The following is a 251,152-nucleotide window of genomic DNA, read 5'->3' as shown; positions in this document are numbered from 1 at the left end:
AGAGGACCTATCAGCCCAGCCAGAGAAGCTCTTAAACCCAGGGAGGATACAAGAGGAACAAAGACGCCACATGCTGAGAGGAAGTTAATGCGAATTAAGCAGTGAACCTCTTGACAGAGGCCCAGGGTTGAGATGGCAACTTCAAAGCAGAATGTTGAAAGGTAGCTATCATCTTGCCCTTCATCCAAAGTGACCTGAACCTTTGAGAAGTCCCCCAGCCTGACCCAGGTAGCTAGGGCAGAAACCCCGGGAGCCCGCCTGATGAAAGTGATGGTGTTAGGAAATTCTTTGCCATGGAGTCTGCTCTCCTGGAACAGGGTCTTCCAGGATGGCCCTGAAGCCCTTCCTGTCCCTTTGCCCTCCCTGGATGGCTGGGTATGTGGGTTTCGAGCTGCCCTGCTGGCTGTGATTGTCCAGCTCTGGCCAAGAGCCCCTCTGTCTATGCCATGTGGGTCAGCAGAGCTGGACTGAGCATTTTGCTCAAAAGTAGCCCAGCACCAATTATCGGGGAGTGTAGGAAGCCCCCATATAACCTGACCCTGATACCCATTTCCCATTGACACACACGCTGTCATTATCCCCCACACCTCTCCCTGCGCAGCTGTACAGCCCCTCATTGTCACGTGTTCCTTTCCCTATAATGAGACGTCCGGTACTTCTCATCAATGCAAGTGAGATCACAGAGTGACTGTGAGAGCTCTGGGAAGGTGGTGTGGGTCACCAGGGGTGTCTTTCCTCACGTGTGCGAAATCCTATTCATGAGCACGTTTAGCACCAGTGGGCATCTCTCTTTTGGGGCCTGCAGATTGCTCTCATCCCACATACAAAACACACACAGCCTCCAAGACCTAGGAAGTCTCATCATAGCGGCCTAAGAAAATGCACGGTCCTTCCATATTTTTATCATTTTGCAATCCAGATTAATTCTTCTAAGAGATGTTGTTACCGGGCATGTGGGTTTGATGTAATTATGTGTATGGTAAAAATAATAGCAGCCCACGCTCCCAATTAATGCCATTAATTGTCCTGCGTGACAGGTTGGTTTTATACACTGGCCTTCCACTCACTTTCCAGCTTTAATAAAAAGAGAAGAAAATGGTGTGTGAGATGGCCTAAAACCGGAAATAGCAAACCGCTTTGGAAAATCATGCAAGGCTTCCTTTACTGAGTGTGGTGTTTGTAGCGGGTTATTAATACGTTACACAATAGCACATGATTATGGCGTTAGTTTTACAGGACAAGAAAAGAACCACTCGCTGCGGACGAAGAGTTAGTCAGATGGCGGATTTGTCACTGTCGAATAAATGTCTAGTTATCTGACTGAATGTAAACGTTTCCAGTGACTGATTGGGTGTTCTGTGGACAGTGCTCTAATGAATGAATCATTGTTAAATCTGCTCAGCTCCCTCGCAGAGGAAGGAGAAAGCTGTCCTAAGTAAACAAAATGGAAACCAGAGAACATGCTCTAGAGTTCTCTGCGTTCTATTCTTCGCTTTAACCCAGGGGCAAATAAGAAAAGCTGCTACAGTCAACCGGGTCCTGCCCGCTGCTATGTGGGTAAGGACGTGTTCGCCTTGGGCCCTGGGTCAGTGGCAGAGCTGCCTGGCGTTGGGAGGAGATGGGCCACGTGACTGTACAAGAGGCAAGGCTTTCTTTGTCCATGGCCCTTGAATCTCTGTCCCTGTGTGTGTTTCTGTGTGCAGACTCGGAGAAAACAGCCAGGGGAGGCGTTAAAGATGAGGTGAATGTATGACTGATGGATGGGGGGTGCTTGGACGTATGCACGTACCACAGGTGCATGCCCGTGTGTATGCATGTATGTGCACATGGATGCTTTGATGGACACATGGATTTATGGTTGCATAGGTGGATGATGGATGGATGCATGGACGTGTGTATCAGGTGGGTGCAAAGGGCATTGCGCTTTTTGCAATTATTTTTAACCTTTTAAACTGCACTGCCTTTTGCACCCACCTAATATGCATCATGGATGCTGAGATGTGTGTATGTATGTGTGTTTATGTGTGCATGGAGGTGCGCATGGACGTGCGCATGGACGTGCGCATGGAGGTGCGCATGGACGTGCGCATGGAGGTGCGCATGGACGTGCGCATGGAGGTGCGCATGGAGGTGCGCATGGAGGTGCGCATGGAGGTGCGCATGGAGGTGCGCATGGACGTGCGCATGGAGGTGCGCATGGAGGTGCGCATGGAGGTGCGCATGGAGGTGCGCATGGACGTGCGCATGGAGGTGCGCATGGACGTGCGCATGGACGTGCGCATGGAGGTGCGCATGGACGTGCGCATGGACGTGCGCATGGACGTGCGCATGGACGTGCGCATGGACGTGCGCATGGACTGCGCATGGACGTGCGCATGGACGTGCGCATGGACGTGCGCATGGACGTGCGCATGGAGGTGCGCATGGAGGTGCGCATGGACGTGCGCATGGACGTGCGCATGGACGTGCGCATGGACTGCGCATGGACGTGCGCATGGACGTGCGCATGGACGTGCGCATGGACGTGCGCATGGATGCTTTGTCGGATGTGAAGGAGAATGAAAAATAAATAGATGTTTGGTTTGGGGGAGAGAAATGCCAGCACGTTCAGTCACAGAGTAAGTGGACACGTTCACTGGGTACTCAGTTTGCTTCAGGTGTTAGGAGCACAGGCTTTCTGCTGGCATGAGGGTTACCTTGTAGGGCATGGGGACCTCTGTGCCTGGCAGAGCATTAGGAAGGCCTTGAGGAGCTGGCATCTGACTTGCAGCTGACTGTGAGAAGGCATTAGGCTTGAGCAGGTGGGGAACAACAGTGGTAGAAACGGCCTGGTGATCGTGTGCGGTTTCCCAAAGGCCTGAGGGCCATAATGTGACAGGGCAGCTCCTGCAGGTCCCTCTGATTCCCATGCAGGGCTGGGTGGGTCGCACATCAAACTACCCCGGCCGTGGCCCCGAGGGTGCCACAAACAGACTAGAGGCCAGGCTTCCTGGGGTAGTGGTGGTGTCCTGTCCTCAGAATGTGACATACACAAGGAAACCTGAGACATTGGGGTCACTGCACAGTCCTTGGTGGGGAAGGTAATTTTACATAAAAACACGCTGAGGTGACACAGGCAATTTTACATAAAAACACGCTGAGGTGACACAGGCAATTTTACGTAAAAACACGCTGAGGTGACACAGGCAATTTTACGTAAAAACACGCTGAGGTGACACAGGCAATTTTATATAAAAACACGCTGAGGTGACACAGGCAATTTTACGTAAAAACACGCTGAGGTGACACAGGCAATTTTACGTAAAAACACGCTGAGGTGACACAGGCAATTTTACGTAAAAACATGCTGAGGTGACACAGGCAATTTTACGGAATAACACGCTGAGGTCACCTGAGTTGAATAGCTTTCAACGCTGAGCTGCTTCTCTGCTGGATTTGTAAGGTCTAGGTCAATGCCTGCCTTTTGGTTTTATAAATTGGTTCCCAGATGTCAGCACAAAAAGATCCTGGAAAGTGAATATTGTAGGTGGGGCTGGGTATACTGTCATGGTGACTCCGTTGTGGTGACCTGCTTAGAGGCTCCCAAGTTCGTGTAGACTTAGGTCCCCAGAGAGTTCATTTAGGTCCCCAGGGGGTTCACTTAGGTCCCCAGGGGGTTCACTTAGGTCCCCAGGGGGCTCACTTAGGTCCCCATAAGGCACTTAGGTCCCCAGAGGGCATGTAGGTCCCCAGAGGGTTCACTTAGGTCCCCAGGGGGCTCACTTAGGGGCCTCACTGTGAGCTGGGGCTCCAATGACATGTGTAGTGTCTGTGGGCTGAATGGCAGTCCCTTCAAAAGGCGTGTCTCCCCTGGGCCGTGAATGCGACCTTATTGGGAAAACGTGTCTTTGCAGATGGAATCAAGCTGAAGATCTGCGCTGAGATCATCCTGCATTAGGGCGGGTCTCACATCCATTGGCAGGTGTCCTTATGGGGAGGGGGATACGGAGACACGGGCGGGGGGCATGTGAAGATGAGGCAGAGACTGGAGTGACGCATCTACAAGCCAAGGGACACCCAGGACGGCGGGTGACCCGCAGAGCCTGGGACAGGCACTCCTCCGAGCTCCAGAGGAACCAGCCCTGCGTGTTTCCTTCATTTTGGAGTTCTGGCCTCGAGAACTGTGAGAGGATGAATTTCTACTGTTTTAAGCCACCAAGTCTGTGGTGTTGTGGCAGCCTTGGGAAGCCTAATTCAGTGTGTAAAGAGTTGTAAAAATCCAACTCTTGTTTATGACTTCAGTATCACCTTCACAGAGAAAAATGCATCCTAGGGGCATGATGGGAACCTAAAGCGTTTCTTTTTTCTGCTTCACCTGCCACCTGCTCTGTGGACTCAGGCAAGGCTGTCTTCTTTCCAAACCAGGCTGCTTCCTGGGGTGAGAGGGGGAGGTGAGGATGGCCCTTTCGCTTTCAGACCCCAGCCTGGTATGAAGAGAGGAGAGACGCCTGAGCCGAGGGTGGGGCACCCAGTGGACCTGGGACAGAGGGGACAGAGTGTAGGAGGAAAGCAAGAACACATCAGTGCGGGAAGACTGTCCAAATGCTTCCCCCTCCCGCCAACGCTGCCCCAGAGAAGTCAAGACAAGACAGGAAGGAGAGTTTCCGAGCTGGAAGGAGCCAGACTCTGGCATCCGGGGACCAGTGCCAGTGCCAGCTGGGGTCCCTGGCGCGAAGGGCCCCGGCAAGGACTCCTCGCTGACCCACCAGCCTGTGGCCACCACAGTGGACGTCCTCCTCTAACCCAATTTGCAGTCATGGAGGTCAAACTGAGATGTGTTTTTCTGCGTCTCCTTCTCCGGCTCTTCCCCCTGGGTTTCAGACTCTCAGTAGCATTTGCCTCTGTGCTGTGACTTTAAAAGCTCGCATTTCATTGCAGGGACCTTTAAACACAATGGGAAGACTTGACCTGTCAGCCTTTCAGGAACAGGCCTGCTTGTAAGACGAGGGGCTGCCCCCTGCACTGAGATAAAACCGACACCTGGGCTTGCTTTGGAGAACATCCTGTGGGACTCAAAAGACCTCTTTCTGAAGACTCCACTGCGTGCCTGCATTTCTTCCGTAACTGCACTGACCACCAGACTGTAGGTTCTGAGGACAGGGAGGGACGTGGTCAGTCCCGATTGCTGCTGGGCCCGGCCTTCTAAATGGTGTCCTCTCAATAGACATGGGTTGAATGACTAATAAATAAAACAAACAAAAAAGTGGACAAATAATTCGGGGACCCTAGACAGCAAAGTAGAGCTCGAATGGAAACCTTGAGTCTACAGAGAGAAGAATGACTGGGAAGTTGGTGGCACACAGGAAACTCCTTGTCAGCCTCCTCCTTTTAAACACCCTCCTCACCTACTGTTCTTGGTTTACAATCAGGGAAACTGAGGTCAGGGAGGTGACGGAACCATCCACGGGAACACAGCTTGTGCGTGGGAAGTGAGATTCGAGCCCAGGGTCCTCCCACCAGAGCTTGGCTCCATCAGCTGGCCCAAGAGAGCGTGACTGGAAGGGAGTGCCTGGGCGCAGAGGTACAGCTGGAGATGCTTTGGGAACTCGGGACACGAGGGACAGAAACTAGGATGGGGTTGGGTTACTTTAAGGGCACACCTGTGGGCTCTATGGGGGGCCAAGTCTCCCCCAAGAGAGCCGGAGAGAAGGGGGAAGCTGAATCATCAGCAGGTGCTGAGTGAGAACCATCTGGCTGCCGGAGGACACTGGTGGTCTGAACACGACTCCTGGGGATGGTCCTTGAGCCGGGGTGGGGGTGGTGGGGGTGGGGGGGTGGTGCAAAGGTCCTGGTAAGGGCTGTGAGAGTGGCAGAGCTGGACGTTTGGGGGTGGTGTCACAGCACTGGAGAGGAGGGGACCTTTGGCAGGAGGGGAGGGATATAATGGTGGCATCTACGTGCTCCTGTGTCTTAGAGGAACAAGGACGTGCGTAGCACCCACAGAAATGGGGCCGCACGCGGGGAACTGGCCCTCACCCACACCACCTTGTTTAAGGGAGAATGGCACACACTTCCAAGTTGTCTGATGGGTTAAGCTTGGGAGGGAGGAAGGGGGGCCTGCCCTACTGGCCAAGGTGTGAAAGACGGTGGTCCCCAAGGGGGTGAGGCATTGGCACCATGTGCTCTGAGCCCGAAGGAGCTTTCTCCCGACCACAACACAAACACGGGCTTTACAGCAAACAGACAGGTCCAATAACCAAACACAAAACAGTCCACTGCCTGAAAATCTGTGTAATAAGATGGGACCCATCGCCTGAAGACCCATGTAATAAGATGGACGCGCTGCTCCTGAGCGGGGTGATGAGGCCGCTTCGTGGCCCAGGGGAGGTCGCCTGCCCAGTTGCTCTCTGGCTTCATTGCCCAGGGGAGGTCGCCTGCCCAGTTGCTCTCTGGCTTCATTGCCCAGGGGAGGTCGCCTGCCCAGTTGCTCTCTGGCTTCGTGGCCCAGGGGAGGTCGCCTGCCCAGTTGCTCTCTGGCTTCGTGGCCCAGGGGAGGTCGCCTGCCCAGTTGCTCTCTGGCTTCGTGGCCCAGGGGAGGTCGCCTGCCCAGTTGCTCTCTGGCTTCGTGGCCCAGGGGAGGTCGCCTGCCCAGTTGCTCTCTGGCTTCGTGGCCCAGGGGAGGTCGCCTGCCCAGTTGCTCTCTGGCTTCATTGCCCAGGGGAGGTCGCCTGCCCAGTTGCTCTCTGGCTTCGTGGCCCAGGGGAGGTCGCCTGCCCAGTTGCTCTCTGGCTTCGTGGCCCAGGGGAGGTCGCCTGCCCAGTTGCTCTCTGGCTTCGTGGCCCAGGGGAGGTCGCCTGCCCAGTTGCTCTCTGGCTTCGTGGCCCAGGGGAGGTCGCCTGCCCAGTTGCTCTCTGGCTTCGTGGCCCAGGGGAGGTCGCCTGCCCAGTTGCTCTCTGGCTTCGTGGCCCAGGGGAGGTCGCCTGCCCAGTTGCTCTCTGGCTTCGTGGCCCAGGGGAGGTCGGCTGCCCAGTTACTCTCTGGCTTCGTGGCCCAGGGGAGGTCGCCTGCCCAGTTGCTCTCTGGCTTCGTGGCCCAGGGGAGGTCGCCTGCCCAGTTGCTCTCTGGCTTCGTGGCCCAGGGGAGGTCGCCTGCCCAGTTGCTCTCTGGCTTCGTGGCCCAGGGGAGGTCGCCTGCCCAGTTGCTCTCTGGCTTCGTGGCCCAGGGGAGGTCGCCTGCCCAGTTGCTCTCTGGCTTCGTGGCCCAGGGGAGGTCGCCTGCCCAGTTACTCTCTGGCTTCGTGGCCCAGGGGAGGTCGCCTGCCCAGTTGCTCTCTGGCTTCATTGCCCAGGGGAGGTCGCCTGCCCAGTTGCTCTCTGGCTTCGTGGCCCAGGGGAGGTCGCCTGCCCAGTTGCTCTCTGGCTTCGTGGCCCAGGGGAGGTCGCCTGCCCAGTTGCTCTCTGGCTTCGTGGCCCAGGGGAGGTCGCCTGCCCAGTTGCTCTCTGGCTTCGTGGCCCAGGGGAGGTCGCCTGCCCAGTTGCTCTCCGGCGGAGCTGACCTGCCTTCCCCATGATTTCCCAACTTCAGAGGGCGAAGTGCACTGACCGGGACACAGATGTAAATTCTGGATTCAGGGTGAGGCTCTGCAGACGGCCCCTCCAGTTCGGCCACCCTGTGCCTTCCCCATAAGCATACAGCCTCCTCGCCTGGGCCTGGGGAATGGCGTCTGGCCCTGTGCTGTGCACCTACCCCCTCAGCAGGCTGCTGCAATGCACCCATCCCTCTAGTTGACACCTCATGTCCCAATGTCCCATTTATTCCCTCCCTGCGCTCTCCTCATTTCAGACCACACAGCAGGAGCCCTCCCCCCCAAGGCACAGAAGGGTGCTTGGGCCCCACCCTAGACCAAAAGAATCAGCATCTCTGAGGATCTGTGTTCTTAAAGAGCCCCCAGATGGGTGCTGAGACACAGTGCATTGCAGAGAGCCTCCTGAGTGCTGCAAAGTCAGAAACCAGCGGCGTGCAGTTTTGGGGCTGGGGCTGGTGAGGAGTGGGCCCCCTTGAAGTGTGGGTCCCAGCCTCCACAGCAAGGCTTAGTGGGAAACCCCCATTCCCTCTGCCCTTGATCCGGATTATCTGGCTGCTGACGACCACATGAAAGAATGGGCGGGGGGGGGGGGGAGCTGTAAAGACTTCGACCCTGACAGGAATCCCAAAGCAGACATGCTCTCATGAGCTACTGTTCAGGAGCTAATCTGAGTCATTAGCCAGCTGCCCCTAATTAGTCTGTGCATATCCGTATGCACAAGGAAGCAGTGACTGACAGCTTTCCCCAAACGGAAATGCAGATGACAGGAGCGTCATCAAAATAGAAAAGGCAGTATTTTTAAGACCTCACACGTGGAGACACAGCTTGCCCTGAAATGAAGTCAGCGTGGCCTTGAATCAGTGAGGTGAGCTGTGAAAACATGACTCAGCAGTACCGAAGGCTGGCTGGTAGCAGGGCACTCCTGTCTGTGGGGTCCCCCACTCTGAGGGGGCTACCCCTGGTGGGCGGGGACGGTGTCTTACTCATCTCTGTGATCTCCACAGCATCCAGCATGATGTCAGACACAACGGCAATGATTTTGGGGGAGTGAGTGGGTGGGGGCAATGAGTGAATAACGCCAGTGACATCTGGGAAACCAGCCTCCACGAGGCCAACGGAGCCAAATCTCACTGGATACTGAAAGATGCCCACTGCCCCTGAAAACCAGGGAGAGACATACAGGCATTTCCAAGCTGGCAGAAATCCACCCCATGCTAAGTTCAGTCCTTGGAAAGTAAGAACAGGAGAGTGGAGGAAAGTCACATCTTGCACAGGAGCGGGCGCCTCACAGTGGCTAAATCCTGAATCCAAGACCTCTAAGCCATGCCCTTGTGCAGGATGACAGCAGACAGGCAAGGTGCCGTTTGTTCACTCATTCATTTATTCAGCAACATTATTTTGAATGTCAGTAGGTGCTGGGCACTGAGCTGGGCCCCCGCGACCCAGGGTGAGAGACCACAGCTTGCCCTCCTAGAGGTCACAGTGTAGCATGGACACAGACAATTCCAATTTCATGGGAAGAACTGAGGTGGTGCATGGGGGGCACGGAGACTCTGAGGGGAAGCACAGAGCCTGCCCACATCCACAGGGCAAGGATGGGAGAGGTCCTCCCACTCTTGAGCGTTCTGACCTCTTAACATTCTGACTAAATGGTGCTGAATCTAGAAGGGCGGTGGGAAGGAGGCCTGGGGCTGGGGGTGTATGTCTTCAGAGCACCCATGCAGAACTGAATACCACAGAATCGTCAGGGTATCGGACTCCTAGTTTATGGTGAAGTAGAATAAAACATCTGCCTTCCCCGAAACAACTCAGAGTGCCTCTGAGTCTTGGGCAACAACCACAGGTGGGGTTTTCTTGGTTCCAGCCACTCACCGACAGTGTAAGTTGCCTGAGGGTGGTGAGCGGATCTTTCACGACCGGCTCAGTCATCTTTACTACCTCACCCATGTCTTGCTTACAACTAGGTGCCCGATCGATTGTGGGTACTCGTCGGGGGAGCGTAATACCCCTGCTACGTGTCTTAGGCTGGGACACGTGCAGTTGCCTTTTAAAATGTCTTTGTGCTTCAACGGCAGACATTTTCTTATTTTTAGCTTTGAATTGCATTTCATTGGAAAACGAATACAAAAGAGGGTGGTCTGAAATGTGGAGGTGCTTCAACTCATCCGTCTGGAGGCTGGTGCCTTGGAAAAGATGTTTCCACATTTGTCCCTGAGATTTGGTTTTTCCAGCTGCTTTCTGCTGCCAGAATGAGTGCTTTGTCACCTTTCTGAAGTCAGGAGGCAGATCCATCTGTCAGTCATGACACAGAACACAAAAGTATGGAAATAGAAAAGACGATTTGACTCAAGGGCACAGCCGTGTCCTACAGCACGATTTTCAGGGAGGTTTTGCGCTAACAGTTCTCAACTCAAGTTGCCAATTACTCTGGTGGGCACAGCCTCATCCATCTTCGCCTTTAGACTCCTCTGGATAAAGATGAGGGCTTTCTAGAATATCTGATTTGAATGAATCATGTTCACGTTGGGCATTCCCACTGCAGGCCACCCACTGTGACAACAGGCTGCGTCTCAGCGCTGTTCCTACGAGAACAATAGACGGTGTGGTCCGCTGGCAGTGGGGACAAGGTACGGGGCCATTCCTTGGAGGCTCAGGAGCAGATTTCCCTGACTTCAGAAGTCTGAGTGAGTAAATGGGCCCCCTTGAGGGTTTTGCTTACAGATACTCTGAATTCCGTATTGGGTAGGAGACCCTGCTATTTTGAAGATAAGCACTTAAAATGACTCTAAATGGTGTTTTTCCTGGACCCACATGACAAGAAGTGAGCTGAGCAGAGCGAGAGCTGGTACCGCCCCACCGCAGACAGGTCTTGCAGCCCCTGCCGGCTCTCCAAATAGGCCCCCGGTGGGCAAACCCACTTTAGTTTGCCACGTAAGTCCTTCAGTGTCCTTTGTGACAGTTCTTCAAGGGGCAGTGTCTTGTGGAAAACGCAGGCCTTCATGCTCTGAAAGCAATGAGCTGCTGGAGAGTTGTGAGAGGGGGCATCATGTGTAAAACAGGCCATGATTTGCGTGTGGATAGCAGTTTGGGACACAGTCCATTTCTTGTCTTTTAACAGACGTGGCAGCTTCCCTCGTTCTGAGGACAAAAACAGTCAATCTCAAGAAGGCTCCTCGGTGACAGAAATCTCTATAATAAATTCAGATACTCGCCCTCGTGGCACAGCCACCTCTGGACACACTGTCCTCACTGCAGCCCCTATCCTTACACGGCTCCTGCAACCCTCTGGGTAAGGGCCACACGCCTGCATGCCACCTCCAGGGAGCCCCCCAGCCTCACCCTCGCGGGTGACTGTCCTCATGAGGCTGTGTTTGCTGTACTTGTCTATTTACAGTGACACTGGTCGTGGGAGAAACGTGATGCCCCAGGGTGCCAAACACCCCTCCGCCTCACGTTAATCACCAGCCCTGTGCCTCCAGACGAGCAGGGGCAGCTATTCCTGCCGGCTCGGTGCCTCTCTGCCTGCTGGTCTGCTGGCATGAGGGGTTGCTGCCACCTGGCCTGTTTCTCTGGGATCCTGTCGGCAGGATCACCTCTTTCCTATTATTGCTGCGGAGCCGATGGCTGAAAGGGCGCCACCCAACGTCAGCCCCTCCGAGCCGAGGACGGCCACCACCCACCATGGTGTCCCCTCATGGGTGCGTTTCTGGGATTCCTAGAAAAAGTCACCAAAGACTTTTAAATATTTGCAATGTAAAGAGGTCTTTCCGATCAGTAGACGAACTCTGCAGAGCTGGGGCGGAGGCTGGGAATACGCAGTGTCCATGGGCAGTGACCGCGTGGAAACACCCCCGCTGGCCTCATCAGTGAGCCCACACAGCCCGAGGAAAGCACGACGTGACGTCATCCTTTATCTATCAACCAGAAAAGGTTAATGAGAAGTTTGGAAATTCTACGCTTGCAGGCAGCCTACGAGGCCTCCACGCCTCTCAGTGTCGGTCTGATTCATGGAGCCTTCTCTTCCCGCGTCGGCTCTGTCATTCTGCTCCTTTCACGGCCGCCCTGTGAGGAGCTTTGCTGCTTCTCATTCACAAAACAGTTTTCATTTCTTCTGCGCCCATGACGTGTGGAAGCGCACGCATGCTGCCTGTCACACCGCAGAACCACCGGGAATGCGTAGAGAATGTTCCCTCAGCAGGGTGCTGCTCACCCCTGGAACTAGAAAACTTATTAGTGACCAGTGCAAAGTTGAACTTGGCCGTGGACCGTGTGTGCCCATGCGTGTACGTGCATGCGTGTGTGTCCGAGGGATCAAGCCCGGCCCTGGGACAGGGGGCCAGTGAGAGGGACGGAAAGAGGTGCAGGGAGGGCCCCAGTAGGTCTCGTCTGGGCTCTGCTCCCTACTTCCTTTGACTTCTGGGCAAATCGCTGCGTCAGTTTTTGCAGCTGAGGTGCCTAAATTCCCTTTCAGCTCAGGTCTCAGTTTCTGTGACCCGCAGGGGTGGGACAAGCGTTTGCTGTGGAAGGGCTGGTCCGGGGATAGGTGCGGAGCCTGCCCTGTGAGTGAGGACAGACAAGGTCAGTGCCTGAACCTGCCTTCTGTCCACGTGACACCATCCTTCTGGACGCCTGTGCAGTCTGCCAACCTGTGTTCAGAAGCCAAACTGTCGGGGAGAAACTGTCCAGATCTGCAGAGGGTCATAAATGTCAAATGTACCCTCATCCCTGTAAAACCCAGAGAGGTCCCTTTTGGGAAAAGAAAAACTCCAGAGTCTGGTTGTCCAAGACCAGACCCTTGGTGAATATCGCTTTCTACACCCAGGGACGGGGTTTCCCACCGAAGAGCAGGCAGTGACCAGGGGCGGGCTAGACTTGGACCCTTGGCCCTGGGCTGGCAGCCTGGGACCGTGCAAGGACTCCCGCTTCTGTGAGCCTCCTTTCTTCACCTGGGAATTGGGGAAAGGCACTCTGACCGCGCAGGGGTGTGGGAGCCCAGCTCAGCTCCCTGTGAGGAGCGGAATTGCTCTGAGGTGCTTGGGTGACCCTGACCCCTTTCATTATGTGGCTCCTCTTGTGGCTACAACAAACTCGGAAGCTTTTCTGTTTTGTAGAAAAACAGCACAACAGAATTGTCCGTGAAAGGAATGCGTGGGCAACCAAATCCTGCCAGGAATGCAAACTTGACTTTGTTTTTCAATTGATAATAAAAAAAGAGAGAAAAGCAGCAGTTCTGTAGAACCTGCACATACGTGATTCAGGCAAAGATTTTAAAATATATGAGGCCAGAGAGCCCGTGCCTCACAGACGCCCAGTTTATAAATACTCGTAAATACAAGTAGTCTAGAAGCCGAGGGCAGCCCCTGTCCTCGCCTGTCCCCCGTCTCCCGTCACTGATCCCTCCTAACACAACACTGACGCCACTCCACCCCAGAACCGGTGGAAAACTATCCAGACTTGGAACTTGAGAGATTCCTCGGATGCAGAATTGGGGGTGGGCAGGCAGGACGGATCCAAGTACAGACTCCGCAGTGACCTTCGCTTACTCTCTCTCCCCCAGGTCGTGTCACCAGCTTTCTCTGCAGGCTTTCTCTCCACTGCTATCTCTGCTGCCTGAGCTAATGGACTCATCAGTCACAACGGGTGCCTCTGCGAAAACGTGAAGCACAAATGGGAGGGTGGTGGTGTGTACTGGTCATAGCAGCTTCCTCCTGCCCTCACCTCTGAGCTGAGGTGACCTGCAAAGAAGGAATTTGAGATTTTATCATCATGGAGGATGACGAGATGAACTGGGGACAGGCTGGGTGAGACTGTCCCACGGGCAGTGGGGACCCCAGGAAGGCACAGGGTGCCTGGAGGCCAGTGCTCAGAACACAGAGAGGGGCAGGCAAGTGCTGAAGGCAGACGGGACAGAGGGGGGCACATCCCATGGCCTCCTCTTGTCCTCCTGCCTGCAGCCCTGATGCCCCGACCCAGACTTCAGAGCCCTCCTGTGGCCCCGGTGGGTGGGCGCGCGCGGGGCTCTTGAGGGCTGTCCTGTCCTGTTTGGGACACACACTCTGAACTCCAGAGAAGTCACTCACAGAGGAACTTTGGGATGCGACCTAGTTGGAGTTTTAGATAAGCCTGTACTTAAGTGTCAGAACGGTTTAGAAAGCTTTGAGCAGACTTGCAAAGACGTAACCCTGTGCTTCCCCCGGGGCCCACACTCAGGGCTGGCTAACTCCGCATTCTTCATCAAACAGAAGCACCGCAGATAAGGGGAGCTGATGGGTTTCTTGCTGCTATGCCGTTTCTTGGTGATGCCATCGTGTTAAAACCACAGTGGCTCCTGACTGCAGTTACGGGCGAGAGAACCACGGGCCGCGCGAGCCTACAACGCCTAGACGGGGGAGCCCTCGCCTCAGCCTCTCTCCCTGTGTCCATCTGAAATGATTCCCTGGGTGCCGCCCTGATCCAGTCAGAGGTTTTGGAAATGGATGAGGGCGCGGCTTGATTTCATTCTTGAAAACGGCTGAGTTTAGTTGGCAACCACTGCTTCGGGCCAGCCTCAGCGTTCTCTTTGCTGTTGGTGTTGGAGAAGCTTCTTTCTAATCCTGCAAGCTCCTGAATTTGTTAGCTCTGTATCCCCTTTCATCCCTGCTTATAAGCCAGAGAATTATTCTCTGAGCTCATCTTTTTCTCATAATATCTTTCCAACAGAATCCAACACACACTCCTAAAACCCAGCTCCCCGCCACTTCCCCCAGAGCTACAGTTTCCTGAGACATAATAAGAGCTGCCTCCCACGGATTCACAGGTCACAGTGCTACTAAATGCGTCACTATTGCCTCCCAAGAGCCACCATCTTCCGGTCTCTGATAAGTTTTCTTACTGCCCTCCCACCAGTCCTTCTGTCTTGGAGGTTACATGGCTGGGACCACTGGGGACCGTAGGGACGGTCAGCGACTCTGCTTCACATCTAAGCCAGACTCACTGAGCAGTCAACTTCTCGAACGTTGCTAGTCGCCATGGCCGAGGAAAAAGAGCTCTGGAGGGTCATGACTGGGGGATTAAATCTTCCATCCCAGAAGGGATACACGTCACCCCACTCATAGTATGTTGGCCAGATGAGGCAGGGGGCTGGCAGTACCACCGCTGCTTGTGCTGCAAAGGGTCATGAGCTGGCAATAATTGGCAGAAAACGCTAATGACCACTGCAGAGGACCAGAGATGGGACGACTTCGGAGAGGCTCAGGGAATGGGTGCATTCTAAGCCGGTTTGCAGCACCCGGGCCAGGATGAGAAGCCCTGCCAAGTAGGCTTACCAAGATGGTCAGGTTGGTCCCTGCTCTGGCTCATGCTGGCTGCACATGATGGGCCTGTGAGACCCTGAACCTTGGCACACACCTGGTCATGCACCCGAAAGCCCTTTGCGCTCCCTCTGCCACCCTCTGCGTGTCCTAATTCCGGGAACAGGTCCTGGGTTTTTGTTCCAGCTTGATTTGGGAGCCCTGGAAATGAATGCTCAATCTTCGTTGCTCCCCACACAGCATTTACAAATGGTTTGGGCACCTTTGGAGGAGAGTTGGGTCTGTCCCGGAGGGTGTCAATAACGTGATCAGTTTGTCACTGAATTGAAAGCCCTCCAGTGGTTCCCGGCCCCCATCAAATCCCACCCCCGCTGCTCCGAGTAATAGGCACTGGGACGGTTTTCTTGCATTTCATATCATCTGGAGGCATCGGATTATTGTTTCCCCTCCTTGGTATTCCAGAGACATCCACTTCTCATGTCATACTGAAGTTTCTATAAATAAAGTTAGCAGCAACTTGAGTTTCTTACTCATTTCTCTTCCCTTTCAACACCAGGCGACTGGATTTGCACAATCCTGAGCTGAGGACATGCGTGAAGGTCGAGGTGACCTGGGTCCTTCCTGTCATTCATGCACACCCTGTTTCGGTCCAGGTGGCACACATGTGAGCACGTGCACAGGTGGGGTGAGCGGCCAAGGTGGGGCTCTGTCCTTCCCTCCGTGGGGTCGGTCCCAGGCAGGCCCCGTGGCCCAGGAGGCGCCCAGCTCTGCATCTGGCGAGACGGCTCTGTGGAGTCGCTGACCTCTTGGGGGCTTTGATGTCTGCCTGGCCGGTGGAGAACAGTGTTTGCTCTTTGCTCCCACAGAATGAGGCAGGTCCAGGCAGGGAAGTAGTGGGGGATGCAGGGACAGGATTTTAGAATTTGCTTAAAAACACACCACATTGTAAGAGGAAAACGAGACTGCAACGGCAGGTAGAGATGAAATGGGGATGGCACAGGCTGCTAACCGTGGAGTCAGGTGACAGGGGTGGTGCTTATCACGTTACCGTGTCTATTTCTGCATACGCATGAAAATTCCCACCATACGTGTAGAAATCCCATAAAACAAAATCACAAGGGAACCTGGCTTGCTCCGGCCTCTCGGGTCAGAGCTGGGCCTCCTGACCCGAGGGAGAAGGACAGATGGACGGTGAGCGGCAGACTCGGGCCGATGCTGACCCTGTTCAGACACAAAGGGTCGAGGGGGCTTGAGCCTGGTGATCTCCCTGGATGGACCTGAGTACCTTCATTTCTTTATTAAAAGGAGGGGGTGACGGGCTTCACAAGAAGCGATGGGGAGAGTAGGTGGTGACTGAGTGTGAACAAGCTTCCCCATGTTGGAGCTGGTCAAATGTGGTGGGGGGTCATCCTCCCTCTGTGCTCGGTCCGTCCCCTTCCCCAGCTGCCTCTGGTTCCCCACGTGTCCCCTTGCCTAGGTGCTGAGCTGACACAAAGAGCCTGCCCTTCAGTTCCTTGTACCACATTAAATTCGATGAGAAGCAATCGGACCCTCTGACAGCCCAACCCTGAGGGGGACCCCAGGAGACCTGCTGGGCCCAGGTGCCCAGGTGCAGGACGGGGCACATCCCAGCGGGCCAGCTCCTCCGGGCAGAGCACGTCCCAGGAGCTGGGTGTGGCCTCTCCCCCATGGGAACCAGCGCTCGGAAGCCCTCTTGTGGCAGCAAAGGAAGAATCTAGGCTGCAAAACAAAGGGAAACAAAAGCAGGGCCTCAGCCTTTCAGACCCCCAGGCAGCTGGCCTCCCCTGAGGCCACCACCCTCAGACTGTGGGGCCCCCGTCTTCCACTGACCATGGTGCAGACCCCGGCTGGGCACTGTGGCACCACGGTGCCCCCCAGGGTCTGCAGCGATGGCACTGGTCACAGAGCGAGGATGGCCGCCTGTGCTGGAGGGCACGAGGCACACGGTGCTGAGAGCAGCACTGCAGAGACCAGGGGCACCTCCAGCGTGCCTGGAGTGGGCGCTTGCACAGGATGGGGCGGGAAGCAGACCGGTGGCCAGCACACCTGCATCTGGGCTCCCCTGTGCCTCTCTCTTTGGGCCTCAGTTTCCTCAACTGTCAAGTGACCTCTGAAGTCGCCGTCAGCTCTGACATTGTGATAATCTGACCAAAACTGAACCTGTTACTGTTTCACCCAGAACTGGCTTTCCTGCTGACCCTTCCATTTCTGAAGCTGCTGTCGCCTGTTCAACACTTCCCCAGCTTCACGCTCCCCGCTTCCGGTATCTGCACCAGAGCCTCTGCGCCGAGGACCCCGCTCAGCACCGCCCCCATCCCTGAGCCCATCACCGACCTCTGCACCCACCTCTACTCCAGCTTGGTGCTCCTGGCCTCCGCCGCCCTCCATCCCTTGGCTCTGCTTGTCAGGAGAACCCCAATCCTGTTAAAATCCCTGGCTCGGCAAGGACTTCCCCTGCGTGGTTTGTGCCACCGTGTCCCTGAGTCCTCTGCTTGGTGTCCCCTCCGGGAGGCCATCTGGTATAAAATGCCTTTCTCCCCATCCTGTCCTTTGCTCATTCTGCTTGTTTCTTCCCAGGACTGGCCTCCCTGAAACGGCCTGCTTGCTTGTAGCTTGTTTCCGTCTGTTGTCGCAGGAGGGCAGGGGCTGCTCAGCCTGTCACTGTCCCCACACTCAGTGCTGGGCCACGGGTGTGATGCTGAGTGACACCAGTCCACCAGTCAGATTTGAAATCGTGACTCCAGGCACCTGACAGGTGTCTTCGTGGCCTTCAAGGGCAGGGCCTTGTAGAGCTGGTGACATCCGATGTCACTGACGGTGTGGCTGCACTCACGGAGCTACTGCGTCATCTCCTGGAAAATGTACTCAGAGCACGACCATCCCAGGACAGCAACGTGCACAGAGTGCTTCTCTGCTTCCTAGCATCACCCCCTGCTTTTGACAATAAGGCATGCCCAGTGTAAGACAGGTACACAATATGGGGGTGTTGATAAGCCAGGGTTCTCAGAGAGAAACATCCAGTAGGGGAATCTCACACACACACACACACACACACACACACTCACGTCCCACAGACTCCACTACGCAGCTGCAGCCGCAGGCAGGACTGACATCCCCGGGGCCGGCGGGCGGCCACCTCTGGGGCAGGGCCTGATCTGGGGTCCGTAGGCAGCTCCTCCTCCTCAGGCAAAACTCGGTTCTTCTCTGAGGGCCTCACTGACTGAGCCAGGCCCACCCAGGGCAGCAAAGATAATCCACTGCCTTCACTTGGTCGGATGATTGAGGGCAGTCACCATGGCGACCAGGTGCCTCGAAGTCACACCTGGAGTCGTGTTCGACTGTACACCTGGGCACGACAGCCTGGCCAAGCTGACAGAAAACTCCCCATCACAGACATGAACAAAGCCTGGAAGGTTCTCTGAAACCCGAGAGAAGACAAGCGGCCCAATAGGAAATGGGTGGAGACTGTAAAGAGGACGGCAGGAAGAGGGGACCCCCGTGGCCGTGGCCGACACTTCCAGGAGTCCCTCGCCCTCACTGGTTGCATTAGATGAACCCATCCAGGTCAGAGTGTGTTTACTTAGAAGCGCAGGGAGGCCTGTGGGTACTGCTGGGGGCCTGGTACAGTCTCTCTTGCTCCGACACCGGTTACACAGTTTCTGAGCTATACACAGAGGCTATAAGGGGCTTCTGGGCCAGGACCTGGCTCAGACGGGTGGAGAGGACGCCACACACGTGGGGTCACACATGGTGATGGAGTCAGTACTGTAGTTCCTGCCCTTTGAGCAGGTTGCTGCTTCTCGGGGTCACCTGAGCACGCAGGTTTCCTGGTGCAGACACAGCCGATGTGTTTATACTATACTTATGGTTGTTTTAGAGTGGACTCTTTCTACTTATTACAAAACAAAGTTACTTCATGGGTACAGGTGTCCCTCGGGGACCAGAGAGAGGTGGCGTTTGCACAGCACCGTGACTGCACTAAATGCCACTGTCGTGTCCACCTGAAAACAGTTAAGTACGTGCTGTGCACATCTTACCTCAGTGAAAACAAAGCACTAGAGAGCAGGAGCAGCTGCATGGCTTCCCGGGGCCATCCAGCTCCTTCTGACGGCCTCGAGGACATTTTGGGGAGTGGGTGTCACCGCTGCAGACCCCGCACGTCCTCAGGCCTCGGGCACAGTGACTTCACAGAAGCACGTTGGATTTTTCTGGGCTCCGCTCCTCCGCATCAAACCCCAAGGGCCTGCTAGGACAGGGTGTGGCTTCTAACAAATTACAGAATATCTAATTTGGGCTCACAGAGAACTTCCAAGAGGGGCAGGGCCTCCTGGGTCATTGACACGTCAGGAGGAAGGTGACAGGATCTCAGGCTCTGCAATTCCCAGTCAGCTCTCACTAACAGTCACTGATCCTTCTGGACGACAGCTGAGACTCCCACAACTCCCCTCGTGCCTTGCTCCGGGTGTGACCATTGTGTCAGTGTGTCCGGGAGGAGGCTGGGACCGTGGCAGAGGTCAGGGGATTCTGGGTGGGCACGAGCTCCGTCCCCTCTTCCCCTGGGATGCTGAGGAGAGCCGAGCTGCCCAGCCCAGCCCTGTCCCAGGACGCCTGCTCCCGCCGTGTCAGCTGCCGACTGCTGTCACCAGTGTGTGCAGTGCCCACTGCGCTGGCTCCCAGCGAGTTCTGAGGGCGGCGCTCCTGCCCTGTGGCGGATCGCTTCAGATGGTCATGGCTGTGCCTGTTTCAGAGTTGGGCTTCCTGTCTGTCACACATGCCAGCTCCTTCATTCTGTTTTGTGTGTGACAGAGTCTGGCTCCCAGCGGAAGGTTCCCACTGCGCTCAGGACGCCTTCCCCGAGGGACCTGGCAAAGGGGCTCTCCCTGGCCTCGGTAGGCATTCCTGTGCAGTGGCTGGGAGGAACGGCCCGGGGGGACAAGGCCAGCTGCCCTTACCCACAGTGCCTTAGAAGCATATCAGACAGTATGAGCCTTCAGGGGACAATGACACCAAGCTGACTGGTGAAAGGATAACTGAAAGGAACTGATGGCTGGAGTCAGACAGCGGGGCTGGCCCTGCTTTCGGAAGGCTTTGCAGGGGGAGCTCGGAAACATGCTTTTGTTCTTTAGTGGGTGGGCCACTCTGGAACACACCACACAAGGACGTCCACCTGGCAGTTCCCCTAAACTGGCTGCGGAGTTTGGAGGGGCCCTACCAGGCAAGGCGACCAGGTGGCCCATCCTCCCCGACGCCAGCCCTCCAGCCCAGCCCTGGCTAGCCAGCAGGACGGCCTCATGGGACACGCCCAGAGCAGTCCTGTGCTGGGGACTGACCGCTCTGCAGTCGCCGAGTTGAATGTGAGCCTTGCACTTGTGCTTTGTCAGTGAAGTGGGGGGGACAGTGGAGCATTGCGGGGGGCAGGGGGGGACAGAGCCCCAGCTCCCTTGTGATCCCGCCTCCTTCTGCCTCCTCCAGCGGAAGAAAGGAACACATTTTAAATTTCAGTACCTTGAACAGCACTTTTCCCCGCGTTTTGAAGGAGGGGCCCACGTTTCCACTTGGCTCTGGGCCCTGGTGCAGAAACAAGCCTGTGGATGGACGGACGGACCGGCCAGGCCCCTGGGCCCGGAAGTCAGGCTACTGAGGCTCCTGTTACCTCATGAGCAGGTGGGCAGACTGGAGCACCTGCAAACTCCTACGGCAAGCTGGCAGGGCCTGTCTTGAATCTCACAGTAAAAAATTAGGACTTGTGTTTGTTGTTCAGTTCCTTTTTCCTAGCAATTTATTTTTATTGGATTTTACAGTTGGCAGTTGGAGGGGTGGTTCCGGGTTTTTTACTTTGAGGGTGCTTCTCATTACGTGAGCTGCTTCCGGGACTGTTTCCTTCCTTTGTGATTGGAGGGCTGTGGTCCCACCCTTAGCTCTTTCACTGTTCCTGTCACCAGCTTGCATTTCAATCATCCTGGGCATTCTGTGCTGATTTCAGTAGGAAAGTCTTAGTGACACACAAATTCATGAGAGGCAAAGTCAAATTTCCATATGAATGCAAGAATCTCAGCTACTGCTCCGGATGAAATGAAGTGTTTTTATATTCAAATCATAGGTCATGATGAAACCTTCCATTCCTGGATCAAGAATGTGCTTCAGCTAAAGGCTGTAAAAAAACAGCTGAGTGTACTCATTTTCAAAGAGGGTCGACTCCCCACTTCTAAGGGCGCCCGTGGTCCTTCAGCGTCTCCTCAGGGTCCCCACAGCAGGCTCCCGGCAGCCTGTCCCTGTGCAACAGCGTGGGACAGGGGTCTTCTTTAGTCCCCATTTGGGGAAAACGACAATCACCAACCACCTCAAACTGCCTGTCGCTAAATCACAGGACATGGTGGCTATTCTTTGGGGAAGGCGCAAAATGAAGTGGGTCTACTAACTCCTGCCCTGGGCATCTGAGCTTTCAGGCCTCAGGGCGCAGCGGACTTCAAACACTTACTAAAGGAGCAATGTGCACTACCCTCCCTTTGTTGACTCAATTTAATTCGCAAGTGAACACCTAGGATGGACGCTGCATGGTGAGCTAGGGGGCTGCAGCCGTGACCCTGGGGCTGGGCGGGGAGGGGTGCTGAAAGCCAGAGGCAGGAAAACGGACAGACGGACAGACGGCTGCCCTGGGAGAACAAAGGCAAGCAAACACGGGTTGCAAAGCAGCAACCTGGGAGCTGGATGAAGTGTGTGAGAAGCTTTAAATGTGTCCGTAACTTCTGTTCCTAAGGAAAAAGCAAGCCTGCTTGTGAGGACACTTGCCACCCAGGAGACCTGCCTCCTGTGGCCCTTCCCTGGAGAGGAGCAAGAGCACGGGTGGGAGTGAGGGGGACCTGCGGCCACAGGCCGGACCACTGCCCTTCCTGCCGCCGTGAAGGGTGACGGCAGGACTCTCTCAGCACGCAGAAAGTGTTCACACACGGCATTTGGCTCCCAGAAAAATGTGCATCATGCAGACTTTGAAGATGCTTGTTTCTAACAAGTTTGAAGGCCCGCTCTCCACTGTGCGATTTCAAGTGCAGCCCTGCTCCTCCCGTGTTTGACATTTGTGGTCAAGGACAAACCTTGGGATAGTCCTTAAATGGCAAGAGTTGCGGAATCAGCAGATGCTGTGTTGCTGGGGCCTGCGCTCAGCCTCTGTGACCTCCATGACCATGCTGCAAACCTGGGCGGCCTGGTTCCGGCAGGGCAGCCCTTCTCTGCTGGAACCGGTCTCAGCTTCCGGCTGCAAAACCACTGACTGTGCCCCAACCCCGAAAACCAAGAACACGCAGTTCTATCCAGAAGTTTTCTTTTTTTAAAATAATGGAAACACGATCAGGAGTAATCACCATTCTGCTTGAGTTTTTTACATTTTATTTCAAAGGGTGGATGTTTGCTAGGCAACAACCGAGGGAAAGGTGGCCAGAGAACAATGGCTGTTTTAATAAATAACCCAACGCCGTTCTGTTACTGCCCTTCTGTACCATGGTACACATCCTGAATAAACAATGCACTCTGCTGCCGTGCAGGTAAGGATGGGTCCGGGTGTCTGGCGTGTCATGGAGTGCAACAGACTCTGCACTGGGGACCTGTCCACTCCCAGCCCCTCAGCAGGCACCAGCAGCGTCACGGCCCTTGGAGCTGGGACCACAGGAACATTGAGGTGTTCTGCGGCTGGCCTTCCGGTGCCCGCGACCCACACAGGCCGAGACGGCTTCACCGCCACGCACTCTCATAGTGGTTTCCCTGGGCCCTGGTAGGGGGAAGGAAGCGCCGGCAGTCTTCAGGTGATGTGACAAGTCCAGGGCCCTCTGCGTTTCTGATCCAGCTGTCAGCTCTCTTGTCCTCTGGGAGCCTGGCTGTTAGCTGGCTGCTATGTCACGCACGCTGCTGTACTCTGTCTTCCACATGGCACGTTCAGACGACATCAGGGTCCCCACCGAGCCGCCCTCACCCGGTGCTAGCACTCGACGCTGAAGTACCTGAGATGCCGAGGGCACCTGCGCGCCTCACAGCGGCCCAGTCGCCCCCACAGGCCGTGGTGCAGCTGCCAGTGCCCTGCCAGGAACCTGCTCGTCAGGCCTGGGCGCACCCACGGCCGAAAGCACGTCCCAGGACTTCCTCACTGCTATCCTGGGCCCCACGGCTCTCTAACCAGTACTAGGAACTCTCAAGGTGTCTTCTGTGTCTTCTAGGTAGGTGTGAAAGGCAAGAGTAAATCGTTCTTTTCAACACAGGATCCTTTATTTGAACTTTCCCTTGAAAGACAGTTTGTGAAGGACGGGCCCAGCCTCCCTCCACGGGACCCCACGGGTCAGTGTTCCTTAAACCTGAAAGAAAAGGACAGAATGGCAACTGTCTACACAGCCAGCAGCCGGCAGAGGACAGATGCTGAATCCCTGCCAAATGCACAAACCCCACAGGGCGCCAGTCCCCCTCCCCTACGCCAGGGTCTCCCTGACCCCACCCCACAGCCTCAAGGGGACTAAGGGGAGAGCAGAGGAGACAGGAGGAGACAGGAGGCCAGGCCAAGCGCTGGGGCTGCGATCTGGGGAAAGCTGAGCTCATGGAGAACAAAGGGGGCCATTCCCTCAGTCTCCCACTCAGACACTGAGGAGAGGTGGCCACGAGCACACCCCCAAGAATTCACTAGGAAAAAAAACAGGAGTGTGAGCAGACAGGCAGTGAGGGGCAGACATGAGCTGAGCCGTCTTTCCTTCCTTCTTTTAGGAACAGCAGGTGCAGAAGGCAGATAAGCCAGAGTGACATTCTCAAGCTGCACTTTAATTACAGGGAGAGGGGTCCCTGGGGGACTTACGGAACTTGGTCCCCCGTCGCCAACCCTGAGCAGCTCAGCTCCTTGTGTATGAGGCGGATCAGGAACTGCACCCAGAACAAAGACAAGACCACCTGTGACTGCGGCAGGGACGCTGAGTTATGGGGACACGCCTGCTATCACCGTGAAGACCCTAGCCCTGTCCCACTGGAACCCACCTGCCTGTGGCTCCCCCACAGCACACACCAGGGGTCTGCCCCACGGAGACACTTCTTCAGAACATAAAAGACTTGCCTAAAGAAGAGCAGCGGGAGCCCCCTACCCGCCCCCCAAACTGACACAGCCAGCCTGAGGCCTGGCCCTGAGTCACTACGGAGGATGGGCTCCCGGAAACAGGCTGTCAGGACAGACTTCAGCCTGAATGACTCCCGATGCAAGTCATGGTTAAAATGAAATGAGTCCAGTCCTAACATGTCCAGACTGGAAACAGACAGAAAATAAAGACAAGGTGACCCACAAGCACAGTGACGTGGGGGGTGGACGGGGGAGCTGCACAGGTGAGAGTCGGATCGGCTCCATCAGCCATCAGCGCTGGGAGCTGACCAGGCTGTCACCGGAACAGCCGTGTTTTGCGAGGAAGCATCTAGAGAGCGCCTGGCCCCGCCGGAACCAGGAGTCACTGAGCCGCTGTCAGGCTCCCCCAGGAACAACTCCAGGTCACCTGGGTGAGCTCTTCTTCACGTTCCTTTTAATGCTAAAAGGGCTCACAACCAGTTTGCAAGTCCAGACTAATGACTGAATGCCACACTAAATTTAACTGCTTTTGTGTGTTTGAGGCTGTGAATCTAGTCTTTCCCTAAGCGTGACACCAGCCCCCCAGAAAAGTCCCCCCCCCCCGTGGAAGGCAATGACCTGGGGCTTTGAAATTGGTTCCTGAGTGAAGTCCTGGTTCTGGTGGCCCACTTTTTAGAAGGCCTGGGGTCCTCAATCCCAGGAGGGACCTGTGGGCCAGGAGGTCCTCAGTGTGTGGGGGGGGTGAAGGGGGTGCTGGAAGTTTTCAGGGCCGACTTAAAACCCGGGCAGCTACGTGAGACCGAGCCTCAGTGAGAACCCTCGAAGCAGACATGCTCATTTTCTTAGATGCTGAAGGTTCAAGTAGGAGCTTCAAAGGCCCTCGAACCCCGCCTATGGGCGCAGGCTAAGGAGAACAGGTGTTTCTCCTGCAGGTAAGACGCGTGCCAGCCACTCTGCCTGACTCGGGGGAGTGTTCTCGCAGTTGCAGTGCTAAAGGCAGCATGTGGGACATGTCCGGTGCCCCACGTAGTGTTGGCAGCAACAGTGGCATTTTGTTAGATAAATTGAGCCCTGTGAATTTGAACCCCATCTTCAACTACCAGCATGGCCTGCTGAGTTTGAGGTGGTATCTCATGAACATGAATTCTACCAGGTCCCAGATGTGAAGTGTTAGTAGGAAGAAACCTATGATTATAAAGAGCACTTCGTTAAGAGAAAAGAGGAGCAATTATCTGCTGTGCAACCTGCGGGATGGAGTAAGTCGTCAACAGCAGCAGAAATTCTGCGTCATGACAAACATCGACTTCTAAAACGAGACAAAAGTTCTGGTCTGTGCACACGGTTCCCAACGGGGGGACCTGCCAGCGATAGGCGTTGGCCGATGGCTGGAGCCCGGTGTGACGTGAATCAGAGAGGCTAAGCCTTGGATGTGCGCAAGACCACCGGGTTTGACCACTGCCACGGCCAGTCCCACAGGCCCCCCAGGGCACAAGGTCAGGGGCTCCTGTCCCTGGTCTCTACCATCCTGCCAGCAACTCTAGCCACGGACGGACCTGCTTCTGCTTTGGACCTCTGTTAAGCCAGAACAAGAAATGGTCTTGGACTGGGACCATTTACACAAGCTGGCATATGTCCCAGGCCCAACTTCCCTGCGGGCAGCAGGAGTCCATGGGAAAAGGTGTCACCAGAGATGCTCATGAAACGCCACTTGGATGAGAAGCCAGACGACTTACCAGTAAGGCACAGGCATCTGCAAACATGAGCATGTAGAACACGTTGTTCCATCCAGACGGGGAGATGAGCCCAGCGAGCAAAGGGCCCAGGGCCGCACCTGAAACGAGGCAAGCGGCACACAGCGTGCTGTGTGAGGAGAAGTCTGGAACGTGGCCCAAAGGCTACGCAGAACGGTGCTCACGCCCTCACTCATAAGGAAAACCACAGGAAAACAGTGACATCTCATTCTCACCCATCAGACTGGGGATCGGATATCAAACTTAATTGTAGGCAGTGCTGAGGGCATGACTGGCACCTTTTTCTAGAAGCAAATCTAACAGTACGTATTGACATTAAAATAATTATAAAGAGCACATGCTTTTGATCCAATAATCTCATTGAAATTTTTTATTATAAAGATCTGAATCTAATGCTATAAAATATTATTTGGGAAAGTGTGGGTAAGGTTTGTATGTACTAATACTGTATCGGCGTTAATTTCCTGATTCTGTTCACTGCCCTGTGGTTATGTCGCAATTCCTTGTTTTTAGGGAACACCTACTCATGCCATCTTTATTGGAAAATGGGCAGCGTGTCTTCAATGTACTCTTAAGAGGCTCAGAAAAAACGTGTAGTGTACAAATGCGTGCTTATATGTGTGTGTTACAAATATGTGTGTGTGAGAGAAAGGCAGATGGTAAAACAAGTACAGTAAATGTGAATACTTTGTACTTGTTTGCAGCTTTTCTTAAGCCTGAAATTGTGTGAAAATAATTTTTGTCAAAGTAACTTTTTATGTCAAAATAATTTTAAAGAACTGTAAAAACAAAAGAAAGCAAATACTCTGCAAGATGCCCAAAGATTCCCGTGAAGCATGCCTGTCGCTCGTCTGGTGGAATCTTTTCCTACATGAGCCTGGAGCAAGTTGTGATCCGTGTGTAGGTGGCTTATTGTTTGGTTTGGGAAGTGGGAAGCATTCACACCAAAGCATGAACTGAGGTTTGATCTCAGACCCGAAGGAGTCCCGGGCTTTCCTACTTTATGTACTGACGTTCTTTCAAGTATTTACAAAGCGCACTTACTACTTTTATAATCTGAGAACCAACTGTATGGTTAAGTCTCAGAAGAATTTCCAGGTAAATGCGGCAGATTGTTCTATACCTCTCAAACACCACAAAATGGACCCTAACTGAACTGGACAATTATAACCAAAAGAGAAGGGCAGATGAGAGAAGGCACCGTCCTGGAGGATGGAATTTGAAGAGCACGACAGCTGACACAGGTACCAGTTTCCTTGTTCTAGAGGGGGACACAGGGTTTCCCTGCTCAGAGCCCAGCCTGCCCAAGCGCAGGAGGCAGGGGAGGTGGGGCGGGAGAACGGGAGTGGGTGGTGAGCCTTGTATAAGGCACTGTTCCGTGTCGTCCCTGCACCCTCCCCTGATGCCAGGTTTCTCCTCAACGTCACTACTCCAGTGGCCCCCTCCCTGCCCTAGGAGAGCAGCAGCTTAACATCTGGAGAATCTGAATCAGAGCTCTGGGCCGGGGACACCAAGGACAGTGTAGGGCCAGGATGAGGCCCCAGCTGAGCCCAGGGAAGCAGGAGGCCACCAGCTCCCGCCCAGCAGCTGCCCACCTGTCCGCCTGCCCACACAATGACAGGATGCAGGCAGCCAGGCCCACACCCCGTGGGCACTGGGGCGTCTCCTCCAGACCCCAGGAGGATCCCACCGTCGTGAAGACCAGCAGTTCACACGCCCTTCCATACGGAAAGGGCTTCTGATACGTGCAGTGTGGCCCATTCTTAACTATGAATATATGAGGGACAACCATGATCCACCTGTGTCTGAGGGCGGCTCAGCAAGCTGCAAGGAGGGGAGCCTGCAGGGAATAAAGAACCTGGGGACGAGGAAATTCCCAGAGAACTAACAGAAGACTGAGGTGGACCATCTGAAGGTCCTGCTTTGTGTCTGAAAACCAATTCCGTATCAGCAGTCACGCTGGACTCAGTCTGACACACACTGCAGCCAGGAAACAGGAGTGGGATGCACTAACGGGCAGGAAATCCCGAATGAAGATTCAGTGCTGAGACACAAAATGAAAAGTTCAATGCAAAGCTTGGAAAGTCAGGAACATCTCTGAGAAAGTAGAAGACCAGATACAGGTAGGAAGGGAAAAAGAAAATGGAAGGATTCATCCAGAAAGTTTAACATCTGAATAATAACTTTTCCAGGAAGAAAATACAGAAATAATAGTAGGGGAAACTTATAAAAAAAAAACAAAACCCAAAAACAGAGCCCAGTTTCTCAGAGATGAGGGCATGTGTGTCCAGACTGACTTGTCCCAGGACACGGGTGTGAGGGGGAAAAGGCCCATAGGTTTCCAAGGGAAAACCAGAGGTCAGAGAGGAAGGCCCGGGCTAAGGCCCCCAGTGGGCTTCTCCACTTGACAAGGGAAGCTAGAAGGCACTACAATCTGGAAGGAAAAGGACTGTCAAGCTCGAATTCTGTATCGACAAACTATCCATCAAGTGAGAGCAGAATCCAGACACAACAGACTTTCCAGTTCTCAAAACCCCCTCCCGTGAGCCACTGCTCAGGAAGCTACTAGAAGACTTCTTCTAGCGAGGAGGGGTAAACATGGGATCTCGAAAGCAGCGCGATTTGGGCAGGAGATGAGAGGGACCCGTCTGTCCGCCCAAAGGAGGTGCTGAAAGCTGTTGGGACCCTGGGAGCACAGCGAGGTGCCTGCTCGGGCTGACCATGGAAAGGTGCTACGACAGAGGGGTCTGGTGGGCGATCGTGCAGGAAGGCGACAACTGTGAAAGCAACTTGAACACCAGGGCAAACGGGGCATTCGTCAGTTTGGGGGAAAACAAAAATTTGCATATTAGAGGTGTATAATTAAAGCCATTTCTTGGCTCAAGCGTGCACAACAGTAACGCAGCCGGGTAATTGATGAGGCTGGGGAGAGGGAGTACGTGGGGGGTAAAAGAGGCCCCTATTCCCCATCTTTCCTGCAGGAGGACAGTAGACTGTGTCCCAAAACAAATGAATGAAGAAACATGAATGTACATGCAGAGAGGGTCAGGAAGGACTGCTGAAAGTGAGGCTGAGGGCACGGCTGTTTGCATAGCAATAAGCTGCTAGGCCTATTCAGCTTCTCAAGTTACAGTATGCTTTCCTTTGATAAAATAAAAAGTAACTTGAACAAATTCAGGGCTCTAACTTCTCAGCATAAAGCAGGCAGAAGGGACAAGCCACGCTCCCACTGCGATGCGATTCTAAGCACAGAACAGATGAACTTGTCATTGGAACCATGCGGCCGCTGTGGGGGCGTACCGACATAGGTACAGTCAGTCCAGCTTTGCGCCACAGAAACCAGTATTTACAGCATTTAATACACATCCAGGACGCTCTCTGGTGAGCGAATGTTTTGCTAGACAGTGTGCATTTCCACTCAGGCCTTTCTGTTTCTGTCTAGTTGGGTAGCATTGACGGAGAGAAATAATGACAGAGACGCAGTGGTGGGCAAGTGTGTGCCGTTTCCATGGCGACTGTTTCCTGGGGCCCCAGCACACGGGAGCGGCAGAGCCTGCAAGTCCGAGTCCCCATCAGGCCTCTGGTGTGGGTGTGACGCCCACTGTGGTCAGCACGTAGTGTGCTCAGTGGAGAGTCCTCCGTGAGGGAAAGGCACTCAGAGCCGTGCTTTGGTTTCTCCTACGCAGCTCAGGGCTCCCCTGCCCCTTTACAGGTGTAGCATTGCCCCCCTCAGCCAGGTACTTCCCTTGTTCTGAGAGAAGATCAAGAAGAGTATGTTTTTCCGCCTAATTCATACCTGCCCTCTTTTCCAGCTCCCACCATCTGCTTGGTGCTGCCAGCAGCGCTCCAGGGCAGCCTAAGAACGGGCTTCACACGGGGAGCTGGCCTGACTCACAAGGGCCTCCAGGGGCAGCAGGCAGAACGGCCGTTCAGTCCCAGTTCATTGGAAGCGCTCTGCCCAGCAGTCCTGACTTCTGACTGAGTGAGCCTTCCAGGCTGGGAAGTTTCCCCGAGTGCTGCATGAGCCGGGAGAGGCAGCCATGCCACCCCGCAGACGCCCGTCATGGGGCACAGCACCCGCCTCCCTTTCCCTAGACATGACCGCAGGCCCCAAGAGGTACCCAAGGGGAATGGTCTCACTTTCACATAAACATCACATGTGACCCCTAATGCCGTCCAGCAAATTCAAAGTCAGCCCTGGATCCAGCAAAATGAAGGAACCAATGAAGACAAAAGTGGGGCAGGCATGGCTTTGCAGAACGCAAGGAGCTTGAGCCCGGCCTTCTGCACAATGGACCAGGCCTGGTGTGTCTCAGAACAAACAGGGAAGCCACAGTAAGCAGCTGCTGGAGCCCCTGGGAGAACCTGCAGGCTGAGGGTAGGTAGCCAGTCTCTCTGAGCCCTCCCCTCACTGCCTGGTCCTGCCTGCGAGTCCGGGTGTCTCAGAGCAGCCAGGCGCTTGGAGGTCATGCAGCCTAGAGAGCTGCAAGATCTTTGGGCAGGGAGCCGTCAGTGTGCGTGCTCCTTGCACAAAGGCTCCAGAAAGGTCAAGAACTTTGCTGGCAGCCTTCTGATGGGCTGGGGAGACCAGGCGTGGCGGGTTACCAGTTCCCGCCTGTGCACCTCTGAGGGATGAGCTGCTATGTTAGCACCTTTCTTTCCTCCAGGATATGCTACTGAATTCTGTCCAAGAACCTTAATGAGGCCGGTAGCACTGAGAGTCCTGTGTGCTTTGGGACCCATTAGTTTTCCTGTCATCTAGATTTAAATAAGATCCTGTCCTTGAGATGACAGTGATAAACAGTCACTGAACCAGTGCCATGGGTCATCGTTTGCCAACTGACATCTTAAATGAAAACCTGCGTTCTTTCAGACAGAAACTAGTTCCAACCAGCCACACGCCCATATCATCTCTGGAATCATCTGACCAAAGAGGACCGAATGCCACACACCCACGTCTCCTGGGTTTGCATGTGCTGCTGACCCACATATTTTAAGAAGGCCAGCTGATCCTAAAACCACCAAAGCAATTGGAACTCGTGGCATCTGTTAATTAGGACGGGACAATGTGGTTCCCCCATGACCGCAATTAACCTGTAGAGCTAAAAATATGCACGTACCTACAGACCCGGTCCCGTCGATGATGGCGGTCACGGTGGAGAGGGCATGGGAGTTTCCTTTCAGACTTTTATGAGTCCCCTGAAGACAGGGAAAAGCAAGTGTGAAGCATGTCCCAGCAGCATCAGTGGAACAAATAAACCTACACCTTCCATATGACAATCAATGCAAATAACTTTGCAAAGAAATTCAAAATGTGGGATACATTCCATTAGAAAATTTAAACTCCACTCCATCCCAAACTTATCTTGGAAAGGCAGGCAAAGTTTCAGGGGTTGTGAATAGTCAAAAATCATCAGAAACACTGTTGAAGCATATTCTAGTTTAAAGAACTCTTAGAATGCTCTCCAAATAAACAAATATTCAGCACAATGAACATCTTCCCCGAGGCACATACCAACCAACACGGAAGATAAAAAGATGAATGGCACTGGTGCCCCATCCCTAAGCTGTGCCAGCGTTAATTAATGTCCACTTCCCTGTTTCTGGATTCTAGGGATTTCTGTGACTCGTGCCAGATGGCTCTGCTGTATCTAAAACTAGCCGATTAATGGCCGGTGCCAGGGAGAATGGGGAAGAGGGCAGGACCCAAGAGACCAACGCAGGGGCTCAAGTCCAAGTGACAGGTCAACAGGAGCACTGGTTTGCAAAAAGCCACCCATATAAGGTGGGGAGAAAATCACAAACTGAGGACAATAAAAGGAAAAAGAGATGAATCAGGAATTAGTGCTTGGATGCCTAAAATGACAAAACAAATCAAAGCTTTTCAAAGTAAATACTGAGTACACGTACCTACGTGTATAATATGAACTAAAGCATACACGCAAAGCGATAATCATCCATAATCCACATTTTCTGGAGTCTAGAAGTGAAAGCTGCTTCTCCGCCCTCTGACCCCACGGGGCAGACCACTGCTACTGGTCTGCTGTGGACCTTTCTGGAACATTCTGTGCTCATGCAGACAGCAGCATGGACATGCTTTGTAACGGCAGTCTGAGGAGCACTCTCTCCACACCAAGGAGGACCTGGTGGGCAGGGGGGCGCCCTGGGGCAGATGAAGGTGAGAAGAGCTCATCCCCAGTGCTCCTTTGCTCTGCTTCTCTCTGCTGAGTTGGGGACAGGGCCACTGGGTCCCCGAGGTGCCTAGGGCTGTCAGGTAGCCACAGGTGTGGCCCTGAGGGCAGGTGCGGGACTGCAGGCTGGCTTGCTGTGCTTTCTAACCAGGAGAATGAGCGGAGGCTGTGGTGCTGGCCCGATTCTAGAAGAGGGCAGGGCCGCTGGAGTCAGCAGGCAAGTTCCTGGGACTCAGGAGCTGACCCGCCATCCTGCCCACTTCCGGAGTGTCAACTTCCCGGGAAGTGCTTTTGGTTTTAAATGTCCTGGGAATGTTAGGCCCAGATTCGCAGGAAAGTTACCCACTTCCCTGTGCTAATCTCACATTGTTACGCTTATTAGTTGTAACCAAATACCCACTAGGGACGCACCATTAACTAAAATCTACACTTTATTCAGACTCCCTTGGTTTTCATCTAATGTCTGTCCCAGGATGCCATCCAGACACCACGTGACATTTAGTCACTGAGTCTCCTTAGGCTCTGCTCGGCTGTGCCAGTTTCCCAGACTTTCCTTGTTTCTGATGACCTTGACAGTTTGAGGAGTAGAATGTTCCTTTACTGGGATTTCTCTGATGTGTTTCTCATGATTAGATGGGAGTGTGGGTTTTGGGCAGGAAAACTAGAGATGAAGTGCCATTTTCGTCACGTCATACCAAGGGCATGTGTATAAACATGACTCATCACTGTTGGTGTTGACCTTGACCACCTGCAGAGGTCGTTTGGCAGGTTTCTCCATGCTACACTTCCTTTCCCCGTCCGCACTGTCCTCTGTGGAAGGAGGTGACACCCACAGCCCCCAGCTGAGGAGATGGGAGACGCATTCCCCTCCTGGAGGGCACAGCATCTGCATAACTTCTTCTGTTCGGGAAACGGGAAACGACTCTTCTCTCCATTATTTATGGAAACTACTTTTTAAAAAGGGATTTTGTATTTTAGTGTCACGTTCCCTTCAGATGCCCATGACTGCCGAGTGACCTGTCTTTCCTGTCAGGTAGATGAGAGGGGGCTGCCTCCTCTGGGGTTGGACTGGGGTCTCTATGCTCGGGAGTCACGTGGCCCCTTGTCAGCAGAGCGGCCCCTTCCTCCAGGAAGAATGGTCAGCCATCCCTGTGGACCCCAACCAAGGCCATGGGTGATTCCTGCCACCATGGTGTGGCATTTACCATCCTGCACATTAACTATTTCTGTACCACATAACTTCCTCTCGGGAACATGGCCTCCCAGGGTCGGGACCCCATCTGGCTCATCTGCAGTCCCCACACCAGCAGGGGGCCAGGTCCAGAGTGGGGGACACAGGGAGGAGCCAACTCACTGTCGTGGCCTGGGGCAGACCCTGAGGTGTATGGCCACCAGCCCATGGGGCCAAGTGAGGGCAGCACAGAAGAGCGAGCCAGAGCGCTGGCCTGAGACCTCAGATGCGTCCTTCCATCTCACCTCAGCCCCTTGCTTATCGAATGTGGCTGCCATCTCCCTCCCTTTATTTGCTTAGAAAACTCAAAGCAGCATAAATACTAGTCATCTTTTAAAAAGGTGCTCATATAAACTCGCGTCTTCCTAATAGAGACCATCATTGTCACGAATGGAAGAGGTGACCCGCACGGCCAGCATTTGGCCCCTGGCTCTGCGCTGAGACGTGCAGTCACTCACCAGGTCGGCGGAGACGGCGGTGGTGATGAGCGCGTACGGCCCACTGACCAGGGCCCCGCTGAGCAGCAGCATGGCTGTGGGAACAGAAACCAGAGGGGTTTAGTGAGCAGAACCTAGGTGGGCACCCTGGTGTCGTGCACAGGTCCTGGCCTGAGCTGGATGTGGGCAGGTGCTGGGAGGGCGGAGCACACATCTCTCAGCTGGCAACTGCATGGGCGAGCGTCGTACATGCCTTTCTTTAGACTCGCCCTGAGATGTGTTTTGTGAGCCCAGCCACACCTCCCTCAACGATTCAGGCTGTGTTCGGACCTGGAATTCTGTTTCCTCTACTCAGTGCACAGCAGCTGCTGACACATGGAGAAGGGGCGAGAAACCTGGCATACGAGTGCAGACGTGACCCGGGTGAGCAAATGCTCCCTGCCGTCTGCGTCGGCCCTCAGCAGCCACAGCCCTCTGCAGTGTTAAGGACCTCCTCTCTACACACCCAGCTGCTGACGGCGGCTCCAGGGAAGCCTGGAGCCCCGGCACAACCGAGTTCCCCCAGGCAGGACAACCACATCTACTTCTGAAACTCACAGTTGATTTCCTAGACTGTCCTCTAGGCTCCCTTTCCTAAATGATCTGGGTTGACATTCCTCTGTGCAGAAGCTTTTGGACTGAGAGGTCACAGAAAACTCAGTGATTCCCCCCGTCAGCAACCTGCATTCGGGGTAACTTTCAGTGGGATCACACACAGCCTCCACCTCTTCTGATCCCCACTGCTGGCTTGTTAGGACAGAGACGATATTTACTGGGAGTCAGAGCCGTAGTTTGAGAGTGCCTGACTGCAGGAAGTTAAAAATAGCCCCGTAGTATTATGTAAGTGCCCCAATGGCGGGCAACAGGAGCCCATGGGGAGGGGACGGGCTGGGAGCCTGACCCGCCCAGCTCTGCCCAGCTCTCACCTGCCAAGGGTGCAGCCTGCTGCCTCGCAGGTGACATCTGGCATCTGCGAGTGGCTCCTTGCCACCGGGCATGCAAGGCTTCTCACTGCCCCAGACCAGCTGGCCTGTACCCTCCCACACCTGCAGATGGTCAGGCCTTATGCCCAGAGCAGGAGTTCCCGTGGGCCCCACCCAAAGAGGGACACGGGACTATTTTAATTTAGCACACCATATGCTCCAGTTACACCAGATAAATGCTCCTTTGTTAATTTTTTATTTCATTTCACCAAGTCATGCGGTCAAAAAGCGTGTGAGAGAAAAGAGGGAAAGGCCTTGTGGACTCACCTATGGTGGCCTCCAGACCCATTTTGCTGACGGTGGAGAATATGTAGAGCTGTGAACAGGTGAAAACAGTGGTTTACTACAAGTAGCTGGAAGGCTGCCCGGGAATCTGTATTTCTGAAAAGCCAGGAGGTGACTCCTAGGCAGCCAACCGGAGAGGGGACAGCTCTAAAACAGAACAAAGGCCACGCTGCCCTAGGTAGGTGGGCTGAAGACAGGTGTGCATGGTGCGGCCAGCCCAGAGGCTGCAGCCTTGTCCCAGACACCTGGGGCCTGGTTCTGCTCACTGGCTGGGGACCCCGTGGGCACCTCCCTCTCTGAGCTCCGGGCAGAAGCACTGGGTGGGGGCAGTGCTCCCTGAGCTCCGAGTCCAATCGCTTCCTGCGCAGGCCATCCGCCCCCACAGCTGTGCCCGAGGACATGGGGGTCACGTGGCATGGGGGCCACACACAGTCAGCTCTGTAGCAAAGGCTCTTTGAGTGTCTATAGTGGGCAACACCCAGGCCTCCACAATGACTGAAAAGCAGGCCTGGTTTTGGGGACAGTCACAGCCCAGTGGAGTGGCAGACGGGCAAATGCAAGTCAATGAGTAATAATATATGTGCTATTGTTGTAAAAACAGCGATGACGTAACAACGCTTCACTTCATGCTCACAGTGCCAATGGGAGGTCACACTGCTGTCATCCTCCTTTTCCGGACAAGGAAACTGAGGCACAGAGGGAAGGCCACATGCCTGAGCCATGCACTACTAAACTACAAAGCGGGGTGAGCCCAGTTATGGTCATGATGGGTGGGGGGCTGGGAAGATGCCCGGATCCCACAGATCAGCAGGAGGCTGCTGGGGGAGGGAAGGGGGTCAGGGGCGAGGCAGCTGGCGACCTCAGGGGGAAGCTGGGGTTCTGCAGGCTCGCGCGGTGTGCTACGGGGTACTTTGAGGCCATGAGCCATGCACAGAGCAGCCTGGGCCGGGCGGACAGGTGGGTGAGCGTTTGCTGGTGGGGGGGGCAGGCTCACCGTGGGTGCTGCGAGCAGCAGCATGAGGCCGCAGGTGGAGGCCCTCTTCTTCAGTCGATCTGAGATGACGCCTGCCAGGATCCCACCTGCAATGCAGAGGGCTGGGTCCTGAGGTGCTCGCCTCCCCGGCAACGCTCCCCGGAGAGGAAGCAGAACAGTTACAGCAGCAAGAAGAAAGGGCTCGGTGCGCAGTCCCTTTCCATATCCCCGTCAGCAGGAAGCTGCCTCAGCAACGCCTGATGACCGAACACGCCTATGAGGTTATGGTCAGACGGGAGTGACCGGGACGGCAGCTCCCAGGGAGGCAGCGGGGAGTCTTGGGTCTGGTTTTGGGCGGGTACCACAGCCAGTCTGTCGCCTACTGTGAGGTGTGCACCTGTCTCTGGCGCGTTCAGAATCAGGGCCCAGGATGCAGGGGAAAAGGGAGGTCCACTCAGGTGCCACGACATCCTGGGGCAGACATCCGCCTCCAGGAGTATGTCGCCTCTAAGAGATCCCGGCCCCAGGTGTTCGGACGCCATCCTTAGTGTTTGTGGTGGGAGGACGGGTCGGGGTGGGCTCACCGAAGATGCCGCCCACGTCAAACAAGGTGGACAGCTCCCCCGCCTTCTTGGCGTCCAGGTGATCTATGAAAATGACCAGAGTGTCACTGTGGGGATGATCTCACATGACATCCTTGTTTCATAAGCATGATTTAAACCGAGCAGCACCTAGAGAACTCAGACGGCCAGAAAACAAGCAGTCCAGCACGGGGGGACATACAGGAAGGATGAAAACGAAACACTCTTAGGCCCAAAGGGATGTGCCCGCCGAGTCTAACTAGTAGCTGACCTTTGACTCAGTGTAGCCAGAGGTACACGCTGCACAGGACAGTGCGCTGACTGGCAGGGAAGGATGCTCAGAGCCCCCACAACTCCTTACTGCCTCCCCTTCCCTCCCCCCTCCACAGGCCCTGTCCCTGCTAACATGGGACTGTCCCCTTGCTGCCTCTCTAACTTCCATCCCTGTGAAATTCAGCACCCCCAACCCCGCTTATCCTGATGTCACTGCTGGGAACACATGGCCTGTACTCTGCAAACCCTGCATTCCACATTTCTCCTCTGTCGCAGTCACCAGAGCCCCAATCTCAGGGGGACACCCAGAGGCTCCTTGACCATCCCCCATCCTGCCCACCCCCTGCCCCCTCTCAGCCGAGGTTGCGGCCCCTGCACTCGAGAACTGCTGGGCCCTCCTCGTTGTTTTGTCATCACACAGTATGTACGGCAGTGCACACCACACTGAGCTGGCACGTCCGGTCACAACCTATGGTTTCAGCCCTGCTGGACTTTGGAAATAGGACAAACTAGCCAGAATTAGAGCTCATCTCCAAGAAGCAATTTCCAGGTCAGATTATGAAGCATTTATTTTCTCAGATCCCCAAGGCCTCCATTTCTGCTCACCAGCTGCTGTGACCCAAAGTCCAGTGTAGCCTAAATTTAAAGGCAGGCTGCCCCAGAATAGCAAGAACCTCATGGAACTGGTAACCACAGCCGGGACGGAACATGTCGGACCTTTAAAGCCATCAGGGCTGTTACCATGGCAACAAAACGTGCATACCTGAATTCCCTTTTTGTCTATACATTTCGACTAATCAGGTCGTTTGATTCAAACGTGTGTCTCTTAAATTGCCTGGCATCACGCGTGCTTTCTCTTTCCAAGCCTATGGAAACCAGCAGGTGAAAGTGCATTCGCCCCAGTCACTGCCCAGAACTGAACGCGTGCACTTCGCGACAGACACTCACCGACATTCGTGATGTAGAGAGGCAGCCAGAAGAGGAAGGTGTAGCTGACGAGCTTGGCGAAGAGCAAGCACAGGGAGAACTCTACCACACCCTGCAAGAGAGGGTCCCCGGGTTTCCGTAAACATGCGAGAATCACCAACGACCTGATTTCAGACACGGCCTGCAGCTCTGGCCTGCCATTAGCACCTCCAGATGTGGCAGAGGGGACGTGTGGCTGCACGGCGTGAGGTCACCGGACAACTGCCCAACAGACTGTCAGAGCACATGGCTACCTTGTAAGATTGAAACCCAGCATCCTTCCTTCAGATTGGTCAGTAAGTACGCACTGCTCAGATTCTCACACCATGGCTGAAAACTTAGCTATTAAAGACCTCTGGCAGTAGGGGACAGGCGTCTGGTTGCTGTATGTAATGGCTGTTTCTTTCTGCCCTGAAACAGAAAACACTGCAAATGACACTGACTGGAAACTCATAGAACTAACAATTCTGCCCATTCTGGGAGACACGCAGGCCAGCGCACCCTGCCTGCGACTAACAATGTGGGTGCTGGGAAAACGGTACAGGTCTGGCTGAGGAGCTCAACACTGAGTGTGCGGCTGCTGTGACGTGCCTGTCAGTGTCCACGTTAGGCTGGGCTTCCGAGGGCAGTGGCACTTGTGAGGCAATTTCAGGTACCACCTGGGAAGTCTGAGTGACAAACTGGTCCCTCTGAGTCCTGGTCCCCCTTCCCCCGCCCCCTCCTCACGCTGTACATGCACAGGGACGCCCGTCACGGGGTGAAGAACATGCCACTCCACTAAGTGCCTCTGAGACACCCGCGTCAGTGTCCCCACGGTGGACCCCCCCAGCATGAGGACGTGTGTGCCTTCTTGGGCCCATGACTAAGTGTCTCATTCAATCCTTAGAACAACAGTAAAGACGACGCCAGCCATTGGCCCGTATTGTGTACCCGGGAAAGGAGGTTCAGAGTGGCTCACACACTTGCCCGGGACACACAGCTCGTCTGTGGCAGGACCTGGACGAGCCAGGCCAGGGCGCTGAGCTTCTTCTCCCCACAACCTCACTTGTACTTTTATAACCAGTGTGCACCCTACTCTCAGCAAAAGTATTTGAGGCAGCTACACACGACCATACAACAGAAAGGTTACTAGTTGTTATTAATAACACAGTTTAAAAATAACTTTCTATTTAAAACCAGCATCTCCTACAGGCCAGCCCACAGATCTCTTCAAGGACTCTGGTTACCAGGCCTGGGCTCAGCAGCTCCAGGGGGCGTAGCAGCCCTGGTCTCATGGGGCGCTGGCAGCACTTCCTGTTCTACAGCAGCTCTCCTAACCTCCTTCATTTGTGACCTGTCCTGCAGGTTCCGGGCGCAGTGTTTACGCCCAGCCCACACCATCCCCAAGGGGCCTCTGGGTCGGGGCCCCGCTGTGCCTCCTCACGGGGACCCATCAGTGAGACGGGGCTGTCTGTGTGAGCACCCAGGGCCCGGAGCCCAGATGTGTGCCAGCGTGCTGCACAGGCCTGGCTGTGCTGCCCACGTGGGCAGGGCTTGCTCTTTCCTCTCCAGCTGCCCAGATTCCGTCTGCGGGAGCCCAGGAATTTAACACAAGGAAACGCTAAAACGGTAAGAGCGCTCATCACTGCACACTCCCCGCCACTCACCGGCCCTGTCTTAAGTAATCTTCTCCCCGATCTCTTTCACATCCTGTCACATACAGGTGGCCCGGCCAGCAGGCACGACACATGCCTGATAGCTCAGAGTCAGGGCCAGCTGCTTCACCACGCACCAGCACCCCTGATTTTAAATAAAGAACAGCCCGGGTTCTGTGGACTGTTGCCTTTCTGTCTCCACGGGTGGCTCCTTGCCCTTTCCCTGGGTCCCTGCACACCCTCCTTCCGTGAGCACCGGAGGCCAATCAGACCAGGTTGATGCTCCTAAAAGCACTTAAAGGGTAAAGAGAATGGAGCAGGCTCCCCCAGGCCACAGAACACAAGGCGATGACAGTGACACAGTGAGGAGGACAGTGCCTCCGGGGGCTCACCCTTGGGCCAGGCAGGGAGCAGCAGTGGGGAGGCCTGAGCCCCAGGGCGTGAGGCCAGAGGAGCCAGCTTTTCTGGTTTTGCAGGTGCAGATGAGAGGCCGGATCTGTCTATGAAATTTCTGAATTTCTAAGTGGAGACAGCCAATTTCAAAACCTTTTAAACATAGGATGAGGCGAACAGAAGCTGCAGCGTTGCTCAGTGCTGCCTGCACGCAGCCTCGGTTCCTGCTGTAGATTCCTGACACCCGCATCACAATCATGACTGCTGTTTTTATTTATTTATTATTATTATTTTTTAATACTTAGACGTTCATCATTTATATCCCTCACACTGTGAACCCCCCTCCCCCCATCCACTATCCCTCCGACCTCGCACCGAGCCATCACATTATATATATAAAATTATAGTTGGCATTCATTAATGTTTAGCTTCTGGTGTACAATGCCATGATCAGGCATCCACAGTATCCCGAGGTGGTCTCCCAAATAGGACACGTGTCCATCGGATACCCAACAAAATCTTTACAACAATGACTGCTGTTTTTAAACATGGTTATTCACACGCCGGCTTCCTTTCACAGAGGACGCACAGAGGACCCTCTGGAAACTCTGCCCAGGCACATGTACTCACGGGAATTTTCAAGGCCCCAGTGAAGCTGATGGCAGCCATGGCACCGCCGCCATCGGCCGGGAGGGTGACAACGTGGTTCTGATGGACGGGCCGCTTTCCATCTGACAGCAGTAAGCACTGCATCTCCGGGTCCTGGGGGCGAGCACCATTGAAAAGAAGCAAGAAGAGAAAGGTCACCAGTTCCTGGGTTGAAGCGAGGCCAGAATTCCTAACGCCAAAGTTGTCCCACCACAAGTCCTGGGGACATGATGCCCTGGACAATATTCTCACCGTGGTCATTGCTTTATCATCATTAGCATCCACATGGTTTTAGGAAATACTAACTAAACATGCAAACCCTTTGACCCAGCAATTCTAGGATATATTTGCAAAAATAATTTGAAAAATGAAAAACTACTTATACAATAAAATGCATGTCACACCACCACTGACGAAAATTGGTAAAGTACATTCATATAAATGACATATCTTGCAGGAGTTAAAAATAATTTGTAGATTTTAATGACATGGAAAAATGCTTCTGACACATTAAATAATAAAACCACTCAAAACTGCATTTTCATCATGATGTCAAGGAATGCTGACATAGGTATCTGTACAACCAGGTAACCACAGGACGTATTTACAGAAATGAGGAAGCTAAATTCTAAACTGGGAATGGTTATTACCAAGCAGTGGAATTACACCTAATAAAACACCCATTTTTATGAAAATGTCAGCACATTCTTTACATGATCTGTATTTTCTGAGGAGTTCCAAAGGAACATATGTTATCAGAAAAAAGACTATTTTAAGATTCATAAACCAATTCTGACATTTTGTGAATTCTGATCCTGGACGTTCCCAAAGGGCGTTTGCATTATTAAAGTAAAAAAAGTGGACCCAACTCTGGGTGGGGTTCCAAGTCAGAGCAAGGATGATCCAGAATGTTCCTCATGCGTGCACTATGAAGTTCAAGGGCTTACAAAGAAATGTTTCTGTGTGTTTCAGACCTTCCCCCAAATCAAACAGCTTTTATTGCATTCATCTCACTGCGGTGTATGTGGTTGGATTCAAAATGTAGTTAAATTAAAAAAAGAAAAAGAAAATGATAACGCATTGTCAAATCTGTCTCTCGAAATTTAGAATGCCCTTCCGGTGAAAACAGAACTTTGGGAAAGTGGGTGGTGGTGACAGCAAGGGCAGCCCTGCACAGGCAGGAGGGTCCCCAGCACTGAGAGGCCACGGGGTGGGGGTGGGTGGGGGGGCTGGCCTGGGGAGGAATGCATTCACAGACAGCCTACCCACTTCCCAATGCTAACTCCACACAAGGGTATGGGAACAGGGAACAACGATTTGAGTTTGGAAAGAAACCTTTCTCTTATGAATCACACTAGCTGTCTAGTTAGGAGACTAAATGAATAATTCTCAACCCTGGAGTCTCCTGGGACTTGGAGCGACCGGGGTGGCCAGGCTGCACTCTGGACCCAGCACAGCAGTCCCTGGGCAGGCCCCCAAGAGGCCAAGGCAGGGTTAAGGCTGAGAACTGCAGGACTTCACCAATTTTTTTATTTTATTATTTTATTTATTTATTTATTTTTACACAATTTTTAACACTAAGTAGGCTGACCTATCTAAGTGGATGAAATGCAGCCAGATAGACAATAAGTAGAGTGAAAAGATTCTGCTTAGCCAGGGGAGTGCCTCTGACTGAGACAAATATTGCAGGTCCAGCATAGGAACCTGTGTGGTCACACCCTGGGGCACCCCCTCGGCCCCTCCCTGTTTTGTGAGGTGCTTCTGGGACCACTGGGCGGGGTTAATGTGCAGACCCACCCTGTGCTCTGTAACCAGTAAGGAGCCACTCCACCAGACGGTGGGAACTCTCTATGTAGAGAACAGGCCTCCTGCCCACCCCCACTCATCTCTTATGCACAGTCCGGGGCTCCCAGCCACCCAGTTCCAGTCGTTTGCAGTGTCTGGAGGAGATGGGCAGAGGTGAGGTCACGGCAGGGTTTCCAAAACAAACCAGGAAACACGGTGCCTCCTCCTTATACAGCTAACAACAGACCACCTGGCGGACAGACACCGACGCTGTGTCTGGTGCCCCCACGGGCTCTGACGCATCGGCCCTCGAGGGGCTGGGGCCGCTTCAGCCAGGCAGCTCACTCTCAGGTTTACACTTTCGAAGAGCAGAAGGGCTCCACACGGTCCTAACACCACCGTGGAATGGACTGCTCCCATTTAACCATGCGTCCACGCCCCGCCCTGGTGCTTCTGCAGCTCCACTGTGGAAAGGCCCTCTGTTCCCACAGGAATTTCAGGGCATCCCACTGGTCCGAAAGGTGGAACAACCTTCAGCATTAAGACGGCAGCTCTTGCCTCAAAGGAAAAAGCAAGTCTTCACTAATAATGGGAGAGGAATTACAGCCACTCGGACACTGATTAACACCTGCTCTGGGCCGAATATTTGAGTTCCTACAAAATTCAGATGTTGAACCCCAGTCTCTACTGTGATGGTATTTGGAGGTGGGGCCTTCGGTCCTGCGAGTGGAGCCCTCTTGGTAGGGTTACTGCCCCACCAAGAGAGACAGCAGGGCGCTGGCCCTCTCTCTGCCCTCCTGCCATCTGCGAGCCAGGGAGGGGCCCTAACCAGACCCAGGTCTGCGGGGTACTTTGACCTTAGACTTCCCAGCCTCCCCAAGGAAGTGTCTGAAACGGGAGAAATAGATGGTTTTTGCTTAAGCCCCCTAGTCTACGGTATTATTGTTATAGCAATCCAAACTAAGACACCTGATCTTTTTCAACATAAACTCAGAAGTGAGCAGCTTTTAACGCATTTCAGTTGAATTAATCCTACCTACACTCTCCCTAAAATCTAAGGAACAAGACGCACGAGACATTATTTTTCCATCTTCCATTATTTCAACCACCACAAATAAATTTCCTTAGGCAATAAGAAGAAAAAAAAAGTCAGAAGCCTGTTTAGTACATTTCTCCTTTAAGCTATTTGATTTTAGAAGAAAACAGCTTATGCTTTCGATGCTTAAAACCAAATCTAAAACACCCATGCCTCGGTGTGGCAGCCAAGCAGAAGTGATGTGAGGAACGTCTAGGGGTGTCTTGGAAAAGGGGGGTGAAGACCCAGGCACCCGCAGTGACCACTAGGCTGCATTGCAGCCTCCCCACTTCCCAGGGGGGCCAGGCAGGTAACTCAGCATCCCGGTGCCTCAATTTCCTCTGTAAACGAGGAAAGGGTGGAAGGAAGGCTGAAAGATGACTTTATGTTATCACTTGGTCCCACCTCATATTCCCAGCCCACCCTGCACTCCCTCTACCTGAAAGCCCCTTGGCTCAGGTACGTGCAGACTCGCTCCTCACCTTCTTCACAGCTCTAATCAGTGCCACCTGCTTTGAGGGGGCTCCCAACACCAGGCCTGAACTAGTGCCCACGCACCCCTCTCTCAGCGGGCTCTGCCTTCCTGGCATTTAGCTGCTGCAGGAGGCTTGTTTTCTGTCTGTCGACCCCCTCCCAGGGGGGTCCCCTGTAGGCATGCTGGGACTGACAGCGCAGCCCAGCCTGGAGCAGTGCCCACCACACTGAATGCTGCAAACAGCTTTGAATAAAGGAGTGAATGAATGAATGACTTAAATTTGATTAAAAGTTTAAAGTAAGCTGAGCCTACTATCCAAATAAATCTAACAAGGGTAAACTCAAGTTTTACTAAAGAAACACCAGACCCCATTTCATAAGGAGAGAGGCCCCTGACTTCCTGCTAGGCGGCGTCTGTGTGACTCACCAGGGGCTTCTTCTCAGAGGGCAAGGCTTGCTTCTGCAGTCTAAACCTGTGCATGCCATTCTCATAGCTTTTCGAGTGCTGGAAGGAGAGAATTTAATTAGAGCAATTACTGAATCAATAGCCAGAAATCACACCAAACTGCACTGCAGCAAGGATACTTAACTGTCTTCCCCAAAAAGGTACCAAGGGAAAAAAGACAAATGATTAAAATAAAACAAAGGGCTAAGGAATTTAATATCAAAGCTCCAGACTATCAGGTAACAGAAGGTGAAAATAAAACTCTTCCTTGAAGAATAATCCAGACCCAGGTGTACGGTCAGCAGTTTTTAGTTCCCAGTCCCATGACCGTCACCAGTTCTAGAACATTCTGGTCATCCTTGGAAAAGAAACCATCCGCATCAGCACGCACTCCTCCTTCCTCCCATGTGCACCCAGCCCTGGCGACCACTAAATGTGGTTTCTGACTCGGTTTTCCTGCTCTGAACATGTCATGATTTTTTTTTTTTTTTTAATTGGGGAATACTGGGGAACAGTGTGTTTCTCCAGGGCCCATCAGCTCCAAGTCGTTGTCCTTCAGTCTAGTTGTGGAGGGCGCAGCTCAGCTCCAAGTCCAGTTGCCGTTTTCAATCTTTAGTTGCAGGGGGTGCAGCCCACCCTCCCAAGTGGGAATTAAACTGGCACCTTTGTTGTTGAGAGCTCGCGCTCTAACCGACTGAACCATCTGGCCCACCCCTAGAAATACAGTTGATTTCTGTATACTGATCCTTTATCCTGCAACCTTGCTGACTCGTTAATTAGCTCTGATAGTATTTTTATGGACTACTTAGGCTTTTTTAAGATCATGTTATCTGCAGAGGTACTTTTATTTCTTCTCATCCAATCTGCCTTTTATTTCATTTTCTCGCCTAACTGCCCTGGCTAGAACCTCCTGTGCAATGTTAAATACACATGGCAAGAGCAAGTACCCTCGTCTCATTCCTGATCTTAGGAAGAAGCATCCAGTCTTTCACCATCAAGTGTGATATTAGCTGTGGGGTGTTACAGACGTCCTTTATCTTGTTGAGGCAGTTCTCCTCTATGCCTAGTTTGTTGAGTGTTTTATCACAAAGGATATTTGATTTTGTCAAATGCTTTTTCTGCTTCTATTGAGATGATCACATTTCTGTCCTTTAATCTATTCACCCGGTGTATTGCATTGATTGATTTTCAGATGTTAAAACAATTATGTGTTCCTTGGATAAATCCCATTCGATCATGGTGTATAATCCATTTTATATGTTTCTGGATGAGGTTTACTAGTATTTTGTTGAGGAATTTTACATCTTATTCATAAGAGATACTGGTCTATAGTTTTGATTTCTTCGGATGTCTTTGTCTTCTTTTGCTATCAGGATAATACATTATGAGTGGAAAGTGTTTTCTTTTATTTTTTGGAAGAGTTTGTGAATAGTTGGTACTAATTCTTCTTTAAATGTCTGGAAGAATTCATCTGATCCTGGGCTTTTGTATTAAATTTTTAAAGGCATAATTCAATTCTTTCCTTGTTATAGGTCTATTCAGATTTTCTCTTTTCTTGAGTCATTTTGGGTAGTTTATGTCTTTCCAGGAATTCTTCCATTTTTCTGAGTTATCTAATTTATTAGCATACAGCTGTCCCTTATCATTGTTTTTATTTCTGTAAAGTTGGCAGTGATGTCTCCTCTCTCATTCCAGACTTTGGTAATTTGAGTCCACTGTCGTTTTCTTGGTCAGTCTAACTAAAAGGGGAGAGAAAAGAGGAAGAGGAGACACTTCTGCAGGGCACTTGGGGACCACAGAGCTCAGTGGGTCGGTCTGCTCTCCGGTACTTCTGAAGATTCGCTCTCTTCCCAAAGCCCCTGCACACAGTGCCTATGTCCATGCCCAGATGTCGTCCCAGGGGGCAGGTGAGCGCTGAAGTTCTCCCCAGTCCCAGAGGGGCTTGGTTCTTGCAGCTCTAAGCTACTCCACAGCACGACAGAAAATTGGATAAGCACGGACATTGAAATCCATGCTTTTAAAACATTTAGAAATATCAACTAGAATTAAAAAGAATCATATGATGTTAATCTTCCTAAAGGCAGTGATTTTCAGAATTGATTTTGTTTCCTTATTTTTGTAAGGTACCAGAATCCTTCAAGTTAATTGTACTCAAAAGTTCAAAGCGTTAACAAATGGATCCAACCAGAACCCTTGGAATCCCTTTCTGGCACGGTGGTGGGTGCTGTTTTGGGAGCAGCTGGGCATTTGGCAGAGAGCACGATGGAGTCCTGCCCTCAGAACTCTCTCACCCGCTAGAAGGGGAGACAGCGGTAAGAGGCAAACTGGATTTTACGCTGAGGAAACTGGGGAGCTGCCGGAAGCTGTAAGCAAGGCAGTGCCATGCTCTGACTTCTGTTTCAGGAAAATGTTTCCAGGTGAAGTGTGAAGAACAGATTTTTAGAGAAACAAAAGAGGATTGTTTTAGGAGACTGACTAGTGGTTCAGGGAGAGATGAGAGCAACCTGGATCAGAGCAGTGGAGGTGACGAGAGGGTTTGTATCCCATCCCCCCCCCACCAACACACACACACACACACACACACACACAGAGGGAGAGAGAGAAATGATGGGTCTGGCAGAACATGGACGGGCTGAAGGAAGAAGGGGCTGGGATGACTGCTCCAGACTGGCTTGTCCATGGGGTGGACAGGGCTCCCTGAGACGGGGATGCCAGGGACCTAGAACGTTTCTGGGGTGAAATGAAGAGAACTACCCTGGTTGTGTTAAGTCAGAGAAGACAACAGATGACTCTGTGGGGATGTCAGGTGGGTGTGGGATCTACGAGCGTGGAGCCCAGGGGCGAGGGCCAGGCTGGCGCATCAGTGGGACACTCAACATGAACCCACATGGGCCTGGGCGAGGTCTCCGACATGAAACAATGGATGAGGAAGAGGGGGCCGGTCCCCAGGCCGGGTGTCCCACATCTGGGGGCCTGGCAGAGGAGGGGGGCCAGCAAAGCCCTGTGCAGGCACAGCCACTGTGGTGTCCGGAAGGTCAAGAAAGAGCATCTCGGGAGGGAGGGGCAGCTGCCCTGTGTCATGCTGGTGACAGGTCAATGGGGTAAGGCCAGAGCTGACGACACATGGCCGGATGGTGCTGCTGTTTCGGTGGAACGGTGGAGGCCTGGGGAGGGGAGAGGAGCCATGCAAGAGAAGTCAGGCAGGGAACGACTCGTGGGATCAGCTCTAAGGTAAGCAGGTAAGCAGGGACACAGGTGTGAAGTTAACAGAGGCTTCCTCCAAGGTGGGTGACGCCATGTGCTGGCAGTGACGCAGGACAGTGGGACTGCAGGAGCACAGTCTCACGGCCCTGATGGGGGAGGGCTGGCCGGGTGGGCAGGGCATCTCACCGAGTGACAGGGGAAAGGCAGAGCCAGCTGTGGATGCCGGCAGGTATGTGCCCTTTGTGGCCGCTGATCTGCTCAATGGCCCAGACCGTAGGGTCGTCTGTCAGCTGAGCACGAGCATAGGTGACAGGAGAGGTGGCAGTGGGCACTGACCAGGGGAAAGGTGGCCGGTGTGCTGAGCGGTGCCGATGGCCCACCGATAGGTGTGGACAGCAGTTTAAAGTGACATCAGCCAGCTCACCTTCGCATTTTTCTGCAGTCACACAGTGTCATCTGTCCAGGGGAAAGCCAGGAAGGCCCGTCCTCGTGAGGCTGGGCCAGCCCTCAGCCTCTGGTCCCCCTCCCACAGGAAGTCCCCAACCAGACTGCAGTCATTAGGCCTTTCCTAAAACTGCCGATGTTTTCAGGGTGGGACCATGTCCACACTTTGTTACCCCTTACTGCACAGACAGGACCAGGCTAGTGACAGTCATTAGCCACCTGGCAGATGACCCACCAGCCAAGAAGACACACGAAGCAGAGAACGAGTCCTTACCGCCACCAGGGTGGACGAGCAGGCGATGTCCTTCGGATCTGAAACACCAAAAGTGCAACAACGTGTGAACCCAGGGCTGGGTGATTCCACCAACACAAGAAGTTAAACCAGAACAAGACCCATCAAGACCCATCTGATAGTTGTACTCCATTACCTTAATTTAAGAAAAAAGACAAGGCCCGAGGAGGCATGTCTCTTGGATTGAGGGGCAGCGCAGTCATCCCACTAAGAACCCACAGTGCCCCTCCCTCCCTCAGTCCCCAGGAATGTTTAGTCCCCATGGACTGTGGGGGGCATGGTGGGGAAGGCAGGAAATTGCCACCAAGAAACCCAAGTCGTCAGGCACGTGAAGATTGCAATATGGGGAAGTCACGTGTGACACACAAATATAAGCCGAGCACGTGCATGCTACAGTGACAAGCCACGTAAAATACATTTAAAGAAGTAGCAGAAGGAAATATTCAAACAGAAAAAGTGTATTAGAGTAAGGAGTTACGAATAACATTTGCGATGAGTTGTTTAATGTTATGGAATTAGAAATAAAAAATCACTACGGATAAAACAGCTACCTTGCTATAGAATAAAATGCCGTTTATCTAAACGCAAGGAAGGAAGGATATGTGAAGAGTAACAAGACCAGATGCTGGGCTCCTTCCGTCTTATTACTTAAAAATTACTCTGGTGTGAATTAGGCACCAACGGCCACACTCACGGCCACGAGGAGCGGGGGGAAGCAACCCCACTCCTGCTTCAGAACGCAGAGCCGCCTTTACACAGCTTTATTCCCTCCCCACCACCCAGATCCTGGTCTTTCTATAACTTTTGATAAAATAGTTTAACTGCCTTGAAACAAACTGAGCTACGGGGCTTTAAACTCCCCACAGCTGAGTTCCTTCCTGTGTGACACAGAAGGTAACACCTGTGGACGGCCTTGCTGAGCACTTCCTGCTGGACTAGAGGCTCCCCCACGCCTGCACTGTGAGGGGCGACAGGGACAGCACTGGTGGCCCCAATGGCTCACTTGAGATGTGCGATCACCCCTTAAAGTGATGGCAGCAGCCCACCACGTGGTCTTCTCCAGCCACGCTGACCCCCCAAGGGTCAGTCAGGAGGCCTCCCTGCTGAGGCGTGGCCAGTCCCCCCACACCATGAGCTTCTCTGGGCTTTCACCGAGTAGGATGTTAGTACCGGAACCCTCGGCTGGGACACATCCAAGTGCGCTTCCCAGGCAGACCCGAGGGACCTGGGGGGCCAGGCCTGGGTGGGAAGGAGGAGCAGGACAGAGCTCGGGCCTCGCTGCTGGTCACAAGCGGGACAGCACCTGAAGCTTTCACTGCCCACCCACGGTCAGTGAACAGGGATGACAAGGAGCAGAAATAAAGCAGCAAGAAGCACGCGGAACGTGTCTCCCCTGTCTGCAAAGGGAGTTCTGCTCTTGGACACAGCATTTGCTTGTCATTACTCACAGCTGGCTTCTGTCATTCATACCTGTCGCCTCCCTGTCACAGGAGAATGAATGTGACAGCGAGTCCCTCGGCAGAGGGTCTGACGGTCTGAATTTTGTTCTGCTGTGGAGGACAGCAAGTCGCCCTTAGATGGACATGCCCTGTGTCCACACTGAGCTTGGGCTGGCAGGCGACAGTGGACCACGGAGAGAGGCCTCACTGACACGAGCGGCCAAAGTGGGTCCAGCGCCTGCGAACCGGGCTCTCTCTGCCCCCAGAGACTCATGGGCACAGGGCCCAGCATGAGGGCAAGTCAGGGCTACAGGACACTTCCGCCTCTTCCGCTGAGACTGGCCAGGGGGGCCACCTCAGAGGCCTCACATACTGGGGAGCACACGGGAGCCCCATTAAAGCCATGTGAGAGAACCCCTCAGACCTCGGCCCAGAGCCCGTGCCCATGAGAACTGGCTCCCTGTCCATTTAATCAGGAGGAAACAGGGCGGGAAAGGCTCCTGTAACCGGTGACAGTGGCCCAGAGGACACAGTGCATGGTGCTTCTCAGATGCTTCTTAAAGAAGAGTTCCCCCAGCCCCTCGGCAGCACCCCTCCCACACGCCTCAGAAGCCACAGGATGGGCTGGGGCGGGGGCTCAGTGGGAAGGAGGCTCTCATTTCATTACAAAAGACCAAACACAGCTTCCTTGTTTTGGGAAACCCTGCCCCAAGCAGGCACAAGGCCCAGGAGCAGGACGGAGCTGGGGGACTGGCACTGAGACCCCGACCAGGCCAGCAAGCCAGCTGCACACAGTCCGCGCCACTGCACTCTCTCCACTTTCTCCTCCCCCACAACCAGCCTTTTAGCACTTGAGGAAGACAATAATAGGCACTGTGGACTCTAGACCTTGGGCAGACCGTACCCAGGGGCCCCTGCACTGGGGAAGAGCACGTGTGTTGTTGTCCAGGTGACTCGTGTGTAAGAACACCCTGGAGAGCCCAGGTGACAAAGCTCCAGGTGCTGGGGAGCCAGCCTGGAGGAAAACACGTGACACAGTGACCTTTCCCAGAACTCTGGTGACACTCAAGCTACAGTTAAATGTCACAGGTTGGCACGTTGGTAAGGGAGTCAAAATACCACCGCATCCCCTTCTGTTTAGCAATTCGCTTGTTTTGGCCACTTTGAGACGTTGCTAAAGCTTAGTGGCCCTGGAGAACAGGGGAGGGAGCAGCAGCTCCGCCCCCGCAGTGGGCATCATCGGAATTCCTCGGAGGCTGACTTCCGTCTCACCACAGACCAGGCTGGCCTGAGAGCCTCCGAGAGGGGGAGCATTTAAAAAGTCAAAAGCTTCACTTTAGCAACAGGAAAACGAAGTGAGGAACTGAATATGCCTTCACTTCTTGGACGATGAAGCTGGCAGCGTGAACGTGCAGTCAGCTGCGCTCCACTGACCAGCACGACGGGCTAGTGGTCTCGTGCGTAGCCTTCCCTGGAGTCCACAGTAGGCAGCCACCTAGCACCGTATGACTTTGTCTCGCTTTCGGCCAAATCAAAGAGGTAAAGGCCAAATAAAGCCCAGAGCCGGCGGGGTTGGGCGGCCCCAACACGGCCGCTCCTCTGTCTTTAGCATAACTGAGAATCCCTGTCCTGCTGGTCTGTTTTAAAAGTTCATTCCAAATTCAACTCAAACAGAAGTTTGCTATTGAGTCTAGACTGGAACCAGTAATTTGATTTTCTCACAGAACACTCGTCAGCTAATCAAGATACATGATCTTAGGTTACGCCATGCTTTTACGACGCCGTCCCAGGTATACCTTATCAGAAAGCAAACAAGCTGACAATCACATTTCAATGGGCGGCAGCAAGACGGGGGCGAGCAGGTGCCAGGCCCGCGGCCCTGGACATGTGCGACGTGGCAGGCCTGAGTCTGACACGCCCAAACCCAGCAACCACACGCCTGGGAGCACAGGGTGGAAGGAATGTCAACAGCAGTTAATCTAGAAATCAGGAAACGGCCGCAAGCGCAGCACGGCCAGGGGAGTCTACACCTGCAGAAGGCAGTCTGCCTGGTGAGGGGCACCCAGCGCCACCGCACCTGCGCAGCACGCAGCGGAGCCCGGCCCCTTCACAACTCGCCCCAAAGCCCTCGGGGCCCTTTTCCCAGGCCCTGGCTACTCACGTTCGATGAGAAAGAGAAAGCACACGATCCCCATGGCGGCCACGATGGCCCCAGGCACGATGAAGGACAGGCCCCAGCACGTGGACACCCAGTAGCCAGCAATCAAGGACCCCAGAATGTTCCCCACGGAGGTGTGGGAATTCCAGACCCCCATAATCAAACCTCGCCTGCAACACAACAAGAAACAAGGCAGCAAATGATGTCGAGAAGCTTAAACGGGCCAGCTGTGTAGCACACACCAGTGAGAGCAACACGTAAGAGCAAGTCCAGGACTTCAGGGGTGAGGCGGCCACTTCCGCACGATGGATGCAGGACTGGAGGAGCTGACAAGGGAGCTGGGCTCCCCTTCACTGGGAGATGTGTGTCGTCACGCACCTCGGAGCGTCTATTTTTGATTAAAATGAGCAAGGAGGCCCTTTCCTGAAATTCTGGGAAGGCCCCAAACTTACATCTGTGCCTCTGGAATCTAAATTCGATCCTTTGATGAAATACCCCATGACCCAAAGCTCGGGCTGGCCGCGGGATGAATGAATGCAGGACAGCAGCTGCCCCGGCTCTGGAGGCTGGTCCTCGCGCCCGTCTCTGCATAGTGGTTAGCGTCTCCCACGCTTCTGAGCCTTGGGCCTGGCCCAGGGCTGTGTGTCACACAGACCTTACAATGGCATCTGGCCTGCAGTCAGGTCACCAGAGGCGGGGTGCACCTCTGCCCCCGACTTCGTGTGCCTCTGAGTCTGGTTTTTAATGTAGCGTCTGAGTCAAAAGGCCTGGGGCGGGCGTCTGACCTCCACACTTCCCCAGTTCCCGGGAGGCCAGGCAAGGCCACTGCCGGTCAGCTGCACAGAAGGTCACAGCCTCGACCCTGCTCGCTGCAGGGAGGGTATCTCCCAGCACAAAGGTATTGGAATTTCAGAATCTCAAGTCCTAGAGGTTTCAATCATCTCATTGCATAGAATAAACTAGTTTTTTGTTCTGCAATAAATCTAAAGAAAAACTAAAGTCTTTAAAAAAAATCTTTTAAAAAAATCAATGCTGCTGGAAACAGGGCCGCCTTTTCTCACCTGCCTTTTCCAAACCAGTTGCCGAGGCAGGTGACGACGCTGGGCCAGCCGGTGGTCTGCACCAGTCCGTTGATGATCTGTGTCAGAGGACAAAAGGGAGGGCTCACTGGAAGGAAAACTCACAGCCAGAGCCTGTCCTCAGGCGGGGCTCCCAGCAGCTCCCTCTGCTCGCTTCTTGGGATGTGTGGGAGCATAGCTGGGACTCTCACAAAAAGAAGGGGGGTGGGCAGGCCCTATTTGATGTGAGCCTCGACAGCCCAAGATGTATTTTAAACTACATAAGAGTATATATACATATACTCGTATATATAATTACAAATATAATACATAGCTATTGTGATAATTTTAGAATAAGCAGAGAAAAGAAAATCACTTGCTAGGAGATGAACTACTGTTAACAGCTTGGGGTCACGCTTTTCAGTCTCTTTCTAATCTAAAACTTCATAAAGAGAAAACGTTTCTTCTTATAGAACTATGATTGTACTGTAAGTATGGCTTATAAATTGCACGCTTTCACTGCTTATGTCGTGAGGAAGGTCCTATTGTTGGTGAATCTCTGAACCAACTTGGCCTTGGCCTAGCGCCTGGATAAAGTGTTTCTCCACTTTTCAAGAGGACCCTGAGCTCACTATTTAGGAAGAGACATAGGAAGTGTATTGGCCTATGGGTTTGTGTCAGGGGCAAGCTTACAAGGCACCACAAAACAAGGTCCAGCCTAACGCCTCCTACCCCCCACCCCCAGGATGGACCAGCTCTCCAGGAGACTGTCGGGGGCGCCGCTGGTCTGGCCTCAGGGCCGGCCAGGCGTGGCCTCCCCTCCAGGAACATGCTGGGATTCTGGGAAATCGATTTTTCCTCTTCCTTCTAATTTTCTATGAAGTATGAATCACTTTGGTAATTAAAACAACCAAACTTTTTCAAGTCCTATGGCAACATTTTTCAAAGTGAATTCTGTCCAACACCCCCCTAGGCTATCTGGAGTGCCTCAGAAATTGGACTCATTATTTCAAGGGATTTTCCATTTCTGGTCAATATTTATCCACAGGGCTGCTGGGAGGCAGAGCAGCTGAATGTTCTAGGAAGAGCGAGGCCCAGCTGAAAGGGCAAAGCCACAGGGCCCATCTCGGCCTTCACCCCCACCTTCCAGCACCCTTAGGCCCCCCTTTCCTCCCACTGACCACCTCCAATCCCATCCCACTGCCAATGACGCCCAAGTCCTCCCTTCTTCCTGCCCTTGTGACACCCCACATCCCTTCTGAGTGGTCTGATCTGTCACAGGACAGAACATCTCAAACTAAGATTCTTTAGGAGGCAACTCCTGAAGCTAAGGGAAACTTCATGGCTGCTGGAATTTCCAAGAAAAGAGGAGAGGGACTTTACATGCCAGCGCTGACCCTGATGTTGGACAGGACACAGGTCTGCCCCCCTTCCTCCCTCTCCCATCACCTGCTATCTTCTCTCTTGGCAGAGTCAGGGGTCTGCGACATAAACACCCATTCCAACTCATCATGGAAACCCCGTATGTGCCGAGCCATGGACCCAGACCTTACCTGAGTTACCACGTAGAATCCAAAACTGTGGATATTGTAGAAATACCCTAACCCAAAGAGGGCAGTGAAGGCGCCACTGGCCAGCATCCCAAAAGTCAGGTAATACCTAATTGGCAGGCGCTCCCCTATTATGCCACTGAGGACACAGAAAAAAGAAAGACAAATATGAAAAAACACACCCACAATGTACATGACCCCGCGGCTTCTTTCCGGATGTTTTCATGCTGTTCTCTGAGCTTTTAGAACTCCAAAGCACCATAGTTTCTAAGAAGATCTAATCATGACTATTTCCCACTAGAGCATTTATTAGCCAGAAAATGGCAACTGGCAACATCTTTTAAGACTTTTTATTTCTAGTAAAAGTCCCTATTAAATAATGAACCTCAAACACTGCGGGTTACACACAAAACTTTTTCCTGCTGGGAGAAGGGACCACCTGTGACCATGAACAAGCCTCTGGGTCCCTGTGCTGTCATTACGTCACCACATTAGCACGTGAGCTGGCTGAGCTCTGCCAGCTACCCCCGGCCACAGAACTGGGATCTGGTTTAAAGATGAGATTTCCTTTAGGGTAAGGTCTGAAGTACGGGGGGTAACACCGCTATGCTCCTTTTGAGCAGCAACATGACTCAATACAGAGCCGGCATCTTTGGAGAATTCCCTCCTAAGCTGCCCGGGGGCTCAACCCGAGATCAGTGTGGGTTACGTGCCAGGTCCACCATGGTAGTGCTGGTGAGGATGAAAAGTCGTGTTTCCTATTAGAGCGCATATTTAACAGGCTTTTACACCCCACGGCCCCCAATGCCATAGGGAGTACATGCTGGACTGCCTTATGGGAAATGCCAGTGTGGAGCAACTTGACATTGCAACTTACTAATGAATAAAGAAATCACAAGTGATCGCGAGCCTTTTGCAATCATTAAAAACTCTACAGGTCTCATTTTCTTGCACATATCCTTCTAGGAGTCAGATAAACACGAAGCATCATGCAGAATGAAACCTGTCTGCCCACGAACAGCCCTCGGGAACCATCTCCAAAATTCTGGTTTTCAAGAGCCAGAGAACTTCTCCTTCTGAATTCACCAAATAAAAAAGATCACCCTGCTGTCACACAAATGACCTTTTAAGCACTAAAACAGAGGAACCCCTTGAAAATTACAAAGAACAGTCAGGTCACATTTTAAACTGAGTAGAAGCTGATCACACACAAACTCAAGCAGAGCACTCCGGAGAGAAACGAGTTATCTACTCCCACGTGCTCACTTCTGACATGAGGACACATGTCCCAGAGGGGCTGGCTGACCTGCCCAAAGTCACAGAACAAGTGGCAGAGTCAGATGGGCCTCTTGAGAGCTAGTGCCGCGGGCCAGGGCTGAGAAGCGCTCTCCTATGCGTTTCTTGCTTGCTGTACAATACTGGGTCCCAATTCGATCTCTACTTACAAGTTTTAAAAGAAAAGTCTGATGCAATGGACACCATTCCACACTGTATCAGACTCAGGCTCTAAAGGCCACACCGCACCTGCTGGGACCTGCCAGGAACGACCTGGGCTAACGAAGGTGCCCACCGGCTCTAGTTTAACCCGTGTGTCATGATGTCACTAGAAGGCCATGGAAGGAGCAGTGCGTGCCCTTGTCATAGTCAGGAGTCGGGCGTGGGTTTCACAGCAGACAGGATTTCAGAACCCCCACTGGCGAGCTGCATGAAAACTTCTAAGTAGGCAACACTAAAACCACTTCATTTAAACCAGGTTTTTAATCTCAGCAATCCTGACATCCGGCAGGGTTCTCTGTGGTGAGGGGCTGTCCTGTGGGCGGCAGCGTGCTTAGCAGCTCCCCAGTCTCTGCCCACTAGATGCCAGGGGCACCCCTTCTCCAGTGATGACAACCAAAAATGTCTCCAGATATCATTCCCTATTTCTTAGGGGGACAAAATCACTCCCAGCTGAGAACAACATTTAATACTGTTTTCTAGTAACGAGAGAAACATACTCCAACACTTGGGTCTTTCAGTGCTATAGGTTATTGGTGTCCAGTGAGAACACAGCGTTTAGAACGTAAGTCTTACTCCTCAGGCTGGCACGCTGCTAGTGGCCAGGTTGCCGGCCACGCCCTAGACGCCTCAGGCGACGCCATGCTTGTCTTCACTCAGGCTCACGCTCGGTCATGTGCCACAGGCTCGGGCTCCTGAGTCCAGTATCATCTGTGTGCGTGCACTCTGACCAGTGCTGCAGCGGCACGCAAATATGCAACTACAACGAAGGGAAGCCATCGTCTCCATCCACAGAACTGCCTGGCTGGGCAACACGCACGCGCACACGCACACACCACACACGCACACACGGCACTGGGCTGGCGCGGGGCGCAGGTCTGGATGATGCCACACTCTCGGGGGCGGGGGGGGGGGGACGGTCTCAGGAAAGAGACTCAGCAGTCACAGCACCCCCTAGCTTGCGGAATCTCTAAAGATCTCCATGTGAACAAAGCCCTCTTAGGCCGAAGGGCTCAGCCCCTCATTTTGCTTTCTGCTTTACCCCCCGCTGGACTGACCCGGTACCAGTACTTGATCTGCCCCCACATCACACTTACCACCTTCCCCCGGCAGTTCAAGAACAGGAGCAGAAAGGGCCGGGAACAAGCACACGTAACCGATGCTGGGTGTGGGCCTCGTGCCGGCGCCGTGCCAAGTGTCCTGTGTGCACTCACGCATCTAATCCCTACCACAAGCCCACACGTGGGGTGGGAACGACTATTGCCCCCATTTGCAAAGGGAAAACTGAGGTCCAAAGCAGTACAGTGAGCTGCCCGGCCACACGAGCAGGTGGTGGGGGCCGGGATTCGGGTCCCAGCCGTGTGTCTGCAGCCACGCCCCAGCCACCAGCCACCAGCCACCAGCCGCACAGCCAGGTGAGGAGCTCTGCGTGGGCCGAGCAGGACGTCCAAGGGGATGCGTCCAGCATGGCACACGCAAACAGACGGCAGCCCTGGGACCAGAGACGAGGCTGCGCTCAGCTGCGCATCACGGGGAGCTGCCAGGACCCTGTCCCTGAGTGACCACAGCTGGCAGGATTCACAGAGCATCCCAAACCCCGGGGCCAGGAGAGCCATCCAGGGCGGCGCCCTGCTTAGCGGCCCACCCGGGTCGTATAAATGCGCTGCTTCGTGGCCGCAGTCCCTGCTGCTCTCATTGTCGCCACCTCTGAGCAGAGACTGCAGGTGGGCCCATCCCGCACGCCCGGGAGCCCTCCACGCTGAGTGGCCAGAGCCAGCGAGGGGCCCGCGCACGAAGCAGCCCTACCTCAGGTACATGCCGATGGCGTACGCACACAGGAAGGAGTAATCCAGGGCCCCGAGAAGCTGTTGGTAGTTGTCCTGATCTGCAGGTGAGAATCAACAGGCGACGCTGAGTGGTGCTGTTTTCACTAGACATCACGGTACGGTCTGGAGCGGGCAGTAAAACACGAAACGTCTGCCCTCTGAGTGTGGCAGTGCGCTCATGAGGAGGTACACAGAAGCATGGCGCACGTCTTCTGTTCACTTCTCAGCAAAAGGACAGGACCTACCTTATTCGATCGATAAAACCAACAGAGGGCGCGGTGAGCACCGGTTTCTTTATGCTGTTGCATGTTAAACTGGCTTTTTACCCCACGCAGGCCAGCCCCCACCAGGCCTCTGTGGTCTCTCTCCTCCCCCCCCCCCGCCCCGTTTCTGCTCTGCGAGCCTTGACTTTGAGCTCTAATATGAAATGCAAATGGTCTTCAGCAGATCTCCCTACCAGGAGAATGTCTGTCCAGGTAGCAAGAGCCCTGCACACAGGCCCTGCAGACACAGCGGCTGAGCTGTGAGCACTGTGGCAGGAGAGCTGACCCTGGGCAGTTACACTCGAGGACGTCATCACTGCCGCAGAAACTGGCAAGGCTGGAAGAGTCCCACGAGGCATGGGAGAAGCCCGCAGGGGCCGCCCACTTCAGTGACTACACGGTCACGGGTGGACAGATGGAGAACTCACCGAACGGGGCCCAGCCACAGTCAGTCTCATTGCCTGGGGGCTGGTGAGGGGGCGTGTCACTGGCTTTTTGGCTCTGGCTGTTGACCCTGAGTTCGCCCTGGTCCGCAGAAGCACAGTACCTGTGCAGCTCACCCTGCAACATCCACGGGGAGGACAGAAGTCAGAGGGAAGCACTCAGGTGACGGTTGCAGAGTAAGAAGGGTCAGCAGGGTAAGCGTCCCCTCCTGGAGCCTCCCCAGGGCCTGTGCACAGGCCCCACCGTGCCCGCCGGGCTCTCCGGCAGCCCCACGCCTGTGCACACATACAGCACATGCAAGCACACACAGAGCTGCCCGAGACGACTGCTCAGAGCAGCTGTGCAGCCGAAAGTGGCCTGCCGTCGTCCTCGCCACCTGCCCAGGGCGGACGAATGGGTATGTCTTGCTGGATTTATACAGCTGAGGACTGCACAGCAATATAAGAGAGCAAGTTTCAGGTCTGTGTGATGGCGATGATGACTCTCAGAAACAAAACAAGCCTCACAAAGGAGCCACCACGGTAGGGTTCCACTTAGGAGGCTCAAGACGAGGGAAGTGAATCCGTGGTGACCTTGGTGAGAACTGCAGTCAGCTGGAGGAGGGTAAGGATGGGGAGACAGGGCACAAGGAGCCTGCTGGGAGCTGCAAAGGGGCCAGACCTCAACCCAGGTGATCATTTCCTGGGTGAGCATCTAAATATTTGTCCTGGCATGGCACCCGGGACTCGGCCTCTCTGTGGTCAAATGGCTGTGTCACCACCACGGAGCTGTTCTGTTGTCATTTAAACATCACCCTAAAAGCCTAGCCATTGGCTCTGCTTTATAAATTCAGAATAGCTCAGAGCTGGTCCTCCCAGCAGGGGCTTTGTGGTGTGGTGAGTGGCCCTGCCTGCCCCTGCCTGTGCTCAGCTGACACTCCACCAGGCTGACCCTGAGCTCAAGGCAGGGATGCTGGGCAGGGCTTGCGGCCCTTCCTACGGGCAAAAAGCTGGCATTTCCAGTATTTCCCCATTCACCTGATTTTATACTTTCTCCTCTTTGCCTTCAGAAGACAGGTATCTCTGCTCACCTTTCCTGCTGCTGCTCATGGAAGCCCAGCTGGCCAGACCTGGGGCACATTGGTACCACCCCGCTCAGCCCTACTAAGAAAGCCACAGGCTGACGGGAGAGGGCCTGCCCAGGCCAAGAGGGGCCCACAAGCCAGGCTGGAGTGAGTCGGGTAGCCCACACACATCATACACAGAAGTGAGGGAAAAGGAGTGTTGGAGACCACTGCATCAAACAGAATTTGACATCCTATCTCATCATCTAATACTCCCAGGGAGAAACCATCCATGGGAAATATAAGAGATTAGAGCTGATCTCTTTTTGTTTCATAAAGAAGCAGAAAAGCCTTTGTTTTGTTTAATCCTATGAAAAGAGGCAGCCAACCTCCTGGTCGGGGACTCGGGCTCTGAGCTGGGAACCTGACGCCCTGTGCTGTTTCCGACCTTGGCCAAGTCATGTGGCCGGTACAGTGCGGCCAGCCCAGCGCTGCCATAGAGACGACCTGTCACAGTCTCACCACACTGCCTCGGTCCCAACACCGGCCCTCCGGCGCCCGGCTGCTGGCTTCACGGTGAATCAAGATCAATCCTGAAGCCCCAGGAGGCTCCCCACGACTCTCGTTGCTTTAATTCCACAGCACTCCCTGAGGCTCTTCAACAGCCTCTTCCATTTTTATATGTCTTCACATAAAGACATATAAAGACATGTCCTTGTCCTCATATAAAGACATGTTCTTGTCTTCAGCTCTATGTGCATTTCCCCAACCAGGAGGACAAGTACTGGGATTTAAATCTATGGTGGCTGCTCACTGGTCCTGATTTTAGAGTCACAGTCATGGGGAGGAGTGTTAAGGCCCACTGTCTCTTTTCTCGTCCTTATCTTCTTTTTAAAAAACGTATTTCAAAAGGTCTGCAAACATTTTAAGTCATTAAAACTTGGTATGGCAAAAAAGTGAGAACTTCGCAAGCACCTTGAAGGGCATGGCAATTTCCTGCTTCCTAAGAGTCAAGGAGGAATTTTAGAGGCTGCTGAGTACACGCATGACGTCCGCCATCCCGGGGAGTTACTGGAGGACAGGGAGCAGAGCCTGTCCACAGAAGTGACAGCCTTGGCGTCGCCTCTCCCACCGGCCTGAGGCTTAGAGGCAGATGTCCAGCGCTCAGCCACTCACAGGAGTCAAGGTCAGCAGTTACAGTCCTGGACCTGTGTCCTTGCCAGTGACTAGAGAGTGAGGGAGGGGCCATACGCTATAAATGAACTGTCTTGGGCCCTGAGCAATTCCTTGCTCTTCCTACAATAGAGTCAAAAACCATTCAAGCCTGTTGACAGTCTGTAGACAAAATGATGTCAGAGTCAGAAAACGTTCCTGCTTTTCCCCACGTTCCACCCAGCCGGTACGCTGGCCTGTCCGCTTTACTCGTCTTTACACAGAGTCCAGGTAAGTGCCTGCTCAGCAGCTTCCTGCCCAGGAAGTCTGTGTTCAAGGAATACGGGAGAATCACCACCACAGACAGACTCAGAATCAAATCAAATGATCATAGAAGCAATTTGGGAACAATTTAAGATTGGATATTTTGGAGGGAACATTCACACAAGACAGAATAAATATTTAATTAAGCTTCAGAATGCCGAAACTATCAACTAATGTGACTGAAAGTACACTACCTCTAAAATTATAGATCCTAAAAACATTTTAAAGATTTTAATTTCAGGAAAGAATAACTAAAAACCAAAGCAGCAAAATTACTTCCTTCTACACAATCCATTTCCTCCTTTTTTCTTAGCCCCCCACTCTTCTTCCCCCAAATTGCCTCTTAACAACTAGTCCTTACAGAGATTACAGGCAGGATAGGAAATAAAGTGTTTTATGATTTCTTACCTTAACTATGCTGATAGGCTTTCGAGATAAGTGGAAACTTGCATACAGCAAAAATGTCAGAATGAAAGTGAAGGCTCTATACCTGAAACACAAAGCAGTGGTAGGAAATCATATCCAATAATGAGATGCATGAAGAATATGACTATATTCTTAAATTTCCTTATGCTGTGTATTATTCATTCAGTCCTACATCAATTAACAATCCTATTTATAATATTGCTACAATATTACATTAAAAAAACTTGCCACTTTTGCTGTCCAAATCGAAACTATTTAAACATTCATTAAAAAAATTATAATCAAAGAGAAATCTGGGACTCAGAAGATGAATGCATGTTTACAAAGCACATGAAAAGGAAGATTTAGTTTGAAACAAAATTAAGGGCAAGTTTCTTGTAAGCCTGCTATCCTGGGCATCTAAGATCGTATTTATTTTTTACTTTTCAGCTTCTATGTAACTTTTCAGAAGGACACAAGCAAGGAAGAAGCATAAATATCTCACTGACCTCCATGAGGAAAACTCAGTAATGCTGACAAGCTATGAATAAGGCCGATGATATAAAAATACTGGCCCAAAGCCCAGCTGCTCTTTCTGGCTTATGAGAAAAGCAGTTCAAGGGGGAAGTGCTGAAATATGTGGGAGTCTAAAGGAAAGAAGATACTTTAATAAGAAGATAAAAGTTCGTTCCAGTCTAGAAATTTGAACCACGCTATAGAGACATTTCTTAGGGGAAGAAAATAGGTCACGAAGAAAAAGTATTTGGCAAGAGATGAAGACAAGGGCTCCCACTAGAAAGTCGGTCCTCTGTGTGGGGAGGCCCAGCCCCTCATCCTGAAAAGACCTTTGGCTTTTAAGCTGAGTGGTGGCTCCAGTGGTAATTCCCCAAGGCAGAGGCAGCTGGTTAGAACAGAGAAAGGCTGGCCCATGTCCCCGGGGCCCTCGGTGACACTGGGACCCTCCTCCAGTCGCACCTCTACATTTTCAATGCTGTGGCTTCCTCTTCAAGAGCAGTCTTCCATGAATAACACAAAGAATCCTGGGGGTGGGGGGCCTATTTCTTTGGACATTAGTGGTCAAACAAATATTTCCAGATTAAAAAAAAAAATCAAGATGCTATTTGAGGTGGGAAAAAAAGGGGTGGTGGGACCATAGGGCTGAAACCTACAGCCAACCACCAGGATAACCGTGCCTTAGGGAAAGGAAAACACCAACCGACTTGCCAGGCACTCAGTACATACGTGGGAAACGACTAAAGAAATGCCCCCATGCTCTCCTCTTCATCAAGGAGACACACATCTTTCTAGGACTCTTTTTTTCCAAGCTGCCAAAGACCAGATAGGAAAAAAGTGAACCCATAGAAAAACGAGTGTGTAATTTATGCCAAAGAACAAAGGTCACGCAGGTACCGTGGGTTTGTTATGAAGTCCAGTCTCTGTCCTGCTGTTTCTGAAAACTGTCAGGTGGAGAACAGAAGCTCTGTTACCCACCCACCGCTTCTATGTGCCGTAAGTTGCCAGCACAGGAAGCTTCTAGGCCACTGGAACGCTGTGAGCCCGCAATACCCAAACTCCCAGCCCACAGGGAGATTCGCTGGTCACTCACATCCTCGCTGGACGTAAATGACTAGGGGGAGTGCAGTCTGTGGGGGGCCCTGACTGCCCCCAGTGGGTACAGAGCCCCCTTTTCCAATCTCCACAAGGGAGTATTTTGAAAAAGTTCTAAGACTGAGTTACACCCACAGCTCCCAAATCAGCTGAAGAGAAGGCGGAGCCCCCAAGAACGCCATATACCACCTCTGACAGGTGTGCGATCAATCCGGAGGATCTGAATGTCCCAATCACCCAGCTAAGGAGGACTTTGAGAACATGGCTCTGCTTAAATGGGCCTTGGTTCTGCTCTCTACTCTGTACCCACACATAAATAGCCCACTCTATAAATATTCTATTTTTATTAAATATATTAGCATTTATAAAAATAGAATAAATAACCCAGAAATACATAACCCTCCGTAGACAATGTCTGCAGAGCCCCGGGGCCCTAACATACCTGCCTTCTTAGATGCTCGAGGCTGTCCAGGTCATCAGAATCTAGTGGCCATCCCAGGGTCTCCGCCCCCTACCCGCATGCCCCCCTCCCCGGGCCTCCGCCCCCTCCCCACCTGGTCCCCTCCTCTATCCAGCAGTTGGGCAGTGGTGCTCCCCAGTGGGCACAGGTGGCCCAGGACTGCCTGGCTGGGGGATGGCCCCTGAGCACCGTGGGCCACAGAGGGTACAACACGTTTCTGGGCTCCACTGAATTGTCAGCGCGGTTTTGTGCAGAAGTGGAATGCCCTGATGCATCCTCCCTTTGGGGAAGGTAACTGCCCACAGGTTGCCAGGATCGTCTAAGAAGCTTTTTACTCCTGTGGGATTATCCTGGGTCCGGGCTCTAACGTCCTAAACGGCCTTCCCGAAGTCCTCTGCCCATTTTGTGATTCTCTTCTCCTTTCCTTCCCTCCTGCATCACTTCTGATGCAAGGATTTCAGACGGTGCTTATGTCCTTTTATCCATCTCCTACGGGTGGAATACTGTCCTCCCAAATTCACAGCTGTCTCAGATCTCAGAATGCGACCTTATTTAGACCAGCACTTGCAGATGTGACCAGGAAAGCTGAGGTCCTACTTAACTCACGCATGACCTCACATCCAATGTGATCCTAGATCCAGGGACTGATGCCCTCAGGAAGGCCACGTGAAGACATAGGGACAGACAGGAGGAAGGCTATGTGACGACAGAGGCACGACCAGACAAGGACTGGCAGGAAGCACGAGAGACTGCAACGGCGAGGAGGCGCCTTCCCCGGAGCCGCCAGTGGGAGCCGGGCCTAGGACACCTCCACCTCAGGCTTCCGGCAGCCCCGACAGTGAGAACCAGCTCCTGCTCACACACGCACAGACCTTGTTACTGCAGCCCTAGCAAACTAATAGAACCCACTACTTGAGGTGTTTTGTGTAACGTTTAGGCTTCTGAATACTAAACAAATACAATTAGAAATGAATTTTCCAATCCTTTCCTTCGTCAGTGTCCCACTTCCTGTTGGCAGTTCTGTCTACCTGTTGCATTGTTTGCGCCTACCAATACGCAGCAGCGTCCGGGCTGACCCCACGTTCCTATCTCGGCAAGGACGGCATGGGGCAGTGTGCACCTTGAAGGCTTCCTGAGAAACGGTCGCGAATGTGGCATGTTACCAGGTGAGCAGCAGCTGCTCCGAGCTGAGACTCGAGCAGAACGTTTCCTCATCTGAGCGCTGTTTATGTCACATGCGACTCAGGAAAACACACAGGCTTTAGGTGGCAGTTTCTGAGCAGCATGAGCTGGCACAGAAGTCAGTCCAAAGACAGCCTTAGCTCAGAGACACGACACCACGTGGCTGCGAAGCGCCCCAGGAGAGGCACCCTGCTGAGGGGCTACCTCCACGTCACCCCAGGAGGGCGGCTCTATCAGTGAGGACTCTCAGGAACGCTGAGACGACGTAGGGCACTGGTTCCTCCCGCTTTCCCCCAAGAGTGTGTGTCCCCTGATGACATGGCACGGCTGATGGGGACAGGATGGCGAGCTGGCACTCTGCTGTGGGAGGAGCTGGGCTGTCTCCTGTCTCCTGCTCGGACACCGACTGAGTTACAGCCGCATGGACTCACTTGGTTCTGATTTATCCAGCATGCTATGATCCGTTAGTGGTATCGCTTCTTTTAAATCTCCCGTCACCTCAGGTTTGGCCCGTGAGAGCCCTCATTTTTAAGCACGTCCTTGTTTTCTGGCACAAGATGTCCCAGGCTCCTCTTACTTTCCCTGCCCTGGTGCTGACATCGACCCAGGCTCTGCAGATGCCAGGTTTGTTCAGCGAGAAATGGAACGAGAAAGCCCTGACCGGCACAGGGGTGCTCAGGGCTGTGGGGTGTTGTTGCCCCCAGGACCTCTTGGTGGGTAGGGATGAGGCATTTTACACATACACACACACGCGCGCACACGCGCACACGCACATACAACATACACACACGTCACATACCACACACGACTATATATGCCTCTTTCCCCCTGCTTGCCCTCCAGTCCTTGGTATCTTTAGTTCCAAGCCAGTACCACATGGTCCATTCAGCCCCACCCCCATATTTATAACTCCTTCACCATCAGTGAGAAGCGGTCTCCCTTCTGTGATATTGCTGACAAAAATGCATAATCAGAATCGAATCACAAGGAAATACTAGACACCCCCAAAACAAAAGACAGTCTATAAAAAAATGGCTCATGCCCTTCAAAAACGTCAAGTTCAGAAAAGACAAAGAAAGGCCAAGAAACATTTCCAGGTGAAAGGAGACTAAACCCACAGGACAACTAAGTGCAACATCTGATCTTGGACTGGGTCCTGGGCCAGGGAAAAGCTGTCACACACTGGACATCTGACACAGTTCTGAACATGGACTATGGATTAGATAATAGCATTGGATCAGTGTTAAATCTCCTGACTTTCACCTTTGTGTGTAGTTATATGAGAACATCTCATTCACAGGAAATGCACACTGAAGAAATTAGAAATAAAAGGGCATGAGATCAGCAACGTACTTTCAAATGGTTCAGGAAAAAAAATGTGCACGCGCACACACACACACACACACGCGCGCGCGCGCACACACACGGAGAAGCCAATGAGGTGCAATGATAAGCAGCTGTCGGCCAGGTGAGCCCAGGCCCCACAGCAAGGCTGGGTGCATTTTCAGTCCCTCTGCCCTAGGCCCACTCTACTCAAGATGCAAAGTCCCAGGAGACACCAGCAAATGGCCTGAGGTCCCATCCTGCCTCCTGCTGGGCCTGCGCTGTTCCAGGAAGCTCATAGGAATGGACCTCGAGCGAGGCCTTCCGTCAGCCGCCATAATGGGACGGGAAGTCCTGAGACTCACCTACTTATCCCAACTGCACCCAAAGGAGGGAAGTCAGTTCCCAAAAGGAAATCAAAGTGCTGCTAGAAACAGGCAAGTGTGCTGGACAGAAAAACAAACTTTGCAGGAATGTTAAAGCCAATCTCTTCTCTCACAGCTAAGAAAGGTTATATAACTCTTAAAGGCCAAAGAGCAAGTTGGAGGCAGAGATGGAACAGAATTAAGAAAAACACTCTACAGCCTGGCCTCCCAAAGTGTGGTCAATGCACTGACAGCACGCATCACCTGGGAAATGCAGACTCTCAGGAGCCAGCCCAAACTATTGAGTCAGAATCTGCATTTTAACAAGTTCTTGGGGTGATTCACACACAATGAAGTTTGAGAAGCAGTGCTCTATCTTTGTAGGTCTCAATCTTAAAAAAAAGAATTTGTGATATACAGTTCTGTGTAGCATTCTTATAATTTTCTTCTGTGTTTTAAAACTGTATCAAAATAAAGAAGCTAAACACCCCCAAAATACCAGGTAAGTGTTTAAACACTTGTGGCTAGATTAGCAGTAGACCTGAAATGAATGAACGAGGGACTGCTCTGGAAAGAAGGAGATGTCTGAGGTCACACCTGAGACCTGGTGTGGGCTCCACCAACCAGCAGGGGCCCGACAGGCTGCAAAGGTGTGGAGGCCACAAGTGGGTTGTCGTGATGGAGATGACAGGGTCCGGAAAGGCCACTATGGCATAAAAATTATTTTGAGTTCAATTTGAGGAACAAATTATTTATTGTTCCTGAAATCTCTTTTCTGCCCAAAAGCAGAGTCTCCCGAAAGAACTCAGTTGTTGTAACTGTCTTCCTGGGAGCGATGAGGGAAGATGGACTCTTATCGGAAATGAGAATTGTCCGCACCGCACCTAAACAGACACTGTCTTAACACTATCATATCTCCCATCTATTCCCCTAAGGGCCCACCTACTTTTCTAAAAAGTCATCTGTTTTCCCACAAGTCCCCCCACTCCATTAAGAGGGTCTCTAAGCCCCAAATTCTAACAGCCCCTTTGAGTCACATTTTTCTGTGAGCTTCCATACATATGTGATCAGTTTAATTTGCATGCCCCAATTACTGAACCTAAGAGGGTAGAAAAAAACGTTTTCCTCTAGGAACAAAGGATAGAAACCACTGAGAGTGTGGGTTAGAGGCCAGAGAGCCGGGCTCCAGACTCTGACCTCGCCACCTGCTTCTGCCCAGAAGTGTGGGATTCATGAGCAACGTGAGAAGGAATCTCAGAGCTGCTCAGGAACAGAGTGCTGCTCTGGTCTGCAAATTTCATTTCCTCTCTGGAAGATCTGCCCCAGTCAGGCCACTCACTGGAGAGTGAATATACTTATTTTACCCACAGCTATTTTGTAATCCTGCCGGTAGTCAGCGGTCATTTCTTGATGGGGACCATGATTATTACAGAAACCACTGAGGACCACAAAGGGTCCAAACGCTATCTGTCACTGCCAGAACCAAAGACAAAGGGCAACTCGGCATGTGTTCCTGGTCATAGCTTCCAACAAGCAATCCAACAGTTCCGGGCAGGCCAGTACCCACGTGTGTTTTACAGCGGAGCCGGGGAGAGAGCTGGCCACACGGTGGTCCCCACCTGCACGTGACCACCCGGAGACCGGAGTCGCTGAGACTTACCATTGATCCCTGGAGAACGAGACCAGGAAGCGGATGCCGGTGGGGAGTGGAGCCATTTACGCACAGACCGTGGGCTCCAGTCACGGAATCCGTGCTTCACAAAGAGGCCGTTAAACCTGGTTCCAAGTGGTCCTCTGTTGCCCTGGACTCACACAGCCTGGAAAGCGAGACGTCCTCTTAGGTCCAGCGGGAGTCCGCTCTTCCTTCCGGCAGAGGCTCGACTCTCTACAAGGAGAAGGAGGAGTTGAGAATTCAGGTGTTCTGATAATGACACCGTGGTGTCCCTGGCAGAAATAACTCCCTGCATGGCTGCTACCCAGCCCAGATCAAGGCCTTCCCTGACAACAGGGTCGCCCACCCAGAGGGGCTCTAGGTGGCAGGAGAGCGTCTGCCCTGAGGGCATCTGTTCAAAGAGCCCTGAAATGATTTTCACAGGATGTTCTGATGAGGTAAAAAAGAGCCACTTAGCTCCTCTCCGTCTGGAAGGCTTCCACTGAGGAAGCCATCGACCTTGCCCACAACACCACTGACCTGACACTGACTTTCACACGAAGCACTGCTACGTGCCCAGTGCTTACAGCATGTGCTCAACCAAAGCGGCCAGGACTCCGGCCGTGTTCGAGTCCACCCACTTGGACAAGGCCACACTGGAGCCACCATAACAGAGTGGAACGTAGGCCCAGACCAGATGGCAGCTCATCAAATCAATCACGTAACTGGCTGTGCAACTGAACTGAAATGCATCGAATGCTGTGGGAATGAACTTCGGCTCCTATCTGCCTCTTCATTTCTCATCTCCTGTGGTCACTTCAGAGGCCACGGGAAATGACCCCATTCTGAAGTCAGGGCTGCAGGCAGAGCAAGACAGGAAAGAAGTGGCAGGGAGGCCTGAGCGCCGCAAGGGGCCTGGCACACAGGCCTGCTTTCCTGCCCCAAGGCTGACCTCACGGCTTGTCTTATTTTTCAGTTGTTTTTCTACACGTGGTAGCAGGAATCTTTTGGACCAATGAGTTAAATAAGACAATTCCCAGTGTATACAGGACCGTGGATTGACCTGTCTCACAGTTATTTAAAATTCACAGGTTATACACTTTTTAAAAAGAAAGCTACTTTTGAGTAAACATTAATCTTGATTTAAGAAGCTGACATTTATTTAATGTCTTCAAACAACTTCCTTGAGATAACAGACGTCGCAGCAAATAGTTCAGATGTAGAGGGCTGAAACTCGATTCACAAGTGCCCGTGTCTTCCCAATTAGAATGGATTCCCTCCTCCACTTCATTCCTGTCCTCCCTCCAGAGTGAGCTGTTTCAATGACTTTTCTTTATACCACTTTCGGGGGGGAAAAAAGTAAAGCCTTTGGTGAGCGCTGATCCTGGAAACCCTCACCCCTCCATCTTGTCCCAGGGAGGCAGTGCAGAAGCCCCCTCTGCGCCAGCCGGAGCTACGTCTCTGCCCCCACCAGCTTGGCCCAGACCCCACCAGGGCCTTCACTATATTACGCAGCCTCAGCTACTCATTCCCCCGGGAGCGTCACCTGGCCCCACAGCTGACCTCGGGCTGCATCACCTTCTGCAGCTAAAAACAGGGAGGATGACACCTACGTTTTAGGGCTGTTACAGGAAGAAATGACAACCGGAGGAAAGCACTCAGCAGCAGCCTGGCACTTAGCAGAGGGTCAGTAAACAGCCGCTGGTGTTGTTCTCATGGTAAATTCAGGAGAGGAAGGCACTGCAGGGGACTGCCGTGTCCCATCCCCTGGTTCAGAAGCCAGCACACAGCAAGCGCTCAAGAGATATGGGGAATGAATTTCCACAGTTTTTCAAAATCGTTCTTGCTCAAATCTCTACATTTAAAAAATGTTAGTAAAGTTCTGCTCAAAATGAGTGGACTTCTGTTTGGGCTTAAGTATACTTCAAGAAACAAGTCTGCGACGATGACTTCAGAGTAAAGGATTTGGTTTAACTTTTACAATGGAAGGCCAGAATGCAACATCTTCCTGAGTAAACACACTGCTTCTCTCAGCTTGTCTGGAAATAGTCTACTGCCATCTAATGAATCCATCAATCAACCTCAATTCAATTCTGGCCAAACCTGAAACAGCAAAAATCCAGAAGGCACTGGAAAATCAGCAGGAAAGAAAACTCGATTTCCTTTTAAAACAGTGTGGGCTCTTCTGCCTGTGAACCAGGTGAGAGCAAGCGCTATAAATTCTCAGAGTACAATTAAGACGTGCACAGATCGCAATTTTACACGTGGGATGTTCGGAGCTCAGTGTAATGAGTTCCTCCCCCTGCAAAGCCAGGGCCATGCTTTGGAAACCATCCTGTGAGAGCTGGTGCAGACCTCTGAGGTCCTCAGGGAGGACTCCGTTCCCGCGCGTGAGCCCACGGCCACCCTGGGAGAGGTAGCATGCTCACTTCTGGGCAGAACAATGAGGTCAGTGGCTGGCCCCTGGCAAGTGGACGCTGTGCGGACAATTCAGGTTCATCCAGTTTCCCTCTGTCCCCTCCTCCCGCCCACCCCCACCACACACGGCAGCAGAACTGGAGCAAATCACGTGGTTTAAACCCTGTTTGGGGCACACAGCCCAAGTACATAAGAAGATATACTTTTTTTTTAAATGTGTGTTAATAGGCACCCCTGGAACCTATAGGGAAAAGTGTCAGAATATCCGGTTTCATTCTACTGTCAGAGAGGCGACTTGGGAACCAGCCCTTCAGAGCATCTCTAAGAAAACCTTCTGCAACAGCCCAACCTAGTCATCCATTACAGAATGACCCGAGGGAAATATGCGCTCTCGAGCCCCACCCTCCCACTCCACACTGGGTGATCTGTGCAGCCTCGAAAGTTCCGCATACTCTTCAGAGACAAAAATAATGAGACTCAAAAGTAAGTAATGGCCAGAGCATTATTGAAAGGGCCTTTCCACAACTAAAGCACTGTTGTAAATAATCAAAGCAGCCCCAGGCGTATTTTAAATCATCTACTCAAAGACCAAGTTTTAAAAGTGGATCTCATTTCAAGGCAAAGGTGGGTGGGAAATGTATGTCTTCTCAGAAAGAGGAAACAACTTCCTTTCTAGGAAACAAACACACCTGCTTCTATGGCTAGTGCTTTGAAGGCTCTATTCAACATTTAAGATGAATGCCAGTGGCCACTCTCTCTTCCCCTTGGCTTCAATACGGAAGGGAGTCCTCCCTCCACACCACCAACAACGGGACCTCAGAGGTGAACCAGCACCTGCCAATGCAGTTCCAACACAGCGCAGGGGAACTTGAGGGCTGGAGGCCAGGACTTCCAGCGTGATCTCAGAGGAGGTTAAAGCGGAGCCGGGGGAGGGAGGGGCGGGCAGGAATCGAAGCTAGTTCCCCACGTTTTCAAACCGCCTCACACAATTTAAGTTCAAGGGCAGGCGGCACTTTCCAGGCAGTGAGCTCTGGGAGACGAAAGGAAAGACTGCCTTAGGGTTCCACCTTTAGAAATTCAAACCTGGGGTGGGGGAAGGGGCTCTCCAGTGCGCTGCGTTCAAATGCCAATCCGGATGGTTCACGGCGTTCGTGGCATAAGCAGCGAGAAGCTGGGAGCGCAGGAGGATGGCGCTGGAGGTAACAGGAGCCCGTGGTGGCCGGCGACTGGCGGACTTTCCTGGCTTTAAGCCCCACAAATACCTGAGGTCACGGGCATGGCTCGCGTTAGCGAGGAGGCTCAGCGGCTCCGGGAACCAGCGAGCTGCTCCGCAGACAGACAACCGAAGGCCCAGGGTGCTGACGTGCCAGCCTCCGGGTGGCTTTCCGCGCGGGCTCCTCCCCAGCGACTGATCCGCGGAGGTGGACCCGGCGGGCATGCCCACACCCACGTCACGCGCGGATAACGCGCCGGTCTCCTCCCGCGGGATCCCTAGACCCCGGGCTGTCACCGCGGGCGGGGTGGGTGGGGAGGGACCCGGCAGCACAGCTCGTCCCGTCCCTGCCTTCACTTCCCGGGAACGCCCGTGCCACCCGGTACCGGACGCCGGCCGGGCGCCCGCTACTCCTCCAGCGCCTTCATTCGGAGACTCCCCAAAGCTGGGGGAGCTGGCGACAGAGACAAAGACGGGCGGAGGGGGCGCAGGGCGCAGGGACCCGGCCGGCCGCACGGGCGCTGCCCCCCTCCGGCGCTGCCCCCGCCTGTCGCCCACGGTGGCAGGTGCCCCGAGGCTGCGCCCCCAGAGTCCGGCTTCCCCGCAGGTGCGGGCGGTGGGGAGGGGTCCTTGCGCCACTTCCCAGCGCCGGTCCCCGTCCCCGCGTCTCACCTGTGCCGCCCAGGCCCACGCCACGCAGCCTGGCCCGGTGGCCGGGCCTCCGTGGGCGCTTCCTGCTCTGACTTCCTGGGGCAGCGCGGAGGCCCCGCGGCCCTTTCACTTTCCCGTGGCCGCGGGGCGCCCGGCCCCTCCCCTTCCAGCCCCCCGCTCGCGGTCCTCCCGCAGCCCCCGGTCCTCCCGCAGCCCCGGAGCGCGCCGGGGTCCCACACGGCCAAGGGGGCGCCCCCGCGCGGAGAGGCGCCGCCCGCCAGCTGTTGGGGCCGCGGTCATTGGTCCGCTCAGGATTCTTCGCGGCCATCCTGTGCCTTGCACCTGCCGCCAGCCCAGCGGGCGCACGGCATTGACTGATACGTTCTCCACAGGCCAAGCCCGAGCTCCCCAAGGGCCCTTTGTCCTCGAGGTAGGTCTTAGCAACAGGAACAAAGCCAGGCGTCCCCCAGGAAGGACCAGTGCTAAAGAGGGCCTGCTGCCTGGCCACCTCACCGCCCTTCCTAGCGCCCCATCTCACGGGTGAGAATCAGGAAACTAGCATTCTGTTAAGTGACAATGCGGACCACGAGGCTATGTTGAACCATCTTTCATCACACCTGTGTGCACGCGTGACACACGCAGCTCACACGGCTGTGCTGGGGAAGCCCAGCCTGGCCCGGTCACTTGGCCCGGTCACCCAGCATCGCTGGTGCCCTCACAGACAGTTCCCATGTCACCAGGAACAATTGCTCTCTGAATCCCATGCTCACTGCTGGCCCAAATTTGACCTTGGGCAGCCTGTGAAAAAGGCCAGATTAGAGACCAGCCTAGGAGGACCGGCAGAACGCTCACTGTAGACACATGGCATCCAACTGAAGCCAGGAGCCCAGCTCCCAGGAGAGCACTTCTCAGGAAAAGCCAAACCAAGCAGAAAATACATTTGACAAATGAAATTCCAGAAGGAAGGCTGCCCCTGCTTTCAACAATTCTTAAGGCTAAAACCAATCCTAGGCCGGGCTGTAAATGCCCAGAAAGGTCTGTGTGGACAGTGCCCTGGGCCTCGGGCGGGCACCATGCCCTACGCTGCCCAGCACTCCCCTCACGCCAGCCTGGGAAGGCTGCCCCTGCCCTGCCAGGCCCTACAGTTTTCCCCGGGGGCTGTTGTGTTTCCAGAACACCTTGGTATCTTTTTCCATTTGCTGAATTGGGCTGCATCGAGTGCACCTCTCAGGCTTTTGAGAAGTGTTCTCCATGCAGAAAGGAAAGCTGGCAGCCTCACTGTGGCCCTAATGTGCAGCCACAGGACACCTGCAGGGTCCCCTCATCCCGCAAGGGAGCTGGTCCAAGCCTCTGGACTTCTCTTTCCCTTTAGGGTGGTCTCTTTCTGTGGACCTCCTGTCTGCGGGTTCCTTCTCCTCCCTTTCCTAACACTCCATTCCTGGTGAGCCCCAAACCAGTCCAATCGGGCCCCCAGCTCCCTTTCCTTTGGGGCACCCTGCAGAACTGCTCAGGGCTCCTCTCTCACTGAACTGGGGCATCAGCCACCCCAGTTCCAAGCTCTCCCTCATGCAACCCACTCTCTGGCTGTCTCACACCGCCCTTCTAAAGGCCTAACCCACCCGGGCGTCTTTCTGCCCATGGCTGCTGGTTGCCAAGATGCGTGCTTTCTCCTACATTGGTATTTCTGCCTCGGTCCTCCTGATCCCAGCCTGGCATAGTGAGCTCAAACTTGGGGGCCCAGGTCAAATATTTCTGTTCTCTCAGGCAGTCTTCACTGCATATTCGGGGTGCTGCAGACACCTCTGGATCCTGACATATCACAATGAGTTAGGACTAGTTATCTCTAAATCCATCTCCTGGCCCCCAGACATGGGTTGGAGGGCTTCTCGGGGTCATGCCCACTCCGAGGGCACTGAGCCACGATTGCAAACTGCATGAATGGATGTGGTGTGACAGTACAGGGTATCCCAACATTTTTCACATTTTCTCATGGAGAAAACGATAATATTTGTATGGCACCCTAGGGAAAACCAGAGGGGACTTATCACATTTGCTTAAAAATATTAATCTTTTATAAAACGTTAATTTTTATATTAATTTTTTATATGATTGTAAGAAACATTTAAAATGTGTTGGAGGAGCTAGTAAATTTGTGTAAAACTCCCTAATAATACAGTTCACATTCTGAAATGAAAACCTGTGATTGCTCTGATGAACACATAGTTTTGTGCTTGAAAATGATAGCACACAAGTTCAGGCCAGAGGGGGCAACTGGGACGCCAAGACTGAGACACTTTGTTCCTGCAACTAATGATAACTTTAAAGCCATTTTTTATAATCACACAAATTTTACAACAGTTGAAATGATATTTAAAGAATCTAACAAGCCTTCCTTATCTTTCATTGACATGCAAGACTGAAATTTCTTGTGAGAGTCGAATGCATTTCCAATCCAGCTACACTTCACATCCAGTACTTTAAATCAGCACCAAGCATGCCAGGCCCAGGGAGGTGTGTCCTTGGGCTGCTGCTGACTCAGATCCAGCCAGGACTCCAGAGAGATGAGGCCAGATGCCCAGACTCGCACTGCCTGGGCGGGACCCTGCTGCAACCCCAAACTTCCATGCTGGCTTTGAATTTGTTTTGATTTTATTTCAGTAGGAGAGGAACAGATGAAATCAGAGGCACGCGCACTCTTATCCAACAAATATTCATTGGGTGCCTACAGAGGCCAGCCCTACGCCAGCCCTGACGCCTCTCGGAGTCAATAAGGGGCCTTGCCTTTGCAGAGTTCACAGAGCAAGAGGCAGGTGGCAGGCATAGGTGGTCCACTCAAAGGGAAACTGATGTGAGGGTCAGGAAGGGGCTATATTCATTTCCTAGGGCTGCACTCTCAAAGGCCTTCAAACCAGGTGGCTTAAAACACTGGCAACTGATGGGTCAGGAGGCCAGAAACCTGAGCTCAAGTTGTCAGGGCCCGCGCCCTCCGATGGCCCTGGGAACAACCTGCTCCAGTCTTCCCTTAGCTACTGGTGTTGCTGGCAATCCTTAGTGCTTGCTGGCTTGTAGGGACATCGCTCCAATCTGCCTGTCATCACGTGGCCTTCTTCCTGTGTCTTCACATCGTCTTCCATTGGTGTGTCTGTGTGTCCATGTCTCCCCCTCATGAAGACACAGTCACAGTGGACTTGGGGTACACGCTACTCCACAAGCCTTCAGCTTCACTAATTACATCTGCAACTAACTACCCTATTTCCAAGGACGGTCACATTCTCAAGTTCCAGGAAGGAAATGGCTTTTTTTGTTTGTTTTCTTTTGGAGGGTGGGGTACTATTTAACTCAATACAGGGCCATTGCATAAGTTTTAGCAGGGTGCAGGGAAATTAACGAAAATGCACCCCCAGGCTGACACCACCAGGAAGTTGTTAAATCATTAGCACCCTAAGCCTCAGGCTGCAGAGGGCACTGCTAGACAGAAGGGGCTTTGGTAGGAATGCAGCTGCCTTCACATTACAGCCCAGCAGGGAAGGGGTGCCGTAAACAACCCCACCTGTCTTCCTGCCCTCCCCTGACCCAACCCAAGACAGGTGAAGGCCCAGCGGCCACATTGCGGCCCCAGGAGGCACTAGGACAGGTGTGGCCCTCCCCGTAAGTGAAGACTGCAGACAGGTAGCCAGCAAGCCCAGCACTGTGTTACGTGTTACAACAGAGGACACACGGGGTGCAAGAGAAGGTCACCTGACCCAGACTAGCTGGTCATGGCAAGTAACATCTCAGGAGCATACGAGGAACTGGCCAAGGGCATAGAAAGGAGGGGACACAGCATGTTGTCACAACAGAAGCCGCAGGCCAGATTGGGAGTTAGAAATGTTGCAGGTAACGTGAGGGTGCAGAGGGGTTGAGGGGACAATACAGCCCGAGATTTCAGTTGTTGGGAGCGCCGACTGGAGAAAGGTCTAGGTGAGAGAAAGGAGGCAAGGGAGAGGGAGGAGCCAGGATGACCCCCAGGCATCCAGCTTGGGCAGCTAAGTGGATGGGGGCATCTTCATGGAAAGAGGGAACATTCAAAGGCCAAACAGACGGGGGTGGGCTGAGGCAAGGACTTTACTTGCTCTTGTTGAGTGTGGGGTTCCTGGGGAACCTCTCAGTGGAGATGTTGACCGGGGCTGGATGTGTGGTCTGGAGTCTGAAACAATCCTAGGCCAGCGAGCGAGGCCTGCTATGGATAGCAATTGACAGCCAGGGAGTAGAGAATTTGCCTGCGCAGGAGACTAGACTGAACCTGAGTGCTAACTCTTCAGGGCCAGGCAGGGCGGAGGGGCTGGAAGCCAGGAATGGATTGGTGGGAAAAGCCAGGAGAGTGTGTTGTCCAAGAAGCCCAAGGAAAGCAGTGTTTCCAGAAGGAGAGAGAGCGGTCCACAGTCAGATGCTGCGAAGATGTCAGGGTTTGCTGGCTTCACCCAGAAGCTCGTGGCTGACACTTCCATAGGGGTGGGGTGGGCGGGCAGATTGCTGTGGGTGAGGATTGAGTAGGCAGCACGGAGCAGACCACCATTTCAGGAAGGGAAGAGACAGGAGGGCCCAAAGCTGGAGAGGGACTTGGGAAGGAGGAGGGTATTTGTGAAACATGGACATTTTCAAGCATATGCAGCAGTTCAGAGAACACTGCAGTGAAACGCATGTACCCATAACCCAGCTGCATCAATTATCAACACACGGCTGATTTTGTTTCCCCTCTATTTTGACTTCACTTCCTGCCCCAGGATCATTTGGCAGCACATGACTGACATAGTATCTCTTCTGTAAAATTTTATCTGTATCTAAAAGATACGGTTTTAAACACAACCACAGAACCATCATCATGGCTGTGCCAAACCAGAACACTTCCATAACAGCACCAAGTGTCCAGTCTGTGTCCTCACTTCCCTGACTGTCCTATAAGTGTTCTGGCTCTTGCTTTTGTTTGTTTTAAACAGGGATCCAGACAGTTCACAGGTGTGCTGTTTGACACGTCTCCTCATCTGGAAACTTCCCGGCCTGTCTCTCTCTGCCCCAGCTGCTGGTTGCCGTTGTTGTCATGGAGGCAGGTCACTTGTCTGTTTCCTACACTCTGCCTTGTGCAGACTCCGCCTTCACGCTGTGGTCTAAACGTTCTTTTGCCCCCAGCACTTCCTGAAATTGGCAGTGAGGTGTAGAGGCCTGATCAGATTTGGTAGGTTCAAAGCAGGCACACGGCATCTGGGCATCTCGTTCTGCGGTCTGAGGGTTCCTTCTCTAAGTTCACCGATTCTTTAGAAGTCAGGACTCACAGAAGGGAAACTGTGATGGCCTAATTCCACTCTTCTGTCTTTACCAGCATACTTCTGTAACGAGAAACTTCCCCTTGTCATGTATCTAGTTAACTCTGGGGTAGTTTGTACAGGAAAAGCAGGACAAATTCGGAATAATGCCTTCCTTTGTCACTTTTCGAAATGAGTTGGTTTTCTAGTATTCTTCAAAAGTCATCAGTGTGTTTTGTTACATGAACTGGGGACTGAGTCACAGCTGGTGTATGCTGACCCACTGAGTACGCTTCTTACTGAATCTCACTTGCCTGCCTTTGGCCAGTGGGAGCCTCTTCTCAGGGTTTGCAGTCCTTCTGACACGACCCTGGCACCTTTGAGTGTCACTGCTTTCTAGTGTGACATGCTATTCTGAGCTCATCTCACCGAGTTCCTGCCCCAGATCTGGAAGCAGCCATCTTTCCTAGCAGGCCAGGTCCTGAAGAAGTAGGAGAAGACAGGAGTCGGTACGTACAGGAGAGGGGCTCTCACTCAAGGACACATGTCCCTTCACAGGCAGAAAGACAAGGGATCCAAAGCGTGTGTGGAGAAATGAGCTGAGGATGGAGAAGGGACAGTGCGTAGGCAGAGGCATTTTGGAGGAGGAAGGCCCCAGCTAAGAGCTCTCATCTGTGTTCTTGTTGTCACAGAAGGTGAAGACCGTCGCTGAAAGTGAAGAGGGAGGAAGTGACCTCTGGTGTTTGCGGAAATCTGGAGGAGTGAGGGTAACCACTGGGAACCCTAACGAGAGGATAGCAGCTGTTGCCAGGCAATGAGCTTGAAGGAAACGAGTGAATTTCTATTGGCGCCGATCTGTGTGACGGTGTGTAAGTGTCTGGGAGCCCAAGTGGGTGCTGGACAGGTGGGCAGAACCCACCAGAAGGGAGGCTTTGCCATCCGTCCAACTTGCAGTGAAGACTCACTCCTTTTCCCTGCTCTTAAGAAAGAGGCAACTGTGACACCTACTGGAAAGCTTGGTCATTCATGTGAGAGAAGCACTAAGAGCTAGAACCTTCTATGTGCAAAAGAAGCCCTGTGCTAGGAGCCAGGGTTGCGATGAGAAATAAGTTTTGAAAAGGACATCTGTCCAGGAGCTCGGCCTCTCCAGGGAAACCGCGAGGTGTGGCGAAGAGGCCATGGGAGGTCCAGGAGAGGACAGAAGCCCCAGCCGGGCCAAGGCGGGCGCAAGGGCAGGCCCTGCCTATCTGGAGCTGGGAGGACCGTGGGCCTCAGAGCCCGAGAAAATGCCTCAAGCTTGGAAAGCATAAATGCATCACCCATTATTTGAGATAAGGAAAGGTGAAATCAGAACCTGTTTACTTAACGTGGATAATTTTATCTCTGGATAGAAAAGCAAGAGTTGTAGCAGTGTGGGCGCTAATCGCTGAGCCGGGAGAGCTCTGTTCAATGCTGCTGATAATAACAGAATGAGGAGCGTCCCGCTGTGAAGCGTGGCCCACCTGAAGCGTGGTTCCAGGCAGACCGGAAGGCCATGTGCCAGGGAGCTGGGGCCCCATCAATTGTGAGGCGTGGGCCTGCCGGGTCCTGCTGAAGCCCAGAGAGGAGCTGTCCAGGCCTTCTGGCTGCTCAGGCTGCACCGGGCCTGACTGGCTCATGTATGAGAGCTCCCTCTCCCCCAAGGGCTCTCCTCCTGGATGGGAAAGGGAAGGGCCCAGGCAGGAGCCTTGAACATGGTTAGAGGGGGTTAGAGCGTCTCCTTGGCTATATCTGTTGGTCCCAGTGGGTCAGGAAGTGGGAGGGGGTGTCAGAGAGCTAGGTCTCATCTCCACAAGAGGTCTGAAGCCACCGAAAAGTCAGAGTGCTCACAGTCTTTAGAAACAAGGAGGGGCACCGGGGTGGGGGTTGGGGGGAAGCCAAGAGTGGAAGGCAGTGGCCTCTGGGCTGTAGGATGAGGAACGAAGGGACAGAGCTGTGTCTTTCAGTACTGTTTGATTTTAAACCACAGGTATGCATTGTCAAATAAAATAAAAATTAATGTTAAAAAAGAGAAGGCTATGCTTGGCTTAGGCAGTGGCTTGTTGGTGGTAGGATTGTAGACCCTGCGATACCTGAGTTTGGGACACATTTCCAAGTGTCCTGAAATCATCTGGAGGAAATGGCTCATTTACACGGGTGGGCTTGGCAAACTGCCTGCAGAAGACAGGGTGAGCCAATGTCCTTGCTCTGGATCCTTGGCCCTGATCCTAGAAGAGATCTTTCTTGCCTTTCCTGTGTACGTCGGTAAGTGGTACGGTCCCTGAGAAACGTCCCCTCCCAGTGCCTTTGGGGGGAACTGGAGCCAATTGGCCGAGGGCTGCTGAGGGGCTGGCACTGAACTGGGACTTACACCCCCGCCAGGCAAGCTCCCCTCCGGGCTCATGTGTCGCCTGAGTCTGTCTGCTGTACGTTCCCCTTCATTTTCAGCCTCCAGGTAGTTATCAGGTCAGGAACGTGGAAATAGAAGCTGACCCATCACCCAAGGAGTCACTCCCTCAGTGGAGCTTGGCAGATAAATGTGGTAAGCATGACAGGAAATTTTACAAGGTTTTCCGCAAGGCTCAACACTCTCCAGCCCAGGCGTGGTTTGGTCAAGTATATGGCTTATGTTGAGGGCTGTACTTAAGGCTCCCTTTGGGCCTGTATTTGATGATTTCGGAAGACAAGGTACTTTTATTCGAAACAATATGCTGACTAATAAGCCTGGTGGGTTGTAACAGCCACTGCTCATGTTCCCTCACCAAACCTAGTTGTCTTGCTTAGTACGGCGCCCATCTTTTCTCAGCCGACATGGAGTCTGGGCAGGTCTGGCCTCGCATGGGGAGGCTCTTTGACCAAGCAGCAGAATCCACCGTACTCACCAGGGGGCGGACAGTGCAGGAAGCCACTGCCCCCTAATGACCTCAGCACTCACTGTGGCCACAGGAAGGCTGGGCGCGGGGCTCTGCCAAGTAGCTATGTTTTCTAGTTCACTAACTGTTTCACTTCTATGGTTGAAACCATTTGTTTTCAGTCCTTTCTAAAAATAGACGTGTGTAACTCAGTAATAGATGTGATTTATTGGCTATGACATTTTTTCTTTACTGTCCCTTAAAGTCATCTTTTTGAACACCAGTCATGAGTCCACAGTGCATAGCGGTCTAGGAGGAAAGGCTGGGATCTGGAATCTGAAGATGTGGGTTCAAATCCTGATTCCACACTTACTGGTGGGGGACCCTGGGATGTCACTTTACTCTCCGAGCACTGGTTTCCCTACGGTGCCTCCCTGGGGCTGACGTGAGGGTGAAAGAGGTAATGTGTTAGGATGTGGCCTCTATGAGGACAGAGAGCTCTACCTGCTTTGTGCACCGGTGAGCCCACATCACCTGGAACCAAGCTGGCACATGCAGATGCTCAATAAGGCTCTGTTTCCGAATGACCAGTCACAAATGTCCTTCAGACTGTGAGTCAGCGCACAGAGGCTTGGGCTACTCTAATTACTGGGAAGCGCAGCAAGTTATTCCGATCACGTAATGATTCTAGGACACGTCGGGAGCTGGGGTAAGAGAGTCCTTTTCGTCAGCTTATTTTGTTGATTTGCCGTTTCCTTCCAAAATGGAGTTTGACTCCCTGCCCCTCATCTCTAATCTAAATCCTGTTAAGGTTTGGTTAGGTGGCAGGAAGTTAATAGAGGTTTTTAAACCAAATATGCCTACAGAATCCAAGCTATCTGCAGCTGACAAACTATCATGTGGCTGTTCTAAGGGGACTAATCAAAGGAATGAACTGGTGAAGTGAGATTATTTTCACCAAACTGACCTTAGTACAAATGCCTATTTTTACATTTCCATTCTCGTTCAATGGGGGAACTTCAAGGCTCCCTGCACCGAGACCCTGGACCCAGTGCGATAAATAACTGGCACTACGCTGCTGAGTTCCGGCATTGCCTGGAGGGGGTTGCCAGGGGCCTGGCGTGGCCCAAAGCAGATCCCAGCCTGGCTCTTTTCCACGCCAGGTCTCAGGGCTCAGATGGTGCGGGTGCCAGTCCCAGGAAACCTAACACTACCAGCCTGGTTTAAAATCTTCCTGGCTGTCAGGAAGGGGGGAGGGAAACGATTCACTCCCTTCACGCCCATAGTTGGTCCACAACCACTAAGGGCTTGTCCTAGCAGCTCCATCCTCCTGGGGAGGACAGAAAGACGCACAAACAAGCAGGCATGCCAGGAGCCGTAAGAGGAGGGGCCAGAGCTGAGGAAGGGCTTTTGCTGGGCATCCCAGAGTACTGCTGAATGAGGTACCCAGAAAAGACACCTGAAACAGTGTTTTCTTAATAACAGACTGGAGTGGAATATCCTTAAGTAACCCCCCCCCTCAAATCTGTATTAAACATTTCCATTCATTCTTTTATCGAACCTTGACTTGAGTCAAGATAATTCTGGTATATCTTTAAGGTAAAACACTATTCAGTCTTAAAACACTTTTGAAGAAGTTTTCACACGTTTACCACATAGTGAAGGGTATGTGGTCATGGCAAGTGACAAATAAAACAAAGTACAAGTATATATGCATTTGAAAAGCCTAGAAGGGTTCACACCAAAATGCCAGCAGCGGCCTTGTCTGGGAGGTGAGGTTACTAGGTCTTCACTTTCTTCTTTCTACTTTATTGTACTTTCCCGACTTGCCAAGGGCATTTAGTAATTTTAGTACTCTGAGCCTCGACTAAGTGTCAGGCTCCGTGCCAGACTTTGGGGGTCAAAGCCCTGGGGGCACTTGGGGAGGTTAACCTGGAAACACAAGTCACAACTGTGCAAGGGGTGTGACAGAAGCACAACCAGAGGGAAGGTAAGAAGGGGCCTGAAGCAGTTAGGACAGGCGTCCCGGGGAAGGTATCAGAGTTGAAGACTTGCTCAGCAGGGAGAAAAACAGGGGAACAACGTACACAGGGAGATGAGGGTGCCCTGAGGAAAAAGGATCTAAATAACTGGTAGATGAAGAATAAACCTTGGGGGGGGGGGGAGGCCCTTATCCTCGCAAATAATCAAGGAAACACAAAGTAAAGGCACCAGGAGACGCTGCTGTACCCATCAAGTTAGCAAGCAGGAAAATGACTTACGGCAGGTGAGGCGGCAGCGGAGTCCCTCACTGGGCTCGAGCGGGGCCGGCAGCCGTCCTAGGGCCACGCGGTACGTAGTTAGCGCTCCGCTCCGGCCCAGCACCTCCTCAATCTGTATGACTGCACTCTCAAGTTGGACCTGAGATGAGGGCAGAGATCTGTGCATGAGATGTTCCCTGTCACTCCATTCACTCATTCATGTCTTTATTCTGGGGAGTGGGCTCACAGGTGTTCCACTGCGTTACTTCGCTATATCACGGCCATATGCATCAAATACTATATAACCATGTTTAAAAACCCGAGTTAAATATATACAGTATATTTCTATAGCATCTGGCATTTCCAGACCATTTTCATCCTCATTATCTTATTTGATCCTCGTGACCTTCCCGCAGTTGGGCAGGGCGAGCCTTATTCTGAGAAAAGAAGGCACAGGTCAGCTTGCAGGCTCCTCCCGTCCCTTCCTTAGAGAACCTGGTCCATTTCTGGAAGGTGCAGCCCCTTGCACCACGGTCTCCCACCACCACCACTGACCACAGCAAGGTCACCTGTAATGTTAAAGCAGAACCCACCTTACACATGCAGAGGAGGGGAGAGTGACATCCGTTTTAGGATGAGGAACTAACATGTAGCCACCAGGCATCATAGTTTGGGTAATTTTTTTCAACAGTATGGATTAATGTTGAATTTACCCCAAACGGGTCTTTAGTTTTTTTCCTCATTTCCTCATAGCCCCCCTAGTATATGACCAAGGAACACAGCACACTCTGTTGTACTTATTTAGCTGATGTACTGAGAGCCCTGGAAAATGGAAAATGATTTAAGAAGAATAAAAAAAACCAAGATCGTAAACCAGAAGAAAAAAGGAATAAAAACTTCATGCACTTTTTTCTTTTTTCCGTGTTGCATAAATAGTTATCTAGCATTCAATTTCATGAGCATACGTTAACCGAGCACTTACTATGTGCTGGGCACTGTGTTACGTGGTCGGGGGGGCACAGGTGAGCCACAGACCGTTTCTACCCTTGGGTTGCTGTCCAACACGAAATTCAAGTCTGCCCAATTTCCTGACAGCTCATCTCCACCCTGGCTGACTCCACGAGCCAGTCCACCCCACTGGGGTGATACATCACTAAAGAATCCCACTTCCTGGGTGGAAAAGAATTTGTTTTTCTCTCTTGAGCACAGCATTCTCAGTCCTTCCAATTAAACCGAATATCTCAGGTTGGTGTGTGTGTGTGTGTGTGTGTGTGTGTGTGTGTGTGTGTGTGTATCTGGTTATTTCCTCCTTGGTGGTTGCCATTTTTATAAGAGACATAACCTTGAACAGTTAAAATACTTACACTTAAGAATCTGCATGTCTGTGTATGTCTAGAAACTTCAGTCTCCTCCCACCCTGATGTATATTAGTATTAATGTTTAATGCATGAGCATTAAACATCATCTGTTCATCACAGACTAACTTCTGATTGTCACAAACAATTACCTGGCTGAACCATCTTTGGCAGCTTGATCCTCTTCAGGAAGAAATAACAATTGGAAATGAGTCAAAACCGTTGTCAAAAGTCCCCCAAAGACCTATTGATAGACAAAAGGTGGTTAGCTTCCCATGTGAGTGACAACAGTACAATTATCAATAATAATAGCTAACAGTTACTAAGCGCCAGGCGCTGGGCTAAGCTCATTATAAATGTCTTATGTAGACCTCACAACAGCCCCCGTTAACTAGGATTTCCATTTTACAGATGGGTAAACTGACTTCAGAAAGAAGTCAACAGAACTAGGATCCCAACCCTGGTTCTGACTCCTACCCACTAGATGCCATAAAAACTCTGTTTCAAAAATTCATGAAATGTATCGGGGTGATATTGGTTAATAAGATTATATGTTTCAAGTGTACAATATTATAATGCATAATCTGTATTCTGCATTGTGCGCTCATCACCCAGTTTAGTCTCTTTCCATCACCATATATTTGACCCCCTTTGCCCTAAAAGCTTTTTAAAAAAGAAGTTGCAATTCCTGTCTTTTTGATACCTAGCTGTATATACACCTATTATATATGCGCATACATAGTAGTTAAATTTGCAAGAATACAAATATTTTAACAACCTCAAATTTCCAGAGGTAAGATGGGCCTGAATTCATTTTGTTGCAAGTCCCTGTTTTTCATCTGAGCCGTTGCTAGAAACTTCAAAAACAAAACAAAACACGCTGCTTGCATTTCTCTGATCTCCCTACGTTCCTAAAGGCCCTTTCTGCGCATTGTCCTGCGAAGCGCACACGAAACAGGCTCAGGCGGTCAGCCGTCGCCATGGCAACTGCTTGGCGGGGAGTCATAAAGGTGTGGCAGACAGGAAGGGGACCCCAGGGGGGCTTCCAGGGCACCTCCAAAGCCGGGGACCCCATCCCAGAAGCGGAAGGCGCCGGCACCCTCTGCGCAGACGCACCGTGGCCAGCCAGGCCCGAGTTTCCTGACTCTTATTGTGCTGGGAGTCAGAGGAGTCGGTAGAGACGTGGGTCTCTCTCATTTGTAGTTAAGAAAGGCCAGAAAATAACTTCTCACTGGGGAAACGGACCTTGGCGGAACCGTGGGCCCGCACCCTCCCCACCCACCTGAGGCCCTGCCGCCTGGACCGGCCCTTGTCCAGGAACAGCGGCATCTGCGCGAGCGCCCTGCCGGGGCATGATGGGAAATCCCTCCTGGGGGCTGATGGGAAATCCCTCCTGGGGGATGATGGGAAGCGCAAGGTTTTTAAGAGGCAGGAGAGGATTTCCTCCTTTTTTCCAGGGAAGAAACCCCTCTGGTGAAATCCTCCCCTTTTTGCCTCTCATTCCCCGGAAGAAAGGAGGAAGATGAGTTAAGCGAGGGCCGCCAGAGTTTGAAAGCTCGGCTTCTGTGATTACCAAGCACTTCCGGGTCACCCGGGGTCAGGAGGTCAGGCAGCCTGGAGCTGCAAGGAGTCAACGTGGCCCGATGAGGTCTTCCTGGGACTGCCCAGGTCTCTCAGAGGGCAAGAGTGGGCGGCTGTCCGTGCCTGAGCTGAGCGGGGCGCTGGGGCGCAGCCTCTTCCTGGAAGGGCAGCCTGCGTGTGGCCCCGTGGCTGCTGCGGGAGGGAGGCCGCGACGCGGTCCTTTGGTGGGGCCCGTCTGGCTTTATTTGGACAATTGCTAAACCTGGAGTGCAGTGAATTTCCTGTAGATTCACCGAAAGGGTGTTGGGGGCCAAACTATGACTGATTTACACGGGACATAACAAAACTGGGGAGTTGTAGGACCCGCCAGTGCCGAGGCGAGCGCGCGGCTGCTGTGACTCAGAGCGGGGCCTGCTTCGTGCTTCCGGTTGTCGCAGCCCGAGCCTCTCGGCCGCAGCTTCTGCGCTGCTGGACGGGTTAAGGCCGCTTGCGGCAAGCCCGGGCCACTCCCTCATGTCCCCGTCTGGGCGCGGGACAGTCGTGAGGAGCAGGAATGGCTCCCGGGTCGGAAGCCTTGGTCGGACCCCGCTGGCTGCATGCCCCTGAGCAAGGCCCGTCTCGGGGCGGCCATGCCCCTTTCCTCGGCTGCACGAGGGGGAGGACTGAGCGTTTAGTGAGCTGATGCGTGTGAAGCTCTGGCCACGTCCCGACGGGCAGCACTTAGCAACGTCACGTCCTGTCACTGTCACGTCCTGTCACTGTCACGTCCTGTCACTGTCACGTCCTGTCACGTCCTGTCACTGTCACGTCCTGTCACTGTCACGTCCTGTCACGTCCTGTCACTGTCACGTCCTGTCACTGTCACGTCCTGTCACGTCCTGTCACTGTCACGTCCTGTCACTGTCACGTCCTGTCACGTCCTGTCACTGTCACGTCCTGTCACTGTCACGTCCTGTCACGTCCTGTCACTGTCACGTCCTGTCACTGTCACGTCCTGTCACGTCCTGTCACTGTCACGTCCTGTCACTGTCACGTCCTGTCACGTCCTGTCACTGTCACGTCCTGTCACGTCCTGTCACTGTCACGTCCTGTCACTGTCACGTCCTGTCACTGTCACGTCCTGTCACGTCCTGTCACTGTCACGTCCTGTCACTGTCACGTCCTGTCACGTCCTGTCACTGTCACGTCCTGTCACGTCCTGTCACTGTCACGTCCTGTCACTGCCACGTCCTGTCACGTCCTGTCACTGTCACGTCCTGTCACGTCCTGTCACTGTCACGTCCTGTCACTGTCAAGTCCTGTCACTCTTCAAGCGCATTGCAGGTTACTCTTCCGACGCCTGTGTGTGCAAGGAGCGAACACTTACGTGCATGTTGTGGATTACCGCTCCAGGGTTCTAACGTTCACAACAGTTTTCATGTGTCGTTACAGAGAGACGTGCTCAGTTACAGGTGAGAAGAAAGGTGGCGAATGCCGAGGTTAACGACGGAACTAATGATCCACTATTCCCAGCTCCTTACTGTCCCCCACAAGAAAACTTGTTAAAGTTTGGTGTGTATCGTCTTTTGATCTTTGCAACCAATAAAAAAGGATGATTATAAGGTCTTGTGTGTTACTCTGCTGGTACATTGTTTCTTTCTTCAGGGACGGACGTGCTGGGGCCTGAGATTTGGTTAAGACGGAGCCTTCCTTGATGAAACTGTTTCCGAGGGAAAGGTCTGCGTGGCTTGTGTGTTCAGGAAGGTCCGTGGATGGTCCGCCTGTGGATTTGGCGCTCGTAACGCTGCCAGCGGGACCGCTGCCCCCCTCCCTCGGCAACAACAAACAGTGAACCTTGGAGTGGGTGTCAGGGCAACGTTCTATTACAGATACGTGATTTCTTTGTAATATCTTCATTGTGGTCATCACAAATAACAATACATTAATAAAATATCGTCCTTGGTCCCTGGGGAAGCTCTTTGAGGTTCGTAAGGCTTACTTTACCCAGTTTACAGAATAGGAAACAGACTCAGAGGGCAGGTGAGTTGTAGGGGGGAGGAAACATAATTTTCTCTCTACCCTTTTAAGTGCTTGCTGGTCTAAAGACCAAATGAACATGAAACAGACTAACAGGAGAAAATAACCAAATTCATTACATATGTACATACGGGGGCGCCTTAAGAATATGGGACCTGAGAGTAGGCAATTGACAGGTAGAGACGGAGGAGCAAACATTTGGTGCACAAATTCTCGCCGGCCACCCAGAAACAATGGGACACAGAAGGGAGTCTTACAAACAGACTTTACAGGTTCCTCCGTCTGCCACGTTTAATTCATATTATGCAAAAGTGATCTCTCTTGCTTTAAACAGGTATGTCTGTTTGAATTCCTTTAGGGAGGTAAGGGGGAGAATCAAAGTTTCTTTCTGTGTCTTCTGTTTCTTAAAAATAACCAACTTACTGTAGTCACTATCCCAAACAGGCATATTTTGGGGTGGCAAAGTCTACTTCTTATCAGTTGCTGAGGTGACCAAAGCTAATAAGCCATGAGGACCCAGAATTCAAACTTGGCCATTCTGGCTCTAGGTGAGTATTATTTTCACCAATCAGTGTTGACTTTAAGACCTGTTTTCCCTCCATTTACATAAATCATTTTGAATACTTAAATATTAGATTTAAAGAAATAAAACGATTGGGTTATGATTATTGTTGAAGGTATTAAATCTCAAAAGCAATTAAGAGCACCAAACGATATTTAGATTTAATTTTATAACTTGCACAAACACACTAGAAATTGGACATACACATGTGCGATGGCCAGACCTATGTAAAACCAGAACTCTGATGCACAGTCTGCAGCAACCTGCCCAGGAAACCAATCTGCTATCTCCAGTAACCATCCTAGAAAGCCAGCCTGCTGTAAATCAGACTTGTAGGAAGTCAGTCTGCTATCTCCACCGACTGATCCGGGAACAAACAATAACCCTGTAACAACCGGCTTCCAGGACCTGATTAATAACTGAGAGTTTTCTAACTTTTGTCTGAAGTTCCAACTTAGGACGGAGCAGAGAAAGCTGAATTTGCACACTAACCCATCACACAGGCCACCCCCCCCCCCTCTCGTTAACCTGCCCACAGCTTCTTCAGGACACAGCCTCCGACCAGGGCTCAGCCAGAGCTGTCCCTTTATCCACTACGAAGCCTTCCCGCCTTTCTGCTTGCGACTCTCTGTCAAATGCAATCAGGGTGGCTGATAGTCATTGCTTGTTCTCATTTGGATGTTTTTTTAATTTATTTCCACACACAAAATAGATTCCTTCAGAAAAGACAGATAAAGAAAGGCCTCGACCATATTTCCATCTCACTAGGGATGCAAAGACCCATATGGACTGGGTTTTGCTGGCTTGGTTGAGCAGCATACTGTGTGCAAACACTTTTCTGGGTTCTGTAGGGGAGACAGAGATGAGGAAGGCATGGCTACTGAGTATACAGACATCAGAAAACCACCCAGATGACCTGAGACAGAACTTGTCTCGTGTGAGATGAAGGTGATGCAAGGAACTGTGGGAGTTAAGAGACAGACAGCCCATCTAACTCGGAGAATCAACAGAAGCTGCAGGAAGGTGTCAAATATGCAAAGTAAAAAATTACAAATACAGAGAAATGTGGTTAATATATACTAATAAGATACACCCCTTAGATTTAAAATTTGCTTGTTGTTATCCTCAGACCTTTAAAATAGAGATAGATGGGTGATGGCTAGATGATACATAGAGTTGAAGTCCTTCCTTCTCCTCCAAGTCCCATTCCCCCCTCCCTCCCTGACAGCGCCCTTAGGACTTTGGAGCTTTTTTGGGAAGTGGCCACTAGCAGTCTTTGAAGAATGGCTGTGACTTTGATAGGCAGAGCTGGGACAAGGAAGGCATTTCAGGGGGAGAGTATGGCATGGGCACAGGCATAGAAGTGGGACAGCGGGGGGCAGTGCCTGTGCTTTGGTTTTGTGTGAAGCATATAACAAGTACAGGAAGGGGATGGTGGCCATGAGGCTGAGAAGGTGCCTGGGGCCTTGAACAGGGACATACTGAATGCCAGCGAATGAGAGGTCTGCATGCGGGTTTCTAAGTAGATGACGAGTGTGAGGTGGCTAAGTGGGCCAGATGCTGGAGGCAGAGGGGCTAAGTTAGGGGCTATTGCCAGCATTTACAGAGGGAGTAAGAAGGCCTGGATGGGGGTGATGACAGAGGAACTGGGAAGATCATGAGTGGCCCTGGTAGGCGGTGTCAGATGTCTAGAACAAACTGTCAGATGACAGGAGGAGGGGCCCATTAGTGGGTGGAAATGAGTGTGAATGTGTGCGTGTATGTGTAGTGTGTGGATGCATTGTCTGTGGACACGTATCTCCTAAGAGGTCAGAGCTGCCTCCTTGAGTAAGGAGGAACTGTTTACAAACACCAATAAAGATCTCGCGGACACATCTCTATGGACAGAAGGGTTGGAAGAGCCCAGAAAGGTGAGGAGGAGCGGGCAGGCCCGCAGGCCCCCCCAGAAGCCGAGGGGCGGGGACAGAGCGGTAGTGCCTAGCGTCCCGCAGGGCTGAAGCCCTCTCTAGGGTGGCCTGACTCTCTTTTTGCGCCCCTCCCCTTTAGGGCCCTGATCCAAACAAAGGCGGCTCCTCGTTGCCGCATCACTCAGCAGCCGACTGAAGGGTTTCTAGGGGCCATCTACATGGCGTCCTGGTTGGAGAGCTGGTGGGGACCAAGTCCGTCCCAGGCCCCACCTCCGCCCTTTCCCGTTGCTATGACAGCAAACGGAGGCTGCCAGTGGCTCCTCCCTAGGCCTCCTGCCTCTCCCCTACACCCAGGCCACGCCTCCTCCTCCCGGGCGGTGATTGGTGGATGCGTCCCGTTGCTATGACAGCACTCGGAGGCTGCCAGTGGCTCCTCCCTAGGCCTCCTGCCTCTCCCCTACACACAGGCCACGCCTCCTCCTCCCGGGCGGTGATTGGTGGATGCGTCCCGTTGCTATGACAGCACTCGGAGGCTGCCAGGGGCTCCTCCCTAGGCCTCCTGCCTCTCCCCTGCACCCAGGCCACGCCTCCTCCTCCCGAGCGGTGATTGGTGGATGCGTCCCGTTGCTATGACAGCACTCGGAGGCTGCCAGTGGCTCCTCCCTAGGCCTCCTGCCTCTCCCCTACACACAGGCCACGCCTCCTCCTCCCGGGCGGTGATTGGTGGATGCGTCCCGTTGCTATGACAGCACTCGGAGGCTGCCAGGGGCTCCTCCCTAGGCCTCCTGCCTCTCCCCTGCACCCAGGCCACGCCTCCTCCTCCCGAGCGGTGATTGGTGGATGCGTCCCGTTGCTATGACAGCACTCGGAGGCTGCCAGGGGCTCCTCCCGGCTCCTTCCCGTCCCTCCGCCCCCTGGGGGAATGAGGCGGGTCTGGCCGCGTTTCCATGGCGACGGCGGACGCGGCGGGGCGGGCCGCGAGTACCTACCCGCTAGAGACCCGTCGCCGGCGGCTGGCATCGAAGCTGGGGCGAGGCCATGTCGGACCTGGGCTCGGAGGAGTTAGAGGAGGAGGGAGAGAATGATCTCGGGGTAAGAGCTCCGGGTGAGGGAGGGTCTTCCCGGGGTGCGCGCTGGCGGGCGGATCCCGTTGCCGAGTTGGGAGAGTCCCAGTTCACCCCGGAGGCCCAGCCGGGACGAGGACCACGCCGGCCACCGCGGGCGCCGCGTCCTGGAAGTCGGTGTGAAAGGTGAAACGTTATGACGTCGGCTTGCCACATCCTTTCTCGCTCTACCCCCTCCCCATCCCGCCTCCCATTAAAGGCAAAGATTTCCAAGTCAAAGGCTTCGGAAGCGTCCTCCTCCCCGCTGTCACGCTCCGTGCGGGCAGTTTTCCGGGGTGGCTGGGTCATCCCAGCTGCCATACTATATTCTGCCATATAATCATTTCGGTAATGGAGCTTGGCTCCTTAGGATTGATGGATGAAGGAAAGCTGCTTCCTGGGAGCCTTCACGAAGTCTCGGGTTCCGTGAAGGCTTCCTGAAGATATTACCCTACAGGTGTGTCATCACCTGTGCTATCTGCACTCTGGTGGGGACCGACCCAGGTCGCTGGAATTAGTCCCTGGTTTGGGCAGCAGAGGGGATGTACAGCCAGTGAGGTGAGCGGGGCTCGGTGTGGGCCTTACCCACCGCCCACAGGAACCTCCCCAAGCCAGAGGTGACCATCTCCTGGCAGATAGGCTGGAACCTCCACCTCTCTGCATGCAGGGTTCAGAGTTGAGATACTTTCAGAATTAACTGAAAAAACCTAGCACCTCGGCACAGACGCCGTTGGCGACTGCTCTGTGAATCAGTCTCCCAGCCTCTTCCTGCTTCGCCGCTCCAGGAGCACCTCTATGCATTGAAGCCACCCGGCCACCCGGGAGAGACAGAAGTGCCTGGGGCTTCCGTGTTCCAGGCAGCCAGCAGCTAGTGCTAACAAGCAGGACGACCTGCAGTGATCTACGCTTCAGAATTCCCTGTGCCACGAGGTCAAGTCCGGGACATCACTGGATGTCACTCACACTTGGCAGCCTCCACTTTCAAGTCCGTCTCCCTGCCTGCCTACACTTACCGGTTTCTCCTTTAAGGGAGCACCTTTTAAAAAAAGTCAATTGCTCAGGGTCTGCTTCTGGGGAAAACCAACCTACCATACCTGCCCAGGAAGCTTTCTAGTTTGTCTCCTCAAATGGCTCCACTGATGTGTAACTTTTTAGTGCCCAAGGATATGTCGCCCAGGTGTGTTTACCTACGTCACCTGTAAGCCTGGGCCGAGGATGGGGAGGATTCGATGGAATGCTATTTGTAAGAAGCTTAGCATATGGTTGGCACTTAAAAATTAGCAGCTGTAATTATCCTGATTTCTTTTGCCAGGAATATGAAGGGGATCGGAATGAGGCAGGTGAAAGGCATGGCCATGGCAAAGCGAGACTGCCCAATGGGGACACGTACGAGGGGGACTATGAACACGGTAAAAGACATGGCCAGGTCAGAATGGGTGACTTGAGCGGGTAGTTTTCTCTATTTAGTAGTCTATTAGTGAGCATTACATTCAGGAATGATATGAATCCTATAACCAATGTGTTTCAGGGGATCTACAAATTTAAAACTGGTGCTCGATACATTGGAGAATACGTTGAAAACAAAAAGCACGGTCGAGGCACTTTTATATACCCAGACGGGTCAAGATATGAAGGTACATTGTCCTCACAGAGTGGGTTTTCGCGTCACATAGGTCTTCTTTCGGGACGGAGCGTACCTGTGGACAGTGAGATAAATGAGAAAGCTTCAAGTTCTCCAGATGAGTCGGTCACTCAACACAACCCTTGCTCCAGCATTTACAGGGTTGATGCGGCCGCCAGAAAGCCTGGAGGTCAAGGGACGTGTGCCGTCCCTGTGACGAGCACATTGTCTTCTGTGACCCGAGTTCCTGAGCAGGAAACGTAAGGGAGGCTGCTGGGCGAGCACAGGCTTCGGGGGGTGGGTAGCGCCCATGACGTTAGATGCTCTGTAGCGTTTGTCTCCTTGACCTTGGTCTTGCTGTTTCTGTTTCTGACGGGCCCCTTTTTAAACGAGCACACTGTTTGTTTAGACCTGGTGGTGCCTCCACGGATGGCCTCCTGGAAGGGAGGCAGTCTGCCTAGTTAGACGGGTGTCCTGATCTCTGCCACAGTTCTTTCCATGCCAATGTCATGTCTCAGGAAGGGTCTTGTTCCCTTATTTCCAAGAAGCCCACTGCTGCCCCAGGCACCTAATCACCTGGCGTGCCTACAGTGTTAGTCTAATCCCAACAAGGGAAGAAGGAAGTTGTGAACCTGGGATGAGAGACAAGTGGGCCGTGGATGTGAGCCTTCGGACACTGTGTGCAACATTCTACGTCCTGGGCTTCTTTTCTGGGAAGACAGTCATCTAGTTTTCATCAGATTTCCAAAAAGGAACACCCAGCGGTTCCCTGCGGGTCCCCGGCGTGCCGAGGCACAGGGTGCGGCATCGTCTCCCAGTCTGACTGAGAAGCCCAGGAGCAAGCGGCGGCTGCAACACTGCAACAGCGGGGGTGGGGAGAATGGGGGCTGGGGGACGGTCCTGGGCTTGTGGGCCACCTGAGCAGAGGCAGGGAAGCAAGGGCGCTTGGGGGGGGATGAGGTTGAAGGGGTGAGTGGGGAGATGGAGGGCCAATGAGGGCTGGGGGCCGGGGGGACGTGGGGAAGCGTCATTCTCCATGCTGGCCCTGTGGCCTGCCAAATGGAACATGTTTAACAATGAAATTGTGCAGAAACGAGATGGTAGGACTTGAAGTTGGCTTTTCTGGAAGCTCTCAGATGGCAGGAGCTGGAGGAAGAAATGAACGCCTGGCTATTGGGGTGCTTGTGGAGAAGAGAGCATGATGAGGAACCAGACAAATTGGGTTTTCTTTCTCAGTCCTACTGTGTGGCCTTGGGCAGTGTGCCCGTTCTCTCTGGTTTTGGGGTGCTGCATCTGTAAAGCCGTGTTTCGGTCATTACACACCCCACCTAAGGTGGCAATGTAAAGACCCCTGCTGGTGGGTCCCCACAAATGCTAGCTCCCTTCTCTTCCACGGTTCTCTGAGCCAGCAGTGGGGGAGGGGCAGCAGAGCAAACCAGTGACTAACCCACGTTTTAGATGAGGGGAGAGCATCTTGTTCCCCTTTATCTTGTTAGGGCTTTTAACTTTTTATTTCAAATGTTCTTTAGTCCCCAGAGCGCCAGCCCGAGGGCCAGGGGGAGGAACACAGGATGGAGTCACATATCAGAGCTTTATAACTGACAGGAGCTCTCCCAGAGGAAAACCCAAACCCAGCCGCCAACCAACTAACGAACCACCAACTGTAGGTTGAAAATAAATGTAGTTGAAAACAACTTCAGTTGACAAAATCGAGAATGATGAGAAAGTACAGGATTAGGGGTAGAAAGACTTGGAAAACAAAAAGTTAGGTGCAAACTTAAAGCAACAGTAATAAAGTTTCTAAATGGCACTCACTTCAAAAGAGAGACTGTGACTCGTGGCCATGGACGGCCAGCTCCAGGAGGTGACCTTTCTCTCTGCTGTTTACCTTCCTCAGTTCTGCACGGCTTCCTGGGTAATAACCTGATGGTAATTATTATAGTAATTGTTATAATTGGATTGTAATCTGCTGGGCAGAGTCTAAAAAGTTGTTAAGTAAACTGGGACTTCTAACAAAGTTTGCTTGCCAGTCCTCACTGGCTTGAAATTTAATGCCTTTTTGCAATTTAATTTTTTTCTTTCACTTTTGAAAAATTTCTACAGACTCCTTAATATATTGCTCTTGCCTCACTACGCTGGCGATCAGCTCCCGCGGGCAAGAGAAGAGGCTGTGGTCGTTTTATCATTGTCTTTTGTGGGGAAGACACCAAATGATGTGTTTCAGTGAAGTCTGCACCAGGGCTGTGCGGGCGTCACCCGCGATGGCTCACAGCCAGTCCTGCAGTGTCTGTCCCCTAACTCCATGCAGAACTGGACACTGGCCATGGTGGGGATATTAATATCACAGAAATTGGCAAGTGCTACAAACCAGGGCTGCTTCTTACTTTTTTTTTTTTTTAAAGGAGGACGCAGCTCAAAGTGGCCCATGTGGGGATCCAACCGGCAGCCTTAGTGTTAGTAGCAATATACTCTAACCAACTGAGCTACTGGCTGCCCCGACTTACTTGTTTTTATAGCTGGTAATTTACCAGGACATCACTGCCCCCTAAAATCCAGACAAGCCCTCCAGGACTCCCGCACACGCTGCGTACCCTCACGGCTCGGCGAGGTTCAGCGGTGGCTGCTCTCTCAGTGTGGGGATTCATGCTCCCGTTGTCCCTGTCACACATCACACCACGGAACCCAGTCCTCTTCCTTAGTGGCTACCAATTGCTGCCTCCTCCTCTCCATGAATTTGTGGTAAATAGGCCTTGTTTCTGGGCTGTTGCCCTCTGTCGGAGACCAGCTTTCTCTGCTGCCTCACTAAGCTCTGTGGATGCCTGTGTGTCTGCCGTCCCCAGGCTGCGTGGGGGCTCCTGGGGGCCCCGCCGTCTGCACAACTGCTTGTCTGTCTCCCAAAGTGCTCAGGCCCTCATAGGACCCACTGATGGAGGAAATACGTAGACGTTCCCTTTTGTGGACACACGTTGGGGCTTAGCCACGTAAACACGTATTTCTTGGAGAATTAACATATTCTTAGCATGCTGTGTGTTCTTTATCTTCATGCAGAAGCAGATCCCGTGTTTGGATACGTCAGAAGTTTACGCAAGTTTGGGGGCTCTCTTTAAGAAAAATAATGCAAAGTTGATATAGAGGTGGATTTTTATTTGTAATGAGAAATCAAAACAAACAAAAATTTGGAAATACCACAAACATCACAAAATCTGGGGAAAGAACATGAATTTTAAAAAATTCATGTGTGACACAGGCCTTTCCCCTACTTTTGTTGGCTAGTAATGGAACGTCTCTCTAGTTGACAACAATTTTGTTGTATTTTCTATAGAGAAAGTAGAGAACTTCATCTTTTCTCCTTCATCAACAAATTGATCAAAATTCCCATTTTTATTTTTCATGGTCTAGAAAAGTCATTCATTGTCATTCAGCGTAACAACTTCTTATTGGCAACACAGTGCTCCAATTTTAGGGTAGTTGTCAACTTTGGGAACTTCTATGAAGGTTCTTTCATATGTGAGCTGTGCGATTTGAGGACATACTAGGTTTTCAGTACATGGCTAGTTTATACCTCTTCACTGACAACATTCATGAACTAGCTCGCTGTTATGTTATGCATTTTATGACAGCTTTGCCAATTTCAGTATTTCATATCAAGTCAACAAGCAGTGAGCAGGACCCCACGTGGTGGTGAGTGGGCGAGGACACTCAGGTGAGGGGTCCACGCAGAGGCCTGGCTGGCAAAGTCACGACGTCCGTTGGCAGGAAGCTGTGTGCGGTGGGGCTGTGCGGGGTGGCTGGGCCGGAAAGGTGCACTGGGGCCAGGTGGAGAGGTGGGGAATGGACTGGAATGCTGGCAAGTGGCTGAGGACAACCCATTAAGCCTGGAAGTGGTGGCTGGGTCACTAAACACACACAAGCAAAAATGTGGCATTGGGACCGCGGGCATAGGGCAGACAAGCGCTGGTCTGAATCCTCGCTGGGCTGCTGACCCACTGTGACACCTGCTGTCGGCACACATGGCAGAGTGTGGCCCCCATACACACACCACTCCCTGCCGACTGGCTAGAGGGAAGTCAGAGGAGAGAGACAGCAGTGAAGGGCACGCTCCCTGCTTCTCACCTGGGCTTGCTGTTGTGTCATCTCTTCCAGGGGAGTGGGCGAGTGACCTAAGGCACGGCCACGGCGTGTACTACTACGTCAACAATGACACCTACACCGGAGAGTGGCTGGCTCACCAAAGGTTCGGTTCTCTCTTTAGTCCTATAGACTGATTCATGCAATAAGATGACAATGTCTCATGGAGGAACAAAATCCTGACAAACGTGCACAAACCTGCTCTGCCAGGCAGTTCAAATCCTCATGGCTTTCCCATGTGTCTGCTGGATGATGCACTACCGGGCGGGTGCCGACCCCCATAGGGAGAGCACGGGGTCCTTTACCCCTGAGCCCCGGGGTGAGGACACAGGAGAACCTTCTGGGGGACTGAGCCTCAGCTCCCGGGAGTGTTGCCTCTTCCCGGGGAGAACCAGCTGATGTGCAGGAAGGTCCTGCCCAAGGCAGACGATGCCCTCCCCAGCCTGGGCACACCGAGTGGAGGCGTGCTCTGGTTGGGCGGATGTAGAAGCCCGTGGCTTGTGGGCCCGCATCGCCCTAGGCCACCCTCAGTGGACATGCCTGTCTTGTACACGCGGTTTCCCCTGATGCGTGGAAATGCACTTGGCTCCCTGTCTCAAGCAGGCACGGCCAAGGCACCTACGCCTACGCGGAGACCGGCAGCAAGTACGTGGGGACCTGGGTGAACGGACAGCAGGAGGGCGCAGCCGAGCTCATCCACCTGAACCATAGGTACCAGGGCAAGTTCGTGAACAAACACGTAAGTCAGCGGGAAGCGGTGTTCGCCAGGGAGACGCGTGATAGCCTCCTCCCTGGGCTGTGTAATCCAGGGAACAGAAAATACTGAAACTCAGGGACATCCTCCGATCCCCTCCGAATGCGGGAGAGGGGGTGGCTCGGCGCCCTCAGCACCCTGACCCCCACAGAGAGCAGAGCGGCCTGTTTCTCTGCGCCTCAGTGAAGTCCCTCGCTCCCAGCGTGGCCTGTCATGTCCTTTAAACACGGGGGCACCTTGACCTCCGTTGTGTCTCCTTCTCATGGCTGAATCAGACATGGTCCCTGTTTGTCAGAAAGGCATGTGGGGGTCTGACTTTCCTTCCCCTGGGGGGCACGAGGTGGGCACCGGGGAGGAAGACCACACCTGGGCCAGGCGTCGGGGTGGGGCGAGGCATCCGGTCTGAGGCCCCCAGTTTGCGATACCCGGGTCGGTCATCTGTGTCGGGAGGACTCGGTGGCTCCCTTGTCCTTCTGGTCCGAGCCCTGGGAGGATTCAGAGAGACCCTGACCAACGCAGAACCTACACCCCAGCATTTGTTGCAGCCCTGGTCAGGGGGTTAGCAGACACTTTCCCTGAAGAAAGAGTTTGCTGAGGGATTTAAAGGTGTTAGAAGGTGGCACAGGGAACCCTTAACTGCTTTGATGAAGTAGGCTTGGCCCCTCTAAGAACTCAGATTTCATTTATGTATATAACTCATATCCTAATTACAGATTCTCCTTTCCGTCTTGGTAACACAGCATGCTCTCCTCAAATGCACACGTTGTATGATAATTCCCAGTTAAATTCTCGTGGGACATTTTTCGGCATGACGAGGTGGGTGGCGGGAAAGTGAATCTGACAAAAGTTAATCTGGAGGAATCAATGAAAGAGAGAGCCCAGATTGATCTGAAGAAGGAAAGCCCAGGGGGAGGCTTCGTTCTGCCAGTTGTACAAACTTTCAAGTTATTCAAATAACACACAAGTCCATTCCAGCTGTAGACTCTCCAATCCCCCCACCCCGAGCTCCAACCTCCCTACTCCCTGCAGTGTGTCCTCCCACGTCTTCCTGTACATTGTGTAGGCACGTGCTTCCACATGCAGCTTATAGAGAATTATAGTGTGGGGGGTTCAATTACAGAAATAAGCTCACACTACACCAGGACACAAAAACACGCACACAGAGACGTCTTCCATCCTTTTGTACACTCGGGAGCATTTATGTAGACTGGATACCGGAATTGCTGAATCTACACATATTGCTATTTTAAATCATGGTTGATACCGCCGATTGTCCTACAAAGCTATGCCAGTTTGTATACCCTGGCTAGTAGAATATCAGAGTCTCTTTTCACGTGTTCTCACCAACACTAGACATTATTGGTCTTTAACACTTTCTGCAAATCTGATGGGTAAAAAAATGTCATTTCATTGTTTTAATAGTCACTTCCCTGGTTCCTAGTGAGGTCCGGTATCTTTACACACTTTTACTGCTGGTTTGATTTTCTTCCTCAGGGAATGACCTGTTTACGTCCTTGCCGACAAGTTATTCAAACATACTAGAAAGCTGCAATAATTAAAACCATGTGCTACCGGAATAGAGATATACAGATCCATGAAAACAGAAAGTCTAGAGACAGGTAGAAGTGTATGTAATAATTTAGCACGCAATAAGGATGTCATTTCAAATTAATGAGGAAATGATGGGAAGAAGCCAAGCAATGGGGCAAGGACGACTTGGTACCTATTTGGGAGAAAAATAAAATCAGAATTTGCCTTCCAGCATATAGATAAAGATACTTTCTAGAAGAATTAAAGATTTAAATGCAAATAAGAAAATAATCACAGATAGAAAAATAGGTGAATGTTTATTAACTTTGAGGAAAGAAACTTTCTAAACAGAAATATGATACAAAGGAAAAACCAGGAGATTTTTGCTGGATAAAAATAATCCCTCGGGGCGGCCGGGTAGCTCAGTTGGTTAGAGCGCGAGCTCTGAACAACAGGGTTGCTGGTTCAATTCCCACGTGGGCCGGTGAGCTGCGCCCTCCACAACTAGATTGGAGGACAACGACTTGGAGCTGATGGGCCCTGGAGAAGCACACTGTTCCCAAATATTACTCAGTAAAATTATTTAAAAAAAAAAATCCCTCACAGATTAGAAAATACTATAAAGAAAATTTAAGAAATACATGACAAATGGAGTTAGGACATATGCCACATTTAATATGTGAAGTACTTAATCAATGTGATTTAAATGGTCAAAATGTTGAAAGAAATTCAACACACCTTTTAATAACTTAAAAGATGTGACTTAAAATGATGAGGTCTCATTTTATATATATATGTATACATATATATATATATAAAATATAAAGATGGAGCAAAATGTTAATGCTCAGAAAAAACAGGGTTTGAGGACAAGAGGACTCTTAAAACGCTATCATGGGAATAAAAATTACTAGAGCTTCTTTTGGTGTCTCTCTCTCTCTCTCTCTCTATATATATATATATATATAAATATACATATATGTATATATATATGTATATATTTATTTATATATACAGAGGGTGCCCCACAAATGTATACACATTTTAAGAAAGGAAAAAACTGTATTAAAGTTACACTGATGGTAACCACTTTGAGCACCTCTTGTAATTGCAGAAGTCGAACATGACTTGTATTCAGCTTTGTTATCGGTATATATGGAGTATTACAATTTTAATAGTGTTTCCTTTCTTAAAATGTGTATACATATTTTTGGCACCCTCTGTATATATATATATAAAAGTTTATATATATATACATATAAAAGTATATATCTATATCTATCTATCTATCTATCTATCTATCTATCTATCTATCTATCTATATATATATATACACTTTTGTCCAGAAATTCTACTTCTGATAATTTACCCTGAGGAAAATATCAAAAGTGTACATACAGTTTTAACCCAGCACATGTTTACTGTAGAAGTCTTTGTCAAAGAAAAATGTCAGCATGCCAAATATCAACAATAGTAAATGAGTAAAATAAATTATAATTCTCAGATGAAAGGAACTGCCAAGCTGACAACAGTATTGTGGAAGAATATTTGTAAATATGGGAAGTCATTCATGCCGTACTTCTAAGTAAAAATAGAGTAGGAGTCAGCATGTGTGATTACGATCAGATTTCTACTAAAAAACTTCTGTCCTAGAAACAAGGTTACAGAGGCCACATCAAAATATTACTAATAGCTCTATCTCTAGTTAGTTTCCTGGAGGGTGTTGACTTAGTGACATTTTTGTAACAAATACATTACTTTCGTAAAGAGGTAAAATGTAGTTAAAGTAAAAAAAAACACAACCCCCCTACCCCCAAAACCCAAAATAGGCCCTACACTTTGCAATTCCATTAGCCATTAGTTCATACAAGCATTCTTTGGTCCATATTGGACGTCCCCCAGTTACATGATGTGGGCAGGTTTTATGGGGATGACGTTTCTAAACCATTTTGTACCTTCTGTTGGGTGCTGCCACTGAAGGGTGACGTGCCTCTTGGTCTTCCTTCTGTTGTAGCCTTTTGGCCCTGGGAAGTACGTGTTTGATATTGGATGTGAGCAGCACGGGGAGTATCGTATTACAGATGTGGTAAGTGGCAGAAGATAGATGGTTTCCTACATATGTAGGCGAAAGAGCCGCTCAGTGACGTGGGTGCCAGGGACTGACAAGGTGAGAAGTTACGCCAGCACTTGGGGACTTCTGCGTTTTCATTGTCCTTCTTCACTTGCCTGTGCTAGTCTGGAACTCAATTGCCAGAATCAAGTGATGTTATTTTATAGTTATTGTTGAAGTTTCAACCTAGTTTTTGTCCAGAGGAGCCAGCTAATCCTGAGCCGGACGGCTCTGAATAGTTATGTCCCAGAAGTGGCACCTGAAATCTGTCACCATGCTGTCACAAAATTCTTTGAATAACGCAGTGTTTCAGGTGTATGGCTGCACCTCTTATAATGTTTTCTTTTTGTTCCTTTACAATACTTAACATTAATATTAATGCTAACTTGATATTCCTGGTTAATATTAAAATCAGCCAGTTATGTTGTCATTAGGCATTTGAATGTGTGTGTGTGTGTGTGTGTGTGTGTGTGGTGTTGGGGAGGGAAGTCTGCGTCTGTATTCCTGTCATTATCGTCTGACCAAGGCCTGTAGATAATTGGCAATTTAGTAAAATACCTTGGCCCCCCTCCCCAGCACCACCCACACCCCCAGGACACCTCCCCAGAGGACGCCACCTCAGAGCTCCCCCATTGCCCCGGCAGGCCCTGGGCCCCCCTCTTTTCCTGTGGTTTTCCACTTCCTTCCTGTCACTTGGCCACAGAATAGCCCATGGTTCCCCACGGTCTTCGAGTAGATGTCCGCCCTCTGTGACCAGACTCTCCTGTGGGCTCACATGACCTGTCCCCTCGACCTTTCCCCCTGCTTTGCTTTGTTCCCCTGATATGAATCATGCTCAGGTCATCCTCCCAGTCAATCACAAAATAGGAAATGGCCAAAACGCTTGATTTTGTTGCCAAAAATGAGGCCCCTCCCACTCCTGGGCATCATTTCTTCCTGAATCCCGGGTTGTCTACACTGAATGTGACGGGGGTTCCCAGAAGTCATGTGGGACATGTCATCCTCCCACGCGGTTCTACACTCAGTGTGTGTGTGTGTGTGTGTGTGTGTAACCACCTGCACACGTAGTCAAGAACTTAACACACGGCGACCAGCTTTGTTGTTAATTGTGACAGTGACGTTGTTGGTGCCTTTGCTGGATTCTCCCTGGGACTCTGAAGGAACCTGTCTGCTAAGTTAATCGCACCACCACTAGTAACAAATCTAGCCTTTGTGGTCTTATTGGTGACGGAGCAGTTATTAATATTTTCACTTGTGCGGTGATGAAAAGTAAGACACATGAAGTATTTTGAAGTTTTAGGCTCTCCTGGAGAAAGTTACTGGAAGTCAGTGTTTCAGGGCGATGAGCAGAAAGTAGGAGGAACATCAATAACACCTAAGGGGGCCAATACTGATTGAAACCCCCAGCCCTGTCCCTATTCAGGAATAAACCTGGGAACTGACACACACGGCCTGAGAGCTTTGGTCCACGGTCACCATTGCGTGATGCTTCGATTATGGTGGGACAGAAAAGCCCGAGTGTTCTCTTTGGCCCAATAAGGGGAACGCATGCCCTGTAGAGAAGGGGTGGTGAACTGTAGCCCGCTGGCCAAACCTGGCCACAGCCTGTTCTGTTTTTGTTCAATTGTGGGAAAATACATGTAACATAAAATTTGCCATTTTAATCGTTTTTAAGTGTCCAATCCAGTGGCATAAAGTACATTCACGATATTCTGCAACTATCACTACCATCTGTCCCTTTTCATCTTCCCAAACTGAAACTCTGTCCCCATTAAACAGTATCTCTCGTCGCCCCCAGCCCCAGCCCCTGGCACCCTCTGACCTACTTTCTATCTCTGAATTTGCCTGTCCTGGATATTTAATATAAGAGGAATCATACAGTATTTGTCCTTTTGCATCGGATTGCTTCACTTAATATAACGTTTTCAAGGTTTGTCTATATTGTGGCAGGTGTCAGAATTTCCTTCTTTTTATGGCTGAATAATGTTCCACTGATGGACTTGGGTTGTTTCTGCCTTTTGGCTACTGTGAACATTGCTGCAGTGGATACTGGTGACGAGAATCTGGCCAAGTCCCTGTTTTCAGTTGTTCTGGGTATATACCTAGAATTGAAATTGCTGGGTCATATGAGACTCTGTGTTTGGTTTTTTGAGGAACCAACAGATGTTTTCACAGCAGCTGTACCATTTTACACGGTTCTCCCTCCTGTTGCTGCAGACAGGTTTTACTGGAGCCCAGCCACGCTCATTCATTTACCTATCACCTGTGGCTGTTTCCAACTACAATGGCAAGGTCACCGGTTGCCGCAGACACTGGATGGCTGGCAAAGCCCAAAATAGTTGATAGAAAAGTGTACTGATATTAGCTAGCTCTAGAACAATGCTTTTCAAAATACAGGTTGCAACCTGTTCACAAGTCACAATGTTCATTTAGTGGATTGTGAGCAACATTTCAAAAAGTGAAATGGGATAAAATAGAAATTTCTAGTGAATTTTGGTAACAGGGCCAAGCACGTGACTTTTGCTTCAGGTCCGTCCTTGGTGAGGGGGTCGTGATGAGTTGGGATTTCCTCCTGTGGGCTGCAGCCTTGGGAAGCAGCTGGTCTGGAGCTTTAGTATTCATGCCCTCTGATATGTTATAGGGTCATCTTAGCACGGGGTTAGGCCTTTTCTTATGGTGATATCAGCTTTCTTATGTGTAAAGAATCTTAGAGCGGGGAAAATGTGGCTGAGCCAGGGAGCCGGGCCTGTCATCTGGTCGTTTCTTAGCCTGTCCAGGCAGCTGGGAAGTGCATGTGCTGGAGTCAGTAGGGACAGTGCAGGTACAGCGTTCCACTGCACTTTCCATTTCTCGTCCCCGTCCCTTTGAGGTCCACTTCCAGCCATTAGATCACCCCCTGGAGAGTTGGCAATTGATGTGATCACGGAGTCGTGTTACAAAAATGCTCATATGCAATTGAAGACTGGCCCTTTCGCCCCTGACTTTAAGTACCCCACACTGAGTTTACAGACGTTGGTAAATTCACATTTTCAAACTTGAAATAGGAAAGAGGAGAAGAGGAAGAGGAGGAGGAGACATTAGTAACCGTCATTCCAAAATGGAGAGCTACCAAAATCACCGAATTGGCCTTGTGGACACCGACCCTCCCTGAGGAGCAGCCGCCCACGGACGAACCAGGCCCCGAAGAGTCCCCGGCCGTGGAGGACACGGCCGTGGAGGGTATGGCGCCTGTGGGGACCCAGCCCTGCACAGCCTGTGCGGACTGGCTGTGGGCCCGGCTCCCTGGGAAGCCAACACTGGTGCAGGGTGCTATAAGGGAGAATCTGTGGGGTCCAAGCCTCCCAGCGTGGAAGGGGTGTTATCAGCATGACCTAGGCCCTTAGCAAACTTGGCTGATTCCATGGGAAGCTCCGGAGCTAACATGTCCCTTGTATCCCCTCACCTTGGTCAGTGATTGGCTGTGGGTGTGACCTGGGGCAAGGCGGCTGACAACAGCTGGGTGACAGACAAGCCCTTCCCTGAAGAAGAGTCTGGACAGCATTCGTCCACGTGTATTGCAGTGGTCGTCCTGAGTAGTCAGACTGCCTGGGACGTCAAAGAAGGTTACACTGCGTACTAGTTCTTCTACTGCACGTGCTGAAAGCCAGCTCCAGTGGGCCTCCATGAAGGCATGCTACTGCCAATTCATTGGCTCACAAAACTGGAGAGTGCAGGGTAGAGACAGCCTCAGGCCACAGGTCTCTGTTCTCTTCCCTTTGGACACAAGTCCTCACTGACTTCCTTGATTGTCGCCCAGTCAGTGCAAGAGCCCTGGGCGACAGAGTGCTTCTCTTTCTCAGTGTGGCTGCCAGAGCCCTTGGGAAGTAGTCACCATCCCTGAACTAGACGCTGAGACTGGGGACAGGACACTCTGTTGGCCAAGCCTGGGATGGAGCTGGGTGACTTCAACTGTGGGGGAGGGTCCCCGAGGAGGGTCCCCAGCGGGAGAAGTGGGGCGCTGCTTTCAGCAGGAGGGAGAGTAGGTACCGCCCAGGTGAGGAAGCGACTTCCCACTGCCTCATAGTCTGGTGGGCCACCCAACACCATTTTCCTTGGTTCCGTCTCAGGTGGGGGAGAGTCTATGGAGGAGGTCCAGCCTCTGATGGATGTGTCAGAGGGGGAGATGGATTTCCTGAGGCCTGGAGAGGAAGACGGAGATGTCTTCGGGCAGGAGAGCCATGAGAATGGTCCAGAGGATTTGCGCTATGACACCATAGACCAGGGTGAGCCTGAGCTCTGGGGGAGCAGGAGGGAAGGGAGGACACACACACGCTGGGATGGTCTCTGCCCTTTCACGTAGCCCTAGCCTCGGGCCAGCCCTGAGGGCCTGAGGAAATCTCAGAGGACCATCTATGAACTCACATCATAGGAATGTTGTCCCTGCAAACCTCCTGTGATGACAAGGACAGTGGGTGCCCTGTGTGCTCTCTCACCCTCTGCCCTTTGCTAATCTCCATTTCTACCAGGAGAGCAGGCCTCAGGCTGCACAATCCCATCAGAAATGGATAGCGTGGTTTTGTTTTATTACATGGCTTACTGTGGCCAATCACAGGCATGTGTTAGGAGCTGGCAGTGTTCGGAACCAGCCCTTTCTAAGTGGGTTTAAATGTACCATTCATCGAGAAGCTTCTGCCTCTGCTGGTCCTGGACAGAGGTGTGACTTCAAGTCTGCTTGGGGCTTCTGGTCCTGGAATCTTTAAAAATCTCTCCCTGAGGCTGAGGGTGTGGCCAGAAAGCTCAGAGAGGGTTCCCTTTTTTCAAAACAATTTCCTGTATCTGTTGTAAAGCGGACGCCTTGGTGGAGAGGTGACCGGTGGTCTGGGAACAGCTTGGCATATGAGGTCCCTGGGCATGGGGCCCTGTGCGGCTGAGATCTTCTCTGCTGTAAATTAAGAGCAAATATTTTTCCCTTTCTTTTGAAAATAGTACCTGAAATGAATCATGTAAAACCATTTTCTATCTAAATGCTCTAAGCACACACAGAGTTGGGCTTTCGTCAGCAGTGTGGTCCTAAGTACGGTAGTAACGCACCAAAGAATCGTGCGTCCAGCGCTGTGGCCTCGGACTGAGGGCCTGCACCCCGAAACCTGGCCTCACTGGTTGGCGGCTGGGGACCTCTCATCCTGCCCTCCCTTCGTCCTTCATTTTCATAATGCAGACGTGGCTGACCCCTCAGAGGCACAGTGCCCCGGATTCTGTGAGGACGGGGTGGGCTCCTGTCCCAGCAACACCTGAACAGCACAGAGGTGCTCTGTGCGAGGAAATTCTGGGCATGTCCTCTCCCCTGTGGGACCAACAGAAAGCTCACGGGACATCAGTGACTTGGCTGCCATGTGGTCACATGTGCCCGCTGTGTGACCACTGGGCACAGGAGAGGTGCAGGACTCACCTGGGCAGCATTAGGAAGTATTTCTGACAGGGGGCACTTCCAGGTGAATTGAGAAGGCTGAGAGGTGGCAGAATGGGTGAAACCAGGGGGGCAGTATCACCCAGACAAGGAGGAGAATCTGAAGGTAGAAACGGTAGGGAGCGGGCAGGGTCCCTTTCTGATGGCCTTCCCTTGCTTCGTCTATTGCTGGTACCAAAAGAAAAACTATAAAAGTCTGTATAAGATAAAAATTAACATTCCATGTTTGCCTGATAAATGTTAATATTTACATGATTTATTATTGCAAAACATTTGTTAGCAAATAAAGAATTTTAAAATAGAAAAACATTAATATCAAATATACTCACGTATCCTTTCTCTTCCCAGAAAATATTAATTTTGAAGAAGAGGAAACTAGACAGTTCGATCCTCTAGAGTGAGTCGGTGCCCAGAGAAGGGGACCGTGTCATCTAGACGCCTTCTCCTCCTATAGTTACACTAAGCAGCCACTAACCTTTTTTATTTCGCTGTTTGTTAAAATGCTTTACAGTTGCAAATAAATGTCTTGCTAGCCTTTGTTTATGAGATGGCATCTGCTGCAATTCTCTAAATGAAGAGTTACCAGGTTATTATAGGCTCTGGGTTTGCAGTGCTGTTTTGCCAGATAAAGAAAACTCAAACAACCGTAACGCTACAGAAGATGGTGCTGGAAGCAGACTTCTGACTGAGCTTGTAGAGTAATTAGGTACTGTACATCATCTGAAATCTCCCTCAAGAGAGCTAGGAAAACACGTCCACAATAGGAATTCCTGGGTGCAATCCTCCCTAAACACAACTTCATAAATACACTCCAGGCTCCGGTAAGAAACCAGCAGCTGCCCTTGGAGGACGGGCCCTTTCCATGGCTTCAGCATGTCTGCGAGGGCTTCAGGGCTTCCTGACGGGGGTCTCTGCCGATGGCCAAGGGGCAGGGCTGCTTTGGCCTGCGTGTTCACTCTTCAGGCCTCCCAGTGGGCTGGAGGCAACACCTTCACCTAACACCCAGAACACCTTCACATTTCCTGGGTACTGGCCCATCCCGGGCCCTCCCTTTTGTCCCCAGCACAAGTTCAGTCCCCAGCGTTGAAAAGTCACAAGCTCCCGGAGCAGCCCTTGGCTCCCATCTCACCACCTCCGCCTCACCCATCTTCCTCTGTCCCCAGAGTCACTCAGAGGGCAAGAAGGTGAATCCAGACATCTGTGGACCACTCCAAAGAAGTGACCACTATTTAAATTCCATTAGCCTGATATGCAAAGTTTTTATTCATCATCATAAATGCTAAGGTTGGTATGGTCCCAGGGTGTCCAGTAGAGCAAATAGAGGGACTGGGGGACAGGCAGCACCTCCAACCTCCCCAGAGCCTTACCTCTGAGCACTGGGATGACTTTCTTTTCCTTCAGCAGGGATGGGGGGAGGACACCCCTGGGGAGACCTGGACCAACTCCTCAGAGTTGTAGGCGCCCCTGTATTCACGCCATCCAGCCACACTTCCCTGTGCTGGGGGTCCCTCCTGGTTTCTCTGTCCCGGGGCAAAGCCTACCTTCCGCCTTCCCTTGATCAAAAAGGGGAAAAGGAGAAGCTAACGAAGACCTGCACCAAGGGGGCGGGTCTCAAATCCTTACAACTGGCCCCGGTGAAAGCAGCCCCAATGTGTGGAGATGTGGTCTGCTCAGGTGTGGCCCCCAAAGGAATCCCCATTGCTGTCCCCAGACCTGTGAAGGTGGGAAAGGCCATTTTGCTGATGGGATTACATTTAGGACCTTGAGATGGGGAGACTGTCTTGAATTATCGGGTGAGCCCAATACCATCACAGGAGACTTTACAAAAGGGAGACAGGAGAGTCAGAAGCAGGAGGGGATGGGAAAGTGGAAGCAGAGGGACCAGAGAGAGATTTGAAGATTTGACACCACTGTTTTTGAAGATGGAGGAAGGTGCTATGAGACGAAGAAAGCGGGAGCCACCAAAAGTGGAAAATGCAAGGAAACAGAGTCTCCCCTGGGAATGCAGCCTGTTGACCTGCATTAGAACTTGTGGCCTCCAGAACCGAAATAGAACAAATAGTGTGTGTGTGTGTGTTAAAATTTATGTTGTCTTTACCACTCTGCTGTGATTTGTTAAAGCAGCAACAGGAAACAAATATCCGGCGTCTGGTAGGCGATTTCTTTTCCACTTTATTGACTGCTCTACCTTTTTCAGCCAGTGTGGACATAGGCAAAGAGTGATTGAAATAGAAAAAGGGAAAACCGGTTGGGAACTTGATGAATAATAATGAACGTAGCCTTTTGGTGTGTGTGTGTGTGTGTGTGTGTGTGTGTGTGTGTGTGTGTGTGTGTGTGTATGTGTTGGGTCTTTAATTCCTGAAAACCAGAGGCACAGTTCCTCATTTCCCACCAGGCCACATAGCAGATACATAGCAGTTACAAGGTGGCACCCTGCAGCCAAACCCATGGGGTCAGATGGCGGTTACAAAGGTGAAAACAATGGCAGACTCTCTGGAATCTAAAAGTGCATTTTGTGTTTCTGCAAATCACATTAGGTGAGACCAAGATAACTTCAGAATCCCAGTATCTCACAGCCTCCACACGAGGCTTCCCTCTTTGTCGTGCAGTTGTCAAACATGCAGGGAGCTCTCAGTTGCCCGGAATCCAGTTCTTCCAGTTAAACGCTGAGTTGGAGCCATGGGTCAGTGTCTTCACGGGAGGGGCCACCAACTCCCACTTTCCTTCCTCCTTATTTTCTTCGCAGAAGCACATTCCCAGAGAGGGGATCTAGAACAGAGTTGAGTCACATCACTATTTATACCAGGTCAACTGATTTGAGACCCGCTCTAAAGCCAACCGACAGGTATTCCCACCCCTTGGAGGCTGCGTTGCTGTCTTTACACCTAACACAGCAGTTGTCAGGGGGAACGGGCCCCCAGGCCAGTGGGAAATGCCTGCCGATGTTACTATTTGCCACTGCTGGGGTACTACTGGCTTCCAGTAGGTGGAGGCCAGGGGGGCTGCCAACACCCCAATGTCCAGGCTGGCCCCACAACACACTTCTCGGTGCTGAGACTCAGAGCCCTGTATATTGATTCAAGAGTGGCTCATATTCTCCAATTTAGCGTCACAAAAAGATACAGGTGTTGAGTTTTCGGACCCCCCAAAAAACTACAAAGTAAAACTTTAGACGATTCCTTCATCTGTAAAATGAATGTGTTGGAGTAGATCTTTGTTCTTAAAGCTTTTTTAATTTACGTGTTTTCCTTTTTATCTCTCTCTCTTTTGAATGTCTAGAAATTCCTTGGCCCCTGAAACTTACGAGAATTCCATGCGGGGGGTGAGGGGGATCCCAGTGGATGCTGCTATTGGCTCAGGGGCGACTCTCCCCTTCGGTTTGGAGAGGCTGGGGTGTGTGTGATGGGTGGCTGAGGGGCAGGCCGCTGGCTGGAAAGCCCTCCGTTGGGCAGAGCCCTTTGATCAATTTCTGGGGCAAGCCCAGGGTATTTGGAGAATGAGGTGGGGTGGACACAAGCTCCTCAGCATAAAAGGTCTCAAGAGTTTGGGAATTCAAGGCTGGCATCTTCAGAGGGAAGGCCGAGGGTCCTGGGAGTGGGTGGGAATTTGGGCACATGCCATCTCAGGCGGCGCCTGGCGTGTGCAGTCCTGCCATCGTGGGGATGACAGGGAAGCCCAGGAGGCCTGGGGGATGACGGAAGGGGTGCAGAAATATAAGCGGGCAGCATACAGGAGCTGGCAGCTTAACCTCTTGTGGGTGGGAGACAGTGACGTTTGCAGGAGCAACGACAGCACTTAGGGAGCAGGTGGTACTGGGGCAGACCAGGTGAACCCCCTAGAAAAATCTATATGACCAACTCCCAGCCGAGCCTGAGATGGTGGCTCAGGAACCTGAGGGTCAGGCATATCTGGGTCATAATTGGGGACCTCACAGAAATACTTTGGAGGGAACATATTTCTGCTCAGGTGCAGAGGAAACTGGAACAGCACAGAGAAGGCCCAGGAGCCCCTTGATGACAGCGTCTCACACACAGAAATTTTTTGTTTCTCTCCCACCCGGGTAAGGGAGGAATGTGCTTCCTCTGGCAGGGCAGGAAGGGGGCTCAGAAAGCCAAGTGCTCTGTGCAGGCACAGAGCTGATGTTGGCTGGCTGGGCCAGGCGTCTGTTCCTCTGCAGACCCCGGAGCCCTCAGGGGCTTGATGACACCATGCTGCCCACACCTGGGACAAGCTAGTGGTGGCCGGCAGTGGTCCTGTGACAATTTTGTGTGAAGGAACCAGGTAAGGGACCCTCTCCTGTGACACGTGTCATCTATACCACTGCACTCCCAGCCTCAAGGTCATGGGTCAATTAATTGGTCGGTTTGATAAAAAGATGAGGGCAGAGAGCAAGTTGGCCTTGGTTGATTTTCGGGGCTGGGGCCGGGGCAAGGGCTGAGTTTCTGGGTCTGCCTGCCTTGATTCATTTTATCGGCCAGATAAAAGCAACCTCTGCTTGCTGATGACACTCCAGTTTGTCCAAAGTACCCGTTATGTTTCTTTATGCATCTATAACCTGTTTGTTTTTTCCATAATTGTTTATACAGCCCCGGCCCAGCACCGGGCACTCTGGCAGCTACAAAAAGATTTTGTGTGTTCCATGGCTGGATGGTTCCAAAGGCAAGAGGGTGGGGGTAGCTTTCTCTCCCCGCCAGGTCTCCAGAGCAAGCCAGCCCAGGCGTCGTCCTTTCACTTCTTATGGCTTTCTCTTTCCTGGACCACTTGCCCAACTATTGGAGTTGCAAGGAGTTATCATGCGAACTGACTTCTGAAAAGGTCTGTGTTATACTTTTTAGATGATCTTGGCAGCAAAGTTGCCACAATGATGATAAAGATGACAAAGCTGTGCTTTGTACAGGGGCAGGTGGGTCCCCACTGCCCTGGGCTGTCAGGATAGTAGTTTTCATTCTGAGAAGGGAGTGTAATGACCGTGTGTCCTCAGGCTGCCCCAGAGAGAAAAGGGTGGGCACCTACCTTTCTCACCAGCTGGGCGAAGTCGCCAGAGTCTCGGGGTGGCAGCCGGAGGAGGGGGCGGATGCAGGAGTCCAGCGCCGAGCCATGGCCCACGATGAGGGTGACGCCCACTGCAGAAAAAAGAACAGCTTACGGTCCAAGCAGGCACAGAGTGGGCCTTTGATTAGACCGAGGGTCCGCAAAGTTGTTGGGGTAAAACTACCTCACGGTGCCCCAAAGCCTCAACAGGCGCCCGGCAGGAAGAAGATGCGATTGGTAATTGCTCGGTAATACTCGGGAAATACTCGGGAAATACTCGGGAAATACTCGCTAATACTAGCAGTCCTGCCTGTCATTGTGTGCGGTTCTCCAGAGCGCTGGCATCTCAGGCAGGAGGACTGGGAGCGGGTGGTGGGGGATGGGGGCAGCACCTGCCCCTGGGCTTCATTCCCAATGGGACCCTGCCCTGCTCTGAGCTGCCAGCAGCCTCTGACTTGCCACCTCTTGTAGGACGTGGTGGTGGCTGCCCCCAGGTCTGATCTGATTAGCTTAACTATCCGCCAGTTGATCACTACGAGCCTGCTGATGTCTCACTTTGGGTAGGGACATTCAGAGTCCTCGGCTGAGGCTGAGCGAGTCTCCCTCAGGTGGCAGCGAGACCCAGACAAAGCGGGCGGGCCGGGCGGGAGGGGACAGGTTTCCTCCCGGGGAGTCGGGGTGGCTTGGCCGGACTCACCGGCTCCACCTAGAGGACGAAATCGGAACGGAGCGCTGCCTTGGGGGGCCACACTGACAGAGCCGTCCCTCGGGCAGTCTCTTAAGGTGACTATATCCTCCAACGTGACACCCACACTGCAGCCCCCACATGCTGTTCCTGTGTCATTTCCCAGTGATTTTCTATTCACGTGTTTGGCCTCCAAGCTCATGGCCAGTTGTCAGGATGTGGTGGGGGAAGGGACAGTGGGCACAGAGGTTTGGCTCCTGGCCTGTGCTCTCCAGCAGGGTGACTCCTGCACTGCAGGCCTCTCAGCGCCTGCGAGCTTCAAAGTCCCGCGGTGTCAGCGGAGGTGGCATTTCAGACCCCACAGGAAGGCGAGGCGTTAACAGGTAATGTCTGCGGAGGGCCCACCTGAGCCCAGGGATCGGCAGGTGTAGCGCTTGCCCTCTAGCCCACAGCCCTTGCCCCCTGCCCTGTTCGTGCTCTGCCTCCCAATCCTCCTTGTTCACAGGTCGTGCTGTGTGTGAGACCCCGCCTACGGGCCACGGCTCGGACAGAGGAGCTGTGTTTCCTGCAGCAGCCTGCACACACAGTGTTCAGTAGACACCAGAGCTGAGAGCAACGCTCCTGCACCCAAGTTCCGGAAGATCCTGGGACTGCAGAGGGCGGGGGTCCTTGGAAAAGCTGGGGGTCGAGGCTTGAAACGAGACAGCCAGAAGGTGTGGGCTGGGTGAGGCCCTGAAAAAGCGTGAAAGGCTCTCATTTCATTTTCTGTCCTCTGACGTCCTGTGGTCATAACTGTGAGTAACTGAGTTTGATAATTAATCAAATGCCAGTAAAGGGTGGTTTCCAAAAGTATGTCCCCTGGGTGCTGAGCAGTCAAAAGAGGCCACGTAATCCAGCCTCAGGGCCAGGTGTGCCAGTCACGGCAAGGTGTGGGCCTCTTGCCACAGGATGTCTCAGAGCGTGTCCCCCTGGTGCACTGGGGACTCTCCAGGAGGGGGCCAGGTGCTCAGCTCCTCCCCGCGTTTCTCGTCAGCAGAATTCTTCATCTCTGAGCATGTCTGGGATGAGGGACCAAAAGAACACAGGTGGGGGAAGCGGGCCAGGTGGTCTCCTACCAACTCCAAGACTCTTGCTCATCTTATCTAACATTCCTACTATTCCAGACGCTTGCGCCCTTTTCACCAACACATTCACACTTCTTGAGGGTAGAGCGTGTGTTTTCCTCACTCAGATTCCCCCTGAGGTTTTGTTTGGTGTCTGACACATTGCTGATGTTCAACACACCCTTGCCGACTTAAGTTTTATGGGATTGGCTTCTAACTTTTTACTAAGGACATTTCAAAGACGCATGCCGGAAGGATCTGATGAGTCCGCACATACCCGTCCCCGCCTTCCGACCATTGTCCACGTTGCCCAGCTCGTATCTGTTCTCTACCCCTCCCCCTGCCCCCTGCATTTTATTTTAGGACATCTCGCAACATCACACCATCCCACAGAATACACTTTGGTTTGCGTCTCCAAATGAGAAGGACTTTTCATTCTTACAAAACCATCCTGCCATTATCACATGTAACAAAATTAACAAAGTTTCTTAAATACGTCCATATTCCAAGTTCTCTATACTGATGTTTTGTTCCCACTGTCCTTCAAGCATGACCTGGCATTTGGTTGTTCCGTTCCTAGTCTCTCTGTTTCCTAGAATCTGGCATGGGTGGTTTGTGTTGACCCTGCTGTCCTGGGTCCCTTCGGCTCAGAATTGGGTCCCAAAGCCTGGATGGCGGGGAGTATGTGTCTCTATGTCCCATTACTGCAGAGGCAGCTGTTGCTGGGGAGTGGGATGGGGGGAGTTAGGCTTCACTAGGTTCACAAATGGTTCCCTTTCCATCCCACAGGTAAGAGCCTAACCTCCAGGCACCGCTCGCCCGGGCACAATGGAGGAACTTACTGTCTTGTGGGCAGCAGCTGACGATGTGTTCTACGCTCACTGCACACCTGTCCACGTACTCGTCATAGCTCTCAGCTGGCATGAGGGAGGCGAGGGGGAACGCAGGCCTGTGGGAAAAGAGGGAGAATGGCTGCCACCCTGGCCTGCAGGGGCTGGGGGGGTAAGGACTGCGCTGCGGGCAGCGGGAGAAGGACACGTTCTCTGAGATGGCTGTGCCTCAGGCAGGGCTCATGGTGGGCAGTTTTGTGCTCCAGCTTTGTGCTCAGAATGGGCAGATGGCTGGTGTCCACACTGCAGCACGCATTCTCACTGAATGACGGGTTTTGTGATGGCGAAGACTCAGCCCGGGGAGAGAATGACAGATTCTCCCTTTGACCAAACTCTTGTCAGGCTCCTGGGCGACCTCTACTCAAGAGGCCCCACAGGGTCTGTCCAGCTAGAGCCTCTTAGAGCAAGAATCCTGCTAAGTTGGTTTGGCCAGAACCCCTGACCCTGGGTATCTGATCCTTCCTGATATCTGAGCAAATCCGCACCCTTCCCAACCCCTCCCCGCCCCCCCCCCCCGGGGATGTGATGTCTGATCACCCTGGACTGCCCGTAGCAAGCATCCTGTTAGGTCAGTTTGGCAAGAATTCTACTCTCTCAGAAAATTGCCATCCACCAACCCCACACCTGCTCACTGGCCTCAAATTCCCACTTCTGCCCTTATTGTAGTATTTGGAGTCAAGTTCAATCTCTCCCGCCTGCTGCAGACCCCCATTGCAGCGACCCTCCTCACGGTTTTAACAAGAACTAGAAAACCCCGGCAGCAGATTACGTGAGGATGGCGTACCTGTAATCAGTGCTGACGTTGAAATTCGCCTCCTTCAGCTCGTCCAGGGTCATGAGCGTTGGCGTGGTTTTGCCGGCCTCCCATTTCGTCCATTCATAGATTCCAGGTTCCACTTTGATCTTCATTTTTTTTTCCAGTTTGAGCTCTGTAGTCAACAGAACACAAGTGTTTCTCTTCAGTGCCCACATTGGCTTTACGTACATAAATCTTTTCCTAGGTCTAAATAATGCCTTTCATAAACTGGGATTATTTTTTCTTGGCAAATATTGTTTGTGATCACCCACAGCGCGTGCTATTTCTGAGACAAAAACCACCAGATAGTTGGAAGGTATCAGAGGAGTAGTGACCTTCTGTCCATGAGGAAGGGACAGAGTCCCAGGAGCGGGGAGGTGCCCCCAGCATCAGGCTCAGCCTGGCTCATCCTGGCCACCTAGTGTGTCTCTACAGCTGGACCAACCCCAGGCCTCATCCCTGGGTCATGAGACTCACCAATAAACACTTGGCCAACCCAATGATCCACTGAAAAGATGCAGCCGGTCTCAGAGCATGTTAGTCACATGGGAGCACCATCCTGATAGACACAGCAGACTGCGCAAAAGCGGAAGGGTGAAAGGAAGCCATCTTCTGGAACATTCTGACTCCTCCCAGCTGACCCTTCCCATCCATGCATTTTAAACCTTGACCATAAGGCCTATTAAAGTAAGGCCATTTCTTTTTGAGTTTTTTGGGAAAAAGACCTTAATGCTTTTATTTGAAATGGAGAAAATGACATTGAACACAAATGCTGGCAAAAGAATCAGTTCCTAGGTCAATGGAATGGGTTCCTTTGCAAGTGTGTTTGGAAAGGAGAGTGCAAGTGGGCTAACTGGATTCCCGAGTGCTCCCCCAGCCTGAAAAAGACTGGTGTCCACTGTGACGTGATCACATGAAGGCACAGTTGGGAGAGTTTCCCAAAGGACGTTGGCCACTCTTTCTCTTGAGGATCTTTTGTAGGCCACTGTTCCATGGGTCACACTTTGGGAAACAGTCTGCCTGGATGTTCAATGGCATGGTATTGAAATAAAGCTTAGCATGTTAGCATCTCAGATGTCATTCTGAGAAACAGGTTGCCATGTTTGAGGACCTATAAAGAAGGCTCAGTACCCTGGCTTTTCCGGAATTAACACAGGATTTGTAAATTTATGCCCCTGAATGGGCACCACCACCACCACCACCACCATCATCACCTACATATAGAGTAAAAGTCAATGTGAGATCATGGAAAAGAGGTTGACATTATCACTGTCAGAAAACGTTTTTAGAACCTTTAATTTTATACGCAAGAAACCTAAACAATGGAAATCAGAAAAATAGTCACAAAATTGGAACAAACGTGTTAATAATGAAGAACCACGAAAGACGACAAAAGTGGGACAAAAGTTACGTAAAATGTTTTTGACGCTCAGTCATTCTCTTGCTAGGAAGGCTGGCCAAAGGACTATTCTTTACCTTCTTATTTATATGTTGTCACCATGGTGAGAGACAGGGAAAGGAAGATTAAGATCATTATTGGAAAGAAACCTTATGACTTAAGAACGACATCAGCAGCGACATTCGAGGGCTGGCCTGGCCGGACACGGGATATCTCTAGCGCGTCACCCCAGCTAGTTAGGGGGCAGCCAGCCAAAGACGTAAATGAGTGGTTTTGAAAGTTAGTGGGAGTGTAGCAGTCTCTTGGGTGAGTTAGAACAAAAAAAGCTCATTAAATGTCAGGAATAAAAGGCAGGGGTGAGGGAGATGGAAAATTCAGGAACTAATCTCTCACCTTTCATCATGTTATTTGTATGTGTTTCTGTCTTTGTTCACTTCTGATTACTATAGTAGTTGGATTAATTAGTAATATGTTCATCCTAAGCAATCCAGGGATAAAATAATTTCATGTGTGTTTTGCTTAATTCCATCCTATGTATTAAGAGTTATTCTCAGATTGAATGCTTAGAACAAATACAGCCCAGCAGGGCTTACCCAGCTCTGAGGGGAGCCCCCGACTTTGTGTTGCCATTGTGTTGCTCCACTGTCCTCAACACTGGAGGAACTGGTTTGCATTTCTTGTGTTTCCTGAATACCTGAGGGGGGTGGGGCACTCTGATCTGACACAGAAATTGGGAGTCTGACAATGTGGGACCATGTTTCCTGGGTGGCGGGGTCACTGGTCTGAAAAAGTCTCCTGCTCTCGGTCTCTGTACCCCCAACACTAGAGTGTATGGCTCTGAAACTGAGTGAAACGCCAAAGGGGGTGATTGCATTAGTGCGTGTGTGAGTGTGTGTGTGTGTGCGAGTGTGTGTGGAGGGGACGAGTTGTGTTAGGACCTTTGATTTGGCCTTAGGCCTAAAACATCTTCCAACGTGCCACACTGGACTGGGGGATTATTGGGCCCTTATGTGGTTTTTCTAGAAAGCTGACATTGTTCTCCAACCTGCTCCTGGCCCAATCAGTTGATAGCCCCGAGGAACAGAGGGTCAGAATGACTTACATGTGAGACCCAATACCAGGTGAGACAGATTGGTGTGCCTAAGTCTTAGCGACCTGAAAGAGGGGCTCCGGGTCTGCTGTCACGCGCAGGTGAGAAATGACAAACGAGGGATGGCTGCAAGGCTGCCGCTGAGTTCTAGATATGTAGAAGGTGGACTGTGAACACTCTGTGCTGACAAAATGGACTTTTATCCCTCACAAAATTGGAGACGGGATCAGGAAACAGCAAGTTTGTGAGAACAGGGGAGAGGAATGGGTCGGCTGAGGGGGTGAGCAGACCCAAGGGAGGACCAGTTGACTACTGGCCGGACTCCTGCCTGTGCACCCAGGCTTGGGAGGGGACTTCGCCAGAGCTTCCCCCATGCGGGTACAGGAGATGGAGAAGACATGGGGCGGTGGTGGTACACGTGCTGGTTGGATCCCTTGTTATTCCAACAGCTCCCGCGGTGAAGACTTTAGCCCCAGCTCACTGTCCGCTCTGACAGGGCTGCAGGTACAATGCTTGGCGACACCATCATCTGCCAGATGCCTCACCCAGCCTCTTTGTTCCCTGCCCCCCTCCTCCTGACATGCCTTCCTCCCTGACCTTGATCTTCTCATTACCAGCTCCTACAACCCCTTTCTAAGCTCAGTGTCAAAGGGCTCTGTCTCCAACCAGCCCTCCTTTCTTGAAAGCTTCCTCTCTCTCTTGCCTAACTCTAGCCCCAGGATTTTACTCCAGAGAACTCACCCCTTTTGTCTACAGTCGCCTCCCCTGGGTCCTACCTCCCAGCTCACCCAGCTTCAGATCCAGGGCCAAGGTTCCTCGTCCCTTTGCTGCACCCTCAGCTTCTCACGCCCTCTCTGGCTTCGCTGCTCTCACTTCTCAAACTCGTCCAGAGTGAGAGCCAGCTGTCCACCTGCTCCCCGTCCGCACCCGGAGGGAAGCCCCAAGCTCAGCTGATGGCTCTCAGTGTAAAGCTGTGCTCCCCGACCTCAAGTGGGCGCTTCGTGGTGCCCAGTGGCCAGCATATATTGTCTCGGCCATGTCCTGGTGCCTTTCCCTGATAAAAATGTCATACCTTCAGTGTGCCTCAAACCTCCAGCAGCCCCCCTCTTTGTCACCTCAGCTAGTGACCCGACCCCCTATGCTACGTCTGCGTCCATGTGCTCTCCCTGAGGCCCGCCACTGTGGAGGGCCAGCCCGAGCTCCTGCACGTGAGCTCCCCCACTTGCTCTTCCCCACACAAGCAGGGGCAGGGAGAGGTCCAGAGGGAGGAGCAGCAGCGAAGCCTCCAGAACGGGCTGCCGTTCTCTGGCAGGAGCGGCTTTCTTCCTGCAGGTGGAACCTGCACAAGCTGTGCTGGTGGCCGCCTAACACACATCAGCCCTCGGTGACGCTGGACAGCTCCCAGCCGCGCCTCTCTTAACTCTGGGAAGCCTCCTGCTTTGGTTTTAGAAGGACCACAGCAGTTCCCAGCTCTCTGGGTTTCTGAATGCCCCTCCCCAGAAGTTTCTCTAAAAATACATGGCAGAAGCTGCCAAAGACAGATGGTGCGGTGACGGGCCCGACACTCAGGTACAATCCTGGCATTCAGAAATGCGAAGGGGCTCGGTGCCGGCTCACAGTTCTCAGATGTCTGGTCCGTGACTGTCTCTGACTTATGTAGTCATTCACGGCCACTCATTAAATTCTCACCTCCACTCACTTCCCTCTCCCCTTGGAGAATAACCCGGTCCAGGCCACCTGAGCCACTCCTGAGTTCTCACTGACCTTCCAGGATGTGTTTGGCTGTCTGCACACAGCGGAGGGCTGGGGAGGCGAAGACGGCGGTGATTTGGATACCGCTGCTCAGTAGTGCTTCTCCTGGAAAAAAGCAGGTGGGAAAATGCCTCTGAACAAATGTAGCCTCCTGTGGTGGGAACCCGACCAGGGGCTTCCCACCTGAGGTAGGCAGGACCTTAAGTGCCCCCAAGATTTCCACCCCGTGCTCTACACTCTGTACAATCCCCTGGAGGGGGGTGGAACCAGCGAATCTGTGAGATGGCGGTCCTGTGATTAAGTCATGTTCAATGGCAGAAGGGAGGTTACCACAGGTGAGCCCATTAAAAGCAGAGATTTTTTTCTGGCCATCACAGAAGTCAGAGAGACTCAAAGGCAGAAGGATTCAACATGCAAGAAACTCTCCTGTTGGAGTCCAAGATCCCGGGGGTGAGTCGCACAGGGTATGGAGGTCTCTCGGAACCGACCATGGCCCTGCACTGACAGCGGCAAGGGAATGAGGACTGCAGTCCAAGACGCTGACTTCTCCCACTGCCTGATGCGTTTGGAACTGCTTCTGAGAGCCTCCAGGTGGGAACCCAGCCAGCGACACCGTGATTTCAGGCTTCGAGGCTCCGGGCAGGAAACCCACCACACTGAGCCTGCAGGACTGTGAGCCGACACATGGACGTTCGTTTAAGTTCGTTCTGCAGCGATGGAAAACCACCTGAGGCTCAAGGAAGCATGAGCCTATGTACCACATACCCTCTGGCAACATGAGAGGACCTGATCTTTGGGAAAGGGGATCTCTTCAGAATAAAAACTACATGGTACCAAAGTCAGGAGGTTTTAGTGGACACTGTCATTGGCTGAATTGTGTGCCCCCAAATCATACGCTGGAGTCCTTACCCCCAGTGCCTCAGAGTATGACCTTATTTGGAGACAGGGTCTTTACAGAGGAGATGCAGTTAAGATTGGGTCATTAGCATGGCTCTAACAATCTGACTGGTATCCTTATGAAAAGGGGAAATCTGGACGTGCATAGAGGGAGACGATGTGAGGACACAGGGAGAAGACACCTTGCGCAGCCCCAGAGAGAGGCCGGGAGCAGGTTCTCCCTTTGACCTCAGAAGAAACAACCCTGTCCGCACCCTCATCTCCTCAGAGCTGTAAATTTCTGGGGAGACAAGACATTTCTGGCGATTGAGCCATTTTATCTGTGGCATTTGTTATGGCAGCCCCAGGAAACAAATAGAGAAGCTGACAATTGCCAACGTATACCGGGGGTGCCAAAAAATGTACACACTCGACTTGTATTCATCTTTTGTTATCAGTACATATTGAGTATTACAATTTTAATACACTTTTTTCCTTTTTAAAAATGTGTATACGTCTTTTTGGCACCCTCTGTATACCCATTCAAAGATACTCCCAGATACACACACAGGATTGTGCAAACATGCAGGCGAGGAGCTAGGCATGAAAACACAGAGCTGTGAAGGTATTTTACAGAAGGGACACTCACACACATGCATGCATGCACAGACCAGTGTGCTGCAGAAGAAGGAGCCGAGGCAGGGCCGTGGTGAGCTGCTCACAATGATCTATGGGGGTCCCAACTGTGTCACCTTTCCCAGCTCCAGTCTAGTAACCTCACATCAGTGACCTTGAAACCAGCCCTGGTGTGAACACAGTATTTCCACCAGTAAAATCAGCAGGTACCACAGATCAGGGCTGCCCCGCCCGCCTGCCAGAGAGCTGGTGACTGAGCGTCACAGCATGGGTAAGGAAGCAGGAGCAAGGCCTCCGGCGAGTTCCTTTAGGACCAGCTGTGTGACTTGGGAAGACCAAGCACCTTCCTGATTCTCGATTCGCGTTTCTTAGTTCATAAAACGAAGACCATATGAACTCAACAGCCAATTCTGTTCCAAAGTCAGTCATGTGGAACCAGCGCCCAGACAGAAAACAAAGGCTCAGAGTGACAGATTTTGAAATCAAATCAAAGAGGGGATGTTGTTTTTCCTTCCTTAAATGACATCGTTAGTGCAGAGCAATCATTATTTCTTCCCTTCCCTCCCCATTCTTTCCATCCTTTCATTCCTCCCGACTTCCCCAGCCATCCATTCCTGGGTCGAATCTCTGCGATTGCACGTACTAGCTGGGTGACCTTGGGCAACTTACTTATCCTCTGTGTGCCCCATCTTCCTCGTGGCAGAGAGGGGGTAATGCTAATTCTGACCTCCAAGCGTACGTGGCAAGGGACCAATGTGCATTAGTGATAATCATTGCTACGATCATCGCTGCTATTCCTACTAGAATGACCTGCAAACGTACCTGCCGTTCTGGACTGGAAAATTCCACAAGACGATAACGGAGGATCATTTTCAAAGTCTTTGATGCCGTTGCCCCGTCTAGGCAGACTGCTCGGGAAGTTCAGGTCTGGCCGGTAGTATTTCCCTGAAGCACAAACGTGAACCAGACATTCAGTTCTCGCATTAACGCCTATTTGTCCCTTAACCCCCACAAGGACAAGACCCACATTATAAGCATGGTTCCCATTTAAATTTTCATCCACTGTGTTTTTTTCTCAAATGTGCTCTGTGCTGTGGATTCAATTTGAGGAGAAAATGCTGCTCTACGGCACATACATTTCCTCAAATGCAGAAAGTATAGGTTTCAGCCCCAGGAATCCTGAGACTCTGTCCTCCTCTAACCCTTCCTCACGATTCACTCACACAATTTTCCTGATTAAGAACCGAGTGTCTCCATGACTGACTGAGCTTCCCTTGATATGGATCTCAAGTTGACATTAATTAATTAGGTGAAATTGGACCCTTCCCAAAGCTTAAGTGTGTCACATTGCCTACAGGGACAGAGTACATATGGCAGAGACGTCCCTGCATTGTGCTGGACTCAATTGCTTGAGAAGGGACTGGAAATCTGGTGGATTCACTGGAACTTCCCCCACCCACCCATCCAGAGGCTGCAAAGCACCACCGTTCACTTTGAGTTTGACCCTGAGCTCTAATCTGACAGTCTGGTACCCATCCTGGCACCACCCATTATTGGTCATGTGACTAGAGGCAAACGACTTTATCTCCTTTATTAGTAAAAGGGGAGATGATAGAGTTGTTGAAAGGAATCGGTGAGATAATGGCCAGAGCCTGGCTCAAGTAAGTCGTCAGTCAGTGGTAGGTCTGAGCTCATTATTGATGTATCGATAACCCTGCAGAGGACAGCACAGCACGTGAAGCCCTTACATCCTCTCAAGTGACCCCCAAACCTCCTGGTGCACCAGGTCCCAGCAGCCCAGCTGCCTTTCCTGAGACCTATGTACATTACATGGCAGGCCGTGAACATGCCATACCAGCCCCCCAATCTTTCACAAACGCAGAGGAAGGCAGTCAGCTATTTTGCATGCCTTGTTTTTTAGTTTCCATGCATGATTTCTCTGAAAGCTCCCTCCCTGGACATTCCATCGGCAGAGACCATGTCTGAACTATCAGCTTTAAAGGCCTTTATTCAATGCTAACATATTAGCCGTGTTCACTGGAAAAGGGGGTATTTGTGTGTTTTCAAAGAGAAGTTCCATCGGTTGTGTCTCATTCTCAAAGGCATTTGTGATCCAAAGGGTGCCAACCTGCTCCATGGAGGAGTCTTGCCTTCAGGGACACGTTAGCTGCGGTCACAGCAATGGGCAGAGAGCAGAACAGAGAAGAAGACAGGGTATGGGGCAGGATTATGTTCTGACGGGAGTGGAGTGTATAGAATAGGGGTGCTCTGGGCCAGCACTGCTGGGAAGTAAGGGGCGATATGAGGGTGTGGGTGTTTGAGGCACAGTGGGCAGAAATCAGGAGGAAAACTGGAATCAGAGGAGAGGCCAGCAGCACCCCAAATACCCCCTTGTACCAATTAAACAGTGCAACCTACTACGTACAGACAAACTAGACTATCGGTATTCACTTGATCAAGGGGTCCACCAAAGCTTCCTTTAAGCTGGTAATTTCCAGTGCCTTCAAATAGTCTCCCTGATCGGTGACTTGAGCTTTTGTCTACATAGCCAAATACTCTTCCTCATATCTACCTGTTGTCCTATTGTTTCTTCTCCCAGACTTTGTGTCTCTGCCTGACCTTGTTTCGTAGACACCATAACAGTACCTCTGAGGGTTCTTGGAAGTACAGTGTTTCCCCAAAAATAAGACCTGGACTAACCATCAGTTCTAATGGGTCTTTAGGAGCAAAAATTAATATAAGACCTGGTATTATATTATATTATACCTGGTCTTATATTATATTAAAATAAGACCAGGTCTTATATTAATGTTTGCTCCAAAAGATGCATTAGAGCTGATGGTCCCGCTCGGTCTATTTTAGGGGAAACATGGTATGTCAGGTCATGATATGATCTGCTCAGAATTTTTCTGGTGTGTGCTGGTCATCTGTCAACAGTTTTCCCTAGTCATTTCCCCCTTTTTTGACTTGCTGGGCCACTGGAGGGATCCCAAAGGACCCGTCTAGCCCAGCTACTATGCATGGATTTGATCACTATGCTTGTCCATTCCTTGGCTTAGAAATTGTGGCTTTCCATTGGTGCTGAGCACTGGCACAGAGGTGGCCCGGCAGTACAGAGACTGGCTTGTGGGGAGGTTGTATTTCCAAGCACTGTCCTTAGTTCTTGGCATCCCAAGGGGTAAGGTTGAGGTAAGCAAGAGATATGTTCAAAAATACACCTGATATGACAGGGAAATGACCATCGCAGTGAAGATTAGCTTGGAGAGACAGAGTGACGAGACTGCGATGTAGGGTAAGCGCCAGCAGCTGAGGGCTCAGAGACCACAGGTCGTCTCGCTGACTTGCTTGAAAGTCCCTGTTGCGCTCGCTAACCACACATCATGTGTAGGCTGCTGAGTAAGCAGGACTGTCCATGTGTCACACAAGCAGACCTGCTTACCACTGAAACCAACACCTTCATCTCCCTCAAAGCACTTGAGGTCAGATACTCACAGATAGCACGGGTGCTCAAACGCGTACAGGTACTGCCTGTGCCGGGACATGCAGCATGTACCCATTCTACATACAGTCTACACGGAGTCACTCTAAAGAGTGGCACCATGGGGAGTCTGGCTCAGAAGCCTGAGAAGTGATCTCACAGGTCAGACTTATCTTGCTTTTGTGTTTAGACTCGGCCAGGACGTTACCTACCATCAGGAGTGGAGCACTGCTGCAGCCATGACTTCCCGAAGATTTGATCCACCCTCTCCCCATGGCGCACCACCAACACGCTTTTCCTCAGGATTGCGCCCTGAGATGGAGGAAAGAAAGTGAAGCTGGGGTAAGCAACAGACATGCCAAAAATACTCCATCAGTGGAGTAGCCCAGCCAAACATCGCTCAAGTGTGCAACGGAACATCCACATTAGACATCTTCTAGACGCATCTCTCCTAGTCATCCAACAGCTGGCCGAGGAATGGAATCCCTTCCTTCCTGTTCAGTAGCTATAGCCCAGCTCACCGACATCATGGCAGTGAAAGAGGATGAGTAATTGCAGGTGGAAGTCTCTTACTTCCTTGACACTCTATTTCCTGGGCATTATTACATTATACAGGAAATGAAAAGAAACAGGAGTGCCTGAACCATGGCACATCAACTTTTCCACTCTCCTGTCTCTCGTCCAAGTCCTTATTCTGTCTTAGTCTATTCTGGCTGCTCTAACGGAATACCACCGATTGGGTGGCTTATAAACAACAGACATTTATCTCTCCTTGTTCTAGAGGCTGGAAGACTCAGGGTGCCAGAGGTCAGGGTGCCAGCACGGTCAGGTGAGGGCCCTCTCCTGGGTTGCCAACTTCTCGCCGTGCCCTCACATGGTGGGATGGGTGAGGGAGCTCTCTGGGGTGTCCTTTATAAAGGCCCTAAGCCCTTCATAAGGACTCCACCGCTGGACTGAAGCACCTCCCAAAGGCTTCACCTCCTAACCATCACCTTGGGCGTATGGACAAGGCAAAGCGAGTATCACGATTCTCTTACTGGAGTCTGCAGCTGTTTGGTTCTGATACAAACACCCATCCCCTGGGCAGAGCTGCAAGGGGAAGGTTGTCTTGTTGCCTTATAATTTTGAAGTGTGGTTGCACAGGAACTGTCCATGCTGACACCAGGAATGAGTGTAAAAGCATCCCCTCCCATTCCCTTGTTCCTACTTGATCGGCAGGTAGGTTGCAAGGCACACACGTGCTCCCGACTGCGACTGCTTACTGACCATCTCAAAGTACCATCAATGCATTGCGCTGAGGCGTTGGATCTCGGGCATTTTCTTTCCTGGAAGAGCCCAGCGCATTTCGACTTTGAAATGCAGAGCTTGGCAGCAGGAATATTAAGATCCAGTGAACAGTCCATGGAAGGGGCTGGACGAGCCCGGGTCCACAGCACAACAGGGCTGCGTTGACTCTGGTCGTTAGGCTTGGTATGTGTTTCCTAGGGCTGCTATGACCGAGTTCCACCAACTGGGCGGCTTACAACAAAAATGCATCCTCTCACAGTTCCGGAGGCCAGAATTCCGAAGTTAGGGTGTCAACAGGGCCGTCCGGGCTCCCTCAGAGGCTCCAGAGGATTGTCCCTCCTACCTCTTCCAGCTCCTGGCGGCCCCACAATCCTTGGCTTGTGGCCACAGTGCCCCAGTCTGTCCCCACGCTCACATGGTCTTGTCCTTGTTTGTCTGTGTCTTCTCCTCTTGTATGGATCAAATCCCTGTGTTTCCCTCTCATGAGGACAGTTGTGATTAGATTCAGGGCCCACAGGATAATGCAGATGTATAGAGCACCAATTACGAACACAAAATGGACTCGAATCAGTCCGCTATCTGTGTCAGTCACAGAGTGACAGTCATGCCAGAACCCCCCTTGAGAGCTCACCCAGTGAGCGCCCTGACCAGGTAACTCCAGACGCAGGGTACAGTGTGGCCACCTGGACACTGTATGGGACTGCAGGTGGGGGCACCACACCCAGTCTCGGGCACATGACCAGAGCTCTCTGAAGGCTCTTCGCTCAGGCCTCCCCCGACGAGCTGACAGTGCACCTGCACTCGTCCCCGACGGAGCCCTTGAAACCTCACCTCCTGCCCGTCTCGCCAGCCTGAGCCGACGCCCGATGAAACGCACACCAGCGCCTAGGGTGCTCGCTGAACGCAGGACTCTCTCTCATCCTTCTTTCCTAAGACTGTTTGCCTCACCCAACCCCTACTGCCTGCACACCTGGGTGACCCTCCTGTGTGAAACTGCTCTCCCTCCACTATTGGAGACTGTACTCTGGCCGGAGCCTTGGTTAATGCCCGTGGGGAACTGAGTAGTAGGACCAGATCCATGGCTTTATTCTCCTGAAGCCTGACATTGTGGAAAGACACACACGTGCGTGAGACTGCTCTTTGACAGCCACGTCCCACTCACGACACCAGAATAATCTCCCATCAAGATCTTGATTCAGCCCCATGTGCAAAGGCCCTTTTTCCTTATAAAGTAACATTCTTAGTTCCAGGGATGAGGGCCTCCTATCTTTTGGGCCATTATTCAGCCCATCGTCCCAAACCTGATGCCACAGTGTTCTTTTCTTGCTATACAGAAGGGGCGAACTCGGACCAGGTGAGGAGGGTTTTCATGCATTTAAAGCACCAGTGGGTTTAGATATAGGCCAAGCGACAAGCTAAACCTTTCATTCCAGATTGTCCCCCTCCATCAACCTAGAAAGAGGGGCACAGCCTCAAGGAGGCCCCCCGTTCCAGCCTGCTCTCCTAGCGGCTGTCCACCTAGCGGGGCAAGTCCAGCCTCTGGAGCCTGGGCAGCTTGGGCGTGGGGAGCCCTGTTTTTGTCTCTCTGTGGCTGGCAGTTCTCTGGCTCGTGGTCAGTGCCTGCTCTTCCCCGGGCCATTATCTTCGACTGAAGACTTTGCTCAAGGGGACGTCCCATTGCTGTCCCAGCACCCAGTGTCTTGTGTTCAGCTCTTGTCTGGCCCGAGCCCACTCCAGCATGGAGGAAGCCTCTGGGGGGAATGGATTCCTGGAGATGGAGGGTGAATTTTGGATTTAGGGTGATTGAGTCATGGGTCTCCATCAGGACCCTCATTAGGTCATCCAGCGAGATTTACTGGCCAGGCCCCGAGCCTTGGGACCCAGGAAGGAGCCGAACACTGTGGTACTGCTGTCTGGGCAGCAACAGTCTCTCAGCCCTGAGGGCCTGGCCTGCGGTGGACATTCAACATCCCATCTCATGTAATTCTTGAAACAGCCCAGTATGGGGGGGTGCTTACCTATATGCTCCCCACAAGTCTCTGTCTTCAGACCTGTAAGATGGGGATGGAGGGGGACTAATGCCTGCTGTGCCGGTTGGGGTGGCTGAGATGAAATCCGCATGTAATGTGTGTGGTACATAGTGGAGACGTGGAGGGACGTTCATACAGGCCTGGAGGCATTGCCACGTAACTGGGAACCAGCCAGGGGCCAGCTGCAGGTGCCACCCTGCCCCCGGGGTTCCTTGTAAGGAAGGGCTGTGGCCTCAGACCAGAGAGGGCCAGCCTGCCTGCCCAGACAACATCAGGGATGCTGTGGTAGCTGTTTGCTTTTGGGGAGGTGCCCTGCCAGCAGCCTTCCCCCCCTGGATGTGCCCCATGCAGGTGGCAAGGCTCAGGGGCCCCTGTGGTGCCCCTGACCTTGGTCCTGAGGCTGCCGGCCCCCCAAGCTACTGAGTACCAGCCTCCTCATCTCTCCCAGCCTTGACTTCAAAGATCAGAAGCTCCATCCAAGGGGGAGGGGACTCCTTAGGGTCACCCAGCTTGCTAAGGAGAGAATCAGGATTCTGGGCAGGGCTGTGTCCCTGTCGGTCCCCTGCCCCCTGAGCTATGCTGTGGGGGTGCTGTGCTGCCTGTTCTTGCAGACTCTTCAGGTGCCTGGGAGCCCCCAGGCCAGTTCACAGCCATGGGAGTGGGGGTGGGAGGGAGGGGCGGAGCCCCCTGCGCCCTGGGGCAGAGGCTGTGTCTACAGAACACCGACCCTGCAAGGCTGTGTCTACACAGACTTATGGTGAAGGGCGGTGTTGCTCAGCTCATGGTACAGGAAAGGGACTCCGTCACCTGTAAAGCCTGAATGCTGCCCGTGCTCCTGGGCCTTTGCGGAGGATGAGCTTCCCCATTACGTCTGCTGCTGGCATCACTGTCCTTTCTGGAGTTCAAGTCCATGGCTACACTGAAGGTGTACATCCTGTGGGAGAAGAAGCGAGATGCTGTCATGGCGACGGTGGGAAGCACCTGGTCCCCCATGTGGTCACGACGGCTCTATCAGGTCACTGTGAGATGAACTGAAACGGCGTAAAAGCGCAGGGCTCAGCACAGAGGAACTCCCCAGTAAATGGGGGTTTGTCACCAGCTGTGATGGCTCACCTGGGTCCCCCCAAATTCATATGTTGAAGTCCTAACCTCTAGCACCTTAGAGTGTGACCTGATTTGGAGACGGGGTCTTTAAAGAGGTGATTAAGGTAAAGTGAGGTCCCTGGGGTGGGTCCTGCTCCAATCTGACTGGTGTCCTTCTGAGAAGAGGACATGGGGACACAGACACACATAGAGAGGGCCCACCATGTGAGGACACAGGGTCTACAAGCCCAGGAGAGAGGCCTCGGAGAAACCAGCCTGCCCTCACCTTGGTCTTAGGCTCCCAGCCTCCAGCACCCAGACTCTGAGAGCTCAGATTTGTGCTGTTTCCCTGCCCCGCCTGGTGCCTTGTGATGGTTGGCGGCCCGAGCAGACTAGTACAGCATCCTCTTAGGGTCACCGTCTATGGTGGCTGGAGGTGGGTGTGATTGGGATGCAGGAATGAACGAGCAGGGAGTTGACATGCTGAGGGCGATGGAAACGCACAGGAAAGGGGCTGAGGCCCTCGTGGGAGGGTGGGTAAAAACAGCACCTCAGGAGTTGCTAGCCATGAGGAAACCGCTACCTGTCCAGCGAGCGGAGAAAGGTGCATGGTGTGGGCAGGCGTTCAGGGGCTACGGGACGACCAAGGACAAAGATCACAGCAAACTGTGGGGATTCCAGGACACCAGGGGAGGGGGTGATGCCTGCCCTAAATGAGTAGTTCTGGAAGGAGGGCAGGGGATGGGCAGAGGAGGAGATTGAAGGAGGAACAGAGAGCCTATTGTCGTACCTTCTTCCAGAACAAGCAAAAGCTTGGTCCCCTGAGAAAATTCATTTTGTAAAAGGAAAGGTCGTCTTTATAAACTCTATTTAAAATAATCAACAATCAGGTTAGAGAAATGGGGCGGTGCCTGGAGAGGAAAATGGGAGAAAGGAAATTGGGCTTGATTTTGTTTCTAAGATAACAGCATGTTTGTTTGCTGGCAGGAAGGATTGGGGAGGTATCGGGAATGGTCAGTGGGGACTGTGAGGGGCCCTCGAAGGGCCCAGGCTGCCCAGGAGGGGTGGGAGGCGGGCGCCATGGTGGCTGCCCTGCATCACGGCCTGTTGATGGAGAAGGGTGCCTGGGACACAAGCTGTGGGTGGGGGGCATGCAGGCCAGAGCTGGTGGACACCCTTCACCTGAAGAAGACAGTACATGGCCTCCTAGTTCAATGAAAAGTCAGACACAAGTCACCTGGTGGGCAGATGTGCCCGAGGGCTGTGTCCAGGCCCCCAGGCCAGCTGGTTGGAGTCACAGAGGAAGAGGAAGGACAGGTGACCCGATCACGTGGGGGAGTAGCAGGGCACATGGTCTGTGCTACTATTTCCTGAAAAGCGTTCTTCTCATCTGGCTCTTTGGATTGTTGTATTCTCTATGCTTTTTTAACACGCAGAAACCTTAAATTTTAAGGATTTAGTAATCACTGTTAACGACAATTCTAAGTCTCTCTTTAAGATTCTTTCTATTGCTTCTGTACTTTCAAAACTCCCCCCAGTCCAGAAGTCAGAAATACACTCATGTAAACTGCCTTCTATTTTTAAATCATTTTCTTTTTTTTTTTGGTAACTTCTTGGCTTTGTCAGGAGCTGATTTCCACGTACAATGCGAGGGCATGTACAGTACCATGTCTTTGATGCCCATTTCTTTCCTTCTGTCTGATGCACCAGGCCAGGCCTCCAGCTCCGTTATCCATCCTGTTCCACTGACCTGTTTTTACCTCTTTCCCTCGAGCCAGCACCGTACTATAGATTTGTAACATGTGTTTAACATCTGGTTAAAGATGTTTAAAAAGATGTTAAAGAGAGGAGACTATCTCCTCTCGTTATTTTTATTTTTTGAAGTGTTCTCAACTCTTCTGTTTATTTTTCCAGGTAAACTTTTCAGTCACTTACTGAAGTTCCGGCAAATGATCCCATAGGGAGTTTTCCTGGAATTTCATTAAACCTGGAAATGACTCCGCGAGGCACTGATATATTCACATGATTCTTTTTTTTTTTTTTTTTTTTTTTTTTATCATGAACGTGCTGTGTTCCTATTTTTTCAGCCAATTTGTAAGTGTTTGCATTGCTCTCAGAGAGGCTTCCTGACCCCAGATTCTCAGGAGCGGCTAGCTCTCAAGCCTCCATCCTGAGAGGCCAAGAAGGCACAGAGACGGGGGCGTCTTAGGGGCGTCCATCCTGCATCTCATGGGCCCACAGCCTCAGGGCACCTGTTCTCACCTCCACCATCCCACGCCTTAGACCATTCGTCACCAGCGTGGTGTTTTGTTTTAATGCAGTTCTTGTCTGCAAGTTGTATCTTTTCTCTTCGTGTTGTTGCCTGTCCTGGTTTGAGCTGCAAACTCCCACGGGTGAGGACCAGGTCAAACAGACTGACTTTGTTCGTATGAAATGCGAGCTTGAGTTGATCGTAAGCAGACCCATAACCCTGATATTACATTCGAACCACTGACGTTTCCCTCTTCAAAGGAGCACACTCTCAGTCGTGGAGGTACTATTCACAGTCTCCAATTGACACAGGAAATGTGGGTTGGTTTCCTCTTCCTGGAGGCGAGGTGGGGACACCCGCACCCTGCTTGTGGCTCAGTGTAGAGAGCAAAGCCTGTTATCTATAAATAACATCTGTGAAGTTTACAGTTAGGCACAAAACTGAATATTCTCTTGCTGGTCTTTCAAATGAAATACAATCAAGATTATGATGGGAAGGTTGGCAATGAGAGGAGACAGGAAAGAACTTAGCATTTCATTATTTCTGTTTTTCTCTTTGACTTAAGAGAAACACTTAATGGTCACCTTACACCATAGAAAGAGATGGGTTTAAATTCTCACTGGCTTTTAAAAGGGGCACAGCTGCAGTCCAGCTGTGGGGTTCTACGGTGACATCCCTGTGTTAGTTTGCTGAGGCCACCATAACAAGGTATCACAGACGGGTGGCATAAACAACAGATTTGTTCTCTCACAGTTCTGGAAGGTAGAAGTCCAACATCAAGGTGTCAGCAGGGCTGGTTTCTCCGGAAAGCTCTTTCCTAGGCTTGTCAATAGCCGTCTTTTCCCTGTGTCCTCACGTGCTTGTCCCTCTGTGTCCAGATCCCCTCTTATAAGGACGCCAGTCAGATGGGACTAGGGCCCACTCTAACAGCATCGTTTAAACCAAGTCTCCTCTATAAAGGCCCATCTCCAACCATAGTCACATTCTCAGGTGCCGGGGTTCAGGGCTCCACCATGTGGATTTGGGGAGGACATAGTTCAGTCCGGAATAATACCTTTATTATTGTTAAGCTACTTGCCACCAGCTCACGCTGTGGTTTTGGAAAGTTACTGGGCTTGTACAGCTTGAGTATTGGAAATTTTCTCCTCTTCTCTAGAAGATGACAAAACATTCCCTAAGCGCCACCATTCAAGCTTCGCTGTCCTCGCTTCCTCAATTATGCCACATACATTCTTCTATATGGAGAGTTGAAAACCGCTGTGACTCAACAATATGCTTCATTGTCACCACCACTTTGGTCGCCTCTCAGCCTGTTCTTCACAGTAATGGACGAATATCGTCACGTGAATGACTGTTGAGGGTGCCCCGAGTCCTGGAACCACCGGCATACAGGCTGCGCCTGTTGGACTGATGACGGGTGACTGACATTTTAGTTGCTCAGCAATGAGCACCATGGCTGCAAACTCACACCCAGAAGTGTGTCCCCTCAGGCAGGTGGGGCACGCGCCCCGTGTACTTGCACACCTGTCCTGGGCGCTGTTCTTGCTGCCTGGTTCCAAAGCCAAGGGCCAGCCCTGGGGCTGAAGCTGTAGGGAGTGTTCATCCGTCTGGCCACAGCTGAGCTGCACTTTGAACTGGGCCATTGGATCACATTTCCCACTACTCATCATGTTAGTGGCATGCCACGGCGTGGAAGGCCCGTTTTCTGATTTCTGAGTGTTTAGCTAAGCGCATTTTGGGCAGTTTTAAAGGACTTAGTCAGGATCCCTGAGTTTGACAGCACCTGAGTCTGAGAGTTATTTGCCATTCTGGCCCATAATTACCCGTCACAGTTTGTCTCACTGCTTCTCCAGTGAAGATGGGGGTACTTGCAAAACACAGCCGAGCAGACACCCCACAGCCTCGCCAGTACTGATTTTTCTCTCCTTGTGTTGCAATTTTTCTTAATACTTCTTAATTTCTAAGGTAAACTTGTCTCCAGGAAGAATCGTCCCGGAAATGTCAGGCTTAAAGGCTGGAATGGTTATGTTGGTGACAGGTGACCCACAGATTAATTGTGAAGCAAAACATGTGAGAGCCACAAGCTCATCTTTACAGTCTTCACTGCGTGGTTCTAGACACGTCCAGGTTTGCCAATCGCCTGGTGACAGTGAAGAACCCCTGTCCTGAGCAGGGAGTGGAAGTCCTGCTGAAGCGGGGGCTGGAGGGGAGCCCCATGCCGCTGGGAACTCAGATGGTCAGCTGGGGTGTCACCAGCATCTCCTCAAACACTGCATTAGGCCAGATGAGGACTTAGTTGGTTCTAAAAGGAAACAGTGCTTCCTTAACTGGGTGACGTCCTCCAGCCCCACCAGCCCTCCCGAGGTGGAGTGTTCTCTGTTCTCCGGGAGGAGGTTGGTATTTGATTATCTCTGTAGTCCCCGGCGGCACCAACATACTGTGAGTTTTGCTGGCTCACAGTTTTGCTGGCTCACAGGACCCATGGCCATTTACGCTTTTCCAGAGCAGCTGGTCTACCTGCATCGCAGACGGCTGTAATCGTGTGGTAGAAGCCATGGCCCTGCTCACACTTGGAGCCAGGACCTCACGCCATGCATGCTGTGTACACACCTCAGCCCGGGCCAGCTGACTTCTCTCTCTTTTACTCGATTTCCTTATATTATTTTCTTTACATTCAAAATGGATTCATTTACATTTTGAATAAGCAATATATTTATATGGTTTAAAAATTTTAAATTATGGAATGGTAGAAAAGGAAAAGTCTCCCTCCCATTCCTGTCCCATTCTCCCAGCTCCAACCCCAACCCCCATGGGTCACCACTGTGAGGCGTCTCTAGAGATTCTCGTTTCCAGGTGACTTTTAGGCAGAGACATGCATATAAATGTGTATCATGCATACATATGTACAGATGGTTATGTTTATCTTCACGTTTTCCCCACAATTATTGCTATACACACTGTACTGCCACTTAGCAAGGATGTTTTCCATATCAGCACATAAATATACTTCCTCACGACCATATTTAACAACAGCAAATATTCTGTTGTATGGATGTACCATGACTTATTGCATGGGCTTAGATTTTAATTTAATTACCCCTTTCAGCAGTTTAGGTCATGACTGAAAGCATAAGCACACTTTTTCCATTTATCCAATCAAATGCCATCTAGTTGCTGCTGTGAAGAGATTTTGCAGATGTGATTAAACTCCTTCCCTACTCATTGATGTTAAGTTAATCGAAAGGGAGGTTATCCTGGGTGGGGCTGATTTTCAGTTGGAAAATCTTTAAAAGAAGGAGAGAGCTCAGAGGTTCCAGATGGCAGCTGTGTCTGCAATTGCTCTTCCAGCTGCCTAGTGGCTGTTTTTGAATGTCACACACTCGCCCATGGTTTGCAGCCCGCTCTAACTCCTTCCCTCCTTCTTGCCTGTACTTCATTAGCTGTTCCCAACAATTGCACAAGGACATTTCATGTAATAAATCCACAAATGTGTGTGTAGCTACATAGTGTGCAATATATGTCTATGTTATAATAATGTACATAATACAAAATCATAGAACAATAGACATTCACTGTTATATTATTAATAATCGTTATATATTAAGTATAAAATAATATAAAGTGCATATTTTATATATGTGTTTATAATATAAATATGTATGCATATCATGTAAAAATTACTGGCTCCGCTGCTCAATGACGCTAAACGTGGTATCGGGAGTGGGGTGCTGCTGTAACAAGTACCTGAAATTTGAGAGCAGCTTTGAGACAGAGTGGTGGGTGGAGGCTGAGGGAATTTTGAGAAGCACAATGATGTCTAAATTACCTTAACAGATTGTTAATAGAAATCTGGATATTAAAGGTATCGCTGGTGAGGACTCAGGGAGTGAGACATGTTAGAGGAAACTGGAGGAAAGAGGTCCTTATTATGTAGCGGGAAAAAGTGAAGATTGTAGGCAGAGAGCAGAACCTGTACATGAGGAAGTTAGTTACGTAGCTAAGGACATTTTCACGCCAAGTGTTAGAAGGGTGGCCTGGTTTCTTCCTGTTGCCTGTAGTGAAGGGTGTGAGGAGAGAGATAAACAGAGGGAAGAAGTGCTAAACAAAAGGAACCAGTACCTGATGATTTTGAAAATTCTCAGCCTCTCCAGATGACGCTAAAGATGCTAAAATTAAGAAATTCCAGCCGAATGTGAAGAAGTCACCAAGAGTACTACAGCTTCAGGAAATGAATTCTACCAACAACCATGCGAACTTGGGGAGGACCCCTGGCCTCTGATTTGCCCCCAGCACCAGCCCAAACCTGACTGCCACCTTGGGAGACCCAGGCCCAGACTCCCAACCTGTGAAAACTATGAGATTGTAAACGTATATGGTTTTAGCTGCTAAGGTCATCTGTTATGCAGCAATAGAAAACTAATAATGAGCCTTTGGACTTGACAGTTTATACGAGGTCGGACAATTAAGTTCACGAACTCATCCTAGAGAAAGTGCTGCACACCTCATTGCTGAATATCACTACGGTCACCTTCAAAGTCCTCCCCTTGGGAAGCTATGCACTGGCGCCAGTGCCCAGTCCACCCTTCAAAGCAACTTTGGAACTCTTTCTGGAATGGCCATCAGAGCTGCGTCGTAGTATTACCCTTTGATGTCCTGAATGTCATCAAAATGTCTTTCTTTCAATATTTCCTTTATCTTCAGGTAAAGACAGAAGTCACTGGGGGCCAGATCAGGTGAGGAGGGAGGGTGTTCCAATACAGTTACTTGTTTACTGGCTAAAAACTCCCTCACAGACAGTGCCGTGTGAGCTGCTGCATTGTCGTGATGCAAGAGCCATGAATTGTTGGGGAAAAGTTCAGGTCGTCTAACTTTTTCACGCAGCCTTTTCAGCACTTCCAAATAGTGAACATGGTTAACTGTGTGTCCAGTTGGTACAAAGTCATAATCAACAATCCCTCTGATATAAAAAAAATTAGCACCATTGTTGCAACAAGTTCGTGAACTTAATTGTCAGATCTCATACACTGGGTAAAAAGATACATAAAACCAAGCTTAGGACCTCGCATTGTAATTTGTTATGTCCATAATAAGGGAGTGGTATTTTGAAATCATTTTGGGATTATGATCGCAGAAGCCATATAAAGTAATTCATGTTTTCTGAATGTTATCAGCATAAAACCAGGAATCAGCCAAGATACTTCCTGTACAGCTGTGGGATACTGTTGCCAGCATGGAGAAGGCAATTTCTACCAATGATGGATGGTCTAGAAGCAAGCAAACCCTGTGACCACTGTTTTCAGACCTTTCAGAGGGAGGCTTGGACTGCTCGAAAGCCGACACTCACCTGTGCTTAACCCAGGTGTCACACTCCCGGACTCGCTCTGTGTAGTTCTCGGGCAGGAAGCCCCGGCAGCCCGTCCGCTGTGAGACCCCAATCACCCAGCCCTCGCTGGCTTCCTCCTGCTGAGTGGGGTCCACAAAGAGGTGGTCTCCAGGAGTTAGTGGCAGCTCATCCACATTCTGGGGTTTATACTGGAATAGGGCCCTCAGGGTCTGGAAAAGAAGCAACTGTTTTGAAGTGTCGAGCAAGGACTTTGGTGGAAGAGATGGCAGTGGGAGTTTTATCGTGTCTGCCTCTGGCTTTCAGGCTTGCCAGTGGGCTGTGTGTCTCCAGCACACTACCCAAACCTTTGTCTGATGATAGTGTAGAATACACCAAAATGTAGCATGGAATTCTTTGGATACATTTAGAAATGAATTTTGGTGTCTTCTGTTATCTACCTATCTATCATTTATCTACTGTCTATCTATCTATCTATCTATCTATCTATCTATCTATCTATCTATCTATCTATCTATCTATGTACTGGCTATCTATTCATCTATTATCAATCTTATCTATCTGTCTACCTGTATATCTAATCTATAATCTGTCTGTTTATCTCCTATCCATCTATATCTATCTATCCATCCATCCATCCATCCATCCCTCCATCCATCCATCTATCTTTATCTATCTGTCGTCTACCATCTATCTCTACGTACTTATTTCTTACATGAAAGACCTTGAAGCATAATCAGACTTGCACATCCCTTCCCTGGTGTGAGGTTTTCTACAGCTTCTCCCATATCATGGACCGTGGTGGACTCATTTATACTTATTCTGTGGGTCCTTAAGGAGGACTACGTACGTGGCTTCTTTTTTGAGCCAATCAATTTAGGGGAAGAAAGTCTTGGAATGAAGTTTCACCCAAATCATTATTTAAACAAATTAAGAAGTAACACAACGTATTCATAAACCTTTGCAATATTCCATTTTTATTAACAGAAATGTTTTCATTTTTTTCCAAATTTCTGTGTTGACAACGTATGTATACATATGAATGCTAGTTTCAAATTGCACAGAAAAGCACATGATTTTAGAGAAAGTTCTTCCTTTTACTAAAGTATGTCCAGCAGAGGGCTTCAGGGGTGAGTGCTGTGTGTGTGTGTGTGTGTGTGTGTGTGTGTGTGTGTGTGTGTGCAGCCATTCATTCATCCAGCCCACCTGCTGGGGTGAGGGCTCTAGGGTGGTGGTGGGGGGCAGTCTGCTTGCCCGGCCTGGGCTCGCTCACCTGATAGTGCACAAACCGCATGTCCCTCGAGTATAGCGTCGCAGTCCACTGGCAGCTGAGGCCTGGGCGCACGGCTCTGGCCAGCTGCTCCAGTGTCCTCTGGTGGTGGGGGTAGAACTTGTGGGCCAGTGTCAGATGCAGCTGCTTGGTGCAAGGCTTCACAGTGCAGTCTGCAGAACCAGGTAAACAGGGGTGCTGAGCCTTTACCCACTGTCGGCATTGCATGTCCAGGCTGGCTGCGCACCCAGGATGGCCACGCACCCAGGATGGCTACACGCCCAGGCTGGCTACGTACCCACGATGGCCACGCACCCAGGATGGCTACACGCCCAGGATGGCTACCCACCCAGGCTGGCTACTCACCCACGATGGCCACGCACCCTGGATGGCTATGCACCCAGTCTGTCTACACTCCCAGGATGGCCACATACCCTGGATGGCTACGTGCCCAGGATGGACATACACCCAGGATGGCTACGGATCCAAGCTGCTTACGCACCCAGACTGGCTATGCGCTCACGATGGCCACGCATCCTGGATGGCTACCCACCCAGTCTGTCTACACACCCAGAATGGCCACATACCCTGGATGGCTACGTGCCCAGGATGGACATACACCCAGGATGGCTACGGGTCCAAGCTGCCTATGCACCCAGGCTGTCTATGCACCGAGGACGGCCACGCACCCCGGATAGCTACCCACCCAGCATGGCTACGTACCCAGGACGGTCACGCACCCCAGATGGCTACCCATGCAGTATGGCTACATACCCAGGGTGGCCACACACCTATGATGGCCACACACCCTGGATGGCCACACATCCCGGATGGCTACATGCCCAGACTGTCTATGCTCCGAGGATGGCCACGCACCCAGGATGGCTACTCACCCAGGATGGCTACTCACCCAGCATGGCCATGCATCTACGATAGCCACGTAACCCGGATGGCTATGTACACAAGATGGCCACGCACCAAGGATGGTCACATACCCTGAATGACTACACACCCAGGATGGCCACTCATCCCGAATGACTATGCATGCACAATGGCTGCATGCCCAGGCTCGGTGGTGAGACTCTTTATACCTGGGCCCCCTGCCTCTGCTCACTCCCTCCCCGCCTGCATCTTGGCTTCCTTGGCCAGAGAAGACTGCACCCAGACTGTGCCCTCTCGCAGAGTTCCCCTGGTAGAGGACGTGGTTGAGTTCCTGGAGATTGTACGAGGACATAGGAAAGAGGAGAGTAAAGAGAGATGGGTTTCGGGGGGGTGTTTGGGGCCCGTCGATTTGCAAGGTATAAAGTAGATAGCTCCCCCCCATTCCCTGGGGTGTGCATACGGCTCAGTAGCATGGACTGGTGGCTTACACTGCAGGCCAGTGGCTTGTGTTAAACTGCAGAGTCTCAGGAAGAAAGGGCCTGAGACAACCTAACTGTCAGACACGGCGGCCTCTCTGACCCTCGGCTCACCTTGGTGAAGCAGGAGCCCTGGGAGTGACCCCCTGTCTTTCTGGGGGCGTCTTGGCCCTCATGGCCCCAGCTCTCCTGGTCGTCATTCCAGGGCTCTCAGGCCAGCCGAGGTCTGATCTCAATTGGGCCACAAACTAGTTTATGATCTGGGCAGGTGGTGACCAACAGGAGTAGCACAGAGTGTGGTATCAGGTAGACCTGGCTTTAGATGCATTCTGCCCCTTTTGGCAGAGCCACCGTGGGCTGACTCAGCTTCCATTTCCATAGCAACAGCGTGAGGACAGTGACAGCTGTCGAAACTGGTCTCTGAACTGACGGTGTCCAGGACACTTCAGTAAATACCAGTTACCTGCCACCTCTCCCATGGGCAACACACACCAACTGACAGGACCTATTCTCCCCTGAAAAAGGTCAAGGGTGCTGCAAGCACTTTTGGAGCCCAGACTCGGCAGCCCCACCTGGGCTTTATCTGCCACATCTTTAGTAGCAAACTTGACACCATGGAGATGAGAAGCTTGAAGCAAGAGAGTGAGTGGGTGTAGGGGAAATTCCTTCTCTCAGGTGTCTCAGCAGTGGGGGCAGGGCGGCCTTGCCACATGAGTCAGTGTGGCCTGAGAAAGACCCTCGGCTGCTGTAGTCAGAGGGATCAGTGAGTCATGCCCGACTCCTGAATGGGCCCTTGTCTTTTCTTCTCTCTGTGGCCCACGCACCGGCCTCGGAAGGGTGGAGCAGAGCCTCCCAGGACCTGGCGAAAGATTAAGGTCAAAGCCACTCTCTCTGTCGGGACCTGTGGTCAGTCAGTGTGACACCCAGGTGGGGTGGCGCGAGCCAGAGCTGGGCTCCAGGTGCAGGGTACCACCCACTGGGTAGGGGACTCTGTTTGTTTCCTGGGGCTGTTGTCACAAATTGTTATAAACTGCATGGCTTAAAAAACAAAACAAAACAGGAATTTGTCTTCTCACAGTTCTAGAGAATAGATTCCAAAATCAAAGTGTCAGCACGGCCACACGCCCTCTGGGGCTGCAGGCGGGGGTCCTTGCTGCCTCTTCCAGCCTCTGGGGGCTGCTGGCGATGCCGGACTTCTGGCTGCATCACCCCGTCTCTGCCTCGGTCTTCACGTGGCCTCCTCTTATGTCTCTGTGTCTTCTCCTCTTACAAGCACCACAGTCCCTGCATTTAGGGCTCACTCGACTCCAGGATGACCTCATGTTAACTAGTTATATCTACAAAGGCTCTGTTTCCAAATAGGGTCCTTTTCTGAGGTTCTGGGTGGACATGAATGTTAGGGGACACTATCACAGTGACCTTCAGGCAGGCCCTTCACCCTTCATGGCCTCGGTCTCTCCATCTTTAAAATGGGCAATGAGACCCACTTGGGGGGGAGCATGAAGAGTAAATGAGGCGCTGAGGTAAGTGGCTGACACATTGTATCAGAACCATGTTTTCCTTCCAGAGGCAGGAGATGAGAGAGCCATCCTTTGACCTGGCATTTACATGAAGGAGACAGTCCACAGAGACATGGGTCCCGTGATAATAATCCAGCAGCTATCATTCCCGGACTCTGTGAGCCAGCCTCCAGTGGAAACCTGGGATTCGGGGATTTACTTATGAGGCTGGGACCTGGGCTCGTACACCTCTGAGGATGGGGGATGTGGGACGCCTGTGGAGGGCAGCGGAAGGGTCTCACCACCGGGGCTGGGGCCCCGAGTTTCAGAGTCAGCACATCACAACCACACTGACAAGTGTCTGTGTGCCAGGAACTACGAGGAAGTTCTGCAAAAGCAGGCTGTGTGGTTTGAAGAAACAGAGCCGCGCCATTTTGCCGAGAAAGAAAACGGGCTCAGGGACTTGAGCTGACTTGGTTAAGGCACAGCACTAACCAGGAATGCAGGAGGAAGTCACATCTGCAGAGGTCAAATCCAGGTTCTTCTGCCTGACCCCAGCAGGAGCTTCAGCCTCCAGACCAGGGCTGGCGTTTGGAGAAAAGGGAATTTTGCTGATTTTCAGAGTCTAGAATAGATAATCTTTCCCCAAGAAGCCAAGGAGAGAAAACTAAGCTCATACCATAAAAATTAAAATTAATCAGCTAGGACCTGTGTTTGACACACGGTGCTGACCTGGTGAGGAGAGGTGGCCACTGTGGGACACTTTCCAGCCTACAATCCCTGCCACCACACTGCCACACAGTGTCCCCCCTGGGACAGTTTCTCAGGCAGCTAGAAAATGGCAAGTGTTTGGAAAATCACTTTGAAATCGATGTAAATGAAGCTATTCCCACTTGGAGAAAAGACGGGTGCTGGTTCCCAGATTTTGTTTGCTTACTTGTTAAGGACATCTGGCTCATTAGCAAGGCTCCAGTAAATCTTTCGGCCTCAGGTTAAGGCCCTGTCAAAGCAGCTGACTGAAAAGGGAGGGGTGGGGACGGAAATGCCCTGGGCAGGGGTGTGTACCCCAAGCCCAGCTCAGACAGACGTCTGACCACCACTGAGCGAGGAATAGACACCTTGGGTGTCCAGGTGTGGCCAGCACAGCCCCAGACACAAAGGGGTCACTTTCTATTAACCGGGCCCTGTGTGTGCCACTGGCTGGGGCTGCCTACCTGCTAGGACAGCAGCTTCCGTGGCGAACATCATGGCGAATTCCCGGATGATGTCTGCAGGGCTGTCAGTGACAAAGAAGCCCAGGTAGCTGATGGAAGAATGGAGAACCAGAGGGACCACTGAGGGGAAGGAGCCCAGCATCCTGTCCCCAGCTCTCTTGAGGGCCTCATAGAGACATTCCACCTTCTGGTCTTCACACTACGGGAAGAGAAACAGTGGGTGTGTCTACTCACTGCTTATTAGAAGGTCCCCTGTCTTCGCCTGAAAATCAAAGGCCTTCCAAAGTGAGAGGCAACAAGCATTACTGAGCTCAATCAGAAGAGCTAGTCAGGGTGCACTGATTCAGGCAGAAACCCAGATACTGTGCCGACGAGGGGACAAAGACGAGGGGTGTCTGCCTGTGAGAGAGGGAAGGGGAGCACCTCCATCCGCAGACGAAGGCGGTTCTATCGTGCAGATGACATCACACAGATGCTCATTCTAAACACTGTTTGTAACTTCCAGTCCCGTGGTCATCAGTCCAGCAGTCATCAGACCTGCTTTCTTGTTATCTTTGCAAACAGTCCCCGGGGACACAGGTGGCTCAGGCCCAGTGCAAAGGTTGTTTTGCCCTGTTTTAACATTCTGGAGGTTTGAGGAGTGAGCCTGGCAAGGCGGTTCCTCTGCGGTGGCTCCATTTATTATTTTTATACCAATTAATGTAATTAATAAACATTATGCAGCCTGGTGATCCTCTGTCTGTTCACAGCTAACATAATTTATCCAGTCTATGTGTTTGGGCTTATGGGTTTGTTCTACACTTGGTCCTCAGTTTCTCAGAGATTGCAGCTAAGACTCTTTTTGGAATGGAATATCCTTTCACTGCTCAGCTTGGAAATCCCTTGTCACTGAACTATAGGCTGTGGGGACAGAGCCAGGAGTGCAGTTTCCAGGCTCTCGGACTCATTTGGAAAGGTACTCGGGGAGTAAATGGCCATCAACTGTGATTGGATGGCCATCAGCTGTGGCTAGTTGGCCGTCAGCTGTAACCAGTGAGCCATTGGCCACGAATATAACTGCTGTGGCTAAGCTAGCAAGTGGCGGAGGGTGGATTGCGGATTGTGTGGCTCCTGCTTCCTGTGTCTCCAACCCAGCCGCCAGCGAGAATACAGTGGTGTGACTCCCCTATCTATGGCTCTGTGGGTGTTCCTCTTTGGCCTCACCATGTCCTGTGCTATGTGGGGAGCAGGACTAGAGACCCCGCATGACACCCTGCATGACACAGGCCCTCCGTGCCTGTCATGTTGACTCAACCCCCACGTCCCATCCTGAGCCAGTCCCCTCTCCATGCCTTGGCCCAGAGCTGTGCTCACCATGGCACCATTTAGCCTCTGGCAGTTTCTGTAGACTCCTAAGCTGCCACGGGCGTGCTACTCAGAGCCCGCAGTGAGGAGGGCAGCAGCCTGCACCCCCCACTGTTGACTGGCCAGCCCGGCCAGGGGCCACGTTCTCGCGGTGACAGAGCCAGTCATGGACGCTGACAGGGTCTTGGCTCTTAAGCTCGCAGGAAAATGCTGCTGGCAAGTCCCCTCCTGTGCCACCCTGTCCTCCTGCCCACCTTCCACAGGTATCAGCCCTACACGCCGTGGCCTGAAGACTTGCCCTGCCCATCCTTTCTTCTCCTTCATCCTTCACAGGTGATTCTCCGAAGGAAATCTACTACACTTCTAATCCCACCTTGGGTCTGCTTCTTGGAGGACCCTGCACCAACACACACTCTGACACTATCTCCCCACTGCCTCGATTTGCTGCACACAGCTCTGTGTGACCCCTCTTCTTAGTGCCACCCCCCACAATGCCACACCCCACCCCACAGCGGCAGCGCCCCATCACCTGGGCAGTTCTGTCAAAACTGCTCAGTCTGATTGCTGAGTGGAACCCTTAGAACTGGCTGGCAGCAGGGCAGGGCCGGGCCAGGGTGGGCCCTCTCCAGGTTTCTCGGGTGGGAGCCACAGAGGAAGTGGTGTCTGTCCCTCCTTCATTCTCACACCCCTTTCTTCTATTTTGAGCACCCCAGGTCCTTCTCACCTTCCCCGGGCCCCTATGGAGCTGCTCATTTGACCATTTTCTAAATCAGGACTGGTCCCTGAGGCAGGGAACAGCACCGCATTTGTGACTGGACAACAACCACCCACTCTTCCGTTGATCCATCACACATTTCTGAAGCATCTACTCTATTTTAGGCGCCATGCTAATCTCTGGGGTACCCAGATGAGTGAAGCATCCACCACCCATGAGGGATTCAGGCTGGTACACCAGACACAGGGAAAGTGCCACTAGAGACATAAACAAAAAGGAACTGGGAGCACAAAGGGCAGCATCCCCATCTGCTTGGGAAGCTGGAGAAGACTTAAAAAAGGGAGGAGGTAAATGAGTTGGGTTCTGAAGGATGAATAGGAGTTGGCCAGATGAGGGTGAAAAGAAAAGTGAAGGATACCTCAGGCAGAAAGGCCAGCAAATACTACAGGTGTGCACTGCCCCATGAACATAAGTCATAGGACTGCTCCATGTGTCCCCTCATTCCCTAGTTATCATAGAAATGACATCAGCTGCCATGTTAATGAGCGTTAAAGGTGTGTTGAGGCCGGCTCACCGTGAAGAAGTCACAGAGCGTTATGTGAGGAAAGACTTCATGCGCTCTGTTCTTTGTGCACTGGCGCTTGCTTTCTCTCCAGAACTCTTGAAGTTTTTCCAGCAGGGGCCCCGTGGGACAGAGGAAAAGGGCATACTCCTGGGGGATGGGGTCGTCAAGAGAAGGGTCATTGCAATGACAGTGCAGCCTGCAACAGAGAACAGGACACGTTCAGCAGGCATCCTGACAAAAAGATACAATGGCGGTAACTCAGAACAACAGGCCGTGCTGAGCGTGACATGTACACGTCACATGACGTAGTCCTTCGGCCACTGCATGGGTGATACGCACCAAGCATGTGGCCTTGTGTGGCCACAGAGCAGGTGGGTGTCCCCTCAGGTCTGAGACCCAGGTTAGTCTGATTCCCAGTGCATAGACCAAGAAAACGAGAAAAAAGTGACAGTGAAACTGCTCTTCCAATGACTTTGTTGGTCTAGCCATCTTCTTAGTGTTGAAAAAACTTTTGTGGGAAAAAAATTTACATTTTAATTTTATCTCAAACTTCAAATTAATCATAAAAATCAAATCCACAAAGAAGGAGACAAAGTTTAGTCAACTCATATTTTCTTTCAATTCAGAAAGTTATTTTAGATATATGGGCAAATGACCTATAAGCCAATGTTCAAGTTCATTCTTACTGATAATAAAAATGAGAATTAAAACAACTGTTTTAATTCTCATCTGCCAAATGAATGATGTGATTTTCAAAGGGTAAAAGTCATGCTCAGTGGGTCAAAGGTGGAGCAAAACTGAAGGCTAAGTCTGTGCAATCTTTATACAAAGCAATTTGCCAGTACGTGTCAAGAGCCTTAAAATTCACATTCCATTTGAACGGAATTTCCAGGAATTCTACTTCCGCAAATTTAATGAAAGGAAAAAGCAAAAAGCATAAATAAAACTGCATGTATAAAATATTTATTGTAGGGTTATTTATAATAGGAAAGAAAGATTAGCTGAACGGTAGCAAATTTACCTATCCCTTAGAAATTATGGTCTCAAAGAATTTCTAATGACTCAGGGAAGTGCTTGGGAGATAATATTGGGTTTGGAAAGCAGTATGCGACGACGTAAGAACACATTACTTAGGTGCAAACACATTCTGCCTGATAATAACCAAAAATACCAGCTGTGCCCCCTTCATCCTGGCTCCCTTCCCTCTTAGGGAGGCAGGTTTTCTTCTAGACATTTCAGTCATAAATCCATAGGTAGCATTTGTGTGTTTTATATAAATTATAAGCCATAGTCTAAATTATTCTGCAAGTAATTGTATGTTTTACTCAACAATATGTCTTCCCGATTTGCCCATGTCGATAACACACACATCTAGTTGAGCTGTATAACGTCCTGTCAGGAACATGTGTGCACATTTAAATTGTTTCCCTTTTTAATACCATAATTAAGATTTTTGTACATTTTCTTATGCCCATTCTCCAGAGAATGTCCGTAGACTTGGAGCTGCTTGGGCAGGCGGCTACACACATGCTCAGAGTTGACTAGACACCCCAGATTGCAACCAGGAAAGTAAGCAATCACCCCTTCTGTCCCCTTCACCAGCATTTATTTGAAGGTGCTTGTGGTTTCGAATGGCATCTTGATTTGCACCTCCCTGATTACTAGTGAAGTTGGGCCCACTCTTGGCTGAGACTTGGGGACCCTACTGTGTCCCCGTTCCTTGGTGGGACTTGTAGTCTTATTGGCTGAGTCAGAACCAGCAGGGACCAACCAGGGCCCTCACAGCAGTGGGACTGGTTTCTAACTTAAACTTGGCACCGACTTCAGAGCTCACCTAGCCCAGGGCCCCTGAGTATTTCCCTCTGCCCCGTGGAGGGGCCGCACACTCTGTCCTTGGGCTAGAGTTCCTGGAGGGGGAAGGGTGCTGGACACTCAAAGGCCCACGTGCAGTCAGTGTCTGCTGGCCTGCTCTGCAGACTGCACCGCCGCCTTGCAGGAGCTGGTTTTTATTGTTTGATTCTCACTGTGACTGTCCTGGGGCAGAGCCTGAGGGGACTTCCCGCCGAGGGGAAGAAGATGGCCTCATGGCACATTCAGGCGGGCCTAGTCTGAGAACGGGGTGCCCTCTTGGGATTCCCAGAACAGACAACTGAGGCCGGGCGCCGTTCGTGGTGAGCTAAGTCACAGCAGGTGAGTGGCTGAGCCACCGAGAACCCAGCTCCTCAGCCTACGCTCCAGTCACCGGGTGCACCGTACCCATGCCTTAGGGGGCATTCATGACCCCAGGAAATTCTCTCCCTATCGGAGGCAGCCCGAGAGAGTGGCAACCTCTGTTTTATATCAGCAAAAAGGGCTCTTCCCTATTTATTCAACAAATCACATGAATTGTCTCCTTTGCAGTCACATTTGGATTAAATCAGATTATTAAGGGAAGAAAGCCTTGTTTGATGGTCTTTTTCTTTTGTTTTCTATTTGAAACTGGGCTCTTTCTTCCTCCCCCTGGTACTGGGAGGCAGGCATGGAGGTGGCCCTGCCTCCGCCCCACCCAGACTGTACCGGGTACTTCCCAGTGTCCACTCAGAGTCCTCAGGCAGGAGCAGGTCAGTCCACATACCCCGGCTCTGCAAAGACAGCCCCACTCACCACTCTGCTGCCTCCTCTGCCGTCTTCCTTCCCGTGGCTGCCAGTGCCTTCAGCCTAAAGGAAAGCAGAACGAAGGAGCATTGAGAACCCTGCCTTCCATTGGCTGGGAAAGAAAGGACAGGCAGGGGTAGCCCTGCCACCCACCGGACCTCTGGAGGACCCCAGGAGGGCTGGACAGCGAGACTTCACAGCTGGGTATAACACTCAGGCCTCCGTCCTCCGCGTGGCTTCATTGTGGATTTTGAAAATACAGATCTGCTCATATCCCCCTCCTGATTTTCCTTTGGGGGCTCCCATCTCCAGTCCTTGGTGCAACCCAAGGGCCCGTGTTCTCAGGCTCACCCACACCTGCAATCCCGTCTCCCCTGCCCTCCCCCACAGCCAGGTGGACCCATTCCCGGATCCTCCAGTCAGCGGCGAAGGGCCATCCAGGGCCCTGATTGGCACACCTGCCTCCCCACCAAATATGGCCCTCGCCAACATGCCCATGGTTCTTCCAGGCTCGGCTCAAATGCCCCTCTTCCAGGAAGCCCTCCCAGACCACCCACTAGGATGGACCTGCAGCCCCTCCTGTGTTTCCCCACTGCACATGTGGTCACCACACTTCTCATCTCAATGGACTTGTGTCCATTTGTCTCCCCTCTCTGCCTTTGGGCCCCTGAGGCCTAAGTGTTGTAACTGGACATATATACATTGAGTTGAACTGAACTGAACTACACAAAACTGAACAGAATGGAATATGGCTAAGGGAAGTTCAGGAGTTCAGCTGGAAATAGCTAGAGGTGATGAGAAAGCCAGAGGAGTGCTGCCCAAAGCTGCTACCACATGAACACCGACAGCATGTGCTCTCTGGAGAAGCCTCGGCCTGGAGCCTTACCTGGGGCACCCCAGCCTAATGAGAAGCTTAAAGCATGTTTCCTGCCCCCATACGGCTAATGTTTGAATGCGAAGGGATTCTGAGTATGTGTCCACACCACAGCGGCAGTCGTGTGAGAAAACGTGGGCTTCCGGTCCTGCCCTACCACCAGCTGCCCTTCTGGCCTCAGTGTCCCCATCTGCACCTGATGGCAGGTGCCCAGGGCGGAATCTGCACACAGCAGTCACTCTGCTCACTCTGGTTCCTGTTCCCCATTTCCCAGGCCCCCGGTTTCTTAGGAGCATGAGGTGAGGACAAAGTTCCGATCTGGTTTGGAGAAGAAGGAGGTCTGGCTAGCTTCAACATGATTTCATCCAGTGGGGTCAGGATTTTGTGATAACATTTAAGGAAAGTTTGCCCCCTTCCCAAATCCAGAGTTACTTAAGGGGACTTCTGACATGTTTTTCATGTAAATGAGCATGTGGAAGGACCAGATCTAAGAATCTCGTTTCCGTGGAAGCTGTAACCCAATGTCAGTATCATAGTTCATTGCTTTGGGGGCCTTCTTCCCTCTCTGCTAGGGGCCACTCCTAAGGTGAAAATTTTCTACGTGGGGTCGTTTACCTTGGGTAACATGGTTTAGGTAGTTCCTGAACCATTTTGTTGCATCATCAGACATTCAAGAGGTTTTCCCTAAGGATGAATGGTCCCCTGCACCATTTAGAAACACATTCTCATCTCAACAGGTCCCAGCACTAGAGACTCATGGGTTTCGGGGCCTTTCAAATTAATTTAAAATATCATCTCAGAGTCACCGAGCTGCCCACAAAAAGGGTACACAGGCCCCGAGCTCCTCCAAACCCCAAGAAATAGGGGCACCACAGTGACACATGCCTTTCGATTTTCACAAATTTCAGGGTCCTCCCCCCATCAGCCAGCTGCCAGAGTTTTTCTTTAAAAGGCAAAGGTCATGTCATTTACAAAAAGCAGGAAAAGCTCTTATTTTGAGACTGTATCTCACCCTGCAAGCAGAACCCTTTGACAGGAAGTAAGCGCCCCGAGCAGTCAGTGTTTTTCGGCTGGGATCTCAGGAGGGTCAGGCTGGGGGTCTGGGCCATGTCCCAGCCGGGCAGTACTCACGCGGTGTGTGCCGGGAAGCCCAGCCCCAGGAGGGGGTCCAGGAGCGAGGAGGTGCTGCGGCCCTTGAGCTTGCTGTTGACCTTGGCGTAGACCTGTGTCTCCCCGGCTGCCATCTCTTCCTGCCTGCAGACTGAAATGAGTAGATAAAGCCAGAGAAGGAGAGGCAAGAGAGGCTGAGGCTGCGAAGAAAAACCTCAAGTCTTTTTTTGATCTTTCTGACAAAAGTTAATATCCTGTTTGCATGAGATATTGGTTTTCAGAATTCTCTTTGCAGGGTGCTGGGGTGCAGTGTCTATCAACCCTGTTTTCACAGTGGGGGTTGGGTGTCAGAGGTCCAACCGAGTCCCTGTGTGGGATGAGCCTTTGCTCTGTATTTGGGAGCAAGTCTGCCTGGGAGGGAGGGAGTGGAGGGGCGAGGGTTCTCCACTGGGTCCCACTGGCCACAGAACCCCGTGGGACCCTGGATCTTAATCTCCTTATCTGCAGACAAGACATTACGCTACACTGTATCTATTTTCCACATTTACGCTAAAAGTTTTGGTTCTTTTAGTTATTCATCAACTTCTTTTTCGATTTTAAAACCTTGTAAAGTTTAACACACACTCAAAACAGTTGCTGTACTGTATGTGTACAGATCCACGAATTTTCATAAAGTGAATACACACACATGACTCCTCCAGGACGAGCAATAAAACTGGTCCTCAGCTGGGGGCATTCTGGCCCCTGGTCCCAGGGACCATTGGCAATGTCTGGAGACATTCTTGGTTGTGTCAGCTGGAGGAGGGGGTGTTTGTTACTGGCATCTAGCGGTCGAGGCCAGGGGTGCTGCCCTGCCCACGAGAGCAAAGCATCCAGACCAACACATGAACGGCGTCAGGGCTGAGACACCGTCCTCTAGGTCGGGCTAATCTTCTCTGTATCATTCCAATTTTAGTATATGTGCTGCCGAAGCAAACACGAGAAGTACCATTGATTTTTATGTATTGACAACATATCCAGTAATCTGGCTCAGATCACTTATTAATTCTAATATTTTGTAGATTCTTTGGATTTTTCCATGTACCCAATTATGTAATCAAATCATGACAATTTTCCCCTCCCTTTCTAATATTTATACACTTTATTTCCTCTTCTTGCCATATTGTTCTGGCAAAGACTTCCTGTGCCATGTTGAATAGAAGTGCCTTTTTGGTAGCTACCTTTATTCAGATTAAGAAAATTCCTTTTCACTCCTAGTTTACTGGTGTTTTCAAAGATTAGTGGATATTGCGTTTTATCAAATGCTTTTCTAGCATCTATTGAGATGATCATATTGTTTTTCTCCATTATTCAGTGAATGAGGTAATGTACACCAATTGACTTTTGAATGTCAAACCAACCTTCTCCTCCTAACATAAAACCTCCTTAGTCAGAATATGTTATCCTTTTTATGTATTGCTGGATTCAATTTGCTCATATTTTGTTTAGAATTTTTGCATCAATGTTTGTAAATTAGCTTGGCCTGTTGTTTTCCTTTCTCGTAATTTCCTTGTGAGATTTTGGTGTCAATAGAGTGATCACCTTTTTCTGATTTTCCTGCAACTTTCCTGGTGTTAGCACTGAAAGTTCCCATCCTGGCAGCCCTCTCAGTCTCAGGCAAACAAGGATAGTTGGTCACCCTAAATGTCAGCATTATTCTGGCCTCATGAATGAGTTGGGATGTATTTCCTCTTTCCTGATTCTCTGGGTTTTTGTGAGATTGGTATAATTTCTTTCTTAAATGTTTGAAAATATTTACTAGTAAAGTCATCTGGGCCTAGAATTTTCTTTGTTCAAAAGTTTCAAATTGTGAATTTATTTAACATATATAGGAGTATTCTTCTTATATCTGTTATATTACATTGTTTTTCAAATAATTTGACCATTTTATCTAAGTTGTCAAATCTCCTGGCATAGAATTGCCAGGTCTTCTTTATTTTCTTCCAATTCTGTTACATAATTTTCTATGTGGAGGCCTTGTAGTATTTATTAGATTATTTTTAGGTGTTGGATCATTTTTGATGCCACTGTAAATTATATATTTAAAAAAATTTCATGTTTGTATTCTTTTTGCTGGTAATCAAAATACTATTGATTTCACATTGAACTTATATCCAGAAGTCTTGCTTGACTTACTTATCAGTTCTAATCATTTATCTTTGTCCCAAAACAGTTTTGTCTATGATTAATGATAGTTTTATTCATTTCTTACCAGTGCATATTCTTTTCTTTTAAAGTTTCTTCCCCGCCTCTTTCATTTCTTTTTTCTTCTTCTTTTCTTCTGTTTCCTTTTTATTCTTTTATTGTTTTTCTTCTTTCTTCTTTTTTGATTTTATTGAACTGGCTTGAAGTCTAGTTGTTGACTAGAAATGATATAAATCTATATAACACATCTGCTTGTATTGTTCTCCATCTCAGAGGAAAAGGTTTCAATATTTCACCTTTAAATAAAAGTTAATTATATTTTAAAATAATATCTTTTTTCTTTGAGGGATTCAAAAGATGAAATAATTTCATTATCAAATAAATTATATATCTTAAATTCGAAAGTAGACAAAATTCGAAAATAGACAAAGCTTGTTACCCAAACGGAAAAGAGTAGATCTGGGGTCTGAAATATAGCCTCTACTCAAATATATTTTTCTCTTCTAAGTAATAAACCACTTTTTGAGCAATTGTGCTTATAACATGTGAAACTGTAAATTTCTTTTTTTAAAAAATAACCTTAATTGTGTAAGTGAGGATATGTCCATCTATCTTAATCCCTTTTCTTAGCTTGAAAAGTTACCTTCCAAGGCCAACAGGGGAAATATTAAAGCTTCCTAATGGACAATTTCGCCTGTGACTAACCCCCAAAGCCTCTCTTCCCTGCTAAAGGAAGGGGTCAAGGTGGCGACTGAGACCTCGCCCAGAACTCAAGCTGTGTGCAAATGGCTATGAAAGCCTCACAGTTTCCAGGGGAGCCCTCGAATAGGATGTCCCTTCTCACACCTCCAAACCAAGACTACTTAAGGCACCAGCTTCATGAATACCAGATGAAACCCTAGGTATGCCGATTTCTGCTTCCTGAATGATTTAATTTTGAACTTGATGGAATTGATTTGTAGGTAAACTTTCTGAGAGACTACTTTATGGTGGGGGAAGTGGAAGCTTAGCAACCCTCAGGACCCTCTCCTTGCTACCCACTGGCAAACCAGCTCCATCTTTGACCTCATCTGACACGCAAGCCAACTCATTAACAGATGTTCACACATGGGAATGTGACCTGTGACTACAGAGTATTGTTAACCCACTAGGGTTTTACGCTCAGCTCATCGATGTACATGGAGCCCCATCACACACTCGTTGTCCAGACACCATGAGGGTACATTCTGGACTCTGTCCTCCAAAGTTGTGCTCCAGGTGGGAGCAGGACCTACCACTTAGGAAAAAGCAAAGAAAGATTGAGTTCTAAGTTTCTTGTCACTGTCTCTGAGGGCAAATACTCATTCAGGGAATTGAGAGGAGTTAGGAAAGATGTGAAGGAAGGAGTAGAGTTTGGAGGATACTCTGTGTTAAGTCCAGAAGACATTGATCGGTTGGTGCATGGGCAGGTGCCGGGAGGCAGGAAAACACGTCTGAGGTAAACCATGATTGGCTGAATGTCTCTTTGGCTGTTGTTGCCATCTGCAATTCCCACCAACTCTACCTTCAAAACAATCCCAATTCCAGCCCTGCTTTTCATCAGTACCACTAGCACCTTACGATTTGATTTTTGTAACCTCACGGTGGCTAAGGTTTCCAGCAGCCCCATCTGGGCTCTTGGTGCACCTACCTGATGCCCCGCCCCACCCAGCCCCTGCACACTCAGCGCACATGCACAGATCCTGTCCTGGCCCTTCTCGGCTCCTCCATGGCTTTTCATTGCACAGAAATCAAACCAGAGTCCCTGCAATGGCCTGGGACCTCCATGAGTTGCCCATTGATCTCTTCAGGCCCATAGGCTTTCTTGGGGTTCTTCAAACACCCCCAGCTCATCTTCTTGGGTCTTTGGCATTGACGATCCCCTCCTTGGAACAACCTCCCTTCCCAGCTCACAAGACTCTTTATCCCACCATCGAGGTCTCGCCTGAAACATCGTTTCTCCCTAGAGGCCTTTCCCTACTACCCTGTCTCATCACTCTCAGTCTCTCCCAGCCTCATCCCATCCAAGCATTTGTCACCACCTGAGACCACAGGTGAATGCTTTGACCCCTCTGCCATCGGCTCTGTGTCTCGATGCCTGGCTCATGGCAGATGGCCCATAAATATTTGCTGAATAAATGAATGCATGATTTGTATCCACCAGCCTTCCAAAGGGGTTCTTAGCCCCCAGCCCACAGCAGGAGAGCTATGTTCTCTCTTGATAAAACACCTTTAAGCTGTATTATGTGCAGAAACCTCTTGGGACAAAAAGGTCTCTGCAAAATGGAGCGTGCAGTGTCTCTGTGAGAACACATCAGGTTCCCTGTCTTTTGTCTTCAGAGCAGCTGCAAGCCTAGACTTAAGCTTAGTCACATGGGGGGGACAGAAACTCCCACCAAAGCGTTTTCCCTGCCCGCTTGGTGTGCTTGCTTTGCACTGGCCAGGACCTACCTGTTCTTTTAAATAAAAGGAGTGCCTGTGTTTCAAAGACTCTGTTATGCGAAGTTTCTGCAAAGGTTTGCTTACCTTCCTTACTAATTAAAGGGAAGTCACATTTTCCCCTCCCCAGTCCCCCAGTCCTAACGCCAGTGGCTATCTGATAGCCCCACTGGGGTTGAATTACACAGACGCCCGCGATAACGCCATTTGCTGCGATGATTGAGTCGACAAGGCTGAGTGACTTGGTGGAAATATTTCCCGATTGGACTAACCTGTTGGCAGCCTGCTTACCAACACGCTTGCTTTTATAATGAAAAAGAAAATTATTTCTGCTCTTAATGATGGCGGCTCCAGAAATGGTGAGTAACGTGGGGGGAGGGGAAGAGAAGACACTTCTAAAAGATGACTCATCAACATTTCTTGATGTTGTGAAACCTACCAATGATGGCCTGTTGGGAAGGGACCTCCTTACCAGGGTTCAATGTTTTAGAAAGTGTTTTATCATTTATTTTTATTCTGTTATAAAGTTAAGCTGTGTAGTTTGCCACCTGCTGATAGGAACCATCCAGTGTCAGCAAGAATCAAAGTAAAAAATGCTGACTGAATGTATTAGTTTTCTAAGAGATTCTTCAAAGTTATTCTTGTGATGGAAATGAAATAAAAGTCTAGCGCATAAACATCTTGCTTAGCTTTTCCTACGATCATGTGAAAGAGCATGAAGACAAAGTTGGTTTTAAATGGCTTGATAATTCCCTTTTGAATTTCAAACATTACAATGAGTAAACAGAAAGAAAATAAAAGCAGATGCTCTAAGTACCTATGTTTCTGTGCCTGTTGGAACCTCTGGATTTAGCACTTTGAGGACACAGGTTCCTAGAGAATCATGCCTGAGACCTGGGAAGCAGACTGCAATTTAGTTAGAACGTTCGTTCGACCATCCCCTTGCTCCCTCCGTCCCTCTTAGAGTTTCTGGAAAGGACTTCCTGAGGCTCCAGCCTCTTGGCCTGTGATAGGAGGGATTCTCTTGGAGGAAACAGAGCCTCAGTGTAGCTTTGGTGCACGCCAGCCACTCCTCCTTTTGCTATGTGGGGGGGAGGGGGGACTGGGCACCCCAGGGCCCGGATACTTTTATCCTTAATTAGGTCATGCCTGTGCGAGCCAGGAAAGGCTTGTGCTTGCGGGAAGCTACAAATACTGTGGGCAATTGTCCCCTCCCTGGTGCCATGGACATTTTGGGGACGCAGACATTATGTGAGTATGAAATCTTCTTATGTTTGTGGTTGGCGTGTCACATGCGCAGGCCAAGGGTCGAGTTTATGTGGGACAAACGGCAATGACAAAAAAGAGAAGGAACGTGCTTTGAACGTAATTTGTCTTCTGAAAAAGAATGGTACAGTAACTTCTACATGGTAAAAGGGCCTATCTCTGAAGATATGTACGCGATTGATTTTAAGATTTGATCCAAGAAATATTGGGAAAGTCATTTGTTTAGCACAGTTAAGTTCATTGTTTTTTGCCAACTCTAGAAGTTTCTCTGTTATCTGCTGTGGCTCAGAAAACAATGTGGTCTTCCCGGACCGTTTTGATTAATCGGTACTGAATTCGCTTTCTGTGGGTTGTCGGATTTCAAAGATTTAACGCAACAAAGATGCGTCAGATGTAATGCCGTAAATGGGGGAGCAAACGCTTTCTGTTCTTCCTGGTGAAGGAGGTGGAGGTGGAGCCGGAAGTCAGAAGCCCTGAAATAGTCACCATGGGGGAAAATGACCCACCCGCCGCTGAAGCCCCCTTCTCCTTCAGATCGCTTTTTGGTCTTGATGACTTGAAAATAAGTCCTGTTACGCCAGGTAGGTAACAGGGGCAGGTATGATTTCCGCCCCTCCCCCTCTGACAAATGTGGTTTGAGTGGAGTCTTTACACTGATCAGTGGGATACATGCGTTTCCTTGGTTTGCAGAATCCCCCAGAGAAGGGACATTGAGGGGGATCCTTCTGTTCAGCCCCTTTGGGACTCCCTACATAAATGTGTCTGTAGTCTCTGGATTGAAGTTTTCAAAAGTTGAGGCTCCACCTCTCCCTGGGCATGAGGGGTCAGATCCTGGCCAGGAACTCTCCGAGTCCTCCAGGAAGTCCTGAGAGGACTTTGGAAGGGCTCACCGGCCCTTCCAAAAAACTTAAAATAAGCCAGACGTCACTGAAGGTATTTGATGCCTAGGTTAAAATCCAACAGCGGGTGATGGAGTTGCTCCTAGAGACCAAGGAAGGAAAGCTCGTTTTGCAAACAGGTCACAAATGCTTGGAGATACAGCAGACTCCATAATGCCTATCCAGCCAGGATTTTTTTTGGCCAGAGCCCATCAGGACTTGTCTTGGTGAGCTGTGGCTCACTGGTCCTGGATGCAGCCAGGAATACCGGCCTCTGGGGCTGGGAAGAGGGGTCTCTGGCTAAGGGGCTCTGGCTGAGGTTCTAGAAAGCATGGAGTGGGGGGCTACCTGACTGATTCCTCTAAACCACCTGGGCAATTGATGTGGTGTTGTTGGGGGGGGGATGAAGAGGATGAGAGGTGAGGGGAGAGATTTCAAGCAAAAGAAAAGAGACGCAATTTAAAACTACGACTCCAAAATTAACACAAATGTACATTTTAAATGTACCCTGCAGTCACCCTATGCCTCCCATTTACCTGGTTTTTATATCTGCATTCATTCTCCTCCTGTCCTTGCTTGTAAATTCTTCACGCACCTGGGGACAGGTGGTTTTCCATGTGCTGCTTGGTTGTTATAAAAGCCTTTTTTTTTTTTATAACATCACAACGTTCCATCAAGTCGATGTGTAACTTACACAGCCACTTTACCATCATATGACATACAATTGTTTCTAGTATTTTTATGACGTAAATAACATGAACATGAATAACACTATACACATTCCTCTCTGCTAATTTTTTATTATTTTCTCATGGCAAATTCCCAGGAATGGGAAGAAACAAAAGCTTTTTTAAACTTTTCATTTTAAATAAAGCAATATATTGTTCATTATAGAAATTTAGAAAATACAGTCGAAAAGGTTTTAAAAAATTGCCCATGATTTTACTCAGAGACAACCCTATTGGCACTTTGTTGTTGAGTTTCTTCCCTTTTCCCCATCAACATGTCTATGTTTCCCTTTGGAAGTGACATATGTTATTTGGACTATTTTGAAGCTTTTCTTTTTAACTAAACAATATAATCTTCATCTTTCCATGGCATTAAATAATTATTCTTCAGCGGTTGGCAGACTACGGCCCATCGGCCAAACCTGGCCCACGGCCTGCTTCTATAAATAAAGTTTTATTCGAACACAGACCCTTCTGTGTATTCACATATTGTCTATGACTCATTCGTGCCATTAGTAGAGTCAAGTCATTGTGACAGAGACCACATGGTTCATAAAATAAAAAAAACATTTACTATGTGGTTCTTTACAGAAAAGTTTGCTGATCCTCTTTCTGTAATATTTAAGTATCATTTGTTATTTCACCAGCTCCTGTTGGCCATTTAGGGAGTTTCCCATTCACCTATATTTTAATGCCACTCCTAAGTCCCCTTGTAGGTAAAAATTTATGTACACCTATGATGCCATCTTAGGATAAATTCCTAGATGTGGAATTACTAGTTCAAAATTCCATCTATTTTGAGCTTTTGGTACACATTTCAAATTTGACTCTTAACAAGTTTACACAGTACACATTTCTATGGTCTATAAGTGGAGGTCCACTTCCTTTCACTTTAGACTGCAGTGGGAATGATGATGATGATGATGTCATCATGAAGTTGATATTTACTTATGTCTAATTTGTGATTTTTCTCATCTCCAGAGAGGTTGAAGGTTTTCTGTGCTTGTTTACCATTTGTGTTCCTTCTTTGGAGAGATGCTGTGCGTCCTGCGTTTTATTCCAGGCACACCCTCCAAGACAGAACAAGGAGAGGGGTGGGGCCATGGTCCCGCCCACAGGGCACCACGGTGCAGGAGCAGTGAAGAGGCCAACACTTTACTTCTGCTTACTCTGTCCTGCTTTTCCTCCCAGCCTACCTCTTTTCTCCATATATTTGCATTCAAATTCTCTTCTTTTCCAGGCAGCCATAAATAGTATTGGCTATTTATAATCTCGCTATTGCGGGTGGGGGGGGTGAAGTTGTGGGTTTCCAAAGACAGGCCGGGAGAGGGCTTTCTGGCATTTCTACGGGAGACTATCGGCTCAACATCTTCAAGGCCAGGAGAAGAGAGGCCGGGGCAGTCCCTCTCCCAAGTGGGGCGTGATATTTGGAAGGCTTTCTCCCCTTCCTCCATTCCAACCTTCCTAATTTTAAGTAAAGACAACTTGAGCATAGATGTATTTTCCGGATTGATGGGCTAATTTGCATGAAATGGCGTGTTCTTCACAGAGTAAAGGGGGCCGATGCAAATTCTCCTGGTTATAGTTTTGGGTCTCTTAATGCTCTTCACATTTCCTTTTCCACCCAATCTGCATGGTCCTTTGGGCAAGAACTGGGAAAGGGCTGAGGTTTTACATACTTGTGAACTAACAAGTCAGCCTGCCACAGGCCGTGGGTGCTGGCAGAAGACATGAGACTCCTGGGTCAGAGACAAAGGACTTTGTTACTCACAGCACGCGCGGCACGCGTGTGCTGTTTGAGTCAGTTACCCTTGCTCACCAAGTCCCATGGAGGTGACACGCAGCAGCCCAGGTGTACGTTGCACGCACAGTGGATCTCTGCATTACAGCTGAGGAACCCACAGCTAAGGAAATCTGAATCTTAATCATGAGCGACAAGCAGAGCAGCAATTTTTTTCCCCAAAGGAAGACATTATATTTATTATGCTGGACAGTAAATAAACCTGCCATTGACTCTGGAGAAACTATCTCTATCTCCTAAGGCTGTTTGCTCTGCCAACATCTTTAGAAAGATGTTCTGGAACCACAGCCGTCAGTGACTCTGCACAAGACCCACGGAGAATGGTCTGCTACGTCGTCTAGTGACCCTCTCAGAGGTCCCAGCCCTCCCTCTGCTGAAAATTCCCTGTTTGGGTTTGACATGTCACCCTCTTCTGTTAGGAAATGTCTTGCAAATTGGCGATCGACTTCCTCTCACTGTTAGTTTCCTAGGGCCACACACTAGGTGGCTTGAAATGACAGAACTCTATTGTCTCACCATTCTGGAGGCCAGAAGTCTGAAGTCAAGGGGTTGACAGGGCCACAGTCCCTCTGAACCTGCGGGGGAACCCTTCTTGGCCTCTTCCTGGATGTGGGGGTTTGTTGGCTATCTTTGGTGTTCCTTGGCTTGTCGATGAATCACCCTGATCTCTGCCTTCATCACTCTGTGTCTCTTCATATCATCTTCTCTGTGTGTGTGTGTGTGTGTGTGTCCACATTTCCCCTCTGCTTAAGGACCAGTCATATTAGAATAGGGCCCGTGCTAATGACCTCATTGGAACTTGATTACCTCTGTAAACATTCTATTTCCAAATAAGATGACATTCTGGGGTACTCGTGGTTGGAACTTCAACATATCTTTTGGGGGGACACATTTCAACTCATAAGACCATACCCTTGTCCAAGATGGACAGCGTGGGGTCAGAGTTGGAGAGTGTTGGGCTGAACTTCTAGAGAACGTGGTCGGTGGCCCTTTCTCTAAATTAAGGTAACGTTCTTTGGGTGGAACTTTCTCTGAACAGAGGGGAGGGGAACGAACATTTTAAGTTTTCTTTTATTGAAATTCTCTGTGCTGTGGCGTTTTGCTCTTTGTCCCCCTTTGGCTTTCAGACGCGGATGCGGTGGCTGCTCAGATCCTGTCACTGCTGCCTCTGAAGTTCTTCCCCATCATCGTCATTGGGCTCATTGCACTGATATTAGCTCTGGCCATCGGTCTGGGCGGTGAGGACAATTCATTATTCAATAGGCTCTCTACCTTCTCAGGCACTGAAACTTTCATGAGCTCCCCCCACCCCGGTGTGGTGCTGCCATCCAGTCCCGCTTACTGGAGGCACATGTCCTTCGGCTTGGCCAACTCAGTTTTATTTGCCTGCATGAATGTAAAGCCAACCTGGGGCCCAGCAGGGGCCTCTGGCCATGGTCAGGGCTTTGTCACCACGGAACCTGCCCAGTGAGCAGTGCCCACAGGCAGCTGATGAAATAGAATCCCGCGGCAAGAGGGGGTGCAGGGCTGGGTGCAGAAGACAAGGAGGCCATTCACATAAGGCCAAGCACGCCTGCTATTTGTAAAACAAGTACGTTTGCCACTTTTGAGAAAGTGAGTTATTTGGATGGTCTCTAATAGAGAACAAGCTCTCATTTGCTCTTTCAAATAACCGGATCACAGATCAGTTTAATTCTCCATCTGCTCTGCGGTGTGGTCTTTCACTTCTTGCCCAGAGTCAGAGACGACAGGAGGTAGATTGGGGGTTAGAGTCCTTACTCAGGGCTCCTTGCTCAGCCGGCTAAGCCGGTTGGCCCACAGCCATGCATTTCGTCTCTTGACCTGAAGTCCTTCAGAGTCTAAATTCACCTCAAGTTGTGGCTCAAGGCCACTTAGTGAGGCCAAGTGGGGTGCAGCAGCCCCACCCCCTGGAATTTAGAACCGAAACTGGGCTGGGAGAAACAGGCTGCTGACAGAGGTACACTCTCAATGCAGGTTTCATTATTGATGGGCAGGCTCAGGGCCATGTGCAGGGCACGGTTGTGAGTGCTACACACTGAGGGAGCCCTCCGCTAATACTCCGGTCTTCCCCTGTCCTCAGTCCACTTCGACTGCTCCGGGAAATATAGGTGCCGGTCATCTTTTAAGTGTATAGAGCTGTCAGCCCGATGCGACGGGGTCTCCGACTGCAAAGACGGGGAGGATGAGTACCGATGTGGTAAGGTCACGCCTCTTCCCTGTAGATATGGGAGGAAGTCAGCACAACCCACGTCTGGCCTTTCCCATCTGTGCAATGGGTCCAAGTCAATTCCAATGTCAAATGATGTCCTTAACTGGGATCCAACTGGCATTCGCCTCCAGAGATCCTGGGCTGGGAGTTAAGGGAGGGCAATTCCATGGAGCTTAAATTCAGTTGGGGAGACTCCGTGAGCCCTAAGAAGAGACCACCAAGAGAGCTCAGGGTGTCCAGACAGGAAGAGGGCCCTGCCAGGATGGGAGTGCTGTGGGCGAGGAGCAGGTCCGATTAGTACAGGAGGGTGTGAGCTGACTGCAGAGAGATCTCTGCCCATGACCTCAGGGCTCCGCCGGCCACTCACGGACTGCCGCGCCCGTGTCTTGGCCAGTTCGCGTGAGCGGTCAGCATGGCGTGCTTCAGGTGTTCACAGCCGCTGTCTGGAGGACCATGTGCTCTGAAGACTGGAAAGGCCACCACGCGAACGTCGCCTGCGGCCAGCTGGGCTTTCCAAGGTACCTAACTGAAAGGGGACCTCCTGCCCGTGGGGAGAACATTAATCGTGACAATGCTGAAGCACGACTCTGGTTTAGCTGGGCGCTGACAGCCTGTGTCAGCTGAGCACACTGCACCTCCGTGGTGGCACCAGGCGCCTGCTCCAGGTCACATAGCAAATGGCATGTTTGGGGTGTCTCAGCGCCAGGACAGACCTAGATGCAAACATGCAATAAACAGCCTTGGAGCAGAAGACCTGGTTCCTCAGGCCACAGCTGCAGGGTAGCTTCCCTTGTTTCTGGTGGTCACGTCTTCATTCATGCACACTTCCCAGGGAGCCCCGGAGAGCACAGTGCGAAAACTCCGCAGTTGGGTGAAAACACAGTTACCGTATTTTGCCGTGTATAATGTGCACTGTTTTGGCCCAAATTTGTGAGGGGAAAATAAGGATGTGCGTTATACATGGGTAGTACTAATTCCGTACTATATAAATGTTTTTAATTCTTTTATTTATGCGTGTGAGTTAAAAGTGCAATGGTAAATAAATACTAAAATTCCTTTATAATACAAAAAACAAATACCTAAATGTAAACAAATAAAAATTTGAATTAAAAATTAAAATGAAAGATTTTTTTTCTTCCCTTGGGCCAAAAACGTGGGTGCGCATTACACATAGGAGTGCATTATGCACAGCAAAATACGGTATTCAGAACAGTTGAGCAACATTAGAAGAAAGCACTATTACAGTGAGGCCTCACTGCTCAGGGTTTGCTCTTGTCCGTGGGGCTTTTTGCACTGGGGTGACACATTTTCATCCGAATTCTGGGCCTCCTTCTCTCGCCTGCCAACTGCCCTCTTCCACGGGAGCCCATGATGCCTCCCTTCCCTCTCTGCTCTTGATCCTGGGTTCACAGCAGGCAGGCTTCTGAGTGCCACACGCCTGGTAGGAAGTGAGCACGGTGACAAGGACAGACTTGGAACCCTGTTCCTGTTTGCACCCCAGGAAGTGGGGTGGGGGTCAAAGCCTCACTGTTTTGAATTCTCGAGGCACCTCCATCCTCAGATTTGGGGCATTATAGTCTCAGCTCCTTTCTCCAAAGCCAGCGATACCCCGAAGGCCCCCTGAAAGCTGCCCCCTCGTCCCAGTGATTCAGAAATCAGCTGCCATTCCTGCTCAGTGACAACAACACACACCCACACAAGCGCCTGGGAGAATTCTGTGGACTTTCCTCCTCGTTGACAAGGGGGAGGTTCACACACACACACACACACACACACTCTGCATCACACACATACACACCACACATGACACACCACACACACGTATCTCACACACACGTATCTCACACACACAGACGTGCACACACACACACTCTGTCGCTGCAAACAGCTGAAAGCTTCCGGGTCAGGATTTCTGCTCCCTCCCAGGCCCTTCCTTAGGCTCTGGAGGGGTGCCACCCTCTTCCTGTCCCCTCCCCGCCCACCTGGAGCACCAGCCCTGCCCCGGCCCCCCAGGCCTCTCCTTAGTTCTGCAGGGCACAGTCACCCCTTCCAGGGCCACCCTTGAGTCTCTGTGGGGCAGTCCTTCCCCGCCCCCTCAAACCCACTCCCTCTGAGGGGAGCCTGTCCCCTCGGTATTGCCCATTTTTCTTGCTATCAACTTTCCTTTTCTTCCGTGTGCTGCTTCAATTCTAGGATTTGCGTCTGTATTCTCTCTCGCTTATTCTCCCTACTACTTTCTTTAGAGCCCTCCTTTGCTCTTGGCACTGCTGTGTCCCATGTCAGATATGTGCGACTAACAGAGGATGGGCTGTCCAGTCGGACTCCTGGGTTCCAATCCCAGTGCTCATCCCGGCCACTCCATGGCACATGCCTCAAGGATAAGGACAATAACAGTTCCCGCTGGAAAGGGTCGCAGGGAGGCTCAAGTGACCTCGGGGCGTGTAGAGGGAGCCTGGTGCCCAGGAGCACCCTTGAGGATCTGTGGCTGGTACTCCACGTGGAAATGCAGAGGCATTCCTCTATGGGGCTGCATTTGCAGCAGCTAGGGTCCCTCTGCACTTCCACCCCGCGTGCAGCCCAGCCCACCTGGCTGTTTCACGCTGCACCTGCCCTATCTGCAGGCTGAGCAGCACCTGGCAGGGCTGGGCAGACCACTGCCACAGCTTTGGCTGCATTTCCTCAAAACTCAAACTTAACAGAACTTTGTACTCCAGTAGCTGGTGTGTGAGTGCATGAAGCAGGCCGGCTGCTTCCCATTTTGTTTGAAGGAAGGGGCTGTCCTTCAAGGTGGTTCGTCACCATCTCCACCACATACCTCTTCACACACTTGACTTTTTACCTAGGTCTTCTTTACCGGTGCTCTCCAGAAGACTTGTTTCCTGACTCTTTAACCATTTGCTTGCTTCTGGTGTCCCCTGACTCTCTTCTGTCTGTGTTTGTCTCTCCCTCCAATGGGAACCCACGCCAGCTCTGGGCAGATGGGGAAGGTCTTTCATTCCCCCCGACCTATTGTCCTTGGGGTACTCAGGGTCCCGACTTTGGTACCCACCTGAAAACACCTGCTTAGCTCTGTGTTCTGGTCCCTTCAGGGCTTGTTTCAGGCTAAGCAGGGGTCAGTCAGTTCAGCTGCACGTGGCAGGGGGCGTCCAGCTCCTTCAGGAAGTTGTACCCGGAGCCCGTGCTGCTGTGTGGATGGGGCCGTGGGGAGGGGCCAGAAGGGGCCAACGTCCCAGACTCCACCCGGTCTGGAGAGCCTTGAAAAATTGGCAAGGGGAAACCATTGACAGTATGGGGGGACACCATGACATCCCCCCAGTACAATACCTGTAGCTGTGACTTGGGCACATTGACGGTTTGAGGGATACCGTGACATCCCCCCAGTACAATACCTGTAGCTGTGACTTGGGCACATTGACAGTATGGGGGATACCGTGACATCCCCCCAGTACAATACCTGTAGCTGTGACTTGGGCATAATGATGGTTTGGGGGACACTGTGACGTCCCCTGTATGATACCTGTAATTCTGTGACTTGGGCACATTGACAGTTTGGGGGGGACACAGTGACATCCCCCAGTACCTGGTACCTGTAGCTGTGACCTGGGCACAGGTTGATTTGAAGCACAAGGTAAACGTCACACGCCAGGTCTGAGATGCCAATGTGCTTGCAGCTACGTCAGTTCAGACACCGTCAGAGTGGATTTGCTTGAGGAGCAGTTCCAAGGGGACTTTGTTTCCATCAATCACCTCCTGTCGGACGACAAAGTGACGGCCCTGCACCACGCTGTGTATATGAGGTAAGTGCCCCCGGGGCTGCTGTTGGTACTGTGTCACCATCCGCTACACTTGTAAAGCTGTGCTCAGCAGTCGGAGACTCAAGAGGCACAAGAGTGTTTCCCCCAAGTGCAAAGTGGGGCTTGGCCACCTCGGTTAGACTGGGTGGCACACCAGCTGGGTGCAAGGACCTAACTCAAACCAGCAAATGTGGCTGACAGACAAAGGGAGGAAGGTGAGCAGAGCAGGAATAGAGAGTACTCCTTGGTGCAGGTCATAAATGCAGCACTGAGCCTGCCATGCAGTAGGCGCTCCAGATGTGTTGGGGGGAGGGAGAGAGGAAGGGGGCAGGGAGGGAGGGGGGAGGGAAGGAAGGAGGGATGAAGGGAGGGAAGGAGGAAGGAAGGAGGGAGGAAGGGAAGGAGTGGGAAAGGAGGGAAGGAGGGAGAAAGAGAGAAAGGAAGGAGGGAGGAACAGAAGGAGGGAGGAGAGAGGAAAAAAGGAAGGGAGGAACGAAAGAAGGGAAGGAAGAAGGAAGGGAGGGAGAAAGGGAGGGAGGGAAGGAGTAAGGGAGGGAAGAAAGAGGGAGCATAGAGTAAATCCTTTCCGGGCAGTCAGAGATCCCTGCTCTGGGAGGAGTCCTCTCCCAGGTGGTTGTGTCCCAGGCTGCAAGGACTTCCTGCCAGGAGAGCCCACCATTCATCTGATGGGCTCTCCTTGTCCTCCAGGGGCCAGTAAAGAACACTGGGGTAAAGCTAACACGCGAAAGACACCAGCATATGTTTACATAACGTAACTCATTATACATTTCTTATCATCAGCTACACAAACCTTGAAATACTCAACAGCCTGTCACATACAATACTTCACTGCAGTCGAGTGTTTTTAATGAATCTGTGACCTCATGCTCATGGTTTTGTTACATAGACTAAAACTGTAATCTGTATTTAAGAGAAGGGGAAGTGGTTTCCTTTTACCCCAAGATTAAGTTAAGAAGAGTGATTTCGCAGACTTCTGGTGTTTATTGTTAAGCCCACTCTTTGTCCACTTTAGGGAGGAATGTGCCTCGGGTCGCGTGGTTACCTTGAAGTGCACAGGTAAGAGTTTCAGACAGAGATGAAGCAGGAGCCCCCTCCCTTACCCCTGCCTCCTCCCTTCCAACTCAGTGCCAGGTGGGATCTCTGTGGACCCCACCTCGAGGGAGGGGAGCAGTGTCAGCCCAGTCTCACCTGTCAGGCGGGGGAGGCAGCCCAGAGTGACTTCTCAGCAGCAAACGGGACATGGTGCATGTCCTGTCTCTCTAGAGTGGCTCCAGTGGCCTAACTTTCTCCCCTGCCCCCACGATGGGAAAGCGTGCACAGCCTGTGCAGTGCCCAGACCCCCATCCCAGGCAGGCGGCCCTTGTTCCTGGCAGCAGGGAGGGTTCCGCTGCAGGGGGTGGGTCTGGAGAAGTGAGGCAGGTGCACGCCAGCACCTGCGCTGGGGACGATGGGGCTGCAGAAGGTTTCCCCACGCTCCTGGGGTGTTGTCATCCCTGGGGCATCTTGGCCAGGGGTGCTGCCAGCATCGGGCTCTTTCCTGTGACAGGCTCTTGCCACTGCACCCTCATAACACTCTTCTCATCTCACATCTAGGGTGACCTGCCCCCACCCCACACCCTACACCCCCCCCCTCCCACCTTTGCAGTGCTCTTCCCGGGGCCGTGAGCCCTGTAAGGGCGGCAGGGTGTCAGGGAAAGAGGACAGGCCTATAGCCGCAGCACCACTTTCCCCAGAAAGGTCTGTGGGATCATCCCTCAACGCTGTCCCCCCTCCCCTCACAGCCTGTGGTCTGAGGACCGGCTACAGCGCCCGCATCGTGGGCGGAAACATGTCCTCACTCGCACAGTGGCCCTGGCAGGCCAGCCTTCAGTTCCAGGGCTACCACTTGTGCGGGGGCTCCATCATCACCCCCCTGTGGATTGTCACCGCTGCCCACTGTGTTTATGAGTGAGTATGGGAACTCACCTTCCACACACCCTTCCGGTTCAGCCGCGTTGGGAGGCGAGGGATGTGGGTGGTCAGCAGTAGGTCCAGACCACATCGTCACAAGTAGTGTCCACGTGGAGGGACCCTCCCTCCTCACCATGGATCCATCACCGTCGGCTGGTGTATCTTAGACCTGCAGCTCTTACAGAAAGGAGAGAAAGAGGAGGAAGGAAGCTCTCACACAGGAGGAAACCCACGACAGAAAGGTCTGAGATCTCCCTAAGATCTCCCTGAGATCTCGCTAACAGTGGACCATGTTGTGGCCGAGAGGGCGAGAGACAGTGCAGGGTGGGTGGGGGCATCAAGTCTCTCCAGAGCAGTCTCTCTCAAGGGAGGTTAGCACAGAGGAAAACCACAGGAAATACCCCAAACACCCTGTTATTTTTACCTCCTTCTATTTTGGTTGCTGTCTGATGGACCATGGGCCCTGATGAGCCCTCAGAGTCAGCAAGCTTGAGCTCAGAGGTACAGGGAGCGAGGCCATTGTAGGAAACTCGGGTGGGTCTGAGCTTCTGCAGAGCGTGGGGGCCAAGGTCGATCCGAGCATCAGCAAGCAGGGCCATGCGACATCTGCCATCTGCCTGGTGCTGCATGTGGGGGTACCTGAGCTCCATGGGTTAGTGTGGTTGGGGTTTGCCTGCTCCACCCCTCGGCCTTCTCATTGCAGCCTGTACCTCCCCAAGTCATGGACCATCCAGGTGGGACTGGTCTCCCTGCTGGACAGCCCAGCACCCTCCTACCTGGTGGAAAAAATCATCTACCACAGCAAGTACAAGCCGAAGAGGTTGGGTAACGACATTGCCCTCATGAAGTTGGCGGTTCCTCTCACCTTCAATGGTATGTCTGGGTTTCTTTGTCATTCTGTTGCTTTCATTTGTTTCAAGAGATTTGTAATTGCTTGTTGAAGCATTTTTATGACGGCCACTGTACAATCCTTGTCGGGTAACTCCAACACCTGATTCATGACCTTGTTGGCATCAGTTGGTTCTCTTCTCATTAAAGGGGTGACTTGCCTGGTTCTTGGTTTGATGGGAAATTTTCAGTAGCATTCTGGATCTTTGGGTTACTATGTTAGGAGACACTGGGTCCTATGTACATCTTCAATTTTAACAGGTGGTCCCTCAGTTCAGCGTTGCTGCAGCTCTTAGCCTACTTTTGTGGGCCATGGTTCTGATGATAATTTGATTTGAAAGCTTTTTTGGTTCTACTTTGGTCAACTTGGTTTGTCTGGTGCCACTGAGACTCCCACCAGTGCCACTTTCTTCCTGCTGGTGCTACCTGGAGATGAAAGGGACTTCTTCAGGCCAGTCCACCTGGTACCTCTAGGTGGTAGAAGGGATTTCTGTCATGTGGAGACAAAGAGCTTTTCTCTGTCTGGTGTTTGTTTTGGGGAGGTCCCCTGCCAGTGCCACCCATTTGCCCAGTGTCTCGATCTTGGCCGAGAAAGAGCACTTCCTAGGCCAGACAGCTGGTTGTGGTGGGGTCCTCCCTGCAGCCATTTCTTTATGAGCTGGAAGATACTGGGCGTCTTCCACTCCCTGAAGTACTCAGAAACATTCTCTCCCAACTGGTTGCTGACTTCAGTAGTCTCCATCTCTCCACGGGAAATGTCAAGACCTGACCTCTGGAGGTTACAAAAACACTACCAAAAAGCCACTCAAGATAGAACTTTCAAACTTTTTGCAGATGCAAACAAAACCTCAGGAGCCTACGCCTAAATAAATTATAGTTCCCTGTTCCATCCCGAGTGTTACTGGCAGCTTGGGGTGCAGGCAGAGGGTAATAAACAAGACCCCGTGTTGGAGCACAATTCTGGCATGAGACCAGCAGCACATTTGGCTTGGCACAGCCATCAGCGGGTTTATCACACGGCACACGTAACACTCTGCACGTAACACTCTCACTCGGAAAGAAATACTTCTAGAGAAACAAAGAGAAATTGTAATGGTGGTGTTCGTTTTTTAATTATTATTAATGATAGTTGATTATACAAAATGAGGTGGCAACACCTGTACTTTGATAAAAATTAAAATAAACCCTCCCCTTAATCTTTTGCTACCTTTCCATTATTGTCATACCCAGAAGAGCATAGCATATCTCAGAATGTATCCAGGAGAAAGCCCCGTGATAGCTGTGACACCGAGTGGTGGAGGGCTTATATGACAGCCCACAAGGGCAGGAGAGCTGTGGCCCTCAGGTGTATCAGGAGAGATAGCAATACTCATGGAGTGACATTGTGAAACATCACAACAGGAATGGGCAAACTATAGCCCTTGGGCCAAATCTGACCATTTGCCTGTTTTTGTAAATAAAGTTTTATTGGAACACAGCCAGACCCATTTGTTTACTGTTGCCTGTGGCTGCTTTCATGCTACTGTGGCAGAGTTGAGCAGCTGCAATCCAGATCACTGGAACTGCAAAACCTAAGATATTTACTGTTTTGCCTCTTAACAGCACACGTGCTGACTCCCGGTCTAGACTCACTGAAGTTGTCACAGTCTAGGGTTGTTTTAAAGTTGTAGGGCTGTGGTGGGAGAGGGGCCCTGCTGGGAGCTAACCATATTCAGATGACCAAGGGCGGGACCTTTCTTTGGGAGACCACTTGTGGTAAGCTGATGAGACTGTTTTCTTGGACGACTGCTACAGTAGACTGAGAGTTGTTGTTTCCTCTCTAAACAGAGATGACCCAACCCATTTGTCTGCCCAACACCGAAGAGAACTTTCCTGATGGAAAAATGTGCTGGACATCAGGATGGGGGGCCACCGAGGAAGGCGGTCAGTAGTCTGAAATCGAGGATCTGAGTCCAGGGATCTCAGAACCGCGAGGGCCGGGGTGCACTCCACACCGACATGCACCCCACAGTGTCCCTATGTAATGTTCCCGTGCAATGCCCACCTGTCCTGGTCAGAGGTGGGAGCACCTGCCCCCACAAACACACAGTCAGCCGAGCTGTTGTGGGTCAGGAGTCACGGTTCCATCTGTCTTGGGACGTGAAATCGCAGACTTTCTCAGGGGAGAACTAAATCACGAGGGAGAACTGTGGGCATGTCCTGATGGACAGACCTTCACCAATGCACCAGGTTCTCCTTCCTCCTGTTCCATCCTCTTCCTCCCACTGTGTTAAACACGTTCATAGGCGCCCAGTAGAGAATCCGCCTGAGATTTATTTATTCAGAAGACAGAGGTTTGTAACCGGTGAGGAATTTTTGTCTTGTGTGACTTTCATGGATGTGTTATTTCATTCTACAAAGATCAAGTAGGAAAAGCAAACAGAGGGGACCTTATTGCTATCATGGTTATGTGATTAATGATGTTAATAAGAACAATACCTGCCATCCTTTCATCAGCGTGGGGCACGGATGCGTCACAATTCTTAGGTTTTTCCATCAATTGCTTTCCTTGTTAGTGGGAAGAGTATTCGTTTCCTGGGGCTATTGTAACAAATTACCATAAACAGAGTGGCTTAAAACAGCAGCCATGCACTCTGTCACAGTCTAGAGGCCGGAAGTGTGACGTCCAGGTGGTGCAGGCAAGGTTCCCTCTGGAGGAGAGTCCATTCCTGGGCTCCCTCTGGAGCTCCAGCTGTCCTTGGTGTCTTCGGCTTGTAGATGCGTCACTCCATTCTCTGTGCCCATCTTCACGCAGCCTTCCCTGCGTGTCTCTGTCTCAGCTCCCTCTCTTATAAGGACAGCAGTCTTTGGAGTTAAGACTGATCCGGGATGATTTCACCTTGAGATTCCTCCCTTAATTACACCCGCAAAGACCCTGTTCTAAACAGGGTCACATTCTAAGTTTGCAGGTTGACATGCTTTGGGGGAGGGGTCGACCCGAAACAGGAGGTTCAGAATTTTTCTCTTGAGACTTATTAGCTGAGTCCACCAGCTCCCAAATGTCCAAGGCACAAATGTCTGCTCATTTGGCTGGCTGTCCCCTCCTGCCCATATTGGAAGCTTCTCCCACAAATGCTTCCGGGTCCGCTTCACCGCCTACCAGGTGCTGAGCTGAATGTCTCCATGGGACACTGTCTGCTCTTCACAGCAGCCCCTGATGGGTCATTATTCTCCCGCCCATCATGAGGGCAGGGAGACTGGGGTGCACTGAGGCCCTGGCTTGGGCTCATATGACCGGGTGATGGAAGGTCTGGGATTCTGCGTTCCTGCTCCCCACCCACACCCCTATTCATGGTGTCATTCATGAAGTCGGAGTTCCCGAAGAGGATTATTTCATTGTCTTCCTTGGATCCTTAAGCGGTGAGAAGGGATAGGTCCCACTTTCAGCTCAAGCTCACGGCCAGGCGGCCCCCATGGCAGGGCTGGTGTTTATGAGAGTGGAATGGGGAAACCCTGCAGAAAACGTGGCACAACTCACTCTAGTAGAACAGTTAAAATGAGAGTTTGAGGTACACAGGTCCCCCACGCCACCCGTGGACACCTGCTGGAGGAATGGGGATGGCGTGGGCCCTGCTGTAAACCCGTAGAACGTAAAGAGAACCCAGTTTACAAACGAGTTAGTCACTGGGTGTTGGTCCCGTTGGGCTGGTGGTAAGCTGAGCCACAGCAGATAGATGAGTTTCTTGTCGCTGCTGCAACAAATGTCCCCAAACTCAGTGGCGTAAAACCACACGAATGCATTCTCTCACAGAGGTGGAATGCGGAAGTCTTGGTGGGCTGGAACCCTTCCCTGCCTCACCCAGCTTCCAGAGGCCCTGCGTTCCTTGGCTCGTGGCCCCTCCTCCGTCTTCACAGCCCGCAGCTCAGCACCTTCAGTCTGTCTCTTCTCTAATCTCTGCTTCCGTCACGACATCTCCTCCTCTGACCCATTTAAGGACCCTTGTGATCACACCCTTGGGTCCATTCACAACCCAGGATCATGTCCCCGTCTCATGGCCTTATCACAACTGCAAAGTCCCCTTTTCCATGTAAGGTGACATAGTCCTGGGTCCTGGGGAATGGGATGTGGACGTATTGGGAGGACATTTTTCTGCTGGCCACCCCAAGGTTCCACGAGAAAGCTGTATGGGTGACCTTCATGAGCCTCAGTCTTCCTCTGTGACCTGGGCTGCTCTGAGAACTAAACGGATTGATGCGCATCATGTGCTTGGTGCAGGATGGGCCCGAGGGAGGTCCACGTCCCCACCTCCTCCCAAGTTGGTCCCCGAAAGGAAGGGGTGGCCTGGACCTGGAGTGGGAGGGCCTGCAGGGCCCGTCACTAGGGAGGGAGCCCGGGGCTGGCTGATGCTCGGAGCAGACCACACAGCCTCCAAGGCGGCTGTGGCCCCTGAATTCTGAGCAGGGCTCCCCTCACCGCGCGCCCCCTTGCTCTGACGCAGGCGATGCCTCCCCAGTCCTCAACCACGCGGCCGTGCCTTTAATCTCCAACAAGATCTGCAACCACAGGGACGTGTACGGGGGCATCATCTCCCCCTCCATGGTCTGTGCTGGCTACCTGCAAGGTGGTGTGGACAGCTGCCAGGTAGGGGCCTGTGGTGACCTGTGGGGACCTCGGCCATGGGCACGGCAAGGCTCTGGGATGGCGACCCAGCCCGTGGGACAGGCCACCACCAGCATTTCCCTGTGACTGACCGAAAAGCAAATTTACAGGGTGTGGGGAAGGAGTTTGCACAAGATATCGGCCCCTTTCCTGGGCAGTTGGGCCTGTGTTTACCTAGCGCTCCCACTCTGCCTGGGCGCTGGGCGGGGGAGGGGCTCGAGGGTGTTTCCCTCCCCAGCCCTGGTCCTCAGAGTTTCCAGGGGGGACAAAAAGGGGTGGAAGATAAGTGGGAGCCCATGAATGTGGGCCTTCGAAGCCACAGTGGGAGAGACTCAATACTGCGTGGGTCCAGAGGTCAGCTACAGCCCCCTGGCCAGGCAGACCCCTCCCTCTGAGAGCACTCCCTCGGCTACCTGCATCTGTCTTGACCGTCATGGCTTTGGTGTATGGAGAATCTGGCAGGGAGACAGCTGCAGTGATCACCAGGGACAAAGGACCCCACTGTCGGGAATGCCGAGTCAGTTCTAGAGGGGCGGGGGGTGAACGCAGAGCCATCGTCACGCCATAATTTGTGATGTGGTGAATGGGAAGCCCTGCACTCGACAAGGGACAGCGTGGCGGTGCCTGTTCTGTCACCTTAGTCTCTGTCCCTGCTGTCTAGGGAGACAGCGGGGGACCCCTGGTGTGTCAGGAGAGGAGGCTGTGGAAGTTGGTGGGCGCCACGAGCTTTGGCATCGGCTGTGCAGATGTGAACAAGCCCGGCGTCTACACCCGTATCACCTCCTTCCTGGACTGGATTCACGAGCAGCTGGAGGTGGGTGCAGCGCCCGCTCCGCTCACGCTGGGCCCGGTTGCTCCACCGCCAGCGTCCCCAGTCCTCCTGTGCAGAGAGCTGGAGGGTGACCCGTCAGTTGTTGACCTGGCAAGCAGTGGCTCCATGGTTCTTGTGTGTGGGGCGTGAGCAGGTTAACCCCAGGGCCAGGCTCCGTGTGGGTGTGGCCCTGGCAGGGTGGGACGCGAGGCTCTGGTATGGTGACCAAGCCCGTGAGACAGGCCTGTGGTGTCCTGTCTCTGCCAAGGGCGGGGGCAGGGAGGAGGGGCAGCTGACAGGGGCCCTGGGGATGGGAACCCGTCCAGTGGGCACATGGAGTAGAGGGTGGACAACGGGAAGTCCGCTGGGGGATGACCCCCAATGCCCACTGAGGGGTTTGGACCTAGCGGGGGGCCAGGGATGAGATGGAGAGTCTCTGATCAGGAGTCCCCTGGGAAGCTCTGTGCTTTGGGGGCCCCTCCGGGAGCTGGGGCCTGGCAGAGAAAGGCAGGTCCGTGAGGCTGGCTTGGCAGGACTGGGGAGGGCCGGGGATCCCTGGAGACGGTGGGAAGGAAGAACAGGACACCCAGGGACAAGGAGGGTGGCGCGGCTAACTCCAGGTCCCAGTGCAGTGGTCCGAAGGTCAGGGGGTGAGGATGGGCTGTGCAGGAGCCGCATAGCAGGGCGTCCTCCACCTTGTGGGCACCCGGCAAATACTGGCTGGCTTGATGTCCGACTCGGAGCCCCACATCACATCTTGGACCAGTTTCAAAGACTTTTTTTTTCTAATTGAGGCAAAATTTACACAACATAAAATTAGCCATTTTCAAGTGAACAGCCCAGTGGCAGCGAGCACGCTCACTACGCCGGGCAGCCACCACCTCTGTCTCATTCCAGGCATTGTTGTCATCCCGACATCAAACCTCATTGAGCTGTGTCTCCCTCCTCCCCCTTCCCCAGCCTCTAGCATCAGGAATCTGCTGGTCAGTCCTGGTGGATCAAAGACCTTTTCAAAGGCTCCTTTTAACGGGAAACTATTGGCTAAGAAGGACAGCAAAGTTCTCCAGGGTCTCTGGCATTCATTTCCACATCTTCCTGGTGGGATTTCTGCTTTAAATGAGAGGCTATGGAATGGTTCGTGTTGTACAAGCCCGAGGCCCCGGGCCCGGGACTTGGCCGGCTTTGAATCCCAGCCCTGCTGTTGTGTGGCTTTGTGTCCTCCGTGGGTACGAATAGTTCCTGCCTCTGAACTATGGTGGCTGGTGGCAGGACAGCAAATGCTGGAAGCCAGGCTTGTCAGGGAGCTCCTGCTGGGCTCAGACTGTTGTTAATTGGCAGACAGGCCCAGCACTGAGCTCTTCAGTGCGAAATTCAGCCAAAACCTATCAGCCTCTTAGACAGCATCAGAGAATAGACTTTGAAAGAGCAGGCGTCTGGATGCAGTAGCTGCCAATGGCCCATGAACAAGAGCCTGGGGTTCAGACAGCTGTGCAGGCATGGGGGGTGGAGGGCAGGAAAGCAAGAGTGGGCCCCCCATTGCTCATGGAGCCAGGAAGATATGCTCTCCACGGGGCTGCATGCAAGGGCGGAGGGTCCTGTGACCGAGCTTCTCACCATGAAAGTTGAGCTTAAAACAGGTGCATGTGAAAGAAACCAGCTCCCAGCCTTCAAGGTGCCGGGGAGGGCTGGGGGCAGGCAGGCGGTTCCACAGCCACCCTGGGAGCCTGCTGACAGTGATGCCGAATGACATCTAGGCCATTTCCCTCCGGGCTATCCTGGGTGACAGGCCCTAGGACCATCCCCATATTATAGGTGAGGGGACCTATAGACCCAGGGCAGAGCATGATTCCAGCCTCAGCATACACTACACAGCTGGGGAGTCCTGCACATCCCACACTGCACAGCAGATTTGGCAGAAGTCCAATATGGGGGTGTGCAGGACTCCCCGGCTGTCTGTGGACATGGAAGACACTCAGGACCCTTCTCTAGAGGGTGTGATCAGAGGTGTGGGGTGAAGACCCTGGTGATTTCAATGCACGGCGACTTCAGGACACCCCTTTAGAGTACAGGCACGGGCCACATGGCTCCCTGGGCGGGTTTAGAATGGGCCTCCACTCTTTCCATGACACTGGAGGACCCATTTCATCTATGACTAGTGGATGGTCCCCTTGATGCCCAGGAGCACTTAGTTCTCAGCTGTCCCCGGCCCACTGAAGGCCAGTGTGACACGCTGTCTCTCTCCAGACGTCCCCAGGGAAAACCCAGAAGAGGCTTCCCTTCCCACGAGAGGTTTTCCGGGCGGTCTGCATTTTCAGTTCCTTTTTAACATCGATGTGAGGGCCTTCCAAGAGCTCACACGTCTGGAGGGGAATTACTCCACTTGTTAGCTGGTGGCACTGCTGGCTGTGGCCCTGGTTTTCTCTGTCTATTTGGGGTTTCAAACTACATTGCCCTGACACAGACTGGGACACAGGAACACAGTGCTAAGAGCTGGAAAGGTCACGTGGAAACTATGGAAAGAATCTCAGGTCAGTGGTGAAAACTGCAGAGGCGGGCAGGGTGAGAGGAGCCTACGGGGAGGATGGCCATGTCCCACTCGCTTGGGACCCGTGCAGAGCTGGCAGCCTTCCCCAGCAGAGGCCAACTCTGTCCCCATTAATCGTGGAGAAGAGCCGATGCCTCACTCAGGGTAAAATGCAGGTGCCCACTCAGTCCTAAAGCTGGAGGACTGGCTGGAAATGCTAAAAAAATATAACACCTATGTTTTCATTTCTAGAGGGACCTAAAAACTTGAAGACAAAGGGGACAAGCCACCACCTTGAGTTCCTGCCAAGATGGAGACATCAGCCCCCCATGGATTGCTGGGTGGAAACTTTGGACATGAGCCTTCAATGCTTGGCTTTCTGGCACTAACAGCAGAGCCAAAAGGGGGGGGGCGTCTTTGTGTCCCTCTATATCTAGTACACTTTGCTTCTAACACCTCTGACAAGCCACTGAGGCATTGGATTAAAATGACCTTGAAGCGCCTTTCTGACCTTTATTAAGAACAAAACAGAAACGCCTCTGCAGTGCTACCTTTCCCCACTTGTCCATTTGGTTTTCTCTCCAGGGGTCCTTCAGCATCATTGTTGAGATAAGCAAATGTCACACGAAGGGCGAACGGTGAGCGAGACTTGAGCCTCTCGGTGAAGAAGGGCCAGATCAGCACTGCAGGCGCTCGTCACTGTACATACCACTGGCCACACCTCCTCATCCCTAGGCACCAGAACCCGACCGAGACTTTCTGCTTCCAAGATCTCTTTTTGCACATGGGAACTTCATCTCTAAGTGATTAGTTTGAAGGTTTATTTCTACTCTATTTTGTAGCCTTGTATTATTGTCCTTTGCTTCCAAAGGACATGTGCTCTCTGAATGCAGTCACCAGTCAGCGTTTGTCTGAATGTGTACCAACAGCTCATGTAAACTGAAATCATAAGCTTGATTCCAGAGGCTCGATGACTTTCATCTCTTGCACATGCTCTGTGGGTCTTGCATTTTTCTGTTAGAACACGTTTCTCAGCAGATGAGAATGATGTCACATTACATCACGACATGCAGAAGCAGAGTATGAAACAAGTACGGGACGAGCCAGGGCCTGCTAACCCCACACAGCGGGTCCTGAAGGAAACAGAGGGGACAGTCACGTGTCATCGGGAGGCCAAAGGCTCCCCTGCCTCTCTGTAGGGTTCCGGGAGCCCACACAAGGTACTGCCAGGAAGCGACGTGCATTGGCACTTGCTCACACATGAATTCATCAGAGTGTGAAGGAACATGCTGCTTTGTCTTGAGGCAACAAAGGGGAGGATGGGTTCGTTTCAAAGAGAGCAGAGTAGGTCCAGGTGCCTGGGGAGGGAGTGGCTCCAGTGAGCCCCCCCCCCACCCCCCAGGCCGGAGACAGGGGTGGAGGATGAGGGGGAGGGAGAGGAAAAAGCAGACGCCTCGAGCAAAATGGTCCTCACCACTCAGAGTCACTGCACAGATCTCTGCCTGTGTCAGAGAGGGACAGGCCCTTCTCATTGTAAGTGGTTCTGCCTGGGTCTCTTTGAAAGTAGTGTTAGCTCCACCTGGTGAGAAGATAAAAGATTTCATGTGTGATAACCTCAGTTGAGAAAACCTGATGGTGGGATCAGCAGACAGTGTTTCTAGCCTGTGGCGGTTTCATTCGCTTTTAATTATGACTGAATTTTGTGGAAAAAGAGTTGCCGTCTCACAGTCTTCTTTCCGAAGGCGTGGGTGCTGCTAAAGGCAGGTAGCTAGTCAGCCTGTGCCACGTGCTGGCGCTGTTCTCCAGGCCTCACACGTTCTCCGGCTTTATCATCACGTCAAGCCTCTGGGACCGGAAGTATCGGGGATCCATCTCGTCGATAAGGACACCAAGGCATGAGAGTGCGGGGACTTTCCCAAGACCACACATCAGGCCAGTGAGGATTCAGGATTTGCACCAGCCACAGCGTACCAGCAGGAATTCAAGCAATTAACTAATTGAAATATGACTCTTTGGCATTTGAGTGTAAAGGGACTTTGTGCCAGCAGTTTGGACCCATGGGAGCCATGTTAGTCATTCAAAGTGGTGATCAACTTCTCCCTCCTCCAGACACGTTTGGTCTCAGTGTAGACATTTGCTGGCTTGGGTGGGGCTCTTTGTTCCTTTTTCCCACAGACACAGCTGCCTCACACCTCACAGCCAGGCCGGAGTGGGAGCCAAGAGAGGAAGTCGTGGCTGGAGCACCTACCCTGCAGCTCGAGAAACAGCCAGGAGAACATGCCATGGATGAGGTGAGCTGCTTCCCCTGGTAGCTTGGACCCGAAGAAGCAACTGTGGGGCTCCCATGTCCCAAGTGAGGGGAGCCCCGCCTGTGCTGATGTCCAGGACCGCACCATGGAAACAGCTCCTCTCTCTAGTACTTTAGTATCAATATGGCCTTATTTAACCATTTTAAAAAGAATTATAGAAGACCTAATGATTTATAGAAAGTTTGGGGAAAAAGAGTATTAAAAATTGGTCAACAACTTAAATGGCCATGAAAACTGTCACTTGCCTCCCTCTCCTCAGAGGAAGGCCTCTGGCTGGGATCTGAGGACACCTGCTGACACCTCTGTTCTCCACCTCTCATGTGGAGAAACTGCTTGCACTGGTGCAGGAAGATACGCAGACACCTGGGTGTGCAGACATGTCCCTTGTCACAGGAACCAGCCCAGTAGCCACTGGTGGTTGGACAAGTGCCAGGTGTGGGTGCCACATGTTGGTCTCTATGTCCAAAGGCTGGCTCCCGCTTCGAGGATTCCCAACACAGTAGCACTAGGTTTGGGAAGCGGGGTTCCCACATCCTGTTCGAATGTGCAGGTGCAAATTCCTGGTGACCCAGCCTCCAGCCACCGGGAGGCACAGGGGCGCGCCAGTGACGTAGAAATAGAGAGACAACCAAGAAGAACCAAGTTTCTGCTGCATGATCGTCCACAACACTGGCTTAAGATCAGTTAATTTAGACAAATTCACGCGTCGGGCTATGGTTTCTTCTACAGCGTGAAAAAGAAAACCTCACTCGCTTGTTGCCATCTTACTGATTTGGGGATACCATGTTCTCTGCACAGTGGCCAGAAGAGCTGTGTAGGGCCACTGCCTGTGTGTCTGCTCGTGGGCGACCTGTGGGCGAAGTGCTGCGTTCTGATTCACTCACCTCTTCCGGGTTGCCTAAATAATCTGAATTTCTCCAAAATTCATGGACCTGTAGAGAGGTCATTGTTCAGACTCCCATAGTACTTGGTGTGTGTGTGTGTGTGTGTGTGTGTGTGTAAATGTTAGTTTGTGTGTGTGGGTACACATATATAGTGCCACTTCATTGAATGACACCGTTTGTTTTTGAGCCTGCCTCTCCTTGTACATTGAGAACGCCCTGAGGAGGGTGCCGGACTCCACCCACCTGTGACACCCAGCGCCCAATCCAGGGTCGGACTGAGCTGCTCATAAACACAGGTGGAAGGAATCAATGATGACAATAAACATGCCACCTAAATGGACTTGGTCCAAGTTCCATTGTTTCATAAACCAACACACACTCGGTGTGGAAACAGATAGAATCAACCTAAAGATAACATTTATAATTTAATGCCATGATTAATTTTTAAGAAAGGCTCCATCTTTCTCCCCTTAAAAGTACAAAACAACTCAATATGTGAAAATTGCATCCTCCTACATCCCCATTTCTATCCCGTTTTCTGGTCGACCCTAGAGCAATCAAAATCATGTAAAAAATATGACTGCAAGTCCAGTTCACAGAAGAAAATCACTAAAAGATGACGCATTACAAAATGGAGGATTTTTTTTTTAAAGAACGAAAAGAAAACAATGGTGATGGTCTTTAAAATCCACCCTGTAAGAACTGATATCATACTATCAGAGTTGGGGAGATGGATTCTAAAGACACATTTTCTCCATCAGGGCCTCTTTTTCACTTTCCCCCCTTTCTTGCCTTTTCATTTCACACCTAGGAGCTTCCTCCTTCCCTCCTTTCCTTGGTGAGGTGGGAGCAGCGACAGGAGGGTTACAGGAAGAGCTGGGGTTGCTGTCGCCCTTCACACCTGCCTTGGCCACTTGCAGACCCCTTTGTTCCCCGGGGAGTGCTGGTGCCAGGACGCAGCACCTACACCTACAAAGTGCCCTCTTCTCTTTCTCACCGGTCCCCGGGAATGACCAGCAGAGGTGGTCACCTTCAGGCAGGGACATTGTGCAAGAGGCACTCAGGTTGGTACCTTAGAATTTATAGAATACGAATGATTCCCAACCCAGCACAAAAACTCCGAGCTCACATTCTGGAGGCACGTGTGAAACAGAAACTTCGACGGCCAAAAGCTTTTCTGAAGACCAGGGTTTATTAAACCAAATGCTAGCCAGAAAAGGACCAGGTCCCGGGGCGTGCCTTCGGAACCACCAGCAGCAGGGCCGGTGGAGAGGACAGGTATATCCGCTCTCCTGGAGCTGGCGGGCACTTTTATGGAAACAATTTGGGGACAATGGATGAGCTGCTTTGAAAGAGTCCACACTGGCTCTAGTTAAAGGGGGTGGGAGAAGATGAGGCGAGCAGCTCTGGGTAGGTGCACAGCCCATGAGGGAGAGGGGTTTGTGCTGTACCTTTGGGTGGGTGGTGGGCACCAGTCTGCCAAGTTCATGCATAGAGGCTTCTGGAGGCCGGTGGTGCCTGGCTGTTTTAGGTAATCACGGAAATAGCCACCTGGAAATTAACTCAAAGTCCCAATATACACTCAGGACTGTGAGCAGTCTTTGATTAGTTTTACTCTACAGTTGTTAGCTCATTAACCTCCCTTGTCTCTTCCTGGCACCCTCCAGCCTGCTATAATTTAATGTAGGACATTTCAGTATTTTTTTTCTTGTCACATCAGAGGAAAAGGCAAGAAAAAGGAAGGTATGGGAGTGGGACAGTGCCTAGGTCCAGATGATTATCACACCCACCTTCAGAGAGCCTTCTTCAAAAGAAACCTAGACACTTCCCAGGTCTGGCCGCCAGGGGCCGCTCCGGAGGGCAGCCACTCCCTCCTACTCCTTCTGGTCATGGAAAGTTTCGGATTGTTTCCCAGACTGGGGGCGCTGCCTCCTGAGCCTGTGACCGTGGGGCCCCATCTCACCTTCCTCCTGGCTTGTTGGAGCTCCCTGTGGGGAAGAGCAAGTGGGCACTGTGAGAGCTGCTTGCTGCCAGGCCGTACCTGGAGATGCCCACCAGGAGTCAGAACCAGCCACAGGAAGTAGGCCGGGCATCAAGGCCACAGGGCAAGAGTCCAGAGTCTGCAGCCCATTCCATCCCCGCAGGAGTCAGGCCTTCAGCTGTGTATTGTGAGGACACTTCAGCAGCCCTTTGGAACTGTGTAAGGGGGTGTTATCTTCGGGGTACAGGCATGCCCTGGGGGAGGCACAGCAGGGCTGAGGGTTCAGCCTAACCACTTCCAGGGCACATTCCCAGGAGAGGAGCCATCCTCAACCACACAGATGGTTTTGAGAAAGATAACCACAAAAATGATGCTGTGGGGTTTATGTTTGGTGTGTGTGATCACAAGTACTATGATTTTGGAAACATTCATATCGGACTAATACTTTTCTCAGTTGAAAATTTTACTGAGATAATCGTGCAGTCACATGTTGTCATAAGAAACAGTACAGAGAGAGGTGTCTTATAAACTTTGCCTGGTTTTCCCTAATGATAACAGTTTGCAAAACTATAATACAGTCTCACATGCGCGATATTGGCAATGATAAGGTACACTGGTCTTATTCAGATTGCTCCAATTTTATTCGTACTCGTGTGTGTGTGTGTGTGTGTGTGTGTGTGTGTGTGAGTCTGTGTATATATGTGTAATGTGCCTTGTGTATCTGTGTATGCGTGTGGGTCTGTGTGTGTCTGTATGTGTCTGTGTGTGTGTGTGTGTGTGTGTGTGTGTATTTAGCTCCGTACACTGTAGAACCTGTGTAGGCTAGTATTTTCACCACCACAGTGAAGATACAGAACCGTTCATTGCTGCACAGATGCCGCCCTCACAAATCCACCACCCCACCCCCATCTCTAACCCCTGGCAACCACTAATCTGTTCTTCATTTCTAAAATATGGTCATTTAAAAAATTTTAGGTAAAAAAAAAAAATTAGGTAAAATGGAATCATACAGGTTTTATTTCTCTCAGATAAATTCCCAGGGGTGCAATTGCTGGGTGATACCGTAGTAGCATAGTGACACTTTTAAGAGATTGCCGCACTCTTTTCCAGAGTGACCCCAGCAGTTGCCAGTCACTCCACAAACACGACCAATGCAGCTTTCCAAAGCCTCAGCAGCACCTGGTGTTCTCTTTTATTTTAGCTATCCTGACAGGCGTGTGGTGGTATTCACAATGGGTGTAAGGCGCATCGCCCTAACGGCTGGCCGTGTTGGCCATCTTTTCACGTGGTCATTGCCATCTGATATCCTCTTCGTGTGTGTTGTCCATTTTCTAACTGGATTGCTTTCTACTCTTGAGTTTTGAAAGTTCTTTGTATGTTTTAGATACAAGTCCTTTATAGGATATGCAGTTTGAAAATACGTTCTCTCAGTCTATAGCTTGTCTTTCCATCCTCCTTACATGGGTATTCACAGAGCAAAAGTTTTTAATTTTGATGAAGTCCAGTTTAGAAGTTTTCCCTCCTTTGTGTCATGTGCATGGTGTCAAGTTAAAGAACTCTTTGCCTAGACCTAGGTCCCAAAGATTTTCACCTATTGTTTAAAAGTCAACTCTAATTGAAAAGTTAAAAAAGGGAGGAAAAGATAAAAAGGAGTAAGAGGTTCAAAGTTCCAGATATAAAACAAACAAGTCATGGGGATATAACGTACAGCATAGGGAATACAGTCAATAATATTGTGATAGCGTGGTGCAGTGTCAGATGGTTGCTGGACTTACCATGGTGATCACTGCTTTAGCATAGGGAGTATTGTCAATAATGTGGTAATAACTCTGTATAGTACCAGGTGGGTACTATTGAGTAACTATGATGTACACCTGAAACTAAAATAATATTGTATGTTAGCTATATTTTAATAAAAATCCTTTTTAAAAAGACCTATAGTTGTATGTTTCACATTTAATTCTATGATTTTGATTTAATTTTTGTATAAGGTATGAAGGTGACATCAAAGTTTATTTAATTTTTTTTAATTTACTTTTTTTCTGTGGATTGTAATTGTTCCAGCACCATCTGTTGAAAATGCTATCATTCCTTCATTGAATTTCTTTTACACTTTTGCCAAAAATCAGTTGGGGGTATTTGGGTGGGTCTATTTCTGGGTCCTCTGTTCTGTTGATCTCTGTGTCTGCCCCTCTACCAATAGCACACTGCTTTGATCACTGTGGCTGTACAATATGTCTAAATATCAGGTGGAGTGATTCCCCTCACTTTATTCTTTATTTTCAAGATTGTTTTAGTTGTTCAAGGGCTTGTGTGTTTCCATATAAACTTTAACATAAGCTTATCTACGTCTACAAAAATCCTTGTTGGGATTTTGATAGGAATTGCATAAATTTATAGATCAATTTGGAGGTAATTGACATCTTTACTCTGTTGAGGCTTCCAATCCATGAATATGGTATGTCTCTCCATTTCTTAGGTCATTGGTTTCTTTCATCAGAATTTTGTAATTTCTAGCACACAGATCCTCAGCATGGTTTGTTAAGCATATACGTGAGTATTCCATTTTTTGAGTGATTGTAAATACTATTGTGTTTTCAATTACCTTTTTGCCTGCTTTCTGATAATATATACAAATACAATTGATTTTTGTCTGCTACACTTGTATCCCATGACTTTGCTGAACTCTTATTATTTTTAAGAGGTGTTTTTTTTTTTTGTAGATTCCTTGGGATTTTATACATAAGTGGTCATGCCATCTACAAACAGTTTTCTTTCTTCCCTTCTTATCTGTATGCTTTTTATGTCTTTTTCTTCCATTATTTCAGTCACTAGAAATTCTAGGACTATGTTGAATAAGAGTGGTGAGAGTGAATATTCTTGCCTGTTCACAATCTTAGGATGAAAGCATTCAATCTTTATTAAGTACGACATTAGCTCTAGGTGTTTGTAGAAGCTCTTTTTTAGGTTGAGGTAATTCCCACTGTTATTAACTTGCTAAGAGATTTTATCATGAATGGGTGTTGGATTTTGTCAGACATTTTATTCACATCAGTTGATATGAACATATGATTTTCCTTCTTTAGCTTGTTAATATCATGGATTGCATCCATTATTTTCTAATGTTGAATAAGCCATGCATAGCTGGAATAGACCATACTTTGTCATGTTGTATACTTCTTTTTTATGTACATTGCTAAATTAGATTTGCTAATATTTTGTTGAGGAATTTTGCATCTAAGTTCATGAGAGACATTGGTCTGTAGTTTTCTCTTTTGTGTATTGTGTTTGTCTGGTTTTGGTGTCAGGGTAATACTGGCCTCATAAAATGAGTTGGGAAATGTTCACCTCTTTTATTTTTGGAAGAGATTATGCAAAATTAGAGTTAATTTTTCTTTAAAAACTGGGTGGAAATTTCTTTTTCTGGAGATTTGAAATTATGAATTCAAATTCTTTGATGTTTATAGGGCTATTCAGATTGTGTATTCCATCTTCGTTGACTTTTGGTAGTCTGTGGTTTTTGAGAAATTAGTCCATTTCTTCTAAGTTGTCAAATTCATGAGCATAAAGTTCTTCATCATATTCCCTTATTATCCTTAAGATGTCTGCAGGGTCTGTAGTGCTATCCCTTGTTTAATTTCTGATATTATTTGTATTATTTTTGTCATTTTGCTATAGACCTGTCAGTTTTATTCATTTTCCCAAAGAACTAGTCTTTTTGTTTCAATGATTTTTTCTATTGTTTTCCTATTTTCAATTTCATTCATTTCTGCTCTTGTCTTTACTATTTCCTTCCTTCTCAATGCTTTGGGTTTATTTGGCTCTTGTTTTTCTAATTTTTTGAGGTTAAACCTTAAGTTTTTTATTTGAAAACTTTCCTCATTTCTAATGTAAGTTAATGAAAAAAAATTCTCTCAGCACTGCTTTAGTTGAGTCTCACAAATCTTGATATGTTGAGTATTCATTTTCATTCAGTTCTATCTATCTTAAGATTTCTTTTGAAAATTCCTTTTGACCTGTAGATTATTTAGAAGAGCAGTATTTAACTTTGTCATTGTAGGAGGTCTTCCTGTTGTGTTATTAATTTCTCTTTTGATTTAATTCTGGTCAGAGAACCCAGTCTGTACGATTTCAATTCTTTTACATTTGTTGAGATTTATTTTATGGCCCAGGATAATTTTTCTATGTTGAAAAATTTACATGGGCACTAAGGAAAAATGTGTATTCTGTCATATTTCTGAAATGTCCTATAAACACAAGTTAGGTCCTATTGGTTGGTGTATGATTCATATCTTCCATATACTTGCTGATTTTCTTTCTAGAGGTTCCATCAGTTGCTGGGTGGGGGTTCTTGATGTCTCCGATAATTGTGAGCTTAACTATTTCTTGTTTCACTTCTATCAGTTTTTATTTCATCGATTTGGAGGCATGGTTGTTTGGTGAGGACTAATCCTTCTGAAATTTTTAAATGCAAAATCATTTTTTGAAAGCCATGTAATTATCATGAAAATTCTGAGAATATTCACACCACATTTTCACTCTGAACCACATTCAGCCCCTCATCCCATTACCCTCAGTGTAGACTGTGTGTGACAGGAAAGGCCAGGTCCACGGAGGTCTGGGTCTCAGAAAATAATGTTCCCCTTTAATTTTTAAAAATATATTTAAAAATATATATATTGTTTAAGTCCACCAACATTAAACAGTTTTGAGGGCTTTTCTATTTGTTTATTTATTTATTATTAGTTTCAGGTGTAAATATCTTTTTTCTTAAGTGGGATTCTTACATGGAAAGTGAAAAAGATCAAGGGTAGACCTGTGAAGCAACAGTCCAAACACACCATTAAAACACTTCAGGACCATGACATCCCCTTTTTAAAGCAGAAATTTAAATGTAGAACGCCACAGACGAATGAGTGGCCTCGAGGCCACTCCCTGCACGTGCATTGGGAATGAACCTCACCTGGGGCCCGGCTGTGCGACTCCGAGCTTGACAGTTGCACAGACGCCTTTCTCCCTCCTATTGAAGAAAGCGTGTGAGAAGGCGAGCGAGAGAGAGAATACTGTAGGGAGAACCATGAATCCCTTCTAATTTATATTTTAGAACGGAAGTCACTTATTTTAATGTTGCTGGTGACGCCATGGAGAAGGCTGCGGGATGGCACAAGCTGGCTCTTCTTTTATGTGCTTCTTGCATCTTGGGCACATGACTGGCCCCTGAGGCACGAGGATGAACGCCGTTGTGAGCTGCCTCAGTGGTTTTCATCGAGAAGTGAGGCGGCTCCGTCCTGGAGACGCACAACAAACGAGGGGGGACGCGGTGACCTGGGCTCCTGGCCCAGGTATTGTTTTAATCTTGCCCCAAACCCCAGAGTCCTCCTTGATAACCTGCCTTGGCTGGATTTTAGGGTTGTTAGGAAGAGAAAACGGGATCCTTGTGAGAAGGGGCTATTGCTCTCGTTTGTTTTTGCATAAACTTTCTGTAGCAACTCCAATGATGGAAGTGGTATAAACATTCTCAGTTTTGTCTCCAGCCAGTGTGAATGGTGTAGAAGCTGGAACACTGACAAAAAACTAACTCCGCGAGGTCGCCTGTTCCACAACCTGTCTGACCAGTGCCACACCTGTTGTCAGCACCTCTGCCCTCCAGAAGGTAACGTGTGGCAGGGGCACAAAGTCCAGATTAGGACACAAGCAACCAGCTAGGGCTTGGCCTGAGAATCATAATTCTTTCTGGTTTTCGTTTGTTTGTTTGAATCATAATTCTTTATACATCATAACTCATGCACTCAGATTTGCCTGAGTTCTAGAGCCCAGCCCTCAGCAAGTACATTTAGAAGAAGTAAATAAGAAAGGGAAGGCATGAATGAAAGGTACAAAATAGAACTAAAGTTTAATGAGGATCTTTAGAGACGACCAAATCCACTGCCTTTGTTCAGCAAATAGAAGTGTCCCTACTGGTCGATGGTAGCCGATCACTACCCTGGCGGTCATTCTGGCCTCTTCTCCAGCAGGCCTTTGTCTCTGGGACGTATCAAGCAGTGCAGCAGAAGAGGCCTTCCAGCAGTGCAGAGACTTGCGACTGCCATCCTTGGGAAGAGCTACTTACAGGTAATTTACAGGTAGTTCCTCTTGTCCTTTTCTCAGCAGGAGTGGGCACTGCTCACCATCAGTCCAGGCCATAGAGAAAAATCCTCATGCCTGAAATAAGAAATCTACCCACATATGTCTGGGGTAGACATGGCTTGAACTTGACCAAAGGGCCACATCAAAGGGCTCCGTGGGGGTGGGGGTGGGGAGTGGGTGCAGAAGGGAACATGGCCAGTGGGGGAACAGGAGACTTAGGGATGGACCAACCAACAGTCACGGTCAGCAAGGGTGAAGCACTGAGGCCCAAGGGGGCAAGAGTCCCGCCAGGTTTTGCAGGGGGGGGGGAAGGGACACAGCCAGCAACTCGGGAGGGGACTGGTGCAGTCTACTCACCACTGGGACTGACGTAGGGATTAATGGGGAGGATCCAGTGCCCACACCTGCCCCAGGCTCCCTGGGCCTAGGCAAGGGACCAGCACGTAAATTCTAGACTCATCTGCTGGGAGGAACAGGGCTTTGTTCAGACCTGGTTGGTGCTGAGCTGAGTGTGGAAGGTTTAAGTAATTGTGGCTTGTGTCATGCAGGGTCTCTTGTCCCGCTCCCAAAGAACGCAGGATATGGGGAGGCCAGAAAGGAACACCCATGGAGCCATAGGTAGGGGAGTCATACCACTATAGTCTCGCTGGTAGCTGGGTTGGAGACACAAAAGCAAACATCCACTAGTACCCCAACAAGGGGTCCTCCTGCACTCCAGCCCTACCAGCGGCTGGGCGAGACACAGGAAGTAGGAGCCACACAATGCTCAATCTGCCATCCACTTTTCTGCCTGCCAACCAACCACTCAACCAACCAACCAACCACCCAACCACCCAACCACCCAACCACCCACCCACCCACCCACCCACCCACCCAACCAACCAACCAACCAACAAACGCAGCCACGGCAGTTATATCAGTGGCTAATTGGCTAACTGGTTACAGCTGATGGCCAACTAGTCACAGCTGATGGCCATCTACTACCCAAGCCAGCACCTTTCCACGTGAGGCCGAGAGCCTGGAAACTGCTCCCTGGGACTCTGTCCCCACATTTAGCACCTGGGGGAGGCACCTGTGGGACGCGCAGGGGCTGCTGCCAGGGATGGTTTGGAAGTGAGGAATCAGGTGTCAGCTTACCATCTCTTACTCCTAGTTTTAAATTCCTAGGAGACCATAGTTAGGTCTTACTTGTTTTGGAACCTGGATGAGTGGAAGGATTACTGTGCCTTAGCGCTGCCATGCTCTTCGAGAAGGGGAGTGAAGCTGGGTGAGAGGGGGGAGGAGAGTGAGGAGTGGCTTGGGGGAAGTCCCTGTTTTCACCATTTCCAGGCCCAGATGGCTCCTGTTCCCTTCATGAGCAAGCCTGCATCTCAGCGGCGTGCCCTGAACGGGCCTCTGGGACCTGTTGGGTGGGACGAGGACTCTGGGCAGGAATGGGTGGCGTCACTCAGCGGAGTTGCTGAAATCTAAGAGATAACAGGCAGCTCACACCAACCCCAGACCTGTGTTTAACTTCAGGGAAGGTGTGAGGAAGCAGGTCATGGGGAGGTGTGTCAGCCGGGCGGGGCCCACGGGAACCCCTCCAAGGTCAAATACCCCCTCCATGACTGACTCACTGCCTGGGGAGCCCGGGGAACTCTCCTCTGCCTCTCTGGCGAGAGCAAAATCACTACATTTTATATTTCTAATACAGTATTGTTCAACTACAAAAGTTGGTTATGCTCACGACAGAGACATTTCAAGTGACTAGGAAAGCAGAGTCCAAGGAAAACAGTGTAACTCACCCTTTCACCACTCAGTGCCACTCACTGGGGTATCTTCTCCCCTGCCCCCTTTTTTACTACTGAGTTGTTTGTAAACTTTTGTTACCTTGATCTTTTTGATTTAACACCATGGCATGAAAATTCCCCATGCCGTCACACGTGTCATAGAACTACGAGTGGGCTAGTGATGGTGGCAGAATATTTCATCATGTAGCTGTCACCAACGTGTGTTAATGATTTTCCCATTATTGGTACTTTGAATCGTTTACAGTTTTTCACTATTACTGAGCTTTCTTTTGATGGACATCTTCATACAACATGATTTTTCTGTGTTGAGGATTCTTTCTTTAGGACATCCCCAAAAGCAGATTTGCTGGGTCACTGTACCATGACACAAAGTACATGCTGGTTTCCGCAAAGGTGCCCCGTAGGGAGGGAGGTGTTTGTGTCACCTGATCTTCAGCAGCATTGAATCTTATGATCAAAAAACACCATCCAACAATTTGATTGGCGTGGACATTGTTGTTGTCACTTTAAATTATTTCTTTGATTACTAATCATTTTTTTTTCATCTTTCCTATGATTTTTAGGCCTTTGTATCTCGCCTTCGGAGAATTTGATGTTCATGCTTTTTGCCTCTATAGCTATTGGAGTTCCAGGGTTTTAAAATTCAACTTTAAATGTGAGATCTGTATGTCTTAAAGTTTTTAAACCTTTGTCTATCAAACATACTATAAAGTTTTTACATTAAAAAGTTTTCATATCCAAAGTTTAAAATAGTTTACCCAGTCAAGTTTGCTCTGTACCTACATTATGTTACATACATTTAAATGATTTCTCTTATTGATACAAGACTTAGAAATGCCTCCATCTTCCAGAAATTACTTTAGTATTTGCTGCTATTTAATTTACATAAAACTTAGCTGCTACAGCAACTACTTTGGTTGTTGGTCAGGAGCTCAGAGTTGGTTATTGTAGCTGCCTTCCCCTTTCTTGCCCCATTATCTTCTGTTCTCACTTCAGCGGGATGTGGTAATTTCCTTGCTAAGTGACCCACACCCCGACATCTCTCGGATGTGAGTCCGTCAGTGGTCTCATATTTATCGAGTTGCTTCAGTTTCCCAAGGACCAGGACCGCTGTGTGAGAAAGCACTCGCAGAAGCCCCAGAGACCCCCTGGGGCTGCAGGCATCACCCTCCTGGTTGCCACTGTGCACTAGTCACACTATTTCCCCAAGTACCTAGGACCACCCCCTCTGCTGGTCGCTCCTCCTCTGCCTGCTGGTTCAGTGGCATGAAGAGGCCAAAAGGGCAGTCCCCAGTGCAGAATCAATGGACTTAAGAGCGTGTTTCCAGGTGGAAGCCAGCCTCTCTCAGACAGCAGCACTCCAAGGCCACTGTCATGGGGATGGGAAGCAAATCTTCCAGGAGAGTCATGCTTTAATCATAAGGAAAGCCACTCCCACTTTTGTTGCTTGCTTTCTGGACAGGTGCACTTTGGCTGGGAAGGACCACCTATCGCTCTGGTTTGAGGCATATGCTCAACTGCCATCCACCCGCTGGTAGCTGAGCAGATGATCCCACCAGTCCATCAATCCCGCCAGCGGCTGGCGGGGGGGGGGGCGGGGCGGTGGAAAGGCCAGTGCACACTTGGTCCTTGTTCCACTTCCCGGCCCTCCAATGCACTGTGATGTAGCCCGCGCCTGGATAACGCCTTCCATGAATTCGCACTGGCACTGCAGCCAGTAGCTGCAGGCACAGAGGGCGGGCCCAGCCAGACCCAGACTCCGCATCCCTGCCCCTTGCAGGGGTCCCATGGAATCAGCTTGCCACCAGGCCACCAGCCACTGCTTCTGGGGAATGCTGCCATATCCAGGACCACATGCCAGCCTCTGCTGCTGGGAACTCAGAAGGAGTGTGACTCAGATCAGCCACCATGAGGGGAGACCGTGACATTGATCCTATGTCACCACCTCCCCTTTTAACATGGACCATTGTGAATAAGCAGGGAAAAGAAAACTGGTGTCTTCACATTCATGAGATTTTAGTTCAATCCTGGCTGACACCTTGCTTACAGCTCATGAGCCAGAGGATCCAGATAGGCTGTCACCAAATATCTGACACACAGAAACTGTGCGATAATAAATGCTGCTTGTTTTAAATCGCAAAATGTGGGGGTCACCTGTCACATGGCAACAGGGAACTGATACAGAATCTGGGCTGTGTTTTTCTTACCAGACTTCCAGAAGAGCAACACAATATTTATGTCTCCCGTAAATACTTCACAAGCCATTGGAATTGCTGGGCCCAGGTGCAGGGTGTCTTGTATGACAGCCTGGACCACCATCTGCAGAGCCATTTATCATTCTGAACTTACCTTAAAATTTCACATTTCGTTGGCAGCCTGGTAAATGAGCCAGAACAGTACATTCAAATGTAAGATATGTTGCTTCCCAAACCGAAAGGAGCCCATGAGTATTTCCTGGGGTGACTGCAGACCTTCATCTTCCCCTTTGAGGGGACATTTCCTTCCACTACTAGGCCACGCCCCAGAACTACGGCGGTCCTGATCTCTGACACACGTGCATTTCACGAAGGCATGTTCCTGCCTGTTTCCCAAATCCAGTTAACATGACACCATGTCTGCAATGTCATGGGCCAGCAGGATCTTCAGCAAAATGCTCAAGGTCTCCTGTGTGTGTTGTGACAGTAGGTCTGTAAAGGTATACTGCTGCCCATGCCATACAAAGGCAAAGTACTGCTGATTATCTGTTCTGAAAGGAATGGGGGAAAGAAAGCACACCCTAGGTCAGTAGCTGCACATCAGGTGCCAGGGGACTTGCTCCAGTGAAAATACCACGCCCAGATCCTCAGCTGCAATTGTCCAATCACCACTCGATTAAGTGTGTGATAATTTACACAGCGCTTGAATATGGTAGTCTGTGGGCCAGATCTGGCCTCTGGCCTAAGTTTGTACAATCTGCAAACTAAGAATGATTTCTCCATTTTCTAAAGGTTGCAAAGTTAAAACCAGGAATATGTGACAGGGATCAAACGTGGCCCACAAAACCTGAAATATTTACTACCTGGACATTTACAGAGAACGTGTGCCGACCCTGCTCTATCGTCATTCTACACAACTCACTTGGCTGCACAGGGGAGGTCAGCGGGCGTGTGGAATGACCACGGCTGCATTTTTCAAGTCCTTGATGGTGACATTGATTTCTGCAGTTGCCCTCGGACTGTGATGTTGGTTTTGGTTCACTGTCTTGTTGAGGGGGGCTTCCACCATAATGTCCCTTACCCCAAGGATTGGAGAAGAAATGTGACTACTCAGTGCATCCATTCTGGGCCTGGGGGCTGCCCAATGGATGGGTGTGACTCCACAAGATGGACTTGGGCCAAGATTCTATCTCACACTTAAAATCCAGTTTCTCTTTGGTGAACCACGTGGGGTTTAGGTCTCTGACAATTAGTGTCCATTCAGAGCTAATATGTAATGACCTTCAGAGCTAATATTTAATGACCTTCAGAAATCCTCGATGTTTTCCTTCCTCCAATGTAGTTACTCTGGCCATGTTAGTTTCTCAGGTCTGCTGGAAATAAAGTACCACAAACAGAATTTACAGGAGAAACTTATTGTCTCACAATTCTGGAGGCTAGAAGTTGGAGAGCGAGGTGTCACCAGGGTCTGTTCCTTCCGAGGGTCAGTCTGTTCCATGTCGCTCTCCTGGCTTTGCAGGCTCAGGTGTGCTTTGGCTTGTAGATGACATGCTCCCTGTGTTTTCACGTCATTTTTCCTCTATGTCCAAATGTCCCCTTTGTATAAGGACAACAGACAGATGGGGTTAGGACCCACTCTCATGGTCTCCTTTTAACTTGATCATCTGCAAAGACCCTCTTTCCAAATGAGGTCACATCACAGGTCCTGGGGGTTAGGATTTCAGCATCTTTTGGGGACACAATTCAACTCAGAGCACTGGTAAAGGGCTCAGAGCATTCTGGGAGAGCCTTCGTATGCACTTGTGACCTTTCTGTAAGGTTCTTCCTCAAAGGGACCCAGCCTCCATGCTGGGTTAGGACTGGATGCCACATCGACTCTGGCCTACGAAGGCTGGAGAAGCCACAGGACTTGTGAAGGATGCTGGTGGCGCCTCCCCAAGGTATTTCTGAACACCCATGTGATGGGAGCACCCTCTAGGCATTCCTGGGGGGGGGGCGGTGCAAAGGGCACAGAAAATAGATGCACTCCAGCACGGAAGCCTCCCTGAGCCCAGGATCCCTGTGCTGTGGCAGCACCGGGCCCCCACACCTAATGTGAAGCACCTGAGAACTTTCTAGAATGCAAATTTGACTCCATGAAGTCTGGAAGGGAGCATGTCCATCGACATCCCAGGGATGGGAGCTGCTAGCCCACCTTGAGTGTGAGGCTGCCATGTGTTGGTGGGAAGGGGGTTCCAGCATTTTGGCTGCATGAACTGTTGGTCACCATGGAGACCAGGCCTTGTTACCTACCTGCTAGGTGGTGACCCCTCTCGTGGACTCGTGTCAGCACCTTCGGGGCATGGTCTGTTCTCCCCAGCAGCCTCTGCTTCTGTCTAATGCAGGAGGGGTCTGGTCCTCATGCACCTGGAAGCGATGCTGGGGTGTGGAAATGGTCCCAAGGAGAGCCCCATCCTGTGTCTGCATTCTGTGTGAGCCATGGAAGCTTCTATGCAGAGGAGAGCTGCTCCACCTCAAACAGAGGTCCAGGGGTCACCTCTGCTGTGGAGAAGGTGCAGGTGTGTTTGGGGCTCAAAACTCTCAGCTTCACTTTCTGGCCAAACACCCCAATCTCCTGTCTGAGAATTTCACCTTCTCCCTGCCAATGCCAAGATGGCGGTGTAAGGACGCTGGAAGTGATGAACATTGAACTATTGCCACAAATCTAGGAATTGGGTCTGGCCGGACCCAGCCTGCTCTGCCCTGCAGCTCTGGGGGCTGCCGAGAAAGCCTTTCCGGTTTTCCTGTTCTCAGGGGGCACCCTTCATCCTTGGTTTGCTCTTTCCTTTTTGAATGTTGTGTAGAAGTCAGCTGACCCCAAGTCTTTGTCACATGACTGTCACCACAGAAATGAAATACCTCACTACTTGCCCTCCCAAATGCTTGCCTAACACTGCACTTCCTTTCACGTTCTGCTGTTCTTTGAGATGCTGGGATAATGCCCCACGTTGTGAGTCACCAGAGCCCCAGTGTCCCTGGTCAGAAGATGTGACAAGGAGCTAACCTCAGGGTCTCATTTCCAGGGTCTGTTAGCAGAGTCACTGCCAATAGCACTTTCTGCCTCAATGAGAGGCCAGGCAGGAACCAGTTTTGTCACTCCCAATCCAGGTAATTAAATGGAGAGAGTGTTGACTTCTCTTTGGGGCCAGTGGACCCCTCAGCTTAGAGGAGCGAAGAGAGGGGTCCCTCATGGGCACCCAGAGAAGACTGCTGTGTGGAGAGGGCTGGACACAGGAATGTGGCTAGTCCAAGTTGACTCTGTAGGGAGGGACCCAGGAAATAAAACCCTGAGCTGACTTCCTCCCAAGCACCCATCTCCTGCTGGTGCACCCACAGCAATCAGAAGCCAGAGAAGACGAGGGCCGGGGACACGGCCCACACAGCAACTCTCCCAGGGCATGAGGCTGGAGAAGGGCAGACCGTGGAAACCCAACTCTCCCATTTCAGACGTTCATCTCTGAACTGAACCAGCACTGGGAGGGGGGTATGGGTCAGGGAAGCCAAACCACATGGAGTGAGAGTATATATAATACTTTAGGTTCTTTTCCCCTTTCCTCTGATAAGGAACATTTATGAATATTTATATCACTTTCTCCCCTTCCTTCCTTCCTTCCTTCCTTCCTTCCTTCCTTCCTTCCTTCCTTCCTTCCTTCCTTCCTATCTTCCTCTTCCTTCCTTTTTAAGTGTCTCCCTTTCTTCCTTCTTAAAAAGCTATTGCAAACAGTGATGTAAAGCTTATCTTTGTGCTTCCTTCTGCCCGGTGTGAGGCTTTATCTGGGGTGGATGCCAGGCTTAGAATTAGGGCACTTGCTGAGTCGTAAGGTGTGTGTAGCGTCAGCTTCACTAAACACCGCCCACTTTTTCTCCACATTGTGACACAGGGCGCATCCCCACTTCTGAGAGCTCCCGTTTGGACTGAGAAATGCATGTAGTGGTTCTCTGCCACCCAGGTCTGGTGGCCTCACTGTCTCTGGCAAACGTAACCCACCCCATGGAGACTCTCTGAGACCCAGGTCTTCCCTGGGTCTGGCACATCAGGTCTCCCCGGAGATGCCAGCTCAGGATTGGCAGCTGTAGAGGTGGGGGCGGGGCTCAGGGAAGGAATGAGGAAGAATGTGATGGCGCCATTCTGACCCAGGCTTCCTGCTCAGAGCGGGGCAGGACTTACTTATTTACTAAGAAAAGTATCTCTCTGAGGCGAGATTCACTCAGCTTGGAGCCTAAACTCTCACTGAAGAAAAAATATTCCTCCTATCATTCAGTCATGTATTCATGTACTCATTGTTTCTTCAACACATTTTTATTAAATAAGGAGCCGTTGTAGGTGCTGAGGCCACCTGAATGCACAAAGCAGACCAACCCCGCACCATGGACCTTCCACTCTACTGGGGGAGGGACAATACACCATGAACATCGTGTGGGAACGAATCACTGTGCAGATTTGAAGAAAATAAGAGCTAGGAAAGAGGACGAGCCAGAGCAGGGCAGGGAGACCAAGGGAGCTGGGGTGGGAGGTGGCCCTTGGAGGTACAGTGTCCAGGGGGGCCTCACTGGGAGGACATGAGCAAGTGACCCCACAGTCGCGGGGAGAGGGATCCTCTAGAGGGAAGAACTGCTGTATTTTATCAGTTTCCATGTCAGCTCTTATATACACAGCTTCATTTTTAAAAGAAAAAAAAAAAGAAAGCGAAAAAAATTAATTTAGAGAAATAAGTCAACATGCTCACTCAGTGTCTGTGAGTAGGATGTGGAACATTTGCGAGTGCTCGATGCCAGTGCTGACTAAAGCGTGAGTCCTCTGGGCAGGCCACGTTTCCCCGGTGAAGGCCCGAACGGTGCCCTGCTCCCATACGACTTTGCGGTGGAAATGTCTAACACGACAACACTGACGGAGAGAAGATGAAGTTTAAAGTTCAAGTTCCCTGGGGAGACATGGGTGGGGAGCAGGGCTGCCATTCTCCCCTTTGTCTTCCCCCTACTCCCTGGACTTGGATTCTCAAAGTAGCTGAAAATGGCACGCCCCTGCTGAAAGGACGAGGCCAGGTGCTGGGCCTCAACGGCTCCTTCTCCTTCCCTCTGAGTTGCGTGCCAAGGGACCCTGTGAGCCATTGTTGGCACAACTGCGCCTTGTGTGGGCCATCTCTAGCTATGAATCACTTTCCAGTGAGTGTAATGTTGACAGTAGCAGGAGGGCCTCGCCGATACGGTCGCGACCTGGACCAGGTTATGACCAAGGAGACTCCCATGGATAAGAGTGGGACAGGCTCAATCTCAGACCCCTCCAGCAACATGACTATGTGACATGAGTTTCTTTTTATCAGCAAACTGGTTCACTTGGTTTGCCCGTGTTTAGGAAACACCTTTTAATCAGTGGCGATTACTTGTCATGGAGGACTGTGGGACCCTCCTTAGGCAAATGTTATCTAACACTCTTTCAGTAAACAGAGCCCACGTTTAAAATCGAGGGTTCACCCCTGACTTGTATTCTCCTCAGGAGCAGAGAGAAGAAGGTTACGGCCGCCATGGAGTCCAAAGCGATCTTCGTCCTGCTGATGGTCTTCTCGCTGGCCCTCAGCACCCTGGCCCAGTACCAGGCCGGTAAGACAGCCCTCCTCCTGCTTTGTGGTGGGCACGCAGGGCCAGGTAGCTTTGATGGGAGTCTCTGTTTCACTCTGCATGTTTGTGAACCAAGCGCTGTTTTGTGCCAAGCGCTGTTCTAGGCGCTTGGAAGGTTTTGGATGGCAAAAGCAGGTGGAGAGTAGCAGTGAGGTGAAAAGGCCAATGAAGGCTTTGAGAACTGCTGTGAGGAAGTGGGTTCCTGGTGGGCTGCTGTCTTCTAATACTGACCCTGGACTATTACGCTATTCTTGAGTATCATGTTTCAAAGAGCAATCTTTGACATAATGTACAAGAACAGCTCTTCCAAAGGTCCAACCCAGACTCTGCCCCAGGGGGTGGACCCACTCCAAGTCCACACAGGTGTCCAAGTGCCTACTTCATAGGCGGACATCCCCGGAGAAACTCTGGCAGGTGTGTGGGTTCTCCTGGGCCCCATGCTCTGCAGAACCCAGAGCACCTGACCCACCGGTGCCTGTCTCATCAATATTAAGTAGTCCGTGGATGTCACCGAATGAGACAGCACACTGTTCCTTCCTGTGAACTTGTTTGGTCTCAATGCCTTTATCTGCAGAGTGGGATCAATCATCTATCTCAGAGGGTTAAGAAAATTAAGTGTGACAATGTTTGTGAAAAGTCCTTTGCAATCTACAAAGTGCTAAATAAACATTGCTTATTATTGTTAAGAATGTTTTGCTGGATTGCACAAAGGAAAAAATGTGGGCGCCATGCCCTCAGTCTAGGAAAAGAGCATCGCACACATACCTGTCTTTGGATGGGCTGTCCTTTTCAGAGAACCTGATGCCCAAGGTCATGGCCAGCTGTGACCACCTTGGCCTGGGAACTCAGCCCACCCGTCTCTCTGACTCGCCTCCCTTTCAGTTCAGGCTCCTTCCCTCTGTGTCCCTTTACTCTCCAGGCCCCCAAGGCCTTGCTCCTTGTCCCCCTCTCTTCTCACTCTGCCCAGGGACAGAATGACCCAGAAGTCGATGGGGCTACTGCCCATCAGGCCTTCCCAAGCCCCTGCAGACAGCGCACGTCCATGAGCAACCCCTGAGCCCATGTGACAGAATGGAGCTCCTCACCCCCTCGGCCCTCAAGCCCAAGACGGAGACAGGGAAGGGGCCCCAGACTCCTCTTTCACTGCCTGCCTCAGCTGCCACTGCCCAGGTCCTAGTTTGCCTGCTCAGAGCCCTAGACTGTGAACCTGAGTATAGACCCCACAGATCTCGCATCCAAGTCATGTAGGAGCTGTCAGCTGGCCCTGGCTTCCCCACGTGTTCTCCACAATTTCATCACTCCCCTGGTTAAAGCTGTCACTCTCAGACTGAAACAGCCTACCTAGTTCTCAGCCTGGCTCTTCCCAGACCACCCCCACCCCAACCTCTGTATTGTGCCTGCAAATGGATTTGTACCTTCGTGAACACCCCTTGTGCTCTCTCTTCAATGTCATTGAGCACGCTGCTTCCTCTGCTCGGAGCACCCACTGCCTTTTCCTCATCTGGTGAGCCACTTCCTACAGGAAGCCCTCCTTGCTTTGTCCAGTCTTGTTGTCACTTGTCCCTCCTACACTTGCCCTGGACACACTGGGGTGGCTGCACTAGGCTGCTACGTATATACACTTGGCTTGCTTCTCCATTAGACTTTTGGCTTCTTAACATATCTTAAAATATCTTTATTTTTAATTTCTGGGTCCCCATCACCCAGCACAGAGCCTGGCATGAGCCCGATCCCTCAGGGACCTGCCCTGTCTGTTTTTTCCTGCGCTGGCTCCTGTTTCTAGCATATACAAGTGGTGCTCGATAGATGTGTGTTGATGGAGTAAGTTTAATAATTGTTTGCTGAAATTAATGAGTGAATGAATGCATTGTCTAGGTAGATGCAATGTTTACAAATCCCAGGCACCTTGCACCTTCCCTGAGGTTACAAGTTTCCGCATCAGGAAATGAGGACAGGGTCTGCCTCTCGGACCTGAGCCCTGGTCTATGTAGGACACACGTGCGGGTTGCTGATTTAATTGGAGAAGGAAGCTGGACTGGAGTGTGGATAATACCAGTGAGGAAGTCAGCCCATGACTTTATCTTTGCCTCTTGCCCCATGTGCTTTCAGAGACATGTGCAGTGGCCCCAATCAAAAGACAAAACTGTGGTCCTCCTGGAGTCTCGTTTTCCGAGTGTGCAGAGAAAGGTTGCTGCTTTGACAGCACAATTCCTGGGTTCCCATGGTGCTTCCACCCTATGGCTGTTGATAACCCTCCAGAAGGTATGTCCATGACAACACTGTGGGGTCTGAGGGTGTAGAATTAGTGAGAAAAACCACATGGGACCAAGGGAACCTACTCTGCCTTGCCAGCTGTGTTCTTACTCAGAATAATGGCCACCAGGTGATTGTGAAGACGTGGTTTAGCCTAAATCAGGCTGAATTCAGGTCTGGGGAGGGAAAGGCAGGGCTGAGGGCCGTTTGCAAGGCACCCTATGTTTTTACTGGCTTTTCTTCACACCTCTAACCAAAAGCCTGTGAAGAATCACCCTAGGGAATGCTAACACGCGTAATCACTTGCTGGGGGTGGGAGTGAAAGGAATGACAAAACTTGAAGACAGTGCATGTTTTCTAGACTTTTCCCATTGATTCTTTCAAGTCAAATTCTCTGCAATCATTTAAAAGTGAAGGAAAATCTCACTCTCACTAATGCATCTCTTCTCCCACTTCCCCCTTTTAGAGGAGTGCTGATTTTAGACGCTCTCCAGGTGGGAGTGGCACCTCGACTTGGAATGGCCCTCCCCTGCCCCAGGCTGGAGCTCAGCCACTTCAGCGTCAGCGGCTGGACATCTGCTGGGGGTGGGGGTGGGGTGAGGCGGGGATGGGGGTTGGAGGAGAGGGGCCTCTGTGGCTGAGGCTTAATTCACTGCAGGTCGCTCTGATTTTTCGTGCTCAAAATTGGCCTAAAAATTAAAAGAGATGAATGCTACTTTGTGCTTTTAAAAAATATAAACGTTTTCCTTCTTCTCAAAGAGAGGTGGCCTATTTTCCCCTCTGTTTTCTTGTCGTAGATTATACATTAACTCACACTATCTCCTGCGAGATACAGGGGCAGATGAGAGAATGAAGTGGCCACAGGGCTGCTGAAGTTACCAGGGAGATATTAGCAGCCAGGTCCCTGCACAAGTTCCTCAGACTGCCAAGTCTTCAGGAAGCACCTTAAAGCCACACCTTTGTCAAGTCGTGAAAGTAGGCGCCAAACTCTCCTAACGTTTTTTAAATATTCATGTGGATGGCCCACGACCTGGTAATAAAAACTGCCTTTCGGGTCCTTCACTTCCCTCAGGTGGAAACTGGCTCAGTAGATAAAACCCACGGCCGGCCAAGTATCTGAAAGTGTTAATCAGAGAAAAGTTGCAGAGCCTGGCATGAGTTAACATTTTGAGAGAACCTCCCCCCCAAGGGGCCACCTGTCACCTTATTACTGACACAGCCAAGATGGAAGGACAGGGAGCTGACTGGGCCTGCCAACCCTGGCATGAAACAGACACCCCACACTGTGTCAGGAGTACAGACCGAGCAGCCGCCAACACTCCAGGCCCCACAGCGCTGCAGTGAAAACGAGGGGAGGGCGCCCACTGTGGGCTGTGACCCTACCCCAGGAGCTCAGCTAAGCAAGTCCATTGCTGCCGGATTGGTTCCCCTGCCCCAGCCAATGTGTCCTTGCATGGGGCACAAACTGCCTAACTATTTCTGGGGTCACAGGAGCCGGGGCGCCCTTCCACCTTCCACAGCCAGCTGGGTCTCAAGAAGAAGGGGCACCGAGCTTTGTGTGCCCAGTTTTTCCCCCCAAATTTGCCAGTCAGATCAATCACTCCCTTAACCCTTGGCCACCGGGACAAGCCAGCACAGAGACCCCAGGGGCCAGAGGTACGGTGCACAGGCAGAGATGTCATATGGGGACCCCAGCGCCTGCACACCGCGGCTCACAAGGGAGTGCAGTACTGAATGTGATGTGGGGATCCCCGGGGCTTCTCTTCATTGGAGAATGTGCAGAGAAATTTTCACTTCTCGTTTTTGTCCATTGCATGTCTGATCTCGCTCACAGTCTCTGCCTGCTTGTTCCAGGTAAAAAGAAACTAACTTTATTTAGTTCAGTTTCTTCTGAAACGCAGTGTGTTCCTGTGCCCCCCCCCCCCCGCAGGTAACAGTCCCCGAGAAATAAGCCGTGCTCTATGGCTCTGAAAAATAGATGAGGCTCCTGGTGGGGCTTACGTGTTTACAGGGCGGGGGCCTTTCATTGTGGGTCTCCCTTTCCTCACCCAGGAGAGCTGTGTGTGTGAAGTGAGACTTTCCAGGGAGCCATGATGCATAGATTGGGGGGCCCCTTAATTCTACGTCATCCAGGAGGTACCCAGCAGTGAAGTGCCCTCCTCCTGGCACTTCTGGCAAATGCATCAGACCTTGGGCCTGGAGGCCAGGTGACAGGCAGACTAACTCTGGGGGTCCCCCGCCTGGCTTCTGTTTTCCTGCATCCCGGCCCAGTGAAAGGACTGAATGGATGCAGGGCTGGCAGCGTCAGCCCCTCCCTCCCATCAGGTTACACAGAAAGAAATCCACGATCCGCGATCTATATCCTCCTCCTCCGGTGTCAACTTCCCAGACGCCTGGCCTTGCGGCTCCGCCATCTGGATGCCAGGCCTCTCGGGGCTCGCTGGCACTGGGAGGAGAGACACGGGGACTCCTGCAGGGATGTCCTTCTGTCCTGTCACAGACCAGCACTGTGGACAGGACCGGGAGATGGGATTCGAAAGGGGAGGTGGCTTAGTGTCTGCCACACTGTCCTTCTGGAAGCTCACAAAAATCCCTCAGAATTCCACCAGAGGGCTGCGCTGCGGGCGGGAGAGAAAAGGCTGGAGGCAGAGGAGTGTGCAGGACAGCTGAGCGACAGCACTGCTGTGGAGCATGCCCCACCCCTCCCGCAGATGCTGCAGGGCATTAGGACCATGCCCTGGACCATCCCTCCTCCACCCTCCAGCTCTCACTCAAGCTTGGGGGCCGGTGGGAGCTGCTGGATTCTGCGCGTCCTGACAGCTGGGGCAGCACCTGTGATTGCGGGAGCTGGGCCCAAGGGGACAGAAGGCAGTGGCTGACCTGCCACCTCCTTATTGTGTTCAGAGCCAGGGTCAGGGTGAGATGAGAGAAGAGGAGGGTGGGAGAGAGAACCGAGAAAGGCCGCAGAAGAGTGACGTGTTTCCTCCTCACGCCCAGGAATATAGAGACATCATCAGAACCTGCCAGGGTCAACCTCCACCCACAGCCACCCCTCCCCTATGGTGTGTTACCCCCCCAATGCCCCATGGCAACGACCATCTCAGGGGAGAGGGACCATGGACCGGGGTGTTAGGTCTGGCACCTCAGCCCCACCCAGGCGTCTCTGCAGCCATGAGCCCATGGACAGGGAGGTCGGGGACAGGGGTGCAGAGCTGATGTCTTAAGGGAGAAATGTCCGACTTCTCTGGGTCTCTGCAGAGTCCTTGAAGTGTCCGGGAAGGTGGTGGGAAAGAGGCAAGCTGTGGTGATCAAGTGCCTGAACAAGGACAGCTCTGCTGATAAGGTGCAGGAGTGGTTAGCAGTTTGAGGAGCGTCTCTCTCACACACACACACACACACACACACACACACACGCACGCACGCACACACACACACACACACACAGGCACACACGCACACACCCCTTAAAGGGCCAGGGCCCCTCCCCTCCCCCCAACCTCAGAATCCAGGCTGAGGGCCATTTGGGGGCCAGTGTTCTCTTGTCCCTCATAACCACTGGATTTCAGTCGGGAAAAGGAAATTAATAACAATACAATTTTCATATTTGAATACACGGCTTGGTAGTGGAAAGTTTTATATGTTTTCTATTTTTGTTTTTAGAAAGAGACTTTCTACTTCAGAACAATGCAGTGGAGTGATGTGTCAATTTAAGGTTTGCTTGGTTTTACCAGTCATGAAGCTAAAGTGCTGATCTGGCCCGTCTGATAGCAGAGGCTGGCAAAGCTGCCCCTGACATCCCACATGCTGCCCTTTACCCACACTGGCCTGGAAACCACTGACTCAGGGAACTTTCTAGAACTTGCTGTGTCCTCAACGAGCTTCAGACAAAAGTTCTGGAAGTGTCCCGTGGGGAGAGATGCAGGGACTTTCTAGTGGGTCATTAGTGCGGAGAGAGTTGCTTCTGCTTCAGCACGGAGTGGACTCGGGATGTGTAATGGAGGAGCGGAGGGTGAGCAGCTGACCATGGGGCCTGGGAGCAGGGGGGATGGGCAGAGGAGCAGAGAGGGGCCCAGGAAAGGTGGCAACGAGCCCTGACCCCTGAGGCTGGCGGTGCTGTTGCCCTGGGGTTCTAGTGACACTCTAAATCCATATAACAGCCACCCCCACTTTGTTCTTCAGCTTGAGTTGGTGAAAAAGTCAGCTTGGGCCGCCTCTAGTAGGGCCACAGACTGTGTGGCTGAAAAAACAGAATTCATTCCCTTGCAGGTCTAGAGGCTAGAAGTAAGAGATTGAGGTGTCAGCAGGGTTAGTTTCTCCCGAAGCATCTCACCTTGGCTTGTGTCCTCACATGGCGGTCCCTTTGTGTATGTTTGTGTCTTAATCTCTTCCTTTTGTAAGGACACCAGCCCTATTGGATTAAGACCCACCCTAAAGGCTTCATTCTAATTTAATGACAGTCCTAAAGACCTTTAAATAAGATCCCATTCTGAAATAGTGGGGGTTAGGACTTCAACCTATGAATTTGGGGGAGACACAATTCAACCACAAACAGTTTGTGTCTGTTACTTGCAACCGAAAAGCCCGAATCCATGCAAATTACCAAGGTGTAGGTGTCACGATGATTTTCTGTTACTGAGATGAGTCAATTCAGCTAATAATGGTGAGGAAACCAATGGGATATGTGAAACTGAACACATGCCAAGAGTACAGATAGCAGGGAAATTCATAGTTTGTGATATGTAGGTGGCAGGAAGCTGTAGGATGCGTTACGTGATCTAAAGTTGGAATACGCAGAAATGTTATTGCAGACGGGAGAGGAGGAAGAAGGCACACGTCAGAAGCAGACGGTGCATGCCCAGGCACACAGCTCTGTTATTCCTACACCAGGCACCCTTTGTCGATCCAGCTGGGCCCCAGGTGTCTGCCCCAAAACACAGACTAACAGCAGGGCTGCTGTGAGGGTCACCGTGGGCTACAGCTGGGCCAGCAGTGTGAGCTCAGAGTCTCCCCAGGGAAGCCCGAGCGTGTGGTGGCCCCAAGCACCATCCATGCCTTGGGCTCTTGCTCAAACCCCAGTTCTGGCCCTTGTCACCATGCATTGGTGGAAAGGCCAAGAGTGGGACAGGACACATGAGTTCCTTGTGACCGAGGATCGAGGTGTGTGATCGCTTGTACCCAAGGCAAGTGTCAACCTGCCGCTTCGCCTGCCTCTCGCTTTTCACCACAGGTTGCACGGAGATTGACTTAATAAACTCTGTGGCTCGAGCACCTTAATTTTATCCGCGAAACTTTCTGCTCTGCCTGGTAGTGGGCCATTGTTTCTCGGTAATTTCCCACACAGCAGAGTCCTGTTCAGACGATGCTGAACTGAAGATCAGATCAAGAGGCAATTTTTAAGGCCAAGTTGTGGCTTGAAATCATATTGGTAGGGTCCTTGGGAAGGACGTCGTCAGCTTAAGAAAACTCCCTCGTTTTTCTTTGTGGAAGTGGAAGGGGCGATTTGTGGAAATATCCAAAGCTGAGAGCCTGATAGGGGGCATCAGTGGCTGTCAGGGGACAATTTATATGTGGTCCAAATATCAATGGCTGTTAGGGAACAGTTGCCCATTTAAAGATCCACGCAGACAGAGATTATAGTTAGTAACAGAAAGATAAATAGTATTATTTTCAAGGTATTTCTTCGTTGTTCTTAGCGCTTACTATTGCCCTGAGCTGGACATTTTGGGGGTTACAACCTCAGACAGTTAGGCAGAGCATGCTATATCCACGTGTGGCACAATGAGGCTGAGTGACTGAACCTAATAAATGGGGAACATCAAGTCTAAAGGCAAACACTGAAGGCGTTTTGTTTTGTATTTCCTCGGATCTAGTTTATCCGTGTTAAGACTCACAAGAACTCAGAATGCTCCCTACTTTCAAGCTACTAGCTTCCTGGGTGATGATAGAAGACAGGAGAGCCCTGGTTCAGAAACAGAGGATTTTATTACTCATAGTGCAGCAAGCAGCATGAGGTCAACATGTTCGTGCCCCCAAGCCCTCCTGGGGTGACATGGATGGACTCAGACGGATGTTGGCACACACCGTAGGCTGCGTTCCAGGAGAGGGACCCTGACCTCTTATCTTTTAAGATTTAAAAGACTCAACTCTTTTAAGGGGCAGTAAGTTTGCCTGCCCTCTGCTCCAGAGGGAGACACCATATCTGCCTTCCGAGGTTGTTTGCTCCACAAACATCCTTGAAAAGATAGTCTGGAAAAAAGGACTATTTCGATCACTCCTATTCATCTCGTTGGTGGAGGGGGTGGGGGTAAGGGCAGGATTTCCGCCCAGGGTTATGAGGGCGGCCAACACCGGACAGCTGAGATAAACCCCAGTTTATGAGTCACGTACACTCACAGCCTGGGAGAGGAGGACAGCACACGCCATTCTAGGCCACATGGGGGTGTGCTCAGGAACAGAGCGAACAGCCAGGGCTCGTGGAAGGCAGCTTTGGTGTATCAAGAAGGTGGGGTGCCCCTGGTTCCCATGAAGGACGTGATTGGCTTGTTTAAATAATTCCGTGGGCTGGCAGGGAAGTGAGATCCGCTACTTGGGGATAAGCAGGAACTGCTCCTGGTCTCTTGATAAGGAGGGTTGTTTGGCTGGGTGGCCTTATCTGTGGGAGCAGGTAGGGAGGGGAACTTGCGGTTAGGCCATTTGACGTCCTCTCAATTCCACCAGATGTCAAGGCACACTTAACATTGAACCTCAAGTTTAGGTCCCATACCATAAAGATAGTTAGTTAGTCCTCGCTCACAAGATGTCACAAATGTGAGAGGCTCATGGGAAATTGTGTCCCAACAGTCAGTATACTAAATATATCATTTTCAAGACCAGATGACAGAAGGAGAAAAAAAGCACTGAGGCATATTTCCATAACATTTCATTTATAAATAAAATAAAATAAAAATATTTCCCTCCATCTTCATTTTTTAAAGTTCATTTTTAAAGCGTTTTGAGACAATAATACCTGGGTAAGCAGATTTTTTTTTTTCTTTTCTTAAAATGCCAGATAGTAAATACGTCAGGATTTGTGGGCCATACAGTCTCTGTCACAACCACTCAGCTCCACCATCACAGCTTGGAAGTAGCCATAGACAATATGTAAGTGAATGGACATGGCTGTCTTTTCATAAAGTTTTATTGTAGAAACAGGCAATGAGTCCATGAGCCATGGTTTGCCAACTCCTACTATATCATTTTGCCTTGACAGTGGTAACCTAAATTATTTAAATATTTTTAAGTTTTAAGGTCAGCCAGATTGTGGCTTTTCTCAGCATGGTGTCAAATAAAACAAAACGAAATACACACTCAGATAGCAAAGAGACGTCATCTTAAAGTAATGTGCATCTTGACTAAAGTCTCCAAAGACATGCAAAGAGGGATCACTTGGCATCACAGATTGGAAAATGTGCTAAAATTTGTCTGTTCAGTTATACTCCCAAATATAACGCATGACAACATCTCGAACTTCATTCCCTCCCAGTTCTCATCAGCATTGGTTCATGTATTTACGTCTTCTCCTAACTTTGACTACGTTCTTTGTTATGCAGATAAATTTAGTCCTGGGCTTTAAAAGACTATTGTTTACCTACCGCATTGATCAGCACAGACACTTTCCAGAAACCTGGAAAAGATGGGGAGGGAATTTAATTTGTATGTTGGTTATCCCCCCAACCTTTCTTCTATATTTAGGGACACTAGGCACATAAATGTTGGTCATAAAAATATCTTCCCCTGATGATAGTATAGAAATGAGATATTATCCTACTCAGGTGATACCTTGGAGAACATTTAATAAACCCTCATTTCACTTTTCCTTTTACAGCTAAAAAAACTGTGATCAAGAGATGTAAAGAGAATTGCCCTTATTTGTTTGCTTGTGTCTATGTCTAGCTATTATTTTATGAATTCCAAAAGGTAATTTGGATAGTGTGCAACATTGTAAGTTCTTGTTCCTCTGCTCCTGGGTTTCAATTATCTATAATACTTCTCCACTCCACTCTCTGCCCCTCCCCAATTAAGTGAGTTTATTATGTGTAGATGCTGGGTCAGTTTCTGAGTGTACAAAATGAATGAGGCATAGATCTGGCTCTGGGTCTCATCCTCTACTTACTTGCTGTGCTATTTGGCTGAACTCTTTTACCTATATCAACCACAAAGTAGGGGTGAACATTTTAGCCCATCTTTTGGAGGGTTGTAAGGATTAAAGGCAACCTAGCATGTGAAATCCTTAGACTATTGCCTTGCACACTGTTAGCCTGCAGTAAGTATTGGATGTTATCTTTGGTACAAATAATAATGGAACCAGAAAAGTAAAAATCTACTTAAAATATCAGTGTGGCTAAATGTTGTGAATCAGGTGAACCAAAGGTGCTTGGGCAAGGGGTGAAGGGCACCTGTCTTCTCTCTGGGAGGAGTGAAGGAAGTCTTCCTGGAAGAAGTTCCTCTTGAGTTAAGAGCTAAAGGATGAACAGGAGTTGCAAGGCAACGAGTGGAGAAAGAGGTCTGCAGAGAGAGGAGACTGTGAAGGCCAAGGCTCGGAGGTCACGGTGTGTTTAGAGAAGTGTGAGATGCTTCCATTACATGGAAGACCTATGTCTTCCCTATGTGGGCCCAGTTCATAAGGATCTTGACTTTCATACTCAGGAGACTCATACGTGGTCTTTACCTAACAGGCTATGAGGAGTGAAGGAGTGGCAGTGAAATGACATATATAGATTTTCATTTTATAAAGGTAAATAAATCACTTTCATCTGGATGGGGACAAAACTATTTGTGCCTGAGAGACTAGTTAGATGACATGTGTAGCAAATGAAGTGAGAAGTCACGAGGACTAGACTGGGTTGTAAACACAAAAGCCAAACAGATGCCACCACTAAAGAAGTGCAGCCTGGTGGGAACTGGCTGCAGCAACCTGGAGAACTCACCCTGCACTAAGGGGTCACCACAACTTCAGCCTGAAGAACTCCTTCAAAATTCTTTGAAGAACAGGCCTGGAAGTGACAGAGTCACTCAGCTTTGCTTGGTCTAAAAAAGTATTTTGGAATCACTGTACCTTCTGCTTGATTCTGCTGAATGTAGAACTTCTTAAAAAAATAAAATCTACTTTGTTTTAAAAAAAGAATTTTGCCTTTATTTTTTTTTGAGGATAGTTTCACTGGGTATAGAATTCTGACTTGACGACGTTTTCCTTTTCTTTTAGCATGTGAAAATTGCCATTCCCATGGCTTCTGGTTTGTATTGTGACAGATAAGAAGTCACTTGTGATTCTTATTATGCTCCCCTGTGTGCAGTATGTCTTTTCTCTAGTTACTATAAAAATATTTTTAATTTCTTATTCTCAACAATTTGATCATCCTGTGCCCTGATGTGGTTTCCTTTATATTTATCTTTCTTGGAGTTCATTGAGCTTCTAGGATATATGAGTTTATATTTTTCATCATGTTTCCAAAAAAAAAAAAACTTAGCCATTATTTCTTCAGTACTTTCTCGTCTCTCCTACTGTCACACCAATTATACATATGTTAGACTGCTTGGCATTATATCACAGGTCACTGAGATTCTGTTCACTTTCTTCAGTGCTTTTTCCCTCTGTGCTTCAGTTTGAAGACTTTCTGCACTATCAACTTCAAATAAACCAGCCATTTCTTCTACAGTAGCTAATCTAAAGCCCAGGCAATGAATTTTTCATTTCAGATATTGTATTTTTCATTCTAGAATTTCCACTTGGTTCATTTTCAGTTTCTATTTCTCTACTCAGATTTTTAAATTTGTTCCTTCATTATGTTTTTATGTTTCTCTTTAAATATTTGAACATTTTAATGTAGATTCTGGGTCTATTTCTATTCACTGATTTTTCTAATGATTATAGGTCATGCTTTTTCACTCACCTAGTAAATTTTTATTTTATGTTGAACATGATGAATGCTATGTCATGTGTCTGAATTTTGTTGTCTTCATTCACAAAATGCTAAGTTTTGTTCTGTTGGGCAGTTAATTTACTTGCAGACTTATTTTAAAGTTTTGCTAGAATGGGTATAGAATGACTTTACTTGAAAACTAGATAAAACCTACTCTTAGGGCATGTAATAAACTGAATGTTTGTGTACCCCTAAATTCATATGTTGAAGCCCTAATCCCCGCTCGGGGGTATTTGGAGATGGGGCCTTTGGGATGTGATTAAGGTTAAATGAAGTCATGGGGGTGGGGCCCTCATGACGGGATTAGAGTCCTTATAAGAAGAGACACCAGACAGTTTATTCTCTCTCCCTCCCTCCCTCCCTCCCTCCCTCCCTCCCTCCCTCCCTCCCTCCTTCCCTCCCTTCCTGTTTCCCTCCCCCACCAGGTGATGACATGGTAAGAAGGCAGCCACCTGCAAAGCCAGGAGGGAGCTCTCAATAGGACCTGATCACGCTGCACCCTGATATTGGATACGAGCCTGCAGAACTGGGAGAAATAAATTTCTGTGGTTTAAGCCGCTCAGTCTGTGGTACTTTGTTACAGCAGCCTGAGCTGACTAAGACACGGCATGGCCTTTCTCTGTCCCTGTGGAATGCTTGAGATGGCCAACACATTTTCTCCCCTGTGGCTGGTCAGAGTTCAAATAATTCCAGCCCTGTGATAGCCCCACTGCTTGTTCCGTTCAGCCTCCTCAGGGCTGTTCTTCCCCCAGTAGCTATTTCTGCCTGGCCTTGTGTGTGTGGGCAGCTTAGGAGGTCCCCATTCATATTTTGGAGCCTCCTCTTCTCGGGTACCTACCCTGAGAACCCACCGCCTCAGTGGCCTCCAATCCCAGCATCCATCTCCTCAGCCCGGTGAGCCTGCTGGAATCTGTGTGGGCTCCCCTCACTGTGCTGCCATCCACACAGCACCTCCAGGTGGAAAACAAGGGCAAATATGGGACTCCCCACATTGCTTCTGTCTCAGTATGTCACTGCCTGTGGCTCAACACCTGTGAACAGTATTTCATGTAGTTTTGGGGATCCTTACTGTGAGAGGGATAGTCTGGTACCACTTCACCCCATGACAGTCAGAAGCAGACGGCCACACGGACAGTATCTGAGGACGTTCCTATTTGTTTTCTGAGTGGGCTGATGGACAATAGCACCATGGGGTGTGTGCAATGACCATGGGAAGGGTGTGGAGAAGGACAGCTACAAACAACTGTAGTACTACTGAAGGCTGGCATTGGTCTGACACCAAGCATCTACAGTGGCAGCGATCGATGGCGTGTGCCAGTCCATCACCGCAGGTGGGCTGGGCCTCGAGGCAGAAGACAGGTGAGCACACCTGGCAGATGACAGGATGGTGGGAAGAGTGGGTGGAGTGAGGACCACGGAAATTGGGCTGGGGAAGGAGAGAAGGAAGAAGGGAGAGACATGATGGCACTCAGAGGGAAAACAGAGGGGTTAGGGAATTAGAGGATCTGAAGATTTACGGGGTAGGCATGGAGGGAATAAGAGAAAATGTTAGAAATTCAGGACATCCTGAACAGGAAGAATATTTTGCATGTCCTCTTTCAGAGGTAGAGCACAGGTTCTGGGTGTGGTCGTTAGAGGGGAAGGAGATGGCAGGTAGGGCTGGAAGTTCCTAGAGATGAGGAGGAAATAAGAACCTGAGTAACTACAAATTTGCATGAGCTGTCCACCGGAATGGCTGGGATGCGCGAAGGCTTGGTGCGGCAAGAAACAGTGAACTCAGTGCTAAAATCCTTAAAAAGGACATGGGCTAGAGGTCACTAGAAGATGACAGGGCAGGGCGTGGGAAGGGTGGTCCACACCTGCATCTCCAAGGAGCATTGCTTTTGTATGAGGCCAGAGACATCGGGGCTCAACGTCAGTGTCCAGCTCCCTGCCTGAGATCATATGATGGGAGTATGGACAGCCAACGCAGCCACAGACATGCTGTGTGAACATCTCCACGTTCGCATATGTAGGTGCCACTAGGACTGGAGACGTCACAGCTATTGTAATGAATGCCCCACAGGTGGGAGTTACTTGTCTTGAAAATGTGCCTTTTTCCCATTTGTGCAAATGCAGTGTTTGGGAGGTGGGTGCCCTGCACCTGACCTCAGTGGGTGACTGACCACCCGCACCTGAGATAGGTGCAAGAGAACATCTCAGGGAAGACACAGCCTCCTGTTACCGCCAGGGGAGAGCGAGCGACGAAGGTTGAGGATGGTGAACCGTGGTTTTAGACCAGGTAGTTTCAGCTGGAGCCTTGGAAAGGCCAAGATAGGGGCAATGGGAAGTCACGTTGAGGGAGAGGAAGCAGAGTGGACAGACAGGATGAGGATGGATGACTCAGGGCCTTATGTCTTGGTGGTGACTAAGGGTGATGGGGACATGGGACAGGGAAAGGTGACTTTGCAAGGTTTTTAAAGATGGAGTCCCAGTGGTCACTCAGCGGTGGACAGTCAGAGATCCAGTCTGGGGCTGCTAGAGCTGGGCCCACAGAAGCCCAGGGGCATGAGCCTGAGGACCCAGGGTTTGGGATTCCATGCATCTTTGGGTCCCTGGCTGCTGAACCGGTGACTTACAGATTGGCGACCCCTTGTAATTCCCTGTGGTGGGGGGGAAATTAATGATCCCCTCTTTGCCTCCCCACCACATCTTTCCAATTTTTCTGCTGGAGTGTCTCCCCTCTGGCTTGTCTCCTTTCTTTCAGCCCGATCCACAGACTCCCTTCTGCAGAACATGTGACACCTGGGCACAGCCGGTTTACAGATGCCACCTTCCAGGAAATGCAGAGAGCTCCCATGGAAGGTAAAGTGAGGAATTCCAGGGGTTACTGACATGAGCTTGTTTTTACACTCATCTGCGGCCACTCCTTTCACCTGGTCAGCTCCTCTCCATGGAGCCAAGGAGATGCCGACAAGGTCCCGGGGAGCCCCTAACGACACAGCCCTGCAGGGACATCTTCTCTCTGCTGACCACTGGCCTGGTCACTTTCCCCAGCAGCCTTAGGCCCAGCGCTTTTTAAAAAGTCCTGTGGTAATCACCGACTTTATCAGGAGAAATACACGGCTTATCCCTTCCTGGGTGTGCCCCTGCGAGTGCTCAGTGTCAGACGCGCACGTGGCCAGGTTTCCACGTCAGCATCCTGTCACAACCCGGCTTCCTGCCTGGGCAGGGGAGGCCCCTTCATATACAGGGAGCATGGCAGCTGCCCGGAAGCCTGGCCCCCACGGCCAGCCCTCTGTCTCTCTGCCACGAGCTATCTCAGCCCCTTTTTCTAACAAAGAATTCAAAGGGTGGTGCCACGGGGAGAGAGAAAGGTTATCTGTGCTCACTGAGCAAACAGAGAGAAGATGATAAAACAGCCCCTGGCTGTGGGAACTGTGCATTCGGCAGGTGGCGTGGGGTGCAGCTGAGCATAGACATGGGACCTCACGGTACCCGGCTCCTGGCAGCGGTCCTCGTCCTGGGTCTGTGCGCCCTGGCGGGGGCCAAGAAACCTTGTAAGTGCATACCTGTGCGTGACCTTGGGCGGCTCAGTGTCCTCCATTGGGCAGAGTAGTGAACCCAGAGAAACTTCTAGTGCCCCAAACGCAATGAGGGTGCGTAGGTTCCTTGCTTTCTGCTGTGCTTCCTGCCACTCCTTGGTGGCTCTGTTCTTACTTGTTTCCAGCAAAGGAAAAGGTGTGATGATGAGTTGACTTGAGAGAGGAAGCAGCTTGTAAGGCACCCTAAGATTTGTGGTGTTGGCCATAGAGGCAGCTCCCATATAGGTTCCTACCGTGTTTCCCCGAAAATAAGACCGAGCCGGACAATCAGCTCTAATGTATCTTTTGGAGCAAAAATTAATGTAAGACCTGGTCTTATTTTACTATAATATAAGACTGGGTATAATATGATGTAATATGATATAATGTAACGTAATGTAATGTAATAATAATATAATATAATATAATATAATATAATATAATATAATATAATATAATATAATATAATACTGGGTCTTATATAAGACCGAGTCTTACATTAATTTTTGCTCCAAAACACGCATTACAGCTGATTGTCCTGCTAGGTCTTATTTTCGGGGAAACACGATACATGCTTTTCTGTTGTTCGGGGAGGATCCTCGGGGTCCGAGAGACGTCCAAGAAAGGCCTCCCTCCCGGGAAAGGTCCGGGTGACCACCGGGGCGGGGGTGCCAGCTTGAGGAGAGGGGTTGGGCACTGGGGGGGGCACCAAGGGCTCTTTGTAGTTTGGTCTTGGTCACCTTTCATCTTGACCTCTGCCTGGATCCATCTGTACACCTCTTTCCAGAAAGTTGTTTTATTTTTACTTATTTATTTTTACCAACAAAACAGTTTCAGCAAAGGCCTGTCACATATGGGTGAGAGAAGACTTTGCATTGCCCCCCGTGGCAGCAGGACCAGTGATGTCCCAGTCCTGCCCGGGGCTGAGGTGGGCGTGCTGACCGAGGGTGTCTCCACAGCTGCCTGCCAGTGCTCGAGGATGAACCCGCAGAACAGGAAGAACTGCGGGTTCCCAGGCATCACCAGTGAGCAGTGCTTCGCGGCCGGGTGCTGCTTCGACTCCAGGGTCCCAGAGGTTCCCTGGTGCTTCAAACCCCTCCCACAGCAAGGTAACCTGCAGGACAGCTGGCCCCTCTCCCTGCGCCCATGGCTGGCAGCCCCGGATCCCGGACATGTGCCCAGGGCAGCAAGAGGGAAAATGCCCCTGTCACCCCATGTCTACACCTGGGGCCCCACCGGTCCCTTTTGGTAGACATATATGGGAACCCATATATGTACAGTACTTATTTTTCTGCATTTAAAGAAAAAACAATTCATGGGCCTCTTCGGGCTGTGAAAGTGTGACTTCTGCAGAAGCTTCTAGGGGGAAGGAGGCATTTCATAGGATATTATTAACACGGCTGCTCACCGACTTCAGTGCTAAGAAATCGAGATGGCTAGAATTCCCTTCTGAGAATGGGTTTTATGTCAGTGCCTATGAGCAAGATAGAAATTCATGAATTCCGAGGCGTGTGCTACAGAAGCTTTGCATGTGGACCTGGGCACCCATGGCCCCTTGTCCACACTCCCTGGGGCTCTGGGGCTGCTTGCTGGCCAGAGCCCTCCCTCGAGGGGAAGTGCCATTGGGTTTTAGTATTTGGACCAAATGCTTTACATCCTTACGCCCTCCAGCCTTTTCTCGTTGTGGTACCACCGCAAAACAGGGCCACCTCACTTTACAGAGGGTCTAGAGAGGAGAAACGACTTTACTGAGAACCCCAGTACCCCAGATCTGACTTGCGACATCTGTGGGGAAGAAGGGGCTGCTAGCCACTGGCGCCAGCCCCACTACACAGTCCTTGGTGTCATGGCCCCAGGAGTCCCTCGTGACACACCAAGGCTGTAAATCCAGCGGGGGCTGGGGGGGCACTCCTTCTTCAGTGGGGACTGCTGGGCAAATGTTCCCGGGAATGATGGGAATGGAAGTTTCTAGTTAGCTAGCAAGCCTGAGTCTCCATGTTCCTCTCCCAAACCCGGTGACGGGTGAACAGGTCCAGAGGAGTGCGTCATGGAGGTCTCGGCTCGTAGGGACTGTGGCTACCCGGGCATCAGCGCCAAGGAGTGTGCGGCTCGAAAGTGCTGCTTCTCTGACATTATCCCTGAAGTGCCCTGGTGTTTCTTCCCACGCCCCGTGCAAGGTAAGGTTGTGTGGACGAGCCCCCATCTGGCTCCTGGACACAGAGGATTTCCTGGGGGCGGGGCCCCTGGACCCCGGGGAGGGGGGTGACCACTGCAGGAAACAAGTATACTGGTGGGTGAGCCTGCCTGTATTGTGAACCAGCTCTGAAGCAAATCCCACAATGTCCTCAACAAGGACAGCGTGTTTTCAAGTAGTTTAAAGCCTCCAGCAAACCCCTGTGTCTTTTGTGATGGTTTAAAGGCACCTCATTCTCAGCCACGCCCCTGGATCCCAGCACAATTTGGGGACCTTGCCCATTTTGCTGCAGTTCAGTCGCCATTTTTGGATGCTACTAAATGCCATTGCTGTGCTGGGTACCGGGGACAAGGCTCAGAACAAAGCGGACGTGGCCCCCTCTCTCATGGACCTCACTGAATTCTTACATGTGGCCACGTGTGACAAGCGCTGCCCCAGAGTCCTGCTTCAGTCCAGTGCCCCGCCCCCACCTCCTCAGTCACAATGTGTCTCCTGACACAGAGTTCGCTAAGATAAAGGAAAGACCAGGCGTTTTCCAAAACAAATAGGAGGAGGTCACTGATCTGTGAAGGGTGCTTTTCTTTCCCTTTTTAGGAAAGCAGTGTGCTCCAAAGAGCACAGCCTTCACTTTCAGGAATTTCTAAGTGTGACCTAACGGTCTACCTGGAAAATGGCCAGTTATTTGGGGAGAATGCCCCCCCCCAGAGGACACCCCAGCCCTGGGCACTGTGTCCCAGGGGGGACTCCTTCTTCAGTGGGGACTGCTGGGCAAACTGCCTGTTATCACGTGACCCACTGCGTCAGCCCAGGCCCACTGAGCTCCCCAACCTCCCACCAACCATCTCCCATTTTAACTTTCCAGACTGTCATTATTGAGAGGAAGAAATACTGGGCATTCAGCTTCCTGGATATCCTGAAACAAGAGAAGAGCACTCACCAGCTCATCAGTCTCGTAGCTCATGTTTCCTGAATTCCTGGGTTTTCTTAATCTGTTTTTTTTTATCCTATTCAGTGGTTTAACATTCAGTGTCTTCAAATAAAGAAAACCCTTAAAATCTGCTGAATTTCTTTTTGGCTTCATTGACATAGAAGTGGAGATAGTTTTTTGTCTTTGTTTTTGTTTTGTGTGTGTGTGTGTGTGTGTGTGTAGTTTTAATACTCTTTCATTTACTCTAAGAGCAACCATTCATCTCATATATTCAGGCTACTCTAGCAGCAATAAAGTATCACGTGGAAGTGAATCAAGAATCCACATCACTTTATAACTCCCATACCCAGTCCTTTGTAGACAAACTCAAATGACTTTAGCCCTAAAGTCTCCTGGAGTAACATAAAATTTCAGATTGCAGTTACAAAATTGTTTCACTTTTCCCAAATGCATCACAGACCATCTCCTTTTGAAAGGAGTCCCAGGCCACCTGCTCCTACCTCCTACCGTGTGGGGGAAGGGGAGGGGCTGGCTTAACATCAGGTGCACTCTCCTCTCCCCCAGCAGTTTGCTTCCTTGTTTTCTCCCCTCTCCCTACCTGAGAGCATCTGCAGTTGGAACCTGTTCTAAGGAGAATGTTGACATCTGTCATGGAGGCTATCCCAGCCTGTGGCAAGGTCGTTGCTTGACAGGTTTTATGTCTCTAGGTCCAGGGGTCCTAGCATTCCTTAGGTCAAGGTGGGAGTGCCGTGTGCATGAGACCAGGCCAGTCTTTCTGTAGCTTCTCCCTCCTCCCTGGCTCTCCTCCAGCCGAGTCACTGGCTTAACCCATGTGTCACTTGGTGGCCCACCTCAGAAATCTAAGGCCTCTCCTTCCTGGGTAGGGGAGGGGCCAGCGGCATTGACTTTGCACTGGAAGGCAGGAATTTTGAAAAGTGTTTCGAGGAAGGGACTTGGCCCCCCATCACCCCTCGGGACTCCTATTTTGACTCCACATACGGCCTACAGTCACTGCTGTATCTTCATTTTGCCCACAACACACTCCTCAGCTCAAGAACTCAGTGGCTGCTGTTTGGACACAGGGTCTCAGAAACACTAGACAATCGCCCAGTGGAGACAGACTCAGACATCTGGGAGCTTACTCATCCCTGGGCGCCAGTGCCTCTCACGTTGTCTGCACTGTGTGTTTCACGTGTCCCTGACTCAGCCAGGCCGGCCACACCCGAGGCCAAGCTGCATCGCTCCCCAAGGGCTGCATGAATTACCCTACCCACACCCCAGACGAGAGTTTGATGGGTTGGTGGAAGGAAGTTCCTGGTTTCGCGCCAACCTTGGGCATTTTCTGGTCCACTGGCCTCTTGTTCCCAGGCTGAGGGAGGCCCTTTGCCACGACTCTCTGGGTGCAGGAATGATGGTGTTCCTCCCGGAATTCTCTTCTCACGGCCCCACCCCACCCCACTCCCTCCTTCAGAATTCGCTCTGATGCATTAGCACCCTAATTTCCGAGCCGATTCCCACATTGTCCCTCTGATAATCTAGGGCAGATTCTTAAATGATTGCAGTAGCATTCACGGGCTCGGGGTCTTTGGGCTGTTTTACTCTGTTTCAGATGTTGTAACTCCTGCTTGCTCCAAAGCCAGTGGTGACAGCTAACTGGCATCCCAGCGTGGCCCTTCTTTAGGTGGGCCACCAAAGGGTCCTGTTGCCTGTGCAGCAATGTTTGGGGACATGTGAACCCACAGCCATCAGGAAAACCAACCTTTCTTTCTCCTCCTCGCTGTCTTAAGTTGTCTCTCTCCTGTCTTGTCCCTTGCCCTGCCTTTCCTCCTTGGATGAGTTATTTTTGTCCTCTGCTGGTCTCTGCTTCCCTTCCCCGCCACGGTCACCGCTGGGCTCCGGAAGGGATCTTGCTGATGGTGGAGGAGGGGGTGGCTTGGTGCAGAGGGTCCAGCAGCGACCACACTGCCCCCCAACCCCCGCACGGTGGGGAGCTGGGGGAGGGGAAGCTAGCTGCAGTCCCCACCCACTGTCTCAGGTCTCCTGGCCCCTTAGGTTCCAGGTAATGAGCTCAGGTAACGAAGGTGCTTTGAGAAGGCACCGCCAGACAGAGGGCTGTCCAGCTCGTTGTCCGAGGAACCTTAGGAGCCATAGCACGCCTGTGTGGGTTGATAGCCCAGGTGTGTGACCTTGGGGAGCTCCTCTTTCCTCTCAGATTTCAGGTGTTCCGTTTGTAAATAGGGGTAATACTTACATCCTAGCCAGGCTGTGGTGGGAATTAGAAATAAGGTTTGTGAGCTGCCTGGTGCCCTAGGGTGCTCCACTCACTGCAGCACCTTCCTGGAGAGTCTGGGCACAGGAGACTGTCTGCTCCTCTTGTCCTGGCACCAAGCAGGGCCCCTCGGTGGCCCCTGTGTGAAAGCCCCTTCCACACACCCATCCGGAGCCGTCCAATGACAGCATCCGGAATGTGGGCGGGTCTTGAAGACTCTGGATGTACTCATTCCATTCACTGCACATGCACTTTACGTTGAATATATATGGTCAGTTCTCATTATTCCAGGTGGTTGTGTTCATTGACTGAATTAGCAAATACTGAACCATTGCAATACGGAAACAGAAGACCAGGCTCCTGGAGCCCCTTTAGCAATTTCATCAACCCATCAATGCGTGACCTTGCTTCATGTGTCTTGTTTACGGAAAACATATTTAAATATATTGTTGAGTCGTTAACACTGAACTCCCTGTCGACAGCCCTGCCACTCACCCCCGAAGGAAGCTGGTCTAGGCTCGTGTTTTCCCTGTAAGACACACCACAGCCTTCTTGCCCTCAGGACTCGAGATAGCCCTTCCCCACTGCATTTGGGGAGCATTTCAATAGCAAAATCACCAACAAAAAGCACACATATGTGAAAAGCGACGCACTCAGTGGCCATGGAAACACTTATGTATAGCCTGATTGCTGAAACAAGAAGGCAGAGCATGGCTTGTTGGACTCCAGCTGGGAACAGGCCTGTCTGACCTCCGATTGTCACTGCTCTGATATGCACGTATCGGCTAACGAGCACAGAAGCACAGGGAGGACTGACTTTGGAGTTCCAAATAAATGTTAGCGAGTAGGTGAATTTGCAAATAGGAAATCCATGAATGGTGGGGAGCTCCTGCATACTCATTATAGCTATTCTGTATTCATTGTATGTATTTTGGAGATGTGGTCCTTACCACATAAAGAGCCCTACCTATTGCTTCGGGGTTCAGGGGATGAGCCTTTCTGTGGACACCCCGCACCCCCTTGGCCTAGAGAAGGGGGAGGAAAAGCCACAGCCCAATCAGAGCATCCACGCGGCACCATGGAACCAGGGTACTGCAATAATATCGAATGCCTCTGATCTTGAAAATGGATACATTGCACTTCTGTTCTGTAATGGTTTCAGTGTCGAGGTCACTTCCTAGCCGTGCAACCTTAGGCAAATCACTTAGATGCTCTGTGCCTCATTTTCCTCATGTGCAAAGTGAGGGTGTTAATAGCACCTTTCCTTATGGACTTGTTGGGAGGATGCAATGAGTTAATTCATGAGCTGTGCTTAGAACAGTGGTGGACACATAGAGAGCTTGACAAGGATGTAAGGTGATTATTGTCATTAACGCACATTTCCCTACAGTCCAGGCCGCGTTAATCAGGGGACAAACGTGGTCTCATTTGTCTCAGTTCCCAACCATCATCCCTCCAGGGCCTCACCTGCTCATGCACGAAGACCAGTCCCTGCCGAGTCCCCTCCTGGTGGTCCTCTGTGGCCCTGGCTAATGCTGGGGTCCTGGCGGGCAGCACCCCCAACACAGGCTGGAACGCTGCTGCTGGCAGCTCACCGGGAAAGCCCTGGGGGTGTGCCCGGCTTGGCGCTCCCACGAAAAGGGAATTTGTCAGCCGCCTGTGCCCTTCTGCTTTCACAGCCTTTGTCCCTCCTCTGTGCCTGCATTTGTGGGGACAGTGGTGTCAGGTTCCAGCACACCCCTGGGGATCTCCTTCCCCTCCGAGCCACCCTGATGGATTGGGAACAGGGGAGCCACCTCACTCCGTGGCCCCGAGTGCCTGATCCCAGCTCCAGCCCAGCCAGGCCTCCCGGCAACTCACACGCGGAGGTGCTAACGCTGTGACCCCCGGGCTGGGGGACCCGGTTTCCACAAGGTCCCATGGGTGGCGGCTTCCGTGTGTATTCCCCGTGATCCAAAGAAAGCTCAGCACTTACTCGATGCTCAACCCTAACTTTGCAGAGTCAGAGATGCGGCTTCAGGGAAGGGAGGACGATTCTATGTGTCCCACTTGGGACACATGGCCGATGAGTCTAAGCTGCTGTCCACAAGGCCCTTCCAGGGCCACAGAGGCGCATACGACCAGGCTGTCTGTCCTCCAGTGCCCTCTGCTGGTGGACAGAGCATATAGAACGTATTCTATATGTCGGATGGAGATTCGCAAAACAAGGTGTTTACTAGTAGGGACAGGACTATGGCCACATGTGTGTGAGACTGATAAGAGCGAAGTAGAAAACATGTTTTTGTGTGAAACTGAGCATGACAAAATTGAGTGATAAACACACTTACCAAGCAACTTCTGGTTATCACCTAAGAGGTAAAAAAAACTCCTGGCAAACAACATCTGGTTATCACCTAAGAGATAAACCACTCCTGGAAAACCACTTCTGGTTATCACTTAAGAAGTAAATAAGCCCAAGGAAAAGAGGATAAAAGCAGCATTGCAGAGCAATGCTGTGAGTAGTCCGACTGGGCGCTCTGGCTAAGCCCCTCTGCAAGGCTCTAAGCAAGACACTATCTGACAGAGTCCTCTGCAAGGTGCAAGCCGCGACACTCGGGGACTCTCCGAAGCTCTGCCCTGCAAGACCAGCTCGCCTCAGACCCATCGTGGGCCCAGTCATCTCTCCCAGACCAGGAACCTTCTCTATCCGCTTTGACTCTGGGACTTGGTTCCTTATTAAATTCTATTCTATTCTGTATAACCTTCTGCGCTTACCAGAGCACTGGCCTCTGGAGGGACATTGGCTCCCAAATAAAGCTGTGTTACTCACTCTATCTGAACCTGTGTGTCAAGACTTTGTTCCCCACTCGCGTCACAAGTACCACACAGGAACGTAGGGCCCTGCCGAGGGGTTAATGTCCCGTTGACTTTCAGGAAGCGACTGAAATGTGGCGACTGCCTTACAGGCGCTTGCGACAGCTGGCCGCCCTGGGAAGAGACTTCCCCAGCCTTCACCTGCAGCCTATTGGGCACGTGGTTTTCCCCAAGCAGCAAAGATTTGGCTTCTGACTAAGCATGGTTTCTCAATGTCAAGAGACTGACCTCAATAACGATTGTAAGTTGCTAAACTTATGCAGTCGATCAGGCTGACTTTATCGATATGGGCTCATGAAGCAGAGATTCTGCATTTAACATTGCAGCTTGGGGAGATAGAAAAGGCTCTCCTCCGGGCTTGAAGATGGCCGCCTTCTTGCCATGTCCTCACACGAGAGGGAGGCTTTGTCTCTCTTCCTCTTCTTATAAGGACCCTAATCCTGTCGGGTCAGGATCCTACCTTTATGACCTCATTTTAGCTTGCTTATGTCCATAAAGACCCCATCTCCAAATTCAGTCACATAAGGGTTAGGGCTTCCATATATGAATGGGGGGGGCACAATTCAGTCATAGCATCGCTTTTTCATTAATTAGCTCACTGTCCTCACACTGGGAATACTGATCACGATAATGGCCATAACTGGACGGTTGTGTTTTTTTAAAATTAGTTTTATTGAGGTATAATTCAAGATAATAAAAATTGCCTGTTTTAAGTAAATCGGTTCAGTGAGCTTTGAAAAATGTATACAGTCATGTAAACTTACCTCCCCAGATGCTCTCACGCCCTTTTGTAGCCAATGCCCCCTCCTACCTCGAGCCCCAAAGGCGGGCGCCCTGCTCCCGTTCAAGGTAGTTTTGCCTCTCCGGGAATCTCAGGTCAGTTTAGTCACACAGTGTGTGGCCACTTGGGTGCCTTCTCTCACTCAGCACGCTGCTGTTGAGAGCCGTCGGGGTCGTTCAGGCCTTTTCTTTGCTGAGTGGTGTTCTGTGGATATTTCACAGTGTGTCCACCCTTCCGGTGATGGCATTTGGGGGGTTTCCTGCTCTTCCTATTATGAATACAGCTGTGATGAACAATTCTGTATAAGTCTCGAGTGGACTCGGGTGACACCTTTTCTCTTGGTAACTATTAGAATTGTTGGGTAGTGCGGTGTTCCGTTGAACTTTATAAGAATCTGACTAATTGTTTTCCAAAGTGATTGCACCATGTTGCCTTCCCACCAACAAAGTACGAAAATTCCACATCCTCCCAATGACTTAATGTCATTGATTTTAATAAGTTTTAGCCATGCTATTGTAGGTGATATGGTATCGCATTTTCATTTACATTTCCCTAATAACTAACGATATCGATTGTCTTTTCATGGGCTTTTCTTTTGCTTACATCTTCTCAGGTAAACTGTTTGTTCAAATCCTTTACCCTGTTTTCATCAGGCATTTTGTCTTCTCTATACTGAGTTGTAAGAGTTCTTCATCTATTCTGAATACAGGTCCTTTATCAGATATATGTGGTGAGAGGATTTTCTCCCAGACAGTGACTTGCCTTTTCATTTCCTTAGAAGTATCTTTCAAAGAGCAAATGCTTTTAATTTTGACAAAGTCCAATTTTTCCAATTTTTTAATGATTCATACTTTATATGTCCTAGCTACAAAAAAAATAAATAAAAAAGTCTGCTGAATCCAAGGCTGAAAAGATTTCCTATTATTTTCTATTTCTTCCAGAAGTTTAATAGCTTTAGCTCTTACATTTGGGTTTATGACCTATTTCAGATTAATGTTTCAGCATGAATTTGGGCATTTTCTTTTTTCCTCTGGGAAACAATTTTTGTAGCATTGGAATGATTTGGTATTTGCAGCATTGTAAGAACTTCTCTGTGAGACCATCTGGGCATGGGGAGTTTTACAGACTTGCTCCTGATAACGTTCTTTATTTCTTCCATGGTTTATTTGAGCTTTGTGTCTCTATTGGAGCAAGTTTGGTAAAGGGTGATTTTCCTAGAAACTTCTCTATTCCATCCAGATTTTCAAAAATTGTTGCATATGTTTATTCAGAGTAGCCTCTTAAAATTTTGAAAGTTTTCTCTGTTTAAATAAGCGTTTCTTATTTGTCAATTCTTATTTTGTATATTTGAGGGTTTTCCCCCTCTTCGTTTTGATTTCGTTAGTTAGTGGTTTGCATATTTAAAAAAACTAAGATTCTGATTTATTAGTTAATTTTACTATTTTTCTCTTAATGACTTTATTAATTTCTTTACCTTTGTGTTATTTTGGCTTATGTTCCTATTGTTTTCCTAGCTTTCTGAGTTGGGAAATGAATTCACTTATTATTGATATGTGTTTAAAGCTATACATTTTCCACTGATCATTATTTTAACCATTCTTCGTAGATTCAGAAGTGTGGTGTTTTTATTATCATGTTTTTTAAAAATTCTATAATTTTCATTCAGAGTTTATCTTTTAGCCACAAGTGTTTAATAGAAGAGATTTACATTTCTCTGTGCAAGAACCTTTCAAAAACGTTGTCGTGATTTCCTGGTTTAGTTGTATTTGATCACAGAGAGATGGTAACATTTCTGCATTATGGAACTTAATGCTTTCTTTATGAATGAATGTATGATTACATTTTGTGAGTGTTTCATGTGCACTTAAGAGTTGTATTGTCAGGACCTGAAGTTTGATACACATACTCGTATGTCCATGAGCTCTGCCCTATCAATTATAGTGCTGAAGTCTCTATTTTCTTACTAAGTGTTTGTTTAACAGGATGGTCTTATACCCAGAATGGTGTCCCCATCAACACAGCATGGTTCCCAACACACGTCCATCGTGTTTCTGTTTCTGCCTGTATCAGCCATTCTTCCCGTTTTGTAAAGCAGTATAGCTCTGCCCAGCCCTATACTGGTACAAAGATATTTATAACTGTCATGTTTTTCTTGTGAAATGTGGCTCATCAAGCGTCCTTCCTCACCGTGAGCGAGTGCTTTGGGCTGATCCCTGTTTTGTGTGATGCCAACATCACAGCCCCGCCCTTAGCTCCGTGTCCCAGTAGTTGAACCACTTTTGATCATTAGCGTTTCAAAGTTCTACATTTTTAGCAATAGACTGACTAATTTTTAATCTCAGTGACTATTGGTGAAAAGCAGAAAGCAAAAGGAATACTGGCCAAGAGACATAGGATGCTAAGGAGGAGAATAATAATGAAAATAATAATCCTGGAAATTCATCCTCAGACCCTGACCTTCAACAGGTAAGTTATCAGATGAATTAACAATCTCAAAGAGCACATCATTGTTTCTTCAGAAAGTAAAAACGACGTTAGAAGGAAAAATTTATGATCATAGTATAAATTATTGCACTTTTAATGAAACACTTGTCCAACATAATCAATATTTTTGTACCAGTTTACTTTATCTTATACCATTCAAAGTTACTATAAATTATTTTTGTGGTTCCTGAAAAAAGAGTCAAGGGGTTTGGGGTTTTTTTTTTACTATGAAAAGTGTTCAGTCAAAAGTCTTGGGAACCACTGCCCGCTGCCTGCTTGGCACTCCTTCCACTCTGGGCCCTCGTAATAACGCCATCTGTCATTTATTAGCCCGAGAATATTTGAACTTTCCTGTTTTATCGTTTCATTGTTCTGCAACATGTACCTTGGCACCCTGCGCATATTGAATTGTGGTCCAGATGATGCCGATTACAGCAAATGCAGCCAGTGTGGGGTGCCAACCATCTGCCCCCGTCTGCCTCATCAGGGATCTGCAAACATGGGAGACACGAAGCCTTCAGCCTCTGGTGCTGACGGTTTTCCATTCATTCAATGGCTGCTGGGCGCTTGCTTGGAACCAAGCAATGAGCCATACACCCCACTGCGAGGGCTTCCATCACCCTGCAGTTGGGGTACCAGGGAGCAGAGCGGAGAACAGCTTCCAATAAGCAGAGGAGGCTCAGGAGAGGAGCTGGGAGGGCAGATGAATTAAAGGGCCCGCTCCGGGCCTGGGTGGCTGCTAAGCACGTGCAACCCAGAGCCAGAGGCAGTCTGGGAGGCTGAGTGGTGAGAGAGACCCGGGCAAGCTGCACAGAGTCGTGAGGGATGAAGAATGTCTATAGAGCTTGCATCTCGGGAGCATCACAACTGTAATGAAGCAGTTGTGTGTGGGTCTCCTGTAATGGAGGGAGCAACACCTGCGACTACCACACGGATGGTGTTTTACCCACTCGGCTGCAGTGTCCATCATGGCTGCAGCCCCACACCCCCTGGGGGGCATCAGGGTGATCCATCAGGAGACCAACACCCACTGTCACGCGGGGTGGCATGCGGGTCTCAGCTCCCGCTCCACACAGGATGCAGGACATGGTGAGGCCAAAAAAGAACACCCACGGAGCCATAGATAGGGGAGTCATACCCCTATATTCTCGATGGCGGCTGGGTTGGAGACACAGGAAGGAGCCACATGATCCGCAACCTACCGTCCGCTTCTCTGCCAACCAACCTCACTTGCTAACTGCAATCCGCTTGCTAACTGCAATCTGCGCTTGCTAGCGTAGCCAAGGCAGTTATATTAGTCACCAATGGCTAACCGATAACAGCTGACGGCTGTTACAGCTGATGGCCAACTAGTCACAGCTGATGGCCATCTACTACCCGAGGCAGCACCTTTCCACATGAGGCCGAGAGCCTGGAACCTGCTCTCTGGGGCTCTGTCCCCACACCCACACAAGCTTGAATTCCAGTCTTCTGTCTCTAGACCCTAAAGGGCCATCCTCTTTCAACTTTCTTTCATTACAACAAGAAGAAGATAAAAGACCTGGGTTGTGACCACTGTGCTTGGTCCTTGAGCGGCTGCCATGTGGAAACCAAGCCCTGGGCTCCCTTTCGCCTGGGGGCTGTCTGGGGTCTCACCCAGCACACGTGCTCCAAGTCTCAGGACAGACTCGCTCAGCAAGAAGCGTGTTCTCATTGCACATTCATTCGTCTTCCTGGTTTTCAACGTTCCAGGCAAACCATCCCCACTGACTCAGCCACGTCGCTTCCGCCTGGCCGAGCCCAGTTCAGACTTCCCTGTTCTTTTAAGATCTCCTCTGTGAGGAAGAAGACGTGCTGACATGGAGTCCCCAATGCCCACAGATCTCTCCTCCCACAGGACTGCATGTTTATTTGTGAATTTATTTTTGGAAATAGCATACTCACTTCCTCACTTCCTGTTAATGTGTGGAGCCACTAGAGGGCAATAGCTATAGCACGAAGAATGCGACATGGATTCCACAGCGCTGATGAGTTTGGGGCTCTGAAGTTCCCTCCTTGCGCTCGCCTTCTCAGCCGTGAGCAGAACATCTCCGGCCTCTGCAACCTCCCCCAGCACCTGGGCAGAAGCCTGTGCACACAGTGGATGTTTAGTAAATATTGACGAATTGTTCTTTGTTCAATAATGTTTCTGCCTGTAAGAGCTTAACAAATATTATCGCTTTGGCAAAACCCCTGAAGACATTCAGAAGCAAGGTATCATATAAGTGCAATATACGTATGAATAATCTACTAATAAACCTTGGTATTTAGCTTCTTGAGATTTGCTAGGCAAAACAGGCCTGTGATGGGCCTTGAGAACAGGTGGAAACCTTTGTAATCAGAGCTCTGGGTGGTGGTGGTGGCGCTAGCCTCAGGGAAATGCAGGCTTGTGGATGCTGACATTCTTTGTGATCTCACACTTTGCTTTCAATTCCCTGGTGGGCTGAATACTTGACATGGGAAATAAAGTATTTCCGTTCAGCAGGGAAAAGCATCCTTTGAAACACTGAAATGATGGTGGTGAGGACAAAGGTCAACAGGAGAGGTCCACAGGGCCGCATTAGCACAGACCAGCCGACTGCCTGTGAGCAGCAGCCCTGGAGAGGTGGCCCAATGTGAGGAATTCCTTGTCCGCCCAGAGAGCTCCCCCTTCCCCTGTGTTGACAGCCCCCGGCCCCCAGGCCAACATGAGTTGCCTGCCCAACCTGAAATTCAAGAGATCACGTGGAGACTCAATTTTGGGTCACCTTATACCTTCTCTCTGCAGTTTTGATGGCCTAGTGTGTTTTTGTTTGGGGCAAACAACGTATTTCTTAAGGGTGAGATCAGCTTTCAATTTCTTTCGAATTCCAGAAAAACTACTCGTTACCAGGGGGGCTGACCACTGTCAGAGATGTGGCAAAAAAAGCCAACCATGAGCTATGGTTTCATCTCATGAGATGTAAATTGCTTTCAATTCTGATCATTCTTATTCCACATTTTAGTGAAAAATCTAATAGGTCATTTCTGCTGGCGAGCAGTCAACAATCACCCACCTGCTCATCAAACAAATTAGCGGTCATTTCTAAGAAGTTGGAATCCCAATGTCTAGAGTATTTTCTCTGATGTACTGTGAGATGGGACCTAGCATGGCAGACACAGCAACTGTGCGTCTGATCCACAGACAACTAGAATGCAATGTGGAAACTCACTTGGTGCTTCCCCACTGGGTTGCCAGGACGCTCATGCATTATCCGCCGGGACACAGCCACGTTGCCATCATCAGAGGGTTTGGTGAATCTACTAATATAGAAGGAAAGCTGAGAGAGATGGCAGTGCAGAGGCCCAAGGACTGACAATTAAAAGTAGAAAACTTGAAATTACTTCAGACTTTTATTCACCATCAAGCTGGATGCTGGATGGGATTTCTAAGTGGTCTCCCCCCCCCCCACCCCTGACCAGATAAATCTCTTTGATATTGACCAGGCCTCCTGGATGAGACATTAAATGTCACCTAAACCAGAAGCCGCGAGTTCGGATCCCAGGCTGCAGGGCTGGCTTCCCACAGGCTTGTCCATACTCAGCATCTTCTCTCCCTGCTTCCCAAACCACCTTATGTGTTTTGGATTTTTAAACTAAAAAGTTCAAATGGTCATCTTTGAAACCCTTTTCCTCAGATAAACAGTAGAATGTAATGGTCATTCATTATACATTCACTGCCCAGATTTATGGATGTTGGACTTTTGTTCTATTTGCCTCGATGTCTCCAATTTTGTAAAAAAGAAATAAAATCATAAAAGCTCCTCCTTTACTCATCCTTTCCCTGCTCAGCTCAGAGTTAGCCATTGTTCTGAAGTCAGTGTATATTATCCTCATGTAGGTCCATAAACACATTTCATATTGTTTTGTTGTTGTTTTAAATCAGAAATGGTATACTATGCAGGTTTTTCAACTTCTGTGTTACCATGGCCTGCCCTCAGGCAAAAATCCACAGATGGAAATTCATTCCATTCCTTTTTGCTTCTTCTGAGTATCATCTCCCATCCAGGATCCCACAGGCTATTTTTGCTTTGTCTTTTTCACTCTCCTTTGCCTACAGGTCATTGTTTTTATACATTAACCAACATTTTGTTGTTATCTCCAGAAGGGTTGGGTCTGATATGAGCTAGCTGGCCATCTGTATTTCCTTTCTAATGCCTTAAAGTTTACTTTTCCCCTTTGGGCCTTTAATTCATCTGGAAATTTGTTTATGGGTTGTAAGTTGTGGATCTAAATTTACCTTTTAAAAAATATGGATAATTAAAAGTGCTTAGTGTTTCGAGGTAGGGATCTGAATTTATCTTTTTCTAATATGAGTGATTGTCCTAACAGCATTTTTTCAAGTGTTCTCTCTTTCCCCACTGATAGGGAATATATTTCTGTCATTATCCAAGTTTTCTTACATATGTGGATTTATTTCTGGCTTCCTATTGTGTTTAATTGTCTAGGAGTCTATCACCACACCAACACTTACCTGTTTTAACACATAGTTTTATAATTAGTCTTAATATGTGATTGGATAGATACCCTCTGATTCTTCTCTTCCTTCTTTTATTACTTGTCCTTTAAAGTTTTACTGGATGTTTTTGGCCCTTTCCTTATAAATTCTAGGGTTAATTTGTGGTGTTTCATAAAAATTTCCCTTTGGACTGATTAAAAAATGCATTGAATATATGGTGGAATTTTGAGAAAATTGCCACCTTTAAAACACGTGGTCTTCTCACCCGTGATGGGTTCCTCTCTACTTACCTAGTTCTTCTTTCAGGTACTTCAGTAAAGCACATAACTGTTTGCCTGTCTGGCCTCCCATTAGACTATAAAGTCCCTTGAGAGAAAGAAATGTATGTAATTTCCCATTGTCTTCTCTCACTAGAGCCTGTTGTGATGGTCTGCCCATGAGAGGCTGTGGGGACACAGCCCCAGAGAGCGGTTTCCAGGCTCTCAGCCTCACGTGGAAAGGTGCTTGCTGGGGTAGTAAATGGCCATCAACTGTGATTGGATGGCCATCAGCTGTGGCTAGTTGGCCGTCAGCTGTAACCAGTGAGCCATTGGCCACTAAATAATGGCTGTGGCTACGCTAGCGGAAAATGGGGGCTAGCAAGAGCGGATTGCAGAGAGGTGGATGCTGCCAGCGAGAATATAGTGATATGACTCCCCTATCTATGGCTTCGTGGGTGTTCCTTTTTGGCCTAGCCGTATCCTGCGTTGTGGTGCAGGGAACAGGAGCAGAGATCCTGCAGGAGACCCCACACGACAGAGGCTCTCAAGAAAAAAATGTAGACCTTCTGTCTTTGGATTTGATATTAAATCCAGAATCCAAAGAATAAATGCAGTTGTAGCTACTCCTCTTGTAGGAAGGAGGGGGTAGAGGGGCCGTTCAGCTGATACACCCAGAAGTAACAGATGTCCTGTTTTAAAGGAAGATGGCAGACCTTGAAATTTTAAAAATAATTTGGTGGAAAACTGTTAGATGATTCTTAAATGGTGCACCTGTACTGAAATTACAAAAGGTTCAAAGCAAAAGAGAATTTTGGAGATGATGTGTGAGAACTTTCAGAGAGAGCTGTTGATGTGCTGGGAGTCCCTCCTGCTCCCTTCTTGCCCCGAGGAGGAGGGTGGGGTGCGCCTGTCCTTCATCTCCAGCCCAGTGAAAGAAGCCGTAGAGGTCCCATCAAGAGAGCCTGGTCCATGTCCACCATAGTTGGGGTTCCTAGGAGACTGGCTTCTGACTCTTGAGAACTGATATCTAGCAAGAACTGGATGAGCCTTTGGGACCTGCCTCCATCTCAGAGTTTGTGGGGGTGAAAGGTGAATAAATGTTTCCAGTGATCCAGGGACAGGCTGTGGGACCCAGGAGAATGACGTGTGTCCACCATGGTGCTTGGACAAGAGGTGTGAACACTTGCGGTGTGAACGGAGGAACCCAACGCATCACCAGTTCCCAGGGGATGGGAGGAGTTGGTGAACCAGTGGGAGTGCCTCCTCAGCCTCAGAGGAAGTGCAGGTGAGGAGCCCTGGGGAGCCCCCAGAGCGACCCTGAGATAAGGAGTGTGATGGGCCCCGAGGGAGCAGGCAGCCAACGGAAACCGTTGGGCAAGAGCAGGCCTTAGCCTGCCTCTCCCCGCCCTGGCCCCACCCAACCCAGGGTTCCTACCCTTGTAGGAACAAGGCTGGATAGAAGATGAACATTGTAATTACAGCACATTTCAAACACATGTTAAAATAGCGGTAATAGTGTGATGAGCCCCCACGTGACTATCAATTAGATTCAACAACAATCAACTTACAGCTAGTGTTTATCTCTGCTCTACCCCTTCCCCTTCCTTCTTGGATTATTTTGAAGGAAATCCCACATCTCATAACATAATACCTAGGTATATATCCCGAAGAGATGAGAATATATACGTATCTGAGTGTGTGTACAGATACACACTCGTAAACCTACAATATGATTATCACACTATAAAATTACCATTAATTCCTCTATGACATCAAATGAAAACATGTAACTTTAAATCAGGGTCCAAATTTTGATTATCAAATGGTACCGGCAGCTTCAGGTCCGGAATGACAACTGTGGTTTATGAGTTTGGGGGGTCATAGGATCACCTGCCTTTTCATCTCAAGAACCAAAGAAGGAGTCCCCACTGGGTGGCGACGAAAGCAAAGTCACTTAATGATGAGACCCTGTGAGCCCTGGTGGTCACTCAGCTCACTGATTCCTGATTAGGGCCTGCTCTGGTCTGAATGCGGGGGTCCCCCCAGATCCATATGCCCAAGGTGATGGTACAGGAGGTGGGCCTTTGGGAGGTGCTGAGGTCATGACGCTGGCCCTCTCGTGCCTGGGATGTGTGCCCTTATAATATAACGAGGCTGCAGAGAGACCCGTCGCCTGCCTCCATGAGAGGACACAGCGAGAAGATGCTGGCTAGGGACCGGGAAGAGGGTCCTCACCAGGACGTGCCCGTGCTGGCACCCTGATCCCCGACTTCTGGCCTCCGGAACTGCGAGAAATCAGCGTTGTTTACAGCCGCCCAGTCTGTGGTATTCTGTCAGAGCAGCCTGATGGATCAAGGCAGGGCGAGATACGCACTCATACCCACACACACGTTTCCTGTCAGTGCACAGGCGCGTGTGTCAGAACGTGACACGCTCATGTTTGGTCGCTTGGCTTGTGTCTTTGTTTCCAGAGCACGAGAGTGCCTGTGTGCCATCGAAGTCACTCAGCGTCTAAATCAGACTCAGAAATGACTGCCACCCAGTGATGGGCAGGTGGCCTCGTCCCGCTGGCCTGGGATCATGCCTGTCATGTCTGTGGTCCCGGCGTAACCATTGCTATCAGCCCGGACACTCTGAAAAGTGTCCCTGTTTGGACGACTCCTTACACGGTCACCACCCCGTGGGGCCTCCCCGGGTGTGGCTGCCACGTGCCTGGGCCTCCTGGACCAGAACCTGGCTGGGCCCTGAGCAGGAAGTGACCGTTTTGCATTTCCCACAAGAATTGTTGCCTTCACCTTCCGAGACAAGGAACTTGGAAGAAAAGACCAGGTGGGGATTACTGGGGTGACATGTGGGAGCGTGGGAAGGGATTCAACAAACGTGAGGTGACAGACTAGCCAGGGAGTCACAGAGACCGACCATCAGATGGGTGCAGAGGGGACAGGGGACATGTGTGGGATCGCAGGCCTGCAGTCAGTAGTGCAGACAGGGTCCTGGACGGGGGCACCAGGCACCGGGCAGAGCCGCCCCCCACAGGGGAGCTGGGTCAGGGTGCGAAAGGGGAGGGCCCCCGTGAGGAATCTCTCAAGATCATCAACCGTGCCCTTCTCCTGCCCTCACCGACGAAGTACAAGTTAAACAGACGCTCAGAGCCGATGTCCCTCCCTCAGTGTACTGGTTTCCCGCCACCACAAACAGCCACAAACTGGTGGCGTAAACAACAGGAGTCTGCTCTCCCACGTTTCTGGAGACACGTGTGAGGTCAAGGTGTTGGTCTCCTCGGGCCGGGCTCCCTCCGCGGGAATCACGGGAGGCGCCTCCCTGCCGCTCCCCGTCTGCGGTGGCTGCCTCAGTGCAGGGGGCCTGGCTCTCAGCCACGTCTGCAGCCTGTGCCGCGGCTGTCACCTGCATCGCCCTGCGTATCTGCATTCACATCGTCTTCCCCCGTGTCTGTTTCTACATCTCTTCCCCTCTTATAAGGATGCCACTCAAGCTGGATTTAGGACCTACCCGACTGTAGTGTGACCTCATCTTAGCTTAAACAATTACACCTATTCCCATAACACCACACTCCAAGGTTCCAGGAATGACATGAATTTGGGGAGGACACGATTCTACCCAGCACCCTTGGCAGTCACTTCGTGACAACGGTTTGATTCACAGGGAAGAAATCTGAAGCCCAAGAGAGCGCGGGAGCTTGCCCAACTCGGGCTGGTGGGAGGACCGGGCGCCCTGGGGTCTCCTGCTGCTCCCGGGCCTTTCAGGGACCATCTGCGCCCTCCTTCTAGGACATGCTCAGCACAGGGCCCCGGCAGATGTGACTCCACGGCTCCCAGGTCCTCCCCTCGGTGGCTGTGAGACCTCGCTTCCTGCTGGAGCAGGTCCAGCCGCTCGGGTCTGGGTCCGGGAGGTGGGGCTGCCAATGAGGGGCAGATGCCCCCAGATACATCTGCTCCCCGGCTATCAGCTCTGTTTATTTCTGACTTATCTCTTCCTCTGGTGCCCTGGTCATCGGCCCGGTCATTCCTGGGAAGGTCTCCTTGTGACAGCACCTGGGCTGATGCAATAGCTCGAAAGCCAAAGCTGTGGAATCAGCAGTCACTGAGGCTGGAACCACCCCAAGGACACCTTGAGCCAGATAGCAGTTTCCCCTAAGTGCTCAGGGGCTGTCACCTCCCCCCACCATCTGTGGTAGGATGGCCACTGGCCCAGGAGAGGCATCCAAGGGCCCTCTCACTGGGACCTGTGCCCTCCCCTCCCCTGCACAGTTGCTGGGTGACACATTTGCAGGGTCTAACGCCCTCCCTGTTTGTCCTCAGTGGAAACCACACCAAAAGCCAGGAGGCTCCCCGAATCGATCAACTAGGATGGCTGCCTCACGTCCTGAAGAGTCAACAGGAGGAAACCGAGGACACAGAGGGAGTGGCCCGCCCCCAGGCAGCTGCAGGACGCTGTGACAGCTGGTCAGCAGGAGGCCCCCGGGAGGTGTGGGCCCCCAGGGCCCACCCAGGATGCTGATTAGTATGACTTTGTGCCTTCTTCCACCTGGCTCTCTGCTGGCTTCAGTAACCAAGTGACAAGATTAGAAGCCGAGAGGTGACACGTCCTAATGCTGTGTAGGACACCAAATTTTCTGAGGGGTGGTGCATTAGTACTACCTGTCTGGAACCCCCGCTGACCCTCACCCACCTGTGAACTCCTACCCATCCCTCAAGACCCAGTCAGGTTTCATCCTGATGAGAAGCCGGCTGTGTAGCGTTCTGCCAGGTCTAATCGCATTGCATCAAAAGTCACACTTCAAGGCTTGTTCTTCCTCACAGGGCTGTGGGCTCTGAGGTCAGCAGCTCGGCTTGGTGTCCGTAGGGCCCAGCTCTCAGACCAAGTGCCTGGCCCGTGACCCACTCTCGGTCCATGATTGTTATACACATGTACCAATGGCCATGCATCCCGCAACCCCAGTCTCAGAGCCAGACCGCCTGCTTCTTGGACCCCCGTCCAGGTGGCCCTTACCTTCCCTGGGACAGCTGCACACCAAGCCCAGGGTGTGTGGTGTTTGTAGGGGGAGGGGGAGTTCCCAGGACAGTCAGCCATGTGTTCACCACAGGGGGGCAGGGAGCAGCCACCTGTCAGAGTGGCGCCAATGAACAGTGACCCAAGGCCTGCAGGTTCTTCTGGAGCTTGAACTCCCCAGAGGAACAGGGAAGGCCACAGACCATGAGCCCTGGAGGGCAGGTGAGCTCTCAGGTGCCCCTTGCCTGCCCTGGTGGAGAGCTCTGGGTTACAGGACCGAGCTCCCTAGGACAGAAGGAAGGGAACAGCTTTCCCCACAAACATTCACTCAGTTCTCTAGTTTCCAAGGGCCAGCCCAAGCCCCCGCTTTCTAAGCCTGTGCTGTCTCCACTGGGGAAAACCCAGCTCTGGCCCCCATGTCATAGCCACGACTTCTATCAGACCTGGGGGTCGCGAGTCTGGACCCCGTGCCACTATGGCTGCTCTACCACACCTGGCAGGTGACCTGTGTGTGTGTCCTGGCACGTGACTCGGCTCTGTGTCACTATTCTCACACAGCCCTGTGGGCGAGGCATTATGTGACAGGTGAGGAAACTGAGGCACACGTGGTAAAATGACTCGCCCGAGGTCACACAGCCCAGGACTCGGGACCAGGTCTCCCCGTTTCTCCACCGTAATTAAGACATGACCCGGTGTTCCCGAGGGGAACTCTTCAAGAACAGGGATTTGTCACCTTTGTTAGTTCTTCCTCAGCCCCAAGCCCCTGTCTCCATGGATAGTAACTGAGTTTCACTGAAGCAAAACGCCAGCGGTGGTTCTGGGCGCTGGTTGCTCCGTGGGATTCAGTCTCTGAATTACCTGCTTGGGGGCAGGGCCCTGGTATCCACAAGGTTCTAGCCGGTGGAGACCAGAACGCTCAAAGATGTTCCTTGTCAGGGCAGCCTTCGAATGACTGCCCCTTCTAGGCCCGTTTCTGGGGTGTTTGCCCTTTCTGGAACGCTGCCCACATCCACAGCCTGGCCAGGCCCAGGGGTGTTATGGGTGGGTAGGCAGAAGGTCTGGCTGGAAACAGCTCCCAGGAGTTTCTCCAGGAGGATTTTTTTCACAGCATAAAATTGGTGCCCTCTGTTAGCTTGGGTGCACTCCCTCCCTCTGGGAACAGAGCAAACGCCCTGAAAATAATGTAGGAGTGGCTCTTCTCACCTTCCCACCTGCATTTGCCTTGGAGAGGGTGGGAAACCAGTGGCAGGCATTGCCCAAATCAGGTCATCGATGGCTCACTGAGTATAAGGGGCTGGGCCTGGAGAGTCCCACCGTGGGACACGGTCCTTGTCCCCAACTCATGCACAGTCTGGCCCCATCGGTCACTCAGTAAAGGACCATTCTGTGGACCAACTTTTGGGTGCTCAGATCCCGCCAAGCGGAAGGTTCAACTAGCCAGCTGCACCTGCTGCTGGGATGGCATGCAAAACCCACTTGAGGCTCCTGGAAAAGTCACTGGGTAACACTGGCAGCTCCCAACAGGATGCCCCAGGCAGAAAAGAACTATGGAGACACCACAGTAACTAGGACACCATACTCTCTCTCCTGCACGGGAAGGGAGGCTGTGAACGAGAGCTGAGATTGCAGGGCCGTACAGAGAGGGGCTGACCCCAGCTCCACGAGGCCTTCTAGAGCAACCTCTGATGGCCACCTTAACTTCTGAGCCTTAGTTTGTTCCTCTGGAAAATGGGTAGAATGATTCCCATATCATTTAGATATGCTGTTATAAAACAATTTCCCAGATTTGCCTTCATTTAAAAAAAAAGCAAGCTGGGCATAGGTGTATGGTAAGTTCCTATTTGTGTTAAAAATGTGCTTAGATCTAGAGAACATTCTGGAAAAATACCCAAGACCATATCAAACACAGACACCACTAGACTGGAGGGCGTCTTTAGCATTGTCTGATTTTAAAAACAACTTCACGTATTATATTTTTATTACAATGTATTGAATAATACACTACACTTATGGAAATGTAGTTCATGATAAAAATATTTTTTGCTGGATAAAGAGCAAAAAGGAAAGGACAGGAATGTGCCTTCCAGGAATTGTGAGAGAGCAATGAAATTGCACCTGACTCCTCAAGAACCCAGGGCTGATCTGGGAGTAAGTGGCCTGGGGACTCAAGTCACTGAGTAGGGTAGCTTCCGGATTGCTCCTGGCACGCGGAGCCTTGACCATTGCCCCCAGGCCATGCAGACGGGGGCTGACACAGCCCTGCTCCCGGACAGAGGAGTGTCAAACCCCAGCATCACCAGTGGGGTCAGCACCACCCTCTCCCCTTCATGGAGATGAGCCTCTGGGGCTTTACCATCAAGTCCAGGGAAAAGCAGGCGGGGCTAGTGCCAGAGGCAAAGGGTGTTCCCAAACAAACAGACTCCAGAATACCTGTGCAAACACGGGCATATAAATGAGACTTCTTGGCAGAGGTGGCACATCCACTGAGTGGCCGGGTCCCACAGAGCGCCCGTCATCATGGAGGCCAGACTGCTCTGGCTGCTGGCAGTGGTCCTGGCCTTGGCGTTCTCCAGCTCATCCGGGGCTCATGTGGGCCTGTGTGAGTACCTCTCTGACTTCTCTTCCCTCTACAGAAAGAAGGATGGGGTGGGGGCGGCTGGTGGCAGGGTGGGAACGCAGCACCAAGGGAAGAGGCACGGGAGACCCAGGCTTGGAGCTTTCTGTAGACTTGAGGAAGGCGATGGAGCCCCCACGTTAATTGAATAATTGCCATTTACCAGACACACACGTTTTCCCTCAACAGCCCTACATAACAGCCCTACATATGGGTTTTGTTTTCCTCATTTTAGACAAGGAAACAGATGCAGAAAGTTAATAACTGGCCTAAGGCAATCCTCCCCATCAGCACTGAAACCAGGATTCGAACCCAGACCTGCCTGGCCGGCAGCCAGCCCCCAGACCACCATCCCATCACCTGCTTTGCTAGACTTACGAATCACAATACAGGCCTTTCTGCTTTGTGTTGACACAGTCACAAAACAAAAGGAAAGACAAATGACAAGGATTACTTCGAGAACAATTCTGAAATTGTTTAGCCCTTGCATTGTAACTCCAAGCAGGAGCTGTGGCTGTTTCATTACCCGTGCTTTGAAGAAACGAGGGTGTTGCTTTGATCAGCTCACCTATGTAGCTGTGTCAGAGGCAGCGTTCCCAGACTTGGCACCTCTCAGAGTCACCTGGAGCCCAGGACGCTCCAATTACATGTCTCTGGATGGGAGTGGGGGTGGGCATCAGTGGTGGTGAAAGGTCCCCAGTGGGTCCCAATGTGAGCAAAGTTTGGGGACCATGGGAATAAGGACTTACATACTGGCAGCAATAGAAGAGGATTTAAGAGATTTCGTGTGATTTCTATTTTCCTAAGGAAAAGTTAGGTGACGAGGCGAAGGGGACGTACTAACTTTAGACGTCCAGGTTTGCTTGAAAAACGAACATTGGAGACTGGAGGATGTCAGGGAAGGTGTGACAAGCCAAACAATTTGGGGACAGGGAGGTACAGGAAAGAAGTGAAAAACTCAGCTTGCATTGTGATTTTCTCTATCGGATGTATATCTTCTGTTATACTTTTCATTTAAAAAGAAAGGGTAGGAGGAATTTTCGTTGATAAAACAGTAAAAGGGAACTTTGTTTCTGGGTTCAAGGGACCTGGTCCATGGCTTCTGCCCGCCGACGGGAACCCAGGCCCATGCTGACTTCCTGAGGTGCTAAGAGCACCCGGGCAGATGACCAGACTTCCTACAGAACATTTCTCTTTAAATATTTACACGGAAAAGGTGTCCTCCTCGAGCCAATGTGGGTGGGGGGAGTCACATCTTTGGAACTCAGGATGGGGGATGGAGGTGCAAACTTGCAAAATGAAGCCAGCAGACCAACCCCAAGTAGCGCCCTGGCAGCTGACTGGGCTTTTTCTGGCACAGCGGAGAACCAGTGTGCCATCCCGGGCAAGGACAGGGTGGACTGCGGCTACCCCGAGGTCACCGCTGAGCAGTGCAATAACAGGGGCTGCTGCTTCGACTCCAGCATCCCCGAGGTGCCCTGGTGCTTCAAGCCGCTGCAGAAGTCAGGTAAGCCAGCCCCACGGGCACCAGGCCCTTTGTGGGCCTGCGATGGCTCCTCCAGGTCCCCCTGGGCCCTGGGCCATGGCTGTCCGTTGGTGGACGCCTCAGTCAGAGGCTTCGTGTCCAGGGCAGTCAGCTGCCAGTGGCTGTCCCCGGCTGTCCTGTTGCCCAGAGGTTTGTGCAAAATGTAAAAGTAATCGTTTCCAAAAACTATTCAAAGTCAAGGTGTTATGTAGAAAGAACTAGTTTAAAAATTATCTTGGAGAGAAATGGAAAATACGTAGGTTGGAAAGGTGGGCCGACTTTCCAGGAGATATTCAGCAAACCAGCCACCATTATCTGTGATATGCAGATAGCAGACAGGTGACAGCACCAGGCCTGCAGCCCTCGTGTCTCTCCACACCCCGCCACCTGCCCCCACCCCGCCTCACCACGAGTGCACCCCTCCTGCTCCCTCCCTGGGTGGTGCAGTGGGGTGCAGGACAACTACTGGGGAACCCCATGTCAGCAACAGATGGTGTGCACACAGGTGGCTGCTGGGTGTCTGGGCCCTGTCGGCCCCACCCCACACATCCTGGGTGTGGAGGTCACCATAAGCCATCTGGCAGCCCAAGTGCCAGCTCGCCTCTAAAGAGGACATAGCTACATAAGGCGCCTTCCTGGAATCAGCACCCCAGAGGCTGCTCTTGCCGTTTGTCCCAGGATAATGAGGAAAGGGCTGCACCCCAGCTGGTCCGTAATGGGGTCACTGCCCACTGCCCAGGGAGGACCTCCTCCCCATTCCCAGCAGATCCAGGAAGAGGTCTAGATAAGCTTTGGGACCAGGAGGCAGAGCTGCCCATTGCCCCTTTGCTGGGTGTCCTTATTCTATCTGTTCCTCAGCCTGGGGTGACACCTTCTTTTCTGGACATGGGGTGGCCCCTGGGGCTTGGCAGGACACGTGGCTGTTGTCCCACAGGGTGAGGGACTCAACACTTCCCCAGTGACTTGGGGGAGAATGCAGCCTAAGGCGCTGAACTGGGGTCCTGTCTTGACCTTGAGAAGCTGGGTAGCGAGTGGGTGGAGAGCCGACCTGCTCCCGGTAATGCATCCTGTGCTTTGTTTCCAGAATGCACATTTTGAAGCCACGCCCACTGCCCCTGGACACCCTGGGAAGTGAACGTCCGCATTCAGGCACTGCCCGCTCATCTCTGCCTTTCTATCACCCTGCTCCTGGCAAGGCTTCGTCTGAAAGTTGATGTCCGGGGCCTAATGTCTTAAAGAATAAAGACCCATACTCAGCACGAGGCCAGGTGTTCATTCCTGAGACTTTATGTTGTTGTGTTTTATTTCTGCCAAGTTGCTCTCACTCCTTTCTCAACATTTCACAGGTGGGGGAAGGCAAGGGGTGTCATAGCATCTCTGACAGAGGGTCTGTCCCAGCCTCGGGAACAGGAAAATAACCCCTAAGTAGCTACACCACTTGCGAGGATGTTGCAGACCTCAGAACTAGGGCTGACGTGGTGGGGAGGGCCAGCGACCTTCCAAGTGGTCACCTCTACCTGACATTTTAAATGTAAGTTTCAAAAAACAAATTATTGAAGTCTTTCTTGGTGAAGGGAAAGCCATTAAAACCATCTTAGAAGCTGGCCCCTGTTTGCTATTTATTTGCAAGTCAAGTTTGTCGCGGCATGGAATTAATAACCCCTGGTCATTCACAAAAGGTGAAAGCATTCACAGACTCTACAAAGTGGTAGAGTGAGAAAACGTTTTATTAAAGTTAGGAAGAGAGAAAATGCCCGTGGTAGTGTGCAAAGAGGACGGCTGCCCCGGCTTGTAAGGAGAGAAACGCTGGGGTGGGCGTCACGGGGGCAGAGTCCAATGTCTAAGAGTGGACATCTGCACCTCGCTTCAGGTTAGCGGTTTCTTATATAGGAAAGGGGGAGTCAGGCAGGTTTGAGGGCTGACATCCTTCCTGGGGTCTGGTCTGTCCGATGTTATCTCCGGATTCTGGACTCAGACTCAGCCATCGAGGCCTGGGGCTTTTTGTCACCCGCAAAAACTACAAGGGAGCAGTAAATCAGAGTCCAGTGTCTGCGCACCTGAGGATTAAGACATTGTTCTTTTCCAGGTTAGGATGTTGTTAATTAGCCTTGAGGAAGGAACAGAGTTCTTCAGTTAATCAGTGAGGGGACAAACAAAAAGAAAACAGCTGAATATCAGGATGGATCAAACTGCAAACAGACTAGGTTTAATTACAGGTGGCTAGATAGTGAGCTACACGGTGAGTCACACTGCAAACTAGCTAATTCTTTTTTTTTTTTTTAATTAATTTTATTGGGGTGACAATTGTTAGTAAATTTACATAGATTTCAGGTGTACAATTCTGTATTACATCGTCTATAAATCCCATTGTGTGTTCACCACCCAGAGTCAGTTCTCCTTCCATCACCATATATTTGATCCCCTTTACCCTCATCACCCACCCCCCACTCCCTTACCCTCTGGTAACCACTAAATTATTGTCTGTGTCTATGAGTTTTTGTTTCTCATTTGTTTGTCTTGTTCTTTTTGGTTTATATACCACATATCAGTGAAATCATAGGGTTCTCTGCTTTTTCTGTCTGACTTGTTTCACTTAGCATTATTCTCTCGAGATCCATCCATGTTGTCACAAATGCTCCTATATCATCTTTCCTTAACGCTGAATAGTATTCCATTGTGTATATGTACCACAACTTCTTTATCCATTCATCTATCGAAGGACATTTTGGTTGTTTCCATGTCTTGGCCACCGTAAACAAAGCTGCAATGAACATTGGCGTACACGTGTCTCTATAGAGAAATGCAAACTAGCTAATTCTAACTGCATTATTGATTCCCTGAATCTCACCCTTACAAAGTTTAACCTCTATTTCACCTTGAGTGGATTTCTCTTGCTTTCTTCTGAAAATGGGCACAGCTATGTGAACAAATGGAGTAATTTCGCTGCGAAGATTCCATCTCAAGTCCTCAGGAAGTCTTATGAACCCCTCGAGAAGCACTGTCCCCACCCCCTATTCTGGGACACCAGGAGCGTTTCTAAGGCGGGAAGCCCACCCTGCACCCACTGATTTCAACATTTGCTCAGGCTGAGTGTCCTGTGCTGTTTCTGCTGATGGGACTCTAAGGACACAGAGACAAGCCTACCACACGCTCGTTCATGCCGCACAGCCATCAGAAAGCAGCGCTGCCCTCAGAGGGGGTCCTTGGTCGGAGAAGCCCCATCCGTTCCGCTGGCAGAGCTCCAGCTCCCTTCAAACCACAGCCTTTGTTTGGGGCTTGCACTTGGGGCCAGGTCCCTGGAGGTATTTCTATCCTTGTCTTGCAGATAAGGAACCGGTTCCATGGCCCCTGCTGAGAGGGACCTTGTCGGGATGTCCAGGTCTGAATCCTGAGCCCTGTGTTTCCCTTTAATGCCCAGCAGCTACACCTTCCAGGCCTGGGGGCCTTTCCAGGGACATCTCAGACCGAGGAACACCGATAGGGCACAGCATCTGCACTCAGGACCCTGCTGGGACCCGAGCAGGTCTCAACTGGATCCTTCTCTCCCCACAGACCACATCCAGACTTTGAGGCCAAACCTGAGCTTTGCAGGAGGGGTTTAGGGGTCACCCTGGGCCCAGGGCATCAGCCTCGTGTCAGGCCCCACAGCTGCTGCTTAGGCACTGCCCATGTGCCCAGATGATAAAGAGCTCTGCTCTTTCCCTCGCTACCCACCTGTGGCCTCCCCTCTAGGGCGGCACTCTCTGCACCCTGGCTGCGTGGCTTAGCTGTGGTGAGCCCCCACACACTTCAAAAGAGTCCCTTGCTGATCTCTGCCGATCTCTGCCATCCCTGAGCCCGGCCCTTTCAGCTCTGGACACCGCCCACCACCGTGTCCCCACCCACCCCTGGACTGCCTGGCATCTGCCACGGTGCCCAGGGGGGACGGGTCCCACCCCAGGACCTGCAGCTGGGGGCCACCACCCTCACCACTGACTGCAGAGCTGGCCCCATCTCCATGGCCGCAGCTGTCCCTTCCTTAGCTATGACAATGCTTCTGGCATGTTTTCAATGGTTCACCACTTACTCTTACTGCCCTGTGTGTGGTGGTTTGGGTTTGTCACCATCCAGTGGAAAAGCATGACACTGGGAGGTTTGTCATGTGAGGTCTGGTTGGAAGAGCAAGACTCCCTCTGACGTGGCACGTCAGTCCCCACGTGTAAGCCCCCACGCCTGGGCTGGGCCTGGCGACGGCCATCGTCCCGCCCGAGGGACTCCATCCTGTCCTTCCTCTCTGACTGTCCTGAGTCATATCTATTCATATCTGTCATATCATGGTGGCCCCCTAACCGACCCCAAAGATGTGCAAACTGCCTGGGAATGGCGGTGCCACCTCAGCCCCAAAGGGCTTCAGCGCGTGCTCCCTTGCCCCTGGGTCCAGACTTCTGGAAAACTGTTGAGGTTCCCATCCTGTGGCTCAGGAGTCCCTGCCCCGTGGCCAGGCATCCCAAGGGTTAAACAGCTGCTGGGGTTTCATGCTGTGGCTGTGGGGCGCTCAGGGGAGGCTCCCCAGGAAGTATGGGGACACTTGCTTCCCACGCTGGTTGCACAGCCCTGAGGCTGGGGAAAGAGCCAAGACCTGGGTCAGTGAGAAGGACAACCTCCCACCTTCGTGGCAGAAGGACCCTGACACTTGTGCACCTCACCCTTCTCAGATGGAGCCCGAGGCCCCGTGAGCTTCTGTCACCTTCTACCTGTCACTCAGTGGTCACTGCTTTTACGGCAGGACCACCGACATGTATAGAGCATATAGAACGTATTCTATATGTTGGATTGAGGTTTGCAAAACAAGTTGTTTACTAGTAGGGACAGGACTATGGCAGCACATAGGTGAGACTGATAAGAATAAGGTGGTGGTAAATATGTTTATGTTTTTATGTGCAACTGAGCGTGACAAAATTGAGTGATAAACACATTCACTTAAGAGACAAACCACTTCTGGTGCTCACCGAAGGAGCAAACATGTCCAAGGAAAAGAGGATAAAGGCAGAACTCCGGGGGCAGACGGGCGGCCCAGTGGGTTAGAGCGCGAGCTCTGGGCAGCGGGGCTGCTGGCTCGATTCCCACGTGGGCCAGCGAGCTGCGCCCTCCGCAGCTAGAATGAAGCCAATGAGCTGCCGCTGAGCTCCCGGATGACGCGGTTGGAGTGCGTCCTCTCAACCACAAGGTGGCCAGATCGACTCCAGCAAGGGATGGTGGGCTGCGCCCCCTGCAACTAACAACAGCAACTGGACCTGGAGCTGAGCTGCGCCCTCCACAACTAAGAGTGAGAGGACAGCAACTTGACGTGGAAAAAGTCCTGGAAGTACACACTGTTCCCCAATAAAGTCCTGTTCCCCTTCCAAAATTTTGAAAGAAAGGAAGGAAGGAAGGAAGGAAGGAAGGAAGGAAGGAAGGAAGGAAGGAAGGAAGGAAGGAAGGAAGGAAAAAGAAAGAAAGAAAGAAAGAAAGAAAGAAGGAAGGAAGGAAGGAAGGAAGGAAGGAAGGAAGGAAGGAAGGAAGGAAGGAAGGAAGGAAAGAAAGAAAGAAAGAAAGAAGGAAAGAAAGAAAGAAAGAAAGAAGGAAAGAAAGAAAGAAAGAAAGAAGGAAAGACAAGGCAGAACTCCAAAGCAATGCCATGAGTGGCCCAACTGGGGGCTCCAGCTAAGACCCTCTGCGAGGCTCTGAGCGAGACACTCCGGAACGTTCCCCTGGGATGTTCACGTCTGAGTCCTCTGTGAGGTACAAGCCGCGACACTCGGGGACTCTCCGAAGTTCTTCCCTGCAAGACCAGCCCACCTCAGACCCGTTGTGGGCCCAGTCATCTCTCCTGGACCAGGGACCTTCTCCACCTTGATTGACTCTGGGACTTGGTTTGTTATTAAATTCTATTCTGTTCTGTATAACCTGCACTTACCATAGCCTTGGCCTCTGGAGGGACATTGGCTCCCAAATAAAGCTGTGTTACTCACTCTATCTGAACCTGTGCGTCAGGACTTTGTTCCCCACTCGCGTCACGCAGGGACACAGGGCCCTGCTGAGGGGTTAATGTCCCCTTGGTTTTCAGGAAGAGACTGAAATGTGGCGACTGCCTTACAGGTGCTTGCGACACGACACCACCTGGGGGGGGTCCTCCCCCCTCCCAGGTGGCGCTTCTATTCCATGGTCCCCCGTTCAGGACCCCAGTCTTGACAGTGTGCTTCCCTAGGACTCAGGGAGACCCCAGGCCAAGTTCAGAGGAGGAAACCACCATCCTCCCAGCACAGGAGGCCCTTCCAGTGACCACCCTGCCCAGGAGAATTGTCCACAGGTGGGGGACTGGAAGGTGGGGGCTTAATTTTCTTGTCCTGGGACTCAAACTTCTCTCTGTTGTTCCTGCAGGGGTCAGGCTCGGCTGTCTGCCCCATGTGTCCTGGGGAGCCTGGTCAAGGTGAATGCTGGCCCCTCCCCCAAAGCCAGTGCTTCAGGAAGGTGCAAGCAATGGACGTGGACAGTAGAATCACCTGGGAAGTTATAAAAAGTCTCAGGGTCTCTGTGGTGGGCCCGGCCCCAGTAACGTCCAGACAGGCAGAGAAGCCTGGCCCATCCTCCTGTGAGGGCAGGGACCCGCACGTGACGTCACGAGCACAGCGCTTCAAACTAGAGACGCAAATGCAGACCCAGGGTTCAAGATTGTTCCTCTCCAGGCGGCATTCAAAACTAAACTAACAAGCAAAACCTGTGGCTCACTTGTGCCCACAGGGTCTCTGGGCCAGACGACCACAGACATCTGGGGACCCCACCAGGCCACTTTTTAAATTACATTAAAATATCCTTTATCTTGATTACTGAGTTTGGGGCACCCCCTTCAATTTCGTGCCTCACCCTAGCCCCACGGGAGTCTGTAACATTCTCACAGTGAGTTCACAGCCCACTGACCACGATGGAGTGACACACAAGCCCACGGAGCGGTCCCGTGTGACCTGGTCCACACCACGTGGTGAGCAGCAGCCCCCTCTGCTGGCTGACAGGAGTAACTGCGGCTTCCTGCAATCCCAGCTGTGGCCTGGCTTCACGCCTCCCCTTCTAAACCCGTTTGTTAAGATACTCAGCACCCAACCACCTTTGCCTCCAACAGCATCCAATCCTGATAAGCCCTATTTCCCTGAACCTCCCCAAACTCACGCAACACAAGCCCAATCCTATAATAAGTCCTTTCCAACATCTTGCTGAGAGCCTGTGATGTGTGGTGTTCCTGGCTGCCACAGGTCCAACCCAAGCTGACTGCACGTCTGCTCCCGGGGTTTTTGGCGGGAGGGTGTCAGCACGACCCAGGCCAAAGCCTTGGTGAGGCTGGTGGGGGCACAGGGACACGTGGTCTCACCCAGTGGTTCTCAGTGGGCCACAGCGGACAGCTGGAAATCGGCAGGCACATTTCCGAGTGTCCCGTGAATAGGGGAGGGGCATTACTGGCATTGAGTGGGCACAAGGCCAGAGATGGCCAGTGTCCTAAGGTCTTTCCAACACCGTTCGGGACGCTCAGGGCAGCCACAAACCTGTGTAGGCGTAGGACGATCTCGGGTTAAGATTTAAGCACTTTTACCCTGAAACTTATGATTAACACCTTAGGCTTATTGACCACAGTCTCAGTTGTCTACCAGCCTCCTGCAATCATTGTTCCTGGGTTGCTGACTCCACCAGAGAATCACGTGGCCAGAGGGAAGGCTCCATGCAGACCCCCGGAACCATCACATAACCTTTGGAGAAACGCCCAGATTTTTCCCTTAAATACCCCCAGCTGGTCTGAGAATGGAAGGTAGTTTTTGGAGGTGTTAACCCGCTGCCTTCTCAGACCCCCGGTGATAATAAACGCTTATTCTATGACACAGCTCTTGTGTCGGTCTATTGGCTGAGCGGAGCAGGCAGCACGAGTCCAGCTCAGTGGACCTCTGGTTTCATAAGTAACAATGGCTATGGCTGCTGTGTATCTCTCCAGAGGGAGCTGTAAGCCGTCCCGCTGAACCCCCAGGTTCCAGAAGGGTCTGGGAGGGCACCCCAGATGTCCTGGAACCCTGCTTAGATGTGCTAGCCCAGGGGAGCTGGAGGGAATGGATGTGTGGAGCGGATGTCTGGGGCAGGCCCACCCCAACCTCCTGGGGCTCACTGAGAAGTGCCCCAGAGTAGGTTAGGAAGAACCCTGCCCTGCCTGTGGGAGCCAGGATCCCGGGAAGCCCCCAGCTCCCTCGGCAGGGGAGCCAGGACAGAATTCCCTCCAAAGTGCCTAAGTGGGGGCTTTAAGTTCAGCAGCAGGGAAAAGTCAAGTCAGTGTTTTGCACGATCAATGTTTTCAGTGAGGGCTGTGGACCAAAAAAAGGGCTACATACGAAACCTGACAAGTTCAGGGGAGGCCGGCATGGTGGGCCCTACAAACTGAGACTGAAATCAACCACATAGGATAGCCTGAACATGAAAATTCCCAACTAAAAGCAAGTCACGGTGGGCAGTTGTGGAGACCTGTATCTGCCTTGACGAAGGTCAATCTTTACCTTAAATGAGACTATCATCTTTTTGCATCTAAGATGACAGATCTGTGAAATGTCAGAATAATGTCTTTTTCCAGACCCCTCAGGACACTCCCCCAGAGCACAGACCACAGCACCCCCTCATTGTTATCTTGTCCGAATACCACCTCTCTGTGCTGTAAATGTGAACTATTAACTATCCCGCATCCACCATGTAAAAGCTATGTCTCCCCATTATTTTTTTATCCAATCCCAGAGACTCCTCTGCGTTGCTTTCTCCGCCCCCTTAATCTACCACCCATGGATTTCACATAACCCTTCTTAGGATTCCTCCTTTGATTCTAATGTATAAAATAAGCTGCAAAACTGCTGTTCTCTGGAGCATTTTCTCAGTCCGTTGAGATTTTGCTTTCCAACAATTGTCATCATTTTGGCTCAAATAAACTCATCAAAATTCTCTACAGGTTTGGACGTTTGTTGTGTTGACAGGCTGGATACCTGTCCACTACATGTCTCGTGTGTCTGCCCAGGTGTGCAGCTGCCTCCGTTTCTGAGTGAAGCCCATGGGTCACAGTGATACCTGGGAGCAAGGGGGAGGAAGTTGGAGAGGTGTAGGACTCTGGAGTCATTTCTGCCTGGGGCACGGTGGTTTCGGCCAGCAGGAGTGCTGTCCAGTGCCTGTAATCCTGCCCCCTAGCGTAACACTGGCTGACACCCAGAGTGACTGGTAAAAATGAGCAAAGCTAATATTGACCAAGCACTTAGCACGAGTCAAACACCAGTCACACCTGAGATCTGTGAACTCATCCAATGCCCTAAGCAATCCCAGGGGTTGGAGGCATCCCTCCTCCCCCCATGTCCCCATTTTCAGAGGAGGAAGCAGACAGGGAGCCGCGTAGTAATCTGCTGGGGATTTGCCCCAGGAAGGAAGTCTGGGTGGATGGACCTACAGCAGGTGGAGGGCGCACAGCCTTGTTAGAGAGCTGTGGCTGAATTACCTGGTTTCCCCGAAAATAAGACATAGCTGGACCATCAGCTCTAATGCGTTTTTTGGAGCAAAAATTAATATAAGACCCGGTCTTCTTTTACTATAAGACTGGGTATAATATAATATAATATAAAATACTGGGTCTTATATTAATTTTTGCTCCAAAAGATGCACTAGAGCTGATGGTCCAGCTAGGTCTATTTTCAGGGAAACAGGGTACAACACCTCACACAGGTCATTCGCTGTGGAGTCATTATATAAGCAGCACAAATATCGGGTAAAGAAATTAGATACTTAACTAGTTTTCCACCTTGTTTGATGGTCCGTGACAATTTTCTAGGCTTAAAACTGAAACGCTGACATGCTGACAAACTAAACGTGAATAATTACTCCTAAGTACTCGCTTTCCAGGAGCCCGCACAGAACCCTGCTGAGCCCAATTCAGGCCTGGAGTTCTGTGCAGCCCTCTGCTAGTTGCCAAGGCGTGTGTGGTCTTCTTTGGGGATTTTAAACAACACCCGTGGCTCTGGGCAGTCCAAGTTAATTGAGTACCCAGAGAGTGCTAATTGGTTTTAAAATTTGGGGTTGGGGAGTGCTACCGTGTGGACCAGAAGCTTTTTCTTTCTTTTTCTCCAAAGTGCAGTGAGTAATCTTACTTTATGCTTACTTTACGAATGAGAAAACTGAGAGAAATTTCCTTCAGGACCCACAGCCTCACCAAGGTTCAAGCCTGGGACATGCTGCCCACTTTTGAATAGTCATCACCGGTGGACGTCAGGGCACTGTGGACACTCAGCTGTCCATGTCCAGGGCCCACATGGCCTTTACACTTGCCCACGAAATCTCCCCACCTGCTGGTCACTGCACCTCTAGAATTTCTGTTCACTAGTGGCTCAGGGTGAATTCAAATAATGAATTGTACTTCATAAGATCCAGGGACCATTTTGATATCAAATACCTTCCTCACTGACTTAGAAGTGGTACACATTTCCAGAACGTTCCAGAACCCATGGAATGAGAATGTTGAGTGGCCCAGGATAAGCAGGACCCCCTTGCTTCTGGTGGGAAGGGAAGGGAAACATTAGGTTCCTCCCCCTTGCCACCCACCCCTATCCCCACATACGTGCAGCGGGGCCACTAAACCTATAATTATTTCCTGTGCTGTTTATATGCCTTTCCCCTCCTCTTGAATTTAAGTACAGTTGGTCATGAAAAGCACTGCTTCAACAGTTCTTATTTGGCAATGGTTCCTTTTGTGTTGGTTGGATAGCTCTGTATCGTTCCAGAATATGTTGGAATTCACTGAAACTCATCACTCTATTCCAAGAATTCTTAAACTTTCAATGGCACAGAGAGGGGGTTTGCTCGGTTCTTAAACACCAATACAAAGTCAGAGGAGCAAGAGACTCCTTGGGGGTGGGGATGGGGGTAGGCCTGCGAGGGACAGGCCTAACAGGAAGTCTCAGACCTCACTGGGGGCAGGTCTGACACCTATGGACGGAGAGGGCAAGGAAGCACTGCGTGGGCAGGGCCTCAGACAAGTCCCCAAACCGAAATGCCCCCAGAGGAATCTTGTTTCAGGGAGGAATGGCCTGGGGAGCAGCAGGGGATGAGTGGCCTGGTGTGGGGGCTGTGGTTCCCAGGGGCCAATGCCTGTCAGTCTGCTGTGTTCCTGCATTAGGTTCTCTCAGAGGGACATCTGGGTGGCAGGTGCCACATCTCCAGGGTTTTCACAGAATCTCCTCCCTTGCGCTGTGTTTGCTCTCAGGCCCTTCAGGGTGCTGGGCTGCAAAGGCTGGAAAGTCTCCCCTTGGACCTCCAGTCTTCCGGGTCCAAGAGGCACTGTTGTGTATTGGAAAGTTAAGAGACTCTGTGCTTCAATGTCCGCATTGGCAAAAAGGGGACAATTGCAATAGCTGTATCAGAGGGTGTTTAATGGCTGTGAAAGCAACACGCAGGCTCAGAAAGACCTGGGAGGTCTGAGCCAGCAGACCTTGGTCCAGCTGCTTTGGGGTGGGGGTTCTCAAACTTTCTTCCTTAGCTTGTATGTTGCTTTTGAAATTTAAATGTGCTGTATGCTGAGTGAAAGAAGCCAGACACCAAGGCCAGATGTTCTTTGGTTGCACTATATGACATGTGCAGGACAGGAACACGCAGTGGATTGATGGTTTCAGGGCTGAGGGAGGGGGTGTGGAGAGTGACTGTTGATGGGGAATGAAATGTTCTGGAACTAGAGCGGTAAGAGCTGCACAGTTCTCTGAAACACTAAAAAGCAGGAATTGTGCTTTCACAGGGTGAATTTTATGGTATGTGAAATGTGCTTATATTTTTCTTTGTTGATATACTGACTTTAGATAAAGTCCGACTTTCTGCTGAGAATTGAGTTTGTTTCTGTGGGGACAGAGCCCCCAGAGAGCAGTTCCCAGGCTCTCGGCCTCACGTGGAAAGGTGCTGGCTAAGGTATAGATGGCCGTCAGCTGTGACTAGTTGGCCATCAGCTGTTACCGTTTAGCCATTAGCCACTGATAGAACTGCCTTGGCTAAGCTAGCAAGCGTGGAGTGCGGATTGGGGATGGCGGATTGTGGATTGCAGTTGGCAAGTGAGGTTGGTTGGCAGAGAAGCAGAAGGTGGCTTGCAGATCGTGTGGCTCCTGCTCCCTGTGTCTCCAACCCGCCTCCAGCGAGACTATAGTGGTCTGACTCCCCTACCTATGGCTCCGTGGGTGTTCCTTTTTGGCCTCATCATGTCCTGCATTCTTAAGTGGGGAGAGGGACCAGAGACCCCGCATGACACCCCGCATGACAACTTCCAAGGGCTTACCAAGGGCCAATGTGTGGACTGGCTCATTTTGTCCTCAATGCCACTAGTCCTGCAGGTGTCCCCCTGTCCCCTCCAGGCCGAGGGCTCTCTCCACCTTATCCAGGCCACGCTCAGGGAGCAGGCACTATTGGGCAGCTGCCTTGCACCTATTGGCCTGGACGCCGGGGCCTTTCCCTCTTGGGTTTTGTGGGTCACAGACACCCTGGTTCTTCCCCTACCCCACAAACCTGCCCTCCTCCAGGACGGTGCACCTCCCCTGCGCCCGCTAAAGGGAGCCCTGGAACACCTGCCTCTCTATTCTTTCTTTGCGGCCGCAGGTCCCACCCTCAGCCCTCACCAACCCCTGGCGGGGCAATCTGTGTCTCCGGATTTGCAGAGGTGCCTTTTCCTTCTGACACCTGCACCCACATATGACAACCAGATGGGAAATTAGGAGAAACTAATCTTCTTTCAAGGTCACGAGCCAATAGGCGCCCAGGCTGCCGTCACTCGTGGCTGTGGCTGCATTACTGTCTCCTGTGTAGCACTGGGTACAGACCCACACCGAGCAAAGAGGGCAAGAATAAAGAAAGGAAGGAAATACTTGGGGGGAAAAGCAGTGGATTCTTCCAGAGGTGAACGCTGCCGTAGGGTTTTATGTCTATTTCTTATTTCATCATCTTCCTGCAGAAGGAGGTTGCAACCCAGAGGCCCTCACTTTTACTCCAAGGCCATCGCAATGGAGTCAGTGAAGATTAGCACCTGAGGGGGAGCTGGGACCCACTCAGGCATATGTTTCCTGGCAACATCACAGGGGGGGTCCCGGGCCCCAGGCACCTGCAGTCCCCAAGCATCACCACCCTCAGGTGTAACCGGAGGCCAGAGGGCTGGCGACACAATGTCCCTGCCGGGGGTTCCTCCTTAGCCCCGTGAGAGTGAGGGGGCACACGTGGGGTCTGCAGGTCCCCACCTTCAGTCAGAACACTTCTCTAGGCACCTGTTTTGCGTTTCGGATTTCCTTCCACCTGTTTTTCCAGAAAAGTTTCTGTGGTTTAAATTGTACGTTGTAAGAATAGCAGTATGATAGTTTCCGAAATTTCCGATTTACTGAAGCATGGTTACTGTCGTGGAAACGACCACAGGGCCTAGCAGAAGGGAAATGACATCCTGGATTCTGGAACATTCCACGGTGTGACCACGCAGCGGTTACAGAGGGACAAGGGAGTGCTGTGCCTTCTGGTCTGGATTCTGTACAAGGCAGGGAAGCAGGTGTGGAGGGCGTGGTGCGGTGTCCCTCTCTTCCTGGTTGTGATGACAGGATGGGTGAATAAGCTGTTATCTGGCTCCCAACTCCGGTCACCTCAAGGGGGAGTGCTTGGGTGGATTGGGGGTGAGATTATTAACTTTTGTATTATTTGTTACCACAAGTGTGTAAAATATTTGTGATTTAAAAATCCAAATAAAGATCACTTTGGAAGAAGTGGGGAGGAATGGGATTTTGATGGGAAGGTGACAGATGGCTTGAATAGACAGGGACACAGAGATCTGGGTGAGAAGAAGGGACCAGGGTGACCGGTCAGCGGGCTGTGGCCTTTTTCTCTGTTCCATCCCTGTGGGCACGCCTCCTAGCCTAGTTTTCCCCATCATGGC

At 50.9% G+C, this 251,152-nt stretch overlaps 6 protein-coding genes and 1 long non-coding RNA gene across 15 annotated transcripts; 4 read left to right on the top strand and 3 right to left on the bottom strand.

Annotated features, from left to right (window-relative positions):
* Positions 1-22,220: 22,220 nt before the first annotated feature.
* SLC37A1 (solute carrier family 37 member 1) lies at positions 22,221-72,310 on the bottom strand. 6 transcript variants are annotated; one of them, XM_081068592.1, is made up of 21 exons: positions 72,105-72,208; positions 71,303-71,481; positions 67,811-68,035; positions 61,216-61,297; positions 58,274-58,406; positions 57,563-57,641; positions 54,266-54,401; positions 52,716-52,792; positions 51,658-51,824; positions 48,040-48,077; positions 44,100-44,177; positions 40,321-40,452; positions 37,646-37,736; positions 36,428-36,490; positions 35,865-35,950; positions 34,853-34,901; positions 33,585-33,658; positions 30,825-30,903; positions 25,687-25,784; positions 23,702-23,766; positions 22,221-23,213 (listed from the first exon to the last, which is right to left on the bottom strand). In XM_081068592.1, the coding sequence occupies exons 3-21, from the start codon at positions 67,864-67,866 to the stop codon at positions 23,198-23,200; spliced, it is 1,599 nt and encodes a 532-aa protein (XP_080924718.1). In that variant the 5' UTR covers positions 67,867-68,035; positions 71,303-71,481; positions 72,105-72,208; the 3' UTR covers positions 22,221-23,197. The 6 variants fall into 6 exon arrangements, with proteins under 6 accessions (XP_080924718.1, XP_080924715.1, XP_080924714.1 ...); XM_081068589.1 differs by lacking the exon at positions 71,303-71,481 and having other exon boundaries at positions 72,105-72,310; XM_081068588.1 differs by lacking the exons at positions 71,303-71,481; positions 72,105-72,208 and adding an exon at positions 71,482-71,971.
* Positions 72,311-82,493: 10,183 nt separating this feature from the next.
* On the bottom strand, positions 82,494-91,152 carry LOC308505888. Its single transcript, XR_013994633.1, has 3 exons — positions 90,883-91,152; positions 83,980-84,071; positions 82,494-82,632 (listed from the first exon to the last, which is right to left on the bottom strand). It is a non-coding gene; the product is annotated as an uncharacterized lncRNA (long non-coding RNA).
* On the top strand, positions 90,755-107,174 carry RSPH1 (radial spoke head component 1). Of its 4 annotated transcripts, XM_081068655.1 has the most exons (9): positions 90,818-90,985; positions 92,309-92,422; positions 92,525-92,630; positions 96,761-96,851; positions 97,349-97,484; positions 101,044-101,115; positions 104,184-104,358; positions 105,246-105,401; positions 106,934-107,174. In XM_081068655.1, the coding sequence occupies exons 1-9, from the start codon at positions 90,932-90,934 to the stop codon at positions 106,984-106,986; spliced, it is 957 nt and encodes a 318-aa protein (XP_080924781.1). In that variant the 5' UTR covers positions 90,818-90,931; the 3' UTR covers positions 106,987-107,174. The 4 variants fall into 4 exon arrangements, with proteins under 4 accessions (XP_080924779.1, XP_080924781.1, XP_080924780.1 ...); XM_081068653.1 differs by lacking the exon at positions 106,934-107,174 and having other exon boundaries at positions 90,755-90,985; positions 105,246-106,880; XM_081068654.1 differs by lacking the exon at positions 90,818-90,985 and having other exon boundaries at positions 92,206-92,422; positions 106,934-107,134.
* Positions 107,175-109,216: 2,042 nt separating this feature from the next.
* Positions 109,217-149,030, bottom strand: UBASH3A (ubiquitin associated and SH3 domain containing A; the record flags this gene model as incomplete). Its single annotated transcript, XM_081072035.1, has 14 exons — positions 109,217-109,354; positions 111,599-111,708; positions 114,247-114,353; positions 115,079-115,223; positions 119,344-119,436; positions 121,666-121,788; positions 124,534-124,633; positions 128,446-128,572; positions 136,317-136,525; positions 137,587-137,756; positions 141,655-141,853; positions 144,288-144,474; positions 146,922-146,975; positions 148,918-149,030. The coding sequence occupies 14 exons, from the start codon at positions 149,028-149,030 to the stop codon at positions 109,217-109,219; spliced, it is 1,875 nt and encodes a 624-aa protein (XP_080928161.1).
* A 5,651-nt stretch (positions 149,031-154,681) lies between these two features.
* Positions 154,682-175,569, top strand: TMPRSS3 (transmembrane serine protease 3). Its single transcript, XM_081077176.1, has 13 exons — positions 154,682-154,788; positions 155,246-155,384; positions 159,338-159,448; positions 160,312-160,428; positions 160,835-160,958; positions 164,112-164,237; positions 165,268-165,311; positions 166,037-166,202; positions 166,909-167,078; positions 168,921-169,016; positions 171,572-171,714; positions 172,394-172,546; positions 175,320-175,569. The coding sequence occupies exons 2-13, from the start codon at positions 155,291-155,293 to the stop codon at positions 175,335-175,337; spliced, it is 1,362 nt and encodes a 453-aa protein (XP_080933302.1). The 5' UTR covers positions 154,682-154,788; positions 155,246-155,290; the 3' UTR covers positions 175,338-175,569.
* A 36,110-nt stretch (positions 175,570-211,679) lies between these two features.
* On the top strand, positions 211,680-218,706 carry TFF2 (trefoil factor 2; the record flags this gene model as incomplete). Its single annotated transcript, XM_081079614.1, has 4 exons — positions 211,680-211,758; positions 212,742-212,891; positions 213,813-213,959; positions 218,633-218,706. The coding sequence occupies 4 exons, from the start codon at positions 211,680-211,682 to the stop codon at positions 218,704-218,706; spliced, it is 450 nt and encodes a 149-aa protein (XP_080935740.1).
* A 16,867-nt stretch (positions 218,707-235,573) lies between these two features.
* LOC308510343 (trefoil factor 3-like) lies at positions 235,574-238,134 on the top strand (the record flags this gene model as incomplete). Its single annotated transcript, XM_081079613.1, has 3 exons — positions 235,574-235,655; positions 237,031-237,177; positions 238,130-238,134. The coding sequence occupies 3 exons, from the start codon at positions 235,574-235,576 to the stop codon at positions 238,132-238,134; spliced, it is 234 nt and encodes a 77-aa protein (XP_080935739.1).
* Between the last annotated feature and the right edge of the window lie 13,018 nt (positions 238,135-251,152).

Source organism: Rhinolophus hipposideros (genome assembly GCF_964194185.1).
Source record: "Rhinolophus hipposideros genome assembly, chromosome: 2".
In the NCBI taxonomy this organism is placed as follows: domain Eukaryota; kingdom Metazoa; phylum Chordata; class Mammalia; order Chiroptera; family Rhinolophidae; genus Rhinolophus; species Rhinolophus hipposideros.
This window is presented reverse-complemented; position numbering and strand designations above follow the sequence as displayed.

What these genes read in the sequence shown, in the direction of transcription:
- SLC37A1 (XM_081068589.1), bottom strand. Translation starts at nt 67,866, where the DNA reads ATGGCTCCACTCCCCACCGGCATCCGCTTCCTGGTCTCGTTCTCCAGG. An exon ending in TCGTTCTCCAGGGATCAATG is followed by an intron (nt 61,298 to 67,810) that starts GTAAGTCTCAGC and finishes TTTGTGTTTCAG; the next exon opens with GTATAGAGCCTTCACTTTCA. An exon ending in CTGTGGCTGGGCCCCGTTCG is followed by an intron (nt 57,642 to 58,273) that starts GTGAGTTCTCCA and finishes TCTCACCTGCAG; the next exon opens with ATCAGGACAACTACCAACAG.
- RSPH1 (XM_081068652.1), top strand. Translation starts at nt 92,231, where the DNA reads ATGCTATTTGTAAGAAGCTTAGCATATGGTTGGCACTTAAAAATTAGC. An exon ending in ACGGTAAAAGACATGGCCAG is followed by an intron (nt 92,423 to 92,524) that starts GTCAGAATGGGT and finishes AATGTGTTTCAG; the next exon opens with GGGATCTACAAATTTAAAAC. An exon ending in AGTATCGTATTACAGATGTG is followed by an intron (nt 101,116 to 104,183) that starts GTAAGTGGCAGA and finishes AACTTGAAATAG; the next exon opens with GAAAGAGGAGAAGAGGAAGA.
- TMPRSS3 (XM_081077176.1), top strand. Translation starts at nt 155,291, where the DNA reads ATGGGGGAAAATGACCCACCCGCCGCTGAAGCCCCCTTCTCCTTCAGA. An exon ending in TCTGGCCATCGGTCTGGGCG is followed by an intron (nt 159,449 to 160,311) that starts GTGAGGACAATT and finishes CCCTGTCCTCAG; the next exon opens with TCCACTTCGACTGCTCCGGG. An exon ending in CACCACGCTGTGTATATGAG is followed by an intron (nt 164,238 to 165,267) that starts GTAAGTGCCCCC and finishes TGTCCACTTTAG; the next exon opens with GGAGGAATGTGCCTCGGGTC.